Here is a 288,358-nt window from a genome sequence, read left to right as displayed (position 1 = left end):
GTGAATCTGCGCCATTTGTGGCACGCGTTCCTGGACGACAGACTTGGTTTCACAATTCCTGTAGGCTGACTCTTTTAGTCATATATTGAAATGAGAACGCAATGCTCGTTAACTTAAGTAAGGGAGACAGACTCGTGTAGAGGCTCATTCTCCGAAAACTGTCTTTAGCAAATAGTACCTCCAGATATATGCGATGAAAATATGTTTTACAATGTGGTTTCAAAGAAACCTTACGTTATCCACAGTTTTACACGTAGTATAGAGACATGGATTAGCGATCACGATCTGTGCCGTGTAATTGGATTATGGATGGAAAAGAGTCACCGTGGTTTAATAATAAAATTCGGAAGATGGCAAGGAAACAGTGACTGATAAATTCTCGATTCATTAAATAACGGATACGCATCGAGGGTGAAAGCTAGTACATTTTCGTGTGTCTATACAAAAAAAAATTGTTTCCGAAAGCATATAACTACTTCCGGCGCCACATATTAGTGGGAGACCTTGCCGATATCATACCAAAATTCTGGTAATCCGTAAAATCATTGTGCGACATGAAAGCTTCTGTTCCCGACCAGTCTACTGTGTCAATAGAAGAAAACAAAACGAAAGCTGGAGGTTTAAATTTCGCTTAAAAAGAAACATTCATGGAGGAGGATCATACATACGTACCATTTTGTGACCGTAGCACAGACTACAATACGGGCTACAAGAAATTTCTATCCCTGGTGCTGAAATGCTGTTGATACGAGTGAGCCGTAGGTACCTCCAAAATGGGTTTGTTACAGAGTACTCTTCGGCCTTGGTCAAATACTTAGCTGGCATTTATCGTGCATTTTTCGCCCATGGAAAATCCAAAACGACTGGAAAAAGAGCTGGTGACTTCCTTATACGTGAGGGTAAAAGAAGAGAACCGCAAAATTACAGATCACAATCCTTACGTCGGTTTGCTATACAGATTTTGAACATATTCTAAGTTAGGATGCTGTAAATCTCTTAAACAAAAAGCTTTTACCCACAAAGGACCACGGACACAGAAACTATCGCTCGTGCGCAGCTCAGTTTGCTCTTTTCTCCCACGGTATGTTGTGTACCACGGATGCAAGGCAACAGACAGTTTCCATATTTCTAGACTTCCGTAAATCGTTTGACATAATGTCTAACTGAAGACTATCATCATAGTTCGAGATGTAGAATGTGTTCTCTACGTGTGACTGGCTCGAAGACGTTTTAAGTAACAGAGCCTAGTGCGTTCTCATACGGTCATCGGAGACAGAGGTATCGACATATGTGCCCCAGGGTTGTTAGATAGGTCCACTCTTGTTCCCTGTGTACTGTAACTCTAATTTTACAAAATGACGTCATGCCACTTGTAATAAAATGTGTTTTTTGTGCAGGCCAGTCTTCAGATGTCTGAATCAGGTGAAATGCTTCAGTGGAGAGTAAGTAATAATTACTACCATGCGACGAAGAATGTTTGTTTCTTCAGCCAAATTTCTGTTTTATGAGGTTTCCTTAACTCTCTCATAGCAAATTTCACAATGGGTCTTTAAAAATACCGTGGTCAGTTTCCGCCTTATACAACTGAATCTTCTTTTCCGTTCTGATGTACTCGTTACGATCTTAAGGTTAAATCAGAATTCCTTATTTTATACCAACATTATATTACAGGTATTTCCTGCACATAGACTAATAAATGGAACTAAATTTAGGAATAACTGATACTAGCTAATGTCATCTGCCAAAATCTAAAAGAAAGTCTTCCAACAGCTGTAAGCGTAGAGTGATATGACACAGGGATGCTGAGTGCAGCGGTCATAAAATCCTTTCTCACCGTTGCTCTGTCTCTAAGAATACTGCTCTTTTACAATTCATAGTCACAGTGTTTCCCACAGATTACGTGTTTGACATACCATAGGTTCGTATTACCTAGATAAATAAAAATACTCATTATTTTCTGTCATTTATCATGCGGAGAAAAGCCTTATCTCGTTAATAATACATGTATGAAGATTCTTTGAAATATAAATTACTGCATTACTTGTATCTCGTTAATAAGGCACTGTGTTCATAGCCAGCTAACTTCTTTATCAGTGATCTGATATTTAAAAGTGAATTAATATTATCAGATGTTCGAATGAAATTATCTAAAGTAAGCGACAATTTTACAGTTAAACCGATCTAGCTGTTCCGGAATAACAATATTTTACTTCTACAACCTCACGTCTAACAGAATATCTTGATGTGAGATTATAGAAGTAGACCACTAAATCATGGAAGGGTACACGTATTCAGTGGAAAAAGAAGTCTAAGAACGTCATCTGCTTCACCATATAATATTTTAAGTCACTTCTTCAGTTTTATTAACGTAATAGACTCTGGAAACTGCTGAATCCTGGGCACCCAAAAATTCTTACGAGTGCGTTTCGGTAAATGTGGATCTGCAGGCAATTATCATCGTCAACGCAAGCCTTAAGACTGGATTTCAGTGGCAACTAGGTCTTAGAGCTCGAAATTTCGCAGACTCTTAACACATCCACCACAGAAAATAGAAGTGTACGTGTCAATACAGGCTCCAACAACGGAAAACGTGTGATATGTATCTTTCCATTAATGGAATTCCGCGTTCTGCTCACTCACTGTCTTTTAGAAACAGAAAAATGCGTGCAAAAAGCAACCTGAGTGGCCATATTTTGTTTTGAGTTGTCTTTCGCAGTAACTCATTTAATTGTGTGTATGCAGTACTGGTTTAGAAACGTAGTTAAGAGTATTGATGAACTACATATCGGCTGTAAACGTTGACATAAATGAGCGAGAGTAGATGGAGAAATCTGTAAAAAGGATATGTAAAATATGGAAATTTTGATAAACTGCATCGCTGCTGGTAACAATAAATCTTGAAACACAGTTGTTGAAGGCTCCCGACAGATACGATGAACAATTCTTTGTTTACAGACATTTTAAGTGGGCCTTGTGGTCTAGCAAAAGGACAATGATTTAGATCTACACTCTTGAGCAGTTGCGCATGACTAACCAAAATTGAATTAAGGTCATTTAGACACCCAGCTATATTTAAGGCTCTTCATGTAAGGAATAGTGATATTTACTATGGTGAGTAGACAAAGAGTTTAGTTCATAGACACTGACATCACCACACATGACATAATTAATAAATTTCATGATATTGTAATGGAGGATCACAAAATTAATCTGTGTGAGGCAGACGAAATAATCTTAGCAGCACAAGTACAATCTACAAGAAAACCCTTTTTATTCCAGGCAGCAGTGAAATCCAATTTCAAAGTCTTCTGAAACTTTATCTGTCTACATCTACATCCACATCCATATTCCGCAAATTACCTGACGGTGTGTGGCGGAGGGTACTTTGAGTACCTCTATCAGTTCTCCATTCTATTCTAGTTTCGTATTGTTCGTGGAAAGCAAGATTGTCGGTATGCCTCTGTGTGGGCTCTAATCTCTCTGATTTTATCCTCATGTCCTCTTCGCGAGATATACGTAGGAGGGAGCAATATACTGCTTGACTCTTCGGTGAAGGTATGTTCTCAAAACTTCAACAAAAGCCCGTACCGAGCTACTGAGCGTCTCTCCTGCAGAGTCGTCCACTGGAGTTTATCTATCATCTCCGTAACGCTTTCGCGATTACTAAATTATCCTGTAACGAAGCGCGCTGCTCTCCGTTGGATCTTCTCTATCTTTTCTATCAACCCTATCTGGTACGGATCCCACACTGGCGAGCAATATTCAAGCAGTGGGCGAACAAGTGTACTGTAACCTACTTCCTTTGTTTTCGGATTGCGTTTCCGTAGGATTCTTCCAATGAATCTCAGTCTAGCATCTGCTTCACCGACGATCAACTTTATATGATCATTCCATTTTAAATCACTCCTAATGCCTATTCTCAGATAATTTATGGAAATCAACTGCTCCCAGTTGCTGACCTGCTATATTGTAGGTAAATGATGAAGGATCTTTCTTTCTATGTATTCGCAGCACATTACACTTGTCTACATTGAGATTCAATTGTCATTGCCTGCACCATGCGTCAATTCGCTGCAGATCCTCCTGCATTTCAGTACAATTTTCCATTGTTACAACCTCTCGATGCACCACAGCATCATCCACAAAAAGCCTCAGTGAACTTCCGATGTTATCCACAAGGTCATTTATGTATACTGTGAATAGCAACGGTCCTACGACACTCTCCTGCGGCACACCTGAAATCACTTCGGAAGACTTTTCTCCATTGAGAATGAAATGCTGTGTTCTGTTATCTAGGAACTCTTCAATCCAATCACACAATAATCACACAATTGTTCTGATAGTCCATATGCTCTTACTTTATTCATTAAACGACTGTGGGGAACTTTATCGAACGCCTTGCGGAAGTCAAGAAACACGGTATATACCTGGGAACCCGTGTCTGTGGCCCTCGTAGTCTCGTGGACGAATAGCGCGAGCTGGGTTTCACACGATCATCTTTTTCGAAACCCATGCTGATTCCTACAGAGTAGATTTCTAGTCTCCAGGAAAGTCATTATAATCGAACATAATACGTGTTCCAAAATTCTACAACTGTTCGACGTTAGAGATATAGGTCTACAGTTCTGCACATCTGTTCAACATCCCTTCTTGAAAACGCGGATGAGGTGGGCCCTTTTCCAATTCTTTGGAACGCTACGCTCTTCTAGAGACCTACGGTACACCGCTGCAAGAATAAGGGGGGGGGGGGGCAAGTTCCTTCGCGTACTCTGAGTAAAATCGAATTGGTATCCCACCAGGTCCCACGGCCTTTCCTCTTTTGAGCGATTTTAATTGTTTCTCTATCCCTTTGTCGTCTATTTCGATATCTACCATTTTGTCATCTGAGCGACAATCTAGAGAAGGAACTACAGTGCAGTCTATGTCTGTGAAACAGCTTTGGAAAAGACATTTAGTATTTCGGCCTGTAGTCTGTCATCCTCCGTTTCAGTACCATTTTGGTCACAAAGTGACTGGACATTTTGTTTTGATCCACCTACCGCTTTGACATGAGACCAAAATTTCTTAGGACTGTCTGCCAAGTCAGTACATAGAACTTTACTTTCGAATACATTGAACGCCTCTCGCATAGCCCTCCTCTTTCTACATTTCGTTTCGCGTAATTTTTTTTTTTTGCTGCAAGGCTTTGGCTATGTTTATGTTGCTGTGAAGTTCCCTTTGCTTCCGCAGCAGTTTTCTAACTCGGATGTTGTACCACGGTGGCTCTTTTCCATATCTTACGATCTTGCTTGGCACATACTCATCTAATGCATATTGTATGATGGTTTTGAACTTTGTCTACTGATCCTCAACACTATCTGTACTTGAGACAAAACTTTTGTGCTGAGCCTTCAAGTACTCTGAAATCTGCTATTTGTCACTTTTCCTAAAAAGAAAAATCTTCCTGCCCTTTTTAATATTGCTATTTACGACTGAAATCATCGATGCAGTAACCACTTTATGATCGCTGATTTCCTGTTCTAGGTTAACTGTTTCAAATAGTTCGGGTTTGTTTGTCACCAGAAGGTCTAATATGTTATCGCCACGAGTAGGTTCTCTGTTTAACTGCTCAAGGTAGTTGTCAGATAATGCACTTAAAAAAATGTCACTGCATTCTTTGTCCCTGCCACCTGTTATAAACGTTTGAGTCTCCCAGTCTATATCTGGCAAATTAAAATCTCCACCCAAAAGTATAACATGGTCGGGAAATCTACTCCTAATATTTTCCAAATTTTCTTTCAGGTGCTCTGTCACAACAGCTGCTGAGCCAGGGATCCTATAGAGACATCCAAGTACCATGTTTGAGCCTGCTTTAACCGTGACCTTCACCCAAATTATTTCACATTTCGAATCTCCGTCAATTTTCTTCGATACTATTGCACTTTTTATCGCTATAAACACGCCTCCCCCACATCTATGAAGACGAACCCCATCTTTATGAGTGAAAATATTTTTGGTTTTGTAATGATCTGATCCAAGGAATTGAGATTAAGTTTTAACTCCCTGCTGACAACGAGATAATTACATACGGAGCGCTAACTCGGACTGGGGAAAGAAAATGTCTTATCAAGGAACTGTCCTTATTATTTACCTTTTTTGATTTATGCAAATCGCAGAAAATCGGTATCTTCGTACCGGCTCCCCGTTGGCGAATATAGTGTCTTATTACTGCACCACATTACTTTGTGGTCCGTAAAGGGGACTGAAGAGAGTCGTAAATATTTGAGAAGAGTATTGTTCTTCATTATAAGATGCTCAGGTCAGGCGTTCATAAAATACCGTGTCGAGACTGGAATGCAAAAGAGTTCTGATTCGCGTAACCAGCGCACCGGCTGTCAGAACAGCATAAACAAAAATGATAACGCATCTCTTACGAAAAGACGTGATTCCTTATCCACTTATTTTCCTGATTTAGTCCCATGTGAATCAGATCATGTAATTTGAAAATTCGGTGCCATGGGTGGGCACATGTCCTCGAAAAGCAGAAATGATAGCATTAATGCAGAATATATTTTGAAATCTGTGTCTCTAAAGGGGTAAAAAACCTGGAATCTCCTCTGATCAAATTACTAATTTTTTTTATCAAAAGTGTCGAAATAGTGTTTGCCGAAATGTAATATTTCCTTTGTAATCAATCTTATTCCATTGTTCAAGTCTGCCAGTTTAGTTCATGCAAAAGCGTTATGTATTTAACTCGTGGTATCTGATTACTCTTCTTATCCCTTTTCAAGAAAATCAGATTTTGTTTAGAATCTGATCATATTAGTTCGTATGCTCGATGCTACTGTTCAGCACTATGTTAGTAGCTTATAAATCGGCTAGACTGTGGGCTCTACAGTGAGATGCTTCGTCATTAGAGGAGAACTAGAAATATTACTTCGTCGTCACATTTCGCGGAGCTAAGGAGCTCAGGAAATAAATGAAGGTCACGAGTGGAGAACATGAGACATGATTCGTGAAGGCGTTTGGAAAATAACGAGCCCGGTTTTTCTTCAGTCCACGGGTGGCGATTTATTTCGGCGAAATACTCCGAGAGTACAATACGGAGAGAAGCGCCCAGCCGTCACACCTGCCTCGGCCTTTGTGGTGCTGGGACGGGCGCGGGGACGTGTGCAGAAACGTCAACACAGCCGCACGCCGTGGCCCGCCCTTACCGCAGCGGGGACCTTTCTTTATTTTTGTGTGCCGCCTTCCTTAAAATAACTTCCAACTGCGCAGAGAATTTTAATAAATCCTGCAGTCGATCGAAAAGTGCGAGGGAAGTGGTAAACAAAATCACAAGAGAGCTGGCAAGTTTATTTGTTTAAGTAGCTGCGAGCTGTTTTTATAAAGAAAAAGAAACTTTTCAAAAATATTTTCTCTTGAACTGTGGATATACTTTTTGTGATTCCCATGCAGTGCGGGCATACAGTGAGAGATTAGTGTATATATTTATATTCAGCCCCAACTAAGGAACAATGCGAAAGTATGAGACAAAATACTTATCTCTTAATAAAGCTTCATTTCTCGTTACTATGATGAAACATTTGTCTTCTTTGCAACTGAAAGACGAAAATGTATTTTAGGGCAGTAGTGTCCAGAGATCGAATTACATGTTTTAAAATGAAAGGAGTTTGCCTAATGATACATGTATACAACGATTCGTGGATGATGAACTCAGTTCAAGCTACTTGGCAGATGATTTACAGGTAAATTTGACTTCATCAAGTTACTATTGTCTATCTTCTTACGTTGTTTTGAAGGCGATGAATGTTAATCACTGCAAGAAGCTATTTGATTTTACTTATGTCTCAGATATCGGGTGAGGTGATGTCATGAAATAGGCTTATGGTAGTTAGAAGTTAGGTTCAGATCCCGATATGTTCTTTGTTATTTATATTTTCTTAACATGAATGCTCAGATGATTCCTGATTAGTGTCAAGGCCTATCAGCCACTCCTTGATCTAGCACAGAGCTTGTGATTCATCTGTAATGAGCTCAGTATCGACGAACTGAGACTCCATCTTTATGTTCATTCCTTTCGTATACTGTACAATCAAGAAGCGACCCTTGTAGTTGCTACAACGATGCAGCATCAGAAATAAATGGTGTCAATAAACAATCAAGACAGGTATCTAAGCCCACTTTTAGGCATTCATATTAGAAGGCTTTTACCGATTTAGGCGTAAACTGCTTTTGCTTGTAAGTGAAACTACAACGAATTGCTAACAGGGTATGGTTGTTCATCTCTTAACAGAACCATTAAGTTTGGTGCTTTAGTATAATTTCTTTTAACAATTAAAATTTTTACAGGCTACTAACATTACAGTAATATATCCCATTCGTTTCAGAGAATGTAATTCAAAAGATGTTAACAGGTAATAGAAACAGAAGAAGAAATATTGCTGATGGGACACTGTATTATTTATGGTGTTAAAAATTTTGTGGGCTGTAATCAGATAGCAGTAGCAGCAACAAACCATATCTCATCTGTCTCGAATAAAGCACACAATCATCTGCATCTGTTCTCTGAAAGACATGGTATGGTTTGTGGCACGGGATACATCGTGTCCCAGGGTTGTTTCCTTTCCTTCCGTTTACGTTCACTCACAGTGTGCAGGACGAAAGGTAAGCGCCACCGCTCTGAAGACGCCATATTTTCTTTAATTTTTCGTACGTAAACATTGCACGAGATAAATGTTAGTGCAAGTAATATATTTCATCTGTTTGAAAGTGGGCTTCTGCAGTAGTGAACACAAGGCTCCCCACGATGTGCAGTCCCTTTCTATAACGCCTTCCACTGACGTTTCGGTATTGTATGACGCTCTGTCGATGACAAAAACAAGCTACTATTCGAATGAACTCTATCTATTAGGTTAACTCACATTTATAATCGTCCTAGTTAACGAACACCACTCAAGAACTCAATTAAAAAGAATTTACTTTATGGCATGAACTTTTTCCCACGCATAAATTCGTCCATTTATAATCGTCCCAGTTAACGAACACCGCTCAAGAACTGATTTAAAAAGAATTGACTTTATGGCATGAACTTTTTCCCACGCATAGATTCGTCCGGTGGTTCCACCTACAATAGCATCTGACCGCTACTCCTTGCCTCTACCGACTGATCGTAAGCTGTGCAGTCAGACAGCGGGTTATCTCGTCATTGTATTCGAACTAAATTTTCCTGTACTTAACAACTAGTTTCTAAGGTCGAGACTTCCCTGTAAACAACTGCGTCACCTGCGGACAGTTACAAAGAGCTGAATCCTGAATATGTACCGTGGACAATGACGAACCTACGGCAATTCCGTGAAGTACATAAAATGTTAATTCTGACTACGTGTACCTATTAAGCAGGACGGCCTGCCGGGGGTGGCCGAGAGGTTCTAGGCACTGCAGTCAGGAACCGCGCGATCGCTACGGTCGCAGGTTCGAATCCTGCGTCGGGCATGGATGTGTGTGATGTCCTTAGGTTTGTTAGGTTTAAGTAGTTCTAAGTTATAGGGGACTGATGACCTTAGACGTTAAGTCCCTTAGTGCTCAGAGCCACCTGAACCATTTTTAAGAAGGACAGATTGTTTTTACTACTGAGAAGTTTTCAGTTCAATTTTGTACCTGTTTCGATGTTATGCTAGCGCTATGTAGAAAGTAGTAATTTTATTTATCTGTGCATCAATTTTACTAGGATACTGAACTCGGTGTGGTATTAGAGTAACAGATAACACAACAAAATTCATATATGCAGCCATTTACCAGATTCCCCCTAATACATGACAAAACTGTTTAAAAGAATGCAACCTCATTCAATTTGTAACTAGTGTACAGTACTGTCTTGTTTGTACATTACTACAAGAAAGATATTTCTTAATGTAAAAAGCTTGCCTCAAACTGTTCATTAATTTCTTACTACAGACAAGTAGTAGGGCAGACTGTGTTCTGGCCCATTATGAAAGTGCTGGTTGCATGCATTCAGGGGCAAGAATACATTTAAGGACACACATGATTGATTTATGTCCCTCCCTCCATGTAAAATAGTGTTCTAATAAGTGGTTTATGACCTATGAGAAATGATTTATGATCCCTGGGGATAATGCATCGTTCTGAGAAACGCGCACCCTTCCCCCTCAACCTCCACCACTCCCCTCCCTCTGGAAAATCATAGCCCTATCACTCGCTGATACAAGCGCACCTTTGGTATCAAATTAATTGACTAATTAATTAAATCAATAAATTACTTAACCCACCTCCATCTACGAAATCAGTCAGTCCTCTTCTCCTATCCATCACTTCTAATCCCCTCCACCATCTGGATAGAGGTGGGAAAAGTACTCAGTTTGAGCTGGAGAGGAAAGATCTCATGATACGTAATTGAAGTCAATTCCATAACAGAGGATACACTGCTTATTTATAAAAATCAGTTTTCAGGTGTTGGATCTCTTTATTTCATGGGAACAGCTCACATCCAGAAACTCCATCTCCTAATTACGTAATTACACTGCTGCTGTTTGGAACTGTCGTCTTGTTGCTAAATTTTCGTGTACATGCTTGCCGTGGCATGCAGGGTACGACTGAGCTAGTGCACAGTGGCACTATTTGCACAACCCTATCAAATTAATTGATTCACAATTTACAGCATCCAAATCACCCCTCCCAGAAAAGATTGGTGGAAAAAAGAATCAGTCTGTGCTAGACAGGAAGCATCTCAAGACAAAATTCAAATCAGTGCCAATAATATATTGATGTATATTCTTTATTTAACCATTTTGCAGGAAACATGTCTACAATACTTGTTTAGAGCTCACAATTGCACCCTCCAACCCCACTTCTCATGATGTAAGAACCTTAAGCAAAGAAGAATGGAATGAAGTGTGCTACCATTCGGGGTGTCCCATACACGTCTGTCGTCTGGGCGCCACCATCAAGGTTAAAAACCGTCCAGTGTCCTAATTACGGGTCACAATGCAAAAAACTGCCGACCACAGACTGGGTGTCAGCCTCCTCAGATCTCACAGCTGCAAACATACCATCAAGTGGCAGTGATTTGTTGATCAGGGGAATCCAGAGTCGCTTTCTGCCTCTCTCTCTTTGAAGAGGCTACTTCCTGTTTATGTGTGCGAACCAATGTCTCCAAAGATACAGAAGGAGGTTTTAATCTGTCCTCAGAATACTTTGTTCCTACTGGCTAAGACTAAGGCCAAAGGGAGAGCTCATTCAATTTTTTATACAAAAATAGAGGTGAATAGTGCATTTGCCCTACTCTATCTAACTAGTTATTCAACAATTTTGAGGAGATAAATGGATCACTTAAAACAGTCACATACACTTTGCAATGATCCTTCTTTGTAATAAAACGTATTTTCAAAGTTTGGGTATCACACGCAAATATTACACAAATCAAGTAATTAAATTTCCACCACAAATATATTGTAGCGCTAAATATATTCTAGGTCTTGTATGCACTGGTGTTTGACAACACAAGCACCCTACCACACAACAGCGTTTCCACTAAGTATATTTCATGAAAGACTTCCATCTGATCACACATTGCGATCGCGAAGATCGTGCCATCCGCCATCATCCGCCCACCGCACCTCACTGTGGGCAAACAGCTGTGCATCACATGTCAACCACATCGACAATTAAGCACCAATCACCTGGTATTCAACTCCTGCTGTACTAGGTGCTCAGGGGCTGTATATAGTGTCACCATCACCGCATAACCATCAGCTAATCGATTTACATGGAAGAAAAATCGTCTAGCGCAAACACCCATCATATTTAATCTTGTAATGCAACAAAAATGTCAGCTTCTGTTGACGCTCACCTAGCACACTGTTCACTTCACTAGCCCCTGCTGCAGTGTGCAAGAACTGACAGGTCAGCGGATTCTTTGTAGTAACTAATAACTGACTTCTGGTTACTGACTACTCATGATAACTCCTGCTGCCAGCTGCTGCACACTGTGGAGAAACATCCGCATCTAGGCTATATACTGTAGTTCCATTCTTGATATAGACACCTCAGTTTAAAAACTCCACTTTACCCAATCCAAGATAGTGATGTTATTGACTATGCACCTCGAATTTAGCATGCTAATGTGGGTTTTTCCTCTTTATAAAAGCTATTTTTGAAGACAGAAGAAATCGGGGATTACATGCCTTTACACACTGCTAAAATATAGTTACATGTTGTGAAAAAACCTGTAACAGTACAGTTTAGCCTCTGTTTCACCCAAGTATACTCTCATCAGGTAAAAAAATTTGTTCTAATGAGCATAATATCAGTTACATACTGCATCACAGGACCAGAATATTAAACTCAATTTGAGCTCATTGCTAAGATCTATCTCTATCACAGGAAGCTTCCCCACTTCTGCACACTCTTAAAATAACGAAATGCTTAGATACATATGAAGGCTCTTGAGGTATTACATACAGAAGTTCTAAATATCACATTTACACTATCATATTATAAATTCTGAAATACAGCAGATTTTACTATGAAGTTCATCTCTCCCTGTGTATGTGGGGAATTGAAATTTCATTAAAAGATATCGCCAGTAATGGAACAAAGTTCGTATGGCCCCACTCTCCATTGTTGCAAATTTATTCAAGATGGCGGATCCAAGATGGCAGCGATAGATATGGCAATATCGCAATGACATCATGGCAGGAAGTTCAAATTTTGGCGGGAAAATAGGTCAATTGGGCTACCTCCACTAACCTCTACCAACCTAAGTCATACGACTACCATCTCTTCCTAGGAGTTGGCTGAGAAAGGACTCAGTCTGTGATGGATAGGATGGTCATAAGTCTTTATTTTCTGTCTTTATTTAAACAATTAAATGCAGTATCTCAATCCAGTATGTTCTCCATGAGGTCCACAGTCCCTAGTACACAGTACCATCACCAGAGCGCACTGTCAACCCTCCCATGACGTCATCCTAGATGGCGCTCAGGGATGGGGGGAAATGGTGGGAATCAATAGGAACCCTTAATCCAGTCACATGCTGGCCTTCAGCCAGAAGGATGGCGGTATCTGGTAATGTCATTCGGGGGGATATAGGGCAGGCTCAGCATCTCTGGGACCACAGTCTTGCTCAGTGAGCCAGCAGCAGCAGAAGAAGAAGAACCATGAAGCGTCAACATCAGTTGTAATTCAACACAGCCCTGAGAACAGAAATAAATGGAAAAGTAAGTATTCCATATCAAATCTTTCTCTGTTGTTAGCATTGTTATTATTATTATTATTATTGTTGGTCTTATTCGCATCTTGGTCTATATGTAATGCTTCTTCGTCTTTGTTCAGCAGTAGCCGTCGGCACATCCGAGTCCGGGGGGTCGGGCGCCAACATGCTGATCTCTGCCGTGTCTGGACCTGTACCAACCTCGACTGCCATCTTATTGAGAACGGCACCGACCCCTGGACCTGCAGCAGGAACAACCTCCAGCATGTCTGAACCTGTGGGGACCACATGGGATCCTGTAGCCCACATAGCCCACTTGCTGGTGCAGGACAAGTGTGATGAGGACATGCGATCTGTGACCAACACATCGAATGCTGCTGGTGGTCCTAAACAACAGCAAGATGGAGAACAGTACTGGTCACCAACATACGACTGATCCTGGCAGAACATCCCTGTGCTAGTGTAGGCACAGTGTGCAGATGCTGTGGATGAGAAGGCATCGGGTATACCTATGCTTTTCAGTTCTACATACAATTTAACTCTGAGTGGAACGAAACGTGTAAATTTTGGTAGAAAAACACGTCTTGTCTGGGGTTTGCATGCGTGAATAGAAATTGAAAATGCATCGAAGGGTGTTAAAGTGCCAATCCCAAGTTCGACTGGGACGAATATGTCTTTCAGAGCGCTTCATCAATCAGCAGATGACTGCAGAGTATTATCCAACTCCTTCTCCTCCAGACATTCACGTTACTGGTGTGATACTATTATAACAGTGTATGATGACTGTCCACTACGTGTGAAGTCGTGTGACAACTGTGTTTATCTACAGCACGCCTCAGTTATGAAATTGTACTATCTGGATGCTGCACTACGTCTTGCATGTGAGACATTGAACTGTTGTTTGCTGAGCATAGATTCTGCATACAGTGACGTTGTTAACTTCCTACATGTGCATAATGTACATGTTGATGATTTAAAGCAGTACCTTTGTTTGCACGTGAACGCTGAACCGAAAGAGAAACAGATTAAATGTTCATATGAAAAACCAGATTATTGTGAGGCATCCATTGCCTTGAGGGAGATGCTCCCGGAATTTATCGCAAATCAAAAAGCTTTGTTTGGGAAATACTGTACCGGTACAAAGAAGATGATAAAGAAATAGTATGATGATTTATTTGAAATACTGCATCCTAATATGATATTTAAATATATAAATAATGTATGTACATATATAGTCTCAAACTGTGTTTGTGCTTTATTTCATACCTCTCTTGTTAATATTACGCTTATTATTTTGTCACTGCTACACCTGTAATGATGCTGCAGCAGACAGTTACCCCAAACATCGCCCCACCAGTTATTGACCAAATGAATTGTCAAGTTACTCTTCATGGGTAATATATATATCAGATTTCACTGCAGCTCATTCGGTTAAGTGATGGAGCTATAGTGGCTACACATACTAATACTGTCCCTTCAAGTGTATCTTCCTATAAATGTCAACTACTTGTCGGTAAGTCGGCTGCTGTGGCCGAGCGATTTTAGGCGCTTCAGTCGGGAACCGCACTGCTCCTACGGTCGCAGGTTCGAATCCGGCTTCGGGCATGGATGTATGTGATATCCTTAGATTAGTTAGGTTTAAGTAGTTCTATGTCTAGGGGACTGATGACTTCAGATGTTAAGTCCCATAGTACTTAGAGACATTTGAACTTGTCAGTACCTGGTGTAGTTATCATCATGGCAGGGTGTTTGAAACATCCTCATCACGCGGCCTTTGTTGTCCGTGTCTGGTTCTGTGAAGATGCAAAAGAAGACCTGAAGAAAAAGAAGAATGAAATACTTCTTCCTAATAATATACGAGCAATTAATGCAGGTCTATACAACTGTGGCAAGTCTAATGTCCTCATGATGTTGCTCACATAGCTGGAGTCCGATTTGAGCATGTTTGTGTATTCTCAAAAATACTGTTTCAACCCAAGTATCAGCTATTGAGGAGATATGGTGTCGCGTAGATGGTGTTATGTACACGACATTCAGTGAAAGCAGTGATATCCCTCCACCTGGAAAAGCAAAGCCAAACACTGTCTTCATATTTGACGATGTTGTTGTGGAAAACCAAGACCAAATTCGAAAATATAACTGTTTTGGTCGTCATATGGGTGACGATGTGTTTTATCTAAGACAAACATATTCCAGAATCCCGGAACAGTTGGTTAGAGATAATGCAAACCTCATTACAGCCTTCAAACAAGACAATCTGGATTTTAAACACATTTACAAGGCACATGTAGGAACAGACATGTCGTTCAATGATTTTGTAAAGATATGTGCTGACTGCTGCAGTCATTCACAGTGTGGGTTTCTCGTTATTGATAAAACAAGAAAACTGAACTATGGTAGGGACAGGCGAAACTTTCAAGAGTTCCTGCATATATAGCACGGTAAGAGAGGTTAGTACATCAGTATACCATGCACCATGGAGAAATTAGCACGCATGTCTAGCTCTCAACCTGAGAGAATGGGTGTACATAGACAAAACATTCACCTGTACATGGATGGGAAAATTCAGGCTATTGCGCATAAAAGTGGAGGTGTCCACATGGAACTAGAGACGGATTACCAGACTCTTCTGAGACTGGTGAATGCGTTAAATGAGTTAGTTAATGAAGTCTGTAAGAAACTTAACTTAAAATGTCGAGGTTCTTGACGGGAAAATAGATGTAGAGTTCCTTTTTGTTGAGAAGGCGGAGCAGGCACATAGTAAGAGGAAGAAGAAGAGAAGATGTATAACGCCTCACGCTGCGCAGATGTCTGATTAGTATCAAAAAATGGTTCAAATGGCTTTGAGCGCTACGGGACTTTACATCTGTGGTCATCAGTCCCCTTGAACGTAGAACTACTTAAACGTAACTAACCTAAGGACATAACACACATTCATGCCCGTGGAAGGATTCGAAACTGCGACCATAGCAGTCGCCCGGTTCCGGACTGAGCGCCTAGAACCGGCTGGCCTGATTAGTATCACCGAGACGTCAACGAAGCAGAGAGTGAATCAAGCATGGAAAGGTGTTTGAGAGAAATTACGGTTACTGAGGTTAGGGCATATGGATCGACAGCAAACGCTAAGAGAGGTCTTTAAGCCTGTTACAGAATCTCTCAGACAGCTCTCAGCATAAACAAAAACACGCGATAACGATGGCGTTGCCATTGAGGAATTCGTTATCCGTCACGCTCCTGGTCAGATAGACAGAACATACTGCGTTAGCAGGGATAGACCGTACATATTGGGCATGCATCCTATAACTGTATCTGATGACACAATACAGATAGGCGATAGGCGGTTTGAGAGAACACCTGACTTAATGAATCTTATTTTCCTAAGACCTACCAGTTAATGATAGAGAAACGTACCGTGAGATAGTGCACATGACTGCTGTAAATAAGATCGCTGAAAGCCTGAGCAACAAGAAATATAAAACCGTTATAAAACCATACTTGATGACGAAAACAACAACAACAGCATCAACAGCAGCAGCAGCAGCAGCGGTAATGGCACTGACATTGAGCATAAAGCAGTGAAGGATTGAATCCCACAGTATATATATTATGACAACCCCAACGATCTAATAGATCGACTACGGCTGCTCAAGGCATCAGCTGCTGCACGTAATACAGCTCATTCGAATGAGACTGTTTCAGTAATCTTGGAGCTTAGAGAAAGCGGTATCATCGAACAAGTATGGAGACAGTAGTCAGAGAACTGCACAAACCAGCTCGCAAAACATACTTTCGTAGGCTTGTTATGATTAAAGGTTTGTATGACTTATGGCAAGCTGATCTTGTAGATATTGGGGAATATTCACATAAGAATAAGGGATTCAAATATATTTTAATAATACATACTCCTAATTTGCCTTGGCATTACCTGTTAAAACAAAACGGGTTGGAAATGTCGCGGATGATTCTGAGCGTTTGCTGCAGACAGGGACGAATCGATGCCCAGACAACCTCCAAACCGATCACGGCTGGTAGTTTTACGATAGGTATTTCAAGACCATGATGCAGCGGTACTGTTTACATCGTTACTCAACAGTCACTCACCTGAAGGCAAGTATCTTGGAGCATCTGAACAGAACAATAAAAGGTCGAATGAGGATTCTTTTTAACCTTCGAGGCTCATACAAATGGACATATATCCCCCATTAATAATTGCTCAATATAATCGAACCAAACATAACACAATAAAAATGAGGACAATCGACGTTCCTGATAATGGTCTCATGGATACGGTGTACTATCACATTAAAATGCTAGATCCACGCAGACAGAAATTTAATGTAGGTGATTTGGTACGTATCTCAAAACAAAAGACGGCATATGAGAAATCATACCTACCGAACTGGTCAGAAAGCCGCAAAGAACGAACTCTAGAAGCTAACTACTGAAGGACAGTAAAGGTGAAGAAATTGCAGGCGGCTTCTACACCGAGAAGTTGCAGAAAAGCTCAGAACTGGAAGTGTTTCGCGTGGAGAGAGTCATAAGACGCCGTGGAAATAAAGCACTAGTCTAATGGCTTGGTTTTCCTGCTGCACAAAAAAGTTGCATTGATGCTAACGATTTGCTATATAATGGGGGTGCACAGTCCACAACCACAGCACTAGCATAACATCCGTGCTAGGAGACGCATTAGAGGAGGTGGTGGTATTCTAGACAAACTGCCAGTGGAATTACACATCCCTGGATATAGCTACTGTGAACCTGGGACAAAGCTTCAGAAACGCTTGGCACGAGGTGATAAGGGAGTTAATCTGCTCAACGAGGGGTGTATGGAATATGACATTGCATACGCTCCAAATAAAGATCTATCAACATACTCCCATTGCAAATAGGATTTTAGCTGATAAAGCTAAGGCAATACGGAGAAGAAAGGATATTGGTATAGGTCAACGCAGCGCAGCATTTTCAATTGATTAAGTTGAGTTTTAGAGTGATGAATTTCAAGGGAGTTGTGAATGCTGCACGTTGTGCACTAGCTTTTGTTTTGAACGGCCAGTGTCGGTTGGTCACAGCCAGTGTGCTCCATGCCGCCGTTGGATAAGCAGCTGCAGCAGCAAGTCGTATACCCCTAGCTTACTTATTCGTTACACAGTTTAATTATTAATTTCTTTGCGTGTTTTTGAGTACTTGCATTGTTTAATTCATAAATTTCGGGCGTATTATAGTATTTGAGACTTGTAGCATCGAGCTTTAGTGTTTACTTCGTTGATACTTACTTAAATTGCGTGTGAGTTTCGTATAGGAGGTGTAATTTCGAGTTTTAGTTACTGTAATCGTAAATTCAGGCAGATTGTAGCGGAGTCGTTAGGCATTTGTACAGTTTAGTTCATACATTCTTTGCGTGTTTCCCTTGTGTTATCTAGGCACGGACTCGTGTTTCAGTAACTGTTGTTCAACATCGATTAGAATGGACAAGTACTGTGATTGCTGTGTTCGGATGAGGGCTGAGTTGGCATCACTTCGCTCACAGCTGCAAGCGGCGCTGACTTCGGTCGCGCAGCTTGAGGCTGTTGCCAATGGGCACCACTGTGGGGAGCCGGACTTGGGTATCACGGGGATGTCAACCTCGTCCCGTCTGTCCACAGATCGGTCTGCCGCTTAGGTTGTCCCGGTTGCTGCCCGTAGTGGGGCTGAGCCCTCGCCTGTGGATGATTGGGAGGTCGTTCCAAGGCGTGGCAGGCAGCGAAAGACGTCCCCGGAGGCTGATCAGAAAGCCTCCCCGGTGCGTCTGACTAACTGGTTTGAGGCACTGCCTTTGGCTGAGCCAGATGCAGCTGCCTGCCCTGTTTCAGAGGATGATTCTCAGCCTTCAAAGTCCGCGCGATCACAGAGGGTGGGCTTATTGGTAGTTGGTGAGCTCCAATGTTAGGCGCGTAATGGGGCCCCTTAGGGATATGGTGGCTAAGGAGGGGAAGAAATCCAGTGTGCACTGCGTGTGCATTCCGGGTGGAGTCATTTCTGATGTGGAAAGGGTCCTTCCGGATGCCATGAAGAGCACAGGGTGCAGCCAGCTGCAGGTGGTGGCACATGTCGGCACTAATGACGTGTGTCGCTTTGGATCTGAGGAACTTCTCTCTAAATTCCAGCGGCTATCTGATTTGGTGAAGGCTGCCGGTCTTGTTTACGAGATGAAGGCAGAGCTCACCATCTGCAGCATCGTTGACAGAACCGACTGCGGACCTTTGGTGCAGAGCCGGGTGGAGGGTCTGAATCAGAGGCTCAGACGGTTTTGCGACCGTGTTGGCTGCAGATTCCTTGACTTGCGCCATAGGGTGGTGGGGTTTCGTGTTCCGCTGAATAGGTCAGGAGTTCACTACACTCAGCTGGCGGCTACACGGGTAGCGGAGGCTGTGTGGCGTGGACTGGGCGGACTTTTAGGTTAGAAGGCCTCGGGAAAGTACAGGGTGGGCTGCAATCACAAAGGATGCATGGCAAATACAAGACGTGCTTGTATCAAGGAACTGTCGGAATTGTAGTTGTAATTTGTTGTAGTTGTGCTGGGAAAGTCCCTGAGCTGCAAGCGCTAATAGAAAGCACAGAAGCTGAAATCGTTATAGGTACAGAAAGCTGGCTAAAGCCTGAAATAAGTTCTGCAGAAATTTTTACGAAGTCTCAGACGGTGTTCAGGAAAGATAGATTACGCAGAATTGGTGGTGGAGTGTTTGTGTCTGTCAGTACTAGTTTATCTTGTAGTGAAGTCGAAGTAGATACTCAGTGCGAATTGGTAAGGGTGGAGGTTATACTTAACAGCCCAACTAAGTTAATAATTGGCTCCTTCTACCGACCCCCAGACTCCGATGATATAGTTGCTGAACAGTTCAGAGAATATTTGAGTCTCGTAACAAATAAATACCTCACTCATACATTTATAGTTGGTGGGGACTTCCACCTTCCCTCGATATGTTGGCAAAAATACTTGTTCAAAACCGGTGGTAGGCAGAAAACATCATCCGAGATTGTCCTAAATGCTTTCTCCGAAAATTATTTCGAGGAGTTAGTCCACGAACCTCTGCGAATTGTAACTGGTTGCGAAAACACACTTGACCTCTTAGCCACAAACAATCCAGAGCTGATAGAGAGATTTCTATATATCACAGCTTCCTATTATGGTGCCTCGAAAATTGAGCCAGCATCCATCCATTATGAAAGACAAGTTGAGTTAAAAAAGTGGATAAGATGTTAGTATTATCCAGTGTAGATCTTTGGTGCACGCTTTTCCGGGAAGTGAACTGTACAAATACCTTGTGAAATGGCGAAGATGCTGAATTATTAGTTATATGCGCTACATACTTCTCTGTGTTACGTAAGAAATTCTTGACTGTAATGAATAACTTGATTTACAGTTATTTTTTACTAACTTTATTTTGTTAATATGTTTAATAGTTACTCGTATTGTATAATTTTACTCCTATTCCTTAGCAGGAAATGCTGTTTAAAGTCTTACGTATATTGTTTCTTGGTAAGTAATTTCACCCAAGATTTTCTTCCATGACCAACGACAGAGTTGTTTGTATAGTCATTATTAAAATTATTTCTGATGCGTATAACTTACTGGTAAATCCGTTCACATGGTGTAATTAAAGTTCCCAGTGCTGAGAACGGATCTCTAGTATGAGGCCAATTACTATTTTTCTTACGGTTCTCCTCTGTAGTTGGTAAACCGTATTCATATTTAATGCATTTGTTCCCCGTAAACGAAATTTGTTGCTACGAATGGAGTATATATATCCACAGCCCGTTACACAGTTACGACAGAACTCTAAGGTCATAACCTGCCGAGGATACTGATTACAAGTATAAGGAATCAAATAGGCTCTACAATTTGCAGCTTCAAATTTTTAGTGAACCAACAGAGTAGACTATGTTTCACACGGTCGGCTAATACAGAATCCGTGCACCTACAGGGTCGTTAATCGGTCTCCGAGAAAATACTGCTGTTTTGTGTAAGAACAATACACCAGTAATATATAGGGTGGTCGGAAACAGTCTGAAACGTTTATAAGGGTGTTTCAGGGTAGGTTGTGCTGAGAAGTAAATTTTAAGAAAGAAATTCAATACGTTCCACCGTTTCCGAGTTAATATGCGCCTGCAAGTGCTTGTGTAAGTTATATGGTACACAGGGATGTTTTGAGTGTAGTCTCAACATCTTAGGACATAAGTCCCCTAGAACTTAGAACTACTTAAACCTAACTAACCTAAGGACATCACACACACCTATGCCCGAGGCAGGATTCGAACCTGCGACCGTAGCAGTCCCGCGGTTCCGGACTGCAACACCAGAACCGCTAAAAAGTAAATTTCACTTATGTCAATCCCCGTTTTAACATCTAGCACTTATCAACGTCCCTCGTGTACCACTACTATTATAAGACTTACACTGTTGAGCCAAAACACATTGACCACAGTCCACCTCAAGACTGAATGACAGTTGGGGGCGTAGCGGGCAGCTCACGCATAAGGAAATTACACAATGATCAGTTAGAACATTATGACCACCGACTTACTATCGATACAACCCGTCCAGACGATAGCAGATTCACTGGGCGAGAAAAGACTATAGATCAGACACACGCACTGTACATATTGCATCAGTGAGCGTGCTGTCTGTGTGTCGAATGAGGAAGGCGCGCGATCTATCTCAGTGACAGAGGAGAGATTGTCATTACCCAGAGGCTCGTCACGAGCATTTAGGAAACAACACGACTTGTCTGGTGTTCGTGGAGTGATGCGGTCAGTGGCTTCAACACGTGGCGAAACCAAGGTGAAATCACGTGCAGACGTTGAGGCGTTGGGCGGCCACTCCTCATTACATATGTGGACGTCGTAGGTTGTGCAGACTGGTAAACCAGGGCAGGTGGCAAATTGTGGCAGGACTGACATCAAACTTTAAAGCTGAGCAGAGGACAAGAGTGTGTGAACACACAGTGTACTGAGTATTCCTAACGATGGGCCTCCGCAGACGACGACCCATGACTGTTCCAAGGTTAACAGCACGACATCGGCAACTACTACTGAAATGACAACATAGCCATCGGCACTGGACGTTAGTGCAGTGCCGGGGGGGTTGCAAGTTCTGATGAATCCCAATACGTTTTTCACCATGCCGATGGGGGAGGGGGGGGGGGCGTAAATCTATCGTCTTCCAGGGGAACAGCTCCTTGACAACTGTACTGCGGGGTAGAGACAAGTTGTGTGGCTGCTCCATTATGTTAAAAAAAAGTTCAAATGTGTGTGAAATCTTATGGGACTTAACTGCTAAGGTCATCAGTCCCTCAGCTTACACACTATTAACCTAAATTATCCTAAGGACAAACGCACACACCTATGCCCGAAGGAGGACTCGAACCTCCGCTGCACCAGCCTCACAGTCCATGACTGCAGCGCCTGAGACCGCTCGACTAATCCCGCGCGGCGCTCCATTATGCTCTGGGGAACATTCACGTGGCGCTCTTTCAAGGTATCATGACGGCCAAGGACTATCCTTCAGTTTTTGCAGACGACTGTGGAATTTTTCAGCAAGACAATGCGCCATGTCAAATGGCCAGGAGTGTGATGGAGTGGTTCGAGAAACACAGTGGCGAGTTCTACTTGATGTGTTGACCCCCCAACTCGCCAGATCTTAATCCGATCGAACACATCTGAGATGTGACTGAACGTTGCGTCGGAGCTCATCGCTCCCTTCCCCTGAATTTGAGGGAATAGGTGACTTGTATGTGCAGACGTGGTGACAACACCCTCCAGTGACCGACCTAGGTCTCATTTGTTCTATACCACGAGGTCCAAAGGTGTACATACCGGCTGTTAGGTCGGTGATCATAATGTTGTGACTATTCAGTGTATAAGCGGAACAGAGAGGAATGGGCAATCGCCCTAGTGACTTTACAGGTCGCAAATGGGAAGTCCTCCCATGTTCGCGTCTCTGGCGAAGGGTAGAATGTTGTGGCCTGGTGCCTGAGTGACAGCATTCCTGAAACGGCGAAACTGGTTGGCTGTTATGTGCTACTGTCGCGAGTATCTATGAAAGTGGTTTGAGAACGGTGAAACCACGAGCAAGCGACTGAGTGTTCAGTAGGTGGATGTCGGAAACTGGCCCAATCTGTAAAGCAGGATAGAGGACGATCTGTGGCAGATACCGGACGGTTTAATTAAAGTAAAACTACTCGCAGAGGTCCAGTGTGGGCTGTAAGTATCCTATGGCAGAAAAACGTGGTAGGTATTCAAATGCGTTAATGCGGAATCGATTTACGCTGAAAAAATTTGTTACAGTTTTGCTCACGAGGAGCAAATCTGGCGCTGTGAATCCAAGAAGGACATATGAGAATGGGTCCACTCGAAATGGATTAGGAACTGGACGTGGACAGAAAAGGTCAAACAAGTGACCAATGTGTAACGTTGATTTTATGATCAGCTGCCGCTTACACAGTTTGCTCAAAATGATCACTGGAGACGTCGACAAGATGCAGTACATGTCCAGATTTACAACTGGTGGCCAAAATTGTAAGTGACTTTTTTTCTGCCATAAATAGGTTCCACAGTAAGGCAAGAAGCAAATGTATCAAGTATCGCTGTCATACGATAATTACAGCCCACACTGGACTTCCATGAGTAGGTGCACTTCATTTATAAACGCCCGATGTAGTTGCACATTCCAGTGCTGGTTCTGATATAAGAATTTCGGAGCACACACTTTCAAACAACCCTACCACAACAAAGGTCAAAATTTAATAATGATTGTGGTGTTGCTCACGCTGCTAAATACTGCATTTTCGGGCAACAACAAAGCTATTATGTGGCAGGTGCCATTAGAGCACAGTTAATAAAGTCATTTCATGTAATAATGAATAAAACTAGGCACTCATCTTTTCGTGTTTCCCACGCTGGTCGCGTTGTAAAATCATGGCTCAATCGTCGAAAATCTAGGTGGTGATGATTCCAAGCTCGGATGCAAAGAGGCCTAGGTTTTATTCTGCTATATTCAAAGGTTTTATAGATGTGTTCCACAAAACATTCTTGAAGATTAATCCTTTGAAAGTTAGCACAATGGTGATGTAAAAAAGTAATCAGCACTCCGAATTTAAGTTACACTTCCTTTTTATTGCTTTTGTGGCAATATCGCATGACACAAAAAACATCATTTCACAATACAAAACATACTTGAAAACATCTTCCTCACTGTTAAAGTTCTCATTTTATAATGTGACTACAATATACGTCTTTTCAACATAACGTCCTAGACTTGACTTTTTCAAGGTCCGACTCTAATAACCACTTACGCGCCCAAAAATCAAGAGTTACAAGTACATCAAAGATCATAGTGACAAAAGAAAGAATACACATAAGAATAATATCATTGCAATATAAACATATCGATGTATCAAAGTACCTCTACATTAATGAAATCAAATCTGAATATTGTCTCAGAAATATGTCAACTACTTTACAGAATCAGAATAATATCATTGCAATATAATCATATCGATGTATCAAAGTATCTCTACATTAATGAAATCAAATCTGAATGTTGTCTGAGAAATATGTCAACTACTTTACAGAAACACAGTAGAATATTGCTGGTATCGAGAGGTTGAGTTGAGGTGAGGTAATGGTTACCTAATTCAAGTACCATTACAAGTTGAACGTGCACCAATGAATATGGGCCTCCACAGCAGATGACTGGTACACTCGACAGCAAAAAAAGTGGGTCACCCCTGAATTCCAACGTGTAGGCTGCACCTGAATGTAAGCAACCAACATAGCATATATGTGTTGCACATAGTCGCAACTCTCCACAGTACAGTCATTGTAAGATACACAATGGGTAGCGCTAGAGACTACTAGAGAACATCGGTCTTGATGAAAGTCCGTCCAGATGTAAAGTAACACCAAGATAGTACAGAAGAGATCAGACAGTCCTTAACGTTTGTAAACTAAACTTAATTACAATAAATGACATTTCAAATGTTATGGGACAAGTAGTTTTGTCACATAAATCGTTCAGTAATCCTTAGGCACAATTAAATATTTGAGGCAGTATATGAATTTATAAAGTTGTATGGCAACTGGAAACAAGTTCTTTGCTGTCTAAAAGGTTTACCCAACACATGCTGAACGTCGTTCAACGTTCAACGGGGAGTGGTTTCGCATCAACTTTATGTAATATTAAGCAGTTAAAAGAAAACGTGATTAATGGCGGCAACCGCTCTACGGAAATCCCAACATTAACAGCGAATCACAAGTAATATCATTGTTCACATTACTCATCAACAGTTACTTGTACACGAAGTTGTACTTTAAATGATATGACCAACGTCTTCGTTCTGGATCCGGATGCAAACCCAGAACGCAAAGCCATTGTTAACCAAGGAAAGCTTTGTGCCTTATCGAGACTCGATCACCAGGCAGAAAGAGACGTCAAATATTGACGTTTGCACCAGTATCAGTTATCAGTTCTCAACTTGGACGTAAATGACGATAATGTTTGTACGAAAGCAGGAACCCTAACATGACAATTACCTTCTTGGTAATTAACCTCGAAAGACGCTGTATAGTGTTGCAGTGTCAAGGAATAAAGGATGCCCATGTTTAAAATTGAAATGCCTTCACGTAATGCTGCGGAAAAGGATGCGAACCCAGCACCTCATCGGATTGTTGAATAACTACGTAAAATCAGAATGAATATATATCACAGTTTGTCACCAGTAGTGGGGTCGGAACCTTAAATAACGACTGAAGTTGTATTGCCTGACCGGGATTCGAACCCGGTGCCTACCGCCGTCGTTGTCTAACCAGGAACCGACGAGAAATGTCCTATGTTGGTCCACCATCAGCGAGATGTGCACACGTTTAACTAGAAATAAGGTGACGAAAACGTCTATGCTGACAGAGAGTCGAACGCCGCACACGTGGTTATGAAGACACGTTAATAATCAACTTCATATTCAGTAGTAGCTAGGAGTAGCATGTTTAGTTGCAAACCTTAAGGCCTTAGTCATCTCTAGTAACGTGTTGCCTAGTATCTGCAATATCATGATGTTAATTTACAAGTGGATTGACTGCTGTTAAGAGCAATGTTCTCTAGTAGTCGTATATCATTGAGATGTAAATGAAGTGCCTCAGCAGAAAGTAATTTCCATCATGCAGCACGTATTAATTCAGAGACACTGAGTACATGTTATAACTGCACAAAAGGTGTATCATATACTAAGTATATACTATTACTTGGAGAAGCTGCCGCCAAACCTGTTTACTTTTACATTCCGCTTAGTTGTCGTGGTTGAATACAGGTTTCCTTAAGGCTACATCTAATGCACAGCGCTTACAAGAAAGTATAGTTTCCTGTGTCATGCTATTGCTAGCTAGGTGAAATATTTTGAGGTAGCTATGTTTAAAATGAATGTATTTTTGAAAGTATTGTTCGTCAAATATTTGAATAAATCGTCAACTGTAGGTGTGCCTGCACATGTTATAGCATAACAGCTGTAGCTGCGTTTGTTTGTACTACAGACTTGAGTAAGTTAGGTGTAACTTTTGATCCTTCAAGGCAGGCTGTTCCAACCGAGCTCCACGGAGCCGGAGTGCTCCGGAGCGCTCACTATGGCAGCTCGGAGCCCACGTGGGCGAACTCACTGCCCCCTGGCCGCATGCAGCCGCAACTGACGCAATAATCCGTGTTCAATGACAGCTATGACTAGCCACGGGAGCCCTGTACCTCTATTGGAGGATACCTTTCTATTCATTGAGAGGGATGATCGTCCGCAGTGTCTTGTATGTCTTAAAGTATTTAATTCTGCGAAGAGGTACAATATACAACGATATTATACACGTCTTCACGCAGCGCACTACGATTTGGTAGAAGGCGTTGCACACAGAGAACTGGTAGCCAGACTTAAGAACGACATACCAGGAGACACAAGTTTAAAAACGGTTTCGTAATACGGAGGGTATCAAAACATGCAACATAATTGGTGTTCTGTAATGCGTTTATAATTTTCAGGTGAATGAGAGCGGAGAAAACACTACTGAATCTGCAATTCGAGCAAGCTACAGGGTCGCTCACATTAATGCGACGAGTGGCAAGCCGTTTTCGGTGGTACCACTCGTAAAATCGTGCATGGTAGCAGTTGCAGAATATTTGTTTCCAAGGGAGGTGCAGGCAATTGAAGGGGTTTGCCTGTCGAAGCAAACAATGTCTCGCCGAATCCTGGACATGGCATCGGATGTAGAGACACAGCTCAGGAAAAAGGTTTGTTGCATTTTCGCTAGAGCTTGTCGAAAACAGCGACATATCGGACTGTGCTCAGCTTGCAGTCTTTATGCATTGTGTCGACATGGAGCTGCAAGTAACTTAAGAACTCTTGGATGTGGTACCACTCGATTACACCGCAACAGGATGTGAAATTCTTGAAACTGTTTGTGAATCAGAGGACAATATGAATTTGCCGTGGGATGAGCTCCATTCTGTAGCGACAGACGGTGCACCACAAATGATCGGGCGTCACCAAGGGTTTGCTTCTCGTTTGAAAAATAAACTCAGGGACGAATTCAGGAAAGACATTTTGACTCTTGAAAGAGAGGTACTACAACACGTTGGATTTGTCACGATGGTATCGTTCATTACAGCAAAAAAACATTTCCCAAGCTTCACAACACTGCCGCTCAGATCATGTGCATGTTTGGATCTACGTATTGTTCTGAGCAGCTTTTCCCAGCAATGAAAAGAGTAAAAAGTAAGGAACGATCGTTTCTTCAGGATGCAACAATGAAGGCCATCCTCCGCATTAACGCTGCAAACACTTTGACGTCTGATATTTCCGATCTTGTAATGAAAAGAAAAGTCAAGCTACAGAGGCCCAATAAATTTAGTATACAATTTCTTGTAAGACAGTTATTTATTTCCTGAACATCGTATTTCCTGGTGTAGCATGTCACCACCTCTTAGCAGCTAAGAGTATGAGGTTGTCGATCTTGTAAGACGCAGCTGGCACATCAAAACGCTTGCCTTGCCACTTGCCTCAGCCAGCCGTGCCACTTGCAGGTGTGCCGGCCCACTTGAATGGTCACAGCGAGCGACACTGCTCCCTGGAGCAAGGAGCGCTCCGCGGCTCACAACGGAGCCGACGAGCTGGAACAGCCTGCTTCAAGGGGTGATCGTGGCCATGCGGCCCGGATCTGTACTAGCCACAGCTCGCGAGCTACACGCGAGACTCAAGTGAGCGCGCTGACGGTGGCGTTGGTGGGCCAACAGCCCGGTGCGACCCAGCACGACTGCGCCGCATGCCTCTGCCTCTGCCGCTCCGTTTGACGTAAATATTTTTACCTCCTCTCCAGGAATCAGTATAAGAGCGGCAAGCAGAAATACACGCCAGGCTGTCTGCCGTAATGCCTCACCGGGAGAGGTCTATTCGAGGTCAAAAAATGGTTCAAATGGCTCTGAGCACTATGGGACTTAACATCTCAGGTCATCAGTCCCCTAGAACTTAGAACAACTTAAACCTAACTAACCTAAGGACATCACACACATCCAAGCCTGCGGCAGAATTCGAACCTGCGACCGTAGCGCCTAGAACCGCTCGGCCACTGCGGCCGGCCGAGGTAGAGTCATCGCTCTCATTGAGGAAGGAGGATGTTCCATCAGAGAAGCTGGCAGACCGTATGACGTACCACATACCACTGCAACGAGATGTTGGAGGATCTGCCTTGAAAGAGGCACCACCAACAGGGCTCCTGGAACCATGGGAGGAAGTTGCTTCTTCAGGCTGTTACGTCCGATGGCTTATGCATTCTATGCCAATACGCGTGATAGAAGTACAAAATAATGTAGGATTCTGGATAAAATATTAGAGTTCTTAAAATGTTTTGTTATGTCTTCTTTTTCGTTATTTTTCCTCATTGGGATCTAGTGGAAGATCGCGTGGCAACATAAAAGATACAATATGGGTTAGCTTTCCTTTGAATTGTCCTTAAATTCAAGTGGGTTTCTTTTGAATATACAGTTTGTTAAGTATTCTATTTTGATTTCATTTATACCCTGTCTACATACTTACAAACTAATCAGCGTAGATGGACTCTGTCACAGAAGTTTTTGTTATTTCAAATGCGTCTCTCTCTTCCCCTCCATCCGTGAATACACCCTCCGTCCTCCACACAATACGCCAACGATTTCATATTATGTTTACTCGCCGCGCGGGATTAGCCGAGCGGTCTGAAGCGCTGCAGTCTTGGATTGTGAGGCTGGTCCCGGCGGAGGTTCGAGACCTCCCGCGGGCATGGGTGTGTATGTTTGTCCTTAGGAAAATTTAGGTTAAGTATTGTGTAAGATTAGGGACTGATGACCTTAGCAGTTAAGTCCCATAAGATTTCACATACATTTGAAAATTTATGTTTACTCGTTGTTAATATCTCTTCTAGTCTCTCTCACACTCTCTCTCTGTGACACTATCGCCGCAAGTGCCCTTCTATTACACTCCCCCAAAACTTTGTAAACTAATCTTGCGGTTTCCAATGACGCTACATTTTCTCTTTTAATTGCTGCTGTCTTTACTCTCTATCATTCCTCTCACCACCTATGAAACCGTATTCTTTGATCTCCCCTTCCCTATAACCCCTTCTTCGTTCTGAGAACAGCCCTTCCTTATCTCTCGGTCGTAAGATAAAACGAACAGTGGCACACATCTAAGTAAGCAAAAGTTTACAAGCATTTCGCGCTTATATTTTGCACTTCTGAACTTCTAACCATCCCCAGATCCCGCCCTCCTCCCTGTTACGGGTCCCTTGACATCTGCATCTACATCTAAATGAATACTCTGCAATTCAAAATTATGTGCTTGGCAGGGGGTTCTGTGGTCTGGTGAACTAATCTTGTATTGATGTGTAAAACGTGTAGGTTCACATCTCACGTCAGGCGTAAATTTTTAGCACACACAAGTAGCTCACCTTCACCCCTAGTAATGCCAAGTACAGAACGCCAGTAAGCTCCGTAGTTCAATATCCGCAGTAAAGATAACATCCCTTCGCTGCCGACTGGGCATTCGTTTGAGCTGCGACAGATGGAGAGAAACCCCGTAAGGCAGAGACTCTGTCACCAGCAAGCCGTCGTAAACTAGAAAACGTATTTCATTTAATGAACCAATGGCCATGTAAATTCACAAGGCTCTTACTTTATTTGAAACTGAGACGTTGAAAATTGTGGTGCTGGACTGGGATTAGAATTCGATTTCATTGTGTTCCCGAAGATTGGAAACTCTTCTAGGCGTCCTCGAAAGGCACCTATCTGGTGTCGAATCCGGATCAGCACAAAATTCATTATTTCATTTCAATCCCTAGCATGTGCACTCCGAACTACTGGTGAAAAACAGTTGCATTTTCAACGTCTCTTCGTGCGTTGTCAGCTGTAACGTGTTCGTTTCAACTCACAGCCACATGATGAGCTTTTTATCACAACTTTACAAGATCAAACGTTTCCTTACATCTTTTCAAGTTCAAACATTCCTCTCCATCCTACTGGTGAAAACGGATTTGGGTTTGACACTGTGTTCGTTGTGATCACCAACGACGACATGTTGTGGATTCAACTTCTAGCCAGCAGAGTATTTTCCATCACATCATTGAAAGTACAAACATGCCATTCCTAGCTATTATTGGAAAAGAATTTGATAGTTAAAGTTTCTTCATGACCACGTGTGCGGGGTTTGAATTCCATTCAGCACAGAACTTTTCGTCGCCTGATGTCTAGCTAAACATGCGTCCATCTCGCTACTGGTGAACCAACAATAGTTATTTATCGTCTGTTCCTTACTAGAAAACGACGGTGCTAGATGCTGGGTTCCAATCCCAGTGAGGCAAAAACAATTCTATCGTCAATTAAGGTTCCAACATTTCACTATTGGTGAAAACATTTGATACTTGAATTCTGATTTTATGTAGAGTCATGCTCAAAAGTATCCGAACGACCTGAATTGCATTTCACCTGATTCCCATGCAACCTACATAACGCAGTTGCCTAACTGGTCCTCTAATCGCTCCTTGGTACAGTCGTTTGCCTATTGAAAATGGTGTCAACAAATCACCACTAGAAAACACTGCTCTGTATCGCATTAACTCAAGATGTAAAGTAATACCACGATACTAAAAATATCAGGGAACACCTCATCACAGATAACACTGTCCTTAAGGCTTGTAAGCTCGCATTGATTGCAATAACTGACATACCTGAAATGTTAGCACTCTCATTATTATGTCACATAGGTAATGCACGTAGTAAGTTCGTCGTATTCATGATTTCCTCTTCAAAGTAACATACCATACTTGTTATTTAACACAAAATGTCATTCAAAATTTACGTTATTCACAAGCAGCTACTTGAGGATGTGTATGAACTTCAAATGTCACGACAAACCGACTCGTTCTGCATATGGATTCAAACCCAGGTCATGCAAACTAAGATTTCGTGACTGACCGAAATTAACAGTCATTCCTGACTAGGCATAAAGACAGTGATATACCTCGATTTTAGACAGTATCAGTTAACAAATATCAACTTTAAATAACATAACGTAAACATCTTTAACGTTCGCGAATTCCTACGGAGCATCTACTGTCCCTGTTAACGAACTACGAGAGATGTTAAATACTGCTCCTTCACAAGTAACTTACTTGAAATGCAGTGAGGTAAAGCTTTGTGTTGGACTGGGATTCGAACCCAGAACCTAATCGGACTATTATCGAAGCACCATCAACTTTGACATATCGGATTTTCTCGGCAGTAGCTAGATGTATTAAAGGAAATGACGAGACGAAACATTAATTTTTTGCTTCCCAGGACTCCAACCCGGCACATATCGCTGTTATATTTTAGGGAAAAGGAACGTTAAGTGTGGGTTTGTTACACCAGTAGCGACATGTGAGCATGTTTGAACTAGAAATAATATGACGAAGTGTTCAGTGCTGACAGAGAAACGAACCCAAAACATACCGTTGTTGACTACACACAAAGAGACGACACCTACCTAATTTTTCTCCACCAGCAGCTCGGAATAACATCCTCGAACTTACAGTGACCGCGCAAATACTTCTGTGTCTCACTGGGAGTCAAAAACGTCAGATATCGTTAGTTTTGACAACGAATTAAAATGCATTAAAAATAAAAATTATTATCCACCAGCAGATAGGTGTTGTCATGCTAGAGCTTGACAATACATAGTGAAAAGTTCAGTCCTGGGCCAGGATTCCAGCCCATTAATGCGCAATATGTGGAGATTCTGCAGTTTTGAACAAACAACAAGTTGTAGTCGAGCTGTATTGTCACGAAGGGATCACATTCCGCGTTAAGGGCGGTCTGAGTTTCATTCCCAGTTCAGAACCAATTCTGTCGACATACAGAAGCTCAAATAAAAGACGTAATAAGTGCCCTGTGACCATACACAGGATTTGTTTCGTCACTGGAAATACACTCCTGGAAATTTAAATAAGAACACCGTGAATTCATTGTCCCAGGAAGGGGAAACTTTATTGACACATTCCTGGAGTCAGATACATCACATGATCACACTGACAGAACCACAGGCACATAGACACAGGCAACAGAACATGCACAATGTCGGCACTAGTACAGTGTATATCCACATTTCGCAGCAATGCAGGCTGCTATTCTCCCATGGAGACGATCGTAGAGATGCTGGATGTAGTCCTGTGGAACGGCTGGCCATGCCATTTCCACCTGGCGCCTCAGTTGGACCAGCGTTCGTGCTGGACGTGCAGACCGCGTGAGACGACGCTTCATCCAGTCCCAAACATGCTCAATGGGGGACAGATCCGGAGATCTTGCTGGCCAGGGTAGTTGACTTACACCTTCTAGAGCACGTTGGGTGGCACGGGATACATGCGGACGTGCATTGTCCTGTTGGAACAGCAAGTTCCCTTGCCGGTCTAGGAATGGTAGAACGATGGGTTCGATGACGGTTTGGATGTACCGTGCATTATTCAGTGTCGCCTCGACGATCACCAGTGGTGTACGGCCAGTGTAGGAGATCGCTCCCCACACCATGATGCCGGGTGTTGGCCCTGTGTGCCTCGGTCGTATGCAGTCCTGATTGTGGCGCTCACCTGCACGGCGCCAAACACGCATACGACCATCATTGGCACCAAGGCAGAAGCGACTCTCATCGCTGGAGACGACACGTCTCCATTCGTCCCTCCATTCACGCCTGTCGCGACACCACTGGAGGCGGGCTGCACGATGATGGGGCGTGAGTGGAAGACGGCCTAACGGTGTGCGGGACCGTAGCCCAGCTTCATGGAGACGGTTGCGAATGGTCCTCGCCGATACCCCAGGAGCAACAGTGTCCCTAATTTGCTGGGAAGTGGCGGTGCGGTCCCCTACGGCACTGCGTAGGATCCTACGGTCTTGGCGCGCATCCGTGCGTCGCTGCGGTCCGGTCCCAGGTCGACGGGCACGTGCACCTTCTGCCGACCACTGGCGACAACATCGATGTACTGTGGAGACCTCACGCCCCACGTGTTGAGAAATTCGGCGGTACGTCCACCTGGCCTCCCGCATGCCCACTATACGCCCTCGCTCAAAGTCCGTCAACTGCACATACGGTTCACGTCCACGCTGTCGCGGCATGCTACCAGTGTTAAAGACTGCGATGGAGCTCCGTATGCCACGGCAAACTGGCTGACACTGACGGCGGCGGTGCACAAATGCTGCGCAGCTAGCGCCATTCGACGGCCAACACCGCGGTTCCTGGTGTGTCCGCTGTGCCGTGCGTGTGATCATTGCTTGTACAGCCCTCTCGCAGTGTCCGGAGCAAGTATGGTGGGTCTGACACACCGGTGTCAATGTGTTCTTTTTTCCATTTCCAGGAGTGTAAATAACTAGTATAAGAAAGGTTACTGGTGGCACAGTTTCTACATGTCGCCACTCCTTACGTTATTATGGTTCCAGCTAACGTCTACTTGGTAGAGAAGGAATATCATGTTTAATGTGATTTTCAGATCACAATGCCATTATACCTTCTTCACTTAGCGTAGCCAGAAGAGAATAGAATCTGCCTCTCCCTATCAAGAAACTGCGGCAGAGGTTGGAACCGAACCGAGACCATCATCATAAGAAACTATCATCAGTCCAACAGACCACAAAACCCTATTCTCTCCGATTCATATCTCTGTCATAACACCGTTGTGGCATACAAGATGAGAATTCTGACACACAGGATCCCGTAGTGGTTTGCAGGATGTTCAGTACATTCATTTACTTGGTTGACCGAATCGCCATGAACTAGCTGCCTTGGCTACCCAGTGCATACATTCGACTCTATTATGTAATCACCGCAATAAAATCACGTAACTGCCAACAGTGTAGGATGCAAAAATTTAAATAGGAAGTGTTCAAAAAAATGGTTCAAATGGCTCTGAGCACTATGGGACTTAACATCTGTGGTAATCAGTCCCCTAGAACTTAGAACTACTTAAACCTAACTAACCCAAGGACATCACACACATCCATTCCCGAGGCAGAATTCGAACCTGCGACCGTAGCGGTCACGCGGTTCCAGACTGAAGCGCCTAAACCGCACGGCCACACCGGCCGGCTAAATAGGAAGTGTTGGTTTCCATTTGAGCTACTCTATTGCGCTATCTGTTTGTTGAAACCATCGTGCAGTGCAAAAGAAATGCTGTAACTGTCTTTCTCTCAGAAGTCTATATCAGGCCATGTGCATTATCTCACAGCACTGTGGAATGCCGAAGTTCTGGAGGAACTGTTGTTCACTTCCTGAGCTGCTGTAGCTACGTCACAGCTAGTAGCTTAACGGTAAGCGTCGCGCACTGTTGATAAGACGTCGCGTGTTCTATTATATTAGCTACTGCATTTTTTTAAAACGCAATTCTGCTGTCTGCTAAAGTTATCTATTTAATGGAACTTTGAACATAATTCTCTTCACTTCTCAACCCAAAATGGTCGCATGTGGAAAAAATGCTACCTTCTGCGTCATTTTGTTCTTTTCAGGTTTAATAGACGGCCAGGCAGCAGATGCGTCTCGTAGCTTTTGTATTATGTATTGGGTGAGTGCATCGTGCCAAAATAGCCAGAAAACTATTTTCTACATTAGCTGTCGTCTGGTAGTGGCAATTTATTCTTCTTCAAACATTGTTTGACAGATTTAACTCAGAACAAGTTTTCTACATGCATGTAACCAATAAACTGCATGTGCATTGTCAGACTGTTATGGATAACATCAAAGAATTCGCATATATCGTTGATGATTAATTTCTCTCTCATGTTTAGTATTCTTTTAACAACACTAAAAGAAACCTTATGAAAACTGTGCACTGTATTGTAAGAAATGAAATAAAACTACACGATAACCTTACGACTAAAGTAAGCCTGTTTAAACAAAACTGAGTATCTGTACACAAGCGTGCCTCTATCTGCACGAATTAGTAAAACACTACTCACTTAGATTTCGATTGGGTCTGTGTTTAAATGGTATGCATTGTCATACTCAACAGGTAAGCAAACGTGATATTTCATAAATAAAGTTATGTATTCCTAGAAACCCAAAATTAGCTTGTCAGCAGCGGAAAGAGGCGTTACCTGTTGAGCAACATTGTAAGTTTTTCACCATTGCACTTTGAGATGAAAGTATTTTCTTGCAATTTGCTTCCTTCATACTTATCACCCTGGCATGAGAGTCTTAAGTGAAGAACATTATTGAATTTCGTATCGTTGACGGTCGATTCGAATTTCTTCAGAGACGCTTGTATTGTATAGGAGCTTGGCTGTCAGAAAGCCGAGATCTACGACCATTAACACAACTTACTGAGTCGAGCTGTGTAAAGGTTTTCTTCTGATTTTGTTACAGAATTTTTTCTGGGAATTCGCAGCTCAATGAAATAATACACAAAAAAAGCTCCTACCACGCTTAGAACTGACGATTTTTTTAACCGTTGGAACACGAGACACAGGCGCTACCACGGGGCTACGGACACACTGCTGCCAGCACGCCACTGTCGTCATGGTATCGGTCGCTCAGCCTCATAACGCATCGTGAAAGATATTAAAAGTTGCCACTTATGTGATAATAGCATATCTTTAGCCAAAAAATTGAAATTTCTGTCTGTGTCTTAGTTTACCTGAGGATTATATACCACAAGTCATTCAAATGGAAAGGGAGTATCAAGTGAATTTAGCGAGTCAGTTCAGTACCATACGCGGAAGTGATTGCACTGTCACAGTGTTGCCAAATGTTTGTGACGATGTTGCCAATTCTCAGCTGTGCTAGGAACAGCTCTGTAGCGTTATAGGAGGAGAATCCTGTGCTCGTGTCATAGGAGGATACTGTGAGGAGGCGCGGGGTTTGGTTAATATGCAGCGTTTTCTCCTACCAGCTGTGTCAAACATTCATGTGTGTAATTTTCCATCACGATTACAGTTTCCCACAAAATATATACGAATAAAACACTTACCTTGTTACTTTGTTACAAAAGATTATTTCAGTACAATAAAAAGTCTTTGGAAGTCATCTTTGCCAACCAGTCACGAAAAGTAAGGTAACAAACACATTGCACCTGGAAATCAGACGGTTCAAATGGCTCTGAGCACTATGGGACTTAACAGCTATGGTCATCAGTCCCCTAGAACTTAGAACTACTTAAACCTAACTAACCTAAGGACATCACACAACACCCAGCCAGCACCTCGAAATCGATTGCATCTATGTGCAGTCTTGTGGTCATACAAGTAGAATTTCATGAATTGTATGAGAATGTAGAAAAATGTTGCTGCGAATGGAAGCTGTAAGAAACACAGTTACCTAATTATTCCGTACCACGTAATAATCATATCATTTGATAATTCAGAAGAGAAGAAACTAAAAATTATGCCCATTAAGACAGAAATTAAGATGCAGATGCGGGCACTGTGCAGATCTGCGTTTTTCATCTTCATATCCATACAAATAATGTATACTAACCAGCGCATTCATTGCTTTCGTAATGTTTCCCTCTTGTTTAGTCTTCTGATGATGAACTGGATCCACACCCATGAATCCGATTTTTTCTATGCCTGTTCCCACGAGGTATTAAAATGAGGTCGCAAAAAGGCTAACGAATTATAATCAAAATACAGTGAGACGCCAGTTTGACTGTCGTCATGGTGTTAAGTGGACAGAAATAGTTGGGTGTTATTGTCGTCTTTTCTTATTGAGATTTTGATATTACCCTGACACAAGACGCCGAGATAAATGTGTATATTCTCCGTGACGAAACATCCCATCCATTCGTTACGTGCATCGGCGGCAATGAGTGTGATCCATTCGTTACGTGCATCGGCGGCAATGAGTGATAGAAAAGCTGTTGTGGGGTGACGAATAACAATAACAATGGTAGTAATTACAAATCAATAATCAATGATGTTTACTGCGTTACAGACGATTAACAAAATAACCAAGAATGCCTGAGTGTTTAATTGGCGCACTGAGTAGGTGTTCTTACCACTTTGTTACTGAATTCTGTTCTAGTTGTTTGCAGAGGGAAAACAAAGAACCCCGTAGCCATACATATCGCTAGTACAACGACATATTACCTATCAACTATCTTTGCTTTACATAACGAGACGAGCGTGGCGTCACTGAGCTGATATTTGAAATACATTTCTGTTTTCTCTCTCTGTCTCTATCTCTCTTTTTATTTTTATTTTAATTTTTTGAGGAAAGCATTGAGAAGCGCGATGATAAGCAAGAAGGCATATAACCTGTTTACAGTTATTTTCATCGGGATACATAATGAAAAACACAACTTTCAAGCGTGTTATTGCGAAATTCCAGTTATTGACAGTCTATTCGTGAGCTTGCTCGCATTCAGTGGGGTGAAACGTATCACAGAAGCAAGCAAAACACAAATATTTCTTGCACCATGCGCAACACATAAACGAAATCTCGCTGCACTGACGCGTTGTCCGATATATTGCACGGAAAACATATCTGATTCATGTTGCTAAACACAGCTCTATCAGATATCAATTTGGAAGCGTACCAAGTGTATAAAAGTTTATATAGAAGTACGCAAAAAGACCCATAGAGGTATTCGACTGAAACATAGCCGTGACCAAAATTGTAACTGGGGTCGACAGCATCGTCGTCTACCACCTTGACAAATCGAACGGTGATAGTGCTCGGCCGGTTACTTACGTTTACTGGTATCAAAGCTACAACACGAAAACACAAAAATGTTAATAACCCGAAGATCATTAGTTTTGGAACCCATAGAAAGCAAAGCAGTCATCAGTCGCAAGAGTGGTTTGAACACCACAGTGCTTCAATAGGCACGATCTTGTTGGAGGTGGTATGCTGTTGCTTTCATCCGGCCTTTGAGTTGACTCACCTAGCCAGTTAATAGGGGAACCTACAGTTTTACGTGGCGTTCGGACCACAGTGCAATCGGCATTTTTCACATCAACAAACACTGCCCCAGGGGAAATATGTGGAAACGGCACATAAAAATCGTGTGACTGGTGGGTGATCGAAACTGAGACCTTCGTATCCCCAGCCTTGCTCTTTATCACCTTGCCACCATGCAGCCAGTACTGTGGTTTCTACTTGCCATTAAAGTTAAGGATCTCTCATTTGTGCCTGCGTTGGCACTTGCGTGTCCCTTAGGAGACCATACCTTTGGGATTACCCTCGTATACGTGTGTGTAAACGCCTTCCAATGCCCCCTCAAGGAAGACAAGGATACCTAGTCTAGCTTCAATAATACAAATACGCCTCTGTTTGTGGATGAACGCAGACTTAGGTTGATAATCATTTTGAATATTTATCAGTAGTGTACCCATTGGTGTGAAACTCGTTTTCTACCAATGATTCCCACAGCTACAGAAATACTATCTGTTTTACAACCTTCGTACCTGGATAATGAGCTTTTCCTATTTGTGATATCTGTGAACGTTGCTGCATAAGACGATTTAAGAAGGAACTAAATTCCTTCACCTACGCCAATGTTCATAGAAATCTTGTTAACGGCACTAAATCGTGGTTTGTAAATCGTTTACCAGCCGTACTCTGCCGCATTTCGCTGGTTCGAAGGCAAAAAGCTTACTGACAAAATTCACAGAAGAAAAATGGGGACGAAATGTCTCCCACTCGAAGGTCATGTTGTTTTACTTAAATGTTTACAAAATCGGGTAAAACGAAGAATGAGGTTGTCAGTATAAGCACATTACTGTTGTCAATATGATGTTGCACCGCCAAGGGCCTGTAATGTTTCAAATGGCTCTGAGCACTATGGGACTCAACTGCTGTGGTCATCAGTCCCCTAGAACTTAGAACTACTTAAACCTAACTAACCTAAGGACATCACACAACACCCAGTCATCACGAGGCAGAGAAAATCCCTGACCCCGCCGGAAATCGAACCCGGGAACCCAGGCGCGGGAAGCGAGAACGCTACCGCACGACCACGAGCTGCTGACGGCCTGTAATGATATAGGACCAGATTAGGTCAGGCATATTGTACACAGAAGTGGAAGAGAGAGCACCACTAAATTCTACAATCCGTATGCATTGCATACACACAGAAATTACTGCTATAGTGTACTTATGGAGCCCAATGAGTGAATTGCATATTTTTCGGTGAGAAAGAGCACTGGCAAACAGTCTTCGCTACATTAGGTTACTTAAACTGGCGTCACTTTGAGCTAGAATTTATGGCCAGCGACTAAGTGTAAGGGCCGTCCGCTGTGGTCTCGCGGTTCTAGGCGCTCAGTCTGGAACCGCGCGACTGCTACGGTCGCAGGTTCGAATCCTGCCTCGGGCATGGATGTGTGTGGTATTCTTAGGTTAGTTAGGTTTAAGTAGTTCTAAGTTCTAGGGGACTGATGACCATAGATGTTAAGTCCCATAGTGCTCAGAGCCATTTGAATCATTTTTTTTTAGGTGTAAGGACAATGAGTCGGATGCGGGTTTTGCAACTGTGAAATACTTTCCTTACATTATGGAAGCGAATACTAAATTTGAACTAGTATTGCGAAAATTTTGGACTTGGATAGCTTAGAATGAAAATCTTTCTGTTTATTGCAAAGGAAAACAATTGATTTTCTAAAAAATTCTGTGTCATACACAACTTGAAACAGGTCACGTCGACCAAATCATATGGAAGAACCGACAGCAACATATATAAGAAGGCAGTAAGATCTCTTGGCTTTTGGTTTGTCAGCATTCGACAGCCATTTCTGGGTGCAAGTAAATGAAGAAAGGCAGCGGGTTTTCGTTATCAAGTAACGTCTTCATCAATTACTTTAGTTTTAATGTGATCTACGAGTAATTGCTGATGTTTGATATTAACATGAAAAGGATTCCGTAGACAGGGAAAGAACTTGTTCTTGGGTAACTACTTCTATAATGGCCAAAAGGACTTAAATGATCTTCAAGCACATGTGTTCCAGCAGCGGTATGAAGAAAATAATAGTAATAATGACGGTGATAATCGAATTATCCGTAACTTCACACTTCACAGTGGATTTTCTCGAACTAAGATATTTCTTGAATTAGTGAAAATTTCAAAATGGCTTCAAATCGAGGCTATGACGCCTAGAAGAGTCTTTACATCCTGCTGACATGAGAATAGCATAATCTCCACGTCAGAAGCTTGCTTCTACTTAACCACTTAATAGACTGGCGTTTTTTTCCACCGTGACTAGTTTAGTAAGCTAAGCACATCATCCGTTACAGCACACTCCTGGGGCTGGGAAATGTGGCCACAATGGTCTGGTGGGACGAACTATCACACGTGCAATGCGTGGATTCAGGCATTTACTTTTAAGAGGCACAAACAGATTTACTTTACCTCTGGTAACCTCAAGAGAAAGCTGTTATAATCCAGAATCCGCATTAAACATCACGTTCCTTCATTCCAAACTGGGCAGAGCAGGTTTACGTTGGAAATGACATAGGTGGAGGTCAGGGTAAACAGAAATACTGTAACCAGTAAACTTACTTACATTAGAAAATTTTATTTTATTTGATGAACTGATAGCCGTCTAAAGGAACAGGACTCTTAGTTTACTTGTACTTCATTGAACTACAGACGTTCAAAAATTTGGTGCTGGACTGTGATTCGAATTCGTATCTCCTCTTTAGAGGATAGAATCTCTCGGAACAGTATAGTTCAATCATTTCATTCCTTTTCCCAAGACTGCAGTCTTCTCTAGGTCTCCTCCAAAGGTAAGTATGTGGGTCGGAATCCCGATCCAGTACAATAATATTCATAATTTCATTTCAAGCCCTATCACGTGCACACCGGCCTGTTAGTGAAAATGAACTTGCAAGTTCATGTTGCAAGTTCATGTTGCCAACAATTTCTGGACGAACACGCACACATCTTACTGTTGGTGAGTAGGCAATTGATACTTAAGCAATATTCGTGGACAATAAAGAAGAACGATAGGAGTGCGGTTCGATTGTCACTCAAGCACAAAAATTTGTGTCCTTATTTTAGATTAAACACATAGCAGCTGGCAAGAAAAACCGATACGTAACACCTGATTTTAATTAGTTAAAAATCCGATTACGTCTTGGTTTCGTATCTCCGTCGCCGAACTTCACATCATTTGCTTCTTCTTTTAATTCATACACACTTCGTTACTTCTGAATTGAGGTATATCAGACATCTTCCGTGGTTAGTTAACAGGGATGAAAGGGTCTTGATAGGAGTCCCGGTTCATTACAAAAACTGTCGTCTTTTATTTTCAAGTTTAGATTTGGTTACTGATATAGGCGAAAGTCTCGGTACTTCATGCCTCTTCATGGATAGTCAGCAATATGGTATGATTAGATTAGATTAGATTAGATTAAGACTTGTTCCATAGATCATGAATACGACACTTCGTAATGATATGGAACGAGTCATTTTAATGAAAGATTTCTTTACATACCAGTATTCAATTTCTTTACAACATTTTTTTACCCTCTCTCTCTTCCTCTCTCTCTCTCTCTCTCTCTCTCTCTCTCTCTCTCTCACACACACACACACACACACACACACACATACACACACACATTCTCTTTTTTATTTTTATTTGTTTGTTGTGCTCGACTATCGGCGAGGTACGAAAACGTCCGTGAATGAGTTTCTTAGTCTTGAGTACAGTTACGAAAGAAATATAAAACAACTATGAGAGTTACTGACTTATGATGCTTTGTAGCAGGCAGTTCTGAGTATTATTAGTAACTAAGCTCCAGTCCCTAAACCTATTTACAGATATGCGAATCAGACGCATTACGTATTCCAGGCCGTAGCAGCCGCGTCTTTGAGGCGACAGCTATGGTCACTTCCCAGCCCACTGTAGGATCACATCGGTTCGTCTTCTTCCTGCTGGAAATGTAACTGAGATTTGGCAACAACGGAAGGTATGTTTGGCAACTCAGTGATCGACCAGTTACTTCCTGGTGTGCACGGAATTAAGCCTCAAAGTTCACTTGATTTCTCGTGTCATTTCCATTGAATAACCTGAGTTGTTATCGCTTGAGTGTAACAGAAGATTGTAAATTTACGGATTTCAACCCAGAAAAGTCATTGAACGTGGCAATCGCAACTAATCTCGTCCTGTAAATAGCGGTTTACGAGTTCTAGCCACTATTGGCCTCGTAAGAGGAAAGCGCAAACCATATCTATCCCCTAGCTATTCAGTCTGCTTTCCGCAGCGCTGCGGTGAGGACGTCTTGTTTACGTCCCGTCCGCGCGGTCGCAAGTGTCCGTAGTTGTTTACTACTGCGTTGTCGCTAGTTTAGAGTCCATCACTACCGCCGCAATATGGCACATTCATACCGACAAACCACCTTCAAGATCAGTTTTCAACCCGATCATGCACGACCGCGAGCTTTTGAAGTGGAACGTTTTCTACGTGACGACGTTAAAATTGAACCGCGAGACATAATTGGTATCAATCTCTCTATTACGAGCAGTGTTGCCTACGTCAAGCTAGTAAGTGACGAGGTGTGCAACAGAATCTTGCGCGCACATGGGAACGATCTTAAATTCAAACATTCTGATGGCCATATTGGGGCAGTCTCTATCGATCACGCGGGGCTTGGCCTCGGTACGATACGCGTCTTCGAACTCCCTTTCGAAGTACCACCGGACGTAGTCACCGCGGCTTTCCAGCCCTACGGCAGAGTGATCACCCATATGGCCAAAAAATGGACCACCTTTACAACGCATACCGTACTTAACGGGGTACGACAGATTAAAATTGAACTGACCAAACATGTTCCGTCATATCTTATCATCGGCAGATGTAGGGCGATCATTATGTATGACGGTCAGCCACGCACTTGCCCTGGTTGTGGCCAAGAAGGGCACGTCCTGTCGGATTGTCTCCGACGACGGCTTACTCAGATTCCGACAGGTGAATCTATGACTCCTTCTACGGTGGCGACCCTTCCTCTCAATTACGCCGAAGTTACTCGGGCAGCAACCCTTTCCGATGCTGACCACATTAGGCCGATAGCCGCCCCCGGTAGCGAGACCATGAAGGATTCTGCAGTACAGGATCCGGCCTCTACAACGGCGCCCCCACCTGAAGATAATCACCGACCGACCTTGCAAGAAGGCGTGGATGCCAGGATGGACATCGACCCACGGGTTGTGCCGACAGCGGCTTTTCTTCCAGACACCGGAGCAGCTGAAGAAAAATGGTTCAAATGGCTCTGAGCACTATGGGACTTAACAGCTATGGTCATCAGTCCCCTAGAACTTAGAACTACTTAAACCTAACTAACCTAAGGACAGCACACAACACCCAGCCATCACGAGGCAGAGAAAATCCCTGACCCCGCCGGGAATCGAACCCGGGAACCCGGGCGTGGGAAGTGAGAACGCTACCGCACGACCACGAGATGCGGGCACAGCTGAAGAAATCCACCCACATTCAGATACTGAAACACACGTCCGTAAACAGCGTTCCCCGCGAAACCACAAGAGGCGGCGGCGTGCTCCATCGGACGAGTGTTTGCAGCGATCGTCTGACATGGACTGTGGAAATTCCGACGACGGTACCGGAGGTACAGAGGCCGCTGTAACATCAAACTCAACAGTTCGGCGTGGTGACAGCTTCAGCGCCTCCGACCCCACAGAACAGCAGTATTACAAGCAGACAGCCACTGCCGATTCCCAGCCAGCAGAGTCGATGGAGTCAGCGCCGATTGCCGCAGCAGCCACTAACAGCCACCATCAGCCGTTGGTATTTCATGGCGACTGGGCGGACGACTGTGAGGAACACTCCTTGCCCATCGTGTCGGACGACACGGGGGGAAATTTACCCCACCAGTGTTGATCTTTTCCCGCCATCAGTTACGGTGACGCGACAGCCTTACAAGGGTATTGATGGCCAACACGGATGCTATGGATAGACCTCAAACTTATCGTGTTGCAACTATAAACATCAACACTATACGGACGCGAGCTAAGTTATCCTTCCTTCAGGATATGTTGAACTCTGCTTCCATCGATATAGCCCTTCTCCAGGAAGTGTACGTCGACGACTTCCCTGGCATGTACGGTTACGATGCTTGTGTCTCTCCAGCTTCCCAGCGGTGTCGCTGTACTTCTTCGGGAAGGGATAGTGGCGGACGATATCCTGTTTCTGCCTGGGGCAAGAGGATTGGCACTCACAGTACTTTGTGTCCGCCTTATCAATATCTACGCACCTCCAGGGACGGATAAACGTCGCGAACGTTCACGATTCTTTGCGGAAGACGTGGCCCCGCTCTTCCATGGCCGCCACGACCACCTGGTGTTTGGAGGTGACTACAATTGCGTACTGGCACGCAGAGACCAACTCCCACGACATAATCCGTGCCCGGAACTCGAGACGCTAATTCGAGACCTGCAGATGGTGGACACTTGGGAACATCTTCAGGGCCACTGACCGGGATTCACACACTTCACGAGTCACTCTTCCAGTCTTATCGATCGGATTTATGTCTCACGCTCTCTCGCCGCTGGAACACAGGATGCGGAACTGTGGCCTGCAACATTCTCAGACCACTCAGCTTACATTTGTGCCGTCACCCTGCGGCGGCAACACGTGTGGAGAGGCCGCAGCCCGTGGAAATTAAACATCGCTCACCTGTCGTACCCGGATTGCCGCCAAGCCGTTGAGGATACGTGGCATTCGTGTGAAAATCGCCTCCGTGCATATCCCACAACGATCCGCTGGTGGTTGGACTGCGCCAAACCGGCACTGAGGCGAACGTTGATAACCTACGGTCGCGACCACGCTACTTGGCGAAGACATACACTCGACTTTTACTTCCGGGTCCTGCGCGACTCCGATGCTATGGCACCGTCTCCGGAACGACAAACGGCGGTCCACCGTGCTAAGGCTCAGATCCTCGCTCATATGCGACGCCACCTAGAGGGGGTAGTCATCCGCTCGAGGACGCAGGATCGGATTCCGAGCGAACGCCCGTCAATGTTCCACGTCCTTCGTGAACGTAAACGACGCCAACGAGCGCTGATACGCTTCACCGACACGGAGGACGGTCATCGCCTCACCACGCAACAAGACATAAACACAGCGTTCTACAGTCATTATTCCCAACTCTGTTCCGCTCAGACCCCTGATTCGACAGCACTGGAGGACGTCTCTCAGACGATTTGCGGCACCGTCACCCTGGCAATGGAAGCGGCCTTGATGGACGAAATTACAGAAGAAGAAGTGATCGACGCCATTAGAAAAATAGCTGTCAACAAGTCTCCGGGTCCTGATGGCCTCCTCTTGGAATTTTACCGGACTTTTCAATATTTATTAGCCTCCCGATCGACGGACATCTGTCGCGAACTACTATCCCCGGACGTGCCGCTCCCTGCGGCCCTTGTGGAAGGGATGATTATTCCAATTCAAAAACCGTCCGGTGGATCACGACTGCTGGACTACCGCCCGTTGACGCTATTGAACTGCGACTTTAAGATCTTTGCTCGACTGTTGGTGGCGCGGATACGCCAGACCTTACGAAATGTTACCTCACCCGATCAAACGTCATTAGGAGGCGACAATAATATTCAAACAGCCCTCAGTGGATACCGTGACTTGATCTCACTGGCGAGGGCATGTCGTCTGAAGGGTGCACTGGCGGCAATCGATTTTAGTCAGCCTTTCGATCGAGTGGACCACGACTATTTGGAAGCGGTCCTCCAACATATGCGGTACCCACAGCCAGTCGTCACTGTCGTCATGCGACTACTCCGTGGCGCGACGTCCAAGGTGATCGTCAACGGCCGACCTTCGCAGCCCCTCACCATTTCTCGATCGATACGCTAAGGCTGCCCTCTGTCCACTTTACTTTACGCTGTGGCCATGGAACCACTCCTCTGCACCCTGCGCCAACGTCTAACGGGTATGACGTTACGAGGCCACACTTTCCGATGTAAAGCGTACGCTGACGACCTGGTGATTGTCATCCGCAGCGGTGACGACACCTCTAGCGCACTGAATTGGATAGCGAAATATGGCATGGCCACTGGTAGTCGTATCAACGTCGCAAAATCGGTGGCGATGAACATCGGGGTCGGATTGTCTGAGAACAGTGTCACCCCCTTAAGGCTCAGAGATAGTTTGAAATGTCTCGGCATTGATTTTACAGACGATATACGACGGACCGCTGCTGACAACTTTCGACAGCCTTTACGAATTGTTCGGACTGGAATTGCCAACAACCGTCTACGATCCCTGGACATTGTCCAAAGGACCCAGTATGTTAACACACATTTAGCGTCACGCATTCCGCACATCACCCAGATATTATCTTACCGGTGATGTTAGCTCGCCGTATACTTGCGGCTTTTGGGTCCTTCGTGAGTTCAGGAATGCTTTTCAAGATCAAATATGAGACTCTCACCCTTCCCCCGGATCGGGGAGGGCTTGGCCTTTATCACGTTCGTGACAGAGCGGTCGCCCTATTTGTGAGAACATTAGTCAAATTATGGCACCGCCGTCCGGACAGTCTGACCAGTTTGTTAATAGAAGAACTAGCACCGCCCTCCCTGTTGCCACCTGTGCCGATACACCACGTCCCCTCCTCGCTCTTCTACATCCGTGTCTTTTACCTCGAACTCAGTTACGTTCGACTTGCCTTACCGGCGACTCAACTGGCGACGGGAAAACGGTTTATAGGGTCCTGCAACGTGGACGACCCGATAACGTCGTGGAGAGGAAGCACCCGAACGTCAACTGGCGAGTAGTGTTGAGGACAATTCACCACGTAACACTGGACACTGACGTCACGGCGATGTGGTATATCACTGTCAACGGTAAGCAGGTGACCATATCAAGGCTACATGCGATCCACATAGTAGACTCACCCACGTGCACGAGCTGTGACGTTCAAGACAACGATGAACACCGTCTTAGCTGTGGCGAGTCTACGGCAGTTTGGCACTTAGTGAGGCAAATGTCAGCATACTTCTTTCGGGTAACGCCGAATCATATAGACCCCAAGACTATCTTATTCCCGGATGAGACGTATTATCCACGCACTAAAACTAATGCAATGACGTGGCTTCGTGGACATGCAGTGCATTATTTGTTTCAAGGCGGCCCTAAGGACACTTTAGACTTCTGGAACTATTTGCAGGAACGACATTGAAAGATCCTCCGTAACCCAAAGTATCGACAATATTTTTCCAATTTTTTGTGGAGTGCGTTCCCCGACCCTCCATGTAGCTGGAACATCACGGGTAAGAGAAGCTAAAATTTCAAGACGATGATAGAACACTACACGGTACAACGTGGGATCTACTTTCATCATTACGAGAAGTCATACCTGGATGATACAGCAGATGGAGAGTTTCGTTGTGAACCCTCACACTCTGTAGCAGTATTTTCCCCATTTCCTGTTTTTGTCCCCAGTGCGAAAAGGTCTTCGCAGTTTTTGTATCCCATCCGGTGCAAGATGTAGCACTGGTTCATGGTGGTATGGATTCCCCCCTTCTGTTTTGTTTCATGCTTTCCTTCGCCCCGCGCTTTGCTCTCTTTCTTTATGCCTTTTTCTACAACTATTAGCATGGTTTTAGTTATGTGCGTCCCCTACTCGACGCAACGAGTGCACTTACTAATTTTCAGTTCCTTACTGTTAAAAAAAATTTAAAAAAAAATTAAAAATTTAATAAATGAATAAATAAAATTTAACAAAAATCACAACAATACACCAACTGCATCCTTTGTACCACATCACATCCCCAGGATGGGAGGGAGGATACATCGTGGCCAGGCCTCGGGTCGCGACCCCTGCCCACCTTGCCTCCGCCAGCCCACTACCTGATCCATCTCCCAGAAAAAAAAAAGAAAAAAAAAACAAAAGCTCTGTGTTGATGTGCTGACCTGTGGAAACGAAACTGTTATGGTTCGCGGTTTCAGCCTCGCTGATTATTACGTTTTTATCCCTTCTTTATAAGAGCTGCAGACAGTCAGATCAAACATCGATAAGCAAATCGTAAGAAAATACTTTCATCTCAGAGTGCAATGGTGAAAAACTTACAATGCTGCACAACAGGTAACGCCTCTTTCCGCTGCTGACAAGCAAATTTTGGGTTTCTAGGAATACGTAACTTTATTTATGAAATGCCACGTTTGCTCACCTGTTGAGTATGACACAGCATACCATTTAAACACAGACCCAATCGAAATCTAAGTGAGTAGTGTTTTACTAATTCGTGCAGATAGAGGCACGCTTGTGTACAGATACTCAGTTTTGTTAAAACAGACTTTCGTCGTCACGTTATCGTGCGTAGTTTTATTTCATTTCTTAAAATACAGTGCACAGTTTTCGTAAGGTTTCTTTTAGTGTTGTTAAAAGAATGCTAAACATGGGAGAGAAATTAATCATCAACGATATATGCGAATTCTCTGATGTTATCTATAACAGTCTAACAATGCACATGCAGTTTATTGGTTACATGCATGTAAAAAACTTGTTCTGAGTTAAATCTGTCAAACAAGGTTTGAAGAAGAATAAAATGCCACTGCCAGACGACAGCTAATGTAGAAAATAATTTTCTGACTATTTTGGCACGATGCACTCACCCCATACATAATACAAAAGCTTCGAGACGCATCTGCTGCCTGGCCGTCTATTAAACCTGAAAAGAACAAAATAACGCAGAAGGTAGCATTTTTTCCACATGCGACTATTTTGGGTTGAGAAGTGAAGAGAATTATGTTCAAAGTTCCATTCAATTGATAACTTCAGCAGACAGCAGAATTGCGTTTTAAAAAAATGTAGTAGCCAATGTAATGGAACACGCGACGTCTTATCAACAGTGGGCGACGCTTACCGTTACGCTACTAGCTGTGACGCAGCTACAGCACCTCTGGAAGTGAACGACAGTTCCTCCAGAACTTCGGCATAACACAGTGCTGTGAGATAATGCACAAGGCCGGATATAGACTTCTGAGAGACAGACAGTTACCGCATTTCTTTTGCACTGCACGATGGTTTCAACAAACAGATAGCGCAATAGAGTAGCTCAAATGGAAAGCAACTCTTCCTGTTTACATTTCTGCATCCTACACTGTTGGCAGTTCTGTGTAGGTTGCAGTTACGTGATTTTATTTCGGTGATTACAAAATAGAGTCGAATATATGTACTGGGTAGCCAAGGCAGCTAGTTCATGGCGATTCGGTCAACCAAGTAAATGAATGTACTGAACATCGTGCAAACCACTACAGGGATCCTGTGGGTCAGAATTTTGTATGCCGCTACGGTGTTATGATACAGAAATGAATCGGAAAGAATAAGGTTTTGTGGTCTGGTTGACTGATGATATTTTCATATGATGATGGTCTCGGTTCGATTCCAACTTCTGCCGAAGTTTTTTGATAGGGAGAGGCAGATTCTATTCTCTTCTGGCTACGCCAAGTGAAGAAGGTATAATGGCATAAATCACATTAAACATGATATTCCTTCTCTACCAAGTAGACGTTAGGTGGAACCACAATAACGTAAGGAGTGGCGACATGTAGAAACTCTATCACCAGTAACCTTTCTTATACTAGTTATTTATTTCCAGTGACGAAACAAACCCCGTGTATCGTCACAGGACACTTATTACTTCTTTTATTTGATCTCCTGTATGTCGATAAAATTGGTTCTGAACTGGGAATGAAACTCAGACCGCCCTTAACGCGGAATTTGATCCCTTCGTGACAATACAGCTCGACTACAACTTGTTGTTTGTTCACAACTGCACATTCTTCAACATCTCCACATATTGCGCATGGATGGGTCGGAATCCTGGCCCAGAACTAAACTTTTCACTATGTATTATCAAGCTCTAGCATGACAACACCAATCTACTGGTGGATAATAATTTTTATTTTTAATGCGTTTTCATTCGTTGTCAACACTAACGATATCTGACGTTTTTGACTCCCAGAGAGATACAGAACTATTTGCGAGGTCACTGTAAGTTCGAGGATGTTATTCCGAGCTGCTGGTGGAGAAAAATTCGCTAAGTGTCGTCTCTTTGTGTGTAGTCAACAACGATATGTGTGGGGTTCGATTCCTAGTCAGCACTGTATATTATTTCTAGTTCAAACATGCTCACATGTCGCTGCTGGTGTAACAAACCCATACTTAACGTTCCTTTTCTCTAGAATATAACAGCGATATGTGCCGGATTGGAGTCTTGGGAAGGAAAAAATTAATGTTTCGTCTCGTCATTTCAGTTAAATCATGTAGCTACTGCCGAGAAAATCCGATATATCAAAGTTGATTTTGCTTCGATAACAATCGGATTAGGTTCTGGGTTCGAATCCCTGTGCAACACAAAGCTTTACCTCACTGCATTTCAAGTAAGTTACTTGTGAAGGAGCAGTATTTAACATTTCTCGTAGTTCGTTAACAGGGACAATAGATGCTCCATAGGAATTCGCGAACGTTAAAAATGTTTACGTTATGTTATTTAAAGTTGATATTTGTTAACTGATACTGTCTAAATCGAGGTATATCACTCTCATTACGCCTAGTCAGGAATGACTGTTAATTTCGGTCAGTCACGAAATCTTAGTTTGCATGACCTGGGTTTGAATCCATATGCAGAACGAGTCGGTTCGTCGTGTCATTTGAAGTTCATTTATATTCTCAACTAGCTGCTCGTGAATAACGTAAATTTTGAATGACATTTTGTGTTAAATAACAAGTATGGTATGTTACTTTGAAGAGGAAATCATGAATACGACGAACTTACTACGTGCATTACCTATGTGACGTAATAATGAGAGTGGTAACATTTCAGGTATGTCAGTAATTGCAATAAATGCGAGCTTACAAGCATTAAGGACAGTGTTATCTGTGATGAGGTGTTCCCTGATATTTTTAGTATCGTGGTATTACTTTACATTCTGAGTTATTGCGATACAGAGCAGTGTTTTGTAGTGGTGACTTGTTGGAACCGTTTTCAATAGTCAAACGACTGTATCAATGAGCGATTAGAGTACCTGCTGGACAGCTGCGTCATGTGGGTTGCTTGGGAATCAGGCGAAATTCAATCTAGGTCGTTCGGATACTTTTGAGCATGACTGTACTTCGTTAACAATCCGATTAGGTGCTGGGTTCGCATCCCTTTCACAAGCTTTATATGATGGCATTTCAATTTTAAACATGAGCATACCTTGTTCCTTGTGAATTACACCATATTAAACGTCGTTGGGGGTAGTTCCCTGGATGGTAACTGTTATGAGAGGATTCCCAGTTCAGTAAAAACATTTTCGTCATTTATTTTCAGGATCTGAATTGATAACTGATACTGGTGCAAAGATCTATGCTTCACGTCTCTTTATGCCTAGTGATCCGGTCTCAATAAGGTACAAACAAAGCTTAGCTTAGTTAGCAATGGTTATAGGTACTGGGTTTGAATCCTATTCCAAAATGATGACGTTGGTCATGTCATTTACACTTCAAATTTGTTTACACGTAGCTGTTGATGTGTTACAGGAACAATGATATTACTGGTGATTCGCTGTTAATGTTGAGATTTCCTTAGAGTGCTTGTTGCCGTTAATCGCGTTTTTGTACTGGTTCATCCAATATCCAGTTTCCAGAGCCACTCGCCATCGAGCGACCTTCAACGCGTGGATGGAAAACCTTATAGAGAGCGAAAAACTGCATTCCAATTGCCGTACAGCTTTGTAACTCCATATATTGGCTCAAGTATTTAATTTTGACTAAGGATTACTGTACGATATATGTAAAATAATCCGTTTTCTCAGAACTTTTGGAATGTCACTTGTTGTAATTAAGGTTAGTTTATGAGTGTAATGGGTTGTCTCATCGCTAAGAACGTGTTTTCTAATATGTTTTGTATGACGATACACAGCTACGTTATGTTGGTTGTATTTGGCAGTGTGCCAGTTTTTTTTTGCTGTCAAGTGTACATGTTCCCATGTTGACCCATCGGGGCTGTCAATTCCGATTGCAGTGGGAATGGGATCGTCGTAATGGGAATACGGATCTTTGGAAACATTTCACATGGCCGGAAGAACCACATTTCTTTTTACACAGTGTCGACGTTCATGTCCGGATACGCCATCATCTAGGTGAACAGCTGCTCTAAAGGCACACTCCAGTATTATGCAATGGGTGACATTCACCTAGGTAGCCATGGGACATTTGGTATTAATCAAACGTGGCCTAACACTGACTACATCAATTTTACTGTGGACTAACTGCATCCAATATGCTTGCTGTTTTTCCTGACGGCGATCGTAACCTCCAGCAGCATAACTGTCCATGTCATGATAGTTTGATATCTTGGACACACTATTTGCCATATCTGAAATTGATGAAACAAATCGGGGACGCTATCGGCCGCGCGCGGGATTAGCCGAGCGGTCTGAGGCGCTACAGTCATGGACTGTGCGGCCGGTCCCGGCGGAGGTTCGAGTCCTCCCTCGGGAATGGGTGTGCGTGTTTGTCCTTAGGGTCATTTAGGTTAAGTAGTGTGTAAGCTTAGGGACTGATGACCTCAGCAGTTAAGTCCCGTAAGATATCACACACATTTGAACATTTTTTGCTATCGGCGGCCGGATTCGTGCCCACAAACCATCGGTAAATAATTTATGGAAATTATTACTCCATTCGAGGTTCGCAGGATGCCATGTGGAAAAGGCCAAATGAATTTTGCATTAATGATGCTTTCTAAATCCATACTGATCTGTGGAAAGAATCTTTTTGCCTCAAGGAAATTTGTTATATTCAAACTGAGAAGATGTTCAAGAATTCTGCACCAAACCGAGGTTAACGATATCAGTCTGTAATTTTGTGTACTCGTTCTTTTACTCTTCCTATATATTGGAGTCGCCACTCGCATTTTCCCAGTCACTTGGGACTTCGTGATGGGCGAGAGTTGTGATAGATGGAAGCGAAATAAAAGGCCAGTGGCATAGAGTACTCTCTGTAAAATCGATTGGGATCTCACCCAGACCTGTCTATTTATTTGTTTTCAACCCCTTCAGTTGCTTCTATACGCCGTGAATGCCTATTACTATGTCCTCCACACGAGAAGCTGTGCGACGATCAACGGACTGTATGTCTGTTTGATACTCCTGCATGAATGACTTCTTAACCTGAAAATTTAAACTTCAGATCTCCTTTTGCTGTCTTCTATTGTCATATAAAACTGGTCGACGAGTAACTGCATAGAAGCCTTCGACCTCCTTAGTCATTTTGTAGGACCAGAATTTTTTGGATTTTTCGGCGAGATGGTGTGATGGTGCAAGCTGTTGTGTACTTAGCGCCTTGATCTTTTTATAGACGTATTAATTTCTAATAATTTCAGCCTGTCGACATTTCCGCATTCTATTTTGAATCAAGAGTGAAACAATCACTGCTTCCTCACTATTTTCCGAATTTTGTTATTTAACCGCGGGGCGTTGTTCCCGTCCATAATCCACTTAATAGGCATATACTTCTCCAGAGTGTGACTCATGATCAGTTTCAGTTTTCCCCATAATTCTTCTTGCCCTTCATATTGAGACTAAAATGTCCATTCATGTTTCAGTTATGAATTTAGAATGTTTCAGCAATTTGATGCTAATGACAACAACAACTTGCCAAATGTAACTTTACAGACAAATTATTCCATTTTTGTACATACATTGGTTACACCAAGAGAAGTATCTAGCAAAAAACTCACTTCTGCAATACACAGGATGACAATTATTGAACCATATGAAATAAAATCGTCATAACTTCTCAACGATTTGTGTTAGAACGTCCAAACTGCACGGTTGGCCGTGGAGCATGAAGGGAATTAGCATTGGCATGCATGGTTTGGTGTAGTGACGAAGCCCATTTCATTTGGATGGATTCGTCAGTAAGCAAAATTGGCATTCCGCAATTGAGAAGCCGCTTCACTCTCTGTGGGTGACTGTATAGTGTGCAATGTCCTGTCACAGAATAATCCGTGCGACATTCCTTAATGACACGGTGACTACCGAACGGTACCTGAAGGTTTTCGAAGATGATTTCATTCTCATCAACCAAAGTGATCCTGATTTCTACAAGACATGGTTCATGCAAGACGGAGCTCGACAACGTCGTAGCAGGAGAGTGTTTGATGTCCTGATGCAGCACTTTGGGGGCAACATCCTGGCTCTGGGGTACCCGGAGGCCAGTAGCATGGGCCTTGATTGGCCGCCATATTCTCCGGATCTGAACACATGTGACTCCTTTTTGTGGGGCTATATTAAAGACATATTGTACAGAAATAACTCCAAAAGCAATGATGAGCAGAAAACAGCCATTTAGTAAGTCATCGACAGCATCGATATTCCGAAACATCACCTGGTCATGCAGAATTTCGCTATTAGTCTGCGCCACATCGTCGCCATTGATGTCACGCACATCGAACGTGTCATAATCTAAATCTGAACACCTGTAGTAGCGTTTACGTGTTGAATAAAGCGTGTGCACGTCATAGTTTGTAACTAATTTACGTTTTTTTCATAGTTCAATAGCTGCCACCCTATAGTATAGAACAACCTACCTGGTGCAGTGAACGGAGGACTGCATGGGTGCGTGACATAACTGCAACACGGAGCTATCTTCGCAGGCTGCGTACTCGAAGTCCAGTTGCACATACCGACCTATTAATCAACCTGCTCTTATCCGTGATTCCGTTGCTCTTATGCTGCACTCCCAAATGTGAAATCTGATTGAACTTTGCATGAATACAACAACACTTCGAAAGAGGTCAGTACACCATTAAAGAAGGAACACACTAATCTCGTAAAATCAAGTATATTACTGAGGCCCATTATCCTCCAATTAAGTTGACGTTCATACATTACAACATTCATGCAAAGCTCACATGATACTCATTTGTATTCAAGGATCTTGAGTGACTGAAAATAACTTAGATTATCAAGGCAAGACCTACCAAATTAGCTATTCGCACTTGCGATTACAATTACTTTGCTACTGTGCCACGTGGAACTTACATATGAATCGCTAGGATAGTTTTCGATCTGCATGCAGTAAGTCACATGATTTCTCCAAGCTGGCCACCTGTGACGTCATACCTAATAATTTTCCTAACAAACTTGCAGGGTCCTACCTCTCTCACTCCAGTGGAAACGCATCAGGCAAACACTCGGAAATAATAATTCCTTCATTATTAGTCATAAAATATGTTTTTCAGATAGATTATTTATGTTTACCTGGTTGTCTATGCCTTGAACTCGTCCACCAGCTTGTTACCAATGGGTGCCTGCCCTCGCAAATTGCGTCAAACTTTTAGTTTTTCGCCTTTGTATTTTTAATCTGGCTTTGAGAAAAGCTTCCAGCGACGTTCTCCAAGTCCACCACGATGACGTAGCGTACGTCCGTGCTCTGTCACCTCACTTTGCTGCAACGGATACTTCTGGCCTCCGGGCGCTACAACGAATTCTCATTTATGTAGACCCTACCTAATTAAAACTAAATTCCTCATGATCCATAACTCAGATCGCCATGTGGCTTCCATCAAACGCTCTTAAATAGCTGACCTCATCCAAACGCCTGTTCCTACCTCTTTCTCCTTTTACTCAGTTCTTTCGATTCCTGGCAACGAGCGAGTTCAGAAAACGTAACTGTCTCAGCCTGCTTATCTGCTCTTCCAATATAAGTATAGTCCTGACCTTCTTGGTTGATTTATTAACTTAACTAATCCCTGTATCCATATTGACACTATCGATAAGTTGAGGCCTGTTTGTAGGGACGAGGTCAAAAATTTTTCCACTGTCAGTGGGTTGATGAGGTACTTGCTGAAGACAGTTTTCAGACAATGTATTCAAAAATATTTCACAAATCTGTCTGTCCATACCACCTCCAATAAATCCATAGGCGTCATTTTCTGTACTCGTCAGGTTGAAGTCACACTGCATAATCAGCATAATTTCGCACTAGTGCGCGTAGACTTTCCTGCAATGATTCTATAGCTGCTACGGCAGAATCTGGTCCTCGGTAAAAGCATCCGATGATTCCCTAGTGTTCACCTACACAAGATGCTTGTGTCCAGATAACATCATGGTCATACTTAATTACGACCTCGATAGACACATTATGTTTGTCGACTGCAATGAACATTCCCCCACCTCCTTAGGCCGTCTAATCCGACTTTCGATGTGTGTTCTATGCTTCATTAAATATTTCGGACCTTTCTACTGCAGGTTATATGCAATTATCGGATCCGAGAATAATTAGAGCATGACAACTTTTGTGAAGGGCAATGAATGTTTTCTGACGAAAGGTTTGGCAGTTTACCGTTAAAACAGTGTCAACGCTGTTATCATACTTAACACCGCAACCAACCTTTATTAATTTAGAGCCAAAATCTGTCACATGTACCTTGCTAAATTAGCTACACATCACGAGATTCAAAGTAAGTTTTCCGTATGGGATGTGTCTCTTAAGGCAGGTTGTGGAAAGAAAACAAGTTGTAGCCACTTAACACCCTGTTCGTGTCTGTTTAATGTCTCTACGCCCAATAACTGCGAATCGTATTTGCATAGACATTTTGCGTCTTCATGTTATAGGTCTAGAATACAAAAATCACCATTCTTTGGGTACAATTTCAGGTAATTATTCATCTTGTACGTGTCCTTTATGCAATTTATAAAAATGCTGTGTTGCATTTCATTCGCGTCAAAGCTTTAAGAGACATCGGATGTGGCTGCGATTTTCAGCTGCCACGTTTTGCACTAACTTGGATAACTAGACCGCAGCTACCTAAATAATTTCACATGAAATTCGACCAAAACGTACTGGAATCAGTTTTATAATTCAGGAAATGTGACTGTATTGAAAGAAGGCCGTGTTTCACGTAACACCATTAATGCAGTCTGGAGATCTGGCAGAAAACCCAAAGAGATTCTGGGTGTATGTAAAATATACCTGAGGCCAGACGCAGTAAAAACCTTCACTGTTCGATAGCAATGATAACATTACTGATGGCGTTGCCACGAAAGCAGATTTACTGAACACGGTTTTCCGCAATTCCTTCACCAAAGAAGACGGAGTAAAAATTCCAGATTTCGAATCAAGAACAACTGTCGATATGAGTAACTTAGAAGTAGGTATTTTAGGTGTTGTTAAGCAGCTTCAATCACCTAATAAAGGCAAGGCCTCCGGTCCATAGTCTGTAACGGGTAGGTTCCTTCCAGAGCATGCCGATAGAATAGCTCCATACTTAGCAATCATACACAACTGCTCGCTCTTCGAAGGATCCATACCTAAAAACTGGGAAGGAGGACAGGTCATACCAATAAGTAAGGAAGAAAATGAGATAAATACGCTGAACTACGGTCCCATATCACTAAGGTCGATTTGCTGCGTTCGAACATTTTGAATTATCTCAAAGAACACGATTTATTGTCAAATAGCCAGTGTTGATTCAAAAAACATCTTCTTGTGAAACACAAGTGGCTGTTTATTCTTACGAAATAATGAGTGCTACCGACGGGGGATGTCAAATTGATTCCACATGTTTAGATTTCCCGAAGGCTTTTGACACCGTTTCTCAAACGTGACTGCTAATCACATTGCGTGCCAACGGAGTATCGTCTCAGTTGTGCGGCTGGATTCCTGTATTCCTGTCAGCAAGCTCGAAGTTCATAGTAACTGACAGAAAGTCGTGGAATAAACAGAAGTAATATCTGGCGTTCGGCTTGGAAGTGCTTTCTCTTCTTTCAACTAATCGTGAAAGTTTCAGGAGACAATCTGAGCAACTCCCTGGGAACTTTTGTAGACGATGCTGTCATTTACCGTCTTGTAAAGGCATCAGGTAATGAAAACCAACTGAAACATGATTTAGACAAGATATCTGTATGGTGCGTCAAATAGCCGCTGACTCTAATTGGTGAGTACTACAAATAATCCACTAGTTTAGGTTACATGATAAATCACACAAACCTAACGGCACTGAATACAGCTAAATACTTGGGGATTACAGATACGAATAACTTAGATTTGAATGATGACATAGATAATTTTCTGGGGAAAGAGAACGAAAGACTGCGATTTATTGACGCAACGCATAGAAAATGCAACAGATCTACTAAAGAGACTGCCTACACTACGCTTGTCCGTCCTATTCTGGTTCTGGCGTATTGCTGCAAGGTCTGGGATCCGCATCACATACAGTTGATGGAGGACATCTGAAAATTTCAAAATAGGGCAGCTCATTTTGTAATATCACAAAGTAGGGGAGAGAGTGCCTCGAATACGATACGCGAATTGGTGTGGCAATCATTAAATCAAAGGCGTTTTTCGTTGCGTCAGGATTATCTTCTGAAATTTCAGTCACCAACTTTCTCTTTCGGATGTAAAATATTTTGGGAGCCTACCTACATAGTGAGAAATAATCATAATAATAAAGTAAGAGAAATCAGAGCTCGCACGCAAAGATTTAGATGTAGGATTTTCCTGCACGCTGTTCGAGAGTAGAACGTTAGAGAAATAGCTTGAAGTTGGTTCAATGAACTCTCTGCGTGAAACTTAGTTGTGAATCGAAGAGTATCATGTAGATGTGGATGTAATGCTTGATTTTGGGTACAACTTATGAAACCAGAATATAACGCGTAAAGTGGACGACAGACATACGTAGTATTGGAGACTACAGGACGCACACAGAAGAACTCATTACATGTGGGTGACTCTAAAGTAACGGTTATATCTACCCTGACAGTGGATGTGATCTATCGCTAGGTACAATACTACAAACTGTTCTGAATAAATTGACGAATCGTCATCCATAGATAGTTAGGTGAAAGTACGTATTTTTGTAAGAATAACAAAAAATCGCGTCAGTGGTAGGCTATCACCACATCTAAGAAAGGCAGAACATGCAAAAACCAACGCAAAACACGGCTGGGTAGGGTTTTCGACACAAAGATGATACACAGTCCATCATTATTTTGATCCTCGACATATAACAGTTAACCAGTATCCCTTCCTTCAAGTGCTGGAATGATAATCGCCTGTTTCCTGGTGATAAAAGAGAGGCGAACTCACTGCCAAGAAGTTGTGGAACAAAAATCGCAGAAAGCTCTATGCGGTATAATTTGAATGACTTTAAATACTGTTTCTATCAATACGTTGATCGACTAGATAAGTGCATCAAGTTTGAAGGTGAAACGATTTTGTAAATATTCTATGGCTTTCAAAGTACGTAACGGAATAATTTTATCGTTCATATACGTATGTAAGGCTTCGCATGTAGTATTAAAGCATGAGCAGTTACCACATTTGCAATTCCCTTTTTTCAATAATTATCATGTAGTTTAGTGACTACGCTCTAATCCAGCAATATCTAGAAAAAGTGAATAGTGCAAGTACTGTATCGCGCTAGAGAGGCCACACAATAAGAATGTGCGTAATACATCCTGTTTAGAGAAAGTGTAGACAATCAATGAACGAAGAGAGATACCAATTTGTGGTTGCATGCACGTTTGTCGAAAAATTCAGTTGTTTGTCATTTCAGCTGCTATGGCACCCCACCCGTTTTCAACACGTCTTGTCAGTGATTCAGGCCGGTGTAAAATTATGATTATTGTTGGCTAAGAAGTCTTTCAAGACGGATTCCTTTGATAAAAAGTCATATTTAAGCTCACCGCATCAAATCCCAAACTTCATCGTCCGCAGGGCTTATGTCTGACTGTCGTGAAATTGCCGAAGCTCCAACATTTATGCCCAAAATACGGCATCTGATTGGCCGGATTACGTTATGATGACATCACGGAAATGGCGCATGCTGATGCGGTTAACTTAATATCCATAGATTAAGCTTGAGAATTCTATCCAGCGTTGATTGCAAACACCATCACTCGCATCGGGCCATAAACTATGGATGAAGGATATAGCGCATAGCATCCGTCGGCTGGAGAAGCTGAGCCTGAAACAGTTGAGTAATCTAGCTTTTCTATAACACTGTTCTGACGAGGAGGTGGTACCGAAGTTCACAGTGATCAAACACCACATAAGAACCGCTATAGTGAACTGAATTTTACGGAGTTGAGCCTTCTTATCGTTGAGAAGAGAATACGTCATATAACGTATGTATTTGATGCCAACTGTCGCTTCTTGTACAGCTGTCATCTGTTTCAGTCGACATCTCTCTCACCACTGGACTGGGGATGGGTAGACATGACGTTGTTTGCACATCAACTACCTCATTTGAGCAAAACAACGGCGAAATAGTCCAGTAAATTTGAGCGTATTAACCGTGGACAAGGATCTGCTGGGTAAACAGACGTTCACCGCACAGTCACCAACTTCTCTGAAGAGATCTTCATGGATCCACTACGTCGGTGGTGAGTGGAGGTCAATTTCACTCCAGCGCCACTAACGCTACTAGCTGCCAAGTTAATCAGCGAAATGGAACAAGCAGTGCGGAATGATCCTCAGGAAGTATCACATTTACTGTTAGATACTTGGCGGATTTTAGTGACAACAAATCCACCTATGTCCCTTATTAGCAGGGAGGAGGGACAAGGACTGAAACTGTTAGAAAAGATGAAGAATTAGTTGTCTTGCCTGTTGAAAACAAGAATGCTACCCTTACCCTCAACGCAACTGATAATAACAGCTACGTGGATCTGTTAACGGAGAATTTTATTTCCGGATTTTTAAACGAGAACCCACATCATTACTGAGCAGAACGACAGGGAAGCTATTCAAGAACTTGGGCCTCTTTGACGAACATGTGAGGTATTTGGGGCCAAGAGCACTTAGGCCACGAAATCTGTATGGTCTGCCTAGAATACTCAAACATGGCGTATGACTTACACCCATCGTGAGTGCTACGGGGTCGTCTACATACGGGGTGGCAAAGTACTTATCCAAGTTATTTGCACATATAGTCGTCCACTCATTACACTATATGAACACTGTCAAATGTTTGTGTATGTCACCAAGCTGAAATCACGGTATGCCTCCATTGGCATCTCAGCTTACGAAAGTACCAGTAGAAGAAATATTAAGACTGTTGGTCGTTCATCTCTCTCCCCAGATCTTACAATAATTCCATACACACACCGACGACCAGGTATTTTTTGTTCTCTGGAAATTATCAAATGACTGGTGAAACTGCAATGGGTCGCCGGCCGGAGTGGCCAAGCGGTTAAAGGCGCTACAGTCTGGAACCGCGCGACTGCTGCGGTCGCAGGTTCGAATCCTGCCTCGGGTATGGATGTGTGTGATGTCCTTAGGTTAGTTAGGTTTAAGTAGTTCTAAGTTCTAGGGGACTGCTGACCTTAGAAGTTAAGTCTCATAGTGCTCAGAGCCATTTGAACCATTTCGCAATGGGTCCACCGCTGTCATTAGCCGTTGTTAATTTTTTCATGAAGGCTTTCCAAGAACGACCGTCGAATAGTGTCCCCCTCCGTCATCTCTCGAGGTGGTGGTAGGTAATTGTATCGTGACCGAGTGCCGATTGCGCTATTTGACAACTGTTTGAGTAATGTCATCAGCTGTTACTGATATATTGCGTCATTTTCGTGGAGTGCTGATTCAGTACAGAAAGGTTGGTGCGAAAGGTGAATTAGTTGTGCCGATATTTTCATACACATAGAGGTCCAATGAGTAATCAAAGTTGCTATCATGTGGGATGGTGAAAGTGTCTTCCGTGTAGGATGTGAAGAGGTTGGCTTTGGTGAGGTTCTCTGGAAAGTTGTCTGTCGTTGTGTAGGATGGCTAGGTGGGAGAGGGGTTGCTTCCAGAGAGAATATGGAATGCTTTCCCATATTTCATGGAGTTTATAGGTGTTTCGTTTAGTTTAGTGCCCATCATATACCAGCAGGTCAGACTAATCGGGAGTGGGTTGCAACCTTGCAAGGCCTTACTAGGGATTGTGCTTTTGAGTGTCAATGTGGACTCCCTTATTCAGATACTATGGTATGTGATGCAATTGCACAGAGCGTTTCTCATGTTCATATAAGGGAACAGATTTTGAAACTAGTCAATCCCTCCCTTCAACAAGTGATGGACATATTGGATCAGCAGGACACACTTGACTTTGCTCAGGACTCATTTGAAACTTCACCTCCCATGTGTCAGGTTAACCGGCCCGCCGGTCGAGCTGCACGGAACAGTAAACAGCCCTCGCCCCCAGCCGCGCCGCTGCCGCCAGGCTCTTAGCCACGCGTGCCGCGCAGACAAGCAAATGCAGTGCTAAAATCATGCCCGCGGTGTGCTACTAGACATTCGCGTGAGAATTGCCCGTCACACCAAGCTATTTGCTTTTATTGTAATAAAAAAGGACATGTTCTAAGTGTTTGCCAGAAAAAGCTCAGATCGGAAACTCAAATTCATTCCATGCCCTTTGCTTCGCGCCGGAATGGGAATTGAACCAAGGATACTCAGGCTCGTGAAACTTCGCCCATGGAAATTCATATAGTCCATTCCACTCCACCCTGTGTTACTCTCTCTAACAGTGACTGTGTTCGTCCCACAAATAGTGTTTGTCGACATCGCTGGAACTCCCGTCAAAAATGGCTCTGAGCACCATGGGACTCAACATCTTAGGTCATAAGTCCCCTAGAACTTAGAACCACTTAAACCTAACTAACCTAAGGACATCACACACGCCCATGCCTGAGGCAGGATTCGAACCTGCGACCGTAGCAGTCCCGCGGTTCTGGACTGCGGCGCCAGAACCGCTAGACCACCGCGGCCGGCCTGCGCAAGTGATTTATACCAGTGTCAGTTCACGTTGCACGAGACAGTCGCTCTTGTCGTCAGCAGGGCAATAAACTTTTTGTGGACTTGGACATTAACGGCAAAGTGATACCATTGCAGCTCGATACCGGGGCTGCAGTTTCACTGATCAATCAAGACACTTACTAACTGCTGGGCACACTTCTGTTGCGTGCCGCAACTGGTTAACTCGTTATTCAGGTCAAGCGATCCATGTGTTAGGACACTGCAGCCTTCTTGCAACATACAAAGGACAAACAAAACTTGTGTCATTTTCCGTCCTTCGTTCTTCTTCTGCAGTGAACTTGTTTAGTTTCGATTTATTTCAGTTGTTTAACTTGTCTATAGTAAATCAGGTCCTAACAGTGAATCCGCAAATAGTGACTGCAACTTTTCCTTTACCCCGCCGAGAAGATCTTTTTGACAAACTGTGCCCTGGTAAATATTTTTCGAAGTTGGACCTAGCGGATGCGTACTTGCAAATACCGGTGGACGAAGAATCCCAGCGCGTTTTGGTGGTTAACACGCATCTTGGGGTTTGTATCGATTCAAACGACTGCCATTCGGGTGGGCATCCGCCCCTGCATTGTTTCATCAATATCTAGAAACTGTTTGTGCGTCGGTCCCTATCTGGATGATATTGTGATCTCCGGAAAGACGGAAGAAGAACATTTAGCCAATCTCAGAACATTATTTCAGGTCTTCCGACAAAATGGTCTTCGCTTGCGGAAGGACAAATGTGTGTTTTTTGCTCGTGACGTGCCCTACCTGGGACATGTACTCAATGCCCAAGGCATACATCCCAGTCCCGAGCACCTCTGTGCCATACAAGACTTGCCTTCGCCGCAGAATTTGAAGCAGCTACAGAGTGTGCTGGGAAAAATTAACTATTATCACAGATATGTGCCACATGCCTCTTCCATTTCAGCTCCGCTTCATCGCTTACGCCGTAACTGTGTTCCTTTCGTCTGGACGACGGAATGCGAACGCGCCTTTCGCCAGTTGAAATCGGCGTTGCTTTCCAATCCTTGCCTTACGCCATTCGATCCCTGGAAGCCCCTTTTGTTGATGGTGGATGCATCGGATTCGAGATCGGTGCTGTGCTTGCGCACAAAGATGGATCGCACGATCGCCCTATTGCCTTTGCGTCCAAATTGCTCTCGTCTGCGCAAAGAAATTATTCACAGATCGAGAAAGAACCATTGGCTCTCGTATTTGGTGTTACAAAGTTTCATGATTTCTTGTATGGTCGTCACTTTACCAACCTCACAGACCAAAAACCTTTGACATCGCTTTTTCATCCGACCAAGCCTGTACCTCCACGTACAGCGCAGAAATTCATTCGCTGGTCTCTTTTCCTCTCGCAGTACCGCTACGATATCATGTATTGGTCCACTGCTAAGCACGGAAACGCCGATGCGTTGTCCCGTTTTCCTGTTGCTGAGGATAGAGCACTCGCTTCCTCCGAACTTGCTTGCATGTTAATTGATTCGGAAACCGACGACGTGGTCGAATCGTTTCCGATTGATTTTCGTCGTGTAGCTACAGCCACAGCTGCCGACCCTGTCCTTGCTACCGTTCTGCGTTTTGTTGCTACGCAATGGCCCTTGTCAAAGTCACGGATCGGGGATCCGTTGGTTCGCCGATTATTTGCTCGCCAGGAGAGACTTTTTGTACAATGTGATGTTTTGGTCTTGCGTTCTGATACTGATCAGTCCAGGGTCGTGGTCCCACGTTCGATTATTTGCTCGCCAGGAGAGACTTTTGGTACAACGTGATGTTTTGCTGTTGCGTTCTGATACTGATCAGTCCAGGGTCGTGGTCCCACGTTCGTTACTGTCCTCTGCCTTACAGCTTCTCCACCAAGGACATTGGGGTATAGTGAGAACGAAACAACTTGCTCGTCAGCACTGTACTTGGTTCGGAATCGATGCCGCGATTACGAATATGTGCTCTTTTTGCATGGTGTGTGCCAAACAACAATCAGCACCACTGCGGACATTCTTTGCATGGCCAAAAGCCACTTCCCTTGGCAACGCTTACACATCGATTTTGCTGGTCCATTCTGGAATGCTCGATGGTTGGTTGTGGTAGATTCATTCAGTAATTTTCCTTTTGTTGTCCGGATGTCTTCCACGACGTCATCTGCCACCATCCTAGCGTTATCTGCTATCTTTTGCATTGAAGGTCTTCCACAGACTATTGTTTTCGACAATGGCCCACAATTCATGTCCGCAGAATTTCAGTCATTCTGCAAGGCCAATGGTATTCAACATCTGATGTCCGCGCCGTTTGCGCCACAGTCAAACGGTGCCGCTGAATGATTGGTCAGGACTTTCAAGTCACAGATGTTGGAGTTGAATGAGTCGCATTCTCTGGAGGACGCGTTATTGCTCTTTTTGTCCTCGTATCGCTCTCAGCCCCGAGATGGTCGCTCGTCGGCTGAGCTGCTCCACGGTCGCCCTAATCGACCCTTGATGTCTTTGCTACATCCGCCGCATCAGGTTCCCGTGTGGCGGCAGACACCTGCTTTTGCCCCAGGCGACGTTGTCTACTACCACCACTACCGAGGTTCACGGCGTTGGCTCGAAGGGCGCATTCTTCGCTGCCTCGGCCGCGCTATGTATCTGGTTTGGGGGGCCTCTGGTGAGGTGCGTCGGCATCTAAATCAGCTGCGCCTCTGTCGTCGCACGGGATCTGCCACTCCCCGTCTGCTTTCAGCGACGGTGCCGTCTGGCCAGCGCCCTGGGAACCCATCTACTGGCTCGCCTCAGCCCCAGGTGTTACCGACGCTGCCTTCCATTTGGCCCCATGGCAACGCGCCGCCACCGCCGCCGCCGCCGCCGCCGCCTCCGCCGCCGCCTGTTCTCCCGCCGGCGACGCCCGCAGTGGACGCGTCGCTGCAACCGCCAGGCGCCTCCCTGGGTCACGCGCCGCCGGTCGCTTCCCGTGACCAGTTGTCCTCCGACATGGAACTCTTGCCCGCTCCGGACCGTATGTCGTCTTCACCCGTCGTGTGCCACAGCCCGATGGAGGTCGACCCTTCGGCCCCTCCTGTCTCTCTGCGGGCGCATACACCGCATGCTGGCGTGCACCCTGGAGCAAGTTTTCGGGCATTTCCTAGCTCCCTGCGCTCCGAATGGCAGGGTGCGTGTGGCACAGCCTAGCCTGTTGTTAGGCTCCCCACCTCGTCGCATATGTCAACATCGGGTCCTCCCCACGGCGGGCGGAAGCCTTATGCCACAACCGTACGCCGATTTGCGGGGGAGGAATGTGGTGTCACCGCCAGACACCACACTTAATAGGTGGTAGCCTTTAAATCGGCCGCGGTCCGTTAGTGTACGTCGGACCCGCGTGTCGCCACTATCGGTGATTGCAGACCGAGCGCCGCCACACGGCAGGTCTACAGAGACTTCCTAGCACTCGCCCAGTTGTACAACCGACTTTGCTAGCGATGGTTCACTGACAAAATACGCTCTCATTTGCCGAAACGATAGTTAGCATAGCCTTCAGCTACATCATTTGCTTCGACCTAGCAAGGCGCCATTACCAGTTACTATTCATACTGTGAATAATTAACCGTCAAGAGCGACGTTCACCATTAATGGATTAAAGTTAAGTATTCCACCAGCTACGTCCGTTTTTTCTAAATTCTAATTTCCTTGTCCTGTTCCAGACCTCACGCCAGCCTGCGTGAGCTAAAATGCGTGCCTTTCGGCTTCCTCTAGTAACACGATGTTGGCTCTCCTGCCAACCACAACAATTGGAATATTGGCTTTCCATTATAATATTCTCGAGAATAGTCCTAGATATGTTGTGGTGGATGATTATTAGTGGGTGACTTACATCGATGCCTTGTTTTTTTTATATTGATTGGATTCTGTTGCCCCTAGGGCGGGCAGGCTGGCTGCAGCATAATAAGCCGCTCAGCAGCCTACAGAAAAGTTAAAAAAACATAATTAGGAGGTAAACAATAAAAAAATAGGTGATAAAGCGATGACTGCTTAAAACGAACATGGTGTAGCAGCACCACTGTTTAGGATATGGCAAGTTATTCTTGTACAATATTCTGAACACAAGTTACTGACAGGTGGGTGCCGGATTACAGTGAGTTATGCATACCAACAGTTGCGACGAAGAATAGAGGTCACAGGGGCGTCATATTGCTGAAAGAGTATACGTAGCTGTTTTGCATGTCGCAAATAACAGGCAGATGTGCCCACTAGCCAAACTAGCGTGTTATGAGTACATGAACCGAAGTGGCACATATGGCAAAGCAGAGGCACATAGCCATGGATAAATAGGTGCAGGTTTCTAACGAGATTCATTCAAGAGAGCTGTCTCATGGACGGTGGGGCGTGTCACACGACCAGCTACACTCAGCAGCAGATGGGGTGCCAGCATTCTAGTCCATGGAGGGCCGCTGGCATCCGACACACTCCAGAGGCATCCAGAGGCGAGGGCCGCAGATTCGGACTCTGGATCCCGTGTGCTTGTTATCACCGCGATTTTAGCCATGCTGGCGAGAAGCACGCAGATGGCTGCCTGCGTCTCACACCAAGCAGCACTAAGCCAGCAAGGGCGCAGACCACTGAGTCAACTGCCGGCATCCTGATGACGCCGCATCTCGTCTGCCATACAAGGCCAACACACAGCAGTGTGTGCATGGGTCACTGAGACAGCTGTTCGCACCAAGCCGTTTTGCAGACAACAAAGTGGTGTCCTCAGCATTGCAGGACCCAGTGACACAGATCAAGAGGAATGGGGGCATTGTAGTTGGAAACAATAAATCACTTGGAAAGCTCGGACTAGTCTTAATATGGTGCCTTCTACCTCTTCCCACTACATTTGGTGTTGCTGTTACATTCAGCGGCAGAAGTTGCCACTACAATGGGGAAAAGTTGCAAAGAAAATATAAAAACAAAGGGTGGGTGATGCTGATTAAAACATAGTAATTAGACAGAGACAATTAAAAAACCCGACGACAATATGGTTTCTGTTTGCAACATTTTAAAAGGGGGACGCACAACACTGAAAAGGGGGGGATGAGAGGAAAAGCAAAAAAAAGGAGGGAATCCGATGGAGGGACAAAGAACAGGGGGGGAGGAGGTGGCAGGGCAGATGTGAGAAGGAGCGGGGAAGGAAATGTATGGGAAAGAAAAAGGTCTCGGGGGAGAGAAATGAGTCAAAGAGTGAGTAGGCAGGGAAAAGGAGGATGGAATGGGGAAGAGGGAGCCTAGGAAAAGGTCTGAGGGAGGGAGGGGCCGGTGAGGATAAGAGCTGATAGGAGGGATAAATGGAGGATGAGAGGGCATCATCTGGGAGGGGGAGTTGACAGAAGCCACAATGGGAAAGGAGATGAAAGGTGTAGAGGCAGAGGGTTGGGGGACAGAACAGTGAAGGCGTGGCAGTGGGTGGGGGTAGGAGAGTACAGGAGCAACCAGGAGATGGGGGCGATCAAGTCGGCAAGAGGTGTAGAGGACTCGGATATGTTCGAGGAAAAGGAGCAAATGGGGGAAAGGAATCAGATCATAGAGCATCTGTGTGGTACACGGCGATGTGGTGTGTATGGCGCTCAAGGATCTCATTGATGGCTTTTTCTTTTCCTTTATTGTATTTCTGTGCTCCATCTGCAGTGGGCTGCCAGCAGCATATGCAACCAAACGACATTAATTATACAATAGAAGAAATTTAAAATAACATAAAGAAGATAATATGGTGTACATAGATATAAGAATGGGGAACAGTATGGATGAGAACAGACAAAAAGAGGGATACTGTAAAATGGTGATAAAAGCGGTAAAAAGGTAGTGCACACATGAAAACTGAACACTGGGGCAATTAAAGAACACAAGGAAAGCTGTGACTAGAACATAAAAGTATTTTTGAATAGCGTAGCACATAACAATCACTGACAGTAACACTATGTAAAAGTCTAGCACACAATTAAAATCACAGCACTTGACGTCACAGGAGAACACCACCAAACACAACACCGACGTAGCATACTGATGATTATGAGCAAACTGAGAGGGTCTGCCAAGGACATGGAGATGAGGGAGAAAGGAAGAAGGGAAGGAGAAGGGAGGAGAGGGGGGGAAATGGGTGTGAGGCGCGCCAAAATGGGCCAGGGAAGGAAGGACATGGGATGGAAAGAGTCGGAAAGGGGTGCAGGGACTCAGGGGGGAAGGAGGAAAATCAGTTCTGGAAGAAGGAGGGGAGAGAAAAAGAGTGGCCCTGGGGAGGGGGGAGAGGAAGAAGGCCACGTTACAGTTGGAAGGAAGGGTAGATATCATGGCAAAGTTCAGCATCTGGGAGGGGGAGGTGCTGGAAATTGCTCTGATGAAGGAGATGGGAGGATGGTGGAAGCATACAATACCCATGTCTGGCTAGACAGGAGTTTCAGGAGGTGGAGGCAGGAATTTGCATTCTCCTGGAAGGTCAGTAGATGAGAGGTCCAGTTGAGGTGATGGTCAAGGGTGAGGCCAACGTATCTTAGGGTGGGGGTGAGCTGGATGTGATGACTGTAAATTCATTGATGGCTTTTCTTCCTACAGCCAAACGGTTGTACAACATACATTAAAAGGGTGATAAAAAGGGAGACCTACAAAATACATTAAATGGATATGATGGGGGTTAAAAGATACACTAATATGGGGACATCCACAGGGGCACAGTTAAAAAGTCGACACAAACTTAAAAGAACACAGCTGACAATTCGTTGCGCACTTAAAATCACAAGAGTCAAACACAAGGGAAAAGTGGCCTCAGTATAAAAATCACACAGAGCGAGAATCTTAAAAAAACAAAATCACTGGAAATGATGGAACATTCACACTTGTAGGGACCTGCCAAGGGACTGGAGGTCAGAGACACAGAAGGGGATCACAGGAGAGGGAATGGGTGTAGGAGGGGGAAAGCCACTCAGGAGAAGGGAGGGGCAGGAGAGGGAGGAGGAGGGAGGAGGAAGGTGCCGTTAGAGTTGATATGAGAAGTGGACGTAAAGGCGAAGCTCATCATCCGGAAGGAGCAGGTGCTGGAAGTTGCGTTGGGAAAGGAGGTGGAGGGTGTGGAGATAGAGAGAGTGTGGGACGCAACGGTAAAGGCGTGGCAATGGGCTATGGGTGGAGAGGAAGGGGGACACCAGGGGGTGGGGGGAATCGTGTTGGCTGACAATATACAGGGTGTGGATGTGTTCAACGAAAAGGAGAAGGTGGGGGAACGGGATGAGCTCATAGAGAATTCGTATGGTGGACGGAAGGCGGATACAGAAGCAGAAGAGGGGTGCATGGAGTTCTAGGATTTGATGGGCCTTATAGAACATGGGAGGGGCGGAAATCCAAGCAACGCTGGCATAACAGAGGCTGGGGCAGATCATGGATTTTTAGGTGTGAAGGATGGTGGAAGGATGCCGTCCCCATGTCCGACCAGACAGGAGTTTCAGGTGGCGGAGTCTGTTGGGAGCTTTGTGTTGGACTGTAAGGAGATGGGGAGTTTAGGTGAGGCGGTGGTCGAGGGTGAGGCCAAGGTATTTGAGCGTAGGAGTGAGGTGGATAGGATGGTCATAAATGGTTATGTAGAAATCATGGAGATGGAAGGAGCAGGTGGTGCGGCCTACGATGATCGCCTGGATCTTGCAGGGGTTGACACTATGGAACCACTGGTTGCACCAAGTGGTAAACTGGCCAAGGTGGGTTTTGAGGGTACGTTGGGACCGTTGAAGTGTAGGATAAAGGGCTAGGGAGCGGTGTCATCAGCAAATTGGTGGAGATGAATAGGCGGGGGAAGTTTTTTGAATATCAGCAGTGTACAGAAGATAGAGGAGACGGGAAAGGACGGGACCTTGGGGCACGCCGGCGGAGGTATAGAAGGTACAGGAGTTGGAATTGTGTATAGTGACGTAGGAGGGACGACGGGAGAGGAAGGAAGCAACGAGACAGACGAAAATGATAGGGAGAGCATATCACAGATGGCTTAGCAGTGTTTGTTAAATAAACAAAAGATTACGTTTGAACATACGAGAATTCTGACCTACAATGTGAGCTACTGGAACTCTGTGATTACACAAGCAGTGGGTATGAGACACTGTGATAAAGACACCAGTTATGCTTTATGTAAGGCGTGGAAGCGTGCAGGTGCATCTGAATGAAAGAGCTTAGAGGAAGCCTTATTGTAGTTTACTGCCCCGTGGCAGTGATGGCTTTACAAACAGTGCTGCACAGAGAGCGCCGTATTAGTACACGTCAGTTCTGTGATGTCATTATGACGTAATCACGCCCGTCAGATGCCGTTCTTTGTGTATAAAAGTGGGAGCCTCGCTAGTTTCACGAAAGTCAGTCATATCCCTCTGACGACAATGACGAAGGTAACCTTTGGAAACTTGGCATTTTACTTGCATTTGATGCGGCAAGTTTACCGACAACTTTGTGTCCATGATTATTGTTGTTAGGCAGTCTGAGAGTATTAGCTGTAATAGTATGGTCTGAATTTGATTTCCAAGACTTTGTTGGTGAATTAGCGAATGCTTTATTTTCCTTCGACATTGTTAAGGCAGAGGCTGACGAACGACTCCTGTTTCTCTTCTGAAGTTTTAATTCGTTCAGTTCCTCTCAGCTTCAGCACTTGATGGTGTTTATATGGATAATCTAAAAAGCAGTCCTTTACATGTTTAGGGGTGTCTGTTTACAACGAAGTCGCTTAGTAAATTAGTCTAAGTTTAAAAGACAAATTCAATTACAGCACAGCCCACACAGCATGCCAATACATTAAAGGTCAGTCCACTTTTCAATCTCTTAGTGCTTCGGCATAAAACCAGTGAAAACATAACAAAAAAGAAAGTGTTTTGTGTCACCAGAAAAGGGCAACTCAGTGCTTTCCCGACAAAAGCAGCTGCTTTGCAAAAACGTCAAAGAGATTTTGCAGAAGATGTTTCCAGATAAAACCTTTCAGCAAGCACTAATTAACAAGTGACGCAATTAGCAACACAGCCCCAGGTGCTAATTCCAGCTCTCATTATTTAGCTTTGTGCGCGAATGGCGCTTGAATCCACGAGCCCGCTGCTGAAAGCTAGTTGGTAAGTATAACACAATAAACAAGAAGTGAAACAGGGTAGGATGGGAGAGAACAAAACGGAAAGAAAGGGATCACAGTAACCACCCCCAGCAACTCTCACGCGGCACAGATATTACCTTTTGCCTCCTGCTTTTTAAATGTGATCTGCAGCGTACCTTTCAATTCTTTTCCATTTCATTGTTGCACGTTTAAGCCAATTACATCAAGTACACATGTAAAGTTAAGGTATTCCTACTCGTGCACTGAGCATGTCAGCGCAAACCTTCCAAACTCTGCAACTGACTGATTTTTGCAACATGTGAGTGTAGTCTTTAACTTGTAGAACTAGCGGCGCTTGTGGCAGCGAAGTGTTCGTTCCCGGAAGAACGCCATAACTCCTGTACACAATGATTAAGACTCTAGCAGTTCAGTGGCGTGCAGTGATTTGATTACATTGATGCTGTTCATGTGTGTTTCTTGCATTCATTATACTAGTTACTATTTTCCGTATTCCGTAGAGTGCTAATAAAGCCTCCCCGGGCGTGTCAGAGCATTTAGTCTCTATTGATTCTAAATGCGTAACGCAAAAAGGTCGATACAAGCTTGTGGAGTAGACTGTAGAAGCTCTTTGTTACATAGCTGAGTATACGGAGTGGGGATTCGCCTTCTCGCTCCACGCTTTACAAAGTATTTTATGATGCTCGTAGCGTAAAAGCGCTATTGGTAGAGTTCCCTCACTCGTTTAAAACCACAGTTCCTCGCATTCTATAACCGAGTGTTGATGTGAAACACACTTTTTAGGCAAAATCCTATAATTACATTGTTCTGTGAAAAAAATAGCTTCTAGCCCACATCGAGTTCACGTGACGGATAACATACCGTTAATTATATCGGAAATTAGAACAAAAGTTCTATGCAACCTACCCAGACATCTGTAGCAAATTAGCCATGCTATTGAAAGTGTTGACAACTTTCATACACCCAATGGTGATAGTTCTGGACAACAAAATCAGCTCATCTAACGAAAATAATATCAGTAGTGGTACTTCAGCGTTTCTGGCTATCATTAATGTTGGAGTCATGTCTAATGACTCCCCCTCTCTCACTGCTAATGATGAAATTCGCATATTTAATTATTGTGCAATGAGTAAATAGCGTAAGTTTCCTACCCTATTGCTGAAGGTAGTGAGTTATATCCCCACCATGTTTAAATTGTTAAATTTTAATGATTATTATGCTTGTAAAACGATTAATGAATTGCAGTAATGCAGTAGCGGAACTGGGTCAACACAACAGAGTAATTGGGCTAGCACTGGGCTGATATCCTGTACAGTTGCTGGAAACTTCAGAGTTCGATACCTGCTATGTTTAATTGTGTAAAATTTTAGTTATTAAATACATTTAAACACACACTCATACACGCAAGCAGCGCAATTGGGCTATCGCAATATTTCAATAGGGCAGTTAGGTTAACAACAGCGTAAATACGAGTGTGGTATATGTGATGCTGGATGGTCCTGGATTCAATCTCTTCGTAACGTGTATTTTGAAGTTCAAACCCTTAACAAGTTTATTTTGGTGATTACACAAACAATCGGCTTTACTGCCACCAACAAGTTCCCTCCCTTCCCTATCACCAAAACTATTTTCACCATCAGTTGTGAGCTTTAAGTTTTATGCTCGCACTGCTTGAGTTGAGTTGTGGTGTCATAACAATCTCGTCCAGTTAACTTCAAGATAACGGATACGTTGCTGCTGTCTGCTTCTGTGTACAGGTTGAATCTTAGCAATTGTAAAGGTGTTGTTGGTATGTTTCCATAGTAGCAGTTTGCAACAGTCGTAATTGTAAAAAGTCAACAATATAGTGACAGGAAAGAAGTATTATCAGCTCGTGAATGGTGACATCTATATGGCAACTCTTTGCAAATTACTTCAAGCATTCAAATTGGTGCTCATTTCCTTGATGTAGTGTTGGACGATCATTGTGTTTGTAGTTCTAACAACCCTGGTACAAGAGTGATAATTTATAACGCGAATGATACTAAGCAATATATTAACGTACAACAACTAACATTTAAAAGCTTAAGGTACTCAAATTATGTAGATCATCATGCGTTGGGTTAGCGAACACAATGGCAGCCTTATGTGCACAGAATAAATGCACATGGTTCAAATGGCTCTGAGCACTATGGGACTCAACATCTTAAGTCATTAGTCCCCTAGAACTTAGAACTACTTAAACCTAACTAACCTAAGGACATCACACACACCCATGCCCGAGGCAGGATTCGAACCTGCGACCGTAGCAGTCCCGCGGTTCCGGACTGCAGCGCCAGAACCGCTAGACCACCGCGGCCGGCAAATGCACATGTTTGGGGACATCTTGCGAGGAGGACTTTACACAAGACGACATACTATTATAATTCTTTGTGTCAGCATCTGTCCTATTTAAGATAACACCTACCAAAAGTAAGCCAGCGTGACACACAATGTATTCCAGTGAGAACATATTCTGCCTTATATATGAAAACACTACATTCGCGTCCCTCTAAGTCTCCCAAAGCGGCGTATGCACATTTCAACCGGTGTGTTTGTTACGACATATCGCACCTTTTCATTTGAACACGCCCGACATAAACATTTAAAATATAACTTCTTTCTTTGCGTGTTGTAGCCTCTGTCAACTACGTCAGTCTTTTAACGAATTAACTTGGAGTCCCCTGTAAGCACGGCGAATTAAATAGTGTTATATGGTCAATACTGACATCTATGTTATAATCAGTTTCTCCATGGGTAAGGCACAACGTGTAGGCTGACTTTACCGTGCAAGGGAAATGGTAGTTACTCCAGTCCACTTTACAATACTAGTAGTACTAATGAAATCGAAGAATTGTTTATAAAATACAAGTGTTGCATACAATTCAGTAATGCAGACAGTTGTAAGAGAATTACATGAAACAGCTCGAAAAGTATTTCCACGAGGACATTTAATCGTCAAAGTGTCTGACGTGAATTGACGATCCGATCTTGTGAGAGATTCACATTTCGCTTGCACGTTACCAGCTAAACAAATGTTTGGGAAAGAAGTTGTACACGCACTGGAAGATCTTTCACAAATGCAGACTGTTGGGCTGATCATGCTGTAGTGGGTACGCACGGAATACACCATTATTAGGCAATAACACAGATGGTGGTCCATGTCTCTGAATGGCTTAGCTATAATTTAACTTACGCAGTTCACACAAGTCGATTGAAATACCTCATCAAAAAATAGGAAAATATAACAGAACTAACTTCTAACTATTAAAATACATCCTATAGATGTTTGGTGATGACGGTTTGATACGATCATTCAGTCACATCAGAACTGTCCATCACATTCGTGTTAGGTGATCCAGTTCATATATCAAAATTTAAAACTACATTTCCAAAAGATGTAGTTTCTAGACTGAAGAATTATAAAAGACTAGTTAATCAGATCTATTTCATGTGGAACCGATGTTGAAAGATTGTTATTGGTGAGTGTTTTTCCATTTGCCTGGCTTCCCACCATCGAATGATAGCTGGAATCATTGATACTGCCTGATAAAGAAATTTAAGCACCCAGAAGGGGTGGAGTAAACGAAATGAAACTTCACTATTTGATAGGACATGTGATGTATTACAGTGACTACAAAATCGGGTCAAATTTCCAAATAACTTGACAATATGACCCCACTGACAAATATGATGTTGCACCCTCACTGGCATGGACGCATGAACTGATTCAGAATGGAAGGGAGTCATAAAGCTGTTGTATCTTCATTTGAGGCCAGGTGACAAATTATTGCAACTGGTCCTTCATATCCTGGCACAGGGGTGGACTTGACACCCGAACTTGTCCCACACACGTTTTATTTGGGATAGATCTGGGGAGCTTGCTGGGTACGAGAGTACCTCAGCATCACAGAAACTGTTCATAGGGACATGTGCATTGAACTGTTGAAAAATGGCACCATGATACTGTCGCATGTCGGGTAACTTACGAGGACGGACTATGTCCATGATGTGCCTTTGAGTCATCAGATTTCCTTCAATCACTGCCAGCTATGACTTGAAGTCGTATTGGACGGCTTCCCACTGCAGGATGCCTGGAGTAACACCAATCTACCTCTACGAAACATTGGTAGGACGGTATTTCTCCCATATCGCAGCCGTACTCGCCGAAGCTGGTCACCCACGGTAGCACTGAAATACGGTTCGTCATTGAACACAGTGCAATGCGAGACGGCAATCCGATAGTCCAGCTGCTGCTAGACTCCGACCATGGATCGGGATGAAACAGCTCCTTGCAGCGAGTTAAGTACTTGTTCTTGGATGGCAGACATACACGTAAAGGGATCGCGATGTGCTTGGTTTACCATACAGAAATTATCGCTTGTGGAGGTCAGATGTGGTGGACTGGAATCTTAACAACAAGAGTGTCCCCCTCCCACCCTCCATCTCATGGTCCCATTGGAGTCGAACAATGGACCAGTGTCACATTGAAATGCCCCCCAATTATGAGTATTGCCTGATCAGATCAGGTGGAAAAATGTAGACTCACAGCGATTCTCCGTTCAAACGCGGTCGGGTGCCGATAGCGCTATCTCACGTGAGTACGCAGCATCTCCATGCTCTTCATAGTGATCACTCAACATTTGATGCTGTTCACGCTTAACACGAACGAAACTAGTGTAGTCTGGTGGTCATCCTGCCTGCTACAGAGAATTTTAACGTTTATCATCTATTTACCTGCCAATGGTGTGTACATGTGTGAAGTTACGTTGATATCCTACCATGTTTTCTGGGTACTTTACAAGAAAAAAGGAATGGTTCAAATGGCTCTGAGCACTATGGGACTTAACATCTGAGGTCATGAGTGCCCTAGAATTAGAACTACTTAAACTTAACTAACCTAAGGACATCACACACACCCATGCCCGAGGCAGGATTCGAACCTGCGACCGTAGCAGCAGTGCGGTTCCGGACTGAAGAGCCTAGAACCGCCCGGCCAGGTACTTTACAATTTTGTCAAGCAGCGTATAAAGACTAATCCTTTACGTAAAACTGATTACAATCACTGTACCTAGCACGGCGATGGCTTATCAACAGGTGGAATTACATATTCCGGATTATAATTATTGTGCACTTGGATCCAAGTTAATCAAATCACTCACACGAGGCGACATGAATGTTGTACGCTGCATGGTACATATTCCACTAGTCGAAGATCAGCATGCAGCAAATAATATTTTACGTGATAGGTGTCATCCATAAGAGTATCATATTTGTTTCGGAATACGAAGTCCATGACTGGATGCAAATGATCTCCAGATAGCCGTACATAACCTTTTCCATTCGACGACCGGTTCAGTTGGGCCAGAGTACCGAGTCCATGTAAACACAGCCCAGACTGTTACGGAGGCATCAAAAACTTTCACAATGCCTTGTTGACAACATGGGATGGATTTATAGGGTCTGCGCCACACTCGAACTCTGCCATCAGCTCTTAGCAACTGAAACTGGGGTTCATCTCAGCAGGCCACAGGTTTCCAGGCATCTAGGGTCCAACCCATATGGTCACGAAGTCAGGAGAGGCGCTGCAGGCGATGTCGTGCTGTTCGTCTGCGGCTATTTTTTCTTTCTTTGGTCATCAGTCTACTGACTTGTTTGATGCGGCCCTCCACGAATTCCTTTCCTGTGCTAACCTCTTATCTCAGAGTAGCACTTGCTACCTACGTCCTCAATTATTTGCTTGACGTATTCCAATCTCAGTCTTCCTCTACAGTTTTTGCCCTCTACAGCTCCCTCTAGTACCATGGAAGTCATTCCCTCATGTCTTAGCAGATGTCCTATCATCCTGTCCCTTCTCCTTATCAGTGTTTTCCACATATTCCTTTCCTCTCCGATTCTGCGTAGAATCTCCTCATTCCTTACCTTATCAGTCCACCTAATTTTCAACATTCGTCTATAGCACCACATCTCAAATGCTTCGATTCTCTTCTGTTCCGGTTTTCCCACAGTCCATGTTTCACTACCATACAATGCTGTACTCCAGACGTACATCCTCAGAAATTTCTTCCTCAAATTAAGGCCGGTATTTGATATTAGTAGACTTCTCTTGGCCAGAAATGCCTTTTTTGCCATAGCGAGTCTGCTTTTGATGTCCTCCTTGCTCCGTCCGTCATTGGTTATTTTACTGCCTAGGTAGCAGAATTCCTTAACTTTATTGACTTCGTGACCATCAATCCTGATGTTAAGTTTCTCGCTGTTCTCATTTCTACTATTTCTCATTACCTTCGTCTTTCTCCGATTTACTCTTAAACCATACTGTGTTCTCATTAGACTGTTCATTCCGTTCAGCAGATCATTTAATTCTTCTTCACTTTCACTCAGGATAGCAATGTCATCAGCGAATCGTATCATTGATATCCTTTCACCTTGTATTTTAATTCCACTCCTGAACCTTTCTTTTATTTCCATCATTGCTTCCTCGATGTACAGATTGAAGAGTAGGGGCGAAAGGCTACAGCCTTGTCTTACACCCTTCTTAATACGAGCACTTCGTTCTTGATCGTCCACTCTTATTATTCCCTCTTGGTTGTTGTACATATTGTATATGACCCGTCTCTCCCTATAGCTTACCCCTACTTTTTTCAGAATCTCGAACAGCTTCCACCATTTTATATTGTCGAACGATTTTTCCAGTTCGACAAATCCTATGAAAGTGTCTTGATTACTGTTTAGCCTTGCTTCCATAATTAGCCGTAACGTCATTTTTGCCTCTCTCGTCCCTTTACTTTTCCTAAAGCCAAACCGATCGTCACCTAGCGCATTCTCAATTTCCTTTTCGATTCTTCTGTATATTATTCTTGTAAGCAGCTTCGATGCATGAGCTGTTAAGCTGATCGTACGATAATTCTCGCACTTGTCAGCTCTTGCCGTATTCGGAATTGTGTGGATGATGCTTTTCCGAAAGTCAGATGGTATATCGCCAGACTCATATATTCTACTCACCAGCGTGAATAGTCGTTTTGTTGCCACTTCCCCCAATGATTTTAGAAATTCTGATGGAATGTTATCTATCCCTTCTGCCTTATTTGACCGTAAGTCCTCCAAAGCTCTTTTAAATTCCGATTCTAATACTGGATCCCCTATCTCTTCTAAATCGACTCCTGTTTCTTCTTCTATCACATCAGACAAATCTTCACCCTCATAGAGGCTCTGAATGTATTCTTCCCACCTATCTGCTCTCTCCTCTGCATTTAACAGTGGAATTCCCGTTGCACTCTTAATGTTACCACCGTTGCTTTTAATGTCACCAAAGGTTGTTTTGACTTTCCTGTATGCTGAGTCTGTCCTTCCGACAATCATGTCTTTTTCGATGTCTTCACATTTTTCCTGCAGCCATTTCGTCTTAGCTTCCCTGTACTTCCTACTTACACTCCTGGAAATTGAAATAAGAACACCGTGAATTCATTGTCCCAGGAAGGGGAAACTTTATTGACACATTCCTGGGGTCAGATACATCACATGATCACACTGACAGAACCACAGGCACATAGACACAAGCAACAGAGCATGCACAATGTCGGCACTAGTACAGTGTATATCCACATTTCGCAGCAATGCAGGCTGCTATTCTCCCATGGAGACGATCGTAGAGATGCTGGATGTAGTCCTGTGGAACGGCTTGCCATGCCATTTCCACCTGGCGCCTCAGTTGGACCAGCGTTCGTGCTGGACGTGCAGACCGCGTGAGACGACGCTTCATCCAGTCCCAAACATGCTCAATGGGGGGCAGATCCAGAGGTCTTGCTGGCCAGGGTAGTTGACTTACACCTTCTAGAGCACGTTGGGTGGCACGGGATACATGCGGACGTGCATTGTCCTGTTGGAACAGCAAGTTCCCTTGCCGGTCTAGGAATGGTAGAACGATGGGTTCGATGAATCTTTGGATGTACCGTGCACTATTCAGTGTCCCCTCGACGATCACCAGTGGTGTATGGCCAGTGCAGGAGATCGCTCCCCACACCATGATGCCGGGTGTTGGCCCTGTGTGCCTCGGTCGTATGCAGTCCTGATTGTGGCACTCACCTGCACGGCGCCAAACACGCATACGACCATCATTGGCACCAAGGCAGAAGCGACTCTCATCGCCGAAGACGACACGTCTCCATTCGTCCCTCCATTCACGCCTGTCGCGACACCACTGGAGGCGGGCTGCACGATGTTGGGGCGTGAGCGGAAGACGGCCTAACGGTGTGCGGGACCGTAGCCCAGCTTCATGGAGACGGTTGCGAATGGTCCTCGCCGATACCCCAGGAGCAACAGTGTCCCTAATTTGCTGGGAAGTGGCGGTGCGGTCCCCTACGGCACTGCGTAGGATCCTACGGTCTTGGCGTGCATCCGTGCGTCGCTGCGGTCCGGTCCCAGAGCGACGGGCACGTGCACCTTCCGCCGACCACTGGCGACAACATCGATGTACTGTGGAGACCTCACGCCCCACGTGTTGAGCAATTCGGCGGTACGTCCACCCGGCCTCCCGCATGCCCACTATACGCCCTCGCTCAAAGTCCGTCAACTGCACATACGGTTCACGTCCACGCTGTCGCGGCATGCTACCAGTGTTAAAGACTGCGATGGAGCTCCGTATGCCACGGCAAACTGGCTGACACTGACGGCGGCGGTGCACAAATGCTGCGCAGCTAGCGCCGTTCGACGGCCAACACCGCGGTTCCTGGTGTGTCCGCTGTGCCGTGCGTGTGATCATTGCTTGTACAGCCCTCTCGCAGTGTCCGGAGCAAGTATGGTGGGTCTGACACACCGGTGTCAATGTGTTCTTTTTTCCATTTCCAGGAGTGTATTTCATTCCTCAGCGACTTGTATTTCTGTATTCCTGATTTTCCCGGACCATGTTTGTACTTCCTCCTTTCATCAATCAACTGAAGTATTTCTTCTGTTACCCATGGTTCCTTCACAGCTACCTTCTTTGTACCTACGTTTTCCTTCCCAACTTCTGTGATGGCCCTTTTTAGAGATGTCCATTCCTTTTCAACTGTACTGCCTACTGCGCTATTCCTTATTGCTGTATCTATAGCGTTAGAGAACTTCAAACGTATCTCGTCATTCCTAAGTACTTCCGTATCCCACTTCTTTGCGTATTGATTCTTCCTGACTAATGTCTTGAACTCCAGCCTACTCTTCATCACTACTATATTGTGATCTGAGTCTATATCTGCTCCTAGGTACGCCTTACAATCCAGTATCTGATTTCGGAATCTCTGTCTGACCATGATGTAATCTAATTGAAATCTTCCCGTATCTCCCGGCCTTTTCCAAGTATACCTCCTCCTCTTGTGATTCTTGAACAGGGTATTCGCTATTACTAGCTGAAACTTGTTACAGAACTCAATTAGTCTTTCTCCTCTTTCATTCCTTGTCCCAACCCATATTCTCCTGTAACCTTTTCTTCTACTCCTTCCCCTACAACTGCATTCCAGTCGCCCATGACTATTAGATTTTCGTCCCCCTTTACATACTGCATTACCCTTTCAATATCCTCATACACTTTCTCTATCTGTTCATCTTCAGCTTGCGACGTCGGCATGTATACCTGAACTCTCGTTGTCGGTGTTGGTCTGCTGTCGATTCCGATTAGAACAACCCGGCCACTGAACTGTTCACAGTAACACACCCTCTGCCCTACCTTCCTATTCATAACGAATCCTACACATGTTATACCATTTTCTGCTGCTGTTGATATTACCCGATACTCATCTGACCAGAAATCCTTGTCTTGCTTCCACTTCACTTCACTGACCCCTACTATATCTAGATTGAGCCTTTGCATTTCCCTTTTCAGATTTTCTAGTTTCCCTACCACGTTCAAGCTTCTGACATTCCACGCTCCGACACGTAGAACGTTATCCTTTCGTTGATTGTTCAATCTTTTTCTCATGGTAACATCCCCCTTGGCAGTCCCCTCCCGGAGATCCGAATGGGGGACTATTCCGGAATCTTTTGCCAATGGAGAGATCATCATGACACCTCTTCAATTACAGGCCACATCTCATGTGGATACACGTTACGTGTCTTTAATGCAGTGGTTTCCATTGCCTTCTGCATCCTCGTGTCGTTGATCATTGCTGATTCTTCCGCCTTTAAGGGCAATTTCCCACACCTAGGACAAGAGAGTGCCCTGAACCTCTATCCGCTCCTCCGCCCTCTTTGACAAGGCCGATGGCAGAATGAGGCTGACTTCCTATGCCGGAAGTCTTCGGCCACCAATGCTGATTATTTATCAAAATTTAGGCAGTGGCGGGGATCGAACCCGGGACCGAAAACGTTTTGATTATGAATCAAAGACGGTACCCCTAGCCCACGGCTATAGCCCATTAATGGCAAATTTCACCGCACTGCCCTAACGGATACGTTCGTAGTATGTGTCACATTGATTTCTACTGCTATTTCACCCAGAGTTGCTTGTCTGTTAGCATTGACAACTGTACGCAGACTCTGCTGCTCTTGGTCGTTAAGTGATGGTCGTCGGCCACTGCGTTGTCCGTGGTGAGAGTTAATGCCTGAAATTTGCCATTGTACTTCTTTTTACACCTTGTATACTCGATACTGCCGCCATCTGTATATGTGCATATCGTTATCCCACGACTTTTGTAACCTCAGTGTGAAGCCATACAGACTTAGCTGGTTCACTGCAGTGAAAAAATCTTAAGACTTACTTCGAACCTAAGCTTTCTGTAATAATCATTTAATGAAATATGTTAAGGAATTTAATATAACCAATTTTCATGGAACAATCATATGTGACATATTGCCGTCAGCTTTGAAGAAAAATGAAGGCGATTAACGAACTGTTATTTTATTTTTACAGAAGGCGCCAATACAGATATGTGTCATATATTAAACAGGAACAATTTGATGCACCAATGTCTCCCCTTATCGGGCGGCTATTGCACCTCTGATGCTAGTGACATGTAGCATCTGAAAGAGCCATATGGTTCATACGAATTGATGGTGTTAATCTTTTCCTATAATGTCTCATCAGAAAATTAAAATAGTGTGAAAGTGGGAATATGTTAGAAAATGAAAAAAGAGAAATTCTAACAGAACATGACTGATTTAGTAAGGCTGTTTCAGTAGGCCAGCTTTCAGTATTTCCGAACAGACGTGCACTGAACGCGAAAAAGGTAACATGTGTATAGCGAATTTGGTCTACCAGTACACATATTAGCAATAATAGAATTTATATCCAGTGTAATGTCGCTACTAATTACTATCTTGATGAATGTCTGTTATCTGTACTACGGGAATCTTTTCCCGCTGTTACTTCACGTTTCAAAATAGTTGATATGTCCAAGACTGCTGTTTATCCTTCAGTCACAGTCCAGTCATTAAGAGAAAATTGGTTCAAATGGCTCTGAGCACTATGGGACTGAACATCTGTGGTCATCAGTCCCCTAGAACTTAGAACTACTTAAACCTAACTAACCTAAGGACACCATACACAACCATGCCCGAGGCAGGATTCGAACCTGCGAACGTAGCATTAAGAGAGCTGCTACTACGATCAGGACAGCATGTGTATAGACCGTTGTCGACATGTGAGTGTTATCAGATTACCTCGCGCTACTATTATCAAACAGCAGTCCTTCACTGTGCCACGGATTCACGAGAATTCTCGGATTGTTGGGATATAAACTGCTTAACTGGATGAAATTATAACGTCGCTAGATATTATAGTAACTGTCGAATAGGATGAATGCTTTGTTCTAAAGAATACTTACCACATAAACTGTATGTTACAACAACCTTTGAATGTAATGAAAGGATTCTTATACAACATTAAGATTTAGTAACATCTAATACCAAAACTCAGTTTGTTTGTGAGAGTGGAATTAGTACAGTTCCTTCTAACCCCATTCCTCACGTCCTCATGCTTTTCTTCCACGAGATTCGTTATGACCTTACGAGCATAGTGATAGACCGTGTAAATAATGTAGCTTTTAATTTCTGCTCTTAAACCACATATATCTTGTTCAGGTTCTAAGCTGAGTGTATTAGAAAACTATGGTAGGCATCTTGAAATGAACCCGAGTCGTCAACTTTGTGTATAGGTTCAGTGTGTCTACTCTACTCAAACTGTTGAAGGGATTTTCTGAGGATATGATATTAATAGGGACGACTAGCATCACTTATAGCTACACACAGGAAGATAATCCGCAAGAAATGAATGAACACATTCCAGGTAAGATTGTGTTGAAGATGCCCGACGAATCGATTAAGTCTTCAACGGAATTTTGAACTTCGAAGTTTCACTTCCATTCAGTGTCTGCTCACGGGAATTAATCCATTATCCTCCAGTTCCACTCACATCTCGTCATAACTAATTGCTGAAAAGTTCAACTCAGACTGAAACAACGTGATTCACGATACTTTCTCTTCTAAAAGGCAGAAAATTGATTCCTGTTTGAGATCCAAGCGTGTTTGATCATTGCGACGTCACATACTTAATGTCTTTATCCTGACGACTATACACGGTGATTCAGCTACCCCTGGCTCTGGGTTTTATATAGCCCACAACAAATATCACTCGCAAGATTGTCATATCCTCTCACTCTCTATGCACAGACTATTACTCCTACTGAAAAAAATGAACAGTGCTTTTTCGTAGAAGATTTAATGTAATTAAACTATGTACTGGAATAGGTTTTCGCTGGAGGCTATACTTTTCGAACTATTTAAGAAAAACGCGTTTGAAGGTGATTTTCTTACGTTTTTCTTGAATAATTCGAAAGCTACGGCCTCTAGCGAAAATATATTCCATGACAATTTAACCACATTAAATTTGTACATTAAGATCCTGTTCCTGTTTCCTGAAGGAATAATAGTTAGCGCATGTTGAGCAAGAAAACATGAAATTATTGCATATGGTATTTTAAGGCTTTGCAGTTTGCATAAAACGCAACTGTAGGAGCAGCTGAAACACCCAGTGTACAAAACAACTGACAAGGGAAGGTCGCGGTAGTTGTCGCGGAGAATACAGCAAAAATACTTTTGTTTTTTTATTGACCAGAAGACAAACATTTTTAACTATGCTGCAACAGTGTTGGCAGAAGAGGACGAATAGGTGGGGCGGTTATAGATTTCCCCTCTCTACTAAAGCCCTCCATTTACTTATCGCTCTAAAAGCAGCTCAGCGTAACGGTAAGCCACATAGGTTTGCGTTTACTGTTAGAGTAGACCATTTTATCTTTGTAGAATTATGTTTACAGAGTTATTAAGTGTTTCACCCTGTAAAGTGAGATAGGCCATAATACTGTGAAACTTTGGTACTGCAGATATACCTACAGGAGGAGGCAGTGTTACTTATGAACTAAGAAAGCAACAGTTGATAGAAGAGGATGCTGTAATAGTAGAGATTATTCTTAATACATGAAGAGGCATCAAATGAAGGAAATGATAGTGCCATGGCAGTGAGGGATGAAATGGTGTTACCAGTGGCGGCTTTCCAGTGAAGCAGCAGTTTTTCTTATTAGCCATCACCTCCAAGTAAACGAACGAAGTTTCCAGAAAGATATCTGCCTTATGCGTACAAGATATGTACAGAAAAACCAAGGTAAAAATATGGAAATTTTGATCCTTCCTATCTGTGTCGTCCTGGATTAACAATTGATGTGACAAGGTGCCTGAAAATTACAATAGTGTTGGCACAAACCAGGAAAACAAAGAGAAAGACTGTGTTATGAAACTTTGAAAACGGGCTAAAATAACGTCGTTCGTCAATCCCAACACACGGGTAAAGAAATTTAAATGTAAGAATAGGACTGCTGGTCGGAAAATAATCAATACATTTAACAAGTGGTTGGTTGAAGGGGATGCCGATATTCAACAACAAGTTCATCAGTTAGTGAAAGAAATCAGATCCCTCACTGAGGAATAACGCCTGTCACCAGATCAAGTAATTAATGCCGAGTAATCAAGATACGATAAAGAATAAAGACCTGGACGGCCTCTCCCAGTGAAGGGAAGCAAGCTTGTCTTTGTTGCTTTTGGATGCACAGCGGCGACCACACGCTCTTATCCGTTAATGTCTCGGATTGTGTTGGATGGTATGCTGCTACCCCATTTGTATGTCCTTTTGTCGGAGCCCACAGCCCATTTTCCTGCAAATATGACTATACATTTAGCGAATATCAAGAGGCGTTTTCGAATGACGAAGAGGTATTTAAAAGTCTTCCTAGAACACGTAATGAGGGCCACATATACAAGAAAAAATTGAAGCCCTATTTTTGGTTGACTCCTGAACAGCCAACAGATGACAACCGCTACAGTTCCGCAGTTCCTGGAGGTGGTGAATTCATGGAGAAGCTGATTCTAGCAATGTGCAACCTGCCGACGTTTTATTCTTCCGTTCATACAAACATTTTGTGAAATTTATTACAGAAACGATTATGGTATGTTCTGACAATGACATTATCACATGGCGTAGAGACCACTTCTTACGCTTACAATCGTTTGTGTTTTTCCAGTTCTCGGTGGTATTATCACACGGCAAAAAGACCACTTCTTACGCCTACAATCGTGTGTGTTTTTCCAGTTCTCGGCGGTACGATCCTCCAATTTTATCAAATTTGCATTTTTTTCATTGCGACTACACCAAAGGCTTTTCTGGTGTATTTAGAACCCCTTGGAGAACTGCTTCGACGAAGGATTTTCGGAAGTGTGTTTCTATGAGAAGTGTGACGAACCTGCTTTCATCAAATGTGCACACTGCGACAACTATCCATGCATTGACCAAGCTACTATTGCTGACTTGCATATTTTTTGCTTACAATAATGTAGTCAAATAAGTAAACTCTGTTATAGAGTGTTTTGTGACATATTATTGACTATTTGTCTCAATTAATCAATTTATGTAATAAATAATTCATACTTACAGTATTCTCATCGTAACTTTAACGACTGATATCTCCTGTTCTAATTGCCCACAGCAGCTACAATGTTTATGGTGTACGTATGTTATGTTGCTCTATTAACTGAGCTATGTATGAATATTGTCTGGGTGACGACATGTCCTGACCTTCCCTTGTGAGACAGCAGTGGCTGCGTGCTGTTTTATGACATGTACGATCGACGTCAGTTATCATAGAATCACAACGAAAATATTACCAGTTGTTTGTTAAATGGACGTTATTTCAAGAAACCTGCACTAGCCACTGTTACAGACGTTTCGACATACAATGAAGCTGCGAAGTGTAGCACAGTTGCTGTACGAATCGAGTATGACTCAGCTCGAAATTGGCCAGCTAATTCCACAGCATACAAGTTACTGTATGGACGTGTGGTGTCTGTTCTTTAGGACATGTCCGAAAAGAATAAGCATCATGCTCAATCCGCATCTGTGAAACATATCATATAAATTGAAGGTGGAACACTGTTTACGTTAAAATGGTCAATGACGATACATGCGAGCGCGTTTCAAACGCGATTAAACTGGGTCTTCGTGTGCGTCACGCTGAGAGTAACGTTGGCTTGGTCAAAGTCGAACATGCGGGATTAGGCATTTGAACTACTCGCGAGTTCGAATTGTCATCGAGGTACCTGGAGAGATCGTCGTAGCAGCTTTTCGGCCATAAGGCAGAACGCTGCGCCAACTTTCGAACGTGCCCTGTTCTTAACGGAGTGCATCAGATCAAAGTTGATCTGCGAAGCCATATTCCGTCTTATCTGTTCACCAGCGGATGTCGGGCAGTAATCACGTACGACCCACAACCGCGTACTTGTCCTGTGTGTGTCGAATAGGGTCACATCAGATTTGAATGTCTGCAGCGAAGGATAACACAACTACCGATTAGAGAGGTGGTAATTCTTTCGTCTTCTACGACAATTCCGGCCATATATGCGACAGCACAAAGTCGCCACCGGCCGCCCGGCTTCTCTCGGAATCACGCGAATAGCTGATGGATACTGTTCCGATTATTCCTGAACCGGTTGTGGATGACTTGACTGACGATGTGTCTTCAGTCACATCCTCAGTTTCGGTGGTAGCTCATCTCGTTATCTCGAGGGCATCCTTTCTACCTGACCGTCGCGGCTCCCTCCAAACTTCGGGCACGGAAGGACCATCACGTAAACAATGCTCCCCTAAACGACGCGAAAGGAGACGCCGTACGACTTCGGAACGCGACTCTTCTCCCTGTTCAGATGATACATTACCTGTTGAGTAAACCAACATTTCAGCGCAAGAGATCGTGGACGACGGCGTAGCCAGTGCGTCTGAGGAACGGTGGCCCTCAGTGTCTACCCCGGAAGCTCTGACGCCATTGCCCTGTGTCCAACGTCTCAGCTATCTTGGGTCCACTTTCACGTCGTCAACGCACCGTAAGGCGGTGCTCAACTTTTGTCAAGTTTTTAAAAGAACCTGTATGATGACCGTCACAGCTCCTTACACCGCTTAGATGATTTTCAGTGTGTTACCTACCTGGATGCCCACACTATGTGATCAAAAGTATCCGGACACCTGGCTGAAAATCCGTGCTGCCCCTAATCAGTAATGCTGAAATTCAATATGGTGTTGGCCCACTCTTAGCCTTAACGACAGCTTTCACTCTCGCAGGCATACGTTCAGTCAAGAGCTGGGGAATCGCTGCTAATTCTTCATGGAATGCTGCACTGAGGAGAGGTATCGATGTCAGTCAGTGAGGTCTGGCACGAAGTCGGCGTTCCAAAACGTCCCAAAGGTGTACTATAGGGCTCAGGTCAGGACTCTGTGCAAGCCAGTCCAGTACAGGGATGTTATTGTCGTGTAACCACTCGGCCACAGGTTGTGCATTATGAACAGGTGCTCGATCGTGTTGAAAAATGCAATCACCATTCTCGAATTGCTCTTCAACTGTGGGAAGCAAGAAAGTTCTTAAAACATCTATGTAGACCTGTGCTGTGATAGTGCCACGCAAGCCAACAAGGGGTGCAAGCCCCCTCCATGAGAAAACGACCACACCATAACACCACCACCGCCGAATTTTACTTTTGGCACCACACACTGACAGATGACGTTTACCGGGAATTCGCCATACCCACACCCTGCCATCGGATAGCCACATTGTGTACCATGATTCGTCACTCCACATAACGTTTTTACACTGTTCAATCGTCCGATGTTTACGCTCCGTAAACAAAGCCATGCGTCGTTTGGCATTTACCGGCATGATGTGTGGCTTATGAGCAACCGCTCACCTCCCACCTAACTGTCATAGTACTTGCAGTGGATGCTGAGGCAGTTTGGAATTCCTGTAGGATGGTCTGGATAAAGATGTCTGTCTGTTAGACATTATGACCCTCTTCAACTATCGGCGGTCTCTGTTAGTCAACAGAAGAGGTCGGCCTGTATGCTTTTGTGCTGTACGTGTCCCTTCGAATTTCCACTTCACTATAGCGTCAGAAACAGAGGACCTAGAGATGTTTATGAGTGTGGTAACCTCACGTACAGACGTATGACACAAGTGACACCCAGTCACCTGACCACGTTCGAGGTCCGTGAGTTCCGCGGAGCCCCCCATTCTTCTCTCACGATGTCTAATGACTACTGAGGTCGCTGATATGGAGTACCTGGCAGTAGGTGGCAGCACAATGCACTTAATATCAAAAACGTATGGTTTTGTGGGTATCCGGATACTTTTTATCACATAGTGTATGTGGCATCGAGAATGGTTCATAAAGCGCAGGTTCTACAGATGCCGATTACGATAGCACGCTGCATTCAAGAGGCATTCGTATATTTTCTGAGGTCTGAGTTCATCTTCAGAGTACTCATCCCCCGTGTGCACGAGGACTTGATCTTATGAACGTACGCTATCGTGCGGCTGTACATTACATGGCCACGATGTTTAAAAAACGGAGCTGTGTGAAACTTAGTTACTCTCGCGCCGAACTCCCATGAACGCACCAGCCGCAGGCAAAGGATGTCCTCTCCCAGCGTAATGGAGCCTAAAACGTCGTAGAGAGCAAGTTCCCATGGTTGCAATTGACTGTGATTTGGGGTACATTCATTACAATTTCTTTCCGACGCATATCAGGTCGACTTAGTATTATGCGACTTGTGGTAAGTATCCAAGTAATCAGCAGCTGTACGCCATAGAACTGGCGGACTCTCCCCTCTGCCCCGTCTGACGTAGTGTCGACGATGATCATTACCGACTCAACTGCGTAGCCGTTACAGATGTTTGGTTGTTGGGGCGACAAATGGTCACACATTTTCTGCAAATGCTGCTGCATGTTATTGACCCACAGACCTTTCTTTATCCAGCAGAGGAATATTTTCCCGCCACAAAGTCTCGGGCGATTCTCTGGATAAATGGCTGGAACTTGGTATATCTATATTAAGATGCTCATCACTCGTGCCTTGATTTTTGGCAGTAATTCAGACTGCAAATGTGGAGGTTGCGTGCTGTTCCCGTTACCGTAATTATTTTAACCGCACTTTTTCCACACCCCCAGTAAGTGGGCATGCTCTGGGCGTGGCAGCCACCCGCAGGTTTCGGAACGAAACCTGAAAGTCTACGCCTTTGATTCGATCCGCCTGCCTTCCTCTATCGCTTTGCGGGGTTTTGAAGGTTCCGCATATGTGCGCAAGCTTCAAGTATTTGTTTTTCCCCTGTATATATGTGCAGATAAATAAAAAAAATAAAAATGAGCATTGCGAGTGTGCAGTAAAGCGAAGGGAGGGGGAGGCATCGTGGAAAGGCCACGGGATTTGACCCCTGCCCCCAGTTCACCTGCTGCGCAGGGTTGCCGTGCGGTCTTAGGCGCCTTGCTACGGTTCGCGCGGCTCCACCGCGTCGGAGGTTCGAGTCCTCCGTTGGGCATAGGTGGGTGTGTTGACCTTAGCGTAAGTTTGTTTAAGTTAGATTAAGTAGTGTGTAAGACTAGCGACAGATGACCTCAGCAGTTTGGTCCCACAGAACTTACCACCTGCCCACCTTGCCTACTCTCCAGCCTGTGACATGTCTTTTTTTAAAATTTTGTTTTTCTTTAAGTAAGCTGGGGTTCCTGTTCGAGTCCCAGTCCGACACACAATTCAATTGTCACCATTGATCCTGTATAAAGCTCCGATACAGCTGATATCCTCAGTTCCCCCCCTTAGCTTTCCTTTCTCCCCACTTCACCTTCAATGTACATAATATGTATCACAGCTTCAGATTACGCGTGATGCCTGTTCTTTCGGACATGTCGGAAAGACCAGACACCATACAATCATGTAATATATTCGCCTCGATGGGCAATGAGTCCACAAATTTCAGTGCTGATACGCAAAATCGTTCGACCTTCAGCGGGAATCTAAAATTAGGGAGTGTGGAGAACATGGACGGAAAGTGCGTATAGGCAGTGCTACGTGGGAATGTGGGTCATCTGGAGAGCGTGGCGAGACTGTCCGTTCATTTGCAACGAACACTGTGTCCGGGGGCGCAGTGGTTAACGCAGCTGCCTTGTAAGAGGGAGATATCTGGTTCGACTCCAAATCCGGCACAAGTTTTCACTCGCTGCCGCCGATCGCCGATTCTTCATAAAGTCTTGATGCATCCGTATCATCAGCTCCTTGTTTTTCCTTTCCTCCACCTCCTCCCCCCCCCCCCCCCCCACCGCCACCATCAATTTACTTAGCGCTTGTAAGTTAATTTATGCAACAGGTTGATTAATTATACACCTACAACAGGAATTTTTTGACTAGTTTTAAAGCTGATACCACGTTAATATTTATTGTCCACTATGCGTAGGTCCGCAGATGCAATGAATTTTTTAAATGGTTTTGTGATAACTTCAGCTGAAAGTTTCTTTATTTTATGTGCGATTGTACGATTTCGCCTTAGACCATTTTCAGGTAGCTAAAACGGAAGCGTTACACACTGAATGCATTAGTATCACCTATGAATATCCGAAGATATACTATGAGGATTATCAGTTACTTGGGAGAAGATGTCCAAGGTTTCAGTAACGAACGTATTGAAAGAATTCGCTCGCACAACGTTGTATGGGGCTAAAAATACAAATATAATCTTCTTCACTTTCATAATACTCGACATTAAGCGTGGGTAAAAGCGACTAACTACACAATGGTTGACACAGTGTTTTGCATTTCCTGGTGCCAACATGGTATAACTTTGTCTTTACCTTAAAGCATTTGATCAGCAACAAATCTGCTCACTGTTTGGTCCTATTAGCACAGTCAGATACATCAATAAGCTAGAATTCCACAGTGGCCCATAATACAAAATGCTGACATAGGATAAGCACCATTCTAAGGCATCTAAGAAAGTACAACCACGAGTAAACTTGGAGAGGAAACTGGCAGAAAGTACATGGGGGAACAATTATATCAGTTCACCGAGGAGCATCCCTTGCACTGGTATACTCCGTAACAGAACATTTCCCACCATTCTGGCACCGTATCACTCATGTGAATAAAGCTGACGTTCATTTGCATGTAGTTATGAGAACCATTACTGATCCAGTCAGATCTATACCGACATGCTGGCCAACAATACTATCTACCTTATGGCCAGCTCACTTTCGCCGAAAAGCAGCTCTCTGCAACCTTTGCCAGCAAGTTTCTAAAAATGAGTCACACCCTCTTCACGAAAATGTACTCACGTTGCTAGAATGTTGTGAATGTGCCCACAGACAGACCTAGGCGAATAACTCATGAATGATGGGGACGCTTAACCCACACATCGATTCCAGTTACATCATATACTTTGATCTTAGAAACTTCTACGTGTTTTTATGCACCAGTTTCTACCTATTGGAGAGTTCCAGTGGTTAGCCAGGGAAGAAATCGATAATATAGATGTTCCTACTGCTACACGTGACTCTGACGCAGGATACGACTTGGAGGCAGACTTACGTATCCTATAGTTCGCGTGACGAGCAATTATGTTTACCTTTGTATTCAGAGCACCAATTTCGAAGCTGACGTTACTAGTGTTAAAGCGGGACGACCATACAAAATTGGTTGCAGGTAAGTCTGATGCCAGACTGAAATTCATTAGTATAATCCTCAACAACTTTATTCCTCCCGTGAAGGAAGTTGCTTACAAAACCCTAGCCCAACCAGTACTTCAATATTGTTCGTAATTCCAGGACCCTTATCAGATAAGACTGATAGAGGATATAATAAGAATACAAAGAAGAGCAACGCGCACTGTCACAGGTTATTTCAGTAAGCGAGGAAGTGGCACGCATATGTTCATCCAAATACAGTGGCAGTTGCTACAAGATAGACGTTGTTCATAACGGTATGGTTTACTGTTAAAATTTCAAGAGGTACTATCCTTGAAGAGTCAACCAACGTATTCCTTAGTCCTACGCACATCTCACGACAAGACTGTGCGTTTCTGCATGCCATTAATGCAAAAAGATTACAGCAGTCACTGTAATTCGAATAGATGTTTTAATTATTGGAACAATGACAATGTGAGTCGAAGTACGTGATGCGATTGGGAGAATGATGAAACGTAGTACGTTGTTAGATCATTGGTTAAGACGTTGGATGTGATGAACTTAAAGATGAAAAGAAAAACCGGTCGGCACCCAGAGAGATTGTAGTTTTCTTCGACTTAAAGGCCAATCGTAGGAAACAAGATCCCCTAAGGAGCCCATTCTGCAGACATACATGAAACGCTTCAATGCATTCTAAATGTGATTCCGTACGACAAACTACGTAATTAATTTGTGCAAATCTCTTATAATCAGATGACAGTCATTAAAACACTGAACCAAACCCCACTCTTTATGCTGAGAGAGAAGAAGAAGACGGTGACAGTGGCAACAAAAGACAAAGCAATATATACTGGAAGATAGTCATTATGTCACAGAAAGAGCCAAAGAGACAATGGCAGCGTGAGAGACAGGTAGGGACACAGGGGCAGTGGATTATAGTAGACAGTGGCATAACAGTGAGTGACTGAGTGAGTGAAGGTGACAGTGCAGAGGGGGGGGGGGGATAAAGAGAAAGAAAGTGGTGGAATTGGGTGAGAACCAGTGACAATAAGAGACAGATAATATGACAGTGACAACGAAGAAGAGAGAGGAGAGAGGTAGTGACAGTGAGGTGAGACAGCAGCTGCAGTAAGGAAGGAATAAGACACTAGTAGTAACAGAGAGCAAGAGGGAGACGGTGAAAGCGAGATAAAACTCCAGTAGTAGGACAGGAGGAAGGGGACTGTGCCTCTGACACAGGACACAATGATAGAGAGACACAAAGAGATAATGACCATAAGTTGGGCGGCATGAGTGAGTGAGAAAGGACAACTGAGAGTTGATGGGTATGAGCGATCTATACTTATGAATTAGTGGGTGTGAGAGAATTGCAGTTAGGGATGCTTGTGGGAGCTTTAGGTGAGTTGAATGTTAAATAAAGGACAAATATGTACGCATACCGAAATCTTTGGGAAATTTTTTAAGAATGGTGAGGCAGTTAGAATGAGGGAGCTGGCACACCACTCTTCACTTAGAGTCTTTTAAATAAACAGAGACACATTCGCATTTTTTGAGGAAATAGGAGCATTTTTCCGCTGGTGTACTATGGTCCTGACCATGAGAACCTATCTACAGAATTGGATCAGCTTGAGAGCACTTTTCGAAGAACCTTTACAATGAGTAACATTTTAAAGACTCAATGAACTATCGAGCCGCTGCACAGACATCGAGTATTTTATATTTTTATAATCTTTTTCGTTGTGGCTAGGTATGTAGAGGGTATTCCAAGACTTATAGTCAGAATTATACACATTCGAGAGACATTAAACTGAGTGTTTTGAGATCAGAAATCAATTCTTGAGAAGGACTCTTTTAGAATGAAACGAGTCTTTAACAAGCAATGTGAGCAAGGCATATGTTTCCAAACTTCTTGTGCTCCATAGCAAACAACTAACTGCATGCCACGGCAGCTTTGCTCACAATACCTTGAGAAACGGTATGCAGAACTCTCTGATATGTCCGTGGTGAACACTGTTCACTCATAAAGAATGGTTGTAGAAGACAGAATATTGCAAATTGCAGCCATGTATTTAATGTATATGTTAAGGCAACGTAGTGCTTGTAAAACCAAACATATGCATAGGGAAAAGTTTTATAACATACATAACCATGATTTCAAGAAATGTATCGCTGTACGTCCTGGTCGACCAAGAATTAGACCTGCAAGCAGTGCTCTGGCTCTCGTGCTATAGCTCTCTCTCATCTGTCTGCACACTTCCCCCACACACCACGTTAGACTGTCTGTTTGTGAGAAAGAGGAAGCTGGAGGAACTACAAATGCGACACATTTAAATGGCAATGTTGTTGGACTACATACGAATTGGCTTCATAGTTTACACTTCTCAACAACATAGATAACAAGCAAAACTAAGTTCCAGTATTATTTAATTGCTTTTGCTTCATTGAAGACATTTAGTTTCGTAATTAAAAAGTCCTTTCACACAAATATGTTGATTAAAATATTTTTTGCGTTTGCAGCCTTATCCCGGAGACGCGGAAACTCTTCCAGAAGAAAACAATGTAGACCTTCTGGTCAGTTTTACCGTTAATGTATTTGTCTTTTAAACAGGAGTTACACTGGACATCAGTCAGTTCCATCTGCACATGCACAGGGACGATTTCAACTGAAACTGCAAACGGTATCGGAAACATCTCGAAAACAGACTCAAGAGTGGCAGTGTCCTGAAAACGTTTAGGTAACTACCCTTGCACAGTTTTGAAGGCCACAACGACTTCTTCAAATCTCGAATGAACCTTATTGCCAGCGACCTTAGCGAAATGGACGGTGTGAATTCAACAACAGTGGCGCTGAAATCGAAAAATCGTTCGCGGCATGCCCCTTGACTTAACCAACGTACTTTTCAGTTATATATAAAGTCTCTATACTGTTCGTTCAATTTCCGTTGCAAATGACAGTGGAATAGGGCGAGCGACTTCAGAAAATTTACTATTTGCACCTCAAGATCATCACGCGGTTCGTGTCTGCAAATTTAGCACAAAGTGCTTCTTAATATACAGAACAATGAATCCCCTCTATCGATTGTTATAATTTTTTGCTCTTCCATAGTCAATCAAATCTTTAAATTCATCCTGCATGGAGTTGTTAACGTCGGTCTACAGCAAATTTGCGGTACCCGTCGATTATGCCACTGTATGTCGCATAATAGTTATTGAGAGCTCTTGTCCTCCTCTTCTGTCATTCCCATTCAAATTTAAAGGCTTCTGACGATAAATGGTTAGACTCTCCTATTTTGCGCAAAGTGCCACTCGACCTGTGAACTTCTTTTATACCACGAAGAACTAAGAGAAAACAGCGTTGACACCACGATTCTGCCGAACTGAAGAAAGTCGTGTCGACAGAAAAATGCAGCATCACTGGGCTAAATGAAATGCCGCTTTGTACCGAGTACTTCCGAGAACACCGGGTTAAGCCGAGACAGGCCGGCCTACGCCCACACACGGCTATGCACATCCTGCTCTCGAGCAGTTCGGTAGGCCGCAGAATGAGCCCACTGTCTTCAAAATCTAGACTTAATAGGTAAATGGATATAAAATCCTAGAAAACAGTGTTGTTTAGGATTTTGTGTGTCGTTTATATGTAATCCGATGTCGGAATTACAAAATTGAAAATGGTGTTTCTAACAACCCTACCACAACAAAAGTTAAAAATTAATTATGATTGTAGTGTTGCTCACGCTGCTAAATATTACATTTTCGGGCAACAACAAAGTTATATTATGTGGCAGGTGGCATTAGAGCACAGTTACTAAAGTCATTTCTTGAAATAATGAATAAAGTAGGCACTCATCTTTTCGTGTTTCCCACGCTGGTCTCGTTGTGAACTCATGGCTCAATCGTCGAAAATCTAGGTCGTGATGATTCCAAGTTCGGATGCGAAGAGGCCTAGGTGTAATTCTGCGATATTCAAAAGTTTTATAGATGTGTTTCATAAACCATTCTTGAAGATTAACCTTTTGCAAGTTAGGACAATGGTGATGTAAAAAAAGTAATCAGCACTCAGAATTTAAGTTACACTTCTTTTGTTATTACTTTTGTTGCAATATCACGTAACTCGTTCCAAAACATCACTTCACAATATAAAACATACTTTAAAATATCTTCCTCACTGTTAAAGTTAACATTTCATAAACTGACTACAATTTGTGTCTTTTTAACATGATGACCAAAGCTTGACTCTCTAATAACCACTTACGCGCCCAAAAATCTGAGTTACAAGTATGTCAAAGATCATAGTGAAAAAAGAAAGAATACACATAAGAATAATATCATTGCAATATATACATATCGATGTATCGAAGTACCTCTACATTAATGAAATCAAATCTGAATTTGGCACAGAAATATGTTAACTGTTTTACAGAAACACAGTAGAATATTGCTGGTATCGAGAGGTTGAGATGAGGTGCCGTAATGGTTACGTAATTCAAGTACCATTACATGGTTCAGAAATTATTAATTTAGCAGAATCCCGCAAAACTTCGGGCAGAAAGTATTGGGAGATAGTTAATAACGAATTAGAAGTCGAAAATGCCGTACTGAAGTATTTTATTCCCTACTGCATTTTCATTCGCAATCATAATCACATTCGTCCCTTCTGTCACTATTGCTTTCAGAAGGGTCACTGTCGCGTTGGCCACTGGGAGATGGTTGGAAATGCACATCTTTCACCTCAGGTGGCGCCTGTTTATCTTCTTCAGTTGTCATTTTCTGTACTCTCGAGATGAATGCATCCAAAGATGCCAAAAGCTGATGGAATGCGACATGCAACTTTTTCTCATGGGAATATTTGGGTTAGAAATGTCGTCAATGGCCGGTATCCTCATTCAGAGTTTCCTGCACGTCGTCAGATAACCAACCAATCGGCAACGGAGCAGCTTCAATTATGGAATATCCGTGCATCTAAACTACGTGGATTGATGTCGGCATCGGGATTTATTGCAGGACTTTGTGAGTCCGTTGAAGACGGAATCCGACCTTCGAAAAACATATACTTTTTTAGGGTCCATTAAAGATATAGTTTAGTTCTAAAGTTCTCTGTGGAAAATATGAATAGTTCTGAAGGATATTGAGAAAAGAATAGTATTATTCGAGGAAATTTTAGTCCTTTAAAAAATTCATTTGCCAATTTGTCAAGAAATATGATAACAATCCCGGATAGCTCTCCAATAATTCTACAGAAAAACCTAATGATATCTTTTTTGTAGGTAATAGTTTATGAGATAACTGCAATAATGAGGGACCCGTTTTCACCGTGTGGCACTGCCACATGCTGGAAAAAAGGCAGTCCACCAAAAACGTGTAAATACGTGGATCCAGAGCAAATTGCACTCGTTAAGTACACTATTAAGAAAATAGGAAAACCATTTACGAAAGTGGAGTCACACAGAGAAAATTTTGTAGCCACCTAATTCAGATAAAATGTGTAGGAGTTTGCTTTTAACTCGATATATATCATTACACACGTTAAAAATGTCATAGACATAGCTTTTGGAGTGCTACGCATCTTACTTCATCCTGACTACTAGGCGCCATCGCCATCGTATTTTAAACAGGCCACACAAACAATATCCGAAAAATGTGTCGTTGTCCGATTCCTGTTTACGCTAAATTTCACGGCCTATATAATATCGACTTGACACTGGCATGACACCGCAGCGTTGGGCAAATGTGCACCAATGCAATCTACACAAGATTTCGCTGATTGAACTTTGAACGCGCACGTTTTTTTCTACTCTGTCCAGGTATACAATCGAATTGGTCAACTTCGCGCCTGTTACGGTTCTCTCTTTGTGCATAGTATACTTTCTCACCACCGTACAATCAATGAATGAAGAATGGATGGAATGGAGGAGCATAACTTGGTGACTCTCGAATTATATGTATTCCCTGACACACTCCGAATATTTACCTGTAGCGTAAAAATGAAATAATTAATGCGGTTACTATTTACAGCGAGATGTCTTTGCACTTCTGGAATTAAATATTTAGGAAACTGTCACTGCAACATTCGGTCAGTTGATGTCAGAAAGGAGCAAAGGAGGTCAACGCATGACGTACCCATACAACAAGCAAATCATAATTGCCGTTTCTTAAGTCATAGTTTAACGTAACACCGCATTTTGAAAGAGAACGAAGAGATGCTGATGCATTGGAAGTATACTACTTCATCTTTCCTACTACGCGTAAAAAATGCAAAGGAATGTTCATTTCCTATAAAGGATTCGTATGAGACATATACACCCAACTCTCACAGTATCTTCCACATTGACCATCACAGATCTGTTTTTGTGATTATGAGAAGTGTTCCATGGGTAATGTCACGTCGACGACGAGGTCGTTCGAGTCGGAGTACAAGCTGAGACTGCACGGAAGAGAACGAAAATAAGCCGTGTACTATTCAATCACTTTCAAAAAAATACCTTTGAAAGTGTAGGAAAACCACAGACGTCACACAGCTCAGCGTGTGTGTATGTGTGTGTGTGGTGTGTGTGTGTGTGTGTGTGTGTGTGTGTGTGTGTGTGTGTGTGTGTGCGCGCGCTTTATCTTTAGATACAATAGCATGTTTACTTGAGATTACGTATTTGAATGTCTTTCGAGGAAGTGTGAACACCTCTGTTGAATCAAGAAGATGCGGCTTCACTGTTATTTATTATGTTAAGAGAAGTCAGTGTTCAGTTCGCGAAACAGATTCTTTACAAGAGCCGACAGGCGCCTTTGTGGAGTGTATTTCATCATTCTGGAAAATAATGCGAGGAATACAGCTGCTTGAAAGGTTTCGGTTTGCAAAGCGGCCAAGAAGTTGGTGAGGGGTGGCGCGCATTGTTCGACGCGCTGAGTAGCTTTCCTTATCGCCGTTACTCTCACCGATCGGATGTCTTCCACAGAATTGTTGCGCTGACGAAATTATGGTTCGTTTTGCTACCGCTTCCCGTTCTTCTTATTCAAAAGATGAATGGTACTTATGCCCGTGTTGTATTCATTTCGTCTGACTGTAGTGGCACGTCAAAGGAAGTATTATTTCCCTTAAGTATTTGCTACTATTTCAAATTAACAAGGAGGCCGCACAGTAATCGGATTTTTGAATTTTTTTATGTATATGGTACGTGAAGTTCAGAACTAAAATGTCTGTCACCCAATGACGTTGGGTGCAACTCTAAAAATTTCCCCATAAAATTTTCTTTGTAATTCTCTGAGAGTCTTTTTCCAGTAATTCTCAGTGGCATTTTGGGTAGAATGTGTGTCTCTGTGGTAGAATGCTCGCTAGCAATGTGGCCTGCCTGGATTCGATTACCGGCCCATACGAATTTATAAACACTCGTGTATGTTCTACGAGAATATCCGTGAAGCTTAAGAGACGTAAGGTGAAAAAAATAAATCGGTAGCATTCGAGGCTGGTAATCGCTGATTCGAGTTTTGTTTCGGTCATTATTTTTTCCGTGTTTTCCGTTCGGGACTAACACCTGCATCATATAAATATCAAATTCATCAAATCTATGATAATTAACACTAATCTGTCATTTTATAAAAAAAAATGCATGTCTTCTTATTTACATTTACACATCACACACAGAATATAAGTCCTTAATGACGTATCTCTTATCAACACTGTTAATTACCACTGTTTGGATAAAAAAACTGTAATTTATTTCATTTTTGTCTATTTAAGCTTCATGGTAAAGCGCTTAGAACATGCACCATTGTTTAAAATTTTGCATTCACCATGAACTGAACGAAGGCTATTGCAGGCGGGCATATTACCACAGAGCCACGTCGCCACCGAGAACATCGGTCTGAGTTACTGATTTAAAGGCACTCGGAAAAATTTCAAAGTCGACTTCCTCGAGAATTTTTGAGGACTGCATCGGTGAGCGATATTTGACTTCAGAACTTCACCTACCCTAAATATGAAAAATTACAAAAGTCAAGTTGCTGTGTTGTCTCTTCGTCAGTAAAATGTTGACACAATGCGCAATTGGAATTGTCACCATCCTACTCAAATTCGCTACTTAGTAACATTATCACATATTGCTCAGTGCAACCTAGTTACCTTATTTGTACTGCATATAGAAAAAGTTTGGTTAAAATAATATCTAAGTCAATTGTTAAGGGTTTACGATTCGTTTTAGGTAGCTATTTCGGAGAGCCCATATTTCTGCGTAAGCTGAGAGAACTCTGATGCAAAGTGTACATATGTCAATGTAAAATGATTATTAAAGATACATGTACATCACGTAGGAAACTCTGGATTGAACGGGATAACGGGACACAACGAAATTGTGCTATTTCCTAGACCGTAGAATGCTGCAGCCTGTTTTAGTGACATGTAGCTACCTCTAGGAATTCAAGTGAAGGTTCGACAGCCATTTTGAGTTGGTTGGCAGTGCGACTTCTAAGTGAACGTTTGCCTTCTACGTTTCCAGCTGTGATTTTATAGCTTCTGTCAAATTTAAACGCGAGATAAGCCTTCAGTTGTTAATTGTACGCTCTTAAGTGGCATGTAATCTCAAAATATATCCCGGCCGCTGTACGTTAGTTACACAACACGTTGAGATTCATAAGTTATTGCACTTCGTTAAAGTTGTTAACCTGAAATGTGGTCTTGGGCCGCACTGGAGGCGGCAGAATGGGGTAGTGCCCCGTTTTCCCCTTCATTTTTTGATGCAAGTGGATTTGCAACTATATTTATTTTTCCTTACTTTTCCACATTGTGTCAACTTGCAATAGAAAGACTAATAGACAGCAATGTGATATTAAATCAATGGAAATGGCAGGTTAAGCCGTTTTATTTTCTGAAGTAGGAGTCTTAGAAGTATCTAAGAAGTTCAGTGATCTCAAACCAGTATTGGAAAGATGTGTTCGTAAAGCTAAGAACAGTCCCATCTAACGAGATGACAAATCATATGCGAAATTTAAAAAAAATATGTTCAGTATAGAAAAAAAGAGACGGGTTGGTTTCATATCTGAGGTCAACTGGGAACAGACGTTTTAGTCCAACGATGAAATAATTCAGTGTAAGATCATTAACCCGCCATCTAGCAGAAACAAATGGCTTACTACACCGGTTTGACAATTAAACTAGTCTAGCTGAGCAGGATTGGGTTATAGAATTTATTGTTAGGCATCCTACTTTGTCTATTCGCAAGCCAGAAAATACGTCTGGTGCATGAGCGATGGTATTCAGTAAAGTAACAGGAACAATGACATCGTATTAAACATCAAAAGTAATTATGCATTTTTCAAAATAGCACTAAGAAATTTTCTTTTTGGAACGATTATTTTGAAGATAACATTTAACAACTGTATGCCTTAGTTTCAAGATCATTTTCCTAACAATTTCAACATTTGTGCAATAAATTCACAAAAAATTGCCTTGTCGAATTCTGTCTCTGGGTTGGGTAGAACAGGAAGTATGCAACTATTTCTTTAAGAATATGTAAAAACTACGTAACTTATAGTTTCAACTGATTTTCGAGTAAGGCCGTTGGATTATACTACAAGATGACTTCTTATGCCCTTAAGAAGTGTTTTGTTGTGCTCCTTCATTTTTCAAAAAATATTAAACATAATGTACCTCGTTCCGCACCGAGATCCCCTATCACAATTAACAGGAAACCTGTCACAGGTGAATGGTCACGTTTACAGACGTAAAACCGTTCTAGTTCAAATGGTTCAAATGGCTCTGAGCACTATGGGACTCAACTGCTGTGGTCTTAAGTCCCCTAGAACTTAGAACTACTTAAACCTAACTAACCTAAGGACAGCACACAACACCCAGCCATCACGAGGCAGAGATAATCCCTGACCCCGCCGAGAATCGAACCCGGGAACCCGGGCGTGGGAAGCGAGAACGCTACCGCACGACCACGAGATGCGGGCACCGTTCCAGTAACCATGGATGCGACAATACGCCGTTTGCGAGAAAATGCCCAATGTGTGGCTAAGATCCGTTACTGACTCAAGTACGAATTATTTTTCGAGCCCCTACAAATGTGTCTATGATGTAAACTTTTAGAAGAAGTACCCATCTAATCAGGCTCAAATTTCCCCCGTGGCGTAACATGCAATACGATGCTACTCCACTACGTTGCCTGTTACAATTTACTCTTCATTTACACTTAATAAAGGAGGTGTTCGTGTGTGCTCGCATTCGAGTACAATGCAGAGCTATGAACTCCTTTAAACATTCCTTGATCTCGTCGCAATTACTGACAAGACTCAACAATTCTCTGTTCTAGCTCTTCAAGTAACTCAGCGGGAGTGTTGTACACTAATCTTTCAGCACCACCACAGACAAATCTAGAGGATATACCTCAGGTGATATTGGAGACCAGGTTTCTGGCTGTTGCCAGAATATTCCTCTTGAATCATATTAAACTATAGATGTTGCCTTACATCAGCCGCAACATCAGCAGACGTCCCATGATGCTTGTACCATATCCCCCAACGTTTCGCAAGGAGAAAAAAGCCAAAACCAATCCCGGAATGTCCTCTCCATGAAACTGAAAAGTACCCGCATCCATCAAGTTAACTTGAAAGAGTCTGTAGCCCAGCGAAATGATCACCTAATACACGTAATTAGGTTTCCAATGAGAAACCTCTCTAATGTTGTGAACCATACTCATTACATTGGTTTACGGAGAGTTTCAGCACAATTACACGCAGATTTAGTTATTTACTGCTGATCCGCATTTGTTAGAACATTTTTGGTTCAGTTAGACATGTATTTTCACCCCAGTCAGTTTTTGTATTTAATTATGATACACCCTTCATTTACAAAAAAAAATGTTTCAAATGGCTCTGCGCACTATGGGACTAACATCTGAGGTCATCAGTCCCCTAGAACTTAGAACTACTTAAACCTAACTAACCTAAGGACATCACACACATCCATGCCCGAGGCAGGATTCGAACCTGCGACCGTAGCAGTCGCGCGGTTCCTGACTGAAGCGCCTAGAACAGCTCGGCCACCGCGGCCGGCTCATTTACACATATTAACAGTTTCATTAAGAATAGCCGTCATGTAGCGTGCACGCCCATTCATTGTGATTGCAGAAGCGACGCGACATGCCACTAACTCCACGAGACAATGGAAATGATCGACGACCGGTTTCTTATAAGCCATAGCTCAAGGAGTTTGGCTGAAGCTTAGTCCAAGAGCGCTCATGCGAGTAGATGGAGCGATGGTGACCAAGAGACGACGAATAGGGTTGAGGCCAAATGACCCTAGAGGCAACTGAATACCCCTTTCATCGGTGGGATGTTCCGCAAGAAATACACACACGATCTCGGAGTGACGGAATGGTGCATTGCATTACTGAAAGTTCAGGTCATCTGCGGCGTTCTGTAGGCGACCAAACGGAGTCTCGTTACCGGACAACAGGTTCCTGTATTTTGCGCTGTGAGATGTTCCATCGATTTGTCTTGCGTAAACATTCTCCACACGGCAATTCAGCCACAAACTTCGTGAACAGTGTCTTGTCCACATATGAGATTCATTAATTCATATGCTTTTCTACGTTCTGTCGTTAGGAGAAATATTAGCTATAATTGCATTTGAATGCGACTCAGTTCTGCGGACGTAGCGTGATAGAGTTACACATGTGTTTCCACACAATTTTTGGTTCAGTACTCTGTTTTAGCATCACGTCTTGTAATTCTTGGTATGTGCGAAAAGGAAGGTGATGAAAACCATGGATGCATATCAGACTGGAAGTAAGAAGTGAGTGTCATAAAAATTCACCAACATACCGATCAGCAAATAGTATTTCGTTACTGCTTGCATTAAAAATTTTGAAGAGTTATTTCAGAGTTACAGAGTAGTGATAAGCTAGTTACATTAACAATTAACAGCGAACACGTGGCTGTGTAAATAACGTCATCATAAAAATATGCTTTACTGGCAGACGTACGTAGTACTTGAGATTACTCTGGACGTGAGCGAGAGAGGACTAAATGCTAACAACTACGAATTCATCTCCCTGTGTACTTCCCAACGGAGACTATGCAGCAGAGATTGTTTTAGAACATAGATTGAGTTGTCGAGGGAATCGTATGGTATAATGAAGGTTAGAGGGCGTCCTTCCCCCGCTCGCAATCAAGCCGCGACCCTGCAGTCACGTTCGAGCTCCCTAGCCATTTAAAGTACGGCATTTCCATAATAATGAAATGCGACGCCATTTGACTTGTCCAATATGGAGCGTATCACTGGATATTCACATGGCTAGATATAGAATGGAAGTTCAGAGAATACGGTGGTGTGTCATCAGTTGCAAGTGTAAAAAATCGAATCACAATGGAATAACACTAAATACTTATCTAGCGACATGGTTGAAACTGATTTTGTATGATTTAGGTCACTATCAGAAATTTATTTCAGTATCTACTACTGATAGCTCTTGTAGAGTAATAACTAATCGGACAGGTTATAGCATTTCATGGAAAAGTAAAAATTGTCTCTAATCTTACACTGTGAAAATGTTCAGGCTGAGTGTGTCTTGTCGCGTCGTATCCTCCACTTAAAATAAATACTTCTCGGAACATAAGCTTTTATGTAATCTATGTAAAATGATTAGATACTAGCTTCGAAGCAAAAAATTGCTTTAATTTCGAATTTTCTAAGTAAACTTTGCAACTAAGGCATCTGAATAACTTGACTACGAAGAGTTAAATATTCCATTTAACTTTAGGCGTTGACAACAGCTACGCTATAGCACCTCAGCACTCAGACAGGCGTGTACGCCTTGCAGTACAACGTTTCCTTCCTTCCAGCCGCCAGTTCGTTAAAGGTCGGAATTTTCATCGTGCCCTTGCATAATCGCCTCTGACAGAGCATGTATAATGAGTTACGTAAAAAATGGTAAAATATTTATTATTTCTGGCCTTAAAGTTCACTTAGTAATTTTGTAGTATTGGTTAACATTAAATTATAAATGTAAACTACGTGATGTTTCTTTGTTAAGTAGCGCATCTTGCGCCCTTCGTAAAATTCAGGCATAAAAACTGTGGCCTATGTATAACTTACATGCGGTACACTTCCGTATATTACTGCGTACTTCCATCTCTCGGGATGATTAAGTTCCAGTTGCTCAGAAAGTTTACAGTATTAGTCACAAATAGTTTCATGAACCTAAGAGTTTCCATTCTTGCCACAAGGTTGATATGACGACGTTTTCACATACTTTGCTCTGTCTATGATGCAACTGATATCTAACAAGATTAGGCTGACAACAATAATAGGGAGTAAAAAGGTTTCAGGAATCCACTTATCTTTTCAGAATAAAAAAAAAGTTCAAATGTGTGTGAAATCTTACGGGACTTAACTGCTAACGTCATCAGTCCCTAAGCTTACACACTACTTAACCTAAATTATCCTAAGGACAAACACACACACCCATGCCCGAGGAAGGACTCGAACCTCCGCCGGGACCAGCCGCATTTTCAGAATCCACTCTGTTTTTGTGGTAAGATTTTCTTCTTCTCAAGCCACTATTCTTATCACCGCTTAATTTGGTTTAGCAGTACATTCTTCGAGCATGGTGGAAACAGTACCTACTGTACATCCTAATTACAGCTATCCAATTACATATGAGCTCGAAAGTCAATATTATGCTATAAATCCCGGGAAGCAGGCATCATTTCCCCCAAAGATATTCGAACTGTCTCCAAATCGTTACTCACGAATACATGTTAATCTTAGCATACAGCTCACCCTGCGTGATCTCTTGTCTGTCTAAAAACCCACATTATGTAGTATAAAATCTCTACACTCAGCTTAATATTGTTGTATGACGCCATCAGCATTAGGTGTTATTTATGTAGCCAATTTCAGTTAATAGCAGTAATGGCTGCTGCTAAAACCTAGACATCGGGCTAGGCTTGATACTGCGTTGGAATCAAATTAGTACAACTGGATAATACTGTCAGTTTCATTTTCCAACATAAATTATTATATTTCATACCATTTTGATTTATATTTGTCTAAATGTGGCTTCTTGTCGTAACATGTTATACAGCATATTACGACGAGCACGCAGTTGGGTTTACACAGTGTGCATCATGACCTACACTGTGTACCTGAGTTTCCCATAGGATGTTACATGAGCAACATGTCGTTTAGGGCTCAATGGGCAGCGCTATTACAGTGGATAAGTAGACGCTGCACGTAAGTATAACAGTTTATAAAGAGTTATCATTCATTAACGTGTGCTATAAAATGGGTATACATTCTACATTACCAAGGATTGATCTACATCAACGGACACAATGGTATTACTTACGACATCATTAATATTGCATTATTATACCATGTCGTATGCACCGCTATAATGATTATTCTTATAAAATGCTTCATCCTTTTTAAAGAAATTCATATGGATAAGAGAGAAACGTTCGGGGATGAGACCTTTGGCATGCTTGTGCTGTTATCCACATTAAAACCCCGTTACGTCCCACTCAGTATCCAAGACGCAGAATCTGCATCTGCATAAATATTGTAAGGGCATGCAGCTCTAATCATGACAGATACTTCTCACCTCAAACTGGGTACTTGTCTACGAGTCACGCTTCAATAAGATCGTTTCAAGATAGGCCTGGGGTTATGCCTCACACAAGACACAAATTTGGTTATGACCATGCTAACCCTAGATTACTAAATCACCTTAATTTACGATTGCTGTTGGGTATAAAACTGAGCAATCTGTACTTTATCTGGCATATAATATACCATCGGGGAGCTAATAATTATAATTAACTAATGCATAAGCTATAGATTATGACTTCCTTGGAGTAAATTTGGAGTAGTGTAATTTACCATGGTTTAGTCGCAACGTAACACCATACCCCCTCCTCCCTTAGCGTTTTAGGATTAAACAAGGTAATGTATGCACGTAACACATATCATATGATCCATTTTTTAGTAAGCTTCTGATAATATTGGGTGAGAACCGGTTCCCATATCACAGGCAGTCTTAGGGCTTTACTATGCCAAAGGTGAGAATGATGCTACATACATAACTTTAACAGTCGTCTTCGTGTATTGTCATAACTTTTTATACGGTATCTCTCTTGGACACATTTAGCTATGCATCACCTCGTTCCTTCTAACCCTTTTTTCCCTCGTTTGTAATTCAGTCGTGTAATAGGCTGACCTTTTTTCGGAGTACATAGATTCTGTATAATGAGTAAACCGTACATTTTCCAATTACAAACAATTTTTGGTGTTGATTGTAACAGAATGTCACTGACGATCTAAAATGTTACAGACGTATTATGTGTAAATGTGTAGCTCTTGTGTGGCAGATGCGGAGCACATTTTGTTTTGTATCTATCGTACCTGAAATATAAACATGAAATCTGTAATTATATGTTTGCGTAAATGTGAAAAATGTTCTGTCAAAAACAGAAGGGCACTGTCTCCCTAGGAGGCTGTTGCTGTCGCTTGTGTAGTCCACTTCATACCTAGATTTTAGTCGTGAAATCTTACATAGCATTTTATGACATTTTACCAAATTTTGACTGATGTGGATTGCCCGCTTTTAAACGTTGCGACTATTGCAGCTGATAGACACTGTCACTGTTTGTCTCTCAGAAAGAAACTGTACTGATATTGTTTTAACACTTTTCATACAAAAATTAATTACAGGTTCTTGTCTTCACAGTACGTACTATAAAGACATGGAAAATATGTGCGTGTTATGTTTCTAAGTTATCAAGTAGGAGATTGCTGGTGGTACTCCGTTATACGACACAGTCTGTTTGGCTATTGATTGGACGTGTGTTGTCAGCTGTCAACACACACAGAGCCAATAATACCTTAGGCGAAAAATGTGTTTTATCAGTGACATGCGCAAGTCTGACACGTTTTGTTATGATCTTGACGTTGGATTTTCTATAATCGCATTTGTCTACATTACAGTTGATTTTCTATATCTTCATGAATAGATGACACTGCACTGCATAGAGTGGCACAATGTTTGATTTATGTATACGGTATGTCACGCACATACTTTGAAAAAATGTTCTTCATAATAAATTTCGAATACTGGACTGCGAAAATCTGTTGTAAAAACTTTGCTGTAAAAATTTCTTTCAGATCAAAAGACAATAATTAAAATTTACCGGAACCAGTAGTCCATGTACGTAATTACTGCCATCTGGGCAAATAAAAGTTCTCTAACGACTGGATTATATTTTTATATCCGTTTCTCTATTTACTTAGCAATTTCGGGACTTAAGTCATGTTAGTGTCTATGTTACGTTAATTTATTCCTTTAAACCAGTAACTAACGAGACAAATTAAGAGATTAGAGCAGAGATGGGCCCTTAAATGAGGCAGCAAACAGTCACTTCAACAATAAGTTGTAGAGCCCCACAAAGGAATAGTATCCGTGTATACTACACTCAAAAAATCAAGATTAATGAATTATTATAGTTCACAGTGAGACAGATCCCAAAGGAACCTCTACTCGAGTCTTCATTGCTACTGCATAAAAAGGAAGGCTAAATTGGTTGGGAAATGTATAACTAAAGGATAACCACACAGCTCTTTATTTTCGAACATAATTCTGGGATATCTATTATATGTATTACAGAAAATAAGTTAGGGGTACTTTGGATGCACCAACAGATGACGATAGTAGTACAGCGCAGAGCAGATTTAAAAGAAAGTATTCGAGCTAAAGGTAGCTACAATAAAAACTGTATAGTCGTCAAAAGAAAACACAAATCAATCAATTGAAACAATAAATAATTATTCGATTAATGGATGTGAGATAACTATGTAGTACTTATGGTTGAGCGTTGACGAAAGGTAAATTGTCTACCTACTCTGGTATTCCGGCCTGGCACTTTTGAAATCCTGCCAGAGTGCGTGGACGTTGATGACGACACGGCACATCTGCGGCCGTCGCCGTTGCAGCGCTGGCTGCAGATCCATACACATCTTGGCGGCCTGTCACTGCTCGCGGCCACCGTTTAAAACTTGCAGGTCAGCGGCTCAGTCAGTCGTGATCTCACTGAGTTATTGTATTGTAGTCATTACTCGTCATTGTTTTGGTTTCGGGATTTGCCAAACTTCTGAGTTTCTCTTGGTTACTAGTTTGGATTTGTGGATCTGTTGTCCGTCTCCCTCCTATGGTTGAGCTGCTCATACACGGCATTTCGTTATTGACAGCTTGTTGTGTTGTTCCTGGTCTTGCCAGATTCCGGTCACGATAGCAGGAAGAGGTGCATGGTAACAAAACTGTGGATCTCATGGACCATCAACAGCAACAGCTGCTCCTGGAGCATGGAGCAGCAACTGCAACAGCAGTTCCAACAGCAGTTCCAACAGCAGTTTCAACAACAGCAGCAGGGAACTGCACTGATCTTTCAGGATATTTAGCTTTTGACGGATCAGCTCTAGGTCCAGGATACAAACCTCATACAGGTAGTGATCCATTCCCAGGGTGACAGACGCCAACCCATATTTCTTCCTTTTAACGACATTAGAGAGGACTGGGACGCGTATCTGCAGCGTCTGAAAAAGCACTTCACCGCCTTTTCGTCTGTGATGACGCTTTGCAATAGTCACTCTTCCTGTCTTGGGCTTCCCCAAGACTTCTTTCTTACTAAAGACGTTGGCCCCCTCCCAAATTCAGTAGTATACACTTTCGAGGAAATGTTGTTGTTGCTTTCGAATTATCATTCGCAACGATTCCGCGCGGTAGCATCATGACTCAAGGTTATCAGTACGATAAGCATATTGCAGTCTTACCACTATGAAAGATTTGATTTGCCATTGCAGCTTCACTTTCGCAAACTCAGCTTGCAAAGCTTCATATTCATATTGCTTGATTCAAGACGTAGTGGCCGGCCGTTGTGGCCGAGTGCTTCTAGGCTATTCAGTCTGGAACCGCGTGACCGCTACGGTCGGAGGTTCGAATCCTGCCTCGGGCATGGATGTAAGTGATGTCGTTAGGTTAGTTCAGTTTAAATAGTTCTAAGTTCTAGGGGACTGATGACCTCAGATGTTAAGTCCCATAGTTCTCAGAGCCATTTTTTTTTCGAGACGTAGTGGTCCAACTGGCTCCCGATCCTGAAGTGCACATTGCAGCCTTCAAACTGGATAGCCCGTCCTTGGACGATATTAGAAAAACTGAGCGTTCTTTCGAAATCGCGCAAGCAACAAATGGACACCTCATCACTCGTTCATATATAGCTGTAGTTCAGCCACTATAACCAGCCTCAGGGGACAGAACACCCGTACGTTTTCTTTTCCTGACGGTGGCAGCGTGATTCGTCCATTCCGGATATGTTGATAGGCTCTGCACAGCTAGTCACACCCCGTCGGCCGAGACAGTGGCATATTGATTTCTCGCCACTACTTCACTTCCCACCCACATGTGGACTATTTGGATAGTCAGGTGCAGTGCACCCGTAGTGGGGAAGACGCTCATCTCCAAACTATATGCCACAAACCGTCACAACCGTCGAGGGGCAGTGGCTAAACTTCAAGTAATTTTTCTTCACGGCAGCCTTTTGTGTACCAAGTTGTTTATCGACCATATATATAGCTGCTAATCAAGACCCCCATATCTTGGGGGAGACGGAACTACCTTTTCCTCGGTGAACTTCCAGGCATATGCTCGTCTGAATTTCCCAGCATTAGCCCCAGCCTCCTCTACGTTGGTTATGTAAGGCGACAGTTCGATTTCCCTTGGTTAATTAACAGTCAATGCTGCGTACAAAACCTTGGCACGGCTGATGACGCTGTTTGTTGCTAACAATCACTGAGCGGGAAAAATTTTCGCCCTGGCTACCTTCTTATTGTTTGGATTCTTCATCAGTGATAAGATTTAGGTCGTCTCTGACTCGGTTTCCTTTCAGGAACTCAACGATCTTTGTATCACCTTCACGTACATATTTGTAACTGGCCTTTGCTGAGCCACAGATTTCCAGGCTCATTTCCCCTTCTGTTAGGACACAGAGACCCGATTTTGCAGGTTAGGACTCGTTATCGTGTTCTACGGACAGTCATTAATCAGGAACTCTATCACCTTTAAGAGGCTAGGGTGACAACTTGCCAAAACCCAGCGCTAGGCTCATGCACTTGGTGGTGATCAGGAAACCTAAAGCCTCCCTCCGGCTATATGGAGACTTCAGTAGGCAGTCAATGCTAAGGCACATTTGGGAACTTATCCCATATCATATCCGTAGGATCCCTTGCAAAGCAGGTAGGGGGGAATGTTTTTACATGACAGACCTTGCCAACGTAGAATAAGTAGATCCCACCGGATAAGCAGTGACGAAGCATCATCGTTAACAATACACACTTCAGCTTATATAAATACAAGCGTTTGCCTTCCGGGATCTCTTCTGCTCAGGCATTCTTCCAGGGGTTCCTGGAACAGTTAAACATGTCTGTCCCCCAATGTACAAACTAAGTGACGTAACTGCCACAGGAACCACACGTCAGGATCACATGCGCAGTCTTTGCACCTCTTTCACCACATTGCATGATGCAGGACTGAAATGGAACTTACACAAATGTCAGCGTTTTAGGAGCAAGTGGAATACCTCAGACACTTGCTCAACAAAGAAGGCATGAAGCCCACGGAGTCCAATGCAACAGCTATTGAAACTGTAACCAGCCCCGAAAGTTTGTAGCAGCTGCAGGCCTTTTTGGGAAAGGCGAATTATTATTCTATGTTCCTTCCACAAGTGGCCCACGTCATGCATCCTCCTTTTTACGTGTTATGAAGATTAACGCATTTTCCTCCGTTGTTAGCGAAGTATGCCGAAAGAAAATTTTGGTGGCTTTATAAATAAAAGCGGAACTTGCACGGTGAAAAATGCTCTTAAACTGCAGCAACTTTAAGGAAGACTAACCAACAACAATCGATGATTACAGCCGCTGCGGAAGATGGTCATGCAAACAACATGTCACCTCAGTTATTAATTGATATGCTGTTTGTTGACCTAATGAAGAGTCTAATAACGCATTTGTGGCAGAGAAATGTACGTAAGCAATTGAGTAATAGGTTTGTTTCATGGAAAAGGAAATCGGAGAAGAAATATTGACACTAAACAGAAAACATCACCGCCGAAGTTGGCAGACTCTCCATGAGCAGGTTAGCAACTAATCCTGACAGCTGAATGATGTGGGTCTCCTCCAGGCCGGAATCCCAATAACATGAAAAAAGGCACTCGTCATTATTTTGAAGGTGGGTTACAACCTGTGGCTGCTAAGCCCTACATAACAACGATCTGTCTGCCACACGTTTTAGAAAATATGCTGGAAAAATTGCAATGTTGCAGATAGTATGAGCAAAGACTGCTGTGATGAAACACTCCTCATCAGTTCAGTTTCAGAGAAGGGAAGTCAGCAGAATATGCTGCATAGAAGGCATAATTTCAGCAAGCAACGCTTCACATAAATGCTTAGCGGCCATAATGACAGACAACGCTGAGGCGTCTGTCAACGTTTGGTAGCCAGCTCCTTTTCACACCCTGAGGGAGTTCGATGACCTGACAGCTTTATACATATAACGGATAGACTATTGTAAGGACAAAGAAGCAAGATTCGCGTGACCAGGTCAACACTTGACCAAAAAAACCTTAAAAATCTGGCCACAAAGATCCAGCTATTATCATGTGTTCTGGAGTCTGATGCTGCATCCACTCCTAGAAACGGCACGTTGAAGTCAGTAGGTCATTGTTATGCAGGAATATCTCGACGATGCAATGATCCACTTTAGAGTAGCTCGAGAAGCTATCTGAAAAGAAAAATTATCTCCCGATATTTAGCTGACTTTTTGTTCAAGCATTTGAAATTCAGCGCTTATATAAACGAAATGGCTAATTGAAAAAATAATAAGTTGGATTAAACTCAATAACAAGCTACCAATACAAGCTGTACGAGTCTATCACGACGTTACATTTACTGCCGTCTTAGCTTCTTAACGCGAATGGCTAGGATCAAAGACTGCTATTGGTGAAGCCACCACAAGGAATAAGTACAAAAAGGAGAAGTACACTGGTTATCAGGAGGTTTAGCACCGTATCTGTGGACACACTTCCAGTGATAGTGTAATAAGTAAACTTGATCTACAAGGACGAATAAAAGCAGTAATGTACGACGAATGGCTACCATCGACTCCAAATTTTAACAACGTATCTGTGCAGGTCACTGACAGAACAGCATTAATAAACTGGATCCTCCAACTCTGGATTAATCGGTTCAAATGGCTCTGAGCGCTATGGGACTTAACTTCTGTGGTCATTAGTCCCCTAGAACTTAGAACTACTTAAACCTAACTAACCTAAGGACATCACACACATCCATGCCCGTGGCAGGATTCGTACCTGTGACCGTAGCAGTCCCGCGGTTCCGGACTGCGCGTCTAGAACCACTAGACCACCGCGGCCGGCTGGATTAATCGCTGGGACGACGTCAACTAAGGAAGACGAGCCTACACTTCATTCCAAACGTGAAACAATGGCTAAGATTACGACACCTAATCTCTTAAAGAGAGATGACCTACTTTCAGATAGTCTATATCCCTCATGCCACCTAACTGCTTTGAGTCAAATGAGATGAAGCATTTTGTTTGCTCCAGTGCACATCTTCTAGAAATGCCATCTGTATGCACACAGTGGCTAGGGCTCGGAGACATTTGACTCGGCGTCCATCAGCAGACGCTAAGGAGCTTCTGCACCATGAGCCAACTTGTCAGATCATAGACCACTTTGCTGATGAACTTCGCTGCTGCAGTGACCACAAATACATGGGAGATAAATTATCATAAGAAACAACTCGTTATGCCATCAGTAATGAAACGGCACGCTGCAGTATTGCAGGCATGCTCACCCGATAAATCCGAGAGAACCGGCAAACGTGGGTATTCAAACGGTGACAGTCCACACCGTCCGACAGTCAGGAGAATGTAGCTTTTATCTACGGATCACAAGAGAAAAATTTTCACAGAAAGACTGCTGTAGACGCAGAGCTGCACGAAGAATTCAGATTCATTCACAACTTCCTCTTCAGTGCTTAAGGAGCAAGCGGTGGATGTACGGACTGGCGTGTCACTGAATGCCTGAGGAATTCCAGATGTAAAATCTGCTAAATAGTTAATATTGACCATTTTAGTACGATATGAATAGAGAGTTATCATCGAATATCCTTGGTAATTGTAGTGGAAAAAACAAAAGTGGAGGTAGACGTGTAAAAATTGTTATAACATTAGTAGAAATATCGATTGTAACAGTCGGACTACAAACTGTAGTAGTAGTAGGAGTAGTAGTTGTTGTTGTAATAACATAATGCTCCAATTTTAAATTTACCATCGTAATTATTTTAACCTAAAGTTATGCAGAAATATTTTTTTAGGCAGAAAATAGTGTCAGATGTTGAGTGGTAGGTGGAACCCAATAATGCAAAGCAAATAAATCAATACACTTGATATACTGGAAAATCCGAGAGAGGAATACGATCAAATCGGACGAACATTATTATTCAGTAAAAGAGCTGTTTTTAGTTTGATGTATTAACTATTTCACGTCATTGGAAGGAATAACTTCAGCTCCGTGTTACTGAAGGTGGTATCCTTCGCTGTTCGAGAGTTACTGGAAATTGAATACGATGGAATCTAAAATATATGACATATTTTAGATTTCATCGTATTCCATTTCCAGTAATCTAAAATATATGACATATTTTAGATTTCATCGTATTCCATTTCCAGTAATGGACTCTAAAATATATGATATATTTTAGATTTCATCGTATTCCATTTCCAGTAACTCTCCATTAAAAAGAGGTTAGAAGTGTGCCTCGTATAACAGCTGAGAAAACAAAAACATGAAAGAAATTCTGAAACGGCATGTATAGTATAAGGCCCGTTAACGAATATGAAGTTGAATCTTAATGGTTCGCTTCATTTGCATTTGTTTTTCGGACTACTGAACCCGCAATGAGGACGCAACATAAATAATTCATGCTAAACCGCAGCAAGTAAGGCGCGCTCTGGCGGCGACTGGGCAGCTGAAATGAAGACATTCCTCTGCTCTCTACAATTTTATGCTTCGTCAATTTGGACTCGCGTATCATTTGCGCCCCCCTTATTCTGGGAAGTGTGTCTCGAGAAACAAAGACGACAGTTTTTAGAGCGCAGTTCTGAATGGCTGGAAGTTTCTCCCTTACACAAATGGTTGACGCCAGCCGAGCAGCTCTTAACGCACAACGTTTATGACGCGGATGCAGTGGCGCGCTTCTTATTTCCTCGCGCCGGCGCCATTGTCTGCACACTCTCTTTCAGTTTGCCTTCTTTCACTCCTTTGTCTCTGCAGTCAGTTTCTCGTTATATTCGCTGCCTTTTCATTTCTTCCTTTCATCTGCGACGTCTCCTAGGGGCTCGGTGAGATGTTATTTGCTTCCCAATAAACTCGCAACAAAAGGTCTAATCGATCTCTTAGGGAGCCTTTCTTCTTTTTAATATCCAGCCGGAGCTAGGCAGATCCAGTGACGTTTAATATCCGCGCCTAGCTGCGAGCCGCCGTCCACGGCCGCGCCCGGCCTGCGCCGCTACCTCGGAATTAACTCTCCGCGCGCCTCGCCTCGCCTCACTTCACATAAAAACCCCGCCGTACTCTCAATCCTTGTTCAGATTCCAACATTTCAGAAACATCCTAAAATTAATCTCTTAACCTCCCTAAGCATTCTGACTGAATGAAAAACAGCTCGTGGTATTTAATTCAAATAAATCGATACTCCTCAAATTCATTAAGATTATTACGTTTTAAAAACGATAGGAATTTTCTATGGTAACTTATTTGTCACGTTCTATATATGGTTCAATAATGATCTGGCTTAAGGCTTAAAACACGGCATCTGCGCCTCCCGAGATTGAAAGCATCAGTCTAAAATGGTACAGGAACAACTATATAAAACAGATACTCCTGCTTACAGCAACATATACACTGAGGTGACAAAAGTCATGGGATAGCGGTAAGAGTACATATGCAGATGGCAGCAGTATCGCGTACGCAGGGTATAAAAAGACAGCGCATTGGCAGAGCTGTCATTTGTACTCAGGTGAGTCATGTGAAATGGTGTTTGACTTGACTATGACCGCACGGCGGGCGTTAACATGCTTTGAAAGAGGAATGGTAGTTGCAGCTAGACGCACAGGACATTCCTGTTCAGAAATCGTTTAGGAACTCAATTATCCGAGATCTACAGTGTCAAGAATGTGCCGAGAATATCAAGTTCCAGGCATTACCTATCACCACGGACAACACAGTGGCCGACGGCTTTCACTTAACGACTGAGAGCAGCGCAATTTGCGTAGGGTGGCCATTGCTAACAGACAAGCAACAATGCATCAAATAGCAGCAGAAATCAATGTGGCACGTACGACGAACGTATCCGTTACGACAGTGCGCGAAATTTGACGTAACTGGGCTATGGCAGAAGACGACCGACACTGATATCGCCTGGGCTCGCGACCATATCCGTTGGATCCTAGACGAGTGAAAGACTGTGGCGTGGCCAGATAGGTTCCCATTTAATTTGGTAAGAGGGGGTGGTAGGGGTGCAGACCCCATGAAACATTGTATTCAAGTTGTCAACAATGCACTGAGCAAATTGCTGGTGGCTCCTTATGGTCTTGTCTGTGTTTACATCGAATGCACTGGGTCCCCGAACCGGTCATTGACTGGAAATGGTTATGTTCGGCTACTTGGAGACCATTTGGAGCCATTCATGCACCTTAAGTATCCAAACAACGATGGAAATTCTATGGATGACAATCTGCCATGTCACCGGGCCACAACACTTTACGACTGCTCTGAAGAACGTTCTGGACAATTCGAGCGAATGATTTGGCGACCCAGATCGTCCGATATGAATCCCATTACATTTCTGAGACGTAATCGATAGGTCAGTTCGTACACAAAATCCTTCATCTGCAACATTTTCCTAGCAATTATGGACGGCTATAGAGGCAGCATGCTCTTCGCTTCATAATCTGACTGTTGTTTATGTGATGTAAAAAGTTCGATATAAAATATGTGAATTAACACACATTCTTTCAAATATATTTACAAACACTCAATGGACAGCTTAATGCACTGAAAAATGTTCCATGTGTACATGATTTACCTTTGTGGTGAATTAACGTCTCTGTCATAGACAAGCTCTATAGCTAAACTGTAACAGCATGATACATATGACAACTTTCAACACAGCGTCAGTTGAATTCCCTGTGCTGCGGAGATGTTAACATATAATTTCACAAAATCGACTTCAGTAACTCAGACAGAAATTTCTGGCTAACGGAACGTATTAAGGATATGATAGTTTAGTTTTTGTTAAAATGTGGCGCTGACTGACCTCTACGTTCTTAGGCAGGTGGTTGTAAATTACGACGTCCAATGTGAGCAAATGAAAGTTGGTGCCACGAGCAATCATACAACCAGTGCTCCAGCTACAAAACATGATGGTTGAAAATATTTTAATATCCACGGATGCGGGTGTGAATAATGTAAGTAAGTGATTTATGGATGCGATGCAGAAGCATATAAATTCTCTTACCTGCGAAGACTTCTGACCATGGTCACTTAATATCGTCTCATAAAACTTACCAGCAAAGATTTTCTTTCAGCATGATCACAAAACCAATAAAATTTTCCATATAACAACCTAAACTATTACAGAATCACTGCATAAAGTGCTTAGTGATGCCATGGGAAGTCATACTATAGGTCTGGATCTCTCTGCCCCACGCTTGGCTCTTGCGTATGTCTGGTATTCCTCATATCACTGACGCCGAACATTAAAATCTTAGCACATAGATTCCTGAACATCCTTCACATTTCACGTTTGGAAGAAGACAGTCACAATGTACGCTTTCCGCGATGCTCTTCATACGTAGGAAAGTCATGTGGCTGAAAGTTACTACAATCGGATCGTGATACATACACTGGTCGATCACTGAGATAGCCCTTTGATGAAGAGAAAAGTATTTTCACTCATCTCGTTTGTAGTGAATTGTCCAGCAGATCAACCCTGCATGTTTTCCTTGTCTTTCATGCTAATCTTGACTCACCTACTTCGTTTACGCTGTGCGTTCAGGCTGCACTGAAGCTGACAAGTAACATTTGTGCAGACATTTTCTTACAACGGGTTACAATCTCCACCAGTACTCTTTGTATTTCTAAATTTAGTATTCATTCCTCTACCATGTGTAAGAAACTATGTTGTGACATGAAGTATCACTGCTGTCAAGACACTAAATAATAACAGCCATAATGACTTTGTATTCGACGAACTATCATGTTCTAAGGCTCCTTCGTTCCCTTCATTCTGAACAATGAGACAGTTGGCAAAATGGGACGGTCAGGAAATACATTTCAAAGACAGCGTCAAAGCAGTACTACAGCATTTATATTTCATTACTGAAAATGGTGTAAATCTCGCCTTTGGCCGCAAAACCTGTGGAGTGAGTGTGAAAATGGGAAAGGACTCTCATATTACTTACTTTAGTGCACAAAATCATCTGACGAATACTGGAAGTCATTCTTTTCTGTGGGATCCAAAAAAAACCTGATTAGGCACAAATTTACTAAACTGCTGGTTCGTTACTTAGCCAGCATTCCTCTGCACAGACGTTTCAACCGGTGGTCAGGGAGGCAGGCCAACGGTTTGTGAAAACTACTGCAAGGGCTGGAATACTATGAACGAAGCATGGTGCAAGGTCCCAGTCTGCCACAGTGGCGAGCTGAATTACCTCATGCCCTGGCCTGACGCTGAGCCGCCTTGGTCGAATATGTCACGAAAAGAGGCGCCCTGTCATCAGAGCAACAAAACCAGACCGAGCAACTATAAAGACTCGCCGCTCGAACGGTAGTAGTATTTTACTGACTGTTGCCGACACCGGGTCGTACTCCGCACCAGACCACTGTCCCAGTGGGACCCAATCTGTTTCATCACGTCTAGCTGCTTCATCCACCATCTTCTGGGTGATGGGCTGTTGCTAGAAATGATGCTTCCGTGGTTTGAACTAGCGCGATCTGGCTGGGGCCACTTCGAGACCGACTCCATGTCGTCCCTAGGGCCTTCAGGGGTCTTGAATTTCGAACGATCGCCCTAGCGCTTAATGTGCTTGGTCGTTTGCCGTAGCAACCAGGTGCCCACACTCGCGCCGGCAGGCTGCTGACATCTGAAGTCAGTACCATGTCCGCAGGGTCGCGCGATTTTATTGGACTCACAAGAGAACATTCCCAGGTGTAAATAAAAGACCTTGACGAAACTTCGCGGGTACGTAACGGAGTCGAAAACATAAAACGTCTGTATAAGAACCGTTTCATGATATTTTTCTTGGTCTACCTTTCTACTATATGTCACATTAGCACCTCTGATTTTCTTAATTTAGCCCAGGAGAAGACTGAGTAGTGGACTGTATTATTTCAGTCATAGTTAACTTATGGCACAAACGTCATTTTTTCTGCGTTAGTTTAAAACACGTTTATGTATGTATAGCTACAGGATGTCCCGCAAAAAACCGGTACGCCCCACGCACTGGTTAATCAGTTCTAGTCGAATTGCTTGTGAAGTGCCACCAATGCCTCGAAAGTTGACTACACTGCATTTCATCGGGAAGTTGAGTGCAGCTGTCCATTCGATCGTCAGTTGCTGTGAGACAGAATTCATCTGGACATTACAAGATGTCCTGCGAAGGTGGTCAGGAGGTTATCGCAGCAGTTGGTGTACCTAGTAAATCTTGTCATCATGTACTAAAATACTTGAAATTAAGAGTTTATCACATGAGTATGGCTCAAGAGTTGAAATTTGAGGATAAGGAAAAAGAGCTCATTACAATAAATGGGTGTTAACATCCATTGATAAGGGTTACTGAGACCCCTTGCTTTACTTTATTTCAGATAAGACCTGGTTTCATTTGCAGAATTCTCCCAGAATTCTCCCAGAATTGCAGATACTGGTCACAGGACAACCCACATATTTGGCGTGAAGGATCTCTCCTCTCAGAGAAGACAGGTGTTTGGTGTGTTTTGTCCAGCACGCGCATCATTGTCCCCGTATTTTTCGATTACACCTTAGACAGTGCCAGATATTTAGAGATCTTTGACCCTTTGTATGCACAGTTCAGAGACCCAGAGAACATGGATGCAGTATTCCAACAAAAGGGAGCAACCGTTCACACGACTAACCAAAGTATGGCCCACATCACCAACGTGCTCCCTATAGACAGACTTGTCATAAGAGGGCTGTCGCCCCCCACGTCCCCGGACTTAACATCATGTGATTTTTATTTATCTCGCACACTAAAAAGCAAAGTGAATACTGACAATCCTCACACAAAAGATGATCTTAAATGGAACATTACGAGAGAAATTAACAACATCACGCCTGCAGTATTACAGCGCGTTGGTGGTAACGACATCACAAGAAGTCAGCGATGCGTGGTGGCCATGGATGAGCACGGACACCACTTCCCTTCCAGTATTTCTTACGAACAGGTAACTACATGACGAAAGAGTACACTGGTGAACAGCCGGGTGTTACCACCATCACGTTGAACCTGATGACTGCAACGTGGTCGCTTGCGGAAAAGATTGTGGCCTTTTGGCATTAACACCCGGCTGTTCACCGGTGAACTCTTTCGTCATGAAGTACGTCGGGAGACACTGAAGAATCATAGGTAGCTACATGTTTTTAAGGTTAATATTATCTATTCCTTTTAGTTACTTCATTGTTATTTCAATCTCGTGCGTAAGGCGTTCCGGTTTTATGTGGGACACTCTGTATTGTCCATTGTTTCCCACGTAACTCACACATCTATTTTATATTGTTTCTGTCTTATATTCCTGTGCCAACAGGTTTTCCGCGTTGCTAACACCGATTCCCGTCCGATTACTGAAGTTAAGCGGTTTCGGAATTGGCTAGCACTTGGATGGATTGACCGTCCGGTCCGTCGAGCGATGTCGGCGAGCGCGTTGCACTCAGACCTCCTGTGACCAATTGAGGAACTACTTGACTGAGAAGTAGCGGCTCTGATCACGAAAACTGACAACAGCCTGGAGGGCCATGAGTTGACCATATGTCCCTCCATATCCGCATCGTGTGAAGCCTATTGGCTGAGGATGACACAGCCGTCAGCCGATATCTTTGGGCCTTCCAAGGCCTGTTCGGACGGAGTTTAGTTTCTATATTCCTATGTTCATTCCATTCCATTCCATATTGCATGAAAAGGTGAGTGAATGTACGGGTCCGAGTGGTATTTCCAATGAGGTCTTAGTGTAACGTTTTCCGTCTGCTGTGGTCACAGTACCACAAAAACTGAGTAGCTTGACCATGGCAAAGAGTTTTGTCCATTCTGTGTAAGTTATTCGACTGTTGTTAGGTTGGTGATGGAAGGGACCCCTATTGTCACTTCCGTTTACCTGAGTGGTTCTCTAGTCAGCAAGCATTCTCGGGACTCCACTGTTGGTCTTGGTTAAGCGCGAGCTTGGTAACTTAAAACTGTGATGATGTTGTGTAAGCCTTCATCCTAAAGGAAATATTTAATAATTTTCTTTCGCAGAGTCATGTTCAATCATTTACGTAGAGTAACGAATGGTAGGATTTTCTTGGCTTATTGACTTATTCAGGGGCTTGCTTCTCTCCAGTGGTAGTTTGAGATGTGGAAGTCTGAGACAACTCAAGAGACTTAGTTATGCGAGAGTATGTCTTTCTTCAGCCTGAATACGTGTGTAATTTTGTCTTATGGCGCGTATAATTCTTCTTCTTGTTACAGTTTCAAAGGTTGTTCGAGTTTTCTTTCTATCCCTCTCCCGTGAGCTTTGTCCCATTGAACTCACTTGTTCATATTACGTTCAGTAAGCCTTCAGCTCCACCTCTTCCTAACTTCAGTCGAATTTTTTTTGTTACATTGGATTACATATTTAAAACTTTCTTAACTGTGAAATTATCCTGAATTTCTATGTTTCTATACCTAGCATTGTTGGTGTGTGGAACGTGTTATCACGAACAAGTTGAGTCCTCAGCCGTTCCTATTCATTATTTGGTCGGGATTGCTGCATTTCTCTAAATCTTTCTCGGAAGTGTGTTGGCACATACTCAATTTTCAGTCGTTTATGATATTTCGCGTGATTTCTAGCATCGTTAAGTTACTCAACCACGTGGGTCTTTCATTCGTTTTGCGCGTGGGTATTGTTCGGATCACTTATTACATCTCCTGTTTGTGCTTGTGTTATTTATTATTAACATGAGATCAGTTGGTACAATGATCTTTGCCATAATTGTGTGAGCACATTAAGGTTACCTGCCTACCTTTCATCTTTTCTGTGTATATATACACAGATACGAGTGTGTTCGTCCACACTTTCCGTTTCTCGACTATCATATGTATTTCAGCAAATATAATCCCTTTTTGAAGGCTATAGTGATTTCGGTTTCATTTTATTTCACAAGTAAATCAGTCACCAGCAACCGTCAACGTTAGGAGTTCAGTCTTGCGTGTTGATGCCAGTTTTTATGAAAATAAAATTTCGTTGTGAAAGTTTACAGTTTGTCCCACCACTTTATTTACCCCAGTCTTTCCACCGTAGTTTCCGAAACACTGTCCTAAGCCAAACCACTATAGAGTTTATGATAGCACAAGTATTTTATGTTTTTTTGTGAGAATTAGGACGATTTATTTTAAATGTCCTGAAAGAGGCAAGGATTTTAATAACAACGAAGAACGTCCGTAAAACATCGATAAATCACATTATCTCTTTCCCCTCCCAAAAGGAGTAACAACAAATAATCAGAACAACTTTGTCCATTCGTTTTCTTACAACTTCCAATAGAATGTTGTCATACATTTGCAACATCCAACACCTAGTTATTCTAGCTCGCACTCAGTTATTTGCATTAATCACGCCCAGAAAGGCGTAGCCAAGCTACTACATGACCCGAACTTGTCAGAACATGATTTCTGTCATTTTTATAATGAATAGTAGATACTTAATTAACGAGTAACGGACTGAGAGAGAGTTTACGAAGATTACAGAGTGCGGTAATGTTCTCTTTAATTTAGCTTGAAATTTAATAACTTATTCGAAAAGTTAACTTCGTTAGTTAACTACTAACGGATTCACGGTCTTGTGCCCAGCTATGATTACTGCAGAGTCATAGGGTTATATTTCCTGTATCACTATCACCCTAACATTGGCCTTGGACAGCATATACTGGAACCTGATGGGACGTTGTTTCATCTAGGCAAAATTACTGTCAGTGTCACACTGAAGCATGGTTTGTTTCTCATGGAAGGGGAATCAATTAAACTGTGAGCAAAGCCACCAGGAATTGATTCTTTCAATATATTACCCCAAGTTATGGGAAATCTGCTGTGGGTGAGTGTAGGAAATGATTTGCTGGTGAAAGTGTTATATGTGGTTGAGTACCTGCAAGAGAGTGTTCCGTTACAGAAAGCACATTGTATTGTACACAGGGCTGTCGTACATGTGTGGGAAGGTACACAGCGGGCAGGCAGTGCATGTCAGAACTGAAAATTTAGGGACCAATTACTTGGACTTATATAATGGATTGCTGGTGGTCTATTTGGGGAATTTGGAAGAAGATGTCCTATGTACAATGAATTCAGACCCTAAGAATAAACAAGCTACCAGTATAATTGCATAATGGGAAAAAGTGAAACATTTGGAAGCAATGGAAAAATTGGGAATGCAGGGTCGTTCCTAGAATTTGAGAACCTATTTAATCTTCGTCAGTCTTCGCCAGCGACCACTGTGTTGCTTCACCACAAATATGAACGATCAGTCTGTGCACTGTAAACCGTACCATGTACCTCATTTGCTACAGCCACTGATGGAGGAGTTCATTAATCAACAATTACACGATGTCATAGCTGAGGATAGTAATAGTGCCTTGGGGAACACTGGTGGTGATTGCTCTGAGGAAGAATATAGACTGAACCAAAGTATACCAGCTTTGATGTAACTATAGTTATGTTAATAACTTTCTTATTACGGACACATATTGAATCCAAAATATAACAGAGACTATGGACAATTTCAGGCAGTGCAAATATTTTTCCACCATGGATCTTTGAGGCGGCTATCGTCAGTTAGAAGTTTCATTGGTCCAACGATATAAAACGGCATTCGTCTGTCCTTTGGGACGCTACTAGTATCACCATATTCTATTTGCGTTAAAGAATGTGATAGTCAAATTTCAGAATTTGTTCGATGACGTCTTGCATAGGTTACAACAGAGACATTTCGATGGCATAACTGTCTTTGCGAAGCATATGGAATAGCAGCTACTGTACGGTGTTTAACAGGTTACGTATAGACAAATGTTATTTCCTGTTATAAGAAACACAATATGTCAGCCATGTGACAAGTTGTGATAGAGTTTGGACGGATCTTAAATTATTTATCTGAATGCTAAGAAATTTAGTTTGGTTACTAAGCACATGGCATTAAAATGGCTACTGGAGTTGCAAGATCCATCAAATAGATTAACGCTTTAGGCACTGAGTATTAAGAAATTCGATTTTGAGGCAGTTTATTAGCCTGGCAAGAATCATGGGAATGAACATGGCTTCAGTAGAAAGGTCTGTGTGTTACGAAGTGTGGGTTGTACTGTTGAGGAGCGGTAGGAAACATCTAATGAAGACTGTAAACTATCTTCAGTGCAATCACAGTTAACTGCTCAGGACAGGGTATTATGCAGGAAGAAAAAACTTGGCTTAGGTGTTGCGTTTGAGCCATGTTGTGTGAGGAAGTTTTGAGACAGCCACATAAGAACATGTTATCAGGGAACAGGGATCGAAGGACCACACAATTACACGTAGCTGAACAGTACTGTTGACACAGGCACGTTATAACACGTTATCAGTGCTTAGGTGTCGAAGGACCAAAGAAAGGAGTATAGCTCATCAGTACTGTTGACGAATACCACGGGAAGCCAAGAATTTCGCTCATGAGCTATGACCTGGCAGAAGTGTCAACACCACCTCATCTCTCAAAGATATCCATTCGTATTGTAATAGATTCCTTCATATGTTTCAGTCGATCTTTGCCTTATGGTACCTTTAAGAGTATTTAAAAACTGTGGGTTTTGACTTATTCGAGTTCCTTCTCCTTATTTTGCTACCATTTACTGTCTCTTTTGTTGTAAACTGCAACTCGTAACCAATAAATTATTATCGGTTTGCGACTGCAGCGGGAAATGTCTTTCAATTTCCAATCTGGTTTCGAAAAAACACTTCCAAATGTGTATTGTTCTTTTGTGATTCTTAAGCAAAGTGTTGGCGATGATTACATTATGCTCTGTGTGAAATTCTACCAGGTGGCTTCCCCTTTCATCCCTCCCCCCAGCCTTTGTGGTTCAAATGGCTCTGAGCACTATTGAGCACTATGGGACTTAACATCTGAGGTCATCAGTCCCCTAGAACTTAGAACTACTTAAACCTAACTAACCTAAGGACATCACACACCCCCATGCCTGAGGCAGGATTCGAACCTGCGACCGTAGCGGTCGCGCGTTTCCAGACTGAAGCGACTAGAACCGTTCGGCCACACCGGCCGGCCCAAACCACTGTGTACTTACTGTTTTCTCTTCCTGTACCTGCTACCGTATCACATTTTAAGTTTTTGTCTCGCATAAATATCTGAATAATCAATTTTATCGTACATTGTTTCATTGTGTTACGAGATAGTGAACAATAATAAACGGTAATCATGAAATATGTTTATGGTGAAATAAGAAAACAAGAATAACGGAATATGTGAAAGAGTACATTGTACAGAAAATGAAAAATTGGTATGTCTTCACCTAACTTCGTCTTCCCTTCGTGTAGGTGCACGATATACACTCCTGGAAATGGAAAAAAGAACACATTGACACCGGTGTGTCAGACCCACCATACTTGCTCCGGACATTGCGAGAGGGCTGTACAAGCAATGATCACACGCACGGCACAGCGGACACACCATGAACGGCGGTGCTAGCCGTCGAATGGCGCTAGCTGCGCAGCATTTGTGCACCGCCGCCGTCAGTGTCAGCCAGTTTGCCGTGGCATACGGAGCTCCATCGCAGTCTTTAACACTGGTAGCATGCCGCGACAGCGTGGACGTGAACCGTATGTGCAGTTGATGGACTTTGAGCGAGGGGGTATAGTGGGCATGCGGGAGGCCGGGTGGACGTACCGCCGAATTGCTCAACACGTGGGGCGTGAGGTCTCCACAGTACATCGATGTTGTCGCCAGTGGTCGGCGGAAGGTGCACGTGCCCGTCGACCTGGGACCGGACCGCAGCGACGCACGGATGCACGCCAAGACCGTAGGATCCTACGCAGTGCCGTAGGGGACCGCACCGCCACTTCCCAGCAAATTAGGGACACTGTTGCTCCTGGGGTAGCGGCGAGGACCATTCGCAACCGTCTCCATGAAGCTGGGCTACGGTCCTGCACACCGTTAGGCCGTCTTCCGCTCATCACCCAACATCGTGCAGCCCGCCTCCAGTGGTGTCGCGACAGGCGTGAATGGAGGGACTAATGGAGACGTGTCGTCTTCAGCGATGAGAGTCGCTTCTGCCTTGGTGCCAATGATGGTCGTATGCGTGTTTGGCGCCGTGCAGGTGAGCGCCACAATCAGGACTGCATACGACCGAGGCACACAGGGCCAACACCCGGCATCATGGTGTGGGGAGCGATCTCCTACACTGGCCGTACACCACTGGTGATCGTCGAGGGGACACTGAATAGTGCACGGTACATCCAAACCGTCATCGAACCCATCGTTCTACCATTCCTAGACCGGCAAGGGAACTTGCTGTTCCAACAGGACAATGCACGTCCGCATGTATCCCGTGCCACCCAACGTGCTCTAGAAGGTGTAAGTCAACTAGCCTGGCCAGCAAGATCTCCGGATCTGTCCCCCATTGAGCATGTTTGGGACTGGATGAAGCGTCGTCTCACGCGGTCTGCACGTCCAGCACGAACGCTGGTCCAACTGAGGCGCCAGGTGGAAATGGCATGGCAAGCCGTTCCACAGGACTACATCCAGCATCTCTACGATCGTCTCCATGGGAGAATAGCAGCCTGCATTGCTGCGAAAGGTGGATATACACTGTACTAGTGCCGACATTGTGCATGCTCTGTTGCCTGTGTCTATGTGCCTGTGGTTCTGTCAGTGTGATCATGTGATGTATCTGACCCCAGGAATGTGTCAATAAAGTTTCCCCTTCCTGGGACAATGAATTCACGGTGTTCTTATTTCAATTTGCAGGAGTGTAGTTAACCAAACTCACCGGGCGTTTCAGTGGGTCTCGCCCCGTACCTCAGTGGCGGTCCGTCATTGGCTACCACTAGCGTCTACCGCTTCCAGGTGGGAACGCCAATTCCGCGAGCCGCCGTGTCAAAGCGGAAAACGCTTGCCGCTGCCGTTGCCGCACGCCATGCTGCCGCGCTGTAATGGGAACCGGCCTTAAATGGCAGTGCAGTCGCATTACATACGACTTGGTTTTGTGTTTCATACTTCTCAACAACATAGATCACAAACAAAACAAATTTTCAGCATTATTGTTAGCTACTTTTGGCACGCTGGAGTCGAAATCAAATTTTTATAGGGTACCAACTGCTGGCATATTGACTAACGCAGAGAATTTCACAGATTTTCGCATTCAGGTTGGCACGTAATTGTGACTTATTTACTTTCAGAATCGAAAAAATGTCTTTCACACACGTATGTTGATTTAATTATGGTACCCCTTTTGTAACCTAATTGTAGAGACGTGGAAACTCTACCAGAGGAAAGCAGTGTCTGGACAGTTTCAACGTAAAAAGACTTGTCTTTAAAACAGGAATTACGTTTCAGATCAGTCAGTATATGTGCATATGCACAGGTGTGCATCCAACTGAAACCGCAAAGATCTCGAAAACAAATGTAAGAGGGGCAGTTACCTCAACACGCTTAGGAAACTATCCTTGTAGTTCTTTCAAGACTAAAATGAATTATTTAAACCTCGCGTTTTTTATAACACCAGTGACCTTAGGGAACTGGACGATCATTTCCAAAATGTGTCCGTTCTGCAACGCGATTTTATTTTCAAATGTATCCCCATAAAATCAGAAAGAAAATGTTCCGCGTCTTGCAGTGTCTTACTGTGGGCTACATGCAGTCAAGTCGTCTTGAAATGTGATTCCTGCAGTCCATTCTGGATATTGTAATTCTCGTTCCTGCTCTTTTTCCTTCATAAATTTAACAGAAGCTAGTTTTAAATCTAATAATCGTTCCAGCGTTTTCGTTCGACTTAACCAATGTACGTTACAGAAATATTTAACGTCCCCACACACTTGTTCAGTTCCATCGGTAACTGTTGCAACTGGAAATGGAATAATACGTGTTACTGAGCAAATTTACTGTTTGTACCATTAATGGAGAATACTCAGTATAGTAGAACACTCAGTATAATGTCGTTTATTGAAAGTGAACTACACTTCTCGAACAATCACTATACACAAAAAACAAATAACTTTTAGACAACCATTCATCAAGAGCGTCGGTGAGCTCCGTCAGAGCTGGTCCTAGCTCGGCGAGGAACTGGCGGTACTGCTGCTGCGCTGGCCTTATAACGCCGGCGGAGGCCGGCGGAGTACTCCAGCTTTCCCTGTATCAGTGAGGCGACCTCTGCAGAAAAAGGTTCGCATTAGTCCCTAGCAAGTTCTGTTTGTTTTGAAGAATTGTTTTCCTCTTGGTTGCGCCAGCAAATGCTTGTGTATGTTATATGGTACACAGGTGTGTCTTGAGTGTTGTCTGCCTGGCAGGGGCCGTCTGTGGCAGACATAACAATTTCTTCAAGTATTACATGCCTGCAAACTTAGCTCAAAGTGCTTCTTAGTGCAGCGAACAATGAATCCTGACTGCAGATTGTCGTAATTTTTTGCTCTTTCACTGTCAACTAAATCTTAAAATTCTGTCTGTATGATACTGTAATATCGTTTCACAGGAAATTTGAAGTACCTGTTCAAAAAATGGCTCTGAGCACTATGGGACTTAACATCTGTGGTCATCAGTCCCCTAGAACTTTGAACTACTTAAACCTAACTAACCTAAGGACATCACACAACACCCAGTCATCACGAGGCAGAGAAAATCCCTGACCCCGCCGGGAATCGAACCCGGGAACCTGGGCGCGGGAAGTGAGAACGCTACCGCACGACCACGGACGGCGGACGAAGTACCTGTCGTTTTTGCGACTGTATGATATATAGTGAAAATTCTTCTCCCTCTCTTCTGCCACTCCCGTTGATTTTTAAAGGCTTGTGACGATAGATGGCTACACTACTACCTCTTTTTATACAAACAGCCACTGGACCTGTGAATGTCCTTCATACTGTCAACAGAGGGTGAAGGGTAAAAGGCACTAACATAGCGATTCTGTGAGACTGAGCTAAGTTGTGCCTGAGGAGAAATGCCGCACAGCCATACTAAATAAAGTGTCATGAGGTACTGGGTGCTTAGAAGATGGACCGAGCAGTGCCAAGACAGGCTGAGCCTTGGACCACATGTGGACCACACACTCTGGCTGCATTAAGTCTGGCACTACCTGTACAACACTGTCCAACACGTAAGCTATCTGTCAGGCAGTATGTGAGAAACCGTATGATGCATTGAGCCACTAGCATAATCTACTGTGAAGACTACCTGATGCTGATTAAGTCATTTTACGTCATTATCATGCGTATCTTAACCACATTTGCACAAACACTGGCATGGAATCGTTGTGTGCTGACAGAATAGAACGTCTTTCGAGGTATATGAGAACGATAGCTATTAAAACTCAGCGATCCAACACGGTGGCTCAGGTCATGGTAATCAATTTGTTGTGGAAATACGTTGTCCAGACGCGTTAATTGCAGATTTGGGCGCCATTTGCATCTCGAAATGAATGGAAATGTTTGTCAGTTGCTGCATAGAACAAGTTAAGGACAAGTGCAATGCATCCACCGGCGAATGTAAGGATAGAACGAGTACATCAAACCATAGGGAAGTGTTGAAGTTATAGTATAAACAGTCATCATGACGATTGGGATACAGATCTAAGATTCACGAAAGTAATGCCTATCACCATACAAAGTAATATATGGACAGAAAACGCTATCACCATTCGATAGAGTAGAGATTCAAATAGGGCAGAATGGAGCTTTGGTCAGAAATTTTGCAAGAGCATTATGGAAGATATCGAATTAGTACAAAAAGAACAAAAGGCTCTCGAATGTCAGGAACATCTCAGACAGTAGAATGCGAAGATGCCTGACTACAGAGTAGCTGTTAACAAGCTACTACACACCATTAGGGAAACAAAGAAATCCTTCAGGTGGTATCAGTGTAGTGCCCTGTGGTCGGCGAGAAAGAACTAACGATGAAGTTCGAATACACTTTATTTAACTAAAAAGCCTTCTTGGCGTGTATTGATTTCCAAACGCAAGAGCAACAAGAAACGCAACAGTTCTTGCACTGGCAAAAGCCAGATCAGAGTACAACCCAAAGCAAAGAAATAATAACCAAACACTACGCTACACAATTACAAAGATACAGCTTTCTACTGAAGACCATGGCGAGTGTCTACTGAGCTAGAGTCAAAGCAGGTGTTGGCTGGTGCTGTCCTAGCTGTTGGTACACACTGCTGGTCTAACCCTGCTGGCTTGCATGTAACACCGATTCTCTTGAGTACTACACTTAGTTCCATTAGTTCCAATTGGTAGATCTCTGTCACATGGCTTTCCACGAAGTAGTGCAATGGTTATGGGGAAAGTCTGTTGATGTTTACATTGACTGGCGATGTTGCGACCTGAGCTCTTGAAGGGAGGTCGGCAGCCCACCTTTCTTGTCTGTTGTGCGGGCCCTCCAACTGATGAGGTGCCGCTACAACATTTATCCTGCTGGGAAAAGAATTCACAGCACCACAAATGTCCATTGGAGTAGGGACATCCTTATCGATGTCCATCGGATTTTTGCCATCAGGGGCTGTCGGCGGCGACAGAGCAGGGTCAGCTGGTGGCATAAGCAGCAGCTGAGGTGGATGCAGAAGCAGAGGTTCCGACAAAGGTCACCCATCGACAGGCACTGGCAGCTCCCCCAGGGCGTTGTCGTCCACCAGGTGGAAGCAACAGCCCACCAGAGAGATGCCATCACCCGGCCACAGAGCTTGGTGATGACGGAAGGGAAGGCGCCCAGATTGCCTGTGGATTGGTTAAGATCCACACCCAGACCTCCTGCCTGATATAGAGGGAGTGTGCGGGAGTGCGTATGGGAGAGTGAGAAGTCTCAGGAACAAGGACAGATAAGGGAGAGGAAAATGGTCGACCGTGAAGTATCCCCACTGGACATTTACTAGCATGAGGGGCAGAGCAGTATGTAGCCAAAACAAGAAAGAAACGTTCTCCAGCTTCTCCAGCAGGTGATAGCTCAGCAGCTTGTCAAGCTACATCTTGAATATCTGCACAAAATGTTCTGCCTGACCATTTGATGGAGGGTGAAACAGGGTGGTGTGGACAAGGGAAATCCCATTGGCTACACAGAACTTCTTAAACTCGGTTGAAGTAAATTGCGGATTGTAATCTGTAACGATCGTTTTGGGGAATCCCTCCACAGCAAGGAGGTGCCGGATAGTTTTGATAGCCTCAGCCGCAGGGGTGTTCATCTTGTGGGATACATAAGGGTATCCCGACCTGAAGTCGATCAGGATGAGCCACTGGGAACCATGAAATGGCCGTGCAAAATCCAAGTGGAGTTGTTCCCACGGAGCAGCTGCATCTGGCCACGAATAATACTGGCGTGGGGGTGCTGCCTGACGTGTTCGGCATGTGGTGCAGGCCGACATGAGGAAGGCAATGTCTTCATCCAATTCGGGCCAATAAAGGTGTCAGTGGGCCACCTGTTAGGTGAGGACGATTCCCCAATGGGCAGCGTGGAGGATGTCGAGGACACAGCGGCTCAATGCATGCAGTATGACCACAGAATGTCGGAATCACTATGCAAAAGGATGACGCCACTGCGGAAGAACAGACTGTGCCGATGATCCCAAAAATTCTGGACTTCCACATCACGGGCACTACGATGTCTGGTCAGCCAACCCACAACGATTTGGCAGCAGAGAGCTTGCAGCGTCTGATCCAGAGCTGTGGCCCACCGGACCGCATCGGAATCCAATGGAAGCGCGTCCAGAGCTGCGCCCACGTTCGGTTCCACATGGAAACAACCGAAGGGGGAGGCGTAGAACTCACGGTCCGCTCCGGCAGGCATCCAGAAAAGTGAATCGGCGTTTTAGTGCCGTTCAAAGGTGCGATAGACAATATCAAAGTCGAATGTCACCAGAGAGAGCGCCCAGATTGCCACAGATGAAGCAAAGAAATCAAAGGTTTGTGGTCGGTGTGTAGAGTGAAATGACGACCATACACGAAATCATAGAATTTTTTCAAGACGAAAACCGGTGTCAAAACTTGCTTTTCAGTTTGGCTGTATTTGGTTTGAGCGTCGCTCAATTTTTTGGATGTGAAAGCCATTGTCCTCTCAACGCCGTTTACCACTTGCGATAGGGTAGCACCAGGCCATAGTCCTGTGCAATGGCGGCGGGGATGAGAAGCAGAGAAGAGTCGTCAGCGGCCAGACATCGAGGGCGGGAGAGATCAGACTTGAGACTTGTGAAAGCCTGCTGACACGCCGTATCCCAAACCCAAGGCACACCCTTGCGCAACAATCCAGTCAGGGGCGCCTAAATCTCGGTGGCGTGGGTTATAAAACGCCTATAATAGTTAATTTGACCGAGGACGGATCGCAGTTGCTTCACATTGGTGGGAGGACGCACGGTGTGAATCACCTCGACATACTCCTTAAAGGCGCGTAGGCCACGGTAATAAATCGTGAACCCACGATAACTGACCTCACGCGCAAAAAAGTCACATTTTTCTTGCTAGCAAGGCAGGTTAGCCTCGGAAAAAACCTGAAACAGCCTATCCATCTTGTCTGCGAGATACACCGTGGACGATCCATCCACGATGACATCGTCCAGATAATTTGCCGCACTGACACCTGACTTGTGAGGTGATCCAAATAGCATTGGAAAACGGCGGGGGCGCTGGCAGTGCCAAACATGAGACGGTTGTGCCGGAAGAGGTCATATGGGGTACTAATGACTAGGCTGGGATTCCTCGTCCAATGGCAGCTGCATATAAGCATCGCGCAAATCAATTTTGGCGAAAACGATTGAGCCCGCAAGACGTGTGAGTATGTCATACACCGATGGGACAGAAAATGCATCGATGACGAACTGAGAATTGACCGTGACCTTAAAATCGCCACATATGCGTACAGCACCATTCGGCTTATCGACTAACACGATAGGCGTCGCCCAGCGACTGTACGCAACAAGGCAAAGGATGCCTTCGTCTTGTAAGTGCCGAAGTTCCGCCTGGAGCTTGTCTTGGAGAGCAAAGAAGACCGGGCGGGCCTTAAAAAACGACGGACAGCAGAGGGAAGAAAATGAACATGTGCGGTGAAACCCTTCACTCCCTGGTGTGGAGGATGAGAAAAACGTTTCGTATTCGCTGAGCAATAGGGCGAAGAGGGTATCCAAGGAGAGGATCGAATTTGCCTGTACCTCATCCTTCACCGACAAACCCAGACGACAAAAATTGTACGCACCCAGAAGGTTATTAGCGCCGGGAGAGCCGACCACCAAAAACTGAGCGGTGAAGGAACGTCCATTGCAGGAGATTTGTGTTGAAAAAACGCCGTCGACTGATATATGGTGATTACTGAAACAATGCAATGCGCCAGTGTACAGAGACAAAGCTGGAGAGCCCAAGCGTTGGTATGTGTCACCATCCACAACAGAAACGGAAGATACCGTGTCAGTTTGGAAGACCTCAGGAATATGCGCGACCTCCAAGGTAAGGCGGAAACGATCTCCCTACTGGGGAATCATGGATATACTTGTCTGTCAATCGAAGGTGAGGCTTCCAGGTCCGGCGGTGACGATTCGTGACGACATTGTGCGTCCGCAGGGAGCGTGGCAGCTACGCGATGTTTCTGCGAAGTCTCACACACAACGGCGATATGGCCCTTTCGGCTGCAAGTACAACTTGCTCGCCGGTGGAGGCACTCTGACCGTTGGTGAGTCCGGACATCATGGGAAACGGTTGGAAGACTTTCTCTCACGCAATGTACCAACGGACCAACGAGACTCCCGCTCGGTGCTAGGCGACTGGCGAGCCACGAAAACAGCTGGATCAAGACACAGCGGTTGTAGGCGGTGAGGCTGTTCAAACGCACGCATGATCGGCAGACAGTTGTCATGGGACGAGTCTTATAACCTCAAAATATCAGCCCGAAGACCCTCGTCTGGTGCGTGAAACACCACCATATCGTGAATCAATGAACAGGCATAAGACTGCTTGCAGGTAACGATGGCGCACCGCAGTTGGCAGTGGGGGAAAGACCATGGAGAGTCTTAATCCATTCCCGATTTGTGTGACCTGGTAACCTTCGACAAGAAAAGGATGTCCGACGGGCAGAGGTGAAGTGTATTACTGCATCAAAGTAGTCAAAAAGGCACTCCTAATGTGGGTAAACGAGAAATCTCGAGGGAACTGCTCAGGGTTTAATTGTTGACTTAAATGATACACCTGTGGACCGACTGTTGCTAAAAAAATGTTCGACTTCGATTTTCGGTGTGGATCCCATGTACCAGTAAATGTTGTTCCAACCTTTCGATATAATTTGACCATGGCTCGACAGACCTATCGAAAGCCAGAAACGTCGGTGAAGCCACGTGCGAAGTGCTTAACTTACCCGCAATGGAATTAGCTCTACGAACTACGTCTTGCAACGCTGGGGAGTTAGGGCGATGTTCTGACCTTGTGAACGCTGACTTAATCTGCTGTAGAGTTTCCGTCAAGGACTGAAGGAATTCCTCTAAGGAAGACACTGTAGTGTCCAGCGGTCGGCAGGAAAGAACTAACGATCAAGTTTGAATACACTTTATTTAACTAAAACACCTTCTTCAAGTGCACTGATTTCCAAATGCAAAAACAAGAAACACAACAATTCTGTTGGTGGCAAAAGACGTAAGAGTACAACACAATGGCCGGCCGGTGTGGCCGTGCGGTTAAAGGCGCTTCAGTCTGGAACCGCGTGCCGCTACGGTCGCAGGTTCGAATCCTGCCTCTGTGTGATGTCCGTAGGTTAGTTAGGTTTAAGTAGTTCTAAGTTCTAGGGGACTGGTGACCACAGATGTTAAGTCACATTGTGCTCAGAGCCATTTGAACCATTTTTGAACAACACAATGCAAAGAAATAACAACAAAACACTACACTACACAATTACAAAGTGACGTTGAGCCCAACAAGATACGACTTTCTACTGAAGGCTGCGGCGGGTGGCTACTGAGTTAAGAGCTGGGGTAGGTATTGGCCGGAGCTGTTCTAGCTGTAGGTACACACTGCCGGTTTGACTGCTGGCATGCTTATAACACCTATTCTGCGGAGTGCTACACTTAGCCACGTGAGTTCCAATTGGTGGCTCTCTGTCACATGGCTTTTCAGTAAGTAGTGAAGTGTTTACGCGGAAAAACTGTTGATGTTTACATCCACTGGCGAAGTTTTCATCTGAGCTCTTGAATGTACGTCGGCAGCCCACCTCGCTTGCCTGTTGTGCGGGCCCTTTAACTGATACGGGACCGCTACTACGATCAGTGTCCATATCAAATAATCTCTCTGGTGAACCTACAATGTTCCTTCTTGTCAGGGGTATCTATCCCTTTCGGAGTGCACTGATCTTATTACTACCATTTCTGGCACCAATTACAAAAATCGAATGAGGATATAGGAAGGGAGGGGCAACACAGCAGATAGAACAAATACTCATACAGAGGGAGTGTATATTACTGTTCTTTTTAACACCTAGGATTAGGCCGATGTATAAAGGTTAGTGTATTATAAATTTATGGGCATTATATCATGTGCATTATTTTACGATCAGGGTGCTACCAAGTCTTAAGCCATGGGCATATGTGACGTATATGAAATCCACACATGAAAGTTTTGTTTTTGTGTATTTTCTTTCATACGTTATTTTACAGGTTATAATGTGTGGACGGATTTCATTCTTGTATGTTAGCAGTTATACGGGGGATGTTAAGTCATCTGATTCTAGTGTTTTGCTTTAATACTTTCGAGGTTTGTTTATTATATTTTATTAATATAGTGTACATTAGGTAAAAGATTTTGTAAAGATTGCATGTTTTGGAAGGGCGTACCGTAACCTGCTATTGTAGGCATCGAACTTAATGAAGAAAATAACGCATGGTTATCATGCAGTGCATTCTTTCAGATTTTGTGGGAGTTCAATGGTTTTTGCGTAGTGATCTGTCCAGAATGGTCCAAACTGTCACAGAGACGAGTGTAATTGACTTATTTCTAGGAGAGACGAAGGTAGAGATACACTCACGGCACATTGTTACAACACTGACTTCTTTTCCGAAAGCAGAACCTCATTAGATATACACTATATATGATGCAGTTATAGTTACCACGAATTGTCACGAACAGGGACAGTAGAAGGCAACATAACGCTTAGAGACTACTAAACGGTACGGAATGTGACACCAAGGGACCGTCTTTTTCGCTTATGGCCATATTAACAGGGGCTATGGTTTTAAATCTATCGTATGAATTACTGTGTGTTATCGACAGTCCTTTAGAAGTTTTACTCGCCGAATGATACCTTTGATCCTACCTTACTCACTTCTTCGGATGACCTTACAAAAAATGGCTCTGAGCACTATGGGACTCAACTGCTGTGGTCATAAGTCCCCTAGAACTTAGAACTACTTAAACCTAACTAACCTAAGGACATCACACACATCCATGCCCGAGGCAGGATTCGAACCTGCGACCGTAGCGGTCGTGCGGTTCCAGACTGTAGCGCCTTTAACCGCTCGGCCACTCCGTCCGGCGGATGACCTTACAGCCCCACAGAATTGTCTTATTAGTGCATAACAATTGTTCCAACATATCCAGCAGTACCACAATAGATACCATCACTGAGTCATGGCGACAAGAATTGTGTATTTGGTTACCATACTAGTCTTGGACGTCATTCATACTGCCTTTGCCTATCCGCGGCGGAGAACTGTCCATCCTCCTGAACACGCTGTGCACCACGTGCCGCGCGAGTGTCACCCCTAGAATTTAGGCAGACATTAGTATACTGGAACCATGACAATGAGAGTCGGACTGGACCAAAAGGAGAAGTATATAGTGTAAAAAATGTAAATAAACATGTATTACAATATTAGTTGTGCTATGTTGTTTCTATTTGGGTCACAGAGTTATTAGTAAACTATGATTTGATGGACTGAACCTTCTGAAGGGGAGAGAATGCTGCCCAAACATCTCTCCGAACAAACTTTACGACCAGTGGCCAGGAAGGAAAGCCAGCTGCTTGTGAAAGCCTGCTGCCAAGGCTGGAATATTGTTGACACAGCATGGTGCATGGCTCCAGACTGTTAAAGTCGCGAGCTGAATTACCTCATGCCATGTCTCGATGCTTAGCTGTCTTGGACAACTAAGTAACCAAAAGCACCGCCTTGTCATAACAAAACAATAACGTTTAATTATAAGTAGTCATCGTTCTGAGCCTTGGAGTATCTTATCTCTGCTGCAGGCGCCGAGACGTAGTAAACGACAACCTGTGGCCTCACTGAGGCCCAGTCTGTTTCATCACGTCTAGCCGCCTCATTCACTAACTGCTGGGCTGCGGAGAGCCGCTAGAAATGATGTTACTGGGGCCTGAAGCACTACCATCCAGCAGGTGTCACGTTCAGGATGAGCCTATCAGCATCCTGGGAGTCTCTAAAGGGTCTTGAGTTCGGAGTCATCCTGCCACTGTGCCACGCGCCTGACTCATCGCCGTAACAGCCACCTGCTCACGCACAGTTTGAGAGACGGTCGACGCCTGGTATCAGCAACTTGTCTGCAACGTAGCACACGCTATACTAAGCTGAGCCGACATTCCAACCAGCGACCGCGTGCAACTGCGGCCAATATGCCGCCTACGTTTTTCCTTAGGTAGCTTTACCCACAGTTGTCTGGGGTTCAACGTACACTTTCTAGCCGCAGCCAGTGTACGACAACATCACTGAATAAATAACGCATTTGCTAATGAACAATTTGTCATTCTTTGATCTCTTTTACTGGTAGTTCGCACCCAAGGTCTTGCACGGCATGCTGCTATATAATAGTGTTGTCATCACAGAGAATATTACGCTGCTGAAGAAAATCAGGGCGTTACGTAGAAGTATGTTGCTGCTATTGCTCTTTATGTGGCGCTTTCTCGATAGCAGGTCTTTCGCATTGTTTCAATCAGAGTGTCTGATTTCCTCTGTTCATATAGCTAGGGCTAAAATTTCAAACCAGCCCTCACTGATCTTGCAATAGTATCGCTTTCTCGAATCCTGCGTAAAGGGGGTGTCATCTAATTTTAGATACATTTTGGTACGAGACAGCATACTAGTATTAACCACGGAAATGAAGGTCCAAAATCAGGCCTTTTCAAATGAAACTTTATGGTTTTTAGTTCGACAGTACCAGTTCTAGACGTTATGACGAGCGCTATGCGTCCTCCGTAAGTTAGTACACTGACGGCTAATTCCTCAGTCTAAATATCTTTTAGACTGAAATAAACGTTTGAAAATTATTAACAGAGCGTCACCAAATATGTTGCTGCTAGCTTAAAGCAAATGAACTTAGGCATACTTCTGTACGCACCTGACGCATTCGAACGTTGATGTCACTTTGTAAGACCTTTTATCAAATAAGTTTTGCACCCAACGTTAACGGTGCATGGAGCAAATCCCCTAAGGTAGAGGAAACGAATCCTCTAAAGGTATCAGGAAGCGAATCCCCTACCACAGAAAGTATTAGCTCTATTGCGGTTGTGTACTATCATGCAGCAACAGTCTGATCACAGGACAAAACTGGACTACAACAGAAGTAATGCTGCCAGTACAATGAGTAGTGATTAACTATCATGAAGTAATAAACGACATACAAATACTCAGCTTTAGTAGGATTGCGATGGCAGTGAATGACTCTAAAGGTTAAAGTTCTGAACTCTGGTCTATACTTAACGCTGTAAGTGATGTTTAACTAACCATATAGTAATTACAGTTTGGATTTTCTGTCGGTGACAGGATCCAAGTCTTGACTCGGTTTATAATGCACACTGCATCACAGGGCATACATTCTGACACTGTGCGATGACTGTGGCATCGTGATGACAGTTCGGCGACTGCTGGCAACTGATAGAAACTGTGACAACTGATAACTGCGGGAACTGGTAGAAAGAAGCTGTCTAACCGCTTTTCTCTGTTCTCGGCGGATGAATGTTCCTATGCAAGCAATTTGCCTGGCATCAGGCGGAAGCAGGATGTAGTACAAATTTTGGGAGCTCTCTGTGGCGTCAGACTATAACTATGGCGAATGGATCTGACTTGTAGCGGAAGCATAATATGCCCTTTGTTGGGGGCGCCCTCAGTAGTAACTAACCTGGTGTCACGCTGGAGACATTCCCTGCTGTGTATAATAACTGTGTATTGCATATAATGACGGACACAACAGGGTACGGGGTAACCAGACCTCCAACGACAACAACGCGCAGCTTGTCCACGAATATTTTTTGAGTAATTTGATATAAGGGACCCGAGAGGACTGACAGTTCGTTACAGAGTAATAATGTAGCTATGATTTATCCACTTTGTTGGCCTATTTACGTATGTTTTTGTGAAAATACCTTCACAACCGTGAAGAAACTTTTAATTTGCAATCAAACAATTTTTCAACAGAAACCACAGACTAATGGAACAAGCCTCAGTGCTGTTATGTGGCTGACATCACTGCGGGAACAGATCAGAATAACGTCCTCATGGCGCTCTTCCACTGCATTCAGTGAATCCACATCCGAAGTGCGTATCGGCCAGCTCTTCACTAGTGAACTTATCCATACTGCTATGTATCATGATTTACATACAACTAACACCGCTCGAAAAACAAACCCGAAACAGAAGCGAGTAGTACTGAATGCAAGCTTGAGAACGAAGAGTGAAGTGGGCATTACCGTCGGCGGCAGCAAGTACCGAGAATGAACGGAACAAACTTTTTTCCAAGCAAGACACGCAGCGCATACTGTCGTTTGAGCTATAGTCCAGGTATTTTCACTGCAATGCAGATGCAAAGATAATGGGGGTAGGAAACCAAACGAAGAGCAATTACTCTGTAACGAGCCACCGGAGACCACATGTGGCTGATACTAGAACACTCAAACCTCTGAGAAATCTCCGGAATTACGTCGGCGGAGTTGTGGTTGATATATATATCCAGGGCTTGTGTCTCTGTCTGGCACACAGTTTTAGTGTGGCAAAAAGTTTAAATACAAAATATATTTGTATCAAATGTACAGAAACTATGTGCTCTGATTGTTTAGAAAATTCTGACACACCAGATTTTCTGCTCATTTTTAAGAAAGCATGTGTTTTCTCGTAGTGTCCACTGTAGTGTATATCACTGAAATTTGTGATTTAATCATCTAAAAACTAGCACTAAACCATTTTTTTCATTACAAGTAACTGTAATTTGTTAAAATAATCACTCATTTTATTTTATCTTCTTTCAAACTATTGTATGAGTGTGATGTTTCAAAACGCAGCAAATTGGAGCAACTTGCAGGAGTGAGGGGTGCTGACAACTGCATGCACCGTTAACGTTCAGCCTATTACACATTTATTATTGCCTGCTAAGGATACAAATATCACACATACATACAGTATTATGGATAACTAGGGCCATTTGAGTGTTCAACACAGCATCTAGTACACATAATAAATACAAAATGGTAAATATCTGTGGTTAATTCTCTTCCGATGGATAAGGGGAATTCAAAATGAAGTGTAAAAATTTCACAAAGTACGATTCGACTAGGTGCTCAGTTGCACTCTTTCGTGCTTATTGGCGTTTTTCGTGGATGTAAACCGTTCCTCTAGATAAATGCAACAAAAACATACAAACAAAAACAAACAAGGAAAATGCACACTCCCTAATACAACTCTTCAGGCTAGCAGAAATACATAACACCGTCCGAACAGTCCTCGGTAAGCCCAAAGGTACCGAGTGACCACCGAGTCATCCTCAGACTATAGACGTCACTGAATGCGGATATGGAGGGACATTTGGTGAGCACACCGCTGTCCCAGCCGTTGTCAGTTTTCGTGGCCTGAGCCGCTACTTCTCAATCAGGCAGCGCCTCAATTGACCTCACAGAACTTGAATGTATGCCCTTATCAATCAGCGCCCGGCAGACACGAACGGTCACCCATCCAAGTGCTAGCCAAGCCAGACAGTGCCTAACTTCGGTGATCTGACGGGAACCGGAATATACATACATGCCTGAAAGAATAAAAGTTAAACACTTATTCTAATGAATGTTGAATGTTATTTCCAGACTTTGCCTGGGAAAAAACGAGCAACTATAGTAAGACTTCATTGGGAAGTAAACACATCGCCGTACTGACATTAGTTATTTCGTAGTTGAATGGAGACTTACTCGGAACACACATCGAAACACTTAACTAAAACTCAAACACATACATGACAGACGAATTATTAAATTTGGAAATGGTCTCCCTTGGGTAAGTGAGCTGAATAAGTTTAATTATAAAACAAACATACAAAAATAAGAGTTATGGATATATTAACTGATATTTGACTTTTGCTGCACCATTCAGTAGTTACTTATCTCGCTTTATGAAATCAACTTCTTGTAGTTGCTGATAAAATAGATACCTTTCCGTTCTCCAGCGTTCAGCTCAGGCTCAAGATAAGAGTGATTCTCCATTCTCTTTCCTACACGGTATGATACGTCGTATTGTAGAATGTACATAGCTCTCCTGTTTCTCTGGGACATTTGAGTTTTCATGGATCCTTACTTACTCGGACTCTCCTGTGTCAAAAAAGTGTACCCGTGTATTCGGTCGCAACGATTACTACGTTTGAGGGACCCGCTCTCCGAACGGCGGGCCAGTAGTAATCTTGATACCATTTGATCAAGTGTCACACATTTTATGTTGTTTAAGTTCTTCTACAAGCCTCTTTCAAATGCCACAAGAAAAATTATATAGTTCAATTAGACAGAAACAAAGTCGGTGTCGTAATTCGGCGCCTATACACGATAAAAATTACTTGCGAGCGTCAGGTAATACGACATTTTGTACGCTATAACTTAACGAAAATCGATCCTCAACATATTTATTCATTCAGGAAATATCTGTGGTGGCATTAGCAGTATCACACTGTATGCAGGGTGTTATTGGTGTAATTGCAAATATTACTGTTGATGACTGATGACAGAGTACTGAACTACGTTCCATCAGTATTACAAGTAGTGTATTTCCAGGTTGGTTAGTGATTCCAAGTTCGCAAGGCACAAGCAAGCACTTCCTTTTGCTTCTCAGTTTCCATATCCCATTTTCATACTTTGGACCCAAAATGTTTCAAATTATTCTTCTTTCTTTCTTCTCCATATTATTGCTTCGTACATAATTTCACGAAACATTACTGATCACAATTAATAAAAGCAACATTTTATGGACTGACATCATACCTCTTCAATTTGGTCAGTTTTACTAACTGCCGTAATAACCTTCACGCAACTAACGGACTGTTCACACTAGCATGAAGATGACTGGAAATGTACTTACCTGGTGAGTGTCTGTTACATTTGACATTTTATAATGGTCCAAACAATGGATTGTCTGGAACACCCAGGTATACGGAAGATGTTCTGTTTCTTATTGTGACTCTGACCTTTACTGATGTACTTTTCAGTCTTTATTGCTTTAGCTTTCGTATTAACGTAAACCGGCAATAAGTAATTAAGTATGGTATTATTTTCCTTTTCTTGTTATAATTTCGATCTGTAGCGCGAAAAGTAAATATGCGGTGTTTTTCTGCTAATATTTGTCTATTAATAATTGAATTACGGCTAATAAGTCCGTCATCAAGTAACAGGTGTAACAGCTGACTAGCGTTCCCTGAGACACTTGTGTACGGCATTGCACGTGACAAATATCTTTCATTTCGTTAGTGGCGTTTACCTACTATAGTGCGGTGCAACTATAAGGAAGTATGTCGAAAGTAGTTAACTAACAATTTGGTAGTACGCACTGGACGTTAATCATATGCTACTTAATGCTAGACTAGTAACTCAAAAACCATTTACTGATAAAGAAATACTGGTAGAACAAAACGTAATTTATGTGCTTTTCACCTCTACATATGAAATAGTTCTACTGAGAAGAAGCCCTCAAAATGACCAGTCGGATTCGTAAATACAGAGAATACATGTTATGTTTTAATAAAATAGGGAGCCTCATCTCCTACTACAAGCAACGTGCGACCTTGTCTTCACAATAACAGTCGTGTAGATTAGGCGATATGATAAATTAAGGCCAGAAGGATGAATCACAGCTCTACTTAAATAACAATCGGCTTCAGACTACATTAAATATGGATATTAAGATAAATACTGGCAAATATAGGGTGTCCATACAAAAACCACCTGTCATATCAAACAACTCTAACTGGGAAAGTATTAGAGAGCGAGTATCGGACGTCGTTCTAAAACATTTTGTGGGCCTCAACGTTTCTTTACTGTAATGTCAGGATATCAGTGTGCGCCTCACTTTTCACTCGTACAACATCAAGGCGATTCTGCCCATTTACGGGTCAACATTGCTGCATCCACAGTTTTGATTGCCTCAGTGAATCGTGCACTAAGTATAGCAATGGCGTTGACCGGTGTAACGTACCCGTGATGTGTGTCGTCACCCCACAAAATGAAGTCTAAAGACGTGACATTGGGAGAGCACAGGGGCCATGCGATGGGACTATGACTACCCACCAACCTCTCACTAAATGCGTCATTCAGAGCATCCTTCACGTTCCGACACGAAATATGGGATGCAACACCTTGCTGAAAGATGATGAACGGCTGCAGCTCTTCGATCTGTGGCAGCAAAACAGTTGGAGCATGTCCAGGTATACATCATTACACGGAGCTGACGGACACCAGCTCCGTTAGCTGGCTCCTCATGTCATCTGGAGCCATTTATCTGAAGGCGGCCATTTAGACAGAAATCCGTTACCGGAATTCAAAATAAATAATTTTGTTTTATTTTCCAAATTTTTGTGTCGTGAGCCTGCATGGGATCTCCCATAAGTGAATCTGTATTCTTGCTTTCCTTATTGTCAGTAATTCTTGATCGATACAAATTAGTTTTACTGCTTTGAAAATGATTTTCGAACGAGAGTTTGTCCATTGCCGTCAACTCTTTTGATAGTATGTCTGAAGCCCCCAAATGAATTCCACTTGGATTCTCATTCAGTATGAAGTTTAACTTTTCAATAGCTGAGGAGAGCCGGCCGCTGTGGCAGAGCGGTTATAGGGGCTTCAGTCCGGAACCGCGCTGCTGCTACGGTCGCAGGTTCGAATCCTGCCTCGGGCATGGATGTTTGTGATGCCCTTAGTTTTGTTATGTTTAAGTAGTTCTAAGTCTAGGGGACTGTACTGTAGACCCTGACGGAAACGCAGGAACTGCGTCTAATAAATTAGATTAATACGCAGAGATTAAAAAATCTAACTATCGAAGCACTCAGGTGAAACTAAATAAGCGAAACGATATCAGAACATTTATATTGTAACACTAAGAGAGTAGGCCTAATTTAGAAAATTGTTCTGCACCTTTATGTATAAATCTTTTGAAAATATTGGAAGTAGTAATAAATCCCTGACAAGGTTGTGTAATGTGAGGTATCATAAACGCAGCCATTATCCCGTAATTGTAGAGAATCAAACGCCAGTATTAGCGTTTGAAATTCAAGGCACGCAACAGATATGGATACAAATTCATTATATAAGGATTCATCGGTCGGATGAGTTCCACAAGGGATCATAATGAAATATGTCAATGGCGCATTGAATCAGAATGCCGATTTCTGTTTAACATTCTGGTCACTGGCAATACCTCAGCACAGAAGTGCACGATTATCAGCCTAAGATACAATACATTTCAGTGTGCCACAATCGAAGCTCTGCCATAAATTTCAGACGTATGGTACCGCGATGACACTACACATGGGTAGGCAACTGGTCAAAAAATGCCGACATAGAAAAGTTTTCGTTTCCAGAATGAATTTTCAGCATGGAGCAGAGTGTAGAGAAGGTAGGACACGTTGTGCGATAGTAAAACTATGAAGAGAGGGTGTGAGCTGTGCTTGGATAGCTCAGTAGGCAGAGCGCTTGTCGGCAAAAAGCGACAAGCCAGGTTAGAGTCACAGTCCGACATTCACTGTTGATCTGCCAGCAAGTTTGAAGAGTCGTCCTATTTGTTAAGTGAAGGTTTCGGATCACCCCGGTTCCTACAACTCCTGAAGATAGACGTTGACTGTGGATATTGTGTCACAGACACAGTTCCTTTGACTGCTCAGAGATGTCACTAAACCAGCCCAAAGATGTAAACAACTATTCATGAACAGCGCCTATTAGACAAGGGGAGGGGGGGGGGGGGGGTACGACAGCCGGTCAGTTCCAGTCTTTCCACCAGGAAGGAGGCACGCGGCTCGTGTTGTCTGTAGTTCAACCATGCCTAGACGGTCAATACCGTGGTTCGATCGCGTCCGCATTGTTACTTTGTGCCAAGAATGGCTCTCAACAAGGGAAGTCTCTGAGTGAAACAAAGCGATGTGTTTCGGACATTGAGGAGATACAGAGGAACTGTCGATGACATGCCTCGCTCAGGCCGCCCCAGGGTTACTACTGCAGTGAGTGACAGCTACCTACGGATTAAAGCTCGGAGGAACCCTGACAGCAATGCCACCGAGTTGAATAATGCTATTTGTGCAGCCACAGGACGTCGTGTTACGACTCAAACTGTGCGCAATAGGCTGCATGATGCTCAGCTTCACTCCCGACGTCCATGGCGAGGTCCGTCTTTCCAACCACGACACCATGCAGTGCAGTACAGATGGGTCCAACAACATGCATAATGGATCGCTCAGGACTGGCATCACGTTCTCTTCACCGATGAGTGTCGCATATGCCTTCAACCAGACAATCGTCGAAGACGTGTTTGGAGGTGACCCGGTCAGGCTGAACGCCTTAGACGCATTGTCCAGCGAGTGCAGCAAGGTGGAGGTTCCCTGCTGTTTTGGGGTGGCATTATGTGGGGCCCACGTACGCCGCTGATGGTCATGGAAGGCGCCGTAACGCCTGTACGATATGTGAATGCCATCCTCCGACAAATAGTGCAACCATATCGGCAGCATATTGGCGAGGCATTCGTTTTCATTGGCGCCCCCATCGTGCACATCTTGTGAATGACTTCCTTCAGGATAACGACATCGCTCGACTAGAGTGACCAGCATATTCCCCAGACATGAACCCTATCGAACATGCCTGGGATAGATGTAAAAGGGCTGTTTATTGACCACGTGACGCGTCAACCACTCTGATGGATCTACGCCGAATCGCCGTTGAGGAATGGGACAATGTGGACCAACAGTGCCTTGATGAACTTGTGGATAGTATGCCACGACGAATAGAGGCATGCATCAATGCAAAAGGACGTGCTACTGGGTATAAGAGGTACCAGTGTGTACGGCAATCTTGACCACCACCTCTGAAGGTGTCGGTGTATGGTGGTACAACATGCAATGTGTGGTTTTCATGAACAATAAACAGGGCGGAAATGATGTTTATGTTGATCTCTATTTGAATTTTCTATACAGTGCGGTACTCTCGGAACCGAGGTGATGCAAAACTTTTTTTGATGTGTGTATAATTTTTATGAACGCGCAGTGTAAACGGAAAGGAGAAAAATTCAAGAAGTAATGAAAATAAATAATTTCGTTTAATTTTGGGAAACAGTAAAGAGAACATATGGCGACGCAACTTCTGCTAATGCAATGTTATCTGAAACTGTACTGTATTTTGAGTTTCAGCTCTTCCAGATAAACACTTGTTATAGCCGGTAGGAAGTTCATTTTTTGATGTGAAGACACATATAACAACGTTCATGGAAATAAAGCTTCATCTTCTTTCAAATCAGAATTCGGAGAAGCCGCTAAGAAGCAGTAAAATGTGAGTCACATTGTAGTAGGGCCCATGTTTCTCTCACCACATCTCCACATCGGATGTATCGTACTGGATACACGTATATGGCCACATTGTCAGTCTAAATGAAAATGTCTTGAAACAAAAAGTCAGAACTCATCATAACTTACTACAAGCAGAGTTCGGAAAGGATAAATGAAGAGCTCAACAACAAAGCAGTTAAAGGTTTTCCCTACGGTAATGTTCCAAAATGAATAATTATGTTAAAGGAATAATACCGAGTTGGTAAACGAAACTGCAGATGCTTCTGGATGGTTTATCTCACTTTTCTTGTTACATATTAATAAATTTGTAATAAAACTAGCTTTCTTTTGTTTTTATTTTTATTTTTTATTTAATTCATATTTCCTACAAGGTGACAGTGTATCACACCAGGGTGCAATCGATTATCATCAGAAGGATTTTAATTCCCAAACAATACGTGTGAGAGATATCTGAAGATTATAATCAAGGACATGGCAAAGAAAGCAAACCGAGGACGGCAATAATTTTGTAATGATCAAATGGGGACTGGAACTGTAGATAAGTTATCAAACCAGAAAGAAACCACAAAGGAAATGTGCTTACGAGACAAAGGCAGAGACAGTGATGGATCGAATCCACACGCCTGATCAAAGAACGCACGGCGAGCGAGAGCCCAGCGATCAGTGGGGCTGAGGGTCGACAAGTAACAGGAAAAGGCTGTAGTCGGATGCCGCTAGAGCAAAGAAGTCGGCTCGTCAGAGTTTCCTTTCCGTACCAACCACGTTTAACTAGATTTACGTTTTTAATCAGGAGTGCCATGACGTCTACGTTCTTGTGAAAAAAAAAAGGTGGAGAGCGCACTTCAGTCAATGCTGAATGGGAATTGCTTTATTTTTGACATAGTTTGAAGGCCATGCAAAGTGGTTAGTACGCCTTCGTACTATTAGAAGGTGGAAAACTATTCACCGGATCATCATTGCAAAAACAACCACAGAGATTGTATGATGCACTTGTCTTCTGAGGAACAACAGTGAATGCTGCCTTAACCTACGGCGGTCATTAGGGGAAAAAACTGAGATGAATTGGGGAGAAGAGGAATTTGTGGCACAACTTCACGAGAAGAAGGGATTGGCTGGTGGGACATGTCCTGAGGCAACAAGGATCACCAATTTAGTATTGGAGGACAGCGTGGAGGGTAAAATCGTAGAGGGAGACGAAGAGATGAATACACTAAGCAGATTCAGAAGGATGTAGGATGCAGTAGTTACTTGGAGATGAAGAAGCTTGCACAGGATAGAGTAGCATGGAGAGCCCCGTCAAACCAGTCTCTGGACTGAAGACGACAACATCAACAACAAGTCTTAATGCAAGAGAATAATCATTTGGCAACAGATATGGTAGACAAGATTGATGCTATCAAACAAAAATTAATTCTATGGAGAAATCAGCTTCATATTCATGACAAGGAACATTTCCTGGAACTCAAGGTAGTCATCTGTGGCCCAGAAATGACTGACTACGTTTCAAGAACTGAAATATTTCATCATGACTTCTCAAAGATATTCCAATACTTCGTACGTTGAAGACAGTCGGCGGTCCTCGCTTTTAGCTGCTAGTGCAGCAACTTGAGCTGACAGACGTACAATGTAGCATACGGGTCAATTACGTATTTGTCCAATCTAGGAATTTACACGACCTTACAAAATGTTACCCCTAGACCTTTATCCTCAAACGCGCACAGAGATGTCTCTAAAGTTATTTCACGGTTTGGTTTAATATATGTGTGCGAACCGTTTTCCTTATGTTACGAAATTGTCAAAGACCCGCCAAAATTTAGTTTCACACATACGCGCAACATCATGTGTTTGTATCACGAACCATAGTGCCATGTATATTACATATTTTAAAATCCAAATGTGTCTGAATTTATAAACATCACAACTAAACGTTAAATGTCCGTATGTAAACAACTTTCTAGTTCTGCTCACTGTACTAGCATTTTAAGATGTGCCTACTGAGTATCGCAGCAAAGTTGTAGCTATGGAGAAAAAATATAAAAAAATTGGGAATAAATACTAGCGATAAAATAGTCCTTACAAAAGTATGCTGCAATATTCTTCTCTTGAATGTAATCGTACTGTGTTGCAGTCAGTTGTTCGTAAGTGTCCCGCGTGTGCAGCGTTCGATATACAGCCCTCTCACTCACACATCTACATCTACATCTACATCTACATATACATCCAGATGTGCTCGGAATAGCGCAGTGGTGGGGAAGCCGGAACGCCGAGCAGACACGGGTGCGTTCGTGGAGCGTGAGAGTGCTCCGGAAGCGTAAATCTTTCACGAGACGCTAGAACATCACACGGACTGACTGTAACTTCGGGTTGATTTTCCCCACTTTTCTAACTAAGTAAATAGGTTTGATAGAAATTGGTGACAACACTGCTGTAATTCATATTAGACTTGACAGAGATTCACCGTATTACAAGCCTTCAGTACAATCACCTCGCATCTCAGTCGCCTTCCCCACACTGAAAGAAGGCATCGGACACATTCAGCGTGGTCATCTGTCGATGTCTCGCAAGGACCACATTATGGCGTGGATGATACCATCTTTGTGTTGTAGCGTGTGCCACGACGAGTGTCCTTCGTGTTGGCGAACACGTCGTAATGACTTCTCATATCGGGTCAAAACGGTGGATGTTCCATTATCTCCCACACTCACATACACAGGTGCTCCTGCATGGGGTTTCCTGTATTGCATCGTGCTTTGTCATGGAGGATGATCGGATGCAGTGCCAGAAGGTGCCGTTGCTTTCTTCTCAGTGCAGGGCCAAGTTAATGTCGCAAGAAATTGCAGTAGTAGTCTGCAATGTTCGTGTTCCCCAGCAAAATGGGGGGCATTGGTATGTGGAACACGCCTACCTCTGGGTCTTAGTCACGCACTGTCCATCGGCGGTCTGTATCCACCAGGGAAGGAAAGAGCTCAATTGTCATGTTGTTCATGGGGTGGAGTGGGATGGGTGAAATGGGGCGGTCTTGAATGACATCCTTGCCATTACGAGACATTTCCACTCAATTTCGCCACTCTACAATATGTCACTGCTGCATCACCACCCGCCATGCCTAACGCATTTCCTGAAAACGTTGTTGCGGGCTCCGACCACGTGCCGCTTCAGTCTTGATCCAAGCACGTTGTTCGAGTTTCCTAAACATACTTTTAGGACTCCTGAACTGGACTGCCACAATTTCAAAAAGCGCCCACAGCAACTGACTCAAATACTGCTGTCGCCGCTCACTGGACTATTTTAACTTCTGCCATCAGCTACAGTCAGCGCGCGTTCCATTTGACCCATATCCTTCACGTTGCGACTGTGTTGCCACTACTTTTTATTCAACCCTCGTTCTATACGGGTTCTCTATATACAGGTGAAATATTATTGTTCTCGGAACAAAGTGCAACGCATAATTTAAAACCGGTTATGGTCGCATATGTTGGCGGATTTAAGAAGATGAGGAAGATTTTCTCAAATTTATACGTAGTATGACGTCCAGTAAGCTTCAGACGCATTGTGAAGATGTTGCAGGAGTTTCATTCAGTACTAGAGGGATGCCCTTCATGACATAGTAAAGTACTTGGTACGTATTTTGTTAGGTTACGAGTGTTTCTTTGAGGTGGCAGAACTAAACAGTGTGTTAGATTTAGCTGTAAACAGACACACCCCTGAGAATGCATTTTGGTGACAAAAGAGCTAATTTCGGCAGCAGAAATTCACTTAAAAGCTATATGCTTACCAATATTCCTCAAAGAATCTGATCTCGTAATGCCACCTCGAGATGACTAGGTGTTTGTGTTGTCCTCAACATTTCATCACCATTCATGAAAGTGGCGAGATTGATCTGAACAAAGGGTGGGAATTTGTAAGGGCACTGATAACTGCGCAGTTGGGCGTCCCACAAACCAAACATCATCATCATCGGAATGTCAGGAATTCACCTATGGATTCTGGATTAGTCTGGGTGTCACGCCTATCGGAACCAAGAGAAGAGCATTATCGGCTTGTCCCGAGATTACTTGACGGGCGTTTCCTATTCGGCATAGGTCCACGTGTCTTTGCAAAGGCCGCTGTGCTGCAGCGATAGCTGACCTACGATTTTGATAGCCGAACTCGGGTATGTGGTGAATTAACAGAACCGTTTGATAGTACATGGTTGTAGGTTCGTATTACGCCGGGTACCTAAGATACTGTTGAATATTAAAATTACAACACCAGGGAGGAGACAGAATTAATTATAATTATTGTGAGTATGTATTATAGCAGAAAGCATACATTATTGAATTCGTTGGTAACTTGGAGGTATACAGTATTTAAAATTTAGTATACAGAGCTGCTAATCCTGGCAGCAACCTCAGCTCTAACCGTCTGGGCATCGTTTCGACATGAGTTTGGATACTCTAACAGGAAAGTCATCTGATGCTGCTTGAACTCTGCGCCACAGTTCATCAATCGTAGGGGTTGGCAAATTTTGGTATGCTAGCTTTTCGGTAACCCATAATGGGATTTTTTGAGTGGGTGAGACATTTGGAGATGGTGCAGACAAGGGCATCAGTCGAAAAGAGTCTGTATCGATTTTGGTCAGGTTATCATAGGTAACTCGCTGTCTCGCGTTACGCTGTTGTAGTGTAACATCATATTGACTTCAAAGAGACGGCCGCTGTGGCCGAGGGATTCTAGGCGCTTCAGTCCGGAACCGCGCTGCTGCTACGGTCGCAGGTTCGAATCCTGCCTCCGGCATGAATGTGGGTGATGTTCTTAGGTAAATTAGGTTTCAGTAGTTCTAAGTCTAGGGGACTGATGACCTCAGATAATAAGTCCCATAGTGCTTAGAGCCATTTGAGCCATTTTGGCTTCGAAGATAGGAACAGGCATAAGCCATAGAACGCAGCAGATTTAATGTCAGCTGTCCCAAATATTACTGTGTGAAAGTTGAGTGTTTATTCCCATACAAACGCGCCAGGAGCTACGCTCGTATGATGATGATGAATGCAATCTGGTAACTTTTGTTTTCCTCGAAGCATCCACACACGGATACGACCATCATAATTCCGTGCACAGAACCAAGTCTCTTCCAGAAACACAACGTGGTACCACGTACATATCCAATTGTGTTATTCGGAGTATCATTGTCCTAGCGCCTCTCACTGCTATCACATCAAGGGAAGAAACAACGATGGTCGCCATGCTGACAGACTGTGGTGTTTCAGACATCGTCACTCTGTCAGTGCCATTAATGTAAACCAACACAAATCCATGTTCATTTATGTATTCCTGTTGTTGCGCACATTTTAATAACAAAGGCTTACGCAACAAGACATTTGTGTGGGAAACGCTTGGTATGAAAGGCTGGACCAGATACCACCACACTTATGGAGAAATGAAAAACGCATACAAGGAAAAATACTACAGACTACGTTTGAACACTGGAACAAAAACATTAGGAAAAGAAACCGAACTGCCCATGCAAGCCGGCTGGGCTGGCCGAGCGGTTCTAGGCGCTACAGTCTGGAACCGCGCGACCGCTACGGTGGCAGGTTCGAATCCTGCCTCGAGCATAGATGTGTGGGATGTCCTTAGGTTAGTTAGGTTTAAGTAGTTCTAAGTTCCAGGGGACTGATGACCTTAGAAGTTAAGTCCCATAGTGCTCAGAGCCATTTGAACCATTTTGCCCATGCAAGATTTTGATGAAAAACTTCGGGTCACCTAATATATTGTCGACCATTCGAAGACAAAATAGGGCAATGACATCAGGATTGTATGTTATGCCAAATACCTGCTGGGCTCCTCCCTATCAGGAGATAAAGAGGAGGAAGATAGCTATGTACGTGGTAAATTAAGGAGAGAGATGAACGCGCCATACACTAACGATGGAATTGCGTCCCTATTTTCTCAAGAGTAACTGGGTATAATGATTACGAAACAAAAGAAAGAAAAAGCTCTCATTCCCAGCTTCATGAAATTGAAAACCCAATACCAACCACCGAAATTCAATCACCTGGAAGGACGCTGAGGTGATCATAACTAAAGACGGTGACATCACAGGTGCGACAGTCTCTAAATCATATAGGCATATTTGCGTGTTTGACAAAATACAGGAATGACTCTTAAGTGATGAGCTAACGGCACATAGACAGCTATATGTGCATTATTAAACACATATGGTTTTAGGAAGGGAAAATGGATCGCTGAGTGTAAATGAGTCGACTGCAGTTGTTGATCACAATACTAAGAAATACGCTGTAGACGTCATAATATCCGTTTCATTGATTTCGATAATATTTGGTGACAGTTTATGTCTGGATGCTTGAGACAGCTGATGTTACTCCAAAGAAACTACTGTCACGGTAAAGCGGTGACGTGGGAATCTACTGATATGACAGTCAAACGATAAATAACAAAAGGAAGCCTTTAGGTGTCTTTAGGCGGCCTTATCCCCAGACATTTTATAAGCGATCCACTACTGAAAATAGTCGCTGACATCGCATGAAAGAGTCTGCATACATACTCCGAAAGTCTCCATCACGTATAGGGCTGCAGGTTCTACTGATCGTCATTCCCTTGCCTGTTCCACTCGCACATGGAGCGAGGAAAAACGAATGTCTACACGCTTTCGTAAGAGCCCTAGTTTTCCGTATATTGTCTTCGCCGTTCTTAGGCGAGTGGTACTTTGGTGGCAGTAGGATCGTTCAAAGCCAGTCACAAATGTTGTATCTTCGAAGTTTCTAAGTAGTGTTCCACGAAAACAGTGTTTCTCCGGGGATCCCGATTTGAGTTTTCGCATCATTTGCGTAATCCACGCGTGTTAATCGATCCTACATCAGAGTAAAGGTCAATATCAGTGCGAAAAACAGAAATTAATGTTTACCGCAAAAATACAGTCTGTGTGCTGCTGAAGGGAATGTTGTCAAAAACTAGGAATGTTGGTAAGAGAATAGATGGCGTTCCGATTTGTAGGAAAATGGTAAACCGATATTCGCATATGTATCTGGATGAGGGCACGACATACAATGCCCACAATTCTGAACTCCTTGGAATAGCCTAGAAGCCGATGCTCAGAATAGCATACTAACCTATATCGTCAATGTATGTGCAAGTGTGCAAGTGCACTTTCACACTGCTGCAAGTGATGGATGCTGATGGATGCACGTCAGATCCTTGTAAAGATCTATGATACTTACCAGACAACGTTTAGTAGTATTCCTAGGATACTTGGAATGAATTCGATTAAAAGAAAAGGTGGCTATATTGTCTAAGGACAGGAAATTTCGAAATGTACCTACATAAATCACATTTATAACAGCAGTCATGCTAGCAGACAAAGTACGTCATTTAGAAATGTTTTTAGAAAAAATCAGTTCATGCATACACTCAATTAACTTTTTTTACAGTTATCGTAATTTTTGTTTCTCTGTACCACGAGAAACCTTGTAGATTATTGAGAAAATTGTTTACTTTGGTCGTCCATGAAGGTTCCTAAAGTTGTCACCTGATCTGAAAACTTTGTGAGTTATTGGAATCAATGCTGGAGTTCCGGAGCCTGGCGTTGGGCATTTTGCGATATTTACAAGGCTGAGTTTAAACTTTTGAAAAAAATTATACAACGCCAAATAATTTTCAACGAAGCACGTGCTGCTCTTATAACGTTCATCCACCTGAGACTGTATTCTCATTAGATGCTGGATACGAGGCCGTTCCCCGCGTCTGTGTTTTCCTACATTCCCCTGAAATCGAGCAAGAGAGCGCGCAGTGACGGCGCAGAGGCGGGCCCGCACCTGGCGCTCAACAGCTTTTATTATTGCTGCTGCTCGCTGTTAAAGGAAAATTCTGTTCCCGCAACACGCGGTGAAACACACGTTACAGCGAGGGAAGGCCGCCTTCGGCCGGTATTGACGGCGCAGCTGCGCATCCCACGGCCTTCGGCGTCGGTTGCGTTAATGCAAGCGACGCCCGTGGCGAGCTGCCAGCCGTCCCTGCCAGCAAGCTGGCCGCCTCACCCAATTACCATACGCAAGTATTTCCAGCTAACCGCTACAGATAAAATACCCTCAATATTTTCGGGGAGGGACCTTCTGCGAACAATGCTACGAACGGCAACCGGAACACAACACGCTTTACAGAAACTCTGGCACCGAATTTAATTTTGTCAACAGCTTACTTGTTTCCAGACAGAGTTGTTGCGAGGAAATTTGGAAAACGCAGTGCTTTACGTCGTATCAGGCTGAAACAACACTTGCCAATATTTTTCTTTCACACGAATTTGGGTGTCAAAACATAATACATTACGCAAATAATTTGATTCGCTTTATTTTGCGTTGGGTCTTTTGATTATGTGATGTTTATCGGTATTCAGCAGATGATTCATTCCTAAAGCTATTCTGCAAAACGGAAAATAAAGCGTGGTTCATCAAACGATTCGTTACATGTACTACAAAAAGAAGGCCTTTACTGGATATGGCATACTCAGATAGTATATCAAACGATTTGCTCGGACGGAAATAAGTGCTCAGGTCGCAAGATGACGACACACGTTTTTGGAGGTTGTAGACGAGTGAAAATTGTTAATTTAACCGACTAGAGTACTGTGAGTCAAAAGTTAGATGCTAAAAAGGAAAAAATAAATGTAATTTAATTTATGTCTTCTGTCGATGAGAAAAATTTGTTATGCTCCATTATAATAATATATTTATTTATGCTCATAAGTTGCAGCAGCTGTTTGAAGTGGCTTCCTACAGTTTCTATGTAGGAATAAAACCGTAGCATAATGTTCTATCGTCGCAAGTTCAAATGGTTCAAATGACTGTGAGCACTACGGGACTTAACATCTGAGGTCATCAGTCCCCTAGAACTTAGAACTACTTAAACCTAACTAACCTAAGGACATCACACACACCCATGCCCGAGGCAGGATTTGAACCTGCGACCATAGCAGTAGCGCGGTTCCGGACTGAAACGCCTAGAACCGCTCGGCCACTGCAGCCGGCTCGTCGCAAGTAGCTATCACTCTGGTGGCCAGCAGGTCTTCTTCAGGCGCGACAGGTGTCCCTACACACGACTTCTCTCTTCATCCTACAAGAAGAAACTGAGAGGATTATAATAGGTGAACGAGCAGGCCACCAGACCAAACCTCCGCTTCCGATTCACTTTTGACAGAACATCCGATGCAGCTGTTCATGTAGGGGTCTTATACAATCACGAGCACAAAATGAGATAATCGAATAGTCCGGCTGATGCACTGCCGGTTCAGAGTGTCTAACGGGCGCTGTATCTCAGTGATCAACATATTGGCCCTCTGGACTCTATGGACAGGCAGTACACCCGTGGACTGTTCTATTGATCAACAAATACGCAGGGATGAACTGTCACAAAATGCGCCAATTTTAAAAAACATCTGTAGGGCACCTTTCACAATCACAGCCTGCGCTGGACAGTTAAGAGGGCAGGAAGCAGATACGAGCCTATCAATGACTTTGTTTGCCTGCGGGCTAATTGAAAATCTGTGTTGTTGGCTCTTCTCAATTGTAGTGTCCGAATTCTCAACGGGCCATTTGTGGGTATGGAGGGCAACAGTTTTAATTGTCACCTCGAAAAAATCAATCTGCGACCATGAAACTTGGTGATGGTGTTTGTTGTTCTCTACATATTCACCCATCATTCATTTGTCAGCAACGATGGATGAGTTGGCGGAGACCTTGGTAAGAGATGTTGGCATTTTGGTTATTCTGGAAACGTTCCACCTTAGTGTCATTCTGCAAATACTTGTCTTCACCCCGTAAAAATAGGAAGAAGTCACTGCGAGAGTACGTGTGGTAACGCAAAATTTAATTTCCCAAAGTTGCTACATCTGTGAGTGTGCAGAACGAGCGGGAAATGTTTCGTGCAGTAAAATACCCTCTTGGCCAGGTTCCCGTGACTCATAGTCTTCACAAGTGGGGAGAATCTGTTAGCACTACAATATGGTAGTCCCATCCCTCCTCCCCGACCCAAAAAATGTTAATGGTTGGGTCTTCGCCTGTTTCGTTTGAGATGAATCCACATGTTTCCACCGCCTGCTTTGCTTCTTTGTCTCGGGGTCACACGGAAGTGTTCGACTGCTGACTAAAACTTAGTTGCAGTTGAATGTGGAGGGCTACGTTGGATACATTACAAGAGTGACTCCCAATTGTTTGCATTTGGTGGTTCGTGGATAGTTCAAGAAGAGACCTGCTCACATCGCGTCACCGAAAGATGTCTCGTTGTCCCCACTGGAATCCTTCTTCGTAGTTCACGGATCCCGTCATAGCTATTTTCAATAGTGAAATTCAGTGTTCCTGTTAAGCTGTCACTGCAATAACCTTCAGAGACTTTAATTTCAGAAAATATAATGCCACATTATTTATTTGTCCAAATAAAATGAGGAAACACTTATATGTGTCGCTGTGATAAGATCAGTGCCGCGTGAGAGCCATCCGAAATCCGTAAGTCAATGTAATGATCGCGATGTGTAATCGTAATGTATATTTTAATTAACCTCACTGTCTTTTCTTACGAGTCTTTTAGTATCTAATCAAAGTATCCCAGGGAAGTTTAATATTTACACCACTTTGTCTTACGGTAATATGTCTACTCCATTCGATCACGAATTCCATGTTAACACCGTCGATCACTGACTTAGACAGAGTTGCTAAATTTTCCTAAACGCTACGCACTCCCTTACACAGGACTCAGTACCATCGGCCATTTCAGTCGATTTTCGTTCTGTTGAATTAATTCGTTTTTTATCTTTTGAAAGTTAATTTTTTGCAAACAATATTACAGTTATGAAACGCCAGCACGATTATACGTTCCAGCATGGCCTGCTTGTTTTTTTTTTTTTTTTTAAAGTTTCATATTAATTTTATTAGTGGAGTTTCGCATCCTATCGCCAGTTTTGGACAGGAGTTCCCACAGTCTGATACGGCTAAAGGACAAAGCTCCCACTGTTAGAAATTTTACCACACTCACGTACATCTACATCTACATCTACATGACTACTCTGCAATTCACATTTAAGTGCTTGGCAGAGGGTTCATCGAACCACGGTCATACTATCTCTCTACCATTCCTCTCCCGAACAGCGCGCGGGAAAAACGAACACTTAAACCTTTCTGTTCGAGCTCTGATTCCTCTTATTTTTTTTGATGATTATTTCTACCTATGTAGGTTGGGCTCAACAAAATGTTTTCGCATTCGGAAGAGGAAGTTGGTGACTGTAACTTCGTAAATAGATCTCGCCGCGACGAAAAACGTCATTATTTTAATGACTTCCATCCCAACTGGCGTATCATATCTGCCACACTCTCTCCCCAGTTATGTGATAATACAAAACGAGCTGCCCTTTTTTGCACCCTTTTGATGTCCTCCGCCAATCCCACCTGGTAAGGATCCCACACCGCGCAGCAATATTCTAACAGAGGACGAACGAGTGTAGTGTAAGCTGTCCCTTTGTGGACTTGTTGCATCTTCTAAGTGTCCTGCCAATGAAACGCAACCTTTGGCTCGCCTTCCCCACAATATTATCTATGTGGTCTTTCCAACTGAAGTTGTTCGTAATTTTAACGCCCAGGTACTTAGTCGATTTGACAGCTTTGAGAATTGTACTATTTATCGAGTAATCGAATTCCAACGGATTTCTTTTGGAACTCATGTGGATCACCTCACACTTTTCGTTATTTAACGTCAACTGCCACCTGCCACGCCGGCCGGTGTGGCCGTGCGGTTCTGGGCGCTTCAGTTTGGAACCGCGTGACCGCTACGGTCGCAGGTTCGAATCCGACCTGGGGCATGGATGTGTGTGATGTCCTTAGGTTAGTTAGGTTTAAGTAGTTCTAAGTTCTAGGGGACTGATAAGTCCCATAGTGCTCAGAGCCATTTGAACCATTTGAACCACCTGCCACACCATACAGCAATCTTTTCTAAATCGCTTTGCAACTGATACTGGTCTTCGGATGACCTTACTAGACGATAAGTTACAGCATCATCTGAGAACAACCTAAGAGAACCACTCAGATTGTCACCCAGGTCATTTATATAGATCAGGAATAGCAGAGGTCCCAGGACGCTTCCCTGGGGAACACCTGATATCACTTCAGTTTTACTCGATGATTTGCCGTCTATTACTACGAACTAAGACCTTGCTGACAGGAAATCACGAATCCAGTCGCACAACTGAGACGATACCCCATAGGCCCGCAACTTGATTAGAAGTCGCTTGTGAGGAAAGGTGTCAAAAGCTTTCCGGAAATCTAGAAATACGGAATCTACTTGAGATCCCCTGTCGATAGCGGCCATAACTACGTGCGTTGCACAAGAACAATGTTTTCTGAAACCACGCTGATTACGTATCAATAGACGGTTTCAAATGGTTCAAATGCCTCTGAGCACTATGGGACTCAACTGCTGTGGTCATAGTCCCCTAGAACTTAGAACTACTTAAACCTAACTAACCTAAGGACATCAAACACACCCATGCCCGAGGCAGGATTCGAACCTGCGACCGTAGCAGCAGCGCGGCTCTGGACTGCAGCGCCTAGAACCGCACGGCCACCGCGGCCGGCAATAGACGGTTTCCTTCGAGGTGATTCGTAATGTTACAATACAGTATATGCTACAAAATCCTACTACAGACCGACGTCAATGATATAGGTCTGTAGTTCGATGGATTACTCCTACTACCCTTCTTAAACACGGGTGTGACCTGCGCAATTTTCTAATCTGTAGGTATAGATCTATCGGTGAGCAAGCAGTTGTATATGATTGCTAAGTAGGGAGCTATTGTATCAGCGTAATCTGAAAGGAACCTAATCGGTATACAATCTGGACCTGAAGACTTGCCTGTATCAAGCGATTTGAATTGCTTCGCAACCCCTAAGGTATCTACTTCTAAGAAACTCATGCTAGCAGCTGTTCGTGTTTCAAATTCTGGAATATTCCATTCGTCTTCCCTGGAGAAGGAATTTCGGAAAACTGCGTTCAATAACTCCGCTTTTGCGGCACAGTCGTCGGTAACAGTACCATCGGCACTGCGCAGCGAAGGTATTCACTGCGTCTTGCCGCTTGTGTACTTTACATACGACCAGAATTTCTTCGGATTTTCTACCAATCTTCGAGACAATGTTTCGTTGTGGAACCTATTAAAGGCATTTCGCATTGAAGTCCGTGCCAAATTTCGCACGACTGTAAATTTTAGCGAATCTTCGGGATTTCGCGTTCTTCTGAACCTCGCATGCTTTTATGCCTTTTCCGTTGCCTCTGCAACAGCGTTCGGACCTGTTTTGTGTACCATGGGGGATCAGTTCCATCTCTTACCAATTTATGAGGTATGAATCTCTCAATTGGCTGTTGCTACTATATCTTCGAATTTGAGCCACATCTCGTCTACATTTGCATTGTCAGTTTGGAAGGAATGGAGATTGTCTCTTAGGAAGGCTTCTAGTGACACTCTATCCGCTTTTTTAAATAAAATTACTTTGCGTTTCTTTCTGGTGGATTTGGAAGAAACGGTATTGAGCCTACCTACAACGACCTTGTGGTCACTAATCCCTTTATCAGTCAGGATGCTCTCTGTTAGCTCAGGATTGTTTGTGACTAAGAGGTCAAGTGTGTTATCGCAACCTTTTACAATTCGCGTGGGTTCGTGGACTAACTGCTCGAAATAATTTTCGGAGAAAGCATTTAGGACAATCTCGGAAGATGTTTTCTGCCTACCACCGGTTCTGAACAAGTATTTTTGCCAACATATCGAGGGGAGGTTGAAGTCCCCACCAACTATAACCGTACGAATGGGGTATTTATTTGTTACGAGACTCAAATTTTCTTTGAACTGTTCACCAACTATATCATCGGAGTCGGGGGGTCGGTAGAAGGAGCCAATTATTAACTTACTTCGGCTGTTAAGTATAAACTCCACCCATACCAATTCGCACGGAGTATCTACTTCGACTTCACTACAAGATAAACCACTACTGACAGTCACAAACGCTCCACCACCAATTATGCCTAATCTATCTTTCCTGAACACCGTCTGAGACTTCGTAAAAATTTCCGCAGAACTTATTTCAGGCTTTAGCCAGCTTTCTGTACCTATAACGATTTCAGCTTCTGTGCTTTCTATTAGAGCTTGAAGCTCAGGGACTTTCCCAGCACAACTACAACAATTTACAACTACAATTCCGACTGTTCCTTGATCCAAGCACGTACTGTATTTGCCATGCACGCTTTGAGATTGCAGCCCACCCCGTACTTTCCCGAGACCTTCTAACCTAAAGAAACCACCCAGTCCACGCCACACAGCCTCCGCTACCCGTGTAGCCGCTAGCTGAGTGTAGTGAACTCCTGACCTATTTAGTGGAACCCGAAACCCCATCACCCTATGGCGCAAGTCAAGGAATCTGCAGCCAACACGGTCGCAAAACCGTCTGAGCCTCTGATTCAGACCCTCCACCCGGCTCTGCACGAAAGGTCCGCAGTCGGTTCTGTCAACGATGCTGCAGATGGTGAGCTCTGCCTTCATCTCGTAAGCAAGACCGGCAGCCTTCACCAAATCAGATAGCCGCTGGAATCCAGAGAGAATTTCCTCAGATCCAAAGCGACACACGTCATTAGTGCCGACATGTGCCACCACCTGCAGCTGGCTGCACCCTGTGCTCTTCATGGCATCCGGAAGGACCCTTTCCACATCAGGAATGACTCCACCAGGAATGCACACGAAGTGCACACTGGATTTCTTCCCCTCGTTAGCCGCCATATCACTAAGGGGCCCCATTACGCGCCTAACATTGGAGCTCCCAACTAGCAATAAGCCCACCCTCTGCGATTGCCCGGACCTTGAAGGCTGAGAACCATCCTCTGAAACAAAGCAGGCAGCTGCATCTGGTTCAGCGAGAGACAGTGCCTGAAACCTGTTTGTCAGACGCACCGGGGAGGCTTTCTGATCAGCCTCCGGGGACGTCTTTCGCTGCCTGTCACGCCTTGGAACGACCTCCCAATCAACCACAGGCGAGGGCTCAGCCCAACTGCGGGCAGCAACCGGGGCAACCACAGCGGCAGACCGATCTGGGGACAGACGGGACGAGGTTGACATCCCCGTGATACCCAAGTCCGGCTCACCACAGTGGTGCCCATTGGCAACAGCCTCAAGCTGCGCGACCGAAGTCAGCGCCGCTTGCAGCTGTGAGCGAAGGGATGCCAACTCAGCCCTCATCCGAACACACTATCTCTCATTGTGGAATGGATAACTTGCATCTTTTTGAACACGTACAGCTACAGCAGAAAATGAAATTCCACATTAACATGAAATTATAACCCACAAAATGGAATGTGTATAAAGCATTAATGGCAACATTACAAATATCCGTCGTGGACTTTGTGGAGCTCCACGTGCCCCTGAAACTGGAAGTGAACGTCCTATCCGAAAGAACGCGAACAGCAGCCTCGCGACCACGGAGCAATTCACCATTCAGATACGTCAGGATGTTATAGGATTCCGTCTACCATAGAGGAATAAGACAGCTGTGATTGCGTAAGCTGACGACCATGAATCAACGGAATCGATTTCACTCCGTTACATAGTGTCTAATCTTGTCTCCTGATAAATGATGCAGGATAGACTTTTGTTTCATATATCTAATCGACATCCGGGAATGCTGCTATAAATGACAGACAATAACCAACCACTTATTGCTGGAAGACGTTGAGGAGGTGAGGACAGCAGTGCGCTTTGGGGATGTGCTCATTGCATACTCTAGCACAATAAAGTCATTTGCAGCGGCTATTTGGCAATTTTTGAACGATTTCCTCGTTGTAAAGCTCTTTCGAGACCTTAAAAATATCGGAAGTCAACGTGTATAGTCTTCAAGATACTAAATGGTGTTCCGTAGAGAGTACAATATCCATTCAAAAGTATTCGGACACTCCTTTGTAATGCATAATGGATCACTAGATGTCACGAAAGGCAGACCTGCCATTACAAAATGAATAGGGTAGTACTGTGTTGTCAGTAGATAAGAAGAAACGGAAGAATGGTTCAATTAGGAGAGCTTAGTGAATTAAAATGAGGACTAGCGTTTGGATGTTACCTGAGTAGCAGATTCACCTGAGACATTTAAACGGTTCTCAGGCTGCCCAAGTCGATTATTAGTGATGTGACTGCGAAGTGGAAACGGGAAGGAACAATCACAGTTAAACCAATCCTATCAGACCTAATTTACTGGTGGACAGAGATCGCCGAGCATTGCGGGCGGTGTTTGTAAAAAATCGCATGAAATTAGCGGAAGAAATCAATCATGAGCCGAATGTAACCAGCAGTCCAGCAAGAGACTAGCCACCAGCATACGAGGAAAGAGAAGTCGTCAAAGAAGGAGCTTCAGATCGCTGTATGACGGCTGGCAGCCTGCTACAGGGGAGGTTCGGAGAGAACCGACGAACTGAAATCTTTGTTTGGACACAGAGGTCGCAGGTATCGTAGGCGAGAAACAAAACAATCTCAAGCTATCGCTTTAATGCTTACATATAGGAAATTTCGTGGCAAGTCCGATTTCGTTTTAGCATCGAAAAAGTCGATGTTACGGGGCAAAACTAAAATATTTGCCATGTAATTCTACTGGTGAGAAGAACGCCGCCAGTCATACGTATGAACCCATGGAACGCTTTACCCAATCATGAGAGAATGACCCTTCTAGTGTGGTAGTTAGTCCTATGGTAAGGCAATGTTCATACACCGCACAAGCAATGAGATAGTGGGAGAGGTTGACGCAAACGTGGGAGGTGCACTGTAGCTTGGGACGCCAGCCGCCAGTGCTGCTGTCTGGTGCACACAGCGTCAGACCACAGAATATGTACTGTAGTAACAGCTACCCTGTTAATGTTCTGTTCATCCCAGCCTAGAAAGACCACTCTGACATTTTCTTTAATATAAGAGCCATATTATTGTTTTCTTATTTTAATTGCAGTGATGGAAACATACTAATTCTTATGTAATCGTGTTTTGTCAGGGGCAACTAAAAACAAGTGGTCTTGATACAAAATCATTTACTAGCGAAACAGATCGACTGTAGCACACACAGTTTAGATTCATTGACATAATCAGCAAGAAGTCGATATTTTGATAAATACAAATGCAGTTGCTGAAGGTGGATCAGATAGTAAACTGTTTCCACTATTGCAGCTGGTGCATTTATTCTCTTTATATTAATTACAAATTCTACAATGAATTTAATTATTTATGGACAATAACTGTCATTAATAACATTTAACTATCTAATAAGGTCCTTCAAATAAATCAGTAACAATAATAATATACGACACTCCTGATTATTAACTGCTCAAGTAGTCAATGATCTGTATCTTATCACATTGCTATGTAGAAATAATTTCCCATATTCTTTAACATTCCTTTCAACACACAGAGTCTTTGATGCTTTAGCTTTCTGGGCACTGAGTGTGTCTTTCACATTAACTAGACCGAAAGTTTCAGGTATGTATATTGTTACGAGCTTTAAGGGACTTTCATCACCAGTTGGTTCCTTAACTGACTATTGAAAGTAGTTTCCGGATACGAGGTTTACTATAATATCACACGAATCATTGATCGTTCCATATATTCTAATTACATACGTTTGCAAGGGAAAGCTGGTAGACTGTAAGCTTCCCTATTTATTATGGCACCATCAAGAAATTTATTTGCCACTTTCTCCATCTTTTCCCTGAAGCACTCTATGATCGGAAGTCCTAGTGGTTAAAATCTCCTAACTGACAAGCTTTAATCAAGCTCGAATGTTCCTCCACCAAAGTGATATCGCATTAGAAATGTGTCGTAACTTCATCATATATGATCGAGTTCTTTGCGGAAAAAATACCACACCACCACTGACGCCCAATAAGACCGGTCCATGCTAGGACCAAGATGCAAGCGCGAGACTTCCTCGTGAGCAGTCATTATGTATTCCTTCGAATGAATCTTCATAATTGTAGATTACTACCGGTGCTCCCTGAGTAACTAACTGGACAGTTACCATTAGGCTAATTCTGCAGAAGGGGTTTTAGATATAATTTGAACACGAACACAAAATATATACCATTATGACCTCCTATGCAAATACAACTTTCCAGAACCACCATTAAAACTTGCTCGGAATTTAACTATTGAATATTGAGAGACTCTCCAGAGATATGAGCGAAAGACTGTCGTCAGTTTAAATTGGATGTCATAGCTCTCCCATACCGAAGATTAGAACTCTGTGAGGGAGCGTGATCGTGTCCCTGGCAGTATTGGATTCAGCATGCATTAACCGCTCACGTAGTGGGATTGGCACCTTTGTATTGTCTCATTTATCCTCGACGAGAAAATGTAGGTAGGAAATCTGATGGTAGTGATGACTGAGAGTGTGAAGATGAAGGCAACAAATATTTACAAACCACCGAACACCTTTTGACCCCAAAAACTTACAGCACTGGAATATATTTAGATGTATGTAGATGACTTCAGCAGCCACAGTCTTGAATAGAACTATGCGGAAGAGGATGAAAGTGGAGGAATGTTCGTCGAATGGATGAATGCAAATAACTTAAAACTCCATTATGATGCAAAAGAAAAGGGCATATCCTAGTACAGAAGACAGCGTACAGAAAGCACATCTGGCAACTGCCTGTCAACTGTGGACACTTTTGGGCACAGTGCACGAACTACAAGGAGAGTGTTCCATTCTAACTTACTACAGCCAACATATTCTTCCATTGCCATCTGATCATATATCCCTTTGGAACTTTCAAAAAGCACATAGGGGTAAATTCTTGAAAGCGTTGGTTGAGCCGGTAAAATAGATTCCTGACTTTCCCAACTCATACCTAGAGTTTCTGATCGTTCTCGTATCTACTGCCAAAATGAGTATACACAGAAGGTGCGGTAAAGACCACATTAATGGATGGAACCAAGGGATCAACCAGTTTTATGATAAATTCAAGGTGAAAGGTGGCTACACTGAGCCACAGCGCCAGAGATTGCGCCAAAGACTATTATTCACCCGCCTCCACTGGCAGTTCTTGTCGTGAAGTCGTCGTGGAGAGTAGTGGTTCAGAAGCGGTGGTAGGCGGAGTTGTTGTTGAGACGTTCGCATGGAAAGTGTTTATTCAGATGTTGTCATATTGTTTTGATGGGCTAGACATCAGATGTTGTTGGATTAGGGATGCTGTAATGTACTTTTCGTCAATATATATGAAGGTAAAAAAAATTCCTTTTTTTAATTTCAATGTCTTAAACAATAATGCCTCTTGGTAACAGGTTCAGTCAACAAAGCATCTGGCTCGTGTTCTTGTATTAGACTGTATTGTGGTTTCTAGGTGCAATTATAGTGTTTCAGTTTTATTTAATTAATTCAGTGTAAATGGTATTTAAAATATCTGGCCTTATTGAGGAGGTACCGTGCCAGATGTGTACGTTGAATCACACTTCCACACACAGAACAGCTACACTTGAGTTTTGTTGTTTCGTAGCTTTTATAGCTGCTGGGGACTTAATTAATTAATTGTGTTAACGGAAGTTTTGTTTCATTCCTTGTTGTTATTCTAAGCAGTCAGATTGCGTACTAATACCAGTCAGGGCCAACCGGTTACGAGGCTGCGTAACCGCACAGTCAGCTACTAAAAAATTAAAAATATTTGCAAAAAAAAAATTAAGTAAGCCCCCATGCAAAGGATAGCGGAGACCAAGAAACAGCTTCGAATGTCATGAATTTCTTGAATAAATAAAGGAGAGAAGAATGGTGCAAAAGAATTACTATTCTTCACTTCACACATTCCAGAAGAAAAGCTTGGACACTAATTCGAAAGCTGAAAGAAGACCCTTCCACGGCACAAAGAAGGTAATAGTCTCACGAGACACAATCACTAATTACTTAGTGGGAGTTCCCAACGTTCCAGCAGGTAAGGCAAATATTCGGCAAGCAAAGAAAAACCAACTGAGGTCAAGAAATCTAGACAGTCTAACCCAGAGCTAAATCCTCTATTTAAGATCATTGAACTGGAAACACCTCTTAGCTACACGATTGTAAAAAAACTGCACGCGCACGTGGGCTATACCCTGAATTTTTGGTGCACAACCGAACAATGACGGAAGGAACAGCTACAGAACAATTTCGCCTAACGTCTCTACTAGTTGCGCGTTTAAAGGCTCGTAATTTCTTCCAACGCTACATTTAGACAACAGAACCCGTGATATGATAAATTAAGTGCGGTCCGTAGTGTTCCTCTCAGTCCACAAAGCCGTTGCCCACGGTCGCCACAGCGCAGCGAAATTACACTACACAGCTGAGGCCACGGGCACTGTTGCTCATGCAGCAGTGGGGCTGCATGTGGACAATTTTTTCTCTTTTATATAGAATACAGCTGTGATTACATCCTGAAATTACACAACGTAAATCTCTGAAATGGAAAATTATGTAATTTTAATCTTTAAGAAAAAGTTAAAAGAAGCTAGGGAAGCTCAGTGCTGGAGATAGATCTCACTTCGTTCCACAGTTCAAGGAGGTTGTCTCGAAATGTATCCGCGAGTGGAACATCACTGGGCAGTGTATCCCATTGCTAAGTCTCGGACTTTACGAGTCATTCTTCTCCCACATAACTGTTCTGATATCTAAGAATAGTTAACGATTTTAAATGGAATGTGTATTTACTTGATAGATAGCTTCTGTTACTGTATTCTATGTTAATTTAGTCTAATTACACATATAAAGTGGCGCCTGGCACAGTAAGCGGCCACTGCTTATCCTACTTGATCTACTGAGATTGGCTTGTATTCACTTTACCTATTTGTTAGTATAAGTGCGTGCTGAAAAATAATGCCGCCGGATTTTATATTTACAAACTTATAAAGTTTCTTAAATAAAACTAACTTTATCAGTGTTGTACACCTTTCTTCTTCATGTCTACATATTTGCAGCTCTCTGCCGCTAGAGGGCTCCGAATTGCAGTGTATAACAAGGTGGTGTGTAACGTAACTATGTCGGTGCCTGAGAATCAGCGTAGTGCAATCAAGTCTCGAATTCTAAGAGTTTTTCCCCACATGGAGAACCCTGTCCTTCACAATGAAAAGCCAGACCACACACTAGCGCTGTGACATCTGAAACAATCCAACGGCTTGGATTCACTGTCGTCGACCATTATCCATACAGTCCCGACTTGGCCTCATCGTATTTTCATCTGTTCCCAACACTTAAAGAACACCTTCGAGGACTTCACTTTGACAGCGATACAGCGGTGCAAGCAGAGATGATGTGGCTCTGTTAACAGTGTCAAACGCTATACATGGACGGTATCAACAAAATGGTCTCTAGGTGGGAGAAATGTGATCATCGCCTGGATGACTATGTTGAGAAATAAATATGTAGACATGAAGACTAAAGATGTGGAATGTTAATAAAGTTTGTTTTATTTAAAAAGCTTGAAGAGTTCTGACGTAAGTAATTCGGAGGCTTTACCTTTTAGCAACCCCGTCCTATTTCTACATTTGGAGTCGTTAATTATAAGTGTTACTTTTGTCCCGTCATTATATTGGTGTTAAATTGTTAATGTGATTGTGTTGCATTTGTATTTAATTATTCACTCTAATTACAGTCTAACTAACTCCACTTTTATATGGCACTTGGTACACTAACCGACCACGAACTTACAGTATTAACATGTTTGTGATCTATTTTATTTGTGTGTTACTATCTCCTCATTTAGTGTTCTGCATGTCATTATGCGATAGTCAGATGTTATTGTTCGTTTGTGTCGCCATTGGTGTTGGTGTCAGAGGAGTCCGGTGCGCTGCAATCTTCATCTGAACTAACCCCTTTGTCTCGATGTCATATAACTCGATGTCGATTTAGTTTCATTTGTTTATAGCTAGTGTGTGCAGTTCTGGAGATTTCATCCGTGTATTTAATAGTTCCCATTTTCCTCAAAACCTGGGTGCTTCTTTAATGTAACTAGTGTGAGCAGTTGTGGAGATTTCATCTGTGTATTTAATAGTTCCCATTTTTATGAATCTCTGGGTGTTTCTTTAATGTTTCTGTGGTAATTTCCACTATATTTCTGTGTAACTACCTTTACCGTTCTCAGCACAGAGCTACTTGCCCACATTGGCATTCGCAGCTACCAGCAAGCGAAACACACTGCAAATGCGCTGGGTGAGGGCTGTGCCCAGTTAGCAGATGAACGAGGCCACGGGTTCAGATTGGCAACTGGCGTCCGTAATCGCTTCCCAATGCAAAACACCGGTGATACAAAAGCACCTGACAGCACACTCTATTGTCCGTGCCTTGCACATATCCTGATTTATGACGATTCTATGCGCCCACGCACTTGCCGCTGTACGTATTCCTGCTTCAATAAGAGCGCAATGGTATGCTCTGATGTGCGTGGATGATGGTCCGCGTTGTGTGCTATTTAAACCTGCTAATCTGTGTTTTGTAGTCAGTTGTATGGGCTGGCTGAAGACATATTTGTCATTAGTATGTACCCTCAGTTGTCGTGTGATCGTACCTTTTTGATGGTTGTGTTGTTTATTTGTATCGCTGGATGTTTTTGTAGTGTACTTTTTATTAGTATATACATTGTCTGCCACGATAGTTAATTTGTCTGTATGACACCAATGTTATATGCTCCCTGACGCCAGCCTTGTGACTGCTGCTAACACTACCTACAGATTGTCAGCATAGGCTACGACTACGTCATTGCGCTCGTCCCAGTCTACAACATTTACGATTGGTTCTGATGTGTGGCAGTTTATCCCCAAATTGTCACTCAGTTTCTTTGGCAATGTAATGTGCACATTCCAATAGCCAATGACCTTTAACGCTACATCATCACTGCAGACAGTATACCACACTGACAATGAGTGCACACTAGTTGCTTCTTCTCTTCCCTTTCTTTAATTACAGTGAGCGGGGATCTATTGTTTCCTGCCTTGAAGAGTTCTTTCTAGCTGGCTCACGCAATACAGAAGTTTACTTCGAAGGACCAGTATGGAACGTAAAGGTGTTTATAGCTGAAATATGTCCACCAGAGCGAGTGGGAGATTCAGAATTCACCACGCCACATCCCAGCACAGCAGGTGACTTCTGGCATCCTTTCTGCCGTAAAACTGTATTTTGCAAGGTACCTGGAGGAAACTTTTTGAAAAGATAACATGTGAAGTCAGATGTAGCCGCCAGGACGGTTAAGCGAGAGACTGGCCACAAAAGAACGTTCATTTCAAATCCTAGTAACAGGGATTCTGACTGGCTCACAATAATTGTTTCGTTTCTGTTTCCTCTGTCGTTGGGAAACAGATTGAGTCTCCCTTTGGTGGGACTGGCTGCTCAAGAACGCGCGTGGTCTGAAATACGTGTCTATGCTCGGGGCTACTTCATTTTAGTTTCCAGTTTCCCATATTCCTGTTGGAAATCTGTGTTTCGCGTTGGCTCTTATGTGGTGTGTGTGTTTACATAATTGCGTTTTAATCTTGTATCTTGTTCGTACATCCGCTGTGTTATTTCCTTTACAATTGTGATGTTTATCACTACAGTACTCTGTGAGTTTGTTATTGCACAGGGTGTTCGGGAATTTCCGTTAAAGATTTCTAGGACTTGAAGAGAGGAGTGAGTAAATAATGTTTTGAATAGGAACTGAAGCTCACCGAGCGAGGCAGTGCAGTGGTTACCATACTGGACTCGCATTCGGGAGGACGATGGTTCAATCCCGCATCGGGCCATCCTAATTTGGGTTTTCCGTTATTTTCCTAAATCGCTTCAGGCAAATGGTGGAAAGGTACCTTTGAAAGGAAACGGCCGACTTATTTTCCCATCCCTCCCTAATCGGATGGGACCGATGACCTCCCTTCCCCCAAATCAACCAACCATTCGGAAATGGAAATGAGCGTACGGCATTGTGGGCCGGGAGTCCCCCATTCGGGGTAGTTTGGCCGCCGAGCGCAAGTACTTATTGCATTCGACGCCACATTGGGCGACTTGGGCGTCGGAGATGGGGATGAAATGATGATGACAACACAACACCAAGTCCCTGAGCGGAGAAAATCTCCTGCCCCAGCCGGGAATCGAAACCGGGCCCCTTGGCGTGGCATTACGCCGCGCTGACCACTCAGCTAACGGGGGCTGACCCCTTGTTCGTAAATATACCGCTTCCGTGCTACAGCCGTTTTCATTTTTTATTATGTGGATATGCCACAGGGTAGTCATGGAGGGAATTGAAGGGGGGGGGGGGGTGGTTACATCGGATCGGCTGATGTCATTTCGAGTCTGCCTTGCAGGATACTCGGAGATAAGCTTTCTGAATACCGAAGCTCACCATGATGGAAGAGCTGCTCGTCGCCTTGATCGAGATAGCTCTCCACAACATCCGACTCGATCGCATACCATTTTCGCCATAATTACACCACTGCTTCGAGAAAGGAGGCTTTCACCGTGAGCAGGTGTGACCACGGAGTTCCAAGAACACGCCACACATCTGAATTGGAAGGAGTCGTACTGCATCACGTTTAAGAGTACCCATCAACGAGTACACGAGCATTGTCTTTGACTATTAAAAATGGAATACACTAAATCAAGTGATGTACTGCATCATGCTTAATCAATTACTTGTAAACGTGGTCGCGTTACCAACATATCTTCAAATGGCTGCAGCATGGAAACGGTTCGTTTCCCGATATTGGTTCCGATTCAGAATATTTTCTACTTACTCTCCTCTACAAGTCCTGGAAGTTTATAACGGTAAAATACATATTGTATTTTCTCTGTCCTAGTTAATTAAAAGTGTCACACGCTTGTTCGTCATTTTCTTGTGTGTTACACGCTTCTTTCTCACATGCTTTGGTTTCACAAACATTCATCAACTTGTTATTCGACATGCCTATATTGAGGCTGTCTGTTACAGACGTACTTGAAGTTTGGAAACCACTGGATAGAAAAGTAACTACTTTTACATACATTTAACACGTAGTTCTATCGTAAGTTTCCTGTTTAATCTTCGTGTCACTAGTCTGGAAGTTTGATTCATTGTTTTGGTATGTTTGTTGTATATCAGTATCTCTTGGCGCACTGCTGGGGTTAGAGTTGACATAAGTCTTCCTCTGGGCCTCTTATATTCAAGGTACTGTTGCTCACGTTGCTTTATTTTGAGCATAACTGTATTCTGTAATACGGCCCATTGACACAGATCGTATTTTAACTGCTGCGCTACACTCGTTCAGTCAACTTGCCAAGTACATATCTTCAGTGAAATCTCTAATGTCGGGGAAGCTCTATTGAGCAACCTCATTGTATACTAGTGGGAGAGTTATAAATGAAGCACGAAAGAAACTGGTGTAGGCATGCGTATTCAACATCATCGATATGGGCTCTCAGAGCCGAAGGCCCACTTTTGTACCCTTGATAACTGCACGACACAGAGCTTTACGCCTCGCCTGGGTCCGTCAACACTGAAATTCGACTGTTGATGACTGGAAGCATGTTACCTGTTCGGACGAATCTCGTTTCAGAATTTATCGAGCGGATGGACGTGTACGGGTCTGGAGATTACGCCATGAATCCATGGACCCTGCATGTCAGCAGGGGACTCTTCAAGCTGGTGGAGGCTCTACATTTGTATGGGTCGTGTGCAGTTGGAGTGATTAGATACCACTGATACGTCTAGGTACTACTCTGACTGGTGACACGTACTTAAGCATCCTGTCTGATCACTTGCATCCATTCGTGTCCATTGCGCATTCCGACGGACTTGGGCAATTCCAGCAGGACAATGCGACACACTACGCGTCCAGAGTTGCTACAGAGTGGCTTCAGGAACACTCTTCTGAGTTAATCAATTCCACTGCTCACCGAACTCCCCAACTCCCCAGAGATGAACATTATTGAGCACACATCGGATACCTTGCGCCGTGCTTTTCAGAAGAGATTTCGACCCCTTCGTACTCTTACGGATTTATGGACAGCCCTGAAGAAGTCATGGTATTAATAATCTCCAGCATTACTTCAGACATTAGTCGACTCCATGCCATGGCGAGTGGCCGCAAATCTGCGTGCTCGCGGGGGCTTTACACGATATTAGGAAAGTGTACCAGTTTTTTTGGCTCTTCTGTGTACAACCATTTAGTGTTTCCAGGAACAGTCCATTCTGACACCGCCAGGAGATGGCTCGATGTCAACTATTGGTGGGAGTCCGTTTGTGTTTTCTTCTACTGTGTGGAGTGTAAACGTTTGATTTGAGTCGACGTTTGGGTAGTCAATGTGGCTAAGGTATTTTTAGCAGCTATTGCCCAAGTCTATAGTCAAGCTTACAAACATTTGGAAAGACTGACGTAACAGGGGAACTGTCCAATGCGATATGTCGAAACTTGCCCTGAGTCGTTTTAGAAAGGAAAAACCCACCAAAAGGAGCACAGTGTCGAGATTTTACCTGCTAAAACATACCGCAAGAATTTAAAAAATAGGAACTAGCGAAATTCGTAGCTCACCAGGTGACTGGAGAAATATATTCTGGTTCCGTTGCCGTAGCAGACAGCGAATGCGCGACACGTGGGTGGGACAACATACACTCCTGGAAATTGAAATAAGAACACCGTGAATTCATTGTCCCAGGAAGGGGGAAATTTATTGACACATTCCTGGGGTCAGATACATCACATGATCACACTGACAGAACCACAGGCACATAGACACAGGCAACAGAGCATGCACAATGTCGGCACTAGTACAGTGTATATCCACCTTTCGCAGCAATGCAGGCTGCTATTCTCCCATGGAGACGATCGTAGAGATGCTGGATGTAGTCCTGTGGAACGGCTTGCCATGCCATTTCCACCTGGCGCCTCAGTTGGACCAGCGTTCGTGCTGGACGTGCAGACCGCGTGAGACGACGCTTCATCCAGTCCTAAACATGCTCAATGGGGGACAGATCCGGAGATCTTGCTGGCCAGGGTAGTTGACTTACACCTTCTAGAGCACGTTGGGTGGCACGGGATACATGCGGACGTGCATTGTCCTGTTGGAACAGCAAGTTCCCTTGCCGGTCTAGGAATGATAGAACGATGGGTTCGATGACGGTTTGGATGTACCGTGCACTATTCAGTGTCCCCTCGACGATCACCAGTGGTGTACGGCCAGTGTAGGAGATCGCTCCCCACACAATGATGCCGGGTGTTGGCCCTGTGTGCCTCGGTCGTATGCAGTCCTGATTGTGGCGCTCACCTGCACGGCGCCAAACACGCATACGACCATCATTGGCACCAAGGCAGAAGCGACTCTCATCGCTGAAGACGACACGTCTCCATTCGTCCCTCCATTCACGCCTGTCGCGACACCACTGGAGGCGGGCTGCACGATGTTGGGGCGTGAGCGGAAGACGGCCTAACGGTGTGCGGGACCGTAGCCCAGCTTCATGGAGACGGTTGCGAATGGTCCTCGCCGATACCCCAGGAGCAACAGTGTCCCTAATTTGCTGGGAAGTGGCGGTGCGGTCCCCTACAGCACTGCGTAGGATCCTACGGTCTTGGCGTGCATCCGTGCGTCGCTGCGGTCCGGTCCCAGGTCGACGGGCACGTGCACCTTCCGCCGACCACTGGCGACAACATCGATGTACTGTGGAGACCTCACGCCCCACGTGTTGAGCAATTCGGCGGTACGTCCACCCGGCCTCCCGCATGCCCACTATACGCCCTCGCTCAAAGTCCGTCAACTGCACATACGGTTCACGTCCACGCTGTCGCGGCATGCTACCAGTGTTAAAGACTGCGATGGAGCTCCGTATGCCAGGGCAAACTGGCTGACACTGACGGCGGCGGTGCACAAATGCTGCGCAGCTAGCGCCATTCGACGGCCAACACCGCGGTTCCTGGTGTGTCCGCTGTGCCGTGCGTGTGATCATTGCTTGTACAGCCCTCTCGCAGTGTCCGGAGCAAGTATGGTGGGTCTGACACACCGGTGTCAATGTGTTCTTTTTTCCATTTCCAGGAGTGTATGTTCTTGATTGATGGTGCTTTGGTAAACAGATAACATGACACAAAGCGATCGTAATCTGTAAAGCGAATTTTACTTTCCGCCCATATTCTCTGTGACACAGTTGTTCACTGTTATTATTCACTTGAATCTGCTACTCGTTTAATAACCGTCATAACCTTTGCGGTAACGCTAAGTATTAACTATGGTGACACAACTGAATTAATATCCTTTGTGATTTCTTCTTGTATGTCTACTAATAGCATCTGTCTTCGTTCTGGTTCCAGAATTTCACATTAATGTTGAACCCAATTAAATTCCTCAACCTCGCAAAGATGAAATGTGAAGAACGTGGTAGGCAATCGAAATCTCCTTTTTCACCTGAAGACGTACGTGCGTGTTATTTGTTAGTTAATTTCGGGGCACTCATTTGAATGATGTCGACATTTCGTTAGCTATTGGAGAAATATTAGAGGAAACAGAAAAGAACTCGGGCGATTCCGTGAATTGTGATTCGTACGGTGGTTGTTGTGCAATTAATGTCCAGAGCAAAATTAGAGTACCTTCGAAGTCCAAAGAAAACGAGTGTAGTAATAACTTCCAGTGAGAAGGAAAAAGCTATAGATTTTATAGTTAAACAAAGGAGACAAACTGCCTATTGGCTTCTGTCTCGGGTTCTTCGGCCGACGTTCATCTAATGATTTTTCTGACGTTTCGCCAGCACGAGTGGCTGGCATTGTCAAAGCTTCACCCTCCATTGCCGGTGGTGAACTGGAGCCGAGCTCGAGGCCGCAGACTATATGTACCTGGCGCGCCAACGTTCGAGGTCTTCTACGCGGTCATTTCCGGTGCGGTTCTCCTCTTGCTACCTGCGACGGTCGTTCGCTGCAGTACGGGAAGCCAGGATCCGTTTACCTTAAGGCTTTCCTCTTTCTTGTTGAAACGGTTCGCGTGTTTTTGTATTTCTACAGCTTCTCTGAACAAGCGCGTGTGATAGTGCTTCTCTACAGCCAGAACTTCGGTGTCGGCGAATTTTATTACGTGGTCGGTCTCATTCAGTGCGTGCTCTGCCACGGCTGATTTCTCCACCTGCCCCAACCTGCAATGTCGCTTATGTTCTTTGATCCTGGTGTTAATTGATCGTCCAGTCATTCCGACGTAAACTTTTCCGCATGTGCATGGTGTACGGTATATTCCCGACATTGCAAGTGGGTCTCTTTTCTCCTTCGCCGATCTAAGACACTCTTTGATCTTCCTTGTCGGTTTGAAAATCGTCTTTACGCCATGTTTGCGCAATATACGGCCGATTCTGTCCGTCACTCTGGGAATGTATGGCAGAAAGGCCGTACCCGACATTTCTTTTTCTGGTTCCTTACTTCGCCGAGTGTTTGGCTCTGTTATACTTCTAATGTAATTTGTGGAATACCCATTGCTCCTCAGGACAGTTTCCAGGTGTTGCATTTCTCGTTTGAGGTGTTGCGGCTCACATATTCGTCCTGCTCTCGTTACGAGCGCACTAATCATGCCTCTTTTCTGGCTCGGGTGGTGGTTTGACAGTTTGTGCAGGTATCGGTCCGTGTTCGGTCCGTGTGTGTCGGTTTTCGATACACTCTGTGTCCCAGGTTTTCGCCTTCCCTTGTGACCAGCACATCTAGAAATGGTAGTTTCTTGTCCTTTTCTACTTCCATGGTAAATGTTATGTTGGCATGGAGGCTGTTCAAGTGTCTTAGGAAGTCATCGAGCTGTTCTTCACCATGGCTCCACACCACGAAGGTATCATCGACGTACCTGTACCACACCTTAGGTTTGCAATTCGCCGAGTCCAGTGCCTGTGCTTCGAATTGTTCCATGAAGCAGTTGGCCACCACTGGACTGAGAGGACTACCCATGGCGACGCCTTCCAGCTGTCCGTAGAAATCGCCATTCAACGTGAAATAGCTCGTGGTGAGACATGCATGGAAGAGCTTTTTGATGTCTTGCGGGAACATGGAACCGATGTGCTCCAGAGCGTCACTGAGTGGCACATTTGTAAATAACGAAACAACATCAAAACTGACCAGGATGTCGTTTGGTGCAAGTTTCAGTTTCTTCAGCTTCTCAATGAAATGTCCTGAGCCCTTAATGTATGTGTCGGTCTTCCGCATGTGTGGCTGGAGCAGAGAGGCCAAGTGTTTTGCCAGTTTATACGTTGGTGAGCCAGGAGCGCTAACGATCGGTCTCAGTGGAAAGTTGTTCTTATGGATCTTGGGTAATCCATACAGCCGAGGTGGTAGGGCTTCCGTGTTGCGCAGGTTTCTCTGTATGTCCGCCGACAGAGAAGACGCCTTGATTAACCGATTCGTATTCCGAGTGATACGCTGCGTCGGATCTGCGCTTAGTTTTCGGTACGTCGTCGGATCTAATAGGTCTCGGATCTTTTGCTCATAATCTTCGGTCTTCATTACGACGGTCGCATTCCTCTTATCGGCAGGCAGTACCAATATACTCTTGTCGGCATTGAGATTCTTAATGGCTTGTACCTCTTCTTTCTTCAGGTTGCAAGCTGGTGGTTTTGCTCGGCGCAGTATCCTGACTGTTTCCGTGCTTATTTCCTCTCCCCTTTCACAAGGAAGGGTCCGAATGGCTGCTTCGGTGTTGGCAATGATGTCCTCCATAGGTATAGTTCTCGGGACGATAGCGAAATTCCCTCCTTTTTGAAGAACAGACACTTCCTCTTCGGACAAATGTCGTTCAGTGAGGTTGACCACTGTGTGTGACATGTCGGGAATCGCCTTGTTGGTCTGCTTCCGGCATCTTTCAAACTTTTTCTTCTGCCGCTCGGTGCAGCGCTTGAGTTCGTTCTGCATGCTCCTGTGAGTGATGCTGTCGACCTTGTCCCAGTCGTCTCGATGCATTCTGCTACTTAGTTGATAGAAAATGTCCAGAAGTTCCTGATCCGTTCTTGCCAAGTCTCTCCGTGTCGTATGTATTCGCTCACGAAGAAAAGCTCGTTCCATTCTGTCGTAGATACGATGTGCTTGGGCGGTGGTGAATAGGCGCTTACATCTCAAGAACTTCGGTGTAGCACATTCATCTCGGCACCGAACAAAGGAGGGATGAAACTCTTATACATAAATATTTCGTATAATCTGAACATGAATTGTGTAAATGGAAGAAAGATTTACACGAGTTACGAAACATACGTCAAAAAGAAACTCGCGAAAGTGTGAAAGAAAGACTAATCCAAAGATTTAGACCTGTTCGTGAGAGTCACTGCACCTGTACCGAAGCTGATCTTCGAGAGTGAGAGTTCTGAATTGCAAGTGAGATGAACATTACTGATTTCCACGGTTCTTCCATCTGGATAAAGAGATTCATGAAGTTATACGGGAAAGGAAGTGGAAAAATTACATAGTTTACCTCAAGTAAACATGTGAAGGAGATTATACAGGGCTATCACAAATGATTGAAGCGATTTCATAAATTCACTGTAGCTCCATTCATTGACATATGGTCACGACACACTACAGATACATAGAAAAACTCATAAAGTTTTGTTCGGCTGAAGCCGCACTTCAGGTTTCTGCCGCCAGAGCGCTCGAGAGCGCAGTGAGACAAAATGGTGACAGGAGCCGAGAAAGCGTATGTCGTGCTTGAAATGCACTCACATCAGTCAGTCATAACAGTGCAACAATAATTCAGGACGAAGTTCAACAAAGATCCACCAACTGCTAACTCCATTCGGCGATGGTATGCGCAGTTTAAAGCTTCTGGATGCCTCTGTAAGGGGAAATCAACGGATCGGCCTGCAGTGAGCGAAGAAACGGTTGAACGCGTGCGGGCAAGTTTCACGCGTAGCCCGCGGAAAATTGGCTCATGCCACAACTGGAGACCGACAGCGCCGACTTCATCTTTCAACAGGATGGTGCTCCACCGCACTTCCATCATGACGTTCGACATTTCTTAAACAGGAGATTGGAAAACCGATGGATCGGTCGTGGTGGAGATCATGATCAGCAATTCATGTCATGGCCTCCACGCTCTCCCGACTTAACCTCATGCGATTTCTTTCTGTGGGGTTATGTGAAAGATTCAGTGTTTAAACCTCCTCTACCCAGAAACGTGCCAGAACTGCGAGCTCGCATCAACGATGCTTTCGAACTCATTGATGGGGACATGCTGCGCCAAGTGTGGGAGGAACTTGATTATCGGCTTGATGTCTGCCGAATCACTAAAGGAGCACATATCGAACATTTGTGAATGTCTAAAAAAACTTTTTGAGTTTTTGTATGTGTGTGCAAAGCATTGGGAAAATATCTCAAATAATAAAGTTATTGTAGAGCTGTGAAATCGCTTCAATCATTTGTAATAACCCTGTATTAATATGAAATATTATAGAAAAATTCGTAGCTGACGTGAAGACGAACCGTATTTTTATCGCCTAAAATGGTGCGCATAAGGCCAATCAGTCCGGTTCGTGCCAACCGCACCAGCGCACTTTAACATTTCGAGCGAATAAAAGACAGAACCGCGTGGGCAGTCGATTAATGCTTTGACACAGCCATATACAGCAATTCCAGTGATAGATACCTGTCGATTACTGTTTCTCCAGCTTTTTATCTGGATTCAGCAACATCATGGAGAATTAGTGGCTAAAATTAGAAAAGGACTGTTTACTTGCAAAAATCTTGTAATCGACGTAGCAAAATGTGGAAAAACGTTGGGTGAGATTTTCCGGGTTACATCGGAATTGTCTTGTTACCATTTGTAGGGAATAATACATTACTTTTTTTAGACTCTTGGCCTGGTCATAACGACAATTATTTCATTTAGAAGGACGACGAAAATACTATTAATATAATTCTCATTCCACCCAGAATTATCAGTGTGGTTCAGCTTACCGATAAAAATATTTGTCAACAGCATAAAGCATTCAGAAAGTTGTCGGGGAATGTAATTTAGGTTAGGTCCTTGCCATTTCAGGTTTATCAGTAGAACAGTATTGTTAAAATTCAGTCATTTCTGCATTGGCAGTTTGCATCACAATATTTTACGAATTTGGTCAAGTATCCGCAGTACGCAGCACAACATGCAGAACAACAGCAGTGACCACTTCTAACTCCAGTTCTGTCAAAATAAAACGAGTAATTAATGTAAAGTGCGTTAATACATTAATTTCCCTTTTATCAGATGTGCCTGGTGAAAGGAAACTGTTTGTTTTCGTCATCTAATGGACACTTTTTAATTTGTGGCGACTACAGGGAATAAACAAGGAATTCCTTCATTGTCAGCAAAATATGCATTATTCAAAAATATCACAAGAATGAGCTACAGAAATTGTTATAAAATATGCATTGTCAACAAAGTAAAGTACTGATTGATGAGTGTATTGTGTCATGTAACATCGTCTACTGTTTTGAATTTCTTACTTCTGCTGGTCACTAGTGTGGCCAATACAACTGCAACAGTTTACCTGTCAATATGAACTGCTACATGGTAAAAAAAAAAAAAACCTGCGGTTTGAGACAGTTTTGGCATTGTTCAAATGACTAAAATTCGCGTATATGCACTTAGGGCTTTGCGCTGGGCGGTGCAACGTCCTCTTGGAACGGCTGCGTCTGCTGATTCACCAATTAGGGCACTAGACAGAAAGCGCTGTACAAACTGCTATTTTAAGTGGTTCTTCGCGCAGAAAAAATGAGTAACTTCAACACTAAAGAAAATATTAGCAATGTACCTTAGCGGCTAAGATTTTCACAGTGTATTTATATCGGCGTGTTCTTTCCACGTGAAAAGTTACAGGGTGGCTTTCGATATGTCGGATTGGACCGTCCCTTGTTAGACCCAATAATAGTCCAGATTAACTCTGCGGTACCGGCTGAACAAGCCGATGAACACTCTCGACTAGATACGCAGGGAGCGAAATCAGATCGCGTACTAAGTAAACAGTGTAAGATTTGACAGTGAACTGCCGAAGCATGTGTAATAAAGGTCCTGAACTCACCGTCCTTCAGCAAATCTGTCGCACTCAAATCATGTTCAGAACTGAAAATTCGATGAAACCTTAAGTACAAAGCTAGTAAACATCTGAAGAAACATGCAACGTACAGCGGAAAGGCTAGTTAAACGGTATTGTGGGGAGACTGTTCATTGCAATCGACAATTATATTTTGCCTACAGAGGTCGAAATTCAGTCTTACTACAAATTTATGTGAATGCAAGTAACAGGCTTAGGTAAACTCAAGTAAGCCATCAGGTGATTTTACTGGTCACCAGATACCGCCGTAACAGCTCGAGAGTCAGTCAAAGAAGGTGTACGTTCAGTAGCGTGGAAGTATTCCGATAATGCAGTATTAGTTGGAGGAGACTTTAACCTGCTAAGAAAAGATCGAGACGTCTATGGATTTTTTGCAGGTGATAGTGACGGACAGTATTAGGGAGTATTTATGAACACATTTCCAAAAACTGTTAGCACAAAGACAGGGATTAGTGATCATGATGTCGTCATATTGACAATAGTTACTGATGGTAATAAATCCATCAAGAAGGCTAGGAGAATTTTTATGCTGGGAATAGCAAATGAGCAGATCCTTGCAGTTCTTAGAAATATGTGCGGAGTAAGTGGATAATGAACGGAAACTACCCACCGTGGTTTAATGACAGAATTCAGAGAATTCCAAGGAACTCTCACACCAAAAAGGAACATGGGAACGTCGACAGGAAAATGTGTGCGTCAATACCAGGACGATGCGCGAACCAAACAACTTCTAGCGTCATACCTTTAAGGAAGGTCTTATCGAGAACCCGAAATAATTCTGTTCGGATGTAAAGTCACTAACGAGTCGAAGGACTCTATGGAGTCACTTGCCGACCACTAAGATGTGGCAATAGAAGACAAGGAAAGGAAGCTGAAGTTTTAAATTTCACCTTTAAAAATCATTCACGCAGGAAATTCCATCGGTTGGCCGTCGCACAACCTCCCGAATCGAGGCTATAGAAACAGGCAATTCTGGCGTTGATAAGTAGCTGAAAGATTTGAAAAGCAATAAATCATCAGGTCCGAGTGGAATTCCAAATCGGGAGAGTACTCTTCGGCATTATCTAATATTTATAGTGAATCTCTCGCCTCCTAGAGACAGAAATAGCTTCTGTCCACAGAATAGCAAGGATTTAGAAAGCATCGGTCGTCCGAAACTAAGGTTCCCCTTTTGCTGCACGATATTCAGCGAACCATGGATGAGGGGCAACAAGCAAGCTCCATACCCCTAGATTTCCAGAAAGCATTTGACACAGTGCCGCACTGCCGACTACGAGGTTTGGAATTTTAAGAGTGGCAATTGCTTATTTACAACTTATACAAGATACAAACACGATTCACCACGCGGGATTAGCCTAGCGGTCTATGGCGCTGCAGTCATGGACTGTGTGGCTGGTCCCGGTGGAGGTTCGAGTCCTCCCTCGGGCCAGGGCGTGTGTGTTTGTCCTTAGGATAATTTAGGTTAAGTAATGTGTAAGCTTAGGGACTGATGACCTTAGCAGTTAAGTCAAATAAGATTTCACACACATACACGTTTCAAAGTTTTACTGTCCTTTAAAGCAATCATCAGAATTGAGTATACCCCATTGTCAGCAATGTGGAAGTTGTACGATACCCTTTCTTAGCTTTGCCATTTGTTTATATAAGGGGCGATCGGTAAGTTTCTGTTCGAATGCCGTACATTCCGAAATCGGTAAGGCGGGGGCATAGAGGCGATCATCGCACCGATGCACTAGGCTGAAGATACCGCATTGGTAAAACACTGCATCCTGCTGAATGAAGAGGTCCGTAACTGTCTGTTACACATTCTCATCCGACAGGATTCGTCGCCCGTTCGAGCCCTTATCTAAGGGCCCGAAAGTGTTACAATCGCATGTGGAGCGATAAGGACTATAGTCTACATGCTCAAGTGTCTCCAGCTTGAGTTGGTGTTACTTCTGCGTTACGACATTTGCGATATGAAGACGTGCGTTATCACGAACTTGTCGCACTACTCCACATCGGTGATTTCCGACAGACATGCTGCCCCATACATATTCTTCATTCTCCGATGGATATCTAACGGTGTCTGGCCTCCGGCAGCCAAGAAAAAAAACAACAGTGCGTTGGTCCTGTATGGACGCATTTAGTAATAACTTTGTCAAACTTCACGTTCCCGCATTTACCGCATGCACGTCGGAAAGGACCACTGCCACAATACACTTATGCCACAAAATTCGTAGGATACCTCCTACTGTCATGTCGTTCCTCCTTTTCACCGGCTTAGTGCAGCAGTTCGACTTGGCATGGACTCAACAAGTTGTTGGAAGTTCCCAGCACAAATAGTGAGCCATACAGCCTCTGTAGCTGTCCACAATCGTGGATGTGTTGCCAGTGCAGGATCTGTTGCACGAACTGGCCTCTCGGTTATGTTCGATAAATGTTCGATAGGATTCATGTCGGGTGATATGAGTGGCCAAATCGTTCGCTCGAATTGTCCAGAATGTTCATCACACCAATCGCTAAAAATTGTGAACCGGTTAAACGGAGCATTGTCATCCACAGAAGTTCGGTCGTTGTTTGGGAACATTAAGTCAATAAATGATGGCAAATTGTCTCCAAGTAGCCGACCATAGCCATTTATAGTATATGATCGCTTCAGAGGAACCGTACATTCCATTTAAACACAGCCCACACCATTATGAAGCCGCCACCAGCTCGCACAGTCTTTTTAACAATTTGGGTCCATGGCTTCATGGGGTCTGCGCCACACTCGAACCTTACCATCAGCACTTAAAAACTAAAATCGGAACTCACCTGACCAGGCCACTATATTTCAGTCGTATAGGGTCCAACTGATGTGGTCACGAACCCAGTAGAGGCGCTGCAGGCAATGTCGTGCTGTTAGCAAAGGTACTCGCGTCGGTCGTCTGCTGCCATAACACATTAACTGCAAATTTCGCCGCTCTGTCATACAGGATACGTTCGTCGTACGCCGCACATTGATTTCTCCGACTATTTCACGCAGTGTTGCTTGGCTGTTAGCACTGACAATCCTACGCAAAGGCCGCAGCTCTCGCTTGGTAAGTGAAGGTCGTCAGCCACTGCGTTGTCAGTGGTGAGAGCTAATGTTTGAAATTTGTTATTCGCGGCACACTCTTACCACTGTGGATCTCGGAAAATTGAATGCAATAACAATTTACGAGATGAAATGCCACATGGGTCTAGCTCAAACTACTATTTCGCTTTCAGTTCCCGTCGTGACGCAGTAATGACTTCGGAAACTTTTTCACATAAATTACCCGAGTGCAAATGACAGGTCCGCAAATGGACTGCCGTTTTGTACATTGTGTAAACCGTACTACCGCCATCTGTATATGTGCATATCGCTATCCCATATGTTCTGTCACCTCAGTGTAGTCCCTTGCCAAGATGTTGGTGCTTATGAACCCGCTTTGGAGTCGCGCTACGTTACATATACGCTACAGGAAAGCCATCAAACGGGAACTTTGTGTTTTGGGTGGTATGCCACTTCCCGGTCCCACAGATCGAATAGATCAGTCAGAACTGGAACCGTATCCTCCCGAGCACTGTCCAGCAAAATGATCTGCGGGACATGTAGAAGGTGCCGCCGCCTCTCTCTCTCTATGCTGTTCATTTCTGGAACACAGCCTGTGACCAGCATAGAGAAAGAAGCGGTTACACTTTCTTCAGGACCCGCCCATGATTTTTAAGGACCATGCTCGGTTGCAGGACGTATATGGCTCATGCTGTGATTGATACGTCCGAATGATGGGTGTGGAAAGTACTATACAAACCACCACACTCCCCGAACTTAAGATCTTGTGACTTCAGCTTGATTCCAAAATTGAAGGACTCACTTCATAACATTCGCTTCAGAACTGTTACAGATATTCGGCGGACATCAGACCGCTCCGCTCGAAATATCGACACAACGCTGACAGTTGACAATACCTATGACTACTTTGAAGGACACGACATCTTTGAAGTATGTACCTATTTTTATGACATGCATTTAAGTAATTGTCACTATGAAAATTCCAATCCTCTTATTAATGAAGGCCAGAGCACAGAAAATTGTTTCCCAGGTACCTAGGGACTTCAGAAAGTAAGTTACACATGTCTTTTCACGCTAAGGCCACGGCACAACTAGAATGATACAGTGTTATAGGCGAGTAGAAGTTGCCAGATTTCTGCAGACAAAGTTCTGCTGTTGTACGGTTATAGGGTGTACCACAGGGTGCGACTGAAATGGCGCGGGAATTGGGAGCAGTCTCAAAGTGGAAGTGCGAGGAACGGTATGATACTTCTGAAAAAAATCGCCTGTATGAGACACAGATTCACCTTGAAACTCTGGTGGTATATGAACCAAACGTAGTGTCACGTCCAGCAGCAGTGGATGGATTTGACAAAGGTGGCTAGTTTTAAATGTAGAAAGTGTAAATTAAGGTGATGACTTCGGCTTAGTTGGAGAATTCTAATAAAGTGTGGGTCGTCTGTTAAATAAACCGCATGTAGGAAACAATCGCGACCACTTCTTGAGTACCGGTCGATCCGTAGAAGGTCGTGTGGAAGGGAGACGTCTGAGCGATTCAGAAGAGTGCTGCTAGATTTATTCTGTGTTGGTTCGACCAATAAGCGAGTGAACTTACATGGGAATCCCTGAAGGGAAGACAATTTCTTGTCGTGAAAGTTTGCGATAATTTATAAAATCGGAATTTGCGGCTGACTGCAGAACGATTCTACTGCCTCCAACGTATATTTCACATAAGGACCGCGTACACAACATAAGTTAAGGCTCATACTGAGGCGTACATACAGTCGTTTTACCCTTGCTATAATACTGGTGGTACAAATACCGTCTGCCACGCACTTTACTGTGGGTTGTGAAGTGTCTTTAGGTAACCTCTTAAGCAACATGTTGAGCCATTGGCGCTTTAAAGAACACCAAGGTGAAAAAAAATAAAAAATGGTTCAGATGGCTCTGAGCACTATGGGACTTAACTTCTGAGGTCATCAGTCCCCTAGAACTCAGTACTAGTTAAACCTAACAAACCTAAGGACATTACACAAATCCATGCCCGATGCAGGATTCGAAACTGCGACTGTAGCGGTCGCTCTGTTCCAGACTGTAGCTCCTTGAACCATCGGCCACTACGGCCTGCTGAAAGAAAGAGCAGATGACATGTACTCAATAATGGTTTGCCTCAAGGGTCTGTACTTCCTCTGCTGTTATTCGATCTCCACGCAGTAGATATGCAGAACATCATCTGTCGGAAAATCCCGCGAGAATACGACGTTGAAATTTTATATCACAGAGAAAATATTACTGATTGTGATGGACACCTAACAAACGGCCTCACTAAACTTTACTAATGGATTAAGACATGGAGACTTAGACCTAAGTTTTCTGAAACAGAAGTATGTCTTTTCACCTCTCTCATCATCTAGCATCAGTAAAGTATCAGCCAACGGTTTTGTCCTCTTGGAATAGTCAAATTCAACGATAAGCCATAATATTTTGGTCTCACATTAGACAGAACGCTTATGTACCACAAAGGCCGTTCCATCACAAATAAGAAGTTAGAAACAAAAGTGTAGCTGGCGAGGAAACTGTCAGGCCGTGCATAGGGAAAAAATACATCAGTTCTCTGCAGATCGTCCCTATCTTTGATTTTGTATGTATTGTATTGTATGTTAACCGGGAACCTAGAAACGGCGGAGTGGGTCCGTCCCCGCCGCAGCCGCAGTGGTCCACAACCCCACGACGACAACCGCATTCCACTTCGCCCCTCCGCCGCCCCACACCGAACCCAGGGTTATTCTGCGGTTCAGCCCACGGTCGGTGGACCCCCCCCCCCCCCCCCCCAGGGAACGTCTCACACCAGACGAGTGTAACCCCTATGTTTGCGTGGCAGAGTAATGGTGATGTACGCGTACGTGGAGAACTTGTTTGCGCAGCAATGGCCGACATAGTGTAACTGAGGCGGAATATGGGGAACCAGCCCGCATTCGCCGAGGCAGATGGAAAACCGCCTAAAAACCATCCACAGTCTGGCAGATTCACCGGACCACGACATAAATCCGCCGGGCGGATTCTTGCCAGGGACCAGGCGTTCCTTCTCGCCCGGAAAGCCGTGCGTTAGACCGCACGGCCAACCGGGCGGGCTATCTTTGATATACTCTAAAGTAGAATATTGCTCATCAGTTAGTCTCCGCAGTGCTCACGTGAAGAAAGTCGACATTCGTTAGAATGCAGCAATGAGAACAATTACAGGCTAGGTCAGATCCGGCTACCGATACTAGGAACATCTGTCCAGCTCATCTCCTCCGAAAGTCAGCTCTGGACATTCTTTGTCAGCAAGTTTTTAAAAATAAACCAATTCCTCTTCACAAAGAGATACTCTCGCTGCCTAAGAAATGTCTCAGTGGCACAAGATCAGCACATGGAGACGGAGCTCATAAGCTCCTCACTGTATTCACGCAGGACGCCGAGTGTAAACGAGGGTGGTGCTCCACGAAAACCAGGAGCAACGAATTTATTGACAGCCATGCAGATTAACTTTCAGCTATCGTCATCCCAGGTTGGTGTGGTTACAGTTCAATGGTTTTCGGATTGGAGAAAGTAAGTACAAATACAACACGAACAAGTTGCGCTTTGGCACCGACAGAACGTGTGACTCTGGTAATATTCAGACAATGAAACTGAATGGAAACAAGTGGCAATAGACTTTCCCGTGGTATTATCAAGAGTCTACATGAAGTATCCAACGAGGCGCTCCACCGGATTGAGTCTTCTGACATTAACGTGAAGTCTGTGCTGTTGAATGTTTATATAGTATAAATAGTTGTACATTTATGTAATTTTTGATAAAGTGAGTAAAACAATTTTATCTTTATAACGAATGCATAATAATAATAATAATACGAGTAATAATAATAACTGGTAGGACCTACTAGATCGTCATATTTTAGTCAGAATTCTCTGCGGTCATTTCGTGCTATGATCAGTTTACATGATCCAGTAACTGCTCAACAGAATATAACATACCACTGTTGTGAACATCTATGGAAAGTAGTTAAAGAACGAGGAAACGACGGGTAGGCAACAAGGTGTTGGACGATTACGACTCATCAAAGTACATAGAGGTTGAACCATTGCTCTGTAAAACAAGATAGGCGGTGATCTGTGGCAAGTATAATGGAGGCGCAGGCACGACTGTTTTGGAGCATATTGTTCAATGCAAATTGTTGAACATCGGGCTCTGTAGCAGACTACCCCTATTTCCTATGTTGACCCAACGACAACGTCAATTATAGTTGCAGGGAGCACGGAACCATAGTGATTTGACCATGGATCAATGGCCTCGTCCGACTGGATGTTTGGAATTGAGTATCCGTCCGTTACCGTCTTATTACTGATGCATCGGTAGTCAGAACAGAACCTGTATTTCTTAGTTCCATCCATAGATTTTTTAGGCACAACGACAATGCCCGATCTCCTACAACTATTACTATGCTCTATAATACCGTCCGCAAGCTGCTGAACAATGAAATCCTCCACAATCGGCTGCAAATACCTCGGTATTGTGTATGGCTTACGGTAAACAGGTTCGCTGTTGGTATCCTATGTTGAACTAATGGAGTTGCTGGTAACGGCTGTCGCGGAAAAAACAAATCCTTAAATTCCCACAACAATTCTTCCATATGCTCTTCTTCTCCTCCTTTCAAATGCTTAAATTTGTTACGCAATGCAGTTCTATCGGCAGTTAGTTGTTGATCGCTACGTCTACCTCTCGAAAACCAGTCATCGTCATCTGGTACATCCAAATTCGCTGATAAATTCCTTTTGCCAAATTTGCATCTACAGCGATAAAATTATCCACGTTCACGGGGACTACTCGCCCGTCGTTTCCCTCTTGTACGCGTACAGTACTACGTTTCACAAAACAACCTAATGGATCCTGAAATTCATTATCCTCCAATGGCTCAATAACACATACCGTACCCACAAGTAAATTTTACTCCACACTTACCCAAAGCGACTTGCCGGTGGCACTAGACACACACCATGCGAATCAAGCCTTAATGCCAATGTACGCGGCTTAGTTGGTTCGTTCATTACGCTGAACGCCCCTCGCGACATCTCTTCACTGACAACAGTTTCCCCTAGCTGAAATAACATTCCACCAAGTTCTTCAGTTCGTTGCCCAAGGTCAATTTTGGTATGATGTTGGTGCAAGAAATTTACTCCTAGGATCATGTCGTTGCCCTCGCTTACCCGTGGTACTACCTCCATGCATGTATCAAATCGGACTTTCCTTATGCGAAAGTCAACTACCACTGACCCCAAAGGTGTGATCTCCTTATTCCCCACTCCTCGCAACCTATGACGTGGTGGGTCTAACTTCCTTCGTCCCATTAAACTCTTAGTATCCACTGACACTTGCGCACCTGTGTCCAACAAAAGCTTAAACCTTTTAGTTCCTATGGACCTACCACTGAACATTCCACCTCTGAATACGTATTTCTGCCATTGAAATTAAATGGGAGCTCCCTTAGGTGGGTCTTGGGCCCCCTCTGTCGTTAACCGCCTCTACTAACTCCACTTCTCCATCCTCCACGCTGCTGATTTCCACCCCTTCCTCTATTCCTCGGTGACTGGGTACATTGCCTCTGCACATGCCCCGTAAGACCACACTCATAACATTTTACACCCGCTGTAAACATTGTTTGTCTATCACGTACCGCCGTTGCCACGTCTATTTCCTCACATTAGATTGCCAGCTGAATGGCCAAATACAAATGTTTCGGAGTCCCTTCACGCACTTTCCGCGCATATGCGCCGGTAACCCCATCAAAAATACATCAGTTGCCCTTTGCTCGGCCTCCTGCAACAGAACATCATTCGCTTCACCGCTCTGACCCAACTCGTAAGTATACACGTTAATTTCTCTCATTCTGTGCGCAAATTTCTCTACCATCTCCCCCTGCTCAAATGGATCTCAGCACTATGGGACTTAACATCTGAGGTCATCAGTCCCCTAGACTTAGAACGTCTTAAACCTACCTAACCTAAGCACATCACACACATCTATGCCCGAGGCAGGATTCGAACCTGTGACCGTAGAAGCAGCGTGGTTCCGGACTGAAGCGCCTAGAACCGCTTGGTCACAACGGTCGGCTCATCTCCCCCTGTCTCTCCGTCACTGTACTCAACCTCTCCCTAAAGTAACGAGCGCTATTCTGCTTCTTTTACCTCTGTAAAAGCCCCTCCTTCAACTGCTTGAACTGTTCCGCCTTCCTTAATGCCTGAGAACACCTTACATACGTCTTCGCTTCACCCGTAAATCTAATCTTGCTACATGTAACAACTGTTCATCAGACCAATCATTCATCACAGCTGAAGTTTCGAAATCCTTCATAAACGAATGCACATCCTCAGATGTCTTGCCAGAAAACGGAATAATCAAACTCGCGGCAGCTAGATCAATCTGCTGCTGCACCACCCTAGGCAACTACGACTGTTGTGTTGTTCACGACGTCTCTCCTACTTTTAACCTTTCATGGCTGATGGGATACGTTATGTCCCACTAAAGTAATAAGTAGTTTTGAGCAGTGGGACGTCTTCATCTCATGTCTGTCTAAGGCTAGCATGTGGGTAGGTGCTTTGAGAGCTTGGAAATAAACACTGCGGGCCAGAGGATGGATATAAAGAAGGCTGAGAGCGATCAAACGGGGCGGCGTGTGTTTACAGGTGGCACATTACACCTGTTTTACGAACATCTGATCAAATTTGCATCTTGTCCATTCCAGGAATGTCTGAACTAACTAATTGCGTTTGCCAATACATCACAGACACTGTTTCGAAACATTACTACACACCTCAGTAATTCTACTGGTTTGTATGTATCTAACAGAATGTAGAAAACATTGGTGTGTGGTACGTGAAAGCCATCTCCAAATGTTATGTTGAGGACTTGTGTACGATATTTCATGTTTGTCGTTGTTAGGAGATAAAATGTGTTCTGGTACTGATTTGTTTTGCCATTTCCATAACTTCTATCCCGATAACATCGCTGTAAAATAAAAATAAAAAGAACTGCGAAAAACACAGGTGCACATGAAAACATGGCTCTAGTTATGTTCGTGCGACACATGTTTTTCAATATTGGTGAGCTAAAACTTTTTTGGTAGTGAGAGTGTATTACTTGTCAAAAAGGAAGGCAGTTTTTGACCATTTAGTTTTAAACTGTGTATAAAATAAATTTCAGCCATGAAAGGGTTAATGGGTCTTTTCCGGTGAATGAGCTTTTCTGTTGGAATGCGAGTTGTTGATGATGTTGTTCCAGTAGCCTCAGAATGACCTACCCTTTTGTTTAGCCTTCCAGTTTTGTGATTTTATACCCTACAGTTAGTTCCACGTCGTCAGTTCCCTGTTTTGAGGAAGTTATCGTTTAATTAAATTGAGTGGAAGTAACTACATGGCACACTGCTACTGCTATGTAATAAATACGAAGCAGAACTGAATAGCACGGGGTCCCGGGTTCGATTCCCGGCGGGGTCAGGGATTTTCACCTGCCTTGAGATGACTGGGTGTTTATGTTGTCTTCATCATTTCATCATCATCCAGGAAAGTGGCGAAATTGGACTGAGCAAAGACTGGGTCATTGTACGGGCGCTGATAACCACGCAGTTGAGCGCCCCACAAGCCAAACATCATCATCATCAGAACTGAATAGAGTCTGAAGAAACTGTTCCATTTAGATAAGCATCCGAGAGCCCGACAACTCTGCAGATATCCACCGTAAGAATGATCGCGTGGAAATACATGAACAGCAAAAGGTATAGCCGTAGTAGAAATGTAGTCTTGTAGTCCAATCAATGGCGTGGGCTGCACGCTATCTGTTTAACAAATCACTATTTCCAACGACTACGTACAAGTGAAGAACTTGGTGAATCTTGAATTATTCTGGTGTGGCCTTTGTCATGGTGAGTCCTCTTACAGCTGAGAGATTCCATTATCCTCTAGTCTCAGTAGCTATCCAGAGATATCGCACAACAATCTTCCACAAACAGTCAACAACGGGTACAGTGGGTACAGAACTAGAGTTTCAGCTCGTGCTCAAATAAACACATATGAGAAGTTCAGCTGCTTAAAAAGATTCTATATGATTTTTTATTACACTATCGTGGAAAATGAAAATTATCTCTTTCACTCTTCGTGCGTGATAGTTACATAGCCACTGCTGCTTTGTTGTTCATACTGTATTAATATATTTCAGCTGAGTGATTTTTCCAATTCTTTTGATAATTTGTTACTTTTCACATTGCAAAATATTATGCTATTTCTGTTTATATGTTGGTTATTTTATCAGGACCACTGCGATAATCTGACTTTGCTTCAATCAGGGTAGCCGCTACGCTGGAGGTACTCCAAAGCTGTGCACCTAGATGTGTGGCAGGAACCGAGAGCTGTTGGTTGGCCACCTCCGAATTCTTTAGTTTTTGTGCACTAGTACTTGCGAAAACTTTGGGTATATTTTCATAAGAGTTGAATGTTAGTTGAGGAATCAAATGGTTTTCGGTTCACAAAGTAATTTTTATGGCTCTTACGCGTGTTCTTTAGACAACAAATCGCTCCGGTAGCTGCATCATCCAGCCACGAAAAACGCATATTAGTGTATCACTACGATAGCTCAACTAGCTTTGAATATATTTGCTGGGTACAGAACCAGAAATTCGGTAGAGCTGGCAACCTGTAGAGCATACGTCAATCTGTTTCTTTGTAATAAGAACGTGAAGAGGAAAAGCTGTTTTTCGGGTCTCTTTATAGGTACCATGTTGCTCTGTAGGTGACTACGGGCCCATTATCCCTGCTTAGTTAGCATAACGAACAGAAATCCGATATTTCCGGAAGAATCGGGAAGACCCTGCTATCGACCAGAATATTTTTATCTGTAATCTCTTTCTTTAGAACCGTTTCAGAAATACGCGTGTTAACAGTTCAGTAAACAGGAACATCCAAAAAACCTTGTGAAACTGCCAAAAACTCCTTGTTTGGGATAGTGTTCAACTCGCGCTTCACATTGGTCTGAATGTCACTTACGTCGTCAAAGCGTAGACCCTTCATGTGAATTTCTGCACTTTGTCGTTTTGTGGTAGATTCGTACTGCCGGACAAACTTTGCAGGCACTTTTCTATCACCCGAAGCATTTTGGAGAATGTGTTCAACTCTCCACACAGACATGTTCCAGCCCTGCGATTTGTGACACAGCAACACTTAGTCACTACAGCCTCTTGTCCATTATCTGATATCTGACACTGTGTGACCAAAAAGACGGATCGAAAGCGCAACTATTGTTAACAATTGTTAGTTCAAGCTGCCGCTGTCGTAACTACGCTGATGCCGCTTATACACCAGTGGAAGTCGCGGAACTTTCTAGAAAGACGGTTTACCTTGAACTCGACTTCCCGGATCTCACATCCTGTCATAGGTGTCAATGTGTCCTCACAATCTGAAGATGAAGTTGAAAAGCGTAAGAGCGTCAGAGAATGAATCACTTTCGGAGAAAACGTTACTGCTATATCTTCCAAGGGCAACTGGCCTCAGTAGAGCGATCACACTGGAAGTTTTTTAATATGGCTGCAGGATAGGACATTCTGCTTGATTCCTTTAAAATACAATTAATATGTTCTCGTAACTGAATGAAGATAAACATAAATTTGGGTTGTCAGAGCGGATGGATTTATGTTGAATTTTGTCTTACATTTTGTATTGGCAAACGAAGAAAGAAAGATGCTCAGATAACTAATTTAGCAAGACAGAGACGGAAAAGTTCAACAGATTTTGTCTTCGATTTCCCCACTGTTAGTTTTGTTGTTATTATGATAACACGAAATACGGCACAAGTAGTATTACATAGAAAGATTAATAAGAAACTGCTGTAATTAATAATCACTCGCAGTGATACTTGTGAAGTATTGCAGATTTTTTCAACGCCGGCCTGAGTGGCCGTGCGGTTCTAGGCGCTACAGTTTGTAGCCGAGTGACCGCTACGGTCGCAGGTTCGAATCCTGCCTCGGGCATGGATGTGTGTGATGTCCTTAGGTTAGTTAGGTTTAATTAGTTCTAAGTTCTAGGCAACTGATGACCTCAGAAGTTTAGTCGCATAGTGCTCAGAGCCATTTGAACCAAGCCATTTGAACCAGATTTTTTCAGGTTGTAAAACAGGGAAGGGAATATGTTTATCGTAATTTCTGAAAGTAATGGTGATTAACTATAAAAATGAGAGACTCCGACACATGAAACAGGACTTTTCAAGGATAATGGTGGGATAGTACCGAGTGCTGTATTAAGAAATGATTTCCCAAAGTTTGAAATGTTGCCAAAGCAATTGCGAATAAGAAGTACAGCGGACTTCAACAAATTTGTTTGTAGACGAGGCTGAGAAGTAGGAATACCTCAGTATGTGAGGAGACTTTACTATCAGTTATTCTAACGGTATCACGATTTCAGATCCATGTCGTGGACAGTTTTTATGCCCTGAAACTTCAAATACATTTGTAGATGTACGATAAACCATCGCCGTTCCTTCCGGGAGGGCTTTCGGCGCAGAAACACACCTGTTTTCTGAGGAATACAGGTTCCTTTAGAATGCTGCCCGCGTCCCGGGCGCAGACAGCTAAAAGGTCGAGTCCGAGGAAAAGGACAATCGAATCGCCGTATAACGGCAACTGAAAGTGAATTCGATACCTCCCAAGTTACAAACACGGCCGGCTGGGAGGGCCTCTAACCACGCCTGCCTCTCTGCCGAACCTTGTCTCCGCGCGGCGCAGAGCCGAAACCAATTCGCAGACTTCCTGCGACGGAATAACGACTCAAAAGTGACTTACTCCTCCCGCGGGAACGGTCCGGATCGAACCAGTGTCCGCCAAATTGGTTTGTGTCGCCGTGCGCCGCGCCGGCGGCCCGGATAGGCGGCCGTACCCTTTCCCGGTCCCGATGGATCTCGGGGGCAAATGCAGATGTCTCCCCAGCGCCACAGTTGCTCCGCCGCCTCATTTCTCCAATCGGCGCCGGTCGCTGCATCCGGGGTCGCGACGAGCCATTCCAGCTTACGACACTATGCGGAAATGCAAACTATCCAGTATTGCTACCGCCGAAATAGGGCGCGCGGCAGGGAAATGAAGGCAAGCAAACACAGCTTTGTTCGTAGAAAACTAGACAAGAGAGGAATATTCAGTGTAGGTGAATCGCATCACCGAGAAGCTATAAGAAGCCACACACATAAACCTCAAGCTTCACAGTTGATGCGTTGGTGTTCTTACAATGTCCTATCTCTCTTTCTTTGTATAAAATCAGTGTCTTACGGTGCGTTGTTCGACGCCTATAGCGTTTCCCCTGTCCCCAACGAATTCCCTAGTGTTATTCGAAAGGAAGAGCAATGTGACCTTCATAAATAACAACACCAACACAACCTTAACAGTAGAAACGCTCATCACAGTTATCCACGTAACATACACTTCGTGACACGCTGGAGGAAGGCACACGCAAACCATCTTTATTATCATCTTCCGCAGGATGACAATACGTTATATAAGCAATTGACCCCTTCGCACATTTCGTGAGTATGGGGATGACCTGCACTTTAAATATATCTGTGGTGCAATATATGCAGTACCTGCCTCAATATAAATTTTTGACCTAATATGTCCTAGACAAGTGTCAAAACCGCAACTGAAACTATTCCGTGTCCCATCCATACGTACATCGATTGGATGTGAAGATTCTAAAGACATCTGGCACACCTCCCACTCTGCGGTATTAGGTATTTAGAAAAACGAAATGATCGTGGGTATCCAGAGAATATTGGTCCGTACTGTAAAAGACTCAAAATATCACACTTACTTACATGCATGCATGTCCGAAGGAACATCACATCTTTCTTCTTAACAACACAGGTACTGTAATTAATTCGCCTCGTCAATGCAGCGACTTTCAATTAAAATGTCTTACCCTGTTAGGGAAATACGTAATGTGTGTATGAGCACAGGTTGTGACGCAGGAACAACGACATATGGAAATTTGGGCGTGGTCGTGGGTCGTTTAGGGCAGCCAGGGCAGCCAGTGCAGCGGGAAATCCGGATTCGAGTCCTTGTCCGGCACAAATTTTCTTCGTCATCATTCCCTTATACAACTGATGGTAGTTCGTATTCACAGCTGCGATTACATTTCATGTGCACATAAGTGCTTATGCCAAGTACCTCTCCTATTCTACAAGCAATATATCCTGTGTGTGATGGTTTCCCGTTATGGTGTAGTGATACGTTTGAGCTTTTATGAATGGCATATATCTCTGTCTGTCGTGTGGCGGCCACTACCACCGAGAGCAAGTCTATTTATGCGATGCCAATTAGGTAACTTGCTTGTCAGTGTTTATGAAACAATAATGAGAACAAGGCAACACCCAGTCCTCCAGGGGAGAAAATCTCCGACTCTTTCGGGACTCGAGCCCGGGCTCCTTCGGTTAATAGTCTTCCGTTGACCCCGTTATGGATAGTTAAAGAATGAGAGCTAGTGAAATGTGTGGCTTGCCCATTAAATAGTCCAACAGATCATCAGAAAATTATTTGCCGAGCTTAAGGTTTCCCCTTTACTAATGAACAGCCTCCAGCAGTGTCTCATTCTCAGTCTAGTCTTCATCTTACCGATCACCACCGTGGATAACAATTTCTTTTAATATCGTGCCACCTACTAGACAGCGATAGTATCACGTTATAACGATCGGAAACGAAGACTGGTTAACTCAAGTAAGGCCAGTATTAACATAACGTCGAAAATAGCTTTTTTCATCAGATATAACTACTGTAGATGTTTATATACCCTCATGTCAGTAATGCGACCAAGCTGTGCCGTATTTACCCCGTAGAAGAAGAAAGGAAGATAAGGAATTAACGTTCCTTCTACGAGCAGCTAACTGAAGATAGAGTTTATGATCGCACTGGCAAATGATGGTGACATTCCTTTCGAGAAGTAACCATCCTGTTATTTGACTTAATCTAGGTAGTGAAGTCACGGGAAATTTACATCTGGATGACTAGAAGGGATTTGAATTCCTTTATCCCGAATACGAATTTCACATCTGCTAGGTGTCAGGTGAAGAGCGAGCCATTAGTCATCTTAATTCTCAGGGCAACCGCTGAATGCGCTGTCTGTGAAATCTCACTGTTCATATCAGGTTATACACTGATGATCATTGTAGCGACAATCCGGGTCCCAGATGAGTAAATACATTGACATACCAGACTTGGACCAACTGGAGTTGCCTGGGAATGAGCATTTAGGAAATGAAAAATTTGGTCAGCGGTCTGCGTGCCACGATCGTTCTCGTCTATGGAAAGTGACAGCAAAGTGATCAAACGACGAGTATTGACTGTCGTTGGGCGTCCACACCTCATTACCGAACATGGAGGTCGAAGCGTTGCCCAATCTGTAAAGCAGGGCAGGTGGCGGTCTGTTGATGATTTGACTAAAGGATACAATAGTGATGCAAGCATAGGTTTTCAGAGCAGAACAACCTGCACTCATTGTGGACCGTGGGTCTCCACTGCAGACGGCCACAATGTGTTTCCATGTCGATCCCACTTTATCATCAGTTACGACTACAGTGCACACAGTATCATCTAGATTGAGCAGTGCACTAGCGGAAGCATTTCGTCTTTTTGAATGAATCAATGTTTAGTTACACCAAGTGGATGGTCTTATCCAAACAAGGCATCATCCACGTGAACGCCTGCTCGAAACGTGTATGGAACAACGGACAGGGACCGATTGGGGCTGTATTATGCAATGAAGGACAGTGAACTGGGCTTCCATACCACTTGTGATAACATTCGAAGGCACACGAAACATTACTGCGGACCACCTACATCCCGTCAAGGTTGATGTTTCCCCTGATGGGAAGAGGAAACAAATAGAAGGGCAAATCAGAGCAAGGTCAGTTGCACGGCTGTGACAATGACTTGCAACACTAGCTTCATATGACACAACAAGGTACGACGCTTGCATATTTATAGGGTTCTGTGTCGATAATCGAGTTAGACGGGGATGCTGACTTCATGCCGATGCTGGGTACAATATATTAAAGTTAGAAAATTCTTAGTAATGCAGTTCGCTTGTTGCTTTTCTCCCCACATATCGCCAATATCTTATTTGTTTTATATTATGTTAATTATCACATCGTTATCAGGAGAAAGAAAAATGGCGTTCTACGGATCGAATCGTGGAATGTCAGATCCCTTAATGGGGCAGATAGGTTAGAAATTTTAAAAAGGGAAATGGATAGGTTAAAGTTAGATATAGTGGGAATTAGTGAAGTTCGGTGGCAGGAGGAACAAGACTTTTTGTCAGGTGAATACAGGGTTCTAAATACAAAATCAAATAGGGGATATGCAGGAGTAGGTTTAATAATGAATAAAAAAATAGTAGTGCGGGTAAGCTACTACAAACAGCGTAGTGAACGCATTATTGTGGCCAAGATAGACCCGAAGCCCATTCCTACTACAGTAGTACAAGTTTATATGCCAACTAGCTCTGCAGATGATGAAGAAATCGATGAAATGTAGGGTGAGATAAAAGAAATTATTCAGGTAGTGAAGGAAGACGACAATTTAATAGTCATGGTGACTGGAATTCGAGAGTAGGAAAAGGGAGACAAGGAAACATGGTAGGTGAATATGGATTGTGGGTGTGAAATGAAAGAAGAAGCCGTCTGGTGGAATTTTGCACTCAATCATAGCTAATACTTGGTTCAAGAATCATAAAAGAAGGTTGTACACATGGAAGAATCCTGGAGATACTAGAAAGTATCAGATAGATTATATAATGGTAAGACAGAGAGTTAGGAACCAGGTTTTAAATTGTAAGACATATCCAGGGGCAGATGTGGACTCTGACCACAATCTATTGGTTATGAACTGTAGATTGAAACTGAAGAAACTGCTAAAAGGTGGGAATTTAAGGAGATGGGACCTGGATAAAATGACTAAACCAGAAGTTGTGCAGAGTTTCAGGGAGACCATAAGGGAACAATTGACAGGAATGGGGGAAAGAAATGAAACAGAAGAAGAATGGGTAGCTCTGATGGATGAAGTAGTGAAGGCAGCAGAGGATCAAGTGGGTAAAAAGACGAGGGCTAATAGAAATCCTTGGGTAACAGAAGAAATATTGAATTGATGAAAGGAGAAAAAATAAAAATGTAGTAAATGAAGCAGGCAAAAAGGAATACAAACGTCTCAAAAATGAGATCGACAGGAAGAGCAAAATGGCTAAGCAAGGATGGCTAGTGGACAAATGTAAGGACGTAGAGGCTTAACTCACTAGAGGCAATATAGATACTGCCTACAGGAAAATTAAAGAGACCTTTGGAGAAAAGAGAGCCACTTGTTTGAATATCAAGAGCACAGATGGAAACCCAGTTCTAAGCAAAGATGGGGAAGCAGAAAGATGGAAGGAGTATATAGAGAGTCTAAACAAGGGCGATGTACTTGGGGACAATAGTATGGAAATGGAGGAGGATGTAGATGAAGATGAAATGGGAGATACGATACTGCGTGAAGAGTTTGACAGAGCACTGAAAGACCTGAGTCGAAACAAGGCCCCGGGAGTAGACAACATTCCATTAGAACTACTGACGGCCTTGGGAGAGCCAGTCCTGACAAAACTCTACCAACTGGTGAGCAAGATGAATGAGACAGGCGAAATACCCTCAGACTTCAAGAAGAATATAATAATTCCAATCCCAAAGAAAGCAGATGTTTACAGATGTGAAAATTACCGAACAATCAGTTTAATAAGTCACAGTAGCAAAATACTAACGCGAATTATTTAGAGACGAATGGAAAAACTGGTAGAAGCCGACCTCGACGAAGATCAGTTTGGATTCCGCAGAAATGTTGGAACACTCGAGGCAATACTGACCCTACGACTTATCTTAGAAAACAGATTAAGGAAAAATGGTTCAAAAGGCTCTGAGCACTATGGGACTTAACTTCTGAGGTCATCAGTCCCCTAGAACTTAGAACTACTTAAACCGAACTAACCTAAGGACAGCACACACATTCATGCCCGAGGCAGGATTCGAACCTGCGACCGTAGCGGTCGCGCGGTTCCAGACTGTAGCGCTTAGAACCGCTCGGCCACACCGGCCGGCAGATTAAGAAAAGGCAAACCATTTCTAGCATTTGTAGTCTTAGAGAAAGCTTTTGACAAAGTTGACTTGAATACTCTCTTTCAAACTCTAAAGGTGGCAGGGGTAAAATACAGGGAGCGAAAGGCTATTTATAATTTGTACAGAAACCAGATGGCAGTTATAAGGGTCGAGGGACATGAAACGGGAGCAGTGGTTGAGAAGGGAGTGAGACAGGCTTGTAGCCTCTCCCCGATGTTATTCAATCTGCATATTGACCTAGCAGTAAAGGAAACAAAAGAAAAATGAGCACGTGTGGGCAGCGTTGGGAGGTCGTATCACAGCACGTTCACATGGCCCAACGATGATCCAGAAATGGTAAACCCCGCTGGTGCAGGTACAAAAAGCCTACCCTTTACCAAACTTGCACGGGGGCACGTTGTAGAGCATGTGTTATCGACCATGATGATCACACATCCTATTAATAACCATGTCCAGCCTTTTGTTATGTCCAGGGGACGATCATAAATAGTGGTGACACCAATGTAACTATTGTCTCTGAATAAAAGTGCCAGTTGTGTTCCTTTGGTTTCGTATTTCTTTCACTTACCATCTGCGCTATGTTGTAGCAGTTCTTTCCATGTATGGTCCAAGTTTCATCGAGGTATATTCCTTAGCAGTGACACATCACGCATGAGTTACCCTCGTCCAGAAGTTTTCCACCCGAGTGAAGTATCATCCATGCTACATGATGGTTGTTTGTTATCGTATTTAAAAACACCGAAACATGGTAATGAATGAACGTACAAAGGTGGTAGAAAACACTTTCAGGACATGTAGGAAATATGCAATAAAATATCATATAATTTTCCAGTTTCACTGAAGAAAAGATACACGTCAAACCATTCGACTTTCGCACAATCTAAGTCTGTCCAATTCGACACAGACTGAGAATAACCCGTAGTAGTCATAATCTCGCACTAGTCACGAATGCTTACGTGAGATAAGTGTGTACATTCGGTTTTAGAAACTTCGGCACATTTTACACTTAGTTGTAGTAGTTGCAACAGGATAAACGATGTTATTTTTAGTCAGTCCCTATTAAGCAGACGTATCTTAGTTGTTCGACTCCCTAGTAAATCAATTTGCACGTTAAATTCCTATTACGATCCCAAAATCTAAATACAAGATCGAATACACTCAAAACCATGGTTGAAATTACGAAAAACTCTATAATTTTTTCCATTTACCCTCAGTATTATCTTAACATCAGTTGAACAAATTAGTCAGTCTTATTCACATTAAACGAAACCACGCTACATTCAACAGGATACCAAAGCATTTTCAGCTATCATTTAGGAACATCCCAGATGTCATCTTTCTTCCCAGTAACAAGCCAATATCTCTATACCATCGTCAACAAACTCTCGGCGTTCCTCTATTCTATCGTTTCTCTTCCTTTTGTCCATCTCTGTCTATCACTTACTCATTTATTCCTCCTTTAACAAAATGTGTCTTAGATGTGGTTGTTTCGGTATGTCAGTCTTCCCTTTCTCGTAGTTGTATTACTCTTAGAGAATAGGAGCGTTATGAGAAATGTACTCATCAAAACGCTAATAAAATTGACAGTATGACAATAGCTACGAGGGGTCGCCAAAATTAAGTTAACATTGTTAAGACAATATAAATAAGTTGAATGCTGAACTACTCTTCAAAGTGATACGGACACATGACAATATTTTTCAACATAGATACCAAGTCTCTATAAACAACGGTTGGAACGTCCATCCAATCATGCAATTTCTTGAAGATAGATATCCTCTCCTTGGCTACGTAGCCATTCAAGACATGTTATGTGAACGTCGGTAACGTAGGACAATCTGTCCCTCTCTACCACCTCCCTCCCCCCTCCTCCCCGATACTCTTTCAGTTGTATTGGGAAAGATGTTTCCTCTTTCACTATCGGCATCACCCATGCCTTTGTGGCCTTGATCAAATTGTTGGCACCAAGTATCTATGGCTAGACGTGGTATTACACTTGGTTCATAAGCAACAGAATTTGACCATGAATCTGTGTGCAAGTGATCCGTTTTGTGCACCAATACAGTACTATCCTGCGTATTTCCACTTTTTAGTTTGTCTCCTGATGCCGCGGCATTTCACTTCTGTGCTACCATGCACGCGTTCTTCGTACGCCGACAGAAGTGATACGCGGAACATGTACTCTCTTCTGACAAAGCGCCAGAGTTGTTGCGCAATGGACTAGTCGTGGGACGACGTGTGCAACTTACTTTCTGAAGCTCCTGCGTGGGACCACGAAAACGGACTTCTGCATTAACATTATGGCTGTTATTATTACCTATTACTAATATTATTTTTAATGGATAATCCGTAAGGAAGCCTGATTACGTCGCAAGATTGGGAGCTTCTGGTCCTCTCTGACAAACTAAAGTCATTAGGTGATCAGAAAAAACAGGATGCATAGGGTAAAGGGAGCAACCTCCAAATTTACATCTTTGAGCCTTCCTCAGTTCAAAACGTGGAAGTGACGTTTCTCTCAAGCTCACTGAAAGAACATAGTGTGTGGCCCTGGAATGCAATCGTACGTCTTGTGAGAAGGCTTCTGAAATTCCTAGTCACATTAGCTACATCATTATCCTTTCAGTATGGTATGAATTTTAAAATTATTGTTAGTAGGACCATTAAGGATTTCAGCGATTCAGCCACTCAGGGAGCCGCCCTCTGCCAGACCGCTCCTTTCAGAGGGGTTATGGGACAGTTGTTCGCCACGTGACTATTCGCTTTTACGCTAGCGTTCCTCAAAATCATTTCAGGAATACTCACTTCTGAAGAAAAGCTTTATTTTCACTCATTAAGTACAGCCACTGGGACATTTTGGAAAAACTGATAATGCCATATCTATAATTTCATTCCTTTTCCTTAAGGTAAAATGCCAAATTCGTTAAATAGGAAACTTAACAACATGCATATGGAGACTCTGGAATGTTGTCGGGAAAGGATGATAATTCGTAAGAATTTTCACGTGGGATAAGGCAATAGAGGATCGGGACCCAATGAAGCCACTTCTCGTTTGAAGTGTATCGAAAGTAAAACCGTTAAATGTAATTATATTTATGACAGCCCAGTCAGGATATTTACTGCTTTACTACGTTTTGCTTTGCGCAAACAATGCGTTCGAATTGTAAATTAATGTAAAGTGTTTGGTAAAAACGGTAAATGCATGGTTTTTGATGTCTTCAGTCCGAGGGGTGGTCAGAGCCATCTCTCCACGCTACTCTAGCCCATGGAGGTCTCACTATATCTGCATGTCTACCGCTGCCTACATCATTTGAACCTATTCATGCATTCAAGATTAAGTGTCCCTCTACAATCTTTACGGCACATGCTTCCCTCGCCCACTGCATTGGATAGTCTCAAATGCTTCAGAATATGTACTGTAAACATATTTCTCCTTTCAGTCAAGTTACGCCATAGACCTCTTTCATACCAACTTCGAATTAGTAACATTTTATTATCTATCCGGTCTACCCATGTAGCCTTCAGCATCCTTCTTTAACACCGTAGTTCAAAAGTTAGTGTTCTCTTATTGTTAGTACCATTTACTTTTAAAGTTTCATTCCAGTATAATGCTTAACATCAGGCAAGCACTTTCTGAAAAGACTTGTTAAAACATCTATTTTTATTCGATATTGGCATATTTATGTTTTTTAGGAAAGATTTTTTTCCCGTTGCTAATACGTACATTAATTTTTTACTTCTGCTGTCTCTCTTTATTTTGCTGTGGAAATAGCTGAAGCAGTACGTCCCACTCAGAGCGTCTCATAATGTCAGAAATTATCACAGTTATGCAAACCATGTATTAACAACTATATCAGTCACAACAGACATAACAATGGTGCCGCTTTCATGGACAGTTTTGACTTATGTAAATACGTTACCTCAGTTTCAATCCCTCTTCTTTACCTTAATGCAAACTTATTTTACCTGTACGTGCTGTTGGCTGTTGTCATTCTTAAAAAATTATTATAACGATGTGGTGAGTCATTATGGCAATTACACTAATCAAGAATGTTTTTATGGTAGGTATCAAGTAATTATATTTTTCCTCTATATTTCTACACTTTACTATACACTGATGAGCTAAAACATTATGACCACCTGCTTATTAACTTGTTTGTCCGTCTTTGGAATGGAATACATCACTGATTCTGCGTATCAGGGATCCGACAGTTTGTTGGTGGCTTTGTGGAGGTATTTGGCATTAGGAGCCTCTGCACAGATAATGTAATTCCCGTAAATAACGGGTCGCTGATTTGCACACTCATTGATGGCACCCAAAAGCGACACAGATCGATTCCACAGGATTTACATAAGGCTAATCTGGTTCGCTCCCTGTACCTTACCCCTCCACCTTCAGAATTTGAAAGAGAGTATCCCAGTCAACATTGCCAAGAGCTTTCTCTAAGTCTACAAACCTACTTTTCTAGCATTTGTAGACTTAGAGAAAACTTTTGGCAATGTTGACTGGAACACTCTCTTTCAAATTCTGAAGATGGCAGGGGTAAAATACAGGGAGTGAAAGGCTATTTAAAATTCGTACAGAAACCTGGTGGCAGTTATAAGAGTCGTGGGGCATGAAAGGGAAGCAGTGGTTGGGAAGGGATTGAGACAGGCTTGTAGCCTCTCCCCGATGTTATTCAATCTGTATATTGAGCAAGCAGTAAAGGAAACAAAAGAAAAAATCGGAGTAGGTATTAAAAGCCATGGAGACGAGATAAAAACTTTGCGGTTCGCCGATGACATTGTAATTCTGTCAGAGACAGCAAAGGAGCAGTTGAACGAAATGGATAGTGTCTTGAAAGGAGGATAATAGATGAACATCAACAAAAGCAAAACGAGGATAATGGAATGTAGTCGAATGAAGTCGGGTGATGCTGAGGGAATTAGGTTAGGAAATGAGACACTTAAAGTAGTAAATGACCTTTGCTATTTGGGGAGCAAAATACACTCCTGGAAATTGAAATAAGAACACCGTGAATTCATTGTCCCAGGAAGGGGAAACTTTATTGACACATTCCTGGGGTCAGATACATCACATGATCACACTGACAGAACCACAGGCACATAGACACAGGCAACAGAGCATGCACAATGTCGGCACTAGTACAGTGTATATCCACCTTTCGCAGTAATGCAGGCTGCTATTCTCCCATGGAGACGATCGTAGAGATGCTGGATGTAGTCCTGTGGAACGGCTTGCCATGCCATTTCCACCTGGCGCCTCAGTTGGACCAGCGTTCGTGCTGGACGTGCAGACCGCGTGAGACGACGCTTCATCCAGTCCCAAACATGCTCAATGGGGGACAGATCCGGAGATCTTGCTGGCCAGGGTAGTTGACTTACACCTTCTAGAGCACGTTGGGTGGCACGGGATACATGCGGACGTGCATTGTCCTGTTGGAACAGCAAGTTCCCTTGCCGGTCTAGGAATGGTAGAACGATGGGTTCGATGACGGTTTGGATGTACCGTGCACTATTCAGTGTCCCCTCGACGATCACCAGTGGTGTACGGCCAGTGTAGGAGATCGCTCCCCACACCATGATGCCGGGTGTTGGCCCTGTGTGCCTCGGTCGTATGCAGTCCTGATTGTGGCGCTCACCTGCACGGCGCCAAACACGTATACGACCATCATTGGCACCAAGGCAGAAGCGACTCTCATCGCTGAAGACGACACGTCTCCATTCGTCCCTCCATTCACGCCTGTCGCGACACCACTGGAGGCGGGCTGCACGATGTTGGGGCGTGAGCGGAAGACGGCCTAACGGTGTGCGGGACCGTAGCCCAGCTTCATGGAGACGGTTGCGAATGGTCCTCGCCGATACCCCAGGAGCAACAGTGGCGGTACGTCCACCCGGCCAAAGACTGCGATGGAGCTCCGTATGCCACGGCAAACTGGCTGACACTGACGGCGGCGGTGCACAAATGCTGCGCAGCTAGCGCCATTCGACGGCCAACACCGCGGTTCCTGGTGTGTCCGCTGTGCCGTGCGTGTGATCATTGCTTGTACAGCCCTCTCGCAGTGTCCGGAGCAAGTATGGTGGTTCTGACACACCGGTGTCAATGTGTTCTTTTTTCCATTTCCAGGAGTGTAACTGATGATGGTCGAAGTAGAGAGGATATAAAACGTAGACTGGCAATGGCAAGGAAAGCGTCTCTGAAGAAGAGAAATTTGTTAACATCGAGTGTAGATTTCAGCGTCAGGAAGTCGTTTGTATGGAGTGTAGCCATGTATGGAAGTGAGACATGGACGATAAATAGTTTGGACAAGAAGAGAGTAGAAGCTTTCGAAATGTGGTGCAACAGAAGAGTGCTGAAGATTAGATGGGTAGATCACATAACTAATGAAGAGGTATTGAACAGAATTGGGGAGAAGAGGAGTTTGTGGCACAACTTGACAAGAAGAAGGGACCGGTTGGTAGGATATGTTTTGAGGCATCAAGGGATCACAAATTTAGCATTGGAGGGCAGCGTGGAGGGTAAAAATCGTAGAGGGAGACCAAGAGATGAATACACTAAACACATTCAGAAGGATGTAGGTTGCAGTAGATACTGGGAGATGAAGAAGCTTGCACAGGACAGAGCAGCATCGAGAGCTGCATCAAACCAGTCTCATGACTGAAGACCACAAGAACAACAACAACAATCTGGTGGTCAAAACATCAACGTGAGTTCACTATAATGCTCCTCAAACCACTGTAGTACGGATCTGGCACCTAGGCACGGACAGTTATATTGCTGAAAGATATCATCGCCGTCGGGAAGATGTCATGCATGACGGGATGCAGGTGGTTCGCAGCTGTCAGCTTGACCTTGAATACTGCCACAAGTCTCACGCAAGGCTAGGAGAATGTCCCCCATAGCATAATACTGCCCCAACCAGCATGCGTCCGCAACGCGCTGCACGTTTCGAGCACCATTCACTATGATGACGGCGTTTGTGAAGAGGCTATCAACCTTGTATAGGGAAAACGTGATTCACTCGAAGAGCCGACACTTTACGTTTATCGACATTCGAATCCCACTGCAATCGCAATTGACAACGTCATTGAATCCGCATTTGAACACGTACGGGTGGTGTGCCGCGGAGCTCCTTGTTCATCAACGAACGATGAACGGTGTGCGCCGGAATACTTGTGCGTACATCACCGATTTTCTGTTTCGACAGATGCCGCACATCACCATATATCCTACTTTACTGAGCACACAGGCCGCCGAAAACCACGTTCTGTGAAGAGTCGTGGACGTCCAAACATTTAGCGTATTGTAGTAGTTTCACTGTAGTTCTACCTCTTTCCGTGGATGCTCACGAGAGTAGCATGTAAATATGTGACCAGCTTCGCACTTTTCGAGATTCTCGTTCACAGGCTATGCGTAATAATATTCTTCCCTCTATCAATGTCGCTTATTTCAATGGATTTTCCCATTTCCAGTTCATATCTTCGTTAGGGTGATCCCCCGTCCGTGCTGCTCCACTTACATACTTTCGCTACCGCGTCACCTACCCGCAACGCCAACACGCGGAACGCAACATCGCGGGGGGGCAGTGGTCATAATGTTTTGGCTTACCAGTTTAACCTCCTGTGCATCTTTTTTTTTAATTTTGAGTCATTTAAGCTGCTGTATATTATTATATTCTTACGTGTAGTTTTATATATTAGCTCTGAAGATGGCTTGTGTGTAGCTGAAACAAGTAATCAAAATAGAAATTGTTTTCCAGGATTTTCAATCTTTAATATATAAAAGAAATACTACGTTTTCGCTGCTTGCACAGTAATATTGTCGCACGAAGCACGATGCTTTAATTTATTACTTCTTTACTGGTAACTGTATTCGGAACACATTTCGTGGAAAGTAGCCGCATATACGAATGTACTTGCAAAACTATAGCGTTGCTCAATACATAATTCAGGAGATACGACTTCATAAACATTAAGCTGCGTGAAAATGAGGCTGCGTGGTGCATATCGATAGAGGTACATATGAAGTATGTGTGCAAATATGTCTGAAATATATTGAATATACGTGAAATACATTTGATACATGCGTTCACGGGGGGTAAAGCCAGTGGTAAACGGCTCACACTAACCTCTTGGAACTAGTTCAGTCAAATCAGGTACTGATAGTTGTTACTATCTTCTCTGCCTCGTGATGACTGGGTGTTGTGTGATGTCCTTAGGTTGGTTAGGTTTAAGTAGTTCTAAGTTCTAGGGGACTGATGACCATAGATGTTAAGTCCCATAGTACTCAGAGCCAGTTTAGTAGTTACTACCTGGAAAGAAATATCGTGGCGGTAAGAACTACTAACCTCCTATTGAGGTGAGCTTGATATCGTGGAGAGACAAGGTGGTAGGAGCAGATGGACAGACAGCTAGGGGGAAGGAGGTGATGCACTCTGGAATGGAGGAGGAGGAAATGGACAGAGAGAGGGGAAGGGGATATGGACAAATACAGGGGAGAGAAGAAGATGGACAAAGAATGGAAAGAGAGGAGATGGACATAGACAGGATTAGGAAGATATAGCCAGAGAGAGGGAGGAGGAAATACACATAAAAAGAGAAGATTAGAGGATGGACAGAGTGAGGCAAGAAGAGGAGATGGTCAGAGAGACTAAAGACGAGGATATGATACAGGGTGAGGTGGGAGGAGGAGATGGACAGAGAGAGGAAGGAGAAGGGGATGGATACAGAAAGGAAGAAGAGGAGAAGGACAAAGACAGTGCGAAGGAGGAGATAGACTAATAGAATATTGGACCAAGCATATAACCAGCCAATTCCAGGTACTCAGCGAGTGTTCTAAAATAAAGAAAGACATACATCTTACAGAGTTCTTCGATTTATTGTAAAAACTCTCCAAAGCCATAGAAAAACCAATCGCTTATGAAAAGTGTAGTTAAACATCATTTTCCTAAAATTATACAGAAATTGAGTAATATTGTTCTGTGACTGTACATCTGTATAGAGCAAAGAAATATCGTAATAGAGTTCGAGCTCTGTGGTTACAATCTGCTTTCAATGGTACGTGTATTGACAAATTACTAATAATCGTTTCTAAAATCTGAGAGTGCCATAAATAACATAATATTAACAGATATTATTTCTATTGTAGCATATGCATGTTTTGAATTAATTGGAGTGTTTAGGAACGGTTGTGCAGCGAAATTGTTTTCTAAGATATAGCCAGCGTCGTGACCGCATAAAATGAAACAAAGGGAGGGATGACATAGTTTGGTATGTAGGAAAATCACAGATAAGACAACATCGTAATCTAAGTCATGAGAAGAGTGAATTACCGTATTGATTGGAGAACCTTCAGACGCCAGTGGTCGTTCGTTGCTCCGCCACTTAGATTAGAAGATCGTGGGGATACTACGACACAGTTTCATTTCCGCTTGAACAATTACGACAATACAGCCCGCCAAATTTCGTTTCCCCTATACTTCCAGTTTTTCGTTTCACCACAAGTGGAACTGCATCCACTGGGTGAAGCATATTATAAAAGAACACCTTGAAGGACACAGCGAGGTAACCAGCGCTAATAGTGCTGCACTTAATTGCTGCTGCAGAGAGGAAGACGGGGATCCTGCCGGACTGTAATGGACGGGAATCTGACGGGAGCTCATATGCAATGCGTTACTGCGGAAAGTTTCGATCCGCTGTTTGCAGCGCTGGACGCGAAACAAAGGGAGGAAGGAAGGGCCGTTACTGGCTCTCCCCTTCCGTTACGAGCTTCCGCGCAGCGCACCACTCCCGTCCCCAACCGAACAAAAATGCAGATGTCTCCCCAGCCGCCGGACTCTGAATCTCAGTCCGCGTTTATGGATACATCGTCTTTTCCGCTCACAACATGCAATCCGTCGCCACTGCCACTGACTGTAGTCAGAAGCGGAAATTGTCTAACATGCATTAAAGACATAACTTAGTAATGATTTGAGGTTTGTGATGTTGAAGAAATATTCGGATTTAAATTCACGAGTGATTCATAGTGGCGGAAAATATTTTACGCAAACAGAAGTGATTTCTTTTTTCCGTTTTGTGTCAAGAACTAGATGCCGACTTCATCAAAAAAGCAGTTTGCTGGTGATTTAGTTAAGAAGGTAATTATTTCACTGAGATAAATGAAAGATCAAGTGAGATAAAAATGTAACTGAAAATTATGAGCCTTTAGAAAAAGATATCTGATGTGCTGAATCTTAAGGCCAGGATATAAAAATTATTTTTGTTAGAAAACGAGGTTCCTATTTGCTGCGCTCTACTAAATATCCCCAGAGGTCGAAGGGAGGCAGCGTCAAATAACTTTTTAAAGGACCATTGATTTAAATCAGTGCCCATTCGCAGCGAGTGTCTGTAATTCCTTTTTGTTTTAATTCGTATTGGATGCTCCGTTGAAATGGTGTCCGGAAGGAACGACACCACATGTATACGATGCGAGAGCGAACCATTTGTTTCTATTGGAACTAGAGCTGTATACTTAGGTTGTAACATATTTCTTCGAAGATGATCAACTCAGTGTCAGTGGACGAACGATTTACTACGGACATTGTATTAGTCCACCAGAAACAACAAACTGCCTTCTCACGTAAAAGAACATCCATAAATGTTTTGAGCAATGAATGTCCTGGATTCTAACGGGTTCTGCTATGAAGACTATTCATAATTAACTGATTTCATTTAGTAAGTATATATGTTCTCTCTCGTTAGTCTTGCTTACGTCCCCATACACGACAATAATTTGCGATGGAGCGTGAGAACGTCTGCGGTAAACATTTCGTCCACATTCACACAGATATCAGAGAACACTAAAACTTATTTTTGAGAAAGGACACAGGTCAAAATCGGAAAACAGGCGCTTAAAAATATGTGATAATAGGTTCTTAGTAACGCGAATAGACTCATTTCTTTGGTGTTGAGGTAATACATCACTACCTGATAAAGTATCAAAAATGGCTCTGAGCACTGTGGGACTCAATTTCTGAGGTCATTAGTCCCCTAGAACTTAGAACTAGTTAAACCTAAGTAACCCAAGGACATCACACACATCCATGCCCCAGGCAGGATTCGAACCTGCGACCGTAGCGGTCTTGCAGTTCCAGACTGAAGCGCCTAGAACCGCACGGCCACTTCGGCCGGCATAAAAGTATCCCGACACCGCTATGCAATACTGAACTGCCACGACATATCACGAGAGACGGATCCGCGTAAATGAAAGGAAAGGGAGGAGTGAAGTGTGGTCAGCAGAGAAGCAGCAACAGAAGAATAGGTCAGTCAGGAAAGCTCTGTGATTTCGAAAGTGCCCTACTCTTACTACTAATTGGGTGCCATCTGAGTAACAAATCCACCAGACACTTTTCAAGCCTTTTAAAGTTTCCCAAATCGAACTTTGGTGCTGTACTTGTGAAGTGAACACGCGAAGGAACAACCACTGCTAAATTGAGACCAGCCAGTTTTCATGTACTAACGGACACGGACCGTAGAACATTGCGGAGAGTGACTGTAAGAAACCTCATGAAAACAGCATAAGGAATGATTCGTCAGTGTTACCAGAAGTTCTGCCAGCACAAATGACTGTGCTTAGGGTGTTACAAGGGATGAAGTATCTCCTCATAAGCTACAAGTTTCTATAGTCAGTGCTTGGTGGTGCTTGAGGTAGTGTAAAGAGCGATGCCGCCGGACAGAGGATGACTGGTAGCGAATGATATCGTGTGTTGAATCACCTTATAACCTGTGGCAATCCGGCGGATGGGTTTGGGTTTCGCGAATGGCTAGAAACAGCTACCAGCCATAATGTGTAGTACCAACACTGAAGTAAAGAGGAGGTAATGTTATGGGATGTGGGTTTATTGGGTGGTTACGGTGTGGTCCCCTTCTTGCACTTAAGAAAACGTTATATTCGTAAACATAGGAACACATTTTACAGTAGAGGAACAGTTCAGCCAGTATCATTGAAGACAGTGCAGTCCTTCATTAGGTGGTATGCGACAGACAATGATTTATGGACAATTGTATACCTGAAATGGACTGGCAAGCACAGAGTCGTAGTCGGAACTCAGCGGAACATCCTTCGGATGAGGCAGAACGTTACCTTCGCTCCAGACCCAGACAGTGTACTTGACAGGTGTGCCTGAATGCTTATTACACAAATACTTAAGGTTTAAAAAATTTAATACAAGTCTTCTCATCTACATCTACGTGATTACTCTGCTATTCAGAATAAGGTACCTGGCAGAGGGTTCAATAGGCCACCTTCAAACTGCCTCTCTACCGTTCCACTCCCGAACGGCGCGCGGGAAAAACGAGCACTTAAATTTTTTCTGTGAGAGCCCTGATTTCTCTTATATATATATATATATATATATATATATATATATATATATACCACAATGATGTCCAAATCCGAAGGCAAGGTCGTGAATGAAGTACAACCCATGGAAATGGAAGCATGTTTATTATTGACATCTGGCGCCGGGACTGGAGACTGCTGGTATTTATTCAGACATCGTATATTGCAGATATCCCGTATTTATACAAACGTCGAATATTCCAGCGTATACAAACATGAGATGTTTCCCGAACATTACAGAAACGATAGATACTAAATTACAAATAACCGTTGGTGTGTCGGGTTTTAACAAGTGACTTGCGACACGTTGAGTAGCGATGCTGATCATTACGCCACACAGCGTGCGCCATAGTTCTCGGCAGTTACAGTGAATCAAATGTTCTACAAGCAATACGAATCGTGTGACTTGCGTATTCACAGGTGAACTCTACTCATGTTGGCGTAGCAAAAATAATAAGAAATTCTAAAAAACACACAGCCAACTATTTTTTGGAATATAGCACCTTGTACGAATTAAAGTTACACTGTCGGTCATTAAAACTACAATACCAGGATGGAAATCAATAAAGGAATTTTATTTATTTTATGTATTCAGTATAGTAGAAAAATGTATTATTAAATTTGTAAGTGATCTGGGAATGTTCATAGTCCAGAATCAAGAAAGCAAAGCAGCCACCTTAGGCAGCTACAACAGCTCTGAACTGGCCGGGCATGGAGTCCAGCTGAACATGGATGATATTTACGTGTACAACTATCCATACTAATGCATTTCCCTGTCAGAATGCGTCAGGCGTAGTGGCCGGTGAGTTGTGGCATACAAGTCTCTGAGCTGCTCATGTCCAGATGATTTCCGTGGATAAGAGAGCGGGAAAACGTACTCTTTGGGTTAACCATCGCACTGTCTCTTTATCGAGGTTGATTAAGAAAGCACGGGCAAGAAGCGGTCTTTCATTATCTTGCTGAAGGACAACGTCACGATGACCTCCATGATATGGTGCAGTGAACGGCCTTAACACATCAGGTATGTAACAGCTGTTGCCCTAATCACTGGCTATGACAACGTGAAGTGATCGTGTTGTATACCAATACCATCACGCCAGCTGGTGGCTGGGTCCTTCCGACGACGACGAATGCAATGTGGTACGTTCGTACTCTTCCAAGCCTCCTCACAAGTATTCTTCCATTGTGATGCTGTAAGAAGAACCATGGTTACCCTGAAAAGACGACGAGCTGTCCAGCAGTGCCGCTGGGCTCAGCACAGTCATTGCGCCTCTGTCCTGCTGTGTCAATGGACACCACAACAACATTGGTCGCGTTGGCAGTCTGTGGTTTTCAGCTGACGTCGCACTGTGAGTGTGTGTGTGTGTGTGTGTGAGTGTGGATAGTTGTCTTACTCAAGGTACGTGACGTGTCTGTCCTCTCACCTCTGAAAACGTTCTGCATGTAGTTGAGTATCGCCTTCCTAAAACCATTTATTCTAGCACCCAGCACCCAGATGGTGGATCCTCTGTTCACAGCAGATCCATTTTCTGTGCGCGCTTACAAATTTTTAAAATTGCTACTTGGTGCAGATGGCAGAGAACCAGCTCCAGCTCGCACTGAGTGTCATAGTCTGCATCTGGGGAACGCAAAGAATGCCAATGTTGCAGAAGGCAGAGTGCCACTCGTAATGCATTTCCACACAGAGACGAGTCGTAATCAAGCGGTGCAAATGGGGCATTACGACAGAACTCAATACGTCATTCTGCAAGCCCTGCAGTTGGGAGCCATAACACGTGACATCCGAGCTCAGCTGCTTCACTGCGTTCTAGCACTGACGAAAAGTGCAAAGGCAAGGGTAACTGACAATCTTTGAGACACCACGATAGGGACAAGTCTGCTGACAACAATGGATAATGAGGGCAAACCACTGCATCGCCGGCAGCAACGACATTAACGACATTACGTCCAGCTTGAATAATTACTATTTCAGAAGCATCAGTCTCAGTATCCTATCATCCTGCCTGTATCTCTGATTCCGACGGAATGAAAGTCTCGCTAGTTAAAGGATAAGTTGTTTAGCAAGTCGCAATGCGTTACCTGTTGTCTGAGTGAAAACTTTGCCTCCGGGATTTCGACCGGCTGGCTTTAGTGGAATTTAGCTGCTACAAGCAGCCACTGCTGTCTGGTCACCTCCATGACTGATAGAAGATGCGAATGAGTCTGGGCCTCCTCCTGGTGAAGGGCCACACCAAGCGACTCAAACTACCACCTGCAGCCCGTTGAGCGGGATACCTGAGTACCACCTCCCTGGCTGTACGTTGTGTTGCTGATTTGGGTCTTTAGCTTCGCCTTCACGACATCCGCTATTCTTGAAATATTGTTGGCATCTTCTGAAGAGCATCTCCATCTTCGAGTGCGGTGGAGCGGACCTTACCAGCGGCGAGTTAGTCATGGTGCGCTTGCGCCTACAGACTCTTGTTCTGGCTACCTCTTCGACGTCATTATTGAGTCCCAACCTACACCAAGGCCGTAGCTGACAAAGCACTGCATCCCTGTCACACTAGTGTGTGCAATTCAGGTCGCCTGCCCCCGCACTGTAGAGGCCAGCCCGTACTGTAAAATCACATGCGTTATATATGTTTCCTGACAAGGCAGTTTAACTGGCGCCTTAGGACGTTTGGCAGTCACCCATTCCAGCCCCAGAGTTCAGCCCCCTGCACTTGCAGCATCACCATCTCACTTGCTCAGCCTCCACGCCCACTTAAAATACTGACCCGAGGGCTGACCGCTACTTTTCCTACAGGAGGATTAACATCATCTCCTCAGAAACAACCAATACTCTAAGGTGATTTCGGATTCGCATTTTAATGTAGAGGGCATTGCTCCTACCTAATTTATGTGGCGGCATCGAAAAGCTAATTATTTGTGTATCCTAACATGCAGTACAGTTCATACCGATCAGACGTTCGCTGGATGCAGTCTTCATGTGTTGCCACTCTTAAGGCCATTGCTGATTGTTTTAACAGCGTCTCATTTTATTTTACAGGTACGACGGTAGTGTTCTGTGGGGTATATGTCGTTGCAGGATTAACAGGAAATTTTCAGGGCCAGAGAAATTAATGGCGAACGATCTGAAACAGTTAACAACACCAACTCACATTCTTTACAGATTCGTTGAAATTACTTTACAATTGAAGTTCACGTTTACACTAAGTCATGTTTTCGACATGAGTACTATGTTTTATAAAACAGCGCTGCAGAAATCAAGACACAATAGTGTTATACAGTATGCAGTAAAATAAATGAGTAATACCAACTTAGATGAGAGCTATAACCAGTGTCTCACTTCAAACGTGTCCTGCGAGGAATTTTAGAACGGAGATAAAAGATCAAAAGACAGAAGATAAATACAATGTTTCCGTATATAAAATGAAAGTAGAATATCTATGGACAAGGACGAAATATCACAAGAGATGGAAGCAGAACGAAAAGTGAAACGAGGAAAGGTAACTGTTACTTTGGTTCCGTCGGCTTTGTTTCGGCTTTCTACGAGTATGGCTGAAGTAGCTTCAAAGTAGGGTCCCAATACTTGCAGGTGCAAACTCTATCTAAACTTGTTATCAACTTGAAAATCAGAGCCGGTCCGGGATTCCAACTCAGAACCTTGCATTTCACAGACAATGCTTTCGCCGACTGGGCTATCCAGTCATAACTAAGGATTCGCAGTAGCAGCTTTACTTCTGCCAGTAACTGTCTCCGATTTTTCGAAATTCACAGGACATCTTTTACATCCCTGGTGGGAAGAAAAGATACTGCGTAGAAATGGCTTTAGATATGATTAATTTTCTGCCATACAACAACTTAATGCGGCAAATATTCACCAGTATGTGTAGCATCGATCTTCATGGCTGGACTTGGATATCAACCGGATACGAGCCCACTTAATGGTGAAGTTTTACGTTTGAGAAATGGCTTACGGCCACAGAAGAAGGCATAAGAACCCAGTTATTTTTATGGACCCAAAAAAACTGATTACGTCTTGGAAGAAACAAAAGTTTTGAAAATGTGAAGAGCACATCACTGATACGTAAACTAACTTGAGTGTGGTTTCTGTAAAATGTCAGAAAATTTTGAGAAGGGAGAAGTTTTCTACACCCGCTCTAATGCCCATCCGGATGCTCACACTGTCTGTTACATGAAAGTATTCAATACCATTTCACAGTACTTTGTGCTCTAGATCACTATTCCGCATCCCTTTATCACTCATGGTACATTCTGATAGGCCTAGGCTCAACACTGCACACCAAATTGCTTCTCACCTCCAAATCAAGTGACTCGTAATATAATTATGAATTATTACGTCGTAATGTAATCAATTGTTATTATAATTATGAAACAGGAGTAGTCTCAAGCATGTATTAACAACTTACTAAATTAAATTAAATGTAGAAAATGGACATTCCTCATACGAGTTGCAAAGTAAGTAGCCTTCTCGTACCTTCATCATGACACTTGAGCCTGCGCCGCTGCACACTGTTTCATGGCCGAATCGTTGTCAATAGAAGCCTCGATTCTTCATCGACAGATCCGAGTCTCCTTCTCTTTGATGTTTTAATTTCAGCCAACGTCGAGAAGCCCAGTTTACGCAAACTGTAGTTCAGAATGGTAGTCAGAGACTAGCTGCCGTCTCGGAGATAACTGAGTATTCACAGCTTATTGACAACCAAATTTTATCAGAAGGCACCCGGAAAAATTTTGATTTCAGTATATGGTCTGCTTTCAAATCTGTCAGTTCCTCTTATAAGCCGAAACCTAAATTATTCGGGAGATGTTTCAAATCAATGAATCGATCATGAACCTAGTCAAAATCTTCAAAAGTCTCTCCAAAATATTTTTTTTATATTCTGCGGCAAGATTACTAAATGTTCTTTAAGTCCATCAATGTTACGGCGTAAGAGTCAAGCACGGGTACGCCAGTCGGGAACGATAGAGAAGAGGTGGCTGTGAGAAGAAGTCAGCCGATCGAACGCTGACCAGACCTCCCTCCCGGATAACAACGCGACAGCAGCCGCACCTATGTGAAGGAGACGTAACCGCCGCGATTGACTGGTGACGGCCAAGGTCCAAAGCAGCGTATAAGAATTGTAATTTTCAGTTTGTAATAAAACTCATTAATACGACTGGTTTGATTCTTTGGCTAGCGATCTCAGTATGCTCGCTTCCTGGACACTACATATTTGGCGACGAGATTTGGATACGAACACCAACAAGAGAACCCAGAGCCTGGCTGCCAAAATTTTATTTTGTTGTGGGCTCTTGTATTTTGCTGGCGCCTTAATTCTACCTTGACTTTTCGTTACAGGAATGAGTTTACACAAGACAACCCAGAGCCTGGCTGCCAAAATTTTATTTTGTTGTGGGCTCTTGTGTTTTTCTGGCGCCTTAATTCTACCTTGCCTTTTCGTTACAGGAATGAGTTTACACGTTTTAATAGAGTCTTACATAGTGCTCTTCTATTCAGTGTTTTGAGGTGGGGGCTGCAGAAATTTTCTTTGCTTCTGTGCTTACTTTTATTGCTTGCATTGTCTATTTATTGCAGCTGCCTGTTCCCAAATGAGCAACCCACTTCTCCCTCCCCCGGCTCACGCGCCTCAGCTGCAAGTGATAGATGCAACACAGCTAACACAGATGTTTTAGTTTCAGATGCAACCCCACTAAACACGGTACAACACAGCAGCGAACCAAGAACCTAATGCAGTGGAACCGGAAACAGCTGTAGCTCTGAGTGCCATACCGCCTTTTCGCCAGTTTAACAAAAAAGAAGAGGAATGGCTCGAGTGGTTGCAACAGTATGAAGCTCACATCATTGCTCACAGTGTGTCAGGTACTATGAAAATACATTACCTTTTGTCAATAGTAGGATGTGCCGTCTTTCACCTCATTCAGAAATTGTTGCCTAACGCCACACTAAGGGAACCTTCCTATGAGCAGGTTGTCGATTCTCTAGCTCACTATTATGAGCAACAAGTGAATGTGGTGGCGTAACTAGGTACCAATTCTTTCGCTGTAAGAAAAGGTCAGAACAAACATATCGCGATATCGCGAGTGGGTAACAGATTTGCAGAGTATGATAATGTTCAAAATGGTACAAATGGCTCTAAGCACTATGGGACTTAACATTTGGGGTCATCAGACCCCTAGAACTTAGAACTACGTAAACCTAACTAACCTAAGGACATCACACACATCCATGCCCGAGGCAGGATTCGAAACTGCGACCGTAGCGGTATGATAAGGAAATGCAAATTCAAATGTGCTTGTGGTGCTTTATATTCAGATATTATGTTCTGTAATGCAGTCATGTGCAATGTAACTGATGTTAACCCTACAGAACAGATTCTGAAACAGTCATATCCATCATTCCAGCACGTAGTGTAAATTCTAGATAAGTAAGATTCAGGTGCTGTAGCGGCCGATAAATTTGGGCAGCCGCCAATTTGTCAGGATGAGTCGTCCCTTGCTCACAACCAGCCCAGTAGGCAGCAACAGCGCATGGGCACCATGCCTCATAAACAGTTCTCTTAACGGGCGAACAAAATTAAGTCATGCCCTCGGCGCTATTCACGGCACAAACGCCAAGACTGCCCGTCCAGACAAGCGCAATGTTACGCTTGTCGCAAGAAAGGTCGCGTAAAATCAGTATGTTTGCAGTGGAACGCACGTAACAATTGTGCCCACTCACAAAAATCTAGTCACAAGGCCCATGCAATCAATGCAGTGTATTCAAAGCCTGCTGCAGGCATTAGCAAAACTAGCAAGTGAATAGTTTCTTCAGTGCTACACCAGTCCAACAAACCTTTTGTTCATTAGCATGTGTGAAATTTAATTTCGACACAGATGCCTTTGCTACATTGCTGAGTCGTAACACATGTGAACAGTTAGGCTCCCCACGTCTGTCTAAAACTAGCATGTGCCTGATGGCTTATAATAGACAAGACATTCCCTTTCGCAGAAAATGTACTTTGTCTGCAATGTATCACTCTCATATGTGAACTGTGAATTTCACTGTGCTATAGTCACGTGATTGTGAGAACATATTTGGCCTTGATTCGTTTGATTTGTTTGGCTTTCAAATTCAGGACAATGTGTTGTCAGTGGCAGCATTCAATGCCAAAGACAGTGTAGCTAGCTTGCTGAAAGAATTCCATGAACTCTTTTCTGAAGGTTTAGGCAAGGCTATCAATTTTGTTGCACATATTACTATGAAAGACAATGCTCATCCGAAATATTGCAGGGCCAGAACTGTTGCCATTATATTACGGGACGAAGTCGCTGCTGAACTTAAAGAATTGCAAGATAGTGGAGCTATTGCGCCCATACAAGCTAGTCAGTGGCCAAGTGCACTAGTTTTGCTCTCCAAACCTTCAGGTCGCTTTCACTTCTGTGTTTATTTTAAGTCTACACTTAACCCACTAACTGTGATCGAACTTATCCATTGCTGTGACCAGAGAATCTTATGGATAGATTAGGCACTGGTCACTACCTTTCAAAAACTGGTTTGCGCGACGCATATTTTCAAATACCCCTAGATGAAGAATCTCAAACCGTGTCTGTTGTGAACACTCATTTGGGCTTCTTTAAATAGTTGCGTTTCCCTTTTGGCAGTGCTTCCACACCCGCCATTTTCCAACAGTATTAGTAACAGCCGACTGCTCAAGTACGAAACTGATCAAACTATTTGGACGATATTGTAGCAGCAGGTTATACACCTGAAGAACACATTGCACATTTGCGTGCTTTGTTTCGTGTTTTATCTGATTCAGGACTAAGACGTAGACTGGAGAAGTGTGATTTTTTAAAATCCGAGTTGCAGTATCTTGGTCATATCATAAACAGAATTGCAGTTTGTCTTATGGAAAATGATCTATTATATTCGGTTCATACGCAATGCTGCACGAATCGCCACTCCATTGCACCGCTTGCATCACAAAAACGTCCTCTCTGTTTGGACAGATAAGTGCCAAGAAGCGTTTCAGAAACTTAAAGATGCCTTGGTTCGTTTTGATCCTGGCAAACCAGTTGTGTTGCAAGTTGACCTTCCTCTTACGGAATTGGTGCAGTGCTTTCGCACAGATTTGGTAATAGAGACAGGCTTATTGCTTTCGCATCAGAAGTGTTGTCCAAAGCTCAGTGTAACTATTCACAAATAGAGAAAGAGATATTGGCTATTGTGTATGGTGTCGCCAAATTCCACCACTATTTGCATGACAGAAAATTCTACTTAGTAACGGATCACAAGCCATTGCAGTCCTTGTTTCATCCGATGAAGCCGGTTCCTGTACTAACTGCCCCAAAATTGCAAAGATGGGTTTTGTCGTTGTCTCAATACCAGTACGAGATTGTGTATCGTCCGACAGCTCAAAATGGTAATGTGGACGCACTTTCACGTCTTCCGATTGGCCTGATGCAGACTTTGACGGCCGACCGGTGTGGCCGTGCGGTTCTAGGCGCTTCAGTCTGGAACCGCGTGACCGCTACGGTCGCAGGTTCGAATCCTGCCTCGGGAATGGATGTGTGTGATGTCCTTAGGTTTAAGTAGTTCTAAGTTCTAGGGGACTGATGACAACAGATGTTAAGTCCCATAGTGCTCAGAGCCATTTTTGAAGGCTTTGACGCTTCTGCTGCATCTTGTTGTTACATCGATGATCAGGATTCTGAATTGCTTCAGTCCCTTCCTCTGACCTACAGGAAAATTGCACAGGCCACGGAAGCTGATTCTGATTTGAATGTTTTGCTAAAAGACGTTCGCACATCTTGGCCTCGCTCATTGCATAGCATAAAGAACTCTGTAGTGCACCGACACTTTCATCTACATCTACATCTACATCCATACTCCGCAAGCCACCTGACGGTGTGTGGCGGAGGGTACCTTGAGTACCTCTATTAGTTCTCCCTCCTATTCCAGTCTCGTATTGTCCGTGGAAAGAAGGATTGTCGGTATACCTCTGTGTGGCTCTAATCTCTCTAATTTTATCCTCATGGTCTCTTCGCGAGATATACGTAGGAGGGAGCAATATACTGCTTGACTCCTCGGTGAAGGTATGTTCTCGAAGCTTCAACAAAAGCCCGTACCGAGCTACTGAGCGTCTCTCCTGCAGAGTCTTCCACTGGAGTTTATCTATCATATCCGCAACGCTTTCGCGATTACTAAATGCTCCGGTAACGAATCGCGCTGCTCTCCGTTGGATCTTCTCCATCTCTTCTATCAACCCTATCTGATACGGATCCCACACTGCTGAGCAGTATTCAAGCAGTGGGCGAACAAGCGTACTGTAACCTACTTCCTTTGTTTTCGGATTGCATTTCCTTAGGATTCTTCCAATGAATCTCAGTCTGGTATCTGCTTTACCGATGATCAACTTTATATGATCATTCCATTTTAAATCACTCCTAATGCGTACTCCCAGATAATTATGGAATTAACTGCTTCCAGTTGCTGACCTGCTATATTGTAGATAAATGATAAGGGATACAGTACGAGATTGTGTATCGTCCGACAGCTCAAAATGATAATGTGGACGCACTTTCACGTCTTTCGATTGGCCTGATACAGACTTTGACGGCCCTTCTCAGCATCCGGCGCCGAAGGAAGGCCGCAAGTATTGCTTCGAACCGCATCATATTGTGTTTTTCAGGGTTTTTAGTGGCAGCAGACGGTGGGCGCGAGGCGAGGTCCTTCGTCGACTTGGCGCATGTGTGACATAACCTCACAAGGTGTGATTATTGTTCAAAATGACAGTGCATGGTTACATGTGTTTATGCCCATAGCTTTGCAAACAGAAGCGCTGCAGTTACTTCACTAAGGACACTGGTGGATTGTTCGTACAAAACAGTTAGCGTGTCGACACCGTACTTGGCAGGGTATGCACAGCCAAATAGAACAGATGACGTCACTGTGTCAGGTATGAGCGTAAAATCAGTCCGCTCCACCAGTAAAATTCTCTGCTTGCCCTAAGTCGCTATCACCATGGCAACGTGTGCACATAAAGTTTGCGGGACTTTATAGGAACAATCGTTGGTCGATTGTGGTACACTGTTATATCAAGTTTCCTTTGGCTGCACCATTGAAATCGACAACGTCACATAGCAATTTCAGACGTTGTCCTCTAGTTTTTACCTCGAAGGTTTGCCTGACGCCATAGTGTCGGACAGCGGCCCTCAGTTCACATCAAATGAATTTGAAACATTCTGTGAACGCAATGGCATACATCATCTAACTACTGCACCGTTCCATTCACAGTCAAACGGCGAATCGGAACGTTTTGTCAGAACCTTCAAGCAGTAGATGGCCGAATTTCGCACCGCACACACCAATGATCAAGTACCGCAACCGTTTCTTGCCGGCTATTGTTCGTATCCCCATGGACCATCGCCGGCGGAATTGCTTCACGGACGCCGCCATCGGACACTGCTCCACCTTCTCTACCCTCCTCAGCATCCGGGGCCGAAGGAAGGCCGCAAGTATTGCTTCGAACGGCATGATATTTTGTTTTTCAGGGTTTTTAGTGGCAGCAGACAGTGTGCGCGAGGTGAGGTCCTTAGTCGACTGGGCGCATGCGTGTATCTCATTTCAGGGCCAGACGGATTACAGAGCCGACATCACAATCATATTCGCCACTGTCATGTGCACGGTGATCCTTCACTATCTATTCCCCAAGATTCACAGATCCCAAGGACAGTGCGGTCACTGCAGCCGCCAGAGGGTGTCATCACGACACCGTGGGACCACCCCATGGAGACGGAGACTTCGCCGCCTCCACCTCCTCTCGTCCTAGCGATAGTACTGGATCTGCCCACGCTGCAGCAGCAGACGTCTTCTACATCATATTGTGAGCCGCAGGAGGTGGACGCATAGCCCCTGTGCGTTTTCTGGGTGACGTTTCCATCAGGGCAAAGGCCGGACGGCGGATTACGAGAGGAAATCTGACGTCCCATAAAGTCACAACTTCCGGTCCTTCCGGAATGGCGGACATTTGACACGCCGGACATTTGCCACACTTGCCCCTTCGCCAGGTAGCTTGAGTAGCGATCCCTCAGGTAAGAGACGCCCTTCCTCGTACTACTTCTGCCCGCTTTCAAACCACCTTCTTCGCATCTTACTCGATACAACCAGTACGTAAGGGACCTTCTTCTTCGACATCTTGGCGAAATACAGAGCGTCTTTTCTGAAATCGAAATATTTCTAATTTTTGGGAAACGAAAGCATACCTACGATTGTGTCAGTATGTAACTAGTTCTGCCAAGTATAAATATAGATCCCTCTGATTGTAGGGTGGCTTCCTTTCACGCTTACTGACTGCGGTAGAAGCAGTCCTTTGGCGTGGGAGCAACAAGAAAGGAACGATGTGAAGAGAATGCGAATGAATGTACGCTAATCATTTCTTTTTGATCACTGCACTTGTACCTACTTTAATTACTACAACTGCATGCCCAAAAGACAATAAGGAAAGAAGAAATGGGAATGAGAATGTTGGAAAAGAAGAACGACATACTCCATATTTATTTACTTTCTAAAATCCGATATCTCTTGCGGCGAAACATTAGTTAATAAAGTGTAGTGGGACAATGTTTAAAACATGACTGGAAATACGTTCACTAAATAGAGATAAGAACATCTATGATTGACATGTCATCTAAAGTCGACGCACAATTTTAAAATGTTAGAAATAAGGAAATAAAGTAATACAGAATGCTATGCTTGTAACGTACGTTGTTGTTCTACATTGTTTAGCTCTGGTATTTACAGGGTCACAGAGAAAGCATCCTAGATTATGGAGGGAAAAGCTGTAATTTTAATGATCTGCACTACAACAGAAACAAGAAGTACAACTTAAGGAAAAATAATGTAATGTGTGTTTCAGCTCACAAGCGACATTGAAGCAGATAGTTCCTGTGACTTAGTATGGGCAGAGGTTATATTCGACAACCGGAATGAATTAATAACTGGCTCCTTTTACCGACGCCCGGTCTCACATGAAACAGTTGCTGAACAGTTCAAAGAAAACTTGAGACTCATCACAAATAGGTTCGCTTCTCATATAATTATAGTTGGCAGTGACTTCAATCTACCTTCCGTATGTTGTCAAAAATACATTTTCAGACCCTATTTTAGATAGAAAACAACTTCCGTAATTGTTCTAAATGCTTTTTTAAAATTATTTTGAACAATTAGTTCACGAGGCCATTCAAATTGTAAATGGTTACAAAAACACACTTGACCTCTTAGCCACAAATAATTCTGAGCATCATGACGGATACAGGGATTAGTGAACACACAGTCGAGCGAGGCTCAATTCCGTAACAAAGAAATTCACCAAAACTAAACGCGAAATATATCTATTTATAAAGGCAGCTAAAAATACGGTTGACGTCTTTCTAAGAGATAGTCTCGAATCCTTCCAAACTATGTAAGTGAGGACCATATGTGGCTTAAGTTCAAAGAAATAGTATCAACAGCACCCGAGAGATTCATACCAAATAAATTAATAAGAGACGAAACTGATCCCCCATGGTACACAAAACACGACAGAAAGCTGCTGCAGGAGCACCGAAAAAGGCACGTATAATTTAAACGAACGCAAAATCTCCAAGATTGGCAAAGTTTTACTGAGGCTCGAAATTTGGTGCGGATTTCAATGCGAGATGTATTTAGTAGTTTCCACAACGAAAGTCTCTGTAGAAATCCAAAGAGATTTTGATCCTATGTTAAGTAAACCGGCGGAAAGGCTCAGTAAGTACCTTTTCTGCGCGGCAGCCATGAGGAGCAGGAGGAGGGGAGACAAGGGACCCAACCCTTCGGAGCAAGTAAAATCGTGGCAAATGTCCGCACACCTCCCTCAGAGCGTCCACTCTCCTGCCTCCCCCGCCGGTGTCGTGCCCCCTATACGTCGACGGTCCGTCAGTTTGTGTATGTGAGGGGGAGGGGGGGAGGAGGGAGAAATATTACGGCGTAAAAGTCAAGCGCCGGTACGCCAGTCGGGAACGATAGAGAAGAGATGGCTGTGAGAAGAAGTCACACTGATCATACCTCCCTCCAGGACGACAAGGCGACAGCAGTGGCACCTATGTGAAGATGACATAAGCGCCGCGACCGACTGGTGATGGTCCATTTCGACAGCAATGTCAACTCTAGTCACTTCGCTTGTGCTCTCCATGTAACACAGACGTGGGATAGTTTATATTGAAGAAGACTGATTATTTCGTATGTCACCCTCTGCTTGCGACACATCTGTGTACTTGCAAAAATTAAATATTGTAATTTTCTTTTTGTAATAAAACTTATTAATAGACAGGTTTGATTATTTGCCTAGTGGTCCGAATATGCAGGCTTCCGAGACACCTGAATCATGACCTTATTACCGTCATTAAGGGGTTGTTCAGTTGGTAACCTCTCACACGATCCAGTTTCAATTATCTGTATGCAAAAACTGAATTTACTAGAAAGCTTTTCATTTCCATCTTGCATTTTGCTGTTTAGTTCATTTAAGGTTTCTACTTTGAGTTTTTCTCTATACTTCACTTAAGTGTACAAAAATATCCGAAAGGTGTTCCATCTTACATACCGATTAATTATATACCTAGCAAATAAATCCGCATACTGATGTCCCTCAATAGTAAAAAATAGAAGTACCTCATCTCTGAGTTCAAACATCTGCATTAAAACTTAAAAAATAGAAGTACCTCATCTCTGAGTTGAAACATCTGCATTAAAACTTCACCTCGAGGTAACCACTGTACTTACGTATGTAGGAGAAGTGTAGTGTGCTGTGATAACATTCCTCGACACAAAACGTTAAAGAGCCAGATATTTATGAGCCACGATTTGTTGAGGTTCATGGTTTTTACTATTTCGCCCACCACAACTTTCAAATGAGACGGTAAAGACTTAGCAATAGAGGCTTCGCGCTGAATGGGACAATGATAGGTAATTAAGTTAGGATTTATTTCTAATATTTTATCTGCGAATCCTTTCACTTGGTCTTTCATAGAAATAGCTCCGTCTGTACAAACAAATTAATTCATTACCGACCAAATATTCATTAGTCACAGGAAATATTTATTTACAGGTTGCTCATTCGTGTATTTCTTTTGCAAAAAAGAAATTACTTGTAATTGCATCGCCATCAGCACACCTTATGTAGGAAAGAAATTGTGTGTGACCGCCAATGTTGGTGAACTCGTCCACCTGAAAAAAATCCTACGAATGTTCATTAGTTTCCTTCAAAATGTCTTCGATGGCACTGGACATGTCACTAACTCGGCACCTGATTATGTCAGCCGAGATTGGAATTTGTGAAACGTTTGAACCAAGGACTGTTTGTACCTTTGTTTAAACGTGGGCGTTAACAATGTTACTGGTACTGTGTATGGCATTTTTTTGGCCTTTGTGATAGGTTCGGCTACCTCAAAGATACCTTCCTGTACTTTTGCGAAACAAGTATCTACGTAGTCACGGGCCTCTCTTGTTTTTCATTTTGTACCAATAACCGACGAAAATAATTCACATCTTAACTTAACAGTGAGGAACGATTTCTTCACAAATGTTTCAATTTACTGGGAACCATAGCAGCATTACAAAGTTTTTCACCGCATATAACACGTCCGGGGATCGGCATGTTTCGTCACCACGCCAAAAAAGCCATAAGATAAATTATTATCACTGTACTGCTTTAGAACTATACTCTATTACTTTCTTTTGGGAAAGATCGTTTCACTATTTGCACTCGATGACGGACCAATTACAATGAAATTATACATGTCGAAAAAATAATTTAATGACATTGTCATCGAAAATACTGGTGCAGCGATCACAATATTCACACTGCTGTAGATCACAGCTGTAATAAAAATCAATTGTAATAGTAACAATGGGAATTCCAGGCCGGCGTAACAACAATATAGTTCAAGTGAAGTATTGTATTGTTGTGTGACAATGTGTGGGTCCTTTGGCAGCTAACGAAAGGAGCAATAAAGCTTAAGAAGCGGCTACAAACGGGAACAAATATCAACTCAAGGCATTAAAAACAATGAGAGACAAACATTTCGGCTACTCACGACACGTACAGCCAGCCAAACACAAAAGATACAGTGTTACATAAGTACTCTCACTCTAGCATCAGAGCCGGTGCAGTGGTACGGACAAGAATATAAGTAACTTAAGATAAGCAAAGTGTGGTAACTATATTGAGTAAATAAATTACAGTTTAATTCTATGAAACTGTAACAGTCATCAGCATATATTAAACAATTAAAAGAATAAGTAAACACCGTCTTAGTTAAAATCTAAACGAATAAATCACATTTAATGTCTTTGAAAACGTAAAAGTTCGCGGTATGTCTAAAATCGGCATACCCTAACGTCTTACAATAATATATAGACATTCGCGTCACACCCTTCAGTTTGTGACAGCACTCTGGAACACAGGCTAGATTAAAAAACTTTGACGGTAGAATTATAATCACATTTATCTGGTGTTAGAATGTGTGATGATATTCTGTAAGATGAAAGCTTACAGTTATACTACTGGAATATATTCTCTCAATATCAGTATTTGAAACGCGTTGTGATGAAATATTTATAAAAGCTCCACATATGGAACTACCCCATAAAATACTATCCGTACGGCAAGCCGTCATCAGATAATGGGATAAACGAAGATTCAACTTAAATCCAAGAGATGTTACCATTTGCATATTAGTCGAGCGTGATATTAGTGTCGTAGAAACGCTATACACCAAATATTCTAGCACATCAGTGACAATAGAGTAACAGCTTACACTTTTCCGTCACAACTTAAAGTCAAAGCAGCCCTTTAAACTGTCTGTTCATGCAATACAAATGTACTTAATTTAGAAAACCGTAATGTGGGTTCAGAATCATTTTGACTCATTTCTGACACACGTTGGTTATAGTAAGGATATAATTGAGCTTCATAATGTATTCCTCGAACGCGAGTTGATGAGTAGTCATTGATGAATCTTTCTCTCACACAGTCAAATACCATCTCCCTAATTTCTGACATTAGAACAATTCCTGGCTGTGGATCTTCGTCAGCTCTCTGTCGATAGGAAGATAATTTTCTCTTTCCATTTGTTCGGTTTTCATGGCACTAAATCGACCACCATATAAACTGCCTAGCTAAAGACGGGAAGCTCGTGGAAGACATAGTCAGATGTCAGTGATACTTTGCAAATCTACTTATTATATGCAGGTATGTTCTAATTAAAGTTGTAGTTATCTGTGAGAAGAAGAACGGCCACCCGAGTGCATTACATTTGTTCTCGTTTAGTGTTATTACCAGGCAGTGTAGGGTACATAAGAGCCCTAAATATCTTCTGATGTAGAATGATCACTATAAAGGACACGAAGATGCTGAGTATTCACTAGCACTCGAAAGAGTTTCAAAGGAGCTTTGTGGGCGGTCTGCATTTTGTCTGCTGGTCGAATTGTGCGATAAACAGATTTGTGCTACATTCGGATGTGACAGTGGTCCGATGTCGGACTTCGTGGGAACGTAAGTGCTTGTATACCTTTCGTCAAGGTTCCGGTCGACAACATCCGACCACTTCCATGGAGGATTGCCGTATTGTGCTCCTAGCACATCGTAACTCCTTCACAACAGCGCCTGCTATTCGACAACAAGTAATGGATTGTCTGTAACATTCTATGTCCTTTCGTATCATTCGTTGGGGACTATCAGCAGTAAGAGAAGGGAACTATCGTTCCGTGCATATGACGCCGTCAACAACACTACAGAAACGCTTGCGTTTGGAATGGGACCGTCACCGGGAAGCATAAACTACTGACGAATGGCGTAGAAGAGTTACCCGCTCTTCGATAATACGAATGGGACTCATACTAGCGATGTTAAGGGCCACATGTGGGGAAAACCACTGACGTAAGCGACTTTGACCTAAGGTAGATCGTTATACCCTGGTTCCTGGGAACGAGCATCTCTAAAAGGCTGGTAGAATGCTACTGTAGTGAGCATCTACGGAAAGCAAATGAAGGACGGTGAAACCACGATAGGTGACATCGATCTGGATGTCCACGTCTCATCACAGGACGAGGAAGTCAGACACTTGCTCTCTCTGTCAAGTAGGATAAGTGGCGATCTGTGACAGGTATGATGAGAGAGTACAATGCTGGTTCAAGCAAACGTGATTTGGAGCACACTGTTACACGCACGTTGTTGGACGTGAGGTACCACAACATAATATCCGCACGTGTTCCGATGTTGTCCAAACGTCATCGTCTATTGAGATTGCAGTGGGCACGGGATTATCGAGATTGGACCGTGGATCAACAGAAAGAAGTCGGCTGGTAGCATGAATAACTTATCTTGCTACACAACGGCGACAGTCGTGTCTGAATAATGTGTCACCCAGACGATCGACTGCTCGAAACATGCTAAGCACTACGGACGCAGGTCTATAAGGGCAGTATTATGCTATGGGGTATTTCACTTGGGCTTCCATGAAACGTGTGGTGGTAAACGAATGTTCAATCAAAGCTCTAGACTACTTTGAACATTGTTGTGGATCTCATGCCTTCATGCTTGATACCTTCCTCGACGGCGACGGCTTATTTCAGCACAATATCTGTCCGTGACACATGGTCTGAAACGTGCTTCCGTGGTTTGAGCAGCATTATAGAGAAGTCATGCTCATTTCTTGGTCACAAGATTCGCCTAACCTCAGCCCGATGAAACACTATCGGGCAAAAATTCAGCACCCAAAACCCATCGGCCGATAATTTTCGGAAAACGAGTGTCTATGAACAGATATATGTTGCCACATAGCTCCGGAGAATTACCATGGGGTCGTAGAATTCCAGCCACGTAGAATCACTGCTACAGTGTATTCCAAAGGTAGGTGAGCATGCCATTAAGGAGCGGGTAATAAAATTCTGTTCAACCATTTCGATACAAATATCTGCATTACTACCTTTGTAGCTGCTGTGTGTGTGGGATACGACAATTCCTTCGGGTATTACAAAATGGTTCAAATGGCTCTGAGCACTATGGGACTTAACATCTGAGGTCATCAGTCCCCTAGAACTTAGAACTGCTTAAACCTAACTAACATAAGGACATCACACACATCCATGCCCGAGGCAGGATTCGAACCTGTGACCGTAGCGGTCGCGCGGTTCCAGACTGAAGCGCCTAGAACCGCTCGGCCATTCGGCCGGCTCGAGTATTACAGTCCTTCGAAAAATTTTCTGGAAAATATATGCCAGTAGTCTGCAAACTACAATGAGGGGAAAAATATCACTACACCAAGAACGAAGTGTGCGACCTAAAGGGAAGTGACTAGTTGTGTTATACATCTGAAAGATGAAATCTATTCAGATTTCGTGCCAGTCACATAAGAGTGGCGCTAGCAGCGCCACTACGAGTATACAAATTAGGTTTGCTTTAAATACACGCTATAAAGGTCCTGAGCATTCGTTACCTTTCAGGTTGGATGTGATGATTTCATGTTAAACAAGAATGCCTGAAAGGCGACAAAGACGACATTATCACCACCTGAGTTGAACGAGGCCTAGTAATAGGGCTACGAGAATCTGGATGTTTCTTCTGCGACGCCGCAGGAAGTCATGGCAGGAATGCAGCCACTGCGGTTGTGAAGAGAGCATACAGTCGCAAGAAGACCAGTCTCCGGATAGCGACGTGCCACAGCCGAGCGAATTCGGCGTATAGCTGTGCGCATCGTACTGCATCTTCCGCAGCAATTTGAGCAGCAGTTGGCCCCACACAACCAACTGTGGCAAATCGGTCGCTTCAAGGACAGCTGAGAGCCAGGCACCCTGTAGTGTGCATTCCACCGAGCCCAAATCACCGCCATTCGCGGCTTCATGCGAAAGCCAATTAGAGGGCAATGTGGATGGCTATTGTGTTTTCTCATGAAAGCTGGTTCTGCTTCAGAGCCAGCGATGGCTGTGTTTAGGTTAGAAGAAGGCCAGCTGAGGACCTGAAACCAACTTTTCTGCGTACTAGACACGCTGGACCTACACCTGGAGTGTTTGAGAGCAGGAACACTCTAGACTTTATCCCACGCACCCTGACTGCAAATTTGTACGTCAGTGTGACGATTCGACCTGCTGGCTGTCATTCGTGAATAACAAAATGGTTCAAATGGCTCTGAGTACTATGGGACTCAACTGCTGAGGTCATTAGTCCCCTAGAACTTAGAACTAGTTAAACCTAACTAACCTAAGGACAACACAAACATCCATGCCCGAGGCAGGATTCGAACCTGCGACCGTAGCGGTCTTGCGGTTCCAGACTGCAGCGCCTTTAACCGCACGGCCACTTCGGCCGGTCGTGAATAACATTCCAGGGAGTGTTTCTAACTGGATAACGCTCGCCCACTTATCGCTGTGGTAATCCAGCATCCTCTACAGAGCGTCGAAATGTTGACATGGCCTGTTCGATCACCAGATCTGTCTTCAATCATGCACGTATGCGACATCATCTGACGACAACTCCAACGTCATCCACAAACAGTATTAACCGTCCCCGTATTGTCCGACCAAATGCCACAGGCATAGAACTCCCACTCACAAACTGATATCCGGCACAATGCACAATGCATGCACGTTTCCATGCTTGCATTCTGCTGTGTACAGAGGTTGTTAATGAACTAGAATTTCGCATTTGCTATGGCTTATCTCGCGCTTATATTTACCTAAGATTTGCAATGTTAATCATTTAAATATATTACCTAGAAATGTGTATTCGCGAAATTTCATAACTCTACATTAATTATTTTTTAGTGTGCCAATTTTTTCTGTTAGTGTATATATATAGGCTTAATGATGTGTGGTTCCGTGGGAGAGTATAAATGATCATGAATGAACCGTTTCAACAGATTTCTAGATTATGACAATGAGGTTATTGATCGTTAAAGCCATTTTTAAGAACGCGTAACTTGAATTACATCACTTTAACACGGAGCTACATAAACATACTTCACAAAGAAATTAAATTACTTCGGAGAGTAGGTGTGCCAACATCTGTCTTCTTGATAATACTATTAAACTGTACGAGCCAAATATAAGCTCTAATGGTCCGTCGTATGAAGAAGCATCTCAAGCCGCATCCTGTGAACTGATCATAGAGAGCCACCATTTAGGAGGTCAGGGGGAGAAGTTTAAAGGCAGCTTGAAGGTTAATCTAAAGCTTTGGAGTACCATTTGAAACATATGGGTATAACAGGTGTTTGTAGACAAGAATCGTTGAAAAAGAAATGACATACTCCAAAGAGCAGCACGTGCCGTTGGTGCCAAAGAACTTGCGAAAGCTGAGATAAACACTGAGAAGAAATGCAAAATTACCAGTAGACCCCTCATACTTACCTATCACCAATGCAGTAGAGTGTGTGCAGCGCAGATCAAACTGATCGATGATCTAGAACGTAATAGATATCATTCGCTCTGGCTTTCTAGCCGAGTTGAGGGTCCCATTTTACCTACAGTATTTGAACAATTGTGCCTGTCAACATCTTCACGTTCGTTGAAGAGTGGCCTTAGGCCATATCGCTGCTAGAACTCCAACTAGATTGTAAGGTACAACATGTGTGCCGGATCGAAAGCCTTGCGTAATGGTAAACTTCTGCCCGTCTTATAACGTTTTCTGACACCCTTAAAAGCGACTTTTATTACAATCTGTGGAAGACGCTTGGGCTAGTAGTCTAAATACAAAACGCAAAGCGGACTCAACTCAACTAAAAGTGAACGACTTCCTATCAGTCAGTTATCACAAAAAAAAACTTGATAAACATATCACCATTATAGCATCATTCACTCACTCACAGGACGAGTCATAGCCTATTACATAATTATTTCATTATTAAACTTATGTGAAGAGCGATGACGTGAACACTTAAAGAACAGCAAATGATAAAATAAAGTATTCGAGGTATGCGTCTACTGAAGATTTGGCGGAAGGACAGAATGAGTTAACATGTAAGCAGGAGGAAGCAGAAGCACACTATTTTAAAGCAGATAAAGTGAAACGAAGAGTTATGGACACTAACACGTTTCCTGGGTATCTTCTGGCTATGTCATCTTTTCTTCTCGACGGGAAATCAATTCTACATTAAACAATAGTAGAACACGTAAGAGTAATTATGGATGAGCACCTAAACAAACAAAGAAAGTACACAATCTCACCAAGTATAAGAAGAAGTTCTCTTTTATCTCTGCTGTGTAAGGATTTCGGATGTGAAAATGAAACTAGTGCCGTCACTCGTTCTGCCAAAACTTTGGTACTTCTAAATATTTGGACCCGTTTCGAGTAGACTTCCACAGATTGTATTAACAGTCGCTTTTAAGGGCATCAGAAAACGTTATAAGAGGGGCAGAAGTTTAGACTGTGCGAACAGAACTAACGAGGACTGTTACTGACCATTCGATGTACTACATTCGTCTATTATTCTTGCCAGTACCTCATATGTGTGAGGCAAACTTTTCCTCATAGTTGCTGTTAGCCTCTTAAACATGCTACCTTGCATTCTATGTACAATTCAGTACGCGTTGCTCATCAGAAGAAAATGAATCATTTTCTTTTGCAATCCTCATAACCTGTGCCCCCTCAAAAATTGACATGTATCGCAATTACTCTTTGGAAAACAGCGACTCGAGCATTCACTTCCTCTCCTAGTTACTCTTGCATCTTCCTTTTTTAATTTTTCAGTTATTCACGTCATCGTCTATCTTTCCCTCTGTTCAGTACCTCTTTTCCACCAGTTCCCAAGGTTTCTTTCTCTCTTCCACACCCAACATTTCCGACTGGTCTGTTGCTGCGATAGGCCAGATGTAAAACCTGCCTAACAATAAATTATCCTATTGTTCGCCAATAAATATAAATTGAGGGTTGAAGCACTACAGGTGTCGAAATTTTTACTATTCTTCAGTGTTAACGCCTACACTGAACATAAATCTTGTTGTAACGAATGTGTCGTAATGAATGTAATGATGAACAATATAAAAAACGCCATGTTAGATGTAAGATGTCAACTTATGGCTCTAATGTTTCCAGAACAAATGAATTCACAAAAACTAGCAGTAAACCCAAAATATGTACCTATTAGAAATCATAAATGTAATTGAGTTAAGCGAACTTTTCGCCCAGTGTGTGTGTGTGTGTGTGTGTGTGTGTGAAAGAAATAGAGAGAGAGAGAGAGGGGGGGAGGATTAATAATGAACTGAGAAATTAATATCATCACGTGTAACATAGTCCGAAAGGCAAATATTTCCATGGAAAAAAGAGAAGCTTCATCTATGAGCAACATACGTGAATACAAACCAACTGTAAAAGCGACGACTCCTGCTGTAAAAAGCGCAAATCGATCGGAACCAAGAGTGGAATCTGGAAGTTCGTTCCGTCCTAACATTATTATTCCCATCGCTTTTGCAAGGCTGCCTACCATTTATTTTGTGTCTTACCTTTTTTGCTGCGGATTTTTCTGGGGTAGAGCCGCGCTGAGTCGCCCCAGCCGACTGCTGTAGCTGCTACAACGGAAATCCGAAACGTAGAATGTAGGGAGAACAGGCGGCTGGCCGTTCGACGCGGGCGCCAGACAAATTGTGTGGAACTCCCGAAATGTTCCTGGACGGACCGCAAGCTTTCCATAACAGGGGTTCCGGCGGAAACCGAGAGTTTACATTGTGCCTGCTCCCTCTGTCCCTTCTCGCTTTTTTTGTCATTTTATAAAGGCGAGAAGAGAAGATTTCCCAGTTTCGAAGACATAAAAATACAGACGAGACGGGGCGAAACGATATGCGCAACGCTCTTGCCAAAGCGTAGTGATATGGTAAACAAAATTCTGCTGTCGGCCTTCTAAAATATCTGTCAGCAATCGAGGGGAAATCTGGCGCCAGTTTTATCAAGGAAACGGCACTATTGCTGAATCTCTCCAGCTTTAATCCACCCTCTAAGTGGAACGTCGCGAACTCTGGAACTAAACGCGATAGATAGAAGAGAAGTAAAATATTTACTGCGGGAAGCAGTCCCTCTGCTATACATCTGTTGATACGTATAAAACACTTTTTACTGTGCCCAACGAAGTGACAGTCATCAATAGAGAATATCTGTAATGGCACATCCGTGAGCCTCAGAGTTTTGTAGTTATATAGAGGAAGTCAAATAAACGTACTCCACATCATCGTCACTCGCAAGAAATTAAAAGTGCTTACCCCTTCACCACAGAAGTGCTACTCCGTTGTTTAATGGTGGTTGCTAATTTTACGCTTTTAAAACTAGCTAGAAGAGAACGCAAGTCACAACAATATTTCACGAATCTTTCTTGCTTGCATTACAGTGCGAACTTTCGTGGTCGTTTGAGTTGAACAGGACGATATTAAACGCATTTTATTTCACATTTCAAACTTCCTAAAATTGTCGATCTACGAAATCAGAAGGCATACTAAGAATAAAACTTATGAGGATAATTCCTTTAAATTCCTTTCATAAAGGAAGGGGATAGGTAATGATATAATAGTCAAGAACAATATCTTTAAAACAGTTTGTCGTTCTAGTCTGCCACATCTGTTTGTGAAAGCTGTCGTACGGTACCAAAATTTCTCCAGAATAACAGTTACATGTCCATACACTATATCTCGGTTGCAGTCGTCTCTAAACTGTCTTTCTGTAGAAATCTGCCACAATCGAGATTAAAAAGTTTTCCGTAATGTACACTACGTGTTTTGAGGCAGGTGCTAAGAGTGCATGTCATTCTAGCAAATGATAACATTAATTTACCTGCTGAAACTCTAACTTCAAAGTTGATAATTCAGAATGATACGTTGTTCACATTGTTCCTCGATTCCAGTCATTCTGTATACTAGGTGTGATACGCTTCCTTCGTGGAGTGAGGGGAGCGATGGAGTGGGTATGAGATGATTCATTTGTTTTGTTTTGAGCAGTAGTGAGTAGGCGATGCTTCGTCTGCCTTGAATAGATGTGACGGTGGAACACTGCGCCTTTGAAAAAACTAGATATTGGGTTAGCGACATGGATAGTGGTAAAAATCTTCACAAGAAAATCTGCATCAAACTACGTGCATGTTGAAAAGGTGAATTGAACAGGCGTTCTCTAGAGGATCCAATCCGTTTCCCGTAAACTCATTCCACACCATTACGATGCCATCACCAGCTTGCACAGTGCATTGTTGACACCTTTGGTCCATGGCTTCATGGGGTCCTCGCCACACTCGACCGCTATTACCAGGTCTTACCAACTAAAATCGGGACTCATCTGACCAGGTCATGGTGTTCGTGTCGTTTAGGGTCCAACTGATATGCACCGGTAAGCACACTAGCCCAGTGGAAATCGTGCAGGCAGTGTCGTGTTGTTAGCAAAGGCACTTGAGTCGGTCGTTTGCTGCCATAGCCCATTAACGCAAAGTTTCGCCACACTGTCCTAACAGATACGTTCGTCGTATGTCCCACATTGATTTCTGTGGTTATTTCACGCAGTGGTGCTTGTCTGTCAGCACTTAGAACACTACATAAAAGCTGGTGTTGCCAGTACCTCATATGTGTGAGGCAAACTTTTCCTCATAGTTGCTGTTAGCCTCTTAAACATGCTACCTTGCATTCTATGCACAATTCAGTACGCGTTGCTCATAAGAAGGAAATGAATCATTTTCTTTTGCAACCCTCATAACCTGTGCCCCCTCCAAAATTGACATGTATCGCAATTACTCCTAGGAAAACAGTGACTCGAGCATTCACTTCCTCTCCTAGTTACTCTTGCATCTTCCTTTTTTAATTTTTCAGTCATTCACGTCATCGTCTATCTTTCCCTCTGTTCAGCACCTCTTTTCCACCAGTTCCCAAAGTTTCTTTCTCTCTTCCACACCCAACATTTCCCACTGGTCTGTTGCTGCGATAGGCCAGATGTAAAACCTGCCTAACAATAAATTATCCTACTGTTCGCCAATAAATATAAATTGTGAGTGTGAAAGACAACTCTGCCAATGCACTGCCCTTTTATACACTGTGTATGCGGTACTGCTGCCATCTGTATATGTTCACATCGCTATCCCATGACATTTGTGGCCTCAGTGTAAAGGAAGATGACAATCTTTGCATCTTTGTGAAATTTTATCTATGTCTGGAGGAATGGCCATGCGTCTATTTGCAGACAGTACTTTATTATAGAAAACTGGGTCATCTACTCAATGTCAAAGACTAGTATTAATGTTGTCTGTTAGGTCATCAGCATACAAAATATACGTCAAAAGTCTCAAAACATTTACATGGGACAAACCTGAAGTTACATCTGCCTCTGTCAAATAATCTCCACCCAAGAAGAAATAATTTGTTCTTCCGGTCAAGAAATCATCAATCCTGTCACAAATCTCGCTTAATACCCCATATGGTCGTACTTTCGATAATAAGAGTGTGCTTGGTGCTGACTCTGCCTTTTGGAAGCCAAGAAACTCGGCATCAACCAGAATGCCTTGATCAGTGGCTTAGTATCACATGTGAGAAAAGCGTGAGTCGAGTTTAACATGATCAGTGTTTTTAGAAAAAAAATGCTTCAAATGGTTCTGAGCACTATGGGACTGAACTTCTCAGGTCATCAGTCCCCTAGAACTTAGAACTACTTAAACCTAACTAACCGAAGGACATTACACACATCCATGCCCGAGGCAGGATTCGAACCTGCGACCGCAGCGGTCGCGCGGTTCCAGACTGTAGCGCCTAGAACCGCTCGGCCACTCCGGCAGCAGTGTTTTTAGAATCTCTGCTATTTTGCATTCAGGAGGTCATTCTCTTCGAGGTGACTCAGACATTTGAGTACGGAATATAGTCTATTATTACAAATGAATTTCAAGAATGCTGGACGTTAGGTTTATTGATCTCTTATGCCGCTCTTCTTGTAGAAACGTGTGACCCGTACTTTCTTGCACCAAGTGGATAAAGGTTTCTATTCGAGGGATTTTCTGCATATTGTGGTTAATATGAGGGGTAGCTCAGTCACAAATTCTGTATATAATGTGATAGGGATTCCATCAAGCGTTAAAGCTTTATTTAACTTTAATGATTTGTGCTGTTTTTCAGCGCCACTGACACTAATAGCTAAACCATTCACCTTTGACAGTGGTGCGGTAATTATATTGGGTCAATACTCCTGAGTTTCCTTTTGTGAAAGGAACATTTGAGAACTGCCTCAAGTATTTCTACTTTCTCTTTGATACGTTCAGTTTCAGATCCTGCCCTGGTCATTAGTGTCTGGATACCAACTGTAGTACTACTAACAGCCTATGATTAAAACCAGAATTTTTTCGTGTTTGTGAGGAATATTTCGATAATATTCTGCTACGCTATTGGCTGAATCCTTCGCGAATTTACCACTTGACGCCCATATACGTTTGATTCAGAATATCACTATCTATGGCCCTATGCGTTTTTTACGCCTGTAGTGCAGTAGTCTGTTTCTTTAGATGTTTCTTTAGTTCAACTGTCTCAGGGTCACTGATAACCACTTCCAACGTGATGTTGCTCAAAGAAGTCAGGGCTATACGTTACCACTACATCCAGTATGCTTCCATCATGATTGGCGTCCCGAACTATCTGTTCAACGCAAATTTCAGATAACCTTTGAAATTGTCTTAATTATACGTAAAATGAAAAATATTTGTAACAATATTTAAACATTTAATTTACATAATATTATTTCGCTGTCTTTGTACACTCTGTTCACGGCTTGTTTCAGGTTGTCCCGCCATGACCTACATAGAAAAACGAGTAAAATGCTTACCGCGCTCGTCTCACTAGACATACCGATAACTGCTTTCTGTCCCACAGCACCGTCACATGTTACATATTTTATTGTTTGAAATGCTGGCCTTGCAGGAATCATTCTAATTTTTTATCTTTATGACATGATCCATGCTTCCCTAAGCCTGCATCCCAGGTATTTCATTTTGACGGCTCCCTTACGTTTGTTCCCACCTGGGTCAATAATCGTGTTGATTATTATCTTCTTGCTAGTGACCATATTACTTTTCCTGGAAACGTGTATTAAATCTAAGCATCTCTGATGCTGATTCTGTTTAGGAGAGGTAGAATGTCTTCTCTTTTATCTGTTAGTACTGCACGGTCACCTACATAACGGTTGCTGTTTAAACATGTAGTACTGATCTTGATTTTATTGCAGATGTCCTCCAACGCTTTTCGAAAAATGGCTTCAGATTATAGTTTTAACAGTGTGAATATAATAGAAATCCTTATATGACGTTGTTTCCTATTATTATATAAGCCACAAATTGGTCGGCAACCTTCTTGTGAACGATTTGATCTCAGAACAGTTTTTCGACGATGTTGATGTCTTTACTACCTAGCCCAGAGGTAGTCAACCTGCTCCCTACCGTCCATTAGTCACAGCTTTCGTGGTGGGCATTAGGTCATAGGAATTTTGAAAATATTTTCATTTAACTTGCTGTTACGCTGCCTTATAAAATTTATAAAGTTACTTCCCTACTTTGAAAGTCACCATTGCTGTGGAAATGGTGAGCGGTTAAAAAATATTACAACTAACATAGATACAAAAGTGGGTGACCCTAAGAATCAGAGCTGATCAGTAATGATGGAGGTTTTATTATTATGTAATGCTTTTCATAAGTTATAAATCAGGCAACTCCTTGTTGGTTCAGACATTTTTGTACCACAATAAAGAATACAAAGCAATATGCTGATGATTCAAAGACTACTCTTAAAACGAAACTGTGCTTCACTGACGTTTGAATAGGCGTCTGAGCAGTAGTCGTAGGAACCCTTTGAGGGTATTGCTCATTACACTGATTACTCTGTGGTCACTGAAAATGGCTCTGAGCACTATGAGACTCAACTTCTAAGGTCATCAGTCCCCTAGAACTTAGAACTACTTAAATCAAACTAACCTAAGGACGGCACACACATCCATGCCCGAGGCAGGATTCGAACCTGCGACCGTAGCGGTCTGTGGTCACTGCAGTTTTTAGCAACCTTCAGGCATTCTGCCGGTATGTTACTAATGTTACACGTACAATTGAGCTACTTTACAATGATTTCAGAATTGTCTGTATCTATAAGTTAGAGAATCTTTGTATATACTTCATCTGGTCCAATTGATCTTCCACAGTAACGAGTGTACTGTTCAAAAAATTAAAGACTTTGTGCTATTTATCGAGCTAATAACTCCGAGTAGGGAATTTGTTTAGCTCACGCTAGGAACCTATGAAAAAGTGGCAAAAATCTACGATCGTTTGAAATACCTCAACTGATCTACACAGCTCGCTGAAATGTGACATTAATTATTTGCCCACCCGACTGCTAGAGTGCATCAGAGAGCGTTTCGCTAGTGACAGGCGCCTATTGGACGTGATGCATCCATTTGTTTGTTTGTGCGCCTATGCGTAGCGGAATTTTCCATAGTCCATACCATTAAGTATGGTTCCTAGTTTGTATCTTGAGCACATAAACAGGCTGACCGTATTATGTTGGAATATCATGGTCATTTAATACGATAACTGGGTCCTAGTGAGTTACACGTTAGCAATGCATGCAGTTGGGAAGAGACTTTAGAGGAATCAAAGACAATTGTAGTAAGCAGATCCTCAGTATATTACAACTAGGATAAGACAGTAAACTCTTCAGATCAAATTCATGGAAACTGTTGCACGATAATAGACAGTATCGTCATAGCTCATTCTCTAGTTGTTCGGTATTGTGTGAGAAAAGAATAATAACGATCTGTAAGGCCACGAGGCACTGATCGTAATACTGATAAAAATCGAGACAGAGCATGTCTCAAAGCAGTAATTATAAATATAGAGATATGACTGCATTCTCACTGCAGACATTAAAGCCATTGTCGAAGTACTAACTTGGCAAGACATCTACAATCCAGGTGTATTGAACGACAAGTGTAATATATCTTTTTAAATCACTACTAATTTCTTTAATAGTTCTTCGCAGTAAAAAAAGTACAGGCTCATACGCAGTACTGGTAACCACCTCTCTTGGGGAACTACTGGCATTACAGAATCATATAGGAGGGAACGCTACCTGTACTGTAAAATGGAGGTCACTCAGAAACCGATAACAGAAGTCTAATACAGCCAGTATAGCCCAGGGCTGAGGAATATCATCAGACTGACTTCAGAACCAGATAACCCTATAGCCCTGTGTTATAGAGTTATCAGAACAGAATGTGGTGGACGCTCAACATACTCGAGCTGTCTTGTATGAAAATGAAACTGTTAGTGATCCAAAAGAATCGTGAAAATTGCATCCATTTAGCCACCAAATTCAATGATACAGTTGCTGAAAGATTTAAAAAACTTGAGTTTGAGTTCAAACAAGTGCCCGACTCATACTATAATAGTAGGTGGTGACTTCAATTTACTCTCGATATGCTGGCCAAAATACATATTTAATTCCGGAGGTACGCATAAAAAAACATCCGAAATTGTGCTAAACGCATTCTCTGAAAATTATTTCGAGCAGTTTGTTCATGAGCCCACGCGAATAGTAAACGGTTGTGAAAACACACTTGGCCTCTTAGCTACAAATAATCCTGAGTTAATAACGAGAATCAAAACCGATACAGGGATTTGGGAACACAGGGTTTTCGTAGCGATACTGAATATTGTAACCCCTAAAAAAAATATACATATTCAAAGAAGTAGATAAAAATTCACTCAACGCCTTGTTGAGAGACAATCTCCACTCCTTCCAAATTAATAATATAAGTGTAGACCAGATGTGGTTTGAATTCAAAGAAATAGTATTAGCAGAAATTGAGAAATCAATACCAAAAAAATTAACAAACGACGGAGCTGATCCTCATTGGTACACAAAATGGGTCAGAACACTGTTGCAGAAACAACGAAACCAGCATGCCAGATTTAAACAGGCGCAAAATCCCCAAGATTGGCGATCTTTTACAGAAGCTCGAAATTCAGCGAGGAATTCAATGCGAGTTGCTTATAACAGTTTTTACAACGAAACTTAGTCGCGAAACCTGACAGAAAATCCAAAGAGATTCTGGTCGTATGTGAAGCGTGTTAGCGGCAAGAAGCAATCAGTGCCTTCTCTGCGAAATAGCAATGGAGATACTATCGAAGACAGTGCTGCCAAAGCAGTCTTCCGAAATTCCTTCACAAAGAAGACGATGTATATATTTCAGAATTTGAATAAAGAACAGCTGACAACATGAGTAACGAAGAAGTAAATATCCTCGGAGTAGTGAAGCAACGTAAATCACGTAATAAAAGCAAGTCTTCTGGTCCAGACTGTATACCAGGTAGGTTCCCTTCAGAGTATACTGATGCATTAGCTCCATACCTAACAATCATATACAACAGTTCGCTCGACGAAAGATCCGTACCCAAAGACTGGAAAGTAGCACAGATCACATCAATATTCAAGAAAGGTAGTAGGAGACATGTACTTAATTACAGGCCCATTTCGTAAAGTTGATATGCAGTAGGATTTTGGAACAAATATTGTGTTCGAAGATTATGAATTACCTCGAAGGAAACGGTCTATTGACACACGGTGAACATGGGTTTAGAGAACATCGTTTTTGTGGAAACAACTAGATCTTTATTCTCATGAAGTGTTCAGTGCTACTGACAAGGGATTTCAGATCGATTCTGTATTTCTGGATTTCCAGAAGGCTTTTGACATTGCACCACTCAAGCGGCTTGTAGTGAAATTACGTGCTTATCGAATATTGTCTCAGTTATGTGACTGGATTTGTGATTTCCTGTCAGAGAGGTCACAGCTCTTACTAACTGACGGAAAGTCATAGAATAAAATAGAAGTGATTTATGGCGTTCCCCAAGGTAGTGTTATAGGCCCTTTGCTGTTCCTTATCTATATAACGAATTAGGAGATAATTGGAGCAGACGTCTGAGGTTGTTTGCATATGACGTTGTCGTTTATCGACTATTAAAGTCATCAGAAGTTCAAAACAAATTGCAAAACGATTTAGGAAAAATTATCTGAATGGAGCCAAAATTGGCCATTGACCATAAATAAAGAAAAGTGTGAGGTCATCCACATGAGTGCTAGAAGTAATTCGTTAAACTTCGGTTACACGATAAATCAGTCAAATCTTAAGGCCGTTATGCGGCTGGTCCCGGCGGAGGTTCGAGTTCTCCCTCGGGCATGGGTGTGTGTGTTTGTCCTTAGGATAATTTAAGTTAAGTAGTGTGTAAGCTTAGGGACTGATGACCTTAGCAGTTAAGTCCCATAAGATTTCACACACATTTGAATATTTTTTTGAAGGCCGTTAATTCAACTAAATACCTAGGAATTACAATTACGAATCACTTACATTGGAAAGAACACACAGAAAACATTGTGGGGAAGGCTAACCAAAGAGCTGCGTTTTATTGGCACGACACTTAGGAAATGCAACAATCTAATAAGGAGACTGACTACACTACAATTGTCCGTCCTCTTTCAGAATACTGGTGCGGGGTGTGGGATCCTTACCAGATAGGACTCACAGAGTACATTGAAAAAGGTCAAAGACGGGCAGCACGTTTTGTATTATCGCGAAATATCCGAGAGAGTGTCTCTGAAACGATACAGGATTTGGGCTGGACATCATTAAAAGAATGGCGTCTTTCGTTGCGACGGAATCTTCTCACGAAATTCCAGTCACCAACTTTCTCCTCTTAATGCTAAAATATTTTGTTGACACCAACCTACATAGGGAGGAACGATCACCACGATAAAATAAGGTATATTAGAGCTCGTACGGAAAGATATACGTGTTCGTTCTTTCCCCGCGCTGTACGAGGTAGGAATAATAGATGATTGTGAAGGTGGTTCGATGAACCCTCTGCAAGGCACTTAAATGTGATTGGCAGAGTATCGATGTAGATGTAGATGTAAGTGCAAAGTAATTAATAACCACTTATTGTCGGTAGTCGACAAGTTAACTCTAAATTGTTTGGTACAGGTAAAACTGTACAGTTCTTTAAAGCTGGTGTTCCAAAACAAGCAAAGATAAAACAGAATCAATCATTACGTCATTATAGATTAAATATCCACATTATAATTGTGGTATCATGCAGAGATCGCATTCCTACATCATAGTTGGCAATGCAAATCGATACCATAGACATTAGCGAAGGCCCACTACAATCAGTAGCAACCTATGGGAGGTGCTCCTGAAGACCACGCTTCCATTATCACCTAAGCGGCGTCGTCACGCTGAGATCGATGTAGTGTCGAGTTAGCAAGAACTCTCCCTAGTTTAAGACCTCACCTACAGCAAGCAGTCAACATCCTTGTCTACGACCAACCTGATTGTTGAAGTTTGTGATTGACTTGTTCATTTGAATGTGAAATATTGTACCGCAGGAGAATAATTTACTAATTTGTGTATCAAGTTATCCTTGCTAGTCCATGACAGCTGTAAATTATCCAGTACTCCTGTGGTAAGGAAGTGTGTCAAATTTAAGCTAATCGTTCATCCATTTATGTGACAAAGTGTTCTAATATTTCATATGTTTTGGACCTTCTCTCAGCGCAGTCAAAGAACCCACAGTTGTGCGCTGGCGAACGTAGTTTCACTTGGTTTCAACGAATGGCGACGAGGACGGTATTTAATCGGCGCGTAATTCACGCCAGATGTCTGTCTGTGAGAGAGTTACTCACGTTTTTCTCACTGTTTCCCCTTTTTGCTATGTCATAATGTGTGGGCCGCCACAGGAAAGTGTGCAACCCAAATTTCACTGTTTTAGGTGCAAAAGATGGAACACCTATTGTTCACTGTTGAATAACCAATGTCCTTACTCAATAAACAAGCCGCGCCCCCGCCGCTAGCTGCTCCGAAATTTCGCCCATGCCACAGCCAGAACGAAGAATGTACTACAGGGCGCAATTAGAGGCACACTTCGCCATCTACTACATAAGAGGTAAGGAGCGCAATGCTTACTTTTCGTCCTCCATTGGTCCTGCAGCGTATTGCCTTTGTATGAAACCCTGTGACGAAACTGTTCCCTAGAAAGTCATGTACAACGAGCTTGTGAAAATGCTAGATGAATATTCTGACAGTCAAGTCGCTGGAGCACCTGCTCGTTTTGAAGTTTTCCACCTGAAGCAGCAGCTGGCTCAGACATTAAAACATTGGATAGTGAAATCAGAGGCCTCATCAGACACAGTAAGATTGAACTATAGTGACATAATAATGCATAATGCCATTACACGTAATTTATCTGACGCAAGCAATTGTACTACAATTCTAAAACTGTCAGGCCTTGATTTAAAAACAATAATGCCTATTGTGGAATCTCAAACAGTTGTAGGCTTAACAGAGGCTCCTTGTGTTTCACTTGTTCATGGTTGACCAGACACTCAGTGTCACGTACAGAACAGTAGTCAAGTTGTGCAGAGCTCAGACAAGCAGTAAGAAGAGTACAAGTAAAAATTTTCAGTTTCGTAGCACACAGGGTATTTGAATGTGGACGGGAAGGTCACATTCAGACTGCATGTTTATGCTGAAGGCGAGGCAACGGCAACAACCGCCACGTGCTAGCTCGCGGCGGTTACAGCAACGATGTTAACAGTTCTAAACAGCGCAGACCATGCTCCTCACTCAGGCAAGAAACTAAGTACTTCTGGATTACGGAAATATTCCGCTGTAATAAGCCGACCCTCCAAGAAACTTTTTGTTCATTTAAAAGTGGAACAAAAGGCAATTAATGTACTGTTGCTTCTGTTTCCGTGATAAATAAAGATACTTACGACAGAACTGGTAGCCCACCACTACAGCAACCTATCTCTATTTTATCTACCTAAAATAGTCAGGATATTCCAGTCCCTTGTGTGTGTAGTTTGCGAGATTTTTCATGCAGTGACAAGATTTGTTTCTTTCTATGTACTCAGTTTTAAATACAGTGTAAATGTATTTGACTTTGATTCATTTGATTTGTTCATTTTGTGCATTCAGGTCAATGTGGTACAAATCAGTGTTTCTGTGTCTGACACTAACTTTTCTGACTTGTGTAGTAAGTACAAGGAACTATTGGAACCGTGTATACGAAGGACAAAGTCTTTGAAGCACACATCACTGTGACGGACACTGCACAGCCGCGAAGTTTTGTCGCACGATGTGCCCCCTATGCATCACGTGAGCAAGTTACTCAGGAATTGCAAAGATGAGAAGGAAGCGGGCTTATTTATCCCGTTTCTGCAAGCCAGTGGGCATCACCTTTGGTCATTGTGAAGAATCCTTCAAGTGATTTACGTTTGTGTGCTGACATTAAGATAAAAGAATAGAATTATTTTCCTCTTCTATGTCCACAGGAACGTGACACACTGTGACAAGGCACATACTTGTCAAAGATAGATTTTCGAGAAGCATGTTGTACAGTTACAGCTGGAGGAGGAGTCCAGGCAATACTTTGTGCAAATACTCACTTAGGTTTTTCCAGTTTTAAAGACTACCGTCTGGAAGCGTTTCAGCTTCTGCAGGTTTTCAACGGTTTCTGGAGCAGTTAACAGAAAATGTCCCTTCGAATGACAATGATAATAGAAACTAGGGAAACAGTAATTATTGAGACATACAGCACCTTTAATGAACGTTGAATGCCTTCATGTGCATGGTTTTTTTAGTGTGTCTACTTCCAGACTTGAGTTATATGCATAAGCTGTTCTTGGTCATCACACAATTACGCGGCGTACCACACACATCTGTTGTTAGAATTACGTGGTACTGAAATAAAAAAAAGTGAACTGGAAGCAAGCGACATCGATGCACAGACCTCGCGCTTATGAAAATTACCGCTTAATCACACAAAAAAAAAAAAGAAACTGCCTTACAGCTTGCTACTCCAAATCAAGGAGTTGAAACTACATGTCTTCTGTCACTCAAAAAAGAAAGCGGAAGTTTCATTTCTAGCCGTTGCCTGCAACAATTTTTTTCATTAATGAGACAAAGCCAAGACAAACAGGGCCACAAAAACGAAATAAACTATGTAACAGCGCACCAGAAAAGGGGCCATAACTCAACAGATACCTTGATGACGAAATATAAGGTTCAACGTATTGGCGAGTAAGTCGCGATACCTTGGCAGGTGCAAACACTTCGCCTAGAAATATACTGGTGAGAGGCGAGCAGGTCCCCATCTACAATGTTATGAATATAGTGACCTTTTGACCTAACAATCATGCAATGGTGTTTGACTTTGCCTTCGAAAAGTAGTAGTGGTCTGGACGTAATATGGTATCAGCTGAAAAGGCAGCCTCAACGGATCGAGTTAGAAACGCTAAATATTTTTTTAATCAGTGCCATTTCTCTTCATGACCATGACAGGTAAATCTACGTTGTAGTGTGTTTACAGCGGGACAGCAATTGCGCTCATCCGTGACACTAAATCAAATACGAAATAGGATCTCATAGTTGGATAATAAACTGGTATCACGCGATAACACGAGAACGTAACCGTCGTTGGTAGAATATAAAGACTAAGATGAAACCACACTGTCTAGCAAGAAGTTTGCGGTGAAGCCCGCTCAACAGTCAACTTCTCTCCCCCGCATTAACAGAAATATGGCAATGAGGTGCTACCTCTGTAGAATACCAGCCCCCAAATAATTGGCAGCAACATAAAATTCACGGACATGTTTCAACCAGAAATTCACTTGACCGACATCGACAGGCGGATCAAGACTGCCTGGCCGTAGGCAGTAAAACAGCTGAGACAGGAATGTGTGGATTGCGTAAGAGATAGTCAGCACGGTGCGCCCAACAAATAACACAGAAGCTTTCCTTTGTAAATCTGAAAGCCCCAGATCCTCGAGGAAACGCGCACTCATAACCACATCGTATCGTAATAGAAAAATATGATACTTCCATAAAAAGCTACTGGACAGCTGTTGCAGTTTCCTAGACATCATCGAGGGAAGGTGAAAGATCTGAGCGACGTAATATGCTTTGCTCAAATAGTAGGTATCCAGAATCAGAATTTTCTGAAGCAGGTTATGGGTACGCTGTTCGTGAAACGACTAGATAACTGTTTTAGTTTCCTAGCCATCATCGGGGGAAGGGAAACGATCTAAGCGATATTATATACTTTCCACAAAACGAAGGTATCCAGAACGAGAACATTCTGAAGCAGATTAAGGGAACACCGTTCATGTTCCAGGACTGCTCCTTGTATCCTCGTGGTAACCGACTGTCAATTAAGTGAAGCCGTTTGGAGCTCCACTCCAAACGGCTTCACTTAATTGGAAGGCGATCAGTTACGTCTCCCAAAGATTTCTGTCTATCGGCCACCGTCACCCACGAAATGACAACATTATCAAAACCCCATCGTTTCACAAATCGACGTTTGCGTTCATTGATGTGGGCACCAGGTACAAGGCAACAGACATCCAAAGTAGTCTTGAGGAATGGAATCACAGCGGGAGAACGGAGTATAACCATTACATCATCCGCGTATGCGCGCATCGAGAGCGTCCTACCCAAGAATATATATCCTTGTAACTGAGTGACAACTCTTCGAAGAAGGGGTTCAAGAGGTTTAGAGCAAATAAGAAAATGAAAGAGGACTTGCCTGAGGAAAACCCCTACGGACGGTAATCGGGAGTGTCAGTTGGCCATTAACTGCCGCCGAGGCTTGGATACCGGTAAACAAACCACACAAGATTGCGCTCGTCAGTTGTGAACCCATCGGCTTCCAGTATCTGCAACAGAAAGCCATGTCTTACGCGGTCGAACGCCTTGTAAAATTAAAAAAAAGAATGCTAGAGCACGAGGAACAGACGTACCAGTGCTTGCCGATATCACATCACAACATTCAGTTACCGGGCTCAGAAGAGTACCACCAGGTATACAACTTTGATTATCAGCAACAATTATCCCAGCAACGCAAACAACCAGCTATTCACCGCCACCGTCACATTATTATAATCAATATTTAATAAGGTAATCGGGCTAAATTTATTAGTTGCTGCCTTTTAGGAATTAACACAATTTTGCCAGCTTCAAGCGAACCATGCACAAACCCTCATCTTATCATTATATTCAAAAGTAGTGTAAAAGTAGTTCCCAACAAAGGCCCAAAACACACATATCTCTCCTTAAGCAGACAGTCCAACCCCGGCGATTTACCGGAAGGCGATCTGACAATAACGTCATAGTTATCGTCATGCTGAAAAACATCTAAAAATGCAGCATTATGAGCTAGTGTAAGTCTACGATCCTGATTATAAACAAATCATCGGATTACGTATCAACACTGACGCGTACCTCATACATAACACCACAGAAGTGATGTAGAGCAGGCAATACGTCATTCTGTGCCGTCACATCATTACCGTCCTCTGGCTTTAAAGATGTGATACACGCACATCTACGACAAAGCTGTTGGTTTTCAAATAAAAAAATTAAAATAAATTTGGCCTTCTACTACGAACCATCAGACTCAGAGTTGAAATATTAAAAGTTTTGGCTGGTTTCGCTGTCTAGGGGCTGGGATACGTTGTTGCCGCATTACATGCCAAATACTGCTGAGTCTACAGTATACAATATGAACATACACTTGAATAAAAAGGTCGAGGGTTCCTGTTACTTGGCAATTGCGAATTTTGAATGTAACATAGAAATTTATAAATGAAAGATTACAATTAAATAAAATCTGCCGGTACCATTTTAACGACTTTAAATGATGAGTACGATAACAGAAGTACCTTTAAGAGTACCGTTTATTACTGCAAAAGAAATAATTGGTGTCGATAGTCCTGCAATTAAATAAAATATAAGTTGAATAACAGGGAGACAATAGATTCCTGTTGTTGTTGTGGTCTTCAGTCCTGAGACTGGTTTGATGGAGCTCTCCATGCTACTCTATCCTGTGCAAGCTTCTTCATCTCCCAGTACCTACTGCAACCTACATCTTTCTGAATCTGCTTAGTGTATTCATCTCTTGGTCTCCCCCTACGATTTTTACCATCCACGCTGCCCTCCAATTCTAAATTGGTGATCCCTTGATGCCTCAGAACATGTCCTACCAACCGATCCCTTCTTCTGGTCAAGTTGTGCCACAAACTTCTATTCTCCCCAATCCTATTCAATACTTCCTCATTAGTTATGTGATCTACCCATCTAATCTTCAGCATTCTTTTGTAGCACCACATTTCGAAAGCTTCAATTCTCTTCTTGTCCAAACTATTTACCGTCCATGTTTCGCTTCCATACATGGCTACACTCCATACCAATACTTTCAGAAATGACTTCCTGACACTTAAATCTATACTCGATGTTAACAAATTTCTCTTCTTCAGAAACGCTTTCCTTGCCATTGCCAGTCTACATTTTATATCCTCTCTACTTCGACCATCATCAGTTATTTTGCTCCCCAAATAGCAAAACTCCTTTACTACTTTAAGTGTCTCATTTCCTAACCTAATACCCTCAACATCACCCGACTTAATTCGACTACATTCCATTATCCTCGTTTTGCTTTTGTTGATGTTCATCTTATATCCTCCCTTCAAGACACTGTCCATTCCATTCAACTGCTCTTCCAAGTCCTTTGCTGTCTCTGACAGAATTACAATGTCATCGGCGAACCTCAACGTTTTTATTTCTTCTCCATGGATTTTAATACCTACGCCGAATTTTTCCTTTGTTTCCTTTACTGCTTGCTCAATATACAGATTGAATAGCATCGGGGAGAGGCTACAACCCTGTCTTACTCCCTTCCCAACCACTGCTTCTCTTTCATGCCCCTCGACTCTTATAACTGCCATCTAGTTTCTATACAAATTGTAAATAGCCTTTCGCTCCCTGTATTTTACCCCTGCCACCTTTAGAATTTGAAAGAGAGTATTGCAGTCAACATTGTCAAAAGCTTTCTCTAAGTCTACAAATGCTAGGAACGTAGGTTTGCCTTTCCTTAATCTTTCTTCTAAGATAAGTCGTAAGGTCAGTATTGCCTCACGTGTTCCAGTATTTCTACGGAATCCAAACTGATCTTCCCCGAGGTCGGCTTCTACTAGTTTTTCCATTCGTCTGTAAAGAATTCGTGTTAGTATTTTGCAGCTGTGGCTTATTAACCTGATTGTTCGGTAATTTTCACGTCTGTCCACACCTGCTTTCTTTGGGATTTGAATTATTATATTCTTCTTGAAGTCTGAGGGTATTTCGCCTGTTTCATACATCTTGCTCACCAGATGGTAGAGTTTTGTCAGGACTGGCTCTCCCAAGGCCGTCAGTAGTTCCAATGGAATGTTGTCTACTCCGGGGCCTTGTTTCGACTCAGGTCTTTCAGTGCTCTGTCAAACTCTTCACGCAGTATCGTATCTCCCATTTCATCTTCATCTACATCCTCTTCCATTTCCATAATATTGTCCTCAAGTACATCGCCCTTGTATAGACCTTCTATACACTCCTTCCACCTTTCTGCTTTCCCTTGTTTGCTTAGAACTGGGTTTCCATCTGAGCTCTTGATGTTCATACAAGTGGTTCTCTTATCTCCAAAGGTCTCTTTAATTTTCCTGTAGGCAGTATCTATCTTACCCCTAGTGACATAAGCCTCCACATCCTTACATTTGTCCTCTAGCCATGCCTGCTTAGCCATTTTGCACTTCCTGTCGATCTCATTTTTGAGACGTTTGTATTCGTTTTTGCCTGCTTCATTTACTGCATTTTTATATTTTCTCCTTTCATCAATTAAATCCAATATTTCTTCTGTTACCCAAGGATTTCTATTAGCCCTCGTCTTTTTACCCACTTGATCCTCTGCTGCCTTCACTACTTCATCCCTCAGAGCTACCCATTCTTCTTCTGTTTCATTTCTTTCCCCCATTCCTGTCAAGTGTTCCCTTATGGTCTCCCTGAAACTCTGCACAACTTCTTGTTTAGTCATTTTATCCAGGTCCCATCTCCTTAAATTCCCACCTTTTAGCAGTTTCTTCAGTTTTAATCTACAGTTCATAACCAATAGATTGTGGTCAGAGTCCACATCTGCCCCTGGATATGTCTTACAATTTAAAACCTGGTTCCTAAATCTCTGTCTTACCATTATATAATCTATCTGATACCTTTTAGTATCTCCAGGGTTCTTTCATGTATACAACCTTCTATCATGATTCTTAAACCAAGTGTTAGCTATGATTAAGTTGTGCTCTGTGCAAAATTCTACCAGGCAGCTTCCTCTTTCATTTCTTAGCCCCAATCCATATTCACCTACTACGTTTCCTTCTCTCCCTTTTCTTACACTCGAATTCCAGTCACCCATGACTATTAAATTTTCGTCTCCCTTCACTATCTGAATAATTTCTTTTATTTCATCATACATTTCTTCAATTTCTTCGTCATCTGCAGAGCTAGTTGGCATATAAACTTGTACTACTGTAGTAGGTGTGGGCTTCGTATCTATCTTGGCAACAATAATGCGTTCACTATGCTGTTTGTAGTAGCTTACCCGCATTCCTATTTTCCTATTCATTATTAAACCTACTCCTGCATTACCCCTATATGACTTTGTGTTTATAACCCTGTAGTCACCTGACCAGAAGTCTTGTTCCTCCTGCCACCGAACTTCACTAATTCCCACTATATCTAACTTTAACCTATCCATTTCCCTTTTTAAATTTTCTAACCTACCTGCCCGATTAAGGGATCTGACATTCCACGCTCCGATCCGTAGAACGCCAGTTTTCTTTCTCCTGATAACGACATCCTCTTGAGTAGTCCCCGCCCGGAGATCCGAATGGGGGACTATTTTACCTCCGGAATATTTTACCGAAGAGGACGCCATCATCATTTAATCATACAGTAAAGCTGCATGCCCTCGGGATAAATTACGGCCGTAGTTTCCCCTTGCTTTCAGCCGTTCGCAGTACCAGCACAGCAAGGCCGTTTTGGTTATTGTTACAAGGCCAGATCAGTCAATCATCCAGACTGTTGTCCTTGCAACTACTGAAAAGGCTGCTGCCCCTCTTCAGGAACCACACGTTTGTCTGGCCTCTCAACAGATACCCCTCCGTTGTGGTTGTACCTACGGTACGGCTATCTGTATCGCTGAGGCACACAAGCCTTCCCACCAACGGCAAGGTCCATGGTTCATTGGGGGAATTCCTACTTCCTACTTCACGTAATTAGTTATGAGCAACAAAGTAGCTCGCGATATATTCACTTCTAAACGCATACTACGTCTTCACTGCAGTCACCACGGAAATCTCACAAGTGCCAAGTCGGTACTACGAGATATTTCTATCTCTCGCGACCACGCGCAAACTGCTCAACGCTCTCCAAGTAATTCCTGCGACCGTCCGTCGCGCCTTCCTGTCCAGCACTCCCCCGTATCCTGCGCTACCCGATGTTCCTCCCCCACTTCCATACTGTCTCTCCATTGACTTCGGTTGTCGCTTACCGTAGTAACGAGCGCTATGGTTGGCTAGAGCGCTCCCGCCAAGTCTCCAAGTCAACACACACCCACAAACGTATTGTAAACTGTATTTTCATTTAAATAACTTGAAATTAAATAAATATTCCTATGCCTGGACCATAAACACGCTCTAACACAAATTATTAAATAGAGAAACATATCAAAATATCATATATCCAAGGAATAGATACAGAAGTAGGCCAGTAGCCCAATGTCTCTGTGCTTTCTAAAACAGAGTAAATATTTGACCAATTTCTTCATGAATAGTATATATCAGATATGAACAAAGACATAAGACTAATAAATTTATTTGTAAGCATACTGCTATCGTTTTTTCGTGTAACTGTGGAGTAGTTATGGCCTGACACCATCAATAGTAATCGACCACTTTTACCTCCAATAAGTCATGTACTATTCAAGTTACATGCCTGTAATTCATACCAAATTAGGTTTACACTAATAGCTTTCTAAACACACGTCGATCGACAAAATCGGTTGAAACGTTTAGATTTTGGAAATTCATTACTGGGAGCTACTTGTACAATTTACCGTCACATAAACTTTAAACTAATAAAGGTGTTGAAAATCTGATTACACCATCAGAATCGTAGTGCAAATAATGGTAATTTACATGTTTGTTTTTAAGGTATCATGATTCCTCTGGTTATTATTAATTTCTACATGAACTTTGAAATGTCTGAATTATGGTTTCACGAAGTCCGCCATTTTTAGTACTTGCGGCATACAAATCTCCTTCATCGACACAAAGCCCATTCCTCAACACAGCATCAACATGGAATTCCCAGCCACGCCGTCGGCCTGGACCACGTGATTGTTCTACCCCCCTTACTCTGGCTAATATTTGGCACCCCGGCTTGCCGAGCGGCCCGTGTGGCCAAGCCAACTCCGAACTTTCAGGGCACAAGGCTCGCGGCGAATCAGATGATATAAAGAAACCAGTTCATCCGCTACCACGGAACGTGGTTAGGATCGCATCCTCGTCCCTTCCATCTGACGCTGGTTCAACCATAACAATTGCGCCTCTACAGGACTGACGTCTGTAATTCATAACAGAGCCTCATGAGCACTTCCTTAAAGGTCACCTCAGAGGGAGCAGTACAATTCTTCCGTTCTTCGAAATCCCCACGCTCAGTCAGCGCAGAATCTTATCACCGTTTTTCTGAGCCTCAGCTTCGCCAGCTGAATCCATCATTCCAAAATCGAGGAGTATCGCGCAGTTGAATGCAGATAACAGTCCCACACTTCTCGGATCATCTCATCGAGAGTGGGATTCTCCAAGTGCTCCACATTTATCATCCCAGGCGATCAAAACAATTTCCCTTACTGTCGCTCGTCATTTAAAGTAACAGTCACTGCAAAGTAGTCAGTGAAGCTGTCGGCAATGACATCGACAGCTAAAATCCTATTACGCGTCTTGCCAGATAAATAAAATCGTCAAGCCTGCTGCTAGAAGTAACAGTAAAATAGGTATATTTGTCAAGAATCGGGTATCTACAGACTGAGACATCTTGCATTTCAAGCAACTAACTAAATAGTATTGCAATTCACGACAGAAATTAAAAATGGGAGACTGATCTACAGGACACAGCAAACACTTAAAGTAACCATATGTCAAAATATTGTGTACAATTTTCCGTTACGAAGAAAGCAACTCTTACTTTTAAAGTCGGAAGCTGTCTAATGGCATCCTGAACCGGACGGTGCATAAAGGTGAATCAAGGTCATGTGAAGAAAAGTATATCCTATTCCTCAACCATTATTAAGAATTCAATCCATTCAAAGGGAATGCCTTCCTTAAAAAACAAGGACGTCCCCGTGGAACATTCGGGAGCAACATTAAACACCGTGCACAATTCTGGGCGAGAAGAGCGAGTAAACTGAACATCTTGTAGGAACACGAGATCCGCATGGGAATCATAGATAAACTGGCGTAAAAAGCTAGCCGAAGGTCCGATTCCACCATGTTGATATCCTGCATACTTTAAGAACAAGAAACGAAATTCTACCTGCTGACCAACTGAATTACGGTGTCAGTGCGTGTCAGGAACCATTGCCGAGTTAAGTGGCGGGTCAGAGAGTGGGGTAGCCCACCCCCGCCTCTGGTATTGTTATATATCTTCTTTTTACGAGCCACCGTCCGCTCAGGCTGGACGCGTTGTTTACGACGACTACTAGGCAATACGCAGTCGGAGACGGCGGTTCTTGAACGATAACCAAATTAGGTGGCACACGAAGAGTGGCAGAGGCCCACTCCGTGGGACGGAATCCATGCAATTCAGGTCAACATACAGGAGAGGGGTCGGGCAACACAATGTCTGGTTCGACTGGTAGGATTTCATGGCCACCATTTGCCTCCACTGGAGTAACAACAATTGATCGTTTCGACGACACCTGAGTGTGGATACCAAGGGAACAGGACGTTTTAGCATCGTCTCAATCTGTTGCTGCTGAGTCACTGAAACGTAAGAAAGCTCAACGACTTCCCCGACTTGAGTGGTTCCTGAGAAGTAACCTTCCACCGCAAAAGGAATGCTAGGAAAATCACTAGAGATCTCAGCAGCTGTTTTCGCACTATCGACCCCATGACGAGTGCAGGACTCAACACTTAAAATACACCAATGGACAAAGTTACTTCAGGGATGGGTGTGTGACGAGTAAACGTATCCCACTCCTCACCATCGCGCGTACCAAGAGTTACAGGACCATGCTGTGAGGATAAGGGTGGAAAGTCGGGAGCAGTAAGCGGGACATAGCTCTGTTGTTCCTTTGCACCAGGAGAAGGCGTGGCACCAACCTACTGAACAGCAGAAACGAGATCTGCTAACGTCAGTTTCCGACGCTGTGCAGATGAAGACTTCAGTACAAATACCCGACGCGGTCAATTAAAGTGGCCCCTTACGTTGCAGAGAGAGCATGTACCCACTTCCTTGCTATACATTGCATGAATGCGGTAGTTTGACTACCATCTCCACTGAATGGATTCCTCTATGACATTGCAACCAGTGTTGAGTGGACCAGCGTTCGCGTCGCATACCTCTCACATCATCATAAAAGAGCAACACCTCCTTAGGTAAACTGTCGTCAACTTCCTGCGGAACACTCGGACATTGTTATAATCCAGTTCCACGTTAGCAAGAAGCACCATACTAATGGAACCATCAAAATGCTTAAAGGGAACTTGAGAACGATGACGCAAAAGCAGTGTATCAACGTCTAGCCTGAGACGTTACGCCTAGCATTGCCTCTATCTAAGTAAGGGACAGAAGCGAGCAGATAGATACAATGAATCATGCTTATCGTATGAATGATGGTCTCTGACCCAGTAGCTAGTTGCAAGTAGTTATTACTGTGGCCAAAAGGCGCAAGCATCTTAAGGACTATGAAATTTTTGAAACAAAACTGACCTACTGTGACTTTACGATTTTCATTAATTATGTGTAATTTGTTTATAAGTGTGAATTGAGTGTAAGATAATAAATTAATACTGTTATGTCTATTAGCTGAGTAGACGTCAGCATCAGAACTGTGTACAGTGAGAGTGAACCATGTTTCGCGAAATTATGAAGTGCTACTGGCCAGTTTATGGGACAGGAGAAACAAGAAACATTTTACGATAATTCTGTTATTTAAAGAGGGAGTTGTTTTTATAATTTTGGATTTTCTAAATTTTTTCATTTAGTAAATTGTTCGTAAAAGCTGTTAAGTTTTGACTGGTTAAAGGTAAAAGACGCGGCATTGGCTATGCAGCATATAAGCCAATCGGAGGGCAGTGCGCTCGCAGGTAATTTGTGGGCTAAAGAATAGCTTTGTTAAGTCGGAATTATTCACTTCGGAGCTCAGTAATCGTCGTGTTCGGATACGGATAGAAGGAGCTCTGAATACTTGTGATAATTTTGCAGAATAATGATTAAAACTTGACGATGGAGTTTTCTCAAAGTGGATGTGAACGTGTCAGAAGAAGTAATACGCGAAATTCCTGTTTTAATATGTGAACCGTGACTTTAGAATAACCAAAATCCGTGTGGCGTCTTTACAAGCTGTGACCGTAAACTGTACGTTAGTAGTGGTCAAATTTGGTAATATTTGACCGAGATCTCTATGACAGGTAATCTGTTTTGTAATCCTTGTTGGCATTAGGTGTGTTTTTATAAAATATGCTGGCTATTACGAGTGACTATGGCTGCTTGTGAGTATTGAAAGTAGAGCTTAAGATTAGTATGGGCTTTGCAGTGGTTCTTTTGTCAAACAAGTGCCTGTATATCGAAGTTTTCATCACAAACTAGTTTTCAATTAATCGCTCAATTAACCTGATGCCAAAAAACATTTGCTGCACCCACTGGATTCATGTAATGCTACTGGTTCTACTACAGCTTTTCTAATAGAAGAACATCATACGTTTTTAAGAGGGAAGGCGTGTAGCCCGGTCTCTAGAAGAAGAAATTTACATCAAGGTGAGTGGACACTTTCTGTAGGACGAGAAAAATTTCCGCGACGTTGCAGATGGATCCAGGAACTTTATCGAAAAGGACATCGTTATCAGAAACCAAATAGGCCGTATTAACCCGATCAGATATTACATGAATTTTGTCAACGACCCCATCACGAATTTCCAAAGATCCAGGCTGCACGGAACGCATTGATTTGTCGAAACTAAATCTGACAATAACTTTTCTCGGAACACATTTGGAAATCATAGAGGGTATTACAAGCGGACTACACCGCTGCCAATGGACACACACAACAACTAACGCTATGGACCAGAAAAGTATGAGACCCACACGATGACGCAAACAAAGACGGAGGTAAAGCTGTCGAAGCTCGCGTGACGCTGTGAACAGGTGATACACTAACAAACTGCCCGCTTTGCGCTCGAGGCGGAATTGACTTGGCTGCGAAATCATCGACTGCTAGCGACCATACGAAGTATGTAAGGGCGTTTAAAATATTCAAACTCGATTTTCTCGAAAGCGGTTTGTAACCTCCCCCTCCCTTATCGACCTTAATGACAGTGAAAAATGAAACCGCGTGTACCTAATGGAAATTTGGGAAAAGCAATCGTCACCGAAGTTAATTTGTCGGTAAAGAGGGAGAAAAGGGTTACATCTAAATGAAAGGAAAAATGCTAATGAAACTGGTGGAAATTAATTTTGAAAAGGGGTAAAGTTAATAAAGAAAGTAAATGTGCGGCCGTTACGTTAACAATTAACTAGCGGTAATTAGATATTTGAGATTTGGGGGAAATTACGGTCGCCAGTCCTAAGGACAATTACTATAGTAACTGAAAAAGAAAGGTTATTACACATATAATTAGCACTAGAAGCGTGGCAACTGAAGGTTGACACGTGTAGTGTGAAAACTGAAAGTTTGTCAGAAGCAATAAATTTCGCTACACAATAACTTAATTTAGCAAAAGAATTAACAAAACCGGAAAACTGAAAGTTAATTTAGTGACTGAAATTAACAGTGAGCTTCGTTTCTGAAGCACAACGAAATCCAGTAAAATGCGGTTAGTCTTGGACTACCTCAACAATCATTTCAAAAGCAACTTGAATCTACGCAATTTAGAAAGAAGAGATTTAACTTTGAACTTGAATTAAATGATTCTGAACAATTAACAATAGTAAAATTTTGTACGTACCAAGCTGAGCTGCAGTCACAGGTAAGCTAAAATATGGTAACAAAACTCGCACTCTTAATTTGTGCTTGTGTAATCTGAATATTGTAGCCAGCTATGAATACTTTAACTGAACTTTGAAACTGAATCAGTGAAATGCTATATTATTACTTTAATGCTGGCGTTTGAATTTCAACGACACTCGGGTTCATTCTGGAAAAGGAAGGGACCCTGCTTGGTAATGCAATTAGGACAATGAGCAACAAAAGTTCATTCTACGTTGCTGTAATTTTGTGATTTGAACCGTTTTAAAAGCTGAGGTCTGCCATACAGTTCTAAAACTTTACGTGCGTCCAGTCTTCCTTGTCGGTTGATTGAAGGTTTGAAGCCGTCGATCGAGGAGGTGGCGACAGTCACTCATTGTCGGCCGTCGCTATTGCAGAAGCTGGATGTTGGCGCGCCTTCTTCTCGACACGGTCACCAGACGAAACGGGCTCTTGATGTGCGCCAGCTAATGCTTCCCGTCCGCGACACCATGTCAGAAACTATCATCGCAAGTCGAGCGCAATTACATGCTGCCAAACCCCCAAAAGCGCGGCAACTCGCGGGAGCTTCACACAACACACCTGCTCCACTCGCTACTCCAGCCAGACTCCCCCTGCTCTGCCCGCGCTCCACGCGACAGAGTTAACACTACCAAAGATCCTACACACTTTGATTCTTCACACGACCTATCGACGTAATCGTTCGATAGCAGTTTTCCCTAGGCAAGACCCAGCGTAAAAATACAAATAATATTTACGAAACAAACCAATTATACATCGACATAAATGCATAAATATATATATGTATATATATATATATATACAAATAGTAAAACAATTACAATATACGAAGACACAGAAATGTTATGTATTCAGGTAACAAAAATAAGGAAAACAAATTTATAGTACAATAAATGGAAATAGGAGGATATGCATTTCCTGCGTTACAGGTTGAGAGTTGCGTCTTGCTATTTAGATATGTTGAAGTCCTTGTCATGCCCTGAACAGCCTGTCAATGTAAGTCTAACCGGTAAAGGGAAGTTCGCACATCCTTTTGTAAGAATGCTGCGATAGCTGTGGATTCATCTTCTTTTGGTATCGGATTGGTGCTCTCGCATGAGGCTGGTTTTTCTGACAGATCTATTTCTTTTGCCTCGAAAACTCCTAACAATGCGCACTTTAACTACAGTCAGCTTGAAAAAGAGTCGCTCGCCACTCTCTATAGTGTTTCGAGATTCCACCAGTATTTACATTGTCAGAAGTTCGATTTCCTGACAGATCATCGGCCTTTGAAGGCTTTGTTCAATTCTGCCAAGCCTCCCCACCACGTACAATGCAAAAATTGCAACGTTGTGTACTGTTATTGTCTAATTATCAGTATGATTTGTTGTACAGGCCCACTGCCCACACAATATTCTAACGGTAACATGTTGCTTCGGCTACCGGTAGGTACCGACACAGCGTTTGTTTCGTCTGAGGAATCATGTTTTCAGATCGGCTGACAGGTTACTGAATATCATACAAATTTTACTCTCGTTTATCGGCGTGTTGCTGAAGCGGCTGCTTCTGACGCAGCTCTGCAGGCTATTTTGCAATACATGCAACATGGGTGGCCACGCGGTTTGAAAGAAATTCCTCACCCAGTGACGCGACGCTGTTTTCGCGCGAACAGTTGTTCTGCTGTTGCATACAGGGAACGACGATGCAGGGGATTTATTCCTCAATCCCTACTCAGGGAGGTTCTGTCTTTAGTGCAACAACGTCATTGGAGCACAGTTCACACGAAGCAAATCGCCCGCCATAGCTGTATGGTACTTGGCAGCGCATGGACGCTCAGACTGAGCAAATAGCCGCTCGTTGCAAAATCTGTGTGGGAAACCATTCTGCTCCGCCGCAATGCTTTTTTGAGTGGCCGCTCATATTCGGACTGTGCCAGTGCATTCATATTGATTTTGCAGGTCCATTCTCTAAACACACGATGGTTGTAAGTGAAACATTCTTACAGTAAGTTTCCTTTTGTTGTCCCCATGACATCCACCGCTACTGAAAGCACTGTGTCGGGCTGTCTTATGTTGCTTTTTCCTTTTTGTCTTGATGGTCTTCCTGAGATGGTTTTCTCGGACAATTCTCGTCAAACGATTTCCAACAGGTTTCCACCACCAATGGCATACACAGTGAGACCACTGCACCTTTTCACCTGCAGTCCAACGGTGAGGCTGAACGATTCGTTCCCATGTTAAAAAGTCACATGGAGAAACTCCGTTTCTCCCACACACGGGACCAGGCACTGAAAATTTTTAGGCCCTCCCGCCACTCCTTGCCACGGGACAGGGATTCGCCAGTGTAATTGTTACACGGTCGAAGGCACTGTATCCTGTTACATCTTATGCGTCAGCCACGAAAACAATACATTCCGTCAGGCAGGAAAAAGTTCCAGCCGCAGGATGAAGTCTTTTACTAAGTCTCTGGCAAGAAACGACGTGGAGAAGCTGGAGTCTTTACCAAAGCGATCGGACGTTCCTCTTATACAGTCCGTGGTGCTGCTGGGCTACTGCGGCGCCAACAAAACCTTCTGGGCTGCACATACGAGTACGTTAGTGATTCTGCCGCTAAACACGTCGCTGGGATCCCCATCTGCCGTCGCAGCTGTCTCGCCGCCTGTCGCGGCCAGTACCATCCCCCGTGATGCCTATGGAGATCGACACGCTACCGCCGCTGACGTCACCGGCACCGACACCGTCAAGCAGTTATATCCGTGGACCCCTCGGAATGTCATCACGTCCGTCCAGGAGATCACCTTGCCGTCCATACGCCCACAGTGTCTACGTCTCTGGACACAGACATGCACCCAGCTATCCTCGTTCGTCTTTGGAATTTATTTAGACCTCCTAAGTCCTGCTCTCGTGGCTAGGTTTCGCTCACGTGCGTGATTTTGCCACCCACCTTGTATGCACATGGAGAGAACTATGTAGGATATGTAGAGCATACGACCTATTAAACTGATTATAAACATATATATTTTGGGTGCGCAATGAATAACGCCAACAGGAGAAAATTGAGTACCCGACGGGTATACAGGTACTTGGAGAAAATAAGTTGTTGAACAGTGCACCTGGCAGTTTTAACTCGCACAAGCCCAAGATTCCTTTTAATACATGATAAATTCAGTGTTCGTGTGCAAATTACTCTCTTTCGGGGGAAGGAGAAACGGCTGTGAATAACTGGATTTAGCTATTCATACCAAACTCACTTGACAACAAGAATGATTTAATAATTAACGTTGTAAATGAAACTCCTTCCTGTGATACGCAGTCCCACAAAATAAAACTGAAAAACAGTCTGACATATGAAACAATGAATCTAATCCTTTAGTTAGTAAATTTCCTGATATATCAGTGAAGTGAAATGGTTTGAGGTGTTGATTGAGCCTTTAGCATAATCCTCAGGTGCTATGGTATCTGACCTCAGTGAGCTATGAAGTGAACAAAGGTCGAGCAGCTCCACATAAACCACAAGTTTCTCTACTCAGTACTAAGCGACGCTTGTGGAACCGCAAAGAGCGACGCCTCTGAACAGCTCTTCATGAGATCATGTGAAGTCACGCAACAGGCAAATAACTTAGTCTCTTAATTAGACAGGAGTGGCCCAGTTTGACGTAAAATGTGCGTACCAAGTCTCACATAGATGTATTAAGAAATGTTTCCATCAAGCAAGTAAGTGAATCTAAAGGACGCTAGAACTACCCGGTTTCTTGCTAGATTCTAACTAGTGAATGGACGATACAAACATTACAGAAGGGTACAAAGGTGCAAAACCATGTACAAATGAACTTGGAACAAGGATTTGAGAGTGGAATCATACAAAACCGTATCCATGAGAATCGCCAGTGGTAACTGAATAAGTTGATAGCCTAAAGGAAAAACCCAGAAAAGTACGTGCAAGTACCAGTTGGGTTCAAATGGCTCTGAGCACTATGGGACTCAACTGCTGTGGTCATAAGTCCCCTAGAACTTAGAACTACTTAAACCTAACTAACCTAAGGACAGCACACAACACCCAGCCATCACGAGGCAGAGAAAATCCCTGACCCCGCCGGGAATCCAACCCGGGAACCCGGGCGCGGGAAGCGAGAACGCTACCGCACGACCACGAGATGCGGGCACAAGTACCAGTCCTCTCAACTACGTGCGTACTGAGTGCAGCTAGATGGCTCTATGGATTAGTTCAGAAAAGTACTCATGTGGAACAAATAACTTCGTGATCCCCTCATAACGACATACACAAATGCGGCCCATACTTACCACTCTGCTGATACTCAAGCGCAGAGCATGGCAGCGGTAGTGACTGAGAATTCCAAGTTTAGCCTCAGCATGTGGAATGAGCTATAATGCGAAGGTATCTCCCTCTGCAGTACTAAAGTGTTTTCTGTAGTCCTAAATGAAGTCTTCTCCTTACGGAGGGCAGAGATAAAATGACTTTGTCAGCTTCTCCCAAACTTCCAGCAGGTTCTGCCAGTGCTGCTATTTCGGTAGCCAATAGCAGTATACTCTCCTAGTTCAGACCAGTGAAAATACAACATTGCAACAGTTTCCTTCATCCTAACGAAACTGCCATCGTTAACCACTATTGTTCAGCTCTCTCTTACATTGGGGAAGAAGGCAGAAAATCTCTCCCACTATACATGTGTCTTCGTGTTTCATAAAATATAAACGGCTGCATATCTACACTCTCAAGTCTCCTCCACCGCTACGAAATCAATTGTCATGAGGCAGCCATGGAGTACGTTACAAAACAGACATCCATACGTGTAGCCTCCTCTGGCACCCAGTGGCTATATCCCACATTACATGCATTGTGTTATAGTCTTCCCTTCTCAGATCTTATCTTTCCTAAAGGGAATTCATTAAGCTCCTTGCACAGTGGAAGTTTGAAATGTCATAGTGACTACCTAGGGTTTTTGCATCTGTCAAGAAACAGTGCCCAGTTCCCATCGGGTACCTGACTGAGCCCAGGCTTTCAGCAGAAAATTTTTATGGTCTGCATGCTGTCCCTCCCTTGGAGCTGTTGTTCTTTCTTGTAGCCATCTAGCTGTCCAAAGTTGCAGGAAAACCACAAGAGGACCCCTCACCAAACAGAATTAAAGAGAAAAGTACTATTTAGATATGCTGTCAATAGTATTCGATTTAATGGCATGTGTACTTTCATGGAAAGCTAATAACTTAAATAGGTCTCATATCCTCATAGGAATAATGTTTTATTAATGAGGTCACAAAGCAATTTTGGAAAAAAAGTTCGATAACACTGGGCAAAACTGAATTAGGTACACCCCTTCTTAAGAGAACCAGATGATCACAATATGTACCAGATACAGATGTGCATGCTCAAATCATCCATACAGGAAGCAAGCATATGTTCAGCTGTTCCAAGGTAACTGGCTAAACACTCGGCAGAACCTAGAGGGTACTGAGGAGTGAAGAGGGGATCACCTAGGTGGACAGTTGGAATCAACTACCAACAAAAGGGCACAAAGCACGAAAACTGTTAGGCGACAGAAATGTACATAACCATCTTACTCATATAAGATCATCGTCAACTGGCTGCTTGGGTAGTATTCCAGTAGCATACGTACTCACGATATGTCACTGGCCACCGACCAAGAGCAATCATCAAAGATTCCGAAAACGCAAATTTATCTATAATCGTACATGCAAGCGTGTATTGGTTTAAATCAGGGGAAAGATGTCTATTCATGAAACAGGACCACGAGAAGGTAGCTTTAGTGCAATTCATGTACATTAAGAGCATGAAAACTCCTTCCGAGTAATATCCTACACCTTTCCCCTGAAAAATTACCACTTAACAGTGTCTTCATAAATTATTTCGCAGTTTCTGGAATTACATAAACTAACTGACTTTTGGCCATCAGCCTACAATGTGTCTTTTAGTTCAAAGACATCTCATTCATGTTGAATGAAGTGATATTTCTACCATGAGCACAATGACTACCCATATGAATCTGTTCACATGAATTATTTTGCGATTTTTGTATTTATGTAAACTAATTAATTTTTTACCACCAGTCCACCACATTTCTTTCTGCTGAAGTTTGTCGTCTTGTAGTAATACTTAATTAAGAGACCTCCTTCACATGAGCTCAATGAAAAATCGTATGCAACTGTTTTCATAAATTATTTTGCAGTGTCCGCCTGCTTATCTGGGTGGTAACGTGCTCGCCTCTGATCCAAGAGAGCCCTGTTCGATTACTGGCCGGGTTGGAAGTTTTCTCCGCTCCTAGACTGGGTGTTGTGTTGTCCGCATCTTCATCTCATCCTCATCACCGGCAAGCAAGTCACCCAATGTGACGTCGAATGAAATGAGACTTGCACTTGGAGACCGAACCTCCCCGAATAGGCACCTCCCGGCCAACGATGCAATACGCTTATTTCATTTCCATTCTGCAGTTTCTGAGTTTGGAAAAACTGACTGATTTTTGGACATTAGCTCACGATGTGCCCATCAGATTAAAGCTACATTCTTGTGGTCATGTTTAATGAATAGATCTCCTTCCCCTGAGTTTAGAACATACCCATACGCATTCATGATTAAGGATTATTCGAGTTTTCTGAATTTATGAAGACCGATTAATTTTGGGCCACTGGAAAGCAACACGTTATGAATACGTATGCAATTGTAACGGCACTGAAACAGCCAGCAAAGCTCATTCTTATCTATGTAAGATGCTTATTTATCTTTTTGGAAATTTTCTGAAGGTTACTAATTTTCATACATATGTTTCCCTGTAGGTATTGGTGGCTGATTCCAGCAATTCCCCTAGGTGTATCCCTTCGCTACTCTCCAGGGCTGCCTAGGTACTACCGAATGTTTAGCCAGTCACCTTCGAAAAGATAAACATTTGCTTGTATCCTGTATGAACTATTCGTGCAAGTGGCCCCCTTTCTGGTACCTGTTCTGATCCTTAGGTCCTAATGAGGTGGGTTGTACCCAATTACGTTTTAACCATTTTATTCCATTGATTCACAAGAGAGTTGACTAACTAAAGGATCAGTGTCACTGTATGATATTTCTAAGTATTTTTTAATTTTATTTTGTGGGGCTTTATACAACTGGTGGGGTTTCGTTTACAATTTTGACTAACGAATGGGTCTAGTTGACAACTGACTTTCATATGAAGAACCACTCACTGCGTTCAATCTTCGTTTTGTCTTCCGATCACCTTTAGGACCCCCCAAAAAAGACTGTGGATGAGCACAGAGTACATCGGGTATTATAAGGAAGTTCGGACTTGTGCAAATAAAAATCGCCGGTTGTCCTGCTCGCGAAATCATTTTTTGGTATTTTCTGTTGATTTATATTGTCATTACCCTTTGCAAGTTAGAAATAGATCTCTTAATAACCAATTTAATGGACAATTTATTCCATATATAGCATGTAACTCTTCCGACAGGACTACAAGGTGACTAAGATCACGTGCTCGAGGCTCGCCTAGCTAAGAGAGCAGGGCGTGGAAGGTTTAAATGACATCAACGGAACAACGATGTTAGCTTTTATCGAGAGAACCGGATAAGATCAAGCAACGCGATTTTTGTGGTGTTGAGGTGTTTTTCGTGGTTTGGGTGTGGTCCCCATACTGTGCTAAGGAAATCGCCAAATGCGGAAGGACAGGAAGACTTCACAGCGTTGCGTAGTGCGTAGAGCAGAAGAAAAATTTAGAGCCGATGACCGTTTGTATTAGCATAACAAAGCACTTTCTTATAAGCGATTTAGGGAAATTACGGAAAACCTAAATTACGATGGCCAGACGCCGGATTTAACCGCCGTCCTCCTGAATGCGAGTCCAGTGTGCTAACCCCTGCGCCACCTAGCTCGGCTGCCCAGAAACCCTGTATGAGCCCAACGAAAGTCTTTGGGATGAGTTACAAAGTCGACTTCACTCCAAACGCCAGCGTTCAGCATCACTGCCATCTATAGTTCCCGGCTCTTGAGGAAGAATGCCATTCCTCCACAGACATTCATACACCTCACTGAAAGTCTCCCCAGCAGAGTTCAAGCCATATTAAAGGCGAAGGTTAGAAACACTCTACATTATTGCCCAGTAATAGGTATCCAAATAATTTTGAACATGTAGTGTACTTGCTAGCGATATCACTTTATACAAGGGTGAAAGTGATAATGTAGATAATTACCTGTCAATTCTTTGCTATTTCGCTTGTAAGGTAACACAATAATTATTATCTTTGCATATAAAAGAAGTTTATTGTGAAAAACCTGTAAACAAATATAAGTTGTGTAGCCTATACAGTAGTCAGTAGCACGTTGCTTTCAGAGAAAACATTAACGCTTACCTGTAACAAAATAGACCGTATGTAGCTCCTGACATTGACCACCTGTAAAAGAAAAATTTCACTCTCCGATGGTGGTCAGCCAGTGTAGTCGATTTTTTTTAAATTGTTAGGACTGAAAGTAGAAGGAAGGCTTTCAAGATCTTAGGCAGAAACTGAATGATTCCGTTCTCACTGTAAGAATAATTTCTGACACTTAAAACATGAAAGCATGTTTTCTTTGGTTGCTTTTACTCTCTTGTCTCGTGAGGTGCTACATTTCGTGGCAGCTCTTTGCACTTACCAAGAATACTGTCAGCCCAAAAACTAGCAGTCAGACTGATCTTCATCTCTGCTACAAGGGATTCTTTTCACTTCGTGCACAGTGAGTCTTTATAACGGGCTGCCCACCCCTGTTAATTCCTTCTGCTGTGCTTGTTTGGCAGGTCATTCTCCCTGCATTTAGCTGCACGAGAGTCTGGCTTTTAGCAGAAACAGCTTTGTGACCCGAGCGTTTCCCACTAGTGATGCTTGCCTTTCACCAACCACTTAAAAGCCCCAAAGCTGATTTAATTACAAGACTCCTCCGGGAAAACAGATTGAGTTAACTGGAACTGCAGTCATTAGAATTTGTTGTCATTGATGCAGTTTAATGCATCATTAATGATTTGATTTGAATTTGCTAGTTGGATGTGATTGTCGGATAATATGTAAGATGGCAAGAACTATGCCCCTTACATGAAGTCATTAAAGATCACCTAACACACGTTGAGCGAACAGTAGGGCTGAACAAAAATGACTGACAAGGCACAATGCATCTTGTAGAGGGTATAGTATGGGCGTATTGGAATAATTAATGTTGGGTGATGGTTTTAAAGTAATTCACAAGACATGAAAACTTTGTGGAAATGCGTCGATTTACAGGCGGCTAGATTATCCCAGGGAAGTATTCAGTATTGACCGTGGCCGGAAGGGGAGCGGCGGAAGGAAGCGACAATAGGCAGTTTAGGGTGGCTCAAGCTCTGAGAAAGTGGTAACGGGGCGCGGCCTCCAGCTGCCTTAAGATGAGTGACAGTGAGTGGGTGGTTGACCCCATGCTGGTGTACCGGAAAGCAGATGGAGAACTTGTATGCCTGTTGATAAATGTCCGTAGTCCCGTTTTCAGTGAAACATGCGAGAAAGCCGCGCAAAGCTAGGGTGGAGAGGTCAACAGAGGTCAAAATATGCAAATCGTGACTATAGCAACTTCACGCTGAATTCACAGTCCGCAGAGCCTGAAGTAAATCAGGTGAAGAGCGACAGAATGAAATACGCCGGCCTCCGATGGGAATGTAGGACCAAGGAATTTGAAGTACTTTCCTGGGAGTCAGAATTCCGGAAAAATTGGTGTTTGTGCAGATACTAACCTTGATGGGTGGCCTGGGAGGAGCTAAATAGCAGAAGTTGAGAGGAAGGGAAATTTTGAGGGAATTTGTTCATTTCCCAGAGCAGGCATTGGTCGGCGCTGGGAAGCAACGCATAATTAACGCGGCTTGCGCTACAATTGGCGTAAGTGATTTTGCTGGAGGGGAAACCGAGGCGAAGAGCGGACTGGGAGAAGTCTCCGTAGTGGTCTTCCATTCCCAGCTCGCCTAGAGTGTGGACGTAGCGTTCTTTACTAAGCTTGCCTGAGAAAGAGTGAGCATCTCTGCAGTTTAGGACTTAGCAAATGGAACGATTGAGCTTGGAGATAGGAAGTTTTGGTGCAGCTACATACTGAGAAAGAGAGCTAGGAGTGAATAGACGAGCGCAGCCTTGCAGCACCACGAGGTCGGCCGTCGTCCACACAACGACGCCACTCCGCCACGCTGTATTCGGTGATATTGCGGCCGCTCCGGCCACTGATTAATTTGTTGGACCACGTTGGCAAACTTTTAACGAGGGTTTCATGGGCCGTGTATTGTAGAATTCTTCTCGCACTTCGCATTACGCCTAGGTCAGTCGATAGGAATTACTTTTGAGTTATCACTCTTTACTCCACACAAACGCAATTTATTACCACTGCCTGCTAGGAGAGTCATCTAATGTGATGACTGAAGGTCGTGAGTTAAAATAAATTTGTGCTAATCGACTTCATCTGTTTTCAATCAAGTAGCTGAAATCCCAAGTCATTTTCTTAATTAATTTCATGTTCAACATTTGCGTCTGGTGTTCAATAGCTGAATATAAGATCAGTGTGCACCCCTTTTAATTAAAAGTGATCAATTCTGAATCAATTAATGTCAACACTGCCACCGCAGTTCAATCAGGAGTCATAGGGCCTTTTACTTTCTTTGCGTTATCCGATATTGCGGCAGTTTTGCACTCTCTGTTGACCTGTTAGTCAATTAGCTGGGGTGAACACACGCCAAAACCAGATTAAGTGACGGGTGGCGTGTTCCAAATAAAACACGTTAAGTGACAATTTTTGGGAAAAGCTGCAACGTAACAGTTGGAAGTAACAAATAACAAGAGGTGGTGATAAGGTTATCTCGAGATATATCCTTGTATTAAGTGATAAGGGGCATGGGTACGACACATGCAAAGATTTGGGCAGCCTCTACAGTGAATCAGGTTATCATTTGAACTCTTTGTTGAGAGGAAGGTCATTAGAGGTGGAGCAGTGTCTTTGCATGCCCTATTATCTGGCAGGGAATCGACTGCATTATCTCTAAACAAATCATCCAGGCATTCACCTGAAGTGGTTTAAGAAAATCACAGGAACCTCAAATCATAATAGCTGCCCGGAGTACTGTATATCACTCCACGTGCATACAAGCTACAAGCAATTTTAGCTACAGCTTTAACTCACTTATTTCTCCCACAAAGTGTTTGCTTTATGGGGATGGACGCTCACATAATTTTTCCTTTGCTCAAGGTCAAACTTCACGTATCTGTGATTCGTTATTCGCCTCAACTTTTCTGTTAGAAGCTTTCTGTTAATGAACGCGATGAATTTGAATTCCACTGGCGAAACTTCAGAGGTGGTTCAGGGATATTTTCTGATGCGAGGGACCAATTTGTCAGAAAATGATTACGGAGAAGCTGAATTTCGTTTGATTCCTTACACCCATTTACCATTGTATCCACATTACACTGACAACATCTGTATAACAGTGAAAACTTCGACGGCATGAACTGTGTCTCTAATTTGGAAAGATATTTGTTCCATTCACTGACGTTACTTGCTGTTGACATCAGTAATATCCACTTAACTCTTTCCCCTAGATAAATCTCGCCCAGTTCTGTTTCAGTGTTTATTTTTCACACAGCGGTAGTTAAACGTGAACAGTGGTAAATATTGATCTGGAAAGTCTTACTGATGAGGAGTTGACTGGTATGGGTTCACTGATTGCAACGTTGGTGGGGGTGGGGGAGGGCAACGACGCTATGTTGAGATATTCCTGTAAAGATGGCAACCGCGTCACAAAACTTTTGCATCGTCTGAAGGCTGTTGTGGATCTCTGTGATTGTACTACAAATTGGAAGATGTCACACAATGGGATTTTCGCTGTTGTGAAGGTATTTTCACATAAACAAAAGTAATTTGGATAACAAATTGTGAAGGTATTTTCACATAGACAAAAGTAACTTGGGTAACAAACTCAATAACATATGATTACACTATTACCCTGCAACGAGTCGCAGGAGACCTCGAGTCCATTACGCCAAAATATTCAGAAAATATACCTGAACTGTCTTCGAAAGCTTTTTCGTTGATTTTTCCGTTCACTGTGTATACTGCCACTTGTAACGTACTTCAACACATATAATAGTGGAGATATATATATATATATATGAATGTTCCACATCTTCTCGTAAGCTACTGGATAAATTTCAGCCAAACGTGGCGCAAATTATCACTTACTATCTGGAAAGAACCACTATGGGGTTATGAACCATCTACCTTTCAGAGGAATGGCGGTGAAAATGAATTCTGTCTCATGAGGAGCACGTAACGAGATTATATTAATGCATTATTTGAGAATGAGAGTACTTAGTGAATTGTAACAAACCTTACACATAAATTAAAAGCTTTACGAGACTTGTCTAGCTAATACTCTCCATAAAAAGATGAAAGGAAAGAAAGTTTACCGTTAATTACATTTTCGCTGCTCATGCAGAGAACTGCCGCATCAGGCATGACCTTTTAATTTATTACTTGTTTACGAATGATTCAATTCGCAAAATATTTTGCAGTCAGTCTTCACATGTACCACCGAATGTACTTTTAAATATATATCGTTCTACAACACATGATTCAAGAAATATGATTTCATAAACACTGAGATGAGTGAAAAACTGTTGCATTATGCATGACGTTTCAATATATTACTCCATTACTACTTACTCTGATCTAAATATGTTGCCCAGACAGTGTTCACATATACCACTGAATGTACCTGCAAAATTATATCATTGTACCACACATAGTTAAGGAGATGTGATGTAGTAAAGATGGAACTACTTGAAAACGAAACTGCAGGGTGAAATATGCTGGAGGTACAGGTGAAATATCTGTACAAATATGTGTCAGACATGTTAAATATATGTGACACTTGCGCACACGGGCTAATCAGGGTGTAAAATGCTCCTCCTAAAGCCCTGGATCCATTTCTAAACATGATACACATATTACTTAATATCTGGAAAGAAATGCTGTGGTTTAAGAACTGGCTACTCCATGTATGGGTGTGGATGATAACGTGGAGAGATAAGAGGGAGAGAAAGAGGAACAGCCGGCCGTTGTGACCGAGCGGTACTAGGCGCTACAGTCTGGAACCGCGCAACCGCTACGGTCGCAGGTTCGAATCCTGCCTTGGGCATGGATATGTGTGATATCCTTAGGTTAGTTAGATTTAAGTAGTTCTACGTTCTAGGGGACTGATAACTTCAGATTTTAAGTCCCATAGTGCTCAGAGCCATTTGAACCATTTGAAAGGGGAACAGACAGAGAGGGGAGGAAGGGAGGAGATGTACACAGATATGGGGGTGGAGGAGATGAACAGAGAGAGAGAGAGGGAGAGAGAGGGGGAAGGGGAAATGAATAAGGAAACGCAGGAGGAGGAGATGGACCCAGAGAGAGGTGAAGAGGAGATGGAGTGAAAGGAGGGGAGGGAGGAGATGGACAGAGAGTCTGAGAGGAGGAAATTGAGAGAGAAAGTAGAAGGAGATGGACAGAGAGACGGGGAAGTGAAGATGGACAGAGAGAGTAAAGAGACAGAGGTGGACATTAGTGACGGGGGAGGTGGTGGTGGAGTTGGATTTGGAGGGCGTGAGGAAGCGATTGAGGGCGCAGGAGCTGATGGACTTGAGGGGGAGGAGGAGATGGACAAATGGGGAAGGAAGCAAAGGAAAATGGTGAGGAGCAGATGGAAATAGAGAGAGGGGAGTAGCCAATGGACAGAGGGAGGATAGAAACTGATGGTCAGAGAATGGGGAGTGCAACAGCTGGACCGAGACAGGGGGAGAAAAGTTGATGGACAGACCCTGACGAGGAGAAGATGAACAGAAAGAGAGGGAAGGAAGAGATTGATTAATACAACTGGTACAAAATTATGCCCGGGCAGTGCCGAGTACTTAGCTAAAATTTAATACAGTACAGTCATCGATACGATTCTTCTCGAGAGTGGGAGAGAGAGAGCGAGAGAGAGAGAGAGAGAGAGAGAGAGAGAGAGAGAGAGAGAGAGAGGGGGAGGGAGGGACGGAGGGAGGGAGAGAGATAATTTTAATTAAAAAGATGTGTCTGGATATGTATACTTATTGAATCAACTGTCCCTTCACATTTTGATCGACTTGACAATTTCCATTGCTGCCACTGAACTGAAATTCTGCATGTATCTGGATTCGTGTCACACTACACAGTTTTAGTATAATGGTCTTCCATATTCACCGAATTGTGTGATTACGCTCCTGTGCCTTTCTGTGGAATTTTATGTCAAGCCTTTCATTAAAAGTTTCGTTCTTAATTGTAATAAGTGTGCTTCTTAGTTTTGGATGTTGAGATATTATTGTTAATACACTGCGAATCCTCCATGTGCAAGGGGCGCCAATACGTAGAAACGGCACTCACTTTGGTTCGTGTTTATTCTTAGCTCATATTAGACACTCGACTGCGTAAGTCTTTTATACAAGTTTCTACTTGGGAAATATACGACGCCATCTGTTCGTGTCGGTTATATACGAAGACGTTTAACTCCCAAGACAATTAGAACAACCTGCGCAATGAAAGGACGCTACTACCACGACCAACTGCGTTAGCAAAAATCCACAAAGGAAATCCACCTGAGAAACAATCAGAAATGTCCCTAGTTCGTCGCCGTATGACTCACAAACGAAATATACATCTCTCATAACGCTAGATGTGATTAAAATCACAGTACAGATTACGAACTTCAAATATTTCAGCAACAACAACAAAAAGTTAAAGAACAAATCCTGAAGCTCTGTCATGTCACAAGCTGCTTTATAGTAAACAGTTATTCCGAACGTAATGGTTAAAGAACAATATAAGTGCGGATTTAAAATTCCCATCCAGTCACCCTGATTTATTTTTGTTAATAACTGTCTATAGACAAATGTCTATATGGTGCTACTCTTGCGCTTTCTTGCGTTATACTGTTACGTCTGATTTAGTGCTCTGTCTGTAAGGGCACAGATATACGAAAGATGATAAATCCTCCCTCAAATGAATTTTTCAAGAAGTGCATCACACCGCCTTAGTAATGTACCCACTTTCCACGTGTCAGAACCCAATTAACTTTGAGTGTGTGTGTGTTTGAAGTTTACGGGCGCTAAACAGCGTGGTCATCAGCGCCCAAATTAACTTTGAGAATAATAGATGTCTCACTACAGGAAAGATATCACTGGCCAGGATTAAAGGACCTCTGTCATACATAACTATAGAAGCTGATGGGCCTAACAAAGCATTTTTGTGATGCAAAATCGTTGTTTTTACTGTGAAACTTTGCGTACATTTAGCTGCATATGAAGTATGCAGTTTTTCCATACATACAAAAATCGAAAGCAATCACATTTGTAAAACGACTAAACTAATTCTTCCCTAAGTAAATAAAATATTCAATCGGGAAATTGTTCGTCTTGGTTCTTAAAAGGGATTTTCCCTTTAGTTTAAGCTATCATGACTTATTCAGACCAAATATGTTTCATTTCATTACGAATTAATACTTGGCAAAAATATTATTTTAACCCTCTACGTCACTAAAACTAGGAAAATTAAAGTCAACCAGCAATATCTAGCTTCGCTCATGCACTAAAATTGCCGTACATATTGTATGACGTGGCTGCTGTCGGCCGCGATGAGATGGAAACTGTGATGTAGCTGTATGAGCCATATGTCCGTCAACAGTCGCAATTAAGCGAATAAATATTTCAGGAGTGCGGTCGTATTTCGTGATTTGTTTATTTTCCTAAAAATTAATTTACCCAATATAGTTCAGTTCATTGTAAGATAAATGTTTATCGAACGGAGAGCGGAAATATCGGTGTTATTGCTTCCTCTTGGCACAGGAGCTGTGTTAGCGTTTTGTTTGTAATTTTTTCCCACTCATCCCACAATTTCTTTGAAATTTATTTTTCATTTTACACGGATGAAATAATGTCCACAGTCAGCTGTCTAACAAATTACCGACGTAAGCATATGCAAAAAATATCGGGCAAAATATTAACCGATTACTCAACGATATGTGTGTTTGCATGCCGACTGTTTAACTCTCATCAGCTTATGCCATGTACATAAACCACTAAACCTCAAAGAGTATTGCTGCTGCACTTTTTCAGCTTACACAAAGCATCTAGGAAACTTCTCAGAACCCTCAAATGAAGCTTATCTTGTTGTTGTAGGTGTCTGCAGATCAAAGACTGGTTTGATGAAGCTCTCTATGCTAATATATCTCGTGCATGCCATGTAATCTCCGAGCAACTACTGCAACCTACATCCTTCTGAAGCTGCTCTCTGTATGCATCTCTTGGTATCCATGTACGATTTTTACCCTCCCCCCCCCCCCCCCCCCACCCAACGCTTCCAGTGCTAATTTAGTGATTCCTTGATGCCTCAGAATGTGTCCTACCAACCGTTCTCTATTTCTGGTCAGGTTGTACCACAAATTTATCTTCTCCCCAGTTCTCTTCAGTACCTTTCCATTATTTAAGTCATCTACCCATCTAATCTTCAGCATTCTTCTGTAGCACCACATCCCAAAAACTTCTGTTCTCTTCTATTCTAAATTGTTTATCGCCCCTGTTTCATTTCCATACATGGCCACTTTCTATACAAATTCTTCCAGAAAGGACTTTCTGAAACTTAAATGTATGCTCGATGTTAACAAATTTCTCTTCCTCAGAAAACCTTTTCCAGCCATTGATAATCTACATTTTATATCCTCCCTACTTCGACCATCATTTTGTTTCCCAAATAGCAAAACTTATATACTACTTTAAGTGTCTCATTTCCTAATCTAATTCCCTCAGAATCACCTGATTTACTTCGACTACATTCCATTATCCTCGTTTTGCTTTTGTTTATGTTCATCAATCTTATCTTAGACAAGCATGATATTGTCTCCAGAACTGACTTATCTCTCGCCACAAACTTTAAGTGACAATTTCAGGGTGTGTTGAAAAGTTATCCCTCTGAGGTCTTTATTCTGTTCTCAATATCGATGGAGGTATTACATGTCATGTGTATTACCCAGTCAACTCTTCCACTTCGCTGACGCTAGTTGCAACTCTCTGCCACTAGAGGCCTCAGAATTGTAAGGTGTAACACTGTGGTATGAAACTTCACTATGTCTGTGCATGAGAAAGTGCGTGGTCTAATCGAATTTCTAACAGCAGGGAACGTGCCTTTACCTGAAATCCACAGAGGAATGAAAGCTGTGTACGGTGATGAATATATCAACATCAGTAATGTGCGATGTTGGGTCGTTCGTGCTCAGTAATGAAGGAAAAGGTGGTGCAAACCTTAAGTTTGTGACAGAGCTTGAAGTGGAAGACCGCATACGGCAATCGACGAGATTCATAGGAGTCGGTTGATCAACTCATCACAGAAAACTGTTGGATAATACAAACACAGCTCTCAGGCATATGTGGCATAACACCAGAGCGTGTACAGGCCTTCATTGCAGACGTGCACTACACAAATCTGTGTGCACGGTGGATGCCTCGAAAGAGCGCTCCTGAGGTGAAACAGAGGAGACTGGACATTTGTCACCAATTTCTTTTTCGTTTTGATCGCGAGGTGGGTGTTGGGTATCTTAACAAAATTGTGACGGGTGGTGAATGCTGGGTTCACCATTTTGACGCTGAAAACAAGAGAGAATGAATGATATTCCGCCACAAACGATCACCGACGCCTATAACGTACAAGACGATGCCATCAGCAAGAAAAGTCATTCTACAGTGTTCTGGGATGTTCAAGGTGTAGCGCACTTGGAATTATGATTGAAGACACCACCAAAAACTCTGCAAGGTACTCCAAGACCCTCAGAAAACAGCAAGCATGAATTTGAAGCGTTCGTTCACGCATGGAACACACTATGCTTCAGCACGAATACACCAGGCCACACACGAGTGCTGCGACACCTGTAACATTCTGATGCCTTCTCTCCGCTGTCATCGACCATCTTCCATACAGTCCCGACTCGGCCCCATCCGATTTTCATCTGTTTCCAAAGCTTAAGGAACGCCTTCGAGGATCTCACTTTTATAGTGACGAAGTGGTGCAAACAGAGGTGAGTTTGTGGTCCCGTCAACAAAGTAAAACATCCTACAGTGACGGTGTCAAGAAACTGGTATCAACACTGGGAGAAATGCGTCCGTCCTCTGGCGTACTATTACTATGTTGAGAAATAAGTATTTAGACACGGAGAATAAATATGTGGAATGTTAATAATGTTTGTTTTATTTCAAAAGCATTAAAATAGTCACATAAGAAATTCGAAGGCATTACTTTCTAGCACGTCGTCGTGTGTTCTTCGGTCTCTTTAACTGCATTCTTAGCTACTGTAAAAACTCCGTTCAGTTTTTTATCATGTTAATATTGATGTTGTCATATCAATGGCAAGCAAGTACAGTATGTATACGTGCCTGATAATTTGATATAAACTAGAATTATCAGTATATGAGGGAACGTTCATAGCGACTGACATCTACGCTAAGTTGAGAGCTATTGTTGAGGTATACAGTGTAATAGAAGTGATGTGGGTCCATTGCATTTGGAAACACTTCATCATGTCTTAAATAACCTTCAATATGATTCTCCATTGAGAATCAAGTTTGTGATTTATGGAAGGACGATGTGTCCGTAATAGATAAAAATGAATAGACATCAGTAGCATAAGAGCGTACATTGTACATCCCATGGGTTATTATTTGAAGCTATGCTTTAAACTACCAACAGTAAACACAGGGGATGGACAAAAATATGAGAACACCGCGAGAAATACATGCTTCAACGTAAATGCAGGTTGCGCTGTTGTATTTTACTACGAACGGCCCATGTGCAGTGTCCTTAATAAGTTGATAAGTTGCATGTGTCAGTCGTGACTACAATAGTGTTCTGTGTAATTGAGGGCTAAGTGTTAGTGCTCATGTGATGTGCTTCCGTAATCAAGGGAGCCGAAATGAGTGTCTTTTCAAGAGGCACCATGTCGAAGATTTATACATGGAAGCAGGAAAACCACCCGCTAGCTCAGAACGCGGATGAAACTGTGTGCAAAGTGATCGTCACACACGGTCATTAAAGAGGACTATGATGAAAAAAATGAGGACGGCAGCAGCTCAAAAGTAACTGTAGAACTTCCTGTCGCACTCGAGAACTCAGGTAACACCAAAACAAGGCAAAGGGAGCTCCATATGGAGGTAAATGCAGGGTCTTTCTTTGTGTCAATTCATTACTGTTAGACTTCATGAAATTATAAATTTCATCAACAGCCATGTAGTGATACCAGATATTCCGGACAATTTACAAACCATTTCAGTTCATTTTCTACTTCATTACCATGCAGTTTCAGATTGAGGAGTCAGTTTATTGCAGAACGAAAGAAGAGCTTTTCATATTTTGCAGGATGTCATGGTGTCGCAGGAATAATGACGTCGGAAGATGTAGGTTTATGATAAATTCCAAAATTTGTCTATATTTATTCATGGCAATGGAGGGATCTAAAAAGTTAATACTGTTATCCAGCTGGTGCTTCTCGGTAAAAGAAATACCACGTATTATGCTTTTGCAATTTCTTGCTAAGAGCCACAGAATAAGACGAGAACAACATCAACACAACGTTTGTAGTACACTACACATACTTACGTTTCAGGGTGATTTTTGAAGAATTTATTTTCCATATCATTGGCGATACTGCCTGCCAGTACACTTGCAACAGTGATCATGTAACTAATCGATCTTTTTGAAAGTAGATCTTATTTTGAAAGTTAAAGTAGTTATACTTGAGCACAATTTCCAGTAACTTGGTAATTTCAGTAACTAGTACAGTGGGAAGTGTGTTCATCGTCAGCAACTTGTTTTTCATTACTGTTAATACTGCAGTATTAGTACAAGTGGATATATAAATATTTTACTTAATATACAGGGCTATTACAAATGATTGAAGCGATTTCATAAATTCACTGTAGCTCCATTCATTGACGTATGGTCACGACAGACTACAGATACGTAGAAAAACTCATAAAGTTTTGATCGGCTGAAGCCGCACTTCATGTTTCTGCCGTCAGAGCGCTCGAGAGCACAGTGAGACAAAATGACGACAGGAGCCGAGAAAGCGTATGTCGTGCTTGAAATGCACTTACATCAGTTAGTCATAACAGTGCAAAGACACTTCAGGACGAAGTTCAACAAAGATTCACCAACTGCTAACTCCATTCGGCGATGGTATGCGCAGTTTAAAGCTTCTGGATGCCTCTGTAAGGCGAAATCAACGGGTCGGCCTGCAGTGAGCGAAGAAACGATTGAACGCGTGCGGGCAAGTTTCACGCGTAGCCCGCGGAAAATTGGCTCATGCCACAACTGGAGACCGACAGCGCCGACTTCATCTTTCAACAGGATGGTGCTCCACCGCACTTCCATCATGATGTTCGGCATTTCTTAAACAGGAGATTGGAGTACCGATGGATCGGTCGTGGTGGAGATCATGATCAGCAATTCATGTCATGGCCTCCACACTCTCCCGACTTAACCCCATGCGATTTCTTTCTGTGGGGTTATGTGAAAGATTCAGTGTTTAAACCTCCTCTACCAAGAAACGTGCCAGAACTGCGAGCTCGCATCAACGATGCTTTCGAACTCATTGATGGGAACATGCCGCGCCGATTGTGGGAGGAACTTGATTATCGGCTTGATGTCTGCCGAATCACTAAAGGGGCACATATCGAACATTTGCGAATGCCTAAAAAGCTTTTTGAGTTTTTGTACGTGTGTGTAAAGCATTTTGAAAATATCTCAAATAATGAAGTTATTGTAGAGCTGTGAAATCGCTTCAATCATTTGTAATAACACTGTATTAGCAACTGGTGCGGCCTTTCATTAATCATCCATAATGTGAGCCTCACATGAACAGGAATACAGGTGTGTCTAACCGTTGTTTCTAGACGTTTGTAAACATACTTGTTTCAGTAGAATACGATGGATTCAAGCTATACAAGCGCCCAGATTCTTGTGTTTTAACTTTTGCACGCCAGAGGATGTAGCTTTTCATCTGAAATTCACTGGAATTATTTTTCTCTTTTAGTAAATTTAAAAATTGCAACTAGCTTTCCCTTGGTAAGTCGTGCATTTTGAAATATCGAACACGTCAGAATACAATTCTTGAGATAACTAAAGCATAACAACACTTTTATTGCATCTAATTTTACAATTCTTATCATCCGGACACGCTTCTTTTCTCACCATGTATTTGGACACATAACTGTTTCAATCTATGTGTCTTCTAATTTATTTCATTCTTTAATCATTCGAAGCTGTTTTTCTGTAACTCGATGTAATTTATACGTACTTTCGGTACTTTTACTATACGGTTCTAAATATTATTTTTCAGCTTATATTAAGTAAAAATGTATATCCATCATTTTATGCAATAAAATGACCAGCTTGAAAAGGACAGATGAAGTGATAGTGTGGCATTGATGCCGAGAGGCCCAATCCGGGGAAGTTTTGGCACTCGGGTTGCAAGTCTTATTTTAGGTGACGCCACATTGGGCAACTTGCGTGTCGATGATGATGAGATGATGATGAGGACAACACAACACCCAGTCCACGAGCGGAGAAAATCCCCAACCCCCCCATGAATCGAACCCAGGCCCGCTGCATGGTGGGCAAACAAGTTATCACTCAGATAAACAGGCGAACTAATTAACAGGTATAAAGGCTGAAGTCGGTCATGGACTTAATAAACATTATATTAGCAACTACAGCGCCTTTCTATTTATCATACATAACGTAGCGTATCCTCTTCAAACACACTGACGAAATACTTTTTATGGAACCGGCTTGTGTTTAGTTGTTTTGTTAATAATGTCGCAGTGTCTCTCTTAAAAGCAACAGGACAATATTTTAAATTTAGCTTCTCTTCTCGACCACGTCTCTCTCTCCTTCTATATGTTACAAGTTCTGAAATAAAGTTAGTGGTAGTGGATAGCGAACAGTTATCGACGAAATTTCACGGCCGAAACAAACATTAATTTTGTGCTCAAGCTGCGGCTTTTGTTTGTGACGTTCTGATCGTTAGTAATTTCGTTGAGTGCCCGCCCGGTTTCTAGGTGACGTTCTTTCATCATGGTTATGTGCTTCTTGGAAAAGGATGCCATCCCTTGTCTCTGCATTACACTGGAGCGTTTGATCCATTTTAAGGCACTGCAGTCGCCGTTCTAAGGATTAGCCTACGACATTCTAAAGCATGAAATTTTTGCAGCACACGGATACTACTTAACTGCTTGTTCTAATAGTAAAATACAGTTGATCCCAGTGTTTTATGAAATGTCTTACATAACGGAAATTTTCTCTTGCCTACTCATTCGTAGTTTTTCTGTGATTCGAAAACAGGTTAACAAACACCTAAATAACTTCTTACTCTCACTACACATCCCCAGAGAAGCATTCACAAGTTCTTCCTTAGTTTTTAATACAAGAGTAATTGCAGAAATATTTTGATGCCTTCACATTCCTCTAAATTATTCATTATTATTATTACTATGACTGATATTTAAGTATGAATTATATGTCTATCAGTGTGATTTTTTCTCGAGGGGTGTTTCGGAGAGCGTGTATGACGTTCAATACAGGTATAGGAAAATGTGTAAAAACAGAGTGGTGTGTATTTCTTCGACGCGATTTATAAAGCTATTTAAACATTGAGAGTTTCCACGTACAGCCATTAATGGAAAATATCCACAGTTTACATTACTAATTACACTAATTCTTTGTTAATTGTAAAAATGTAGGGTGATGAATACTTCTGCCTTAAAACGTGTCACTGGATTAGTAGCTTTGGACGTAAGAAGACCAAAAAATATGAAAATCGATCTCTAGCTTCTATCACAACTACCTAAGTTTTCTATATCGCTCATCATACTACCTGCACATCAAAACACAATTACAATGTCTGCACGTCACTTGTTCAGATTAAGATACAATATTTGATCAAAAGGAGCCGGACACATCTGTGTACAGAGGAAATGACCATTACATTTCAGCAAAAATGGAGTCTCTAGTATAAAAGGAGGCCGAAAGAATTGTGTTGTAGTAGAGAAGTAGTAACAGTGGAATGGATATGCTGGGAGAGATCAGTGTCTTCAAATATGGAACAGTCATTAGATGTCACCTGAATAATAACTATATCAGCGATATTTCAGTCCTTCTGCAAAGCCTCAAGTCGACTCTTGGTGATATGATTGTGAAGTGGAAACGCGAAAAAACCACCACAGTTAACCCAAGACCATGCGACCACATGTACTGATGAACATCGACCATCGAGCATTGCGTTGAATAGTTATGAAACACTGTATCGAAATAGCGGGAAGTATCACTCTTGAGTTGCAAGGTAACGCTAGACGTCCAGATAACACAATGAATGGACTTAACAAGTTAACAAGAATGGGGCACTATAGTCGAGCAGTTCCGCATAAGCCATACGTCTCTGTTGTCAGTGCTAAGCGATGCTTGCTGTGGTGCAAAGTGTGACGCCTCTGGACAGTACGAAAGGTGCCTGTTGTTGGCTATTTCATTTTTCCACCACCTGTTTTAACTTTTCGAAGATCTATATCATTATATTTACTTAACAATTACCTCTGAGTTATTAGCTTCGCCACTTTAAGTATGCATGGTTTCTTATACGTTCGCTTTGCTTAAACACTACATCAGAATGTTTGTTTTTGGTAGGCGGCTGGCCATCAACCAATCACATATCTTGGCTGTAGGGAATGGCATGTAGCTGCTTGCTCCAAAGGGAATTAACCATCATTCTCATTATAGTATGAAGGCTTTCACGACCGGATGACATATCTTCTGGTAAACCTTCCGGGATGTAACGTCGTGGTCAATGAAACTCTTCAGCTCCTAACGTTTCGTCCAGAGCTGCGCTGGACATCTTCCGGCAAGACTCACCGGAGGAGAAGCACCCCTCTGAAGATGTCCAGCGCAGCTCTGGATGAAACGTTAGGAGCTGAAGAGTTTCATGGACCACGACCTTACATCCCGGAAGGTTTGATGATGATGATGATGTTTGGTTTGTGGGGCGCTCAACTGCGTGGTTATCAGCGCCCGTACAATTTCCCAACCTTTGCTCAGTCCAATTTCGCCACTTTCCTGGATGATGATGAAATGATGAGGACAACACAAACACCCAGTCATCTCGAGGCCCGGAAGGTTTACCAGAAGATACATCATTCTCATTCTCATTCTTCAACTTTTCAGTGTAACATTGCACTGGAGAGAATCGTAGTCCAGTGGCTTAGAGTGTTAACATGTGTCTGGTTCTGGAGCCGTAGTACATTGAGGTGACAAAAGTCATGGGATACCTCCTAATATCGTGTCGGACCTCCTTTTTCCTGGCGAAGTGGAGCAGATCGACGTGGCATGGGATCAACAAGTCGTTGAAAGATCTGTGCAGAAATTTTGAGCCATGCTGCCACTACAGTCGCCCATAATTGGGGAAGTGTTGTCGGTGTACGATTTTGTGCATGAAATGACCTCTCGTTTAAGTCCTATAAATTTTCTATGGAATATATGTCGGATGATGTGGCTGGGCAATTGTGGCCCGGTAACACAGCGCACTGTCATCCTTAAAAAGTTCGTCGTTGATTGGGGACATGAAGTCCACGAATGGCTGCAAGTGGTCTCTACGTTTCAGAACATCCAGAGGACCCATTCCGTTCCAAATAAACACAGCCCACACCAGTACGGAGACACCATTAGCTTACAAAGTGCCTTGGTGAAAACTGGGGTTCATGGCTTCGTGGGGTCTGCGCTCCCTCGAACCCTATCGTCAACTCTTACCAACTGAAATCAGTCATCTGACCAGGTCACTGTTTTGCAGTCGTCTGGGGTCCAACTGATACGGTCACGAGCTATGGAGAGGCGCTGCAAGCGATGTCGTGCTATTAGCTAAAACATTCGCTTCGGTCATCTACTCACATACTCCTTAACGCCAATCGTAGCAGTCGCGCGGCTCCGGACTAAAGCGCCTAGAACCGCTCGGCCACTGCGGCCGGCAAACTAAAACTAATGCCGTATCTCCGTTCCCCATTAATGTTCGTTCTTGCGTCCATGAGAAGCGCGGTACTGCCAGCGCGGCTCGGTCCTTACGGAACAAAGACCCAATTATGTGTCAAACGCTCTTTGGTAGCTGCCCATGCACCGTCTGAAAGAAAGTGCACGTTACCCAGGCGCATACCTGGGTGGCGTCGCCCGGATGGCCTCCTTTGGGACATAGAATCTCTTCCCAGTCCGTCCCGCACAACAGAGCCAAGGGAACCAAAATGCTGGTCCAGAAAGTTACCCCTGCGTATACACGCAGTGTTAGAATCTAACTCTGCAACCTAAAGTTATGGAAAGAAATCACTGATGAACCATTACCCCTGAAACTCGTAGTTATTCAGTTATCGATCGAAAACAAATTGAAGCTCACATGGAAACAAAATCGCATTAACTCCAATATGGTTAATATCGCTGAGAAACTTGGGGGTTGGCCAATTAGGCCGTCAGCTCACAATGGTAGCGGTACATCTGCTTTCCACGCCACACTGTCGGATATCTTGCAAAGTATACAGGGTGAGTCACCTTACGCTACCGCTGGATATATTTCGTAAACCACATCAAATACTGACAAACCAATTCCATAGATCGAACGTGAGGAGAGGGGCTAGTGTAATTGTTTAATACAAACCATACAAAAATGCACGGAAGTATCTTTTTTAACACGAACCTACGTTTTTTTTAATGGAACCATGTTAGTTTTGTTAGCACATCTGAACATATAAACAAATACGTAATCAGTGCCGTTTGTTGCATTGTAAAATGTTAATTACATCCGGAGATATTGTAACCTAAAGTTGACGCTTGAAACCTACGACGTTCAGTTGCGGGCCACGGTCGGCGAGCCCTCCTGATCTTACACCTCAGAACTTCTTTCTGAGGGGTACGTTAAAGGAGAATGTGTACCGTGATGTGCCTACAACCTCAGAGGATATGAAACTACGTATTGTGTCAGCCTGCGGCGACATTACACCAGATGTACTGCGGCGTGTACGACATTCATTACGCCAGAGATTGCAATTGTGTGCAGCAAATGATGGCCACCACGTTGAACATCTATTGGCCTGACATGTCGGGACACACTCTATTCCACTCCGTTATTGAAATCGGAAACCACGTGTGTACGTGTACCTCACCCCTCATGGTAATGTACATGTGCGTCTGTGAAAAAGACCAATAAAAAGGTGTTAGCATGTGGACGTAATGTGCTGTTCCAGTCTCTTTTGTACCTAAGGTCCATCACCGATCCCTTTGGATCCCTACGTAATTCGGTGCTCTCCGATACACACGATCGAACGGCGGAGGAGTGGTACTCAAGCGTCAAATTTAGGTTACAATATCTCCGGATGTAATTAACATTTTACAATGAAACAAACGGCACTGATTACGTATTTGTTTATATGTTCAGATGTGCTAACAAAACTAACGGGGTTCCATTTAAAAAAACGTAGGTTTGTGTTAAAAAACATACTTCCGTGCATTTTTTTATGGTTTGAATTAACCAATTACACTAGCCC

Source organism: Schistocerca cancellata, chromosome 4, assembly GCF_023864275.1.
Source record: "Schistocerca cancellata isolate TAMUIC-IGC-003103 chromosome 4, iqSchCanc2.1, whole genome shotgun sequence".
NCBI classification, from domain to species: Eukaryota; Metazoa; Arthropoda; class Insecta; order Orthoptera; family Acrididae; genus Schistocerca; species Schistocerca cancellata.
The sequence above is the reverse complement of the archived record's forward strand: the minus strand, read 5'-3'. Positions refer to the sequence as shown.